We start from the raw sequence: 286,902 nt of genomic DNA on the forward strand, positions 1-286,902 counted from the left end.
TTATTTTGTTGTTGTTTTTTAATCTGGAGTAAATGGAAGCAAGGAAAAACAATTCCCTATCTTGTAGTATTGAGATTTTTTTTTTTATTTTTTCAAATCAGAGTTCAAGAAGGTGCCTGTTAGAAGTTCACCCCGGCTCAGACCTGCTTCCGGGTTTAGACACATCTTTGAGCTTTGAGTCCTCAGATCTTTTTTGTTTTTTTGGGGGGGGAGGGGTGTTTTTGTTTTTCTAGAGAGGGTTTACTCTGTGTAGCTCTGGCTGTCCTGGAACTTGCTCTGTAGACCAGGTTGGCCTCGAACTCACAGAGATCCATTTGCCTCTGCCTCCCGAGTGCTGGGATTAAAGGCGTGCACCACCACCGACTGGCTCTGGGATCATTTCATTACCAGAGGAGTTTTGCTTACAAGACCCCTGGTTACCGGGAAACGGCAATGCGCCCCGCCTAACAACCGTTGCTATGGGCGGAGACTTCGAGCCCAGCGTGGAGTATTTAGGGCGCATGCGGCGATAGAGGTCTCAGCTCTCGCGAGGTTTCGTCTTCCGGGAATCGCAGGGGGACATTCTCCGTGAACGGTGTGGCGATGTGTGGGGACTGTGTGAAGAAGGAGTACCCCAATCGGGTGAGCAAGTGGGCGCGGAGCGCCTCTTCGGCCGACATTCCTAGGCAGGCCAGGGCCCCCTCTGCAGTCCTGTCATCCCCGTGACCCTGGTCTCCGGGCGGCTGGTCCCCTCCCTGGTGGCTGACGTCAGCGGTCCTTCCGGTTCTCCCGTGTTTCTAGGGACAACCCGGAAACCTCACCCGGATTGACAGCAGCCCCTCAGTCCCTCACGGCCATCCTGGCTTCATCCTTCAGCTCGATTTGATGACATTCTTTTATCTAATTCTGGCTCTGGATGAACCTCTGAGGTCATGTTAGAACCCACACTTTTTGGAGACAGGTCTCATGTAGCCCAGGCAGGCTTCAAACTCACTGTCTAGGTGAGGATGGTCTTGAACGTCCGATCCTCCTGCCTCTACGTCTTGAACGCTGGCATCACAGGCGTGTGCTCCTGGACCCAATTTATATGATGTTAGGGATCGAACCCAGGGCTTGGTGCATGCTAGGCAAGCTGCCCACCAGCTGAGCTACATACACCCCCAGCCTCTTGTTCTAACCTACGTTTGAAGGTGGTAGGACAGACGCCCAGAGAGAAACTACCACTTACCCCAGTATGAGAGCCAAGACTAGACTGAGAAACCCCCTCCTGTTCCCATGTCTTTTCCGTCCTCCTTCCCTTCTCGGTACTGAGGATGGAACTCAGAGCCTGTACCTGCCAAGCAGGCACTCTACCATCAGATCTGTACTCCAGCCCTTAAAGTCTTTGTTCCTCTCAGGCTTAGGAAGTATCGAGGCTTGACTTTTCTCGTTCTTTTAGGAATACTTATTGCACATTGATGTTTAGTTAGGCTGTAAAGCAGTGGTTCTCAACTTGTGGGTCTTGACCCCTTTGGGGGTTGAACAACCCTTTCACAGAGGACGCCTAAGACCATCAGAAAATGCAGATGTTTACATCACGATTCATAAGAGTAGCAAAATTACAGTTAAGAAGTAACAAATAATTTTTTTTTATTTTTTTCGAGACAGGGTTTCTCCGTGTAGTTTTGGTGCCTGTCCTGGATCTCGTTCTGTAGACCAGGCTGGCCTCGAACTCACAGAGATCCTCCTGGCTCTGCCTCCAGAGTGCTGGAATTAAAGGTGTGCGCCACCACCGCCCGGCTGCAATTAAATAATGAGGAACTGTATTAAAGGGTCGCAGCATTAGGAAGGTTGAGAACCACTGCTGTAAAAGAATGACTCATGAGGCAGCTTTTGGGCTGCGTAAGAACTTGCAGTTTGGGGAGTATGATTGACAGTGAAAGGGAAAACTGATAGGGAATGGGATTGAAGTGTTTTCCATCCAAATAAAGTGGCTTTTGGTTGATTGTGATTAAGTTAGAGGAGAGAGAAACCCAGCGAAAAGAGTAAGATGAAGGCTTTCTTGCGTTGGTCGAGAAGTAAAACATATTTATAGCTCTTTCTCTTAATATTTTGTGAGGTGGTGGTGGCAGTGCACACCTTTAATCCCAGCGCTTAGGAGCCAGAGGCAGGCAGATCAGAGTTCAAGGCCAGCCTGGTCTACAAATCGAGTTCCAGGACAGTCAGGGCTCCACAGAGAAACCTTGTCTCAAAAAACAAAGCAAAACAAAACAAACTATATCTATATCTATATCTATATCTATCTATCTATCTATATATATATATATATATATATATATAGTGATATGTAAGTCTTTTGAGATTGTTATATAACATTAATTTTTATATGGTACAACTGTTTATTTGGTTTATAAAAATTAGCATTCATTATCAAATTTAAATGTACACTGAAATGGCACAGAAGTGTTTATTCTAGACAAATGCATGTGCACATCTGGCAGTGTGTATAAGAATGCTTATAAGATCTTTATTTGAAATAGTAGACTAGAGCAGAACTCACTTCATAAAAAGGAATATCATAAAAGTAGAGTCGGGAAAGCAAATCAACTTTATGTGGCTCTCAGGTGGGAGTGGTTTTGCCTCCCAGGGGCATTTGGCAGTATGCAAAGACTTGTTTGTTTTTCAAGGCACGGTTTCTCTGTGTAGCCCTGGCTGTCCTGGAACTTGATCTGTAGACTAGGCTGGCCTTGAATTCACAGAGATCTGCCTGCTTCTGCCTCCCAAGTGCTCAGATTAAAGATGTGCATCACCATCGCCCAGCTAGAGACATTTTTGATGGTCACAGTGGAGGAACTACTGGATAGCTAATGGGTAGAGAGCAACTATTCTGCTGCAGTATACAGGACAGCTATCAAAACAGGGCTGTATACCCTAGTGTCAATAGTGCTGAGGTTGTGGAACCCAGAATTAGGGCAACGAAAGCACTGGAATTAGACACAACAGTCTGACTTTAGTCTGACAGTATTGATAAAGATACATAAAGTGCAATTTTAAGTCAAGCCAACTAAAATACAGTAAGACTTTCCTGGTTGGAAAGCAAGAAGCTTCTGTGAAGTCATTGTATTGATGGCTGCTAAACAGAGTATGCTCAAGAGGGTTGTATAAGGGCCAGGGAGATTGCTCAGTGTGGTGCTGTTGAGAAGGACCTGGATTCAGTTCCCAGCACCCACATGGCAGCTAGCTACTGTCTATAACTCCTGTTCCAGGTGACCCAACTTCCTCTTCTGTCTTCCATAAGTACCTGGCCGGCATTCATATGCATAAAATAAAGACAAGTTTTAAACAAAAAGAATGAGGGAGAAGTTTCTGGAATGTAAGAAGTGTTTTTTTGACTTCACTGGTGGTTCTGTAGTTTGCTTGTAATTATTTGTTATTCTGTATGTTTCTGATTTTATTTTTCTATATTGTGTTTTAGTTTATGCTTTAATATCTAGAAAGAGGTTTTTATGAGTCTTAATGAACATTGCACACTGGAGACTGTGAGGGAAAGTTCCCCGTGGAGCTTATTAACAGAGCTGGTTAGGGCCTAGAGAGATGGCTCAGAAGTCAAGAGCATTTGATGCTGCGGCAGGAAATTCAAATTCAGTTCCTACCACTCAGGTCAGCAGCTCACGGCAGCCTGTAACTCTGCCCCCTGCCCCTGGGGTGGGGTATGGGGACGGGGGTCAGATGTGTCCAGCATCCTCCTCTGGCCTCCACAGGCACATGCATTCATTTTGCAAACACCCCCACACAGAGACAAGGACACATATAATTTACAAAGTTTTCATCTTTAAAAAAGAGAGGTTTATTCTTTTCACCACCACCCCAGAAGTAGTAAGATAACTTCATTCAGAGTAAAAACAATAGTACAGACTAAAGGATGCACTGGGCTGGCAAAACGGCTTAGCGCAGGGCAAGGCACCTGCCTGCCAACCCTGAAGACCCAAGTTCTATCCCTAGGACTCACGTGGTTGCAGAGAACCAACTCCTGCAAGTTGTCCTCTGACCTCCATATGGGGTACAAGTGTGCACCCCCAAAATAAATACAGAGATGTAATAAAAGAGAGATAGACTGTCAAAATTGAAGGGTGAAGGATAGAGAAGATTCTGGAAAGCCTAGAAAGTGCTATTCTGAAGCATTCTCTTGCTTTTATTCTGGTTTAAATAATTAAAGGGCTGTCATGAGAATGACTTAAATGTTTCTTTGGAATTTGAGAAGACATATTTAGAAATAACTAGTGGGTAGATATTAAGAAAGTTTCCCATGCAACTTCAGACATGGGATGGAGAACTCTAAGGAATTCAGGGCAGTTTTGTTCAGTAGAAGCTAAGTGACCATTTAGAACCTTGGTTAATTCCCATTCATAGATGGACATTTTTTTCCAGAATAGAGAGATTCTTTCAATTAACTGGTGTTCTTTTAAGTCAAGCATATATTTTCAAAGATTTATTTTTATTATTTTTAATTGCATGTATGTGTGGGTGTGCACCATAGCATGTTTTAAAGAATAAGAATAGAAGCCAGGCGGGGATGGTGCATGCCTTTGATCCCAGAGCTTGAGAGGCAGGTGGATTTCTGAGTTCAAGGCCAGTCTGGTCTACAGAGTGAGTTCCAAGGCAGCCTTGGGCTACACAGAGAAACTCTGTCTCAAAAAACTAAATAAAATAAAATAATAGAGGCAGTAGCTGTTAGGAAGCCTTTCTTTTGGAGACCAGGCTGGGGTTTTTTTTGTTTGTTTGTTTTTTGTTTTTTTTTTTAAGACATAGTCTCTCTACAGAGCCGTCTGGTTGTCTTAAAACTCACTATGCAGACCAGGATGGCTTTGTTAGGAAGCTCTTCAGTACACAGTAAGTGATATTTAATTATTTATCTTTGGGTGGGTGCTTTTCAAAGACTAGAACACACTGAACTAGATTCCCGACAGGGCTCTAGCCTGCCGGCCTGTAATGCTCCACTGAGACCTTGAGTTCAAGCATGAATTCACTTGAAGACAGACTACCAGTTTCCTGAACCCAGTTTTATAAATGATTATTATTTTGTGTGTGGATGTGGGTATGCTGTGGTGAGTGGGTGGAGGTCAGAGGTCAGCTTTCAGGAGGCTTCAGGAGCGCAGTTCAGGTCGTCACTGGTATTGCAGTCGCTTTTACCTGATGAGCATCTCGCTGCCCTCAAACCCAACTCTTTACAAACTCAATTATGAAACCTTTTTTCAAGAAAAACATTCTGCAAAACGGTTGGAACTAAAACTATATTTCTTTTTTTCCTTTTTTTATTTAAGAAATTTTTTATTCATTTTACATACCAACCACAGATCCCCCTCTCATCCCTCCTCCCGCTCCCCCCAGCCTCCTTCCCATCCCCCATTCCTCCCCTCATCTCCTCCTCCAAAAGGGTAGGGGCTCCTATGGGGAGTCAGCGAAGCCTGGTACATTCAGTTGAGGCAGGACCAAGCCCCTTCCCCCTGCATCAAGGCTGAGCAAGGTGTCCCACCATAGGCTAAAACTATATTTTATTTTCTAAAATTATAACAAAATATTTCAACACAGTATGAATGAAACTTATGTTTCATGTCTTCCCCTTTAGCTTCTTACTCTGTAATGACTCAGTGGTGCTGCAGAAGTGAACTAATAATTGAATCAGATATAAAAATCTCTGAATTAGTGATATATATATTAAAAATTACATATTTATATGCTTCATTTAAAACAGCTATCCAAGTTCATATACTCAAATTGCCTTAATAGAATTAAATAGAATTAAAATAATATATAGGTTAGATATATAATTACTGAAACAATTGTGTGAGTAGGTTTGGGTTTTTTGTTTTGTTTTGTTTTGTTGTTTATTTTTTGAGACAATGTTTCTCTGTGTGGCCCTGGCTGTCCTGGAACTCACTCTGTAGACCAGGCTGGCCTCTAACTCAGAGATCTGCCTGCCCCTGCCTCTTGAGGGCTGGGATTAAAGGCATGTACCACTATGCCAGGCCCTCAAATTTGTAAGGTTTTTTTTTTTTTTTTTTTTTTCTGTGTGTATGTGTTTGGTTTTTCGAGATAGGCTTTCTCTGTGTAATAGTTCTTAACTGTCCTGGAACTCACTCTGTAGATCACGCTGGCCTTGAACTCACCTGCCTCTGCCTCCCAAATGATGGAATTAAGAGTATGCCACCACTGCCCGGCCAAATTGTAAGATTTTTTTTTTTTTTTTTTTTTGGTTTTTCGAGACAGGGTTTCTCTGTGTAGCTTTGCGCCTTTCCTGGAACTCACTTGGTAGCCCAGGCTGGCCTCGAACTCACAGAGATCTGCCTGGCTCTGCCTCCGAGTGCTGGGATTAAAGGCGTGCGCCACCACCGCCCGGCAAATTTGTAAGATTTTTATACTCTACTGTCAAACTAATAATCTTACTGTCATACTCATTTTCATAGTTTTTAGCCATTGATTCTTGTATACAAGTCTTATCAGGGTTTTATATAAATTACCTTTTCTAAGCGTGCTTAACAGCCCAGGCCAGCCATGGCTACACAGCAAGACCCTGTCTAAAACAAAAGAGGGAGCGAGAATAGATTTGGATGGGCACCTCATAAAAAATGTAAATGGACACCAGCAAGACTATGAGCCACTGGGGGCATGCAGGCTGTGGTAAGATTCCCACTTCACACCACTAGAGTAGCTAAAGTAAAAAGTGTACAGTACCAAGGGTTGGGTAGATGCAGAGTGACTGGAAATAACGCGGTGGTGACAAGCATGTAAAATGGAGAACTTGAGACAAGAGAGAGGGATCAGTGGTTAAGAGCACTCACTACTCTTGCAGAGACCAGAGTTCAATTCCCAGCTCATCAGGCAGCTCACAACTAACTGTAACTCCAGCTCCAGGGGTATCCAAGACCTCTGGCCTCCATGGGCACTTGTACAGAACTTGTACAAACCCACACACATACACATAATTTTTTTAAAATGGAGGCTGGGAGATGGTGGTGCACACCTTTAATCCCAGCACTTGGGAGGCAGAGACAGCTGGATCTCTGAGTTCGAGGCCAGCCTGGTCTACAGAGTGAGTTCCAGGACAGCCAGGAATACACAGAGAAACCCTGTCTCGAAAAACCAAATAATAATAATAATAATAGGAAAATTTGGGAGAAGCATTTGGTAACATCTTATAAAGTTCAAAAGTAGCGCTTAAAAGGTAACCTATGTGACCCAGAAATTGAATTTGTAGGCATTTACCAAGAGAAGAGAAGACCTGTGTCTGTATAAGACTTGTACATGAATCTTCATAGTTGCTTTATTCATAATAGCCCCAAACTGAAGATAATCCAAATGCCCATCATCAGCTAAATACATGGAATAGTACTTGCCAGCAAAAAGCAATGATAAGCATAGGTGTTATATTGAGCAGAAGAAGCCAGTAACAAAAGAATATTCTAATTCCATTTACATAAAATTCTGGAACATGAAAGATTGGAAAGAGAATAATATCATTGGGTCTCAGATATGCTACAGATGTTGGAGATAGACTACAGAGAGTGAAGGAGCTTCCCGGGAAAGTAGTCCATATTTTCATAAAGGTGGTGGTTGCCTGATGGATACATTCATTTAAAGTCATTCATGCTATGGGATGTTCTGTATGCTGTGAATGTGTTGCTCTGATTGGTTGATAAATAAAATGCTGATTGGCTGGTAGCCAGGCAGAAAGTATAGGTGGGATAAACAGACAGGAATTCTGGGGAGTGGTAGGCTGAGTCAGTAGACGCCAGCCCGCCATCCAGGAAGCATCATGTAACGGCACACAGGTAAAGCCACGGAACATGTGGCAACATATAGATTAACAGAAATGGGCTGAGTTTAAATGTAAGAGCTAGTCAGTGGTAGGCCTGAGCTAATGGCTGAGGAGTTTTAATTAATATAAGCTTCTGAGTGATTCATTTTATAAGCAGCTGCGGGGTCTGTGGGGCTGGGCAGGACCGGAGAAAACTTCAGCTACACATTCACTGTCCAGGGTGTGATAAACACCCTGACCAAAAACAACTTGGGGAGTGAAGGGTCTGTGTGGCTTGCCTGTCCCAGAGTTTGTGTTGGGGGAAGTCAGGCAAGCACCAGTGAAAAAATGCTGCTTACTGCCTTTCTTTCTATGGGTTGCTCAGCTTGCTTTCTTATACAGTCAAGACCCTCCCACCTTCCCAGGGGTGGCACTGCCCACGGTGGGCTGGCCCTCCCACATTGGTCATTAATCAAGAAAATGCTCCACAGACATGCCAACAGGCAAGCCGAATGGAGGCAGGTCCTCAATTGGGATTCTCTCCAGATCCAGTTGTGTCAAGCTGACAAATACAAACCAGCATAATAACCTTTACTCTGTAAATTATACCTGGTAATGTTTTCCTGCTGGAAGCCTACAATTCCAAGGTCAGTTTGGTTCTTTTCTTCAAAGTATCTTAGGTCAGTGTCTTTTACATCATATCTCTAAACCATATAGTCATATCTTTTTTTTTTAAATCTATTTAATGTACATTGATGTTTTGCCTGTATGCATGTCTATGTAAGGGTGTCAGATCCCCTGGAGCTGGAGTTACAGTTGTGAGCTGTCATGTGGGTGCTGGGAATTAAACCTGGGTCCTCTGGAAAAACAGCCAGTGCTCTTAACCTCTGAGCCATCTCTCCAGCCCCGTATAGTCATATCTTAATTCCTCCTCCAGAACTAATCTGTTCCTTAATACACAGAGAGGTAAGACACCCTCAGAAGGGAGAGATTGTGGTATAGGGAACCAGGAGAACTTCACTGTGCTGTTTAAGATGGCTCTTCCTCCACTAACACATTTGGCTCACCTTTGAGTCATCCCTGGAGCTGTGTGTGGCATCAGGTACACAGATGCTTTGGAGAAATGTTGCAAATGATTTTTATATTATAGTAATTATTAAAAATGCTCAACCGGGGCTGAAGAGATGGCTCAGTGGTTAAGAGCACTGGCTGCTCTTGTAGAGGACCCAGGTTCAATACCCATCACCCACATGGCAGCTCGCAACTATCTGTAACTCCAGTTCCAGGTATCCAACGCCCTTACACAGACACAAATGTAGACAGACGCCAATGCACATAAATAAATCATTTAAAAAATTGCTCAACCAGGCAGGGGAGGTAGTTCAGTGACTAAAAGAGCTTGCTGTTCAAGCCTGTTGTCCTGAGTTCAATGCCCAGAACCAACACAAGGGTGGAAGGACTCCACAGAGTTGTCCTCTGACTTCTACACATGGAGCCTTGGCATATGCACACTGCCTCACCCCCATAGTAAAATAGATATTTAAAAAACAGAAATACTCGATGTTGCTTAGAACTGGATTAGATGATCTGTAAAATGCCGTTCACAGTTGTTAATAGTGTCTTTAGCAGAGATTTCTCTCTAAGCCAGGAATCTGTTTAGTTTCTTTGCCATTATGTCAACTGGAGTGCTTAACCTTCTCTGCCTCAGTCACACTTACCCTTAAAGGCTGACATCTGTAGCTGGCATGCTTTCCTCCATTCTGTGGTATTAATAAAGGCGTAAGGGAAGCTATTTCATAGTGTGTATAGTCACCGTTAGCATTGACTCACTGTTTCTGTTTTGATTGACTTAATTCTAGTTGTTTTGTTTTTTGAGACAGAATTTCTCCGTGCAGATATAGCTGTCCTGGAACTCACTCTGTAGCCCAGGCTGGCCTCAAACTCACAGAGATCTGCCTGCCTCTGCCTCCTGAGTGCTGGAATTAAAGGTGTGCACCACCACTGCCTGGCTCTTAATTCTAGTTTTATGGCTGTTCCTTTAGAAGTACTTCTAAAATTTTCTAATTTCTTTTTCATATTGAATGTTGTTTTTCCTTGTCCTTTCTTTCTTTCTTTCTTTCTTTCTTTCTTTCTTTCTTTCTTTCTTTCTTTCTTTCTTTCTTTCTTTCAGTCAGTGGAAAACACATTGTTCCTATTTATGAATGGAACTGGAGTTACAGACAGTAGATGCAAGCTACCATGTGGGTACTGGGAATTGAACCCAGGTCCTTGGAAGAACAGCCCATGCTTCTAACCTCTGAGCCAGCTGTCCAGCCCCTTCTTTGTTATTTCTGAATATTTGGATTTAGTTCTTTTATGTTTGTTTGCTCTGTGGTACAGGGATCGCACCTAAGGCCTAACACATGCTGGGCAAGTCCACCGAGCCACACCCCAGCCTTACAAACACACTTGTAGTCCTTAGAGATGGATGAATTTAACAGGTGCTTCAAGTATATTTATAAGTAGTAATCTGTAAGAACACTGGCTACTTAAAATGTACTTCAAGCAGGTATGTTCTGTAGAGATTTTTGAGTCTGTTAATCAGTATCACCAAAGATTTCAAAGTATAAGTAAATTCCTATCTCATACTTTAGGGAAACACCTGTCTGGAGAATGGATCGTTCTTACTGAACTTCACAGGCTGTGCGGTGTGCAATAAGCTGGATTTTATGCTGATCACAAACAGATCCCTGAAGGAGGAAGATGGAGAGGAAATAGTTACCTATGATCGTAAGTAGAGTTTGTTTTGAAATGCAAATCCATTAGCAGGTATCAGGTGTGCCACACAGGTGTTCGGAGGGCGCGTTCAGTGTTGTGTTACAGCACATAGTTACTGGCCAGTTACTGAGAGGAAAATCCAATAGGACTTCCTTTACCCAGCATCTCCACACTGTGACTAACTTTTGCAGGTAATTCAAGTGTGAGATTCAGGCATGGAATTGTTTTAAAAATTATTTTTCAGGGGCTTCTTTTGTTTTCTTATGAGTCAGGTCTTACTTGCTATGTAGCTCAGGCTAGCCTAAACTTGGGATCTTCCTGTCTGCCTCTGCAGCACTGAGATTATAGACGTGTGCCGTCACACCCAGCCAGTTGTAAAGACTTTCTGTCACCTTAAATGAGATACATGCAGAGACTTTATTGCTTGTTTTTGCCTGCCTTTTAAAGTCTGTGTCTCCTCTAAGGTGTATTTCATTGGAGGGAGCAGGGCATTGTGGGTAAGAGCCACAGTTCTGGGGCCGCATTCTTAGGTTAAGAATTCTTGCTCCAAGCCGGGCAGTGGTGGCGCACGCCTTTAATCCCAGCACTCGGGAGGCAGAGCCAGGCGGATCTCTGTGAGTTCGAGGCCAGCCTGGACTACCAAGTGAGTTCCAGGAAAGGCGCAAAGCTACACAGAGAAACCCTGTCTCGAAAAACAAAAAAACAAAACAAAACAAAAAAAAAAACAAAAAAACAAGAATTCTTGCTCCAAACCTCCTCTGTCTGCACTTGTCTGTTTACTTCATCACAGTGTGCCTTTGTTTCCCGACTATGTGATAATAATATCATGTCTCATTGAATTTGAGATTACATGAATAGCTAAAAAAAGGGTTTACAGAGTACCTGGCACACAGTAACCACAGTTTATTAACTGTTGTTACATAGTTAATAAATATTGTTAGTAGATTATTTTGTTACCATGAAATTCACTTGAACATCCACCTGGTTTTATTTATGCCTGAGTATAGCTGCACATTGACTGTCTTTCCTGAGAATAACAGCATTTGCAGAGCCAGATGGGTCCACACTTTAAAAAACACAGAGCCAGACTTGCTAGCTCCGGCCTTTTATTCCAGCTACTTGGTGACAAGCACCTTTACTCAATCTTGCCAGCTTGATCTCAGGTACTCAGGAGGTTGAAAGGTCAAGGCCTGCCTGGCCTACAGAGTGAGTTCAAAGCCAGCCTAGGCAACTTAGTGAGACGTCAACCCAAAAGGGCGGTGGTGGCACACGCCTTTAATCCCAGCACTCAGGAGGCAGAGGCAGGCAGATCTTGGTGAGTTCAAGGCCAGCCTGGTCTACAGAGTAAGGTTCCAGGATAGCTGGGGCTACACAGAGAAACCCTGTCTTGGGAAAAACAAAAACAAAACAAAACAAAAAAGTGACAAGAAGGTTGGGAATATAGTCAGTGGTAGAGTACCTGCTCTAGATCCGATTCCTAGTTATGGAAAAATAAATAAATAAATAAAAACATCTAAGTATCTGTTTGTAGCTTTCAGTGGGAATTAATATGTACACATTGTGCCTTTGAGTTCAGATCCTAATTAGGTAATGCTGTGACAGAGTTGGGATTTCTTAAGGTCAGTATTCGAGTGAGTTTCCTGCTGTGTTAAATGTGAGAGAGTTAAGATTCCTTTTAAGCATTATATGCTAAGAATAGAAACTTGGTTGTTTTAAGAAACTTTCCCAGACTTGATTGTGTGTCTTTGTTTTGGCAGATCTGTGTAAGAACTGTCATCATGTAGTGGCCAGACATGAGTATACCTTCAGTATCATGGATGAATTTCAGGTAAATGTCTGGGTGGGTGTAGCAGGAATCTTAGAGAGTCTTATTAATAAAATCAAACCCGGGGCCAGTTATTGGGGTGAAATGTTGCATGGTCAGAGAGACAGAACAAGCCACAGCTAACCTCACCTGTCCAACTTCTCAGCTGGTCTTGTTTCCTCAGACTGGAAGCCTCTGTGTCCTCATATCCGAATGGCTCTCAGCTGAACTGTGCTGCTAGAAGCCTGAAAGCTTAACCAGCCAAATGCTTAACCAGCCAAATGCTTCTAGTTCCTGGTCTTCACGCCTTATATATCTTTCCTTTCTGCCATCACTCCCTGGGATTAAAGGCTCATTTCTTGGGATTAAAGGCGTGTGTCACCATGCCTGGCTGTTTCCAATGTGGCCTTGAACTCACAGAGATCCTAGATGGATTTCTGCCTCTGGAATGCTAGGATTAAAGGTGTGTGCTACCACTGCCTATCCTAAGTATATAGTGGCTTTTCTGTTCTCTGACCCCAGATAAGTTTATTAGGGTACACAATATTTTGAGGAACACAATACCACCACAGGTGGGTATTAGTGAGGTGGGGTAGAGACTAACAGTACCCTCTGCAGCATCTACACACAATTTTTGTAATGAAGTACTAGCAGTTATTAAAGGAGACTAGCCCTGTCTTGTGTAAGCTGGGACACTTGAAATGTGGGTGGATTTGTAAATCCTCACAGGAATCACTGATCAAAATGTGTGCTTTACAAATGATAGTTCAGTCCTGTCATTTTATTTAATTAACCCATTATGGGTTCTTTATTTAAAAAAAAAAGATTTAAAATATTTAGTTGTTTTAATGTGTGTGCATGCATGTGCATGTGCACACCATGTGAACACTCGGTGGTGTGTGAGTGCGTGCACACCATGTGAATACTTGGTGCCCACAAAGACCAGAAGAGGGCTCTAGATTCCCTAGAACTGGAGTGACAGATGGCTGTGAGCCACCTTTCGGGTGCTGGGAACTGAACCTGGGTCTTTTGCAGGAGCAGCAATGCTCCTGACTGCCGAGCCATCTCTAGTCTGCCTTTAGGGGTTTTTATGAGGTCACTACAGTGGTGCCTTTTCTCCACCTGCTGTGGGAATTGCCACAGTTGGCTTAATTTAAGTGTGGGCTGCTGGGTGGTAGTGGCAGTGGTGGCACACACCTTTAATCCCAGCACTCAGGAGGCAGAGGCAGGTGGATCTGTGAGTTCGAGGCCAGCCTGGTCTGCAGAGTGAGTTCTAGGTGTTATCATATCTACCTGACAGGTATGAAAATCTGATAAGGAGGTTGTCTTTGTTTGCCCCAGTTGGCATGTGGATTTGAGCAACTGTTTGTTCTCAAGTATAGTAAGCCATATATATATAATTATATATAAATTATATATATGTGTGTGTGTATGTATATATATATATACATATATATAATTTATTTAACTTTATTTTTATGTGCATTGGTGTGAGGGTGTCACTCCCTGGAACTGAATTACAGACAGGTGTGAGCTGCCATGTGGGTGCTGGGAATTGAACCTGGGTCCTCTGGGAGGGGAGCCAGTGCTCTTAACCACTGAGCCATCTCTCCACCACCTCCCAGACCCTTTTTTTTATAGTTTGTTAAGCTAAATTGAAAGATAGCTCTATGAAGGTTGGGGAGAAAAACAGAATTAGTAGAGAAAAGGATTTGTTATGTTAGTCTTCTGCAGTCAGGAGAGCACAGAAGAGCTCTGGCCTCTAGTGTAGGCCCAAGGTTGCTGAAGAACTGCAGGTCTACGGTCAGGAAGAACCCCGACAGCAGCAGGACCTAGCCCTGGACAAAACGGGACCCAGGGCTCTTCCTCACATGCTTGTTTTCAAGCTTTTAGACTGACTTTGTGACTTTGCATGAACTGCATATTTATCCACAAGATAAGAGTTTATCAGGTTAGAACTCTAAGGGAATTGTTTCTAGTCATTCAAATTTAGATGGTATTTACTTAGGAAAATAAAAGTTAATCAGCCACAGAAGAACCATAAAATAGCATAATACCTTCCACTCATATTTTTAGATTTTTACTTATTTTAATTTTTTTTGAGGTTTTATTTTACTTTTATGTGTGTGGGTGTTTGCCCTCGTGTATGTCTGTGCACCATGTGCAGGCAGTGCCCACAGAGGCCAGAAGAAGGTGTCATATCCCCCTAGAACTGGAGTTACAGTTGTAAGCTGCCACATGGGTGTTCGGAATTGATCAAGGTCCTCTGGAAGAGCAGCCAGTGCGCTTAATCACTGCGCCATCTCTCCAGCCTCTAAATTTTACTTATTTTTATTATGTGTATGAGTGTTTTGCCTGCATGTATGTATGTATGTATGTATGTATGTATGTGTACCACATCTGTACCTGGTACCCATGGTGGCCGGAAGAGAGCACTAAATCTCCTGGGATTGAAGTCACACATAGCTATGAGCTGGCTGGCATGTGGTTGTTGGAAACTGAACCCAGGTCTTCTGCAAGAGCAGTAGGAAGAGTGAGTGCGCTTAGCAACCTCTAGTCCCTCATTCATATTTTTAAATGGAAGTAGAAACATACATAGTCACATGTGTCAGGGTCTGATCTGAAATACTTTGGTTAATCTAAACATCTTGACCATAACTCTTTTTTTTGCGGGGGAGTGGGGTGATAGATTTTTCTAGAGTGGCTATGTCAGCATCTACAGCCAGTTTTTTTTAATTAATTTTTTAAAATTACTCATGATATTCATTAATTACACTCATGATATTAATTATATTTGTTTGACCATAATTCTCTAACATCCAAAATTATGCCTTAAAATATTTGTATGATATGTGTAACTTACAGCAAAACCAAGGTCTCGGGGAATAATAGTGGCCAAATGAGAGTGAGCTTGAAAACCCCTAGCTCTGTCTTTCTGAGAGGAAGCGAGTGTTTACAGCTCTCTTCCATAAGTGCAGGTGAGGTCTTTGAAATCCCTGAGCAGATACTGAGATGGCCCTTATGTCCTGAGAGAGCTGTTGTACAGCGCTTCCCTGACATGACTGAGTGTGGCCACCTTCAAAGAGCCCCCAATTACTTCGAGTAGAAACGAGAAGAGAAAAAGAAGATGGCTGTAGTCACAATGCCTAGGTAGTTTCCAGTCCTCCTGAAAACAAAACCCCTTAGTCTGGGCTCTACCTCCAGTCTTACTTCACCAACATCAGCTCTCGCTCGACCCACAGCCTACGCTCAGCCATCAGATGGGTTTTAATCACTCTTTTACACGTCCTCGGTGGCCGTTCACAGCCGTCACTGCTGCAGCACAGTGCTCAGGCTCCTTACCCCAGGCTGTAGCTGGCCCCAGCTCCTCTCTCATTTCCCTTGGCTCTTCCATACATACCCCATGTGAAGTATTGTTTCAACGTTACCCTCCCCTCCTTGCTCCCATTGGAGGAGGATTTTCCTTCTTCCTCTTCAGTGCTACTCTACCTCATTTCCTGAGGGATCACATGGTACTGTCTCCAGAATCTTTTCTAGGTTTAAAATTTTTATATTAAGGCTATCCACATGCCCTCTTTTGGCCTCTGTAGGCACTGCCCTTACATATGTTAATCTGCAGCACACACACAAATATACATAATTTAAAAAAAAAGTTTAACGATGGTGGCATGTGATAAGTCCCCCCACTTGGCCAGGTTGGTGAAAGGTGTCCTGATATCTCAAGGAGCTGGGTCCCTAGCATCTCAGCTTAGAATCTGAGCATACAGAAGCACTGTAATGTGTGGTTAGATCCCACAGCCTTTGTACAATACAAATTTAAAAGACTGTGCATTTTCCTTGGCATCTAACTGCTGCATATATAACACACTCCCATGGGGGAACTACTTGGGAATTCCAAATCATTGACTTACAATGAAATTTGAAGTCCTGGCAGCCCGTAAATCAGAGGTTACCAGTTTAACCAGTCTCATTGGAATAATCTTACTGGATTATATCGTGCATTGTATCAGGTATTTTTCCAAGTCAAGGGTGTTAATTTTTTTTTTCCCCCAGAGCTAAGGACTGAACCTAGGGCCTTGCGCTTGCTAGGCAAGCGCTCTACCACTGAGCTAAATCCCCAACCCCGGGTGTTAATTTTGTAAAGGTCAGGGTGCATTCTTTCCTTTGTTCCTGACTGACCATTACACACAGCATGTTGCAGAACATGGAAACATTCACTAGAGACTTGACGGCGGTTAGGTTAGTTGAAAATCCAGCTCTCTGTCTTTTTATCTATCTATATATGTCTTTTAATTAATATTTTTATTTTGTTGTTGTTTAGTGTTTTGTTTTTTTGGGGGCTGTACTGGGGTTTAAACCCTAGTCCTCATGCTTGCAGAGAGAGCACGCCACCAGCTGAGCCGTATTCTCACCAAAATTCAGCCATGTGTGTAGCTTCACGTATTACGCCTCCCTCTCTCCCTCCCTCCCTCTCTCCATGTGAGCGTGCGTGCGTGTACAGGGTCTTGCCATATAGCCCAGGCTGACCTCAGCCTTGTGACCTTCCTGCCTCAGTTTCCCAAATGTGGGATTAGAAGTGTTCTCCATCACACTCTGTTCCTTTTGTCTTCATTTCCAGTAAGAGATTGCCTTCCCAATGGTGATGTCTGGTGGGTTCACAACAGTAGATACCTTGTAGATTTATATTATATTTTGTGCTCCTGAGTATTATCTATTCTCTAAGCTTCAGCCTGTATGGATTTCTACTGGGTGTGTAGAGGAGACTTTAAAATCACAAGTGCAGAGAGGTAGCTCGGTGGAAGGAGGCCTGCCTAGTATGCACAAAGCCTGGCTTTAACCTCCAGCACTGAAAATCAGTCAGTTAGCCAACTGAGGAATTCAAGAGCGCTCAGTCTTTAAACGCCGGCTGTCGGCTGTCTGTTGGACTTGCCGGTTGCAATGGAAAGGCACTTGTCTTGACACTTGGGGACTTTGTGCCCTTGTCACTGTTTGGCTCCGCAGTCCTCTCTAGTGACTGTCCAGACCGAGAAACACGATTGGGCTGATCCATTTCCAGACAGCAACATCTGGTGTGGAGGCACTAGTAGATTCAACATAGATACTTGTTTTCCTAAACAAAACAAAAATATTTTAAATTAAAAGTTGAAAGGAAATGACTCCGTGACAGCTGTAAGAACAGGACTTTGCCCTAAGGAATCTTGCTTAAAATAAAATCCCTTCTGTTACCAGTCTAGACATTTGTTAAACACAAGACACATAAAACTTAATAAAAACTTAGATACTTAAATAGCTGAAATCTTGGGCAATTAACTGTTTAAATGTGAGCTGTGGCATGCTAGTGAATTTAATAGACTTTTTTATTTCCTAGGGCTGATAAAGATAGCTTTTTGAGCTTGAGAATGTTGTCTCTTTTTTTCCCCTTCCTGTTGCATAAATATCCTGGAAAGGTATAGCCCTAAAAATAAGAATTTGTCTTAGAAATGCACATCCAATCTGCTTTGTTATTTATTTTATTTATTCTTTTTTTTTTAAAAAAAGAGGTTCATTTGAGCCAATTGGTGGTGGTGCACACTTTTAATCCCAGCACTTGGGAGACAGAGACAGATTTCTGTGAGTTCAAGGCCTGCCTGGTGTACAGAACAAGTTCCAGGGCCGTCAGGGCTACACAGAAAAACAAAAGAAACAAAAAAAGAAGTTCATTTATTCAATTACTATTTGTGTATGTGTGTGATGTGCATGTTTGCCATGGAACATATGTAGAGTTCAGAGGTCAACACTTGGGAGTCCATTCTTCCATTGTGGGATCAAGGTCACCAAGCTCAGGTCACCAAGCTTAAGCAGCAAACACCCTATACCTGCTGAGCTGTCTCACTGGCCCTTATTCTTTTTCCCTTTTTTTTTTTTTTTTTTTTTTTTTTGTGACAAGGTCTCATGGAGTCCAGGCTGCCTTTGAACTCCTGATCCTCCTACCTCCATCTTCAGAGTACTGGGATGCAGTTGTGTGCCACCATGCCCAGTTTGTGCAGTGCTGGAGCCTGAAGCCAGGGCTTTGTGCATGGTGGGTTAGTACTTTTATCAGCTGAGCTACATGCAGCCCCAGCCCAGGTGTCTTCATCAGTTTAAATAGAAGCACTAAGCAAAATATGTGGCTTTCTTAGTCCAAGAGATGGCAATGTACCTTCAAAATGCTGTTCTTATGTACATAAACAAAAGGTTCCAGGAGTGTGCAGAATAAAGGTAAAACCCTGCTAATAGGTGTTGAAGAGCTAATCTAATGTGCAGCAAGATTATCAGTGACAATTTGTAGGAAAGCTTTGTTGAGCAATCGTGTGTAGAGCATCTTTTTCCCTGCCCCTTGAGGTGATTTTGCACTTTGTCTTGTTCCAGGAGTACACCATGCTGTGTCTGTTGTGTGGCAAAGCTGAAGATACTATCAGTATTCTCCCTGACGACCCCCGACAAATGACTCTGTTGTTCTAAGCTTCCTGCGGGTCTGTTCTCACTGTGCTGGCTTCGTTTACAATATAGCAGGCCTAATGGTTTGTCTAATAACGAAAGTTCTTTATGGTTTTTTGGGTTTTTTTTTCTGCTTAGATTTACCTACTTGGAAGAAAAAGTAATTTGGGGAATTGTTGTTTCCTAGAGTTGAGCTCCTCTGCGAAGGTCCCTGTACACATCAGGGCAGCCAGAGTGAAATGTCTTTGCTAGCGGTTATTTGGCTAGAAAAGCACTCGAACCTGTGCACGTTCTGCACTCAGGTTGGTTTCCTGTCAAAGGAATCCAGGATTCCTTGCAAAGTAAATGATGAAGCGGGGCAGGAATTCTACATGGTGAACTTAGAGTATTTTGTGCTGCAAAAAAAAATAAATAAACAAACAACAAAAACAAAAACCCACCAAAAAAAAACCAAAAACACAGTGATTAAGGGATGGTCAGACAAGAACTCCCAGTGAACACAGCAGTAGTAATTTGAAAATAAGTGACTTGATATTGGATTATAGCCCAGAATGTGTACTCAATATCCATGGGTCCATGGTGATAGCAATGATTGGATGGATGGATGGATGGATGGATGGATGGATGGATGGATGGATGGATAAGTAAACAAGGGAGGGAGAGAGAAAGGGAGGAAGGGATGTGGATTTCTGCTGGTCTACTTCCTCAGTGTGGGCTGTGTGCCCTCCTTCCAGAGTAGCATGGAGAGGGGAATGAGTCACTTTAAGGAAGAGGGCCCTTACAAACCCTGGCTTAGCCAGGCGATCCAGGTTAATACTGCCAACGGTATGCCATCTTGATGTCAGACACCCTTGATATGATGCAGTGAGAAGATCTCTGAGTTTTTCTTCACAGAGAGCCATAATCTATGTAATCATAAGCACCACCAAGTTTAGTTCTACACACTGATAGTATCTTTCAAAGCAACTAAGGTCTTCAAAAAAAAAAAAAATCTGAGAAACTAGGAGGCTGAGAAACTAGGAGGCTAAGGAGGAGTGGTAACCGAATGTAATGGGACCTAAATGGAAGCCTATCCCAGAGGAAGGACGCATGGGAGAAACCAGAGACATCGGAGTAAAGGATGTAACGTAAGTTTATAGGATCTCGTTTACTCCAAAGGGATGGTAGAATGTGTTGTGTGCATAATTGAAAGAGCACTGGCTTGGGGGTCATAGCACTGCATCTAGGCCACATTGTCCTTTGGAAGCAGATAGCCACTAAACAGAGCCGTACTCAGACTTCAGTATCCTGTTTCTGTAAAACTAGGCTAACAGAACATGATAGTGTACTCCTTTTGCAGTATTGCTAGGAGACCCAAATGAATTAGTGAGTGTAAAATACTTCAGAAAGCCTATAAAATTCTAGATACAATGATGTGCCTTCAGTTCTTAGTCTAACACCCAAACTTAAAGGGAATAGGCATCAGAAACGAAATTATTGGGGCTGGAAAGATGGCTCATCGGTTAAGAGTACTGGCTACTCTGCTAAAGGACCTGGGTTCAGTTCCCAGCACCTACATGACAGTTCACAGCTGTCTATAACTCAAATTCCAGGGGATCTGGCACCCTCACACAGACATACATGCACGCAAAACCCCAATGTACTAAAAGAAAAATAAATCTTTTTTGTTTGTTTTTTGTTTTTTGTTTTTCGAAACAGTTTCTCTGTGTAGCTTTGCGCCTTTCCTAAATCTCACTCTGTAGCCCAGGCTGGCCTCGAACTCACAGAGATCTGCCTGCCTCTGCCTCCTGAGTGCTGGGATTAAAAGTGTGTGCCACCACAACCCAGCTATAAATAAATCATTTTAGAAAATTGTTTCCTCATTGTATCTAAGGGTTCCCCTCTAAGATACACAAAAAGTGAGCAATTGTACAGTGTTACACCAGGGAACCCGGGCTGGAGAGATGGCTCAGAGGTTAAGAGCACTGCTTGCTCTTCCAAAGGTCCTGAGTTCAATTCCCAGCAACCACATGGTGGCTCACAGCCATCTGTAATGAGGTCTGGTGCCCTCTTCTGGCCTGCAGGGATATGTGCATCAGAACACTGTATACATAATAAATAAATAAATAAATCTAAAAAAAGCCTTTGGCAGTCACACCAGGGAACCCTTTTTATTCTGTAGCAGTAGTAATAGTAGTGGCACCTGAGTGCTGCTCAGTGCCACAGCCTTGAACACACTTACACTGCCATGAGTGTGGGACCCTTGCAGCCACTGAACACACTCACTTACACTTCATGAGTGTGGGGCCCTTGCAGCCACTGAACACACTCACTTACACTGTCATGAGTGTGGGGCCCTTGTAATCCACTTTCAGAGCCAGGAAGAACCTGCATGAAATCAGCAGCTCAGAGTCACGTGCTACCGTGTGACCTCCTCCCAGCGGGAGTGCCGGTGAACATGAGGTGTAAAGCTTTGCCAGGTGAGGAGGAGGTCGGTTCAGGGTCGGTGACGGCCCTCCACAGGACCTAGGCGTGTCAGACAAAGATTTACTATTCAGAAAGTTCAGTTGCTGCCCCAGAAGGGTCAGTTGGTTTATTCCTGGAAAATACTTTCATTTTGCTACAGATCTATATCTGACCTGCTGAGGAAACGGTTTCATCAAATGAGTCCAAAGGCAGAGAACTGCCTCATTTCTGTAAATAGCAGCAGGGAGCCATTGCAGCCTCTGAGTGGCCCCTTCTGGAGTCCGCTGATGTTCTAGCTTAGTCATTTGAAGCTGAAGAGTATGATCCTGTGTGCCCTGAAGACACCTCATCTACCACGAGTATTGTAAAATTATCCACCTGTTTTGGATATAGCTTAGAAAATTTCAAAACACAAGATCCAGTCTCTTTATTTCACTGTTACTCAGCCAGCTGAGTGTTGTGCCTTGTGACTCTGTCGTCTCGAGGAATTCTTCTGGGGGTCTAACAGAATAAAAAGGTCTTAAATCTAGTTCCGCTGGTTTCTCATTTTTCTGTGCAAATCAAGGAAAGGCAGATATTCATTAGTCTCTACTACTGAAAGGCAGTCACTGTGGGTATTAGAACCTCAGCTGTCCTGGCATCTTTCTCTTTACTCACCTTAGATGACCAATCAGGAATCTACCTGACTGGCTTTTGATTTTTATGTGTTTTGTTGGTAGTTAGTTATATTCCTTTTTATGTTTTTATTTACTTTTTTGAAAATTTCATACACTATATTGACATTCTTTCCCCTCCCCCAACTCCTCCCAGATCCTCCCTCACCTCCCTACCCACCCAACTTCCTCGTCTTTCTCTTAAAACAACAACTACAGAGTAACCATGGCGACTGCTTGTATTGGCCTGCCCTGGAGTGTGGTTAATGTACCCAGTGACCTGCCATTGGAGACAAGTTATTTCCCTTTCCCAGCACCTGTCAATTGTAAATAGCTTCTTGGCTAGGGGGAGGACTTGTACCCACTTCCCCTCCTTTGTGCAGGAAGTCTGTCTGACTTGAGCTGTGTGGTTTGTTTGTATGTTTGGGGACAGGATCTTACTATGTAGCCCTGGCTGGCCTGGGCTAACTATGTAGTTCTGGCTTGCTTCACAGTCACAGACATCCTCCAGCCTTTGCCTCCCTCCTAGTGCTGATAGTAAAGGTGTGCACCACCATGTCTGGCAGCTTTTTGAAAAAATATATTTATTTTTATGTTTCTGTGTGTATATATTTGCCTCATGTATGTGGGTGCCCAAGGAGATCAGAATAACATGGCAGATCTCATGGAGCTAGAGTTGTAGCCATTTGTGGCCTTCCTGATGGATGTGGGTGCTGGGAACCAAACTTAAGTCCTCTGGAAGAGCAGCAAGTACTCTTGGGCAGTCTCCCAGCCTCCATAATTGACCTTTAAAAAATTTATATAATTAAGCTGGATGGGGGTGGCGCAGGCCTTTAATCCCAGAACTCGGGAGGCAGATAGAGGCAGATCTCTGAGTTCAAGGCCAGCCTGGTCTACAGAGCCAGTTCCAGGACAGCCAGGACTACACACAGAGAAACCCTGTCTCAAAAAAACAACAACAAAACAATTATATAATTATAAAAATTTTTAATTAAAATCTAATTACATCATTCCCTCTTTGCCCCTCACATTTGCCTTTTTTCCTTCGTTGTTACATATGTATATATTTTTTTTTATCATATTCCTAAATGTAGAAATACAACCTGCTCTGTATGTTATTTCAGGGCTGACCACTTGGTACTGAATGACCAGTTGGGGCTCTCTGGGGAAGATGATTTCTCCCATCTCAGCATTTCTTAGTCGCCTGTAGTTCTTTGTCTATGGTTGAGGCCTCTCCCCCTCTGTGTTAGCTTGTCTGTTGGTAGTGTCCTTGTTCTGGTCTAGTTTAGGCAGACATGTTGATGAGAGTTCATGGATCTATCCATATTTCTGGGAGACACAATGTCAGCAAACTTCCTGTTCCTCTGGCTTTTACAATTTTTTTTTTTTTTTCAGAATCTTACCCTGTTTGGCCAGGAACTCACTATGTTGAAAGCTAAGATTTCAACTCTGCTGTTTACTAGGCCTTTATCCTTGATAGACAGACAGACAGACAGAGAGTGGGTGGAGAGAGTGTATGTACATTATATATGGGGGTGGGGGATTTATTAGAACAGCTTACAGGCTGTGGTCCAGCTACTCCAGCAATGACTGTCTACCAACGAAAGGTCCAAAATTCCAGTAGTTGTTCAGTCCACAAGGCTGGATGTCTCAGCTGGTCTTTAGTATATGCCAGAGTCCCCAGGAGGTAGGCTCTAATGTCAGTGAAGGAGTGGACTTGCTAGAGAGGGCAGGCTTCCCTCTTTCATTTCCTTATACAGGCTACGAGCAGAAGGTGTGTCCCAGATTAAAAGTGGATCCCCCCCCCCCAAGATCTGGATTGCAAGTGTGTCTTCCCACTTCAAATGATTTAATTTAAGAAATAAAAATCCCTCACAGATGTGCCCAGCCATTTGAGTTTTAGTTAATTCCAGATGTTGTCAAGTTGACAACCAAGAATAGGCATCACAAGTCCATCCTTGTCAACTTGATTTCCAAATTAAAACAATAACCAGGTCACAATAATGCCTAAACACTGATGTAATTATCCCAAATATAATTGCAAGTGTGTTATATATTTAACCAGGTTATAATTATGCCTAACATGATATAACTTCCACATACACCCAAAAATGAATTATAAATTTAGAATTGGTGGCAGTGTTCATTGAAGGACATTCTGTTATCTTTTATCTCAAACATGATAGCCACTGATAACTCTTGTTACATTATATGATAAATAGAGTAAAGAAAACACAAATATCTATCTATATAAACGAATTCTTAACAAAATATGACAAATACTCATGTCAGTTAAAATCCTCATTTCTGCAACTGGTCAAATGGCTGATATTTATAACTACCTTCCTCTACTACCCATTTGTGGTGGTTTGACTGTAATTGCCCCCCCCCATAACAGCCACTATAATAACTGGCACTATTAGGAGGTGAGGCCTTGTTGGAGGAAGTATGTCACTGTGGGGGCAGGCTTTGAGGATTCCTATGGTCAAGATACCGCCCAGTGTCTGAGTCCACTTCTGTTGCCTTCTGATCAAGATGTAGCCAACACCATGTCTGCCTGCATGCTGCCATGTTCTCTTAGAGGACTGAACCTCTGAAACTGTAAGCGAGCCACCTCAATTAAATGTTTTCCTTCAGAAGAGTTGCTGTGGTTATGGGTGTCTCTTCACAGCAATAGAAACCCTAAGACACCATTCTGTATTTCCTCCACCTCAGCAGGTCTTGGATTTTTCTGGAGTGACCTGAACCTTCATTCCTGAAGGGTCTGTGCCCTTTGTCATCCTGCCTGCCTGCCTGGATTAGGTTGTTAGAGTTTCCCGTTCACTTTAACCATAGGACATGGTAGCACCAACAGACATCCTAAAGCTGGGACCCTTTAACACAGTTCCTCATGCTGTGGTGACCCCCAGCCATAAAATGAATTCGTTGCTTCTTCATAACTGTAATTTTGCTACTGTTATTAGTTGTAGTGTAAATATCTGATATGTAGGATATCTGATATGTGACCCCAAAGGAATTGCAACCCACAGGTTTGAGAGCCACTGCCCTGAAGGAGCTGCACTCCAGACATAATCTTTCTTACCTCCATTTTAGAGAAGCAATCCACTTTCCGCCTTGGTAATCTAGATCAGTCACACCCCTCCTCCTTTAGCCTGTTGATTAAGGGTATCAGAAGCCCAGAGTGGCTGGGGGAAGTCCAAGCTTCCAGGCCAATGGAATGTTTGTTGTGGCTCCTGGCAGGAGCACTCCCCACTCTGGAACCAAAACTTCTAGTCCAGTAGAACTTGAGGTTGTTGGAACAGGAAGCAAAAATTTCCCTAGTGAGTCACCAGGGGCGATAGTGAATGGACCTGTTCCCCTTTCCACCTTTGATTCCTGGACCTGTGGATCCTGGCTATGGGAGCAACTGTACTGCACATTGGACATATATTGGATTCAAAACATACCACCTTCTGGAGGACCCCCTGGCCCAGCCCTCCAGGCTGCTGCCATGTACTTGGCGCTGTAACTGTGTCTTCAAACGGCCTTTGGGTTTCTGTAGATGAACAGAACTTACAGAATTAATCTATATATATAGAAAGAGATTTATTAGAATGGCTTATAGGTTGTGGTGCGGCTAGTCCATCCAGCTATCTTCTCTCTATAGAGAGAGAATTCCTTTGGAGTCCCTGTGAATAATGCAGTGAGGTCGACTTGGTACTAGTATCTTGGATTATGGTGGTTAATGGTGTTTATCAGAAAGTTCTAGAATTTGGCTCATATTTGTTAGCCTAAGATGTAGCTGTGGAACATAGTTGTAAAGATTTTAAGTCATAACCACCCATTTCAGTCTGTATGTCTTGGTCCCCTAAAGTCACTCCCAAGCTCCTTCCTCAGTGGCGAGCCCTCGGAAGAGATCCCGGCATTCCTCTAAACTGAGCAGCATTGTCTCAGCGCTTCTGCCTGAGCTTGTTCATGAGACTTCTTCCTACTCCTGAGTGTCCTCGGGAAAATTTGATTAAAAGACTTTGTTTATTCAGGAAAGTGGGGGATTCCATTAAATCTTTATGTTATCTGCTGATGGCCCGAAGCTGCTGCTTCTGAGGACAAAGCGTGGGCAAGTGAGGTAGATGAACGAAGGAAGGCAACCCTTACTTTGATTTTAACAACACCATGGAAGGTCATCCTGCCTCTCTGTCCCCTTCTGTGAAAAACTAGTTAGATCCCGTCTGAAGCAAACAGCATTACCCTGCCTAAGTGAAGAGCCCACTTCTACCATTTTTGCCCTCCTGACTCTGTGTAAAATTATTTATACTGAAATTCTCATTCTTCTGAAATCCCTAAGTTATTCATTTAGTTTGAACCACCTGGAAAAGATGTGACCCACTGTGCCGTCATATCACACCCTAAATTGCCAGTGGCATAATGCCAACCTCTAGGCTAGCCAGACATCCAGAATAGCTGTCTGTCAACAGACACAATAGCGGGCACCATCGTGATGAAAAGAAAAACCCACAGTAGCACCCTGCACAAATGCCTTATCCCATTTCATCAGGGAAAGAATTGGTCTCGGTCATACGACTCTAAAATTAGCATGACCCTTCTGCAAAAGAATTTATACCCCAACTGCTGGCTTTAAGATAGGCAATCCAAAGGGCTGAATTTTCAAGAGTCAAGCTGAGGGCAACCTTAATTTAACAGGAGGTCTCTCAGATGGATGCCTGGGGATTCCGACTGCAGTACTCAGGTTACCCCTTTGGCATACAGCACTGTCAATGACAGCTTGAGCTGAAGGTCAGACAGGCATCATTTATCTCAGCCCCACACTTGCTTTTCAAATGATGCAAGAGCTTGGGAAATGATTATGAGGAGCAGATTAAAGGGAAAACATCAGCAGTATTGGCATTCTTTAGCAGGGTGTCTGGTTCGGAGAACCGTTCCTTGAGGGCTTCAAGACAGAGATGTTCCATCTAGTGGCCAAAGGGGAAAATGTAACAGGAAGGACTCCTCCGCAGAGCATGACAGCCCCCTGCCTCTGGTGGTGTTGGTCCTTCTTGAATGCGCTTGCACTGAACGAGGAACCTGGGCATCCCGACAAAGCCATTTGGTACACCTGTCCTCACAGTGAGTACCAGTCATGTGGGCAGAAACTCAATCTCTGTAGCAGTGGTTCTCAACCTTCCTAATGCTGGGACCCGTTAGTACAGTTCCTCATGTTGTGGTGACCCCCCCAACCATAAAATGATTTTCAGTGCTACTTTAAAACTGTAATTTTGCTACTGTTATGAATCTTAGTGTGAATATCTGATATGCAACCCCTGTGAAAGGGTCATTTGACCCCCCAGGGGCACAACCCACAGGTTGAGAACCAGTGCTCTAAAGGGTGTGTGTGTGTGTGTGTGTGTGTGTGTGTGTGTGTGTGTGTGTTTCCATACTCATGGAGGGCATAAATGCAGCCATGCCTCTGTCCTCTTCTGTCCCTACCAATCATTCATTCATACCTCCATTTGTTTGCCTTGTGCCTGGACTTGTGAGGGTGTGAGCTTGAGAAGAACAAAGGTAGAAGGTGAACTTCTGTGTTTACAAGCCTGATGATCTGATCTCAATCCCTGGAACCCACATGGTGGAGGGAGACTGCAAGATGTCCTCTGACCTCCGCATGCCACAGTCCATACGTATATACATGCATGTGCACACGTATGCACACACACACACACACACACACACACACACAGTGTAATTTTAGAATTTTAAATGTAACAAAGTAATCAAGAAGAGGATAACTTGATATGCAACCCCTGTGAAATGGTCATTTGATCCCCAGAGGTCACAGCTCCCAGGTTGAGAACCAGTGCTCCAAAGTTGTGTGTGTGTGTGTGTGTGTGTGTGTGTGTGTGTGTCCATACTCATGGAGGAAGTAAATGCAATCACGCCTGTGTTCCTGGTAACCACTTTCTACACCCTTGTTGTCAGTTAATGTTTAATTGTTCTAGGACCCACAATGATGTGATGCCTTCCTGGTTGTAGGCTAACAGCCAGTACGCTCAGCCAAAGGGCCTGCTGTCTTTTTTTCTCTTTACTCCACTTTACTACTTCCTCCTTTTGCTCGGTTCTGTAAGAGCCATGAAATGATCAATTCACTTTTATTGCAGCTCCAACTGTCACCGCACACCTTGACTTCAACCCAGTCCAGACAGTAATCGGGGCACCCCGTTGATCAGAGCTGCACTCTACCAAACCTTAGTGTTTCCAGCCCTGCCACCCCACCACAGTTCCTACACCCCTCCACATCTCCCAAGAAAGAAAACACGGGGCCAGCAAGATGGCTCAGTAAGTGAGGCAGGCCCAGGGACCCGAGTTCCATCCCTGGCAGCCAAGGTGGAAGGAGAGAAGCAACTCCCCAAAGTTGTCCCCTGACCTTCACACGTGTACACGCACACAGAACAAAATAAGATACTTGAAGTTTTTAGAAAGGAAGATACAAAGACCCACTCGTTTCCATACCTGCCCTTTATTGGACTCTAAAGCAGGCTGGCTCTGGGCGTTCACAACTTCTCAGACATCTCCCATAAGGGTTTAGGAAGGTGCCATCATTCTGTGAAGGCCCAGAGCCTACCCCAGACTTAGAGCCCCAAGTGGACTCAAGAGTGTTGAGGGAGCTAAAGGAAACAGGCAGGCAGGGGAGGTCAGGTGCTTCAGTGAAGGGGATGCTTCAGTCCCCCAGTGTCTCCTGGGGGTACACTGAGCCCAGAGGAATACCTGGGGACTGGAAACAGTGGGAGATACCTAGGCCGAGAGCTCACGTCTAGATAGCAACTTTGAGGAGACGTTTGATGTCAGGCTCAATGTTGATGGTTTGGAAGGTGCGGCTGTAGCGTCGGAATGGCTCCCCTTCTGGCCCTATGAGGAACTTCTCAAAGTTCCAGGCCACATCTGAGCGGCGCACCGGACTCCACATGATGAGCTTGGGATCGGTCATGAGGGAGAACGGGTCATCATAAGGGTAGGGTAGCTTGTCTTTCAGGTAGGCAAAGACAGGATGCTCATTCTGCCCATTGACATCACACTTCTGGGTAAGACTGAAGGTGGGCTGGTACCCACCCCCAGGGCGGACATACTTGAGGCTGTTCAGGATCTCCTCGTTCTGACAGTTCTCCTGGAGGAGAAGACAAAGCAGGAGAAAATGAAGGGGAAACCAAGGATTCTCCGGTGCAAACCTTTCCTTCTCCAACCCTTCCTCCCTGGGGTCGCTCTTTCCTTCGTTGTGTGCAAGCATGTGTGTGTGTTTCTTCTCCATCTGCTTTGCCTTGCTCTCTCCCAGCCATTGCGTTGTTGGTTTTTTATCTTTTACATCTATTTTAGTGTGTGTGTGTATGTGTGTGTGTGTGTGTGTGTGTGTGTGTTTCCGCGCACACGTGTGTACACGTTGTGAGTGCCATGTTGCACATGCAGAGGTCAGAGACTGCAGAATTTGCTTCTCTCCTTCCACCATGTGGGTTCTGAGGATTCAGACTTGGTGGCAAGTGCCTTTACCCATTGAGCCCTCTCACCAGCCATGGCCTTTGGTGGTTTGCTAGGCTACATCTAACACTTCATAAGCCAGGGAGTGCCACATAATTTAAGGAGAGAACCCACTCTCACAAATTGTCCTCTAACCTCTACATGTGAGCTATGGCATGTGCACACCCCTGCACACGCATTAAAATAAAAAAGAAAGAAATGTGATGAAAGATTTAGCACTTTGGAATTGCTTCTGAACCTAATCCACCCTGAGCAATTAACAGTGTGTTTGTTGGCCCTTCAGGGAACCTTGAGTTCAGGGAAAAGAAGGAAAAGAGACTCAACCTATGCACAGCACCTGCCCTTCTTCCTGTGTACCTACAAATGAGCACGCACGCGCACACACACACACACACACACACACACGCGCGCGCAGGCAGGCGTGCACTCATGCATGCATACATGCACACACTTCCTACCACCATTTTCCCCTTCTTCTGCCCTGGTTCTGCTCCCTTCTGGTTCTGTGTGTGTTGAGTGCATCCTTTGCCTGTGCCCTATGCACCTCATGAGTCAAGCGGGAAATAAGACCCAGGTGGGTGACCTTTATAGCTTCCAGCTTTCACCTTTCCTTGTCCTAGAACTAAAATGCAAATGGGGGACACTTTGAAGACAGACTTCAAGGGAGTCTTCATTTTCCAGCTCCACTAAGGCAGAGCAAGTCAGTGACAGTGGTGGACACACTCTAAACGGAACCACTTAGTGACCATCAGGATAGGTGACTGCCCTAGAAATGGGCTTGGGCCAGTTGTTAAGCAATTAAAGACTTAAGGACAAAGACTGTGGGTACATAATCACTTCTAAACTGCCATCCAAAGGTCTTCTGAACCTCGTCTTCATGCACGGTAATCAGCTACAAATGCTTTAGCTCAGAACCTGTTCCCTATTTCTCCCTCCCTACTGCCACCCTCGTCCTACCCCACTCCAAATGCCAGTGAGAACCTTCAGTTCCCACCCCGCCTCTCGAGGCTCAGAGTCAGCTAGCTCCCTCCGCAAGTGCCTGCCTCTGACCTACTGGGACGATTAACACAGTCCAGGCCACCATGACATTTCTGAGCCCCAGCTGATCTCTATTAGACTGCTGATCTCTCAGTGCAGATGACTCCTTCCAGCAGCTAGCCAGACACAAGTGAGGTGTGAGGTCAGACGCACCTCCGGGGAGGTGATGTGCCTCCAGTGAGGTTTCACCCTTTCAGACAAAGTCTGAAAAGGGACTTGAGAGGGAAGGCCCTGTGAGCACAGTGATGACTGACTGGGTCTCTAGTCTACCACAGCTGTCCTTCTCAGCCGGTCCTTCCTTACCTTCCGGCCACTGTGAGTTGAACTAAGGGGACTCTAATTAGACAGTCCCCTTAGGGACAGCTGTCTTGTTTGTACAGTTAAATCCTAAGTAGAAACAGAATTCCCAAAAGAGAGCTTCAAGTGTATAGGCTGAAGCTCTGTACTAACTTGACCCGTTACTCAGACAGATTCGTGTGATGCCCAGAGGAGGCGGATGCAGGCTGTTTTCTGAGATGAGGTCTTGCTGTGGAGCCCAGTTTAGCCTCCACCTCACATCAGTCCTCAGCCTCCACCTCACACTGCCGTTCTAGGATTACAGGAATGGCCTACCATGCCAGCTTAGTTTGAAACCTTCCATTTTCTCCACTCATTCATTCAACAAATAATCACTTTGCATGGAACCCAGCAAAGACAGAATGGAGAGACCTGGTAGCAACCCTCATAGAATATTCTGGAAAGATAGTAAAAAAAAAAAAAAAAAAGTCACACCATCAATATTTAATCTCAGAGCATATCTACTTCCCTGTGGTATTCCACATTCATCTAGACCTAGACTGATGAAACATGCCCTTCAATTCCAGATTTTCCAACACACATTCACCCTCTTCTTTATCTGCCTCAAGCTCCATCAATCAGCTCCTTGGGTGGAACCCAAGGGACTACTCACCTGATGTCCAAATTGGTTGCAAGGGAAGCCGAGAACCACCAGGCGCCTGGGGAAGCGACATTGCAATTCATTGAGCTGGTTGAAGTCTCGGGTGGTTGTTCCTCAGAGCGATGCGACATTCTCAATCAGCACTGCCCTGCCTCGGAACGTGTTAAAGTCTATCTTCTCCCCATCCAGGCTGATGGCACTGAGATCATAGAAAGACTTGGCGATGTAAGAAGCCATGGTCGAGTGCAGTGAGCCCTGCCCAGTCGTGTGAGCCCACTTAAGTCCGTTGACTGGGTGGGGAGGAAGGAGAAGCAAGGAAAGGTAGAGAAGATTTCACCAGGTGCCTGTGAGCATTTCTGGTACGGTTTAGTAAAAACAGGCACCCACCTGCTTTCTGTTTGAACAAGGCGGTGGCTCTGCCTATTTACAGTCTCTGAACAAAGCCACCTTCTGTCCCACCCTACTGGCAACCTGGAAGGGCCAATTTGATATCTATGAGCGGATGTGAATAATTCACTCCTTGCTGGAAACCAGAGCCTTAAAGGTCAAATGGGGAGGAAAAAAGGGAGGGAGCGTTCAAGATTGACTCCTACTTGCCCCAGCAAGTTTTTTTTTTTTTAACCTGGCACAGACATTTTTAAAAACACATTTATGGAGCAGCAGTCTCTGAATTGGGAGAGGTCGAACGTTCTCAGGTCTGAATTGGGGCTGATGTCCACCCGACATAGATGATTGAAAGATGTATAGTACTTTTAATATTTCTGTGCTTCCTTAAAGCAGAATCAAAGGGACTCTTAGGAGGAGAGTGTCGTTTTTCTGGAAGCAATGACTTCCAATGCCTCGGTTTGCATCAGGCAGAAAGGATGAAGTTGTGTTTGTCTCAGAAAGCCTTTCAGTGAGTGATGTTTCTCGTCATGGAGAACACTAAGGTCTTTGTCCCTGCACTGTGCCATGTCCTACATTAGAACCTCCACCTCCATTCCACACTCCTCCACCAGTCATGAGGATGGAGTTGTTGCTGGCCTAGTGATCAGGAGGAGTCTTGGAACAGACTGTACATTCTAGATAGATGAATTGTACCTGTCTCCCTCTCCAGCAATGGTTCAGTCTCTGAGATTTTCAAGAGCAGGCTTCTGTGAATGCGTGACACACATTCCTCACAGGAGGGAATGTACAGGAAGGCAAAGCAGCTGTGCTTCCAAGTAGGTTACCAAGACTTCTTCAAAGCCAGCCATTGGTGTGTGGTGGGATGTCTTTGCCCTGCTGAGGGCTGTTCCTGGGGCTCAGTCTAGTAGCGGAAAAGACCATTATCCAAGCCACTCCATTATTCAAGTGTTGGCCAACTAAATTAGGAACTTTTAAGAAACACTCGATTTCTTCACCAGTAAAACTAACAATCATGCTGGGCGGTGGTGGCGCACGCCTTTGATCCCAGCACTCGGGAGGCAGAGGCAGGTGGATCTCTGATTCTGAGACCAGCCTGGTCTACATAGTGAGTTCCAGGAAAGGCTCCAAAGCTACACTGTCTCAAAAGTAGCTTTTTTGAGAAACTGTCTCAAAAAACAACAACAACGAACAATCAAGCTTATCCTGGCTATTTTAGTAAGGCAAATGTCTCCCCAAGGGTATTTTCACAGGTACATTTGCCATTGGAAGAGCTCCTAGAACAGTCAGCAAGGCTGGGGCAACCCATCTTCAGAATTTGATTTGTTGAGAGGCAAAGAAACTCTGTGCCAGGGAGTGCTCAGCAGTTCTGCCTCATAGCTTGTCCCACGTGTGTTCAAGTGTGTGGGAATCCTAGCTCAGCTGACCGCTCCCTAAAAACAGGTTTCCACGATCCAAGCGGGAATGGAGTCTTGTGATGCCACGGACGGTGGAAGAAGTTAGGTCTCCTGTGGGACTGCCCAGAGTCCTTGGATATCATAGCCAGTAGATGTCCTTACCGAGCTATGGAGTCAGAGGGACCTGGCAAGGATGACTAAGAACTTGACATTCATTTGCCAGGCTTCTCTGCCATCTGGAGCTTCCCCTGGCAGCCTGAGCTTCCAAAGAGAGAGATGCCTTTTGTTTGCTGTGCTTTGAAAGCCCTCTTCAGGCATGCTGTGTAGTCTTGAGTGAGGAATGGGTTCGCACTTGGTTTTCTCCAAGAAAATCTAAGACCCTCACGGGTCTCCTGGATGCTCACTTCTCACAGTTGAGTAAAACTGATGAGATATTCCTAAGTACTGTCTCCAGGTGTACACACTGCCCCCCACTTTCCAGAAGCTTTTAACTTTGGGCACACGTTAACTAAGAGTCTTCCCTATGGCTTTCTGCAACAGAACAATTGTTCTAAGCCTTAGGAGGCAGAAAAGCCTAGGTGGGTGATTCTCGGTTCTGACTGCAAAAGAATTGCTTATAGAGGTTTTTCTAGATAGATAATCCAAAGCTTTTCCATTTAGACTCTAGATTCTAGAGAGTCCAGGGCACTGATTTTTAGTCATAACCATTATTCTCTTGGACCCTTCCTTCTCTTTAAAGCTCACTGCCGAGAACCTGTTTCCTTATCTGTTGAGTTCATAAAGATAAGCACTCCCTCCCACACAGTGACTGCTCAGGAGGGCGGCAAGTGCTCTCCGAAGTGCAGGGCAGATTCAGGACTACCACTGCCCCGCTGTTTTATTCCTCCCTCTTCCTTCTGCCCACACTCCAAGCGTCTATCTCCAGCATCTCCATGTCCCTAACACCTCATCGTCCCAGGTTCCAATCTGCTTCTGCACCATGGGGTATCCAGTGACAAATCGGAAACGTTACCCAGCCCTTCCAATGCCTTCAGGAAGGACCTTCCTGATTCATCCACAACAGATGGCCACCATTCTGGCTTTTAAGACACCCCTGATGTTCAGCCTCCTTCTAGTCCTTGAACCCTGCTCCCATAAGCTCACAATAGAACAGTGGGGGGCGTTGCTTTGGGGTCTCTGCAGGTGTCACTAGGGAAGATTGACCAACCCCACCCCTTTGTCACTTTGCTGTGACTTTAAAATTCTGGGGCCTCTTCTGTCTTCACTCTGCCTCCCATGTCACCACCAAGGCCCCCATAACACCTTCTCCCGGAGGTTCAGACAGGCACACACCCCCGTGGTTTGAAATATTCTTTATTTTGTAAACATTTGTGTTTAAAATAGATGAATCCTGCTCACAATTCATATAATGGACCCGAGACACAGTACACAAAGTTCACCCATCACAGGGAGCTAGTGGGGCTCAGGTGGTGGGCCAGGGTGAGTTGATCTCCAGCAATGGGCAGACAGGCCAAGCCTGCTGAACAGTCAAGGCCAGCGACACAGCCCAAGCCGCCTCCCAGACTAGCGGTTAGAGCGAGGCCGACTCCGGAATGGAGTGAGCCCAGGTGCACTCTAAAATCCCAGCTGTCCTTCTGCTGCTCTACTTCAGAGCTGTGACCATGGCCCAGAGTCCAGAGTCCCAACCCCGTGCTGTCCCTTCCAGAATCCTTAGGGTAGTGAAAATTCTTGAGGTCTTGGGACAGCAAGACCACCAGTGCCCTGTGGAAATTCTCCTCTCAGATTCTGGCTGAAGGCAGGTGTGCTCACCTGCTGTATGATGCTGCCTAGATCTTGCTACCCAGGAGTCAGTCCCCAAGGAAGCCACCTCAGTCAGTCATGGTCCAGTCTTAGAGCCAGCGTGCTACCTTTCCAGTGAACAATGCATTATCCCTGCTCCTGCCTTTCCTCCACCAGAAAGCCTGAGCTGCTTTCTCCTGCCGCCTGTCTCCTGGTTTGCTAAGGGAGGAAGAAATTTCCATCCCCATCTCCCTCTCTGGAGGACTAAAAGGGTGAGGCTCTTTATCTTCACATCTGTGCCCGGGATTTGAAAGGTCCTTTGTTGGTGAATGCTCAGTCAGGGCCCAGTGTTCCCTTTGCTTTGGCTCCAGCCCCAGCCACGCAGTGCATCTTGGGACTATTCTCTTACCTGAGCTCCTCCCGCCTTGGGTCGACCCCTAGCATGGGTTTTTTCCTTCTTGTCGGGGCCTCCTTCAAGCTACCCTTGGACCATGGGGTGAAAGAAACTTCCTGAGCATAGACCTCTGGAGGAGGGCGTCCTTTCCCCTCCCTTGGTAGCTCCTCAGCAGTTGGCAATGCTACAGGTCTACTTAGGAGTAAGGGGGCCAGAGGAGGGAGCCTCGGAAGGCAGAATGGCACCAAGTACTTCTGCCCATGGCTGCCCTCTCTCCCCACGTTTTAAGGCCTGTTGCCTCCAGACTCTCTTAACTTCTGAGGGCCGGGTTCAGTGAAAGAAGAGTGACCTGGTTACGTCACTTCTCACCTCTGCCAGGAAGTCTGGGTCCATGTTCTTACACAAGAGGCCCAGCTGCTGCCACCACAATCAATGTTGTGAAGCGCTCTCCGCCTCTGTTCTAACCCTACCATCTAGGAGCGAGCCCTTCACAACCACTGTCGCCTTTTTCTAGACAGAGTTCACAGTGTCTGACCCCAGGACTTCCCCTGCTCTTCGGCATCCTCAAGCCTTGATCCCCGTCCTTAAATCCAGGAATCCAGGTGAAGAGGTCGTGTACTCACTGCACGGGAGGTAGAGAATCGAGGTGACTTGTCCCCGCCACCCCTCATCCTTGTCTTCTTCCCTGCTGTGCCCATCTCTGGACTCGGTTCCTCACAGAGGCCTGTGGGCAGCCGGGCAAGGCCAAAGCTCCAGCAAAAGGCAAAGGCCGAGGAGGCCAGCCCGGGCCTGAGGACCGCCAAGTAGTGTTTCCTTCCCACCTCAAGTGTTCTACTTTCCCAGGTCACTGGGGAGGCAGCCCATGGCACAAGGGGGGGGCTGTGGGGAGGGGGGAGGGAGAAGCACCCGTAGCCTTGGGCCCACCCCAGAGCAGGGTGGGTCATCCTCCCTGGGGCAGAGCCTGGATCCATTCCCTTAGGCCGAGTCAGGAGGGAAGGAGGGAGGGAGGGAGGGAAGGGGAGAAGAGCAGTAGCAGCCACTCAGCAGGACACACAGGCGAAGGAGGAGGGACGTGGATGTAAAATACACTGGAGGGAAGTGGGTGGAGAGGGAGTAGAAAGAAGAGAGAAGCAGAACACACGAGATGCACTAAGAAATGAGTCTTTAAGTGGCCTTGACTCCAGCCTTGACCATTGTCCCAGGAGCTTCCGGTGGTGAGATGGTCGCAGCACATTCTGGGATCACAGCCGGCCTGTGGCTGGGGAACAGGCTGAAGGTTACCGTAACTCCAGGATAGAGGGACTCGGGGCACAGGCTGCTCAGAGGCCACAGCAGAGCTGCTCACGGGGCCAGGCAGGGGAGTAGCAGCTACTGATTTTCAACAGGGTCATCAAATAAAAGGACACCAGTGGGCAAAGCCCAGGCTCCCCTGCTTCCACGGGCCTCCTGAGGGAGGGAGTTGCCGGGGGCGGGATTCCACACCCGGCCCTCAGCACCAGCAGGTCTTTGAAGAGTTCGCCGGGCCCTCGGGTTTGCCTTCCTCTTCCTCCAGCTCCGCCAGCGCTAACTCATTGCTGGCACGTGTTCGCAGACCATCCAGCTCTTTCCTGTGGGCCTGCAGCACCAGCTCCGTCAGCCGAGTGAAGGACTGGGAAGGCGAGGGGCACAAGTTAGTCCCCTGTCCTCTTCTCTGCTTCTGGTTACCCTTCAACTGCCCACGGCGGAAGGGGTCTCCCGTCTTATCTTGGCTCCTGTCTGCCCTCTCTTCCCATCCTCCCCCTCTTCTGGGCTCAGCCCCAGTCAGGGCAGCTGTCCCCAGCGTTCTTACCTCTTTAATGTTGAGGTTGGTGCAGGCACTTGTTTCGTAGAAGTCCATGCCATACTCCTTAGCCAGCTGCAAGACAAGGGCATTTCTGAAAGAGAGTCAGTGAGGGAAGGGAGGCCCGTACCACGTGGTACGCGCTTCTGCCGTGGCACTCTTGATGCATTGACATGATGCATTGACATGATGATGCCTTGGATGGGAAACTGGGGGCCTTTTCTAAGACATAGGCTGGGACAAGCTATTCCACCAATACACCCATCTCATCCAAGTCTACACACACACACACACACACACACACACACACACACACACACACACACACAAACACACCACTACATCAGGACACAAAGACAACAGCATATGGCATAAACATGAGAAATACGGGCTTTGAGTGCAACCAAGGCAGTCTAGGTGCCAAGATGCCACCCAGGAGCTGTAAAACCCAGAACAAGTTTCTGTTACCATTCTCTCCAAGCCCCGGCGTCATCCTCTATTAAAGCGGAATGGTAGTGTCTACATCAAGGGCTACAGAATGATTAAACGGGCCGCACAGCTAAGAACACTTACCACAGTGCCCCGGGTGCAGTGCTCAATAAAAACCGGTTAGTCCTGTAGGGTCTGTCTCCACTTCCGCATTTTAATGACATTGTATTATTTGTTATGCTCCCCCCAAAAATCAATGTTATTTTAAGGACTAATGGAATGCTATTGACTGGAGAGGAAGAGAAGAACTCATGAGGCGCTCAGAGTGGGTGGATGACTCTTGCCTCAGCATATCAATCGTTCTGTTGTGTGGGAGTATGGTCTCCCTGCACACTTGGATATGCTTTGGCCCTCTCTGACCTATGGCTTGTCTCGTTGGGGACTCTCCAGTGTCACCCTTTCCAGGTATGTGGAGTCAGGAAGTCAGGGTGTGGAGTGGGTGGAGTGGGAGACCCCTCCCTTAGTGCGAAACATCAGCCGTGCACCGAGTCTGTTAGAGACGTCAGCAACTCGCTTCCTCGTCGCTATCACGGAGGTGATCCGAATCCTGTTTAAGGAGTCTTGGACCTGCTAGAGGTGCTACCTAAGAGGTCTTCCCCCCACCCCATGTGGACCCCCGGTCATTGTCCTGAGAACTAGAAAACAAACTCTCACACATGTCAGCTCCCCAGTGCTGGGTGTGTGAGGGGACTGGATGATGGTGAGTGCGCTCCTGGGTCCCTGCTCTTGGGACAGGCTCAGCAAGTACCACAGCAGCCCCAAAGAGTGAGCCTTCACGTACCTGCTGCCCCTGCTCTCTCCCCACCTGCCGTTTCTGCTCTTCGTCAGCCTTATTCCCTATGAGGATCTTCTGGACTCCTTCTGGTGCATACTAAGGACAAATGGAGACAGACCCAAGTGAGTGCTCCTCTTCCTTCCCATGGAGACAAACCTAAGTGAGTGCTCCTCTTCGTTCCCTGCTCCCCCATACAGCCTCCTCTGGCCTCCAAACCACCAAGTTCAAGAATCCTAGGGACAGCAGGCTGACTGGGTACAGACAGCAGCAGGCTCCCAGGGTACAGGACCCCCTACACCCCCTATCTGTGGTTTTGTTTTCCACAATTTCAATTGCCATCAGTTAGCCTTGATCTAAAAATATTAAATGCAAAATGCCAGAAATAAACAATCCGTAACTTTCGTTATAGAATATTGCGATTTTGCTATTATGGCTGTTGATTGGTTTTTACTATGTCTAACTTATATATTTTGTCCCAGGGATTCAAGACCAGGGAAAGCCAACATTTAAAGGGTTTGAACTATCTGTTCTTCTCAGCTTCTCTTGTGAGTCTGGGAACGGAGTGTCATGGAGACTCTTAACACCACAGCCACCCCGAGAATGTCACAGGGACAGTTTAGGGTAGAAGATGCTAAGACAGATGCCTCATTGGGTTGAACAAATGGTGTCTGAACTGCAGAGGACACTGGACTTTGTCTAGCCTTTACTTGACAGGTGACGGATTGGGGACCCAAGGAGCTGCAAATGACTTGCCAAGGCTCCACCATGTGCAGGAGCAGGTCTAGCAGCCCAGACCTGTAATTCCATCTGGACCTGAGGTAATTCCATCTGGACCTGAGGTTTTGAGAATGAAGCTGCCCATGAGGCAGTCTTGGGACTAATGCTTATCCAAGAAAGACATGGCTATGGGAGCCTAGCAGGGTACAGTGCATATATAAGGATATGGAAGGTTTGGCTTTTTCCATGCCACTTACCCAAAGGTCTCTATCCGAAGTTGTAACCTTTTGCCAACCCTGAGAGCTTGTTTTTACCCCAAGGCCCCTGTTTTGCCTTTCCTTAAGGTACCCTTCCCCCATCCCATCAGTGTGGCGGTATCTCCTACCTCATCCACGTCACTGACCCACTTCATGATGTGCTGGTAAGAGCGCTCACTGCTAATGTCATAGACTAAAAATATTCCCTGAGGAAGAGAGGAAAAAAGAGTGAGACTAGACGCAGTAGAATGTACAGTCATGGGGCCAGACTGGTGGTCCTTATATGTTCAGCCCACTCTCCCTGTCTGCAGTGAGGACCCCTCAGCATGGAATTCTTAGACAGGAAGGCATTGCATGATTTGACCTGGGTCTGTGGCTTAGGGTAAAGGGTCGAGAGTGGAGATTGTGTGTGAGGGTGAAGAACCCCGCTTCAGTAAGTGCTCTGTGGGTAACTGAGGAACACATAGGGAAAGACAGAGTTTCCCCAGCAGGCTATCTGGGGGCCCTACTTCAGGGTTCAGTGACACGGGCATCTCAAACACCCAGTGCTAGAAGTGTGGACAGCAGCTTCCCAGCTCTAACCCTGAAACGGTGGCTCACCTGGGCCCGCCGATAGTACTGTTTTGTGATGGTCTGGTACCTCTCCTGTCCTGCTGTGTCCCTGCAAGAGAAAGCCAATCCCTTAGAGAAGGGACCATGCAGAGAGAAGATGAGGGAATAGCAGGAGCTAGGAGCCCCTGTACCCTAGGAGGAAAAGCTGGGGGATTTGAGGGTGAAAACTTAGTACTTCTCTAATCTGTGTGAGTATCCAAACACACCTGAGTCTGTAGTGAGAGGTCTGGATCTCAGTATGGGCACAGGCAAGGCCTGCGGGGACTCAGCCTCTTCTCAGGACCTACAACCTGACTGAGCCTTAGACAGCTCTCCAGAACTCAGCCACTATGGCCATGCTTGGCCAGATGGGAGGATCTGTCACACACCCAGTGCCCAGGGCATCGCTAAAGGCAGTTCCCATGGCATTCTAGGATTGGGAGGTAGCACCATAAACTCTAAGGGCTTCCAAGACCTTTAGGCCAGAAAGCCACAGCAGCCCCTGGTGGCCAATAGTGGAAACTGCACCATGCAGCACTGAGGCACTCTGAAAAAAAAAAAAAAAACCAGTCTGAATCTAAGCCAGGGAGTGATGCTTTCAGCCTTCCAGGTTTAGTCACAGTGGGACAGCTCCAGAGGAAAGCCCGATTCAGAGATAAGCCCACGGCACTTATTTTCCTAGCTCCTAATTCCTGCCCTTCGGTGACTTCTCATCCGTCCCATAGTTTGCTCAGGTTCGTAGAACAAGGGATAGGGGTTTCTGATCTCACTCTTCACTGAGATATCTCCCCAGTTATCCCAGATGAAGCTTAAGAGGATTTTACAAATGCCGGCAGCTCAGAGTCCTCCCTCTTCTACCCGCCTCCTCCTCCTGCCCAACTCACCAAATCTGTATCCGAACTTTGATGCCGTCCACTTCGATGGTCTTCATCTTAAAGTCGACACCTGGAGAGAGCAAGCACGTCAGGAAGGGTTCCCTCAAAGACGGCCCGGGACACCCACGTGGAAGGGGTTTCACTTTGGCTTCATGTGACCAAGAGGCGCCCTGAAGCGCGCACCTTCTCTAACGTTTTAACGCTAAACTGACCCTAAAGAGGCGCCTAGAGCTTTGGATGGGGTGTTCATTCAATTCATAGCTCCCATTTCCTCAGGAGTAAAGAGTGGAAACGTCACAAATTATCTTCCGATTGCTGAGAAGACCCAGAGAGACACAGCGCTGGCCCGGACACTCCACTGCAGCCATCATTGACCCGGGGCAGTGCGCAATCTGTATGTAGCAGGTGCGCAAAGTCTGTCCGTCAGCGGATGGAAGGAAGTGGCAGGAAGGCCCAGGAAACCCACAGTTCTCAGGTTCCTCGGCCCAAGGCTCTGAAGAGCTAACTGCCGGTCCCAGCAGATCGAAGGACCCAGAGCAGAGACATCTGAGGAAATCTACAGTAAGAGAAGTCAGCACCATCAGCAGCAGCTGTGCGTGCTGACAGGCCAAGGAGAGATGCTTGGATCACCATGCCTTTTCCCAGCCCCAACTGTGCCCAGGCACTGTGCCCGGTGATTCAAGAGCTGGGTCTAATGGAGTAATCGACGGGTCCGTGTATTTTCTGAAAGCAGGTCACAGGGTATCATAATCCAAAGTCTTCAGCTGGGGAACAAGGGAAAGGTGCGGCTGTGGACCATCCATCATCAGCTGCATAGTAGGCCCAGAAAGTCTCAAGGGTGCCAGCATCTCCAACACCACCACCATTCTACTGCTACTCATGGGCTTTGCCAAGCAGGAAAGCACGTTCCCTTATCTCTCCTGTCCCCAGCTTCCACCAATACAGACATCACAGTCAGCCTGTTGCCTCCCACCACCAAGAGCAATCATCGTTTAATTAGAAGGGAGAAAAGGCTTTGGGATGGAAGACCTGAACTAAATCAAGTCGGTCAGATGTGAATCATTTGTCGCCTGCCTGAGCTGATTCATACCTACCCAGCTGTACTTTTCCAAATGGCATTCGTCCCTACGTAAAGAGAAAGGGTGACAAAGAGGAAGAGGATGAAAGGAGAGGGACACCTGGTCCTGGTGGGAGGCAGCAGCCTGCTTCCTTGGACAAACAGTTATAAGGAATTGGCTTCTCCTCAGAACCTGACCTAGGAGGTAATCAAGAAGTTCTTGTTATTTCAAAGTATGGTACCTTCTTCCAAGAAGGAACAGAAAATTTTCCTTATAATAAACCTTACTCACCCTCATAGCCTAGACAAGAACATGCCTTGTTCATAGTAGTCCCAGGAGAGAAGGGAGGTAGACGCTTTTATTGCCTCTATTCCTGAACATCTATGAAAACTTCCTTTGTGCCCTGCACAAGGTCTCGGTCTCAGAGTGTGCATAGCAACAATAACACATGGTCCCTTCCCTTACAGGGGTGAGTAGGAAGGAAACACAGGCCCAGATGCAACCTGCCTGAGGTTGGCACAGCATGGATCAAGTTTCCAATAGTCTTGTTTGACGCTGGAATGGTGCTACCCCCTGGACTGCTTCTTGAGGGAGTGAGGGAGTCATGTGTTAGCATGTGAACTCCACATGGAAGAGGTGATGGTTAATATTGTCCACTTGACAGGATCTAGATCCACAAGCCTCTAGGAGTGCCTGTGAGGGAGTCTCTAGATTCTGTCAACTGAGGTAGGATGAGTCACCCCAAATGTGGGTGATGCCGTTTCAGGGTTTGGGGTCCTAAGCTGAATAAATATGAGAAGGCAAGCGTTTCAGGGTTTGGGGTCCTAAGCTGAATAAATATGAGAAGGCAAGCAGAAGCGTTCATCTCCTTCTGCTTCCTGCCTGTAGATGTCACATGATTCCTGTCAGTGCCAAAAACGTAAACTGAAAGCGAAGTCTTCACTGTGTTTCATGTCCTGCTTTCCTGTGAGTCCTTGAAAGGAAGGGCTCCACTGAAAGGGAGCCCACTTGTCACATCCTGTGCGACTGTCCTCACGTTGACTGTCAACAGAATGCCTCTCTACAGCCTACCTCTCAGGCCTACCATCTCTCTTCCTTCCTCAAAGAAGAGTCCTCCATCCTCTCTCTGTCTCTCAGTGGTCCACCCTCCTGCTCATCCTAACACAAGCTCCTCCATGTTGCTGCTTTTGCATCTCTTAGGAAGAAGGGATATTCTCCATCTACCTCCACCCCAGGGTTTGCTCCTGTCCGGCCTCTCTAAGGCAGTGTTAAGATGCACACAGATTTGAATTCAGAAGGTGTGAGATGAAGCCTGAGGAGTTGTAGCAAGCCTCGGGGTCTATGTACCTTCATCAGCAAGCTCTTAGGACAACAGGCCCCAAAGTGTATTCCAGGACTTGCAGCCTTAGCATAGCATCATCTTGGACTTTGAAAGGCAGGTGCCTGGGTCCTACCTCAGACTTGGAGAATCAGAACCCCAGAGACGTGAGGCCCAGCAGTCTGTTTCAACCAGCTCCCAGGAGATTCCCATACGTCTTAAGTTTGCCAGCCATGTGGCTCAAAAGCTTTGCACCTGAACCATCAAGGAAGGCTGCACGGGCAGTCTCTCTCTCTCTCAGTGTGTACTTTGCAGAACCTTGGCTAAATTTAGAATTACCCAGAGACGTTTTCTCTTTTCACTTTAATGCAGCTATCTTAAAACATGAACAATAAAAATTAAGGAAAAAGAGCCGGGCGGTGGTGGCGCACACCTTTAATCCCAGCACTCGGGAGGCAGTGGATCTCTGTGAGTTTGAGAGCAGCCTGATCTACAGCACGAGTTCCAGGACAGGCTCCAAAGCTACACAGAAAAACCTTGTCTCAAAAAGCTCCCCACCCCCAAATAAATAAATAAGTAAAATACCCCCAAAAAACATAAGGAAAAGAAAGAAAAAGAAATATAGGTACCTTGACTGGCCTAAAATCTACTAAGTCATACTTCAAATAAGACCTGGAAGCTGTGTTTTCAACAGCACTGTGTAGAGCAGTGGTTCTCAACCTTCCTAACGCTGTGACCCTTTAATACAGTTCCTCATGGTGTGGGGACCCCCAACTACAAAATTATTTTCATTGCTACTTCATAACTGTAATTTTGCTACTGTTATGAATCGTAATGTAAGGATCTGTGCTTTCCCAATGGTCTTAGGTGACCCCTGTGAAAGGGTCATTTGACTCCCAAAGGGTGGGAGACCCACAGGTTGAGAAGCACTGGTGTAGAGTATGACAGGAAGTTAGCTAGAGGGAAGTCTGAGAACATAATGTAGGGGAAGAGACATTACTTAGCCCTGGAGTCAGAAAGACTGGGGCCTGAATCCCGAGTTGGGCACTTAATGTATGACAATAGGAAAGTCCTTTCTCCCAGTTTCCCCTTTCTTACCTGTGGAATGAGAACACCACTTGCCTCCAGAGGGTTGCCGTGGGGCATCACTAAACAATGAGTGGATACCACCTAACTCACTGCAGTGCCTCTTCCCACTGTGGCTCTAATGAGAACGTTCCCCACAGGCTCAGATGTTCGAATGCTTGTTTCCCACTTGGTGGTACTGTTGGGGTAGCCTTAGGAGGCGTGGCCTTGTTGCAAGAAATATGCCATTTGGTGTGGGCGTGAAGGTTTCAAGGCCCGACGCCATTACCAGTGAGCCCTCTCTCTGCTTCCTGCTTGCAGTTCAAGATGTGAGCCCCCAGCTTCTGCTCCAGCCACCCGTCTGCTACTTACCGTGATGGACTCCTGTCCCTCCGGAACCATCAGCTAAATAAACCCTTCTGTCTATAAGGTGTGTGGGTCGCGGTATTTGATCACAGCAACAGAAAAGTTACTGAACCGTCTACCTTCCCTCTACAAACAAGGCTCCTGGAAGCTCTGGGACTGTAAACCTGAGAACCCAACACAGAAGAGATTTCACCATCAAGAGCCTCTCCAGTTGGCAGCACGGACCTCATGAGGGAGTTTTGAGACGCAAATTCTCAGGGCCCAGACCCGTCAAATCTTATGTGTGCTGAACTAGCCAATCCTCAGGCAGGACCACACCCAAGGTTCTTAATAACACTTGTCTTTATGAAAAATGTCTCTTAGCTACAGAATCCCAGGGAAGCACGTAGGTGTGGAGCTTGCTATTGTAAGGCACAGAGAGACCAATCTATTCATGCCCCCATGTCCTATAGCTGAGTCAGAACTGGAAAAACCTGTCTCTTGAAGTCTGCCTAGGCTGCTCTTGACTCCAACTCTTTGAGGCTGAGGGATCAGGTTGCTTCTTCATTTACACTTACTCGGATAGTGTGCGACACTCAGAAGTGAGGAGCGGGCATGCACATGCATGGAGCAAGTCCATTGCTATGATCTGAGCATTCACACTCCCCTCCTAGTCACTTGCTGAAATGCAGTGATGTCGGGAGACGGCCTTGGCAAGGTAACTAGATCATATGGACAAGGGCCCTCATAACTGAGATTAGTGTCCTTATAAAAGAGACCTCAGAGTGGTGCATGCCTTTAATCCCAGCACTGGGGAGGCAGAGGTAGGTGGACGAAGGACAAGTTTGAAGTCAGCCTGGTCTACATAGTGAGCTCTGGGTCAGTCAAGTCTACACGAACACAAAACAATACCATGACAATAAAATAAATTTTAAAATAATAAAAGAGACCCTGGGGAGTGTGTTAGCCTCTTTGGCCTTCCGCCATAGGAGAACAAAGCTAGAAGGGGCCATCTTTGTAGCAGAGCGCGTCCTCAGCAGACAGTGAATCTGCTCACACCTTGATTTTAGACTTCCCAGTCCCCTGAACTATACATTTCTGTTGTTTATAAAGTGCTGGTCAAGCTGGGTGGTGGTGGTGCACGTCCTTAATCCCAGTACTGGGGAGGCGGAGGCAGGGGGATCTCCGAGTTCGAGGCCAGCCTGGTCTACTACAGAGCAAATTCCAGGACAGTCAGGGCTACACAGAGAAACTCTGTCTCAAAAAGACCGAAAGAAATAAATAAATTACCAGTCAAAGGTTCTTTGTTATTGCACCCCTCATTAACATCCACTATAGTATCTTCAGGGAACCCTTTGTTCTTTGAGATAGTTAATGATGCCAATAATTCATCAGCCTGACTGAAACACTTCTGTGTCCCTAAATGATAGGTTACGGCCGTGTAAAGAAACAAACCACCTCTGCCGAGATCCAGCCCAAGTTTTGGGAACCCTGGGAGAAGAGAATCAGGCAGATGGGGCTTCTCCCAACCCGTTATTCAAAAACCAAGCCAGCTGCTGTCCATGGTGGTGCCTGTCACAGCCAGCGTCCTTTCTGGTTAAAGCTGCGGATCCATAGCCTCTGCTCAAGGAGTGAGGTTGGGGTGCACTGTGCTCTTTGTGGAGAGGTAGCTCCTGACTGAACCGCTGGTGGGGTCGTCAACAGGGCAGGGAGGGGTAGCTAACTAACTTTGGGCCAACTCCCTCCAAACCAGCACAGTAACACACACACACTTGTAGTCCCAGCTACTCGGGAAGCTGAGGCAGGAGAATTGCTTGAGCTCAGGAGTTGCAGGCCGGTGGAGACAACACCACTCTTGAGACATCTCTTTGAAAGAAAGAAGCCAGCCAGCTTCCTCCCGATGAAGCAGAAGGCTTCTCCAGGTCATCTCAGGAGGAATACGGGCCAAAGGCTGCTAGAGAGGAGCAGAGCTGCATCGGGAACACACTGGCTGGAGCTGGGGTTGGCGGTGCTATATCATGGGATTGCGGTCAGCTCCGACCAGGCTCCGAGTTCAGCCTGAGCGTCTGCATAGCCATGCCACTTTGCTTAGTGATATCTGCGAGTGTCTCGGGACTTCCAAAGGAGTCACAGCCTGTGACTGTTCACTGCTGTCTAACGGCTTCCCACGCTGGTAGGCAATGCTTCCACCATGGCATTTGTAAGACAAGTTAAAAAAAACAATGTTCCCTACCTTTCCTTGCCTCCTACGGCTGCCTTCAAGCCCTATCTAGACAGAAAGCACCTAAGGGCCAGAGAACACACTTTGTGTTTAAGACTTTTTGTCCTTACGGTAGTTGATTGCTTCGTTCTTTAAGTCTTTTGCCTGTGTTTCAGCACGGTACTGGGAATAAAGCCCATGTCCCAGAGATCATAACGAAGGGCACGTATGCACCCGTGACTCAAGAACAGAGGCATGTTTCCTGCCATCTAACAATGCCAGGCATAGGGTGACTGTGGACGGTGCTGCCCTCACCACGGGGCTGTGACCTAGGGAACCTCAGGCCTCCTCCCTTCCTGCTGGGGCCTGGCTGCATGGCCTCTAGCCCTGTCGCATCCGTCTACCACAGTACCTCCCAGAGACTGCCAGGCCAGAGTGCGGTGATAGATAGTACAGCCATCAGAGACTGGAAAGACAGCCGAGGCTCTTCTCTGGGCACCTGCGTCTGAGGTGACACAAGGACAGGACAAGAGACAAGGCCTGGTGCTCACTTGGTTCCAAAAACAATCCTAACGGCTTGCGGGCTCTCCTGTCCAGCAGTGACGATGAAGACTGTAGAAGGAAAGCAGCAGGGCCCGGCAGTGGTGGCGCATGCCTTTGATCCCAGCTCTCAGGAGGCAGAGGCAGGTGGATCTCTGAGTTTGAGGCCAGCCTGGGCTACAGAGAGAGATCCAGGACAGGTACCAAAGCTACACAGAGAAACCCTGTCTCGAAAACAAAACAAAACAAAACAAAAAAAGAAAAGAAAAGAAAGAAAGCAACAGGACTTATCCGGGACTCTCCCCACCCACTGCTGAAGTTGACAAGGGCAGCCCTCAGAAACGTGTGCAAGGACTGCATTAAGAACACAATGTGGGGGTCAAAGTTCATTTTCCAGTTCCGCTCTCCTCACTAGTTATCGTGTGGTCACGGGAGTGCTGGTTAATCTCTCTAGACCTTGGGCTTCCTCACCTGTTCAGTGGAGGAGGACAATCCCAGTGTCAGAAGATTCCTGGGAAGAGCATGAGATAACCTATACAACCCTAACAGGATCCGGCATGGGGCTTTATGAAATGCTGGCTGAGGACCTTACCAATCTCCTCTGGAGAAGGAGAGCGGCAACTGTCCTGGTTAGTCTGTTTGCTTTTCAACTTGACACAACCCAGAGTCACCTGGGAAGAGAGAACCTCGGTTGAGATTTGCCTTGTTCAGACTGTCCTGTGGCCATGTCTGTAAAAAACTGTTTTAACTGGTGGTAGATATGGGAGGACCCAGCCCACCGTGGGCAAGTGGGCCCAGGCTGTATAAGAAAGCTAACTGGGCATGAACCAGTGAGCCAATCAGTAAGCGACATTCCTCCATGATTCTGTTTCAGTACCTGCTTGAGTGCTTGCCCTGATTCCCCTCAGTGATGGATTGTGACCTGGAAGTGTAAGCCACGTAAACCCTTTCCTCCCCCAAGTTGCTTTTGGTTAGTGTTTCATCACAGTAACAGAAAGCAAACCAGACATAAACAAAGAGTTATAGCCCGGTCAATGGAAAGAACTCCAGGAAGCTGGAAAAAGAAAAAGGAAAGCAGAGCAGAGCTCTAGGCAAAGCAAAAAATGCAAAGACCACCAACCGTGGAACCCAGGGGGTCCCCAGAGTCTGACAAAGCTAAGCTGTGCCTGTGGGTATCAGTAATTGCCTCCCTCTGGCCGGCACCTCATGGGTTAATATAGGTGCCCCCTTGCCTGTCTACCAGTGCCACAGGCTTGAGTGGAAACAGGGCTGTTTCTGGATGCCGAATGTTATCACCATGATCAACCGTAGCCTAAAGGACCAGCGGCGTGACCTGAGCCTTTTCATTAGCAATGAGACGCCACAAAGGAACAATTTAATACAACTGAAACCCAAGGCAGACACCCAATCTCTGGGGCCACGCCGGCTCCAGTTACCCAGCGTCAGTCCCGTGCATGCCCTCGCTCTCCACCCTGGCATGAAACTGGCGTGTGCTGGGCATGTGCAGTTCCTACAGGTTGTATCAGGAGGTCACTTCCAAACAGGTCGCCCTGATCAACACTGAAACAGGCTTTAGGTAGAGGCAGACTCAGTGGAGGTGGCTGGCTGACGCCATACAGGCATCCTAGTAATCCACATTTCAAAACTCCTTCTCAGCCCAGCAGTGGTGGCACACACCTTTGCCTTTAATCCCAGCACTCAGGAGGCAGAAGCAGGTGGATCTCTGTGAGTTCAAGGCCAGCCTGGTCTACAAAGCCAGTTCCAGGACAGCCAGGGCTGTTACACAGAGAAAACCTGTCTCCAAAAAAAACCGAAAACATCGAACCAAATCAAACAAACAAACAAAAACCCAAAACCTCCTTCTGAGCAAAAAAACTCCCCAGGAGACTAATAATGCCACCCCCATAAGTGAGGGGCATGTGAGAGCAAGAATAACCCACAGGAGCCGGGCGGTGGTGGCGCACGCCTTTAATCCCAGTACTCGGGAGGCAGAGCCAGGCGGATCTCTGTGATTTCTAGGCCAGCCTGGGCTACCAAGTGAGTCCCAGGAAAGGCGCAAAGCTACACAGAGAAACCTTGTCTCGAAAAACCAAAAAAAAAAAAAAAAAAAAAGAATAACCCACAGGGAGAGCTCAGAGGCTGAGACAAGAGAGGATTCAAGACAAAGGCCCTCCAGGGAAAGGGTGAGGGCATTGTGTCCCAACCTGTCCCTTGCATCCCTCTGCTTCTGTCTGGCGACCCTTACCTCACTCTGTCCAGGACCACATGCTGACTGACTTTCTCCTCTGTGGAACTGCAGATCGTCCCTCACTCTGGCTCTGCTCTGAGGAAAAGGTGCACACAGACCTCAAGGCAAATTCATTAGTCACCGTCACACCGCCTTCCTCTGGATGTGTCAGGAAGCAGAAGCATAAGAAGGTGCCCTGGTCTAGACAGAACCCTGATCCTCTGACTTACTCCCAGCCTGTGTTTTAACAGAGTCCTGGACTCGAAGGCTCCCATTCAGATGTCTATCCACCGAAAGTTCTGGAAGTCTCACAATGATACTCCGGCTGTTCTTTTTTAAAGCTCAAACACATGCACACACTTGTGCGTCCTCTAACACACACCAATAATAATTGATTAAATTTTTTATTACGTACTTATTTTGTGTGTGTGTATGAATACCCATGTGTGCCATGGTACACATGCATGAGTATGTGGTGTGTGTGTGTGTGTGTGTGTGTGTGTGTGTGAGTTGGAGGACACCTTACTGAAGTCAGTTCTCTCCTACCATGTGTCCCAGTGACCACCCTTGGTCAGCAGGCTTGGCAGCAGGTACCTTTGCCCACTGAGCCTTCTCACCTGCTATTAAAATTTTTTTTAAAGTAAAAAATTTAGAAAGGGGTGGTAGACCATGATCATAACTGGAGGCCTTTCCTTTCTCTCGAAAGCTTAAAGACTCAGTCTTTGGGAATCTCCGGCCTAGGGTCTATTATCAGGTAGTGGAAGTCTTCCTGTCAAACACTGACCCTCATGAAACTGGACCATATATGGTCCCAGGGCTTGAGTCCAAGAAACTTCTTACTCCAGGGCTCCCTGGCTGTTGACAAGGTCTAGCAAGGTCACTCCGGCAGCCTGGCTGAGCTGATGGGCATCATTTCACCCCTGGAATCCTGGTAACAAGCAACACTAACTTTAGAACACCAACCCTCACCCTTGTATAGCCCAGAGAACTCCGCTCACGTGGAGATCATGGGAGCCACTGCCTCCTTCTTTATATGTCTGATTTCTCCCATGGAACGAACGTACCTGAGCAAAAGAGCTGGAAGCTACTGCAAACAGCTCACCCCTTGCAGAAGTCTTCCTCGCTTCCTCTCACAGCCCTACACACGCCTGGCTACTGAGTTTCTCACTGTCTTCTGAGTCCCCCAAAGCGAATACTACCCTTTGGCTGTCCTGGGAAAGAGTCCTCTAGGAAAACGCATTCATTCATTCATGTGTTCAAGTAAACAGTTCATACACGCTTACTGTGTCAGGAGCTAAGCTCTCTGGAGTAGGCAGGGACCTACAGCCTGGAGCCCTGAGAGCACTCGTTCTACCAGAGTGGACGGACGGACGGACGGACGGACGGACGCTGAGGAAATCAGCCAATGCATGATTTCAGAGGGTAATGAGGGTCAAGAAGCCGGGTGGGTTAGAGGGAGAAAGAGACACAAACCGCTAAAGGCGGGCCGCTGAGAGGAGTTCTCTCAAGCCAGGTGGTATCCGGGTGGAGGTCTCAGTGTCAAGGCTGTACAACAGGGAGAGCTAAAGGATCAGGGATCCAGGCAGAAGAAGCAACAGGCCTCTGCAGGCAGGAGTATGTTTTGGTCCAACTCAAGCTCACATTCTTGGGAAAGAAAGAGAATAAGGAAGCTGGAGAGATGGCTCAGAGGTTAAGAGCACTGGCTGCTGTTCTTCCAGAGGTCCTGAGTTCAATTCCCAGCAACCACATGGTGGCTCACAACCATCTGTAATGAGATCTGGCACCCTCTCCTGGCCTGCAGACAGAACACTCACTGTATACATAATAAATAAATAAATCTTTTTTTAAAAAAAAAGAAAGAAAGAAAGAGAATAAGGGCTGACATTTTCCTGTCCTTGTCACAAAGTCGGAAAACATGCAAGACTCTGGCATCTGGTTGGGTCTCATGGGGACCCTCACACATGTGTGTGGGCACATGTATACTCACACACACACACACACACACACACACACACACAGAGAGAGAGAGAGAGAGAGAGAGAGAGAGAGAGGCTCTGACCCTAACCAATCCAGCCACAGTGGAAAGAAGACCTGGGCCTCCAGACACAGCCAAGAAAGGCTATAGTATGGTCCTTCTTCTGGTCCCAGCAAGCTAAGGAATCGCTTTCCACACTGCTTCCTCCAGCACCTTCCCCTGACCCCTGTCCCACGAGGAACTGACTTAGCCTTCAAGATCTACTCAAATGTCACTCCTGTGAAGCCGTATCCACCTGCACAAGAAGGGACTCCCTACTCCGTGAGTTCAAAGCATTAGGACCTTCCATCCTACCCCTGCCACACGGTAACATCCTGGTTGTTGGGAAGCCTGGCTCCCAATGACCCTGTGAGCTCCTGGAAGGCAGAGCAGCATCTTATGACTTCATCTTCTCTTTGCCTGGCAGAAAGGGAGATTCATTAAATAATATTCAACGAAGTTGAATACATGCAAGAAAAAAAAAATGAATGGGGAAGTGAGTGAATGAATATGTGAATGGATGCAGTGTCTGCCAGGAGCAAAGAACAGCCAAGAGACAATTTTAATCAAGCAAGAGCAGTCAGGGAATAGGCCACATTTCAAAGCCAATGGCTGGTCCTCTCTCTAGATCATGGTGCCCCGTCGCAGAGTTCTCAGGAAATCTCCATCGAAATGGCGATAAAAGGGTAACACTCAGACCCATCCTGCTGGTCCCCCTCTGGATTCCTCAGTCCTCAGTCCCAGACTTCCCTCAAGGGATGTGCAGAGGAAGCAGAGCCCTCTTTTGGGGCAGGGAAGGTCCCCTGCTCTTTGGCTTGCAGGAGACAGGTTCCCTTAGGTAGCCTTTGAGGGGATTTCTGGGATGGAGGGCCCGCCCAAAGCCAGTCTGGAAGAACTGAAAGGGAATGGTTCGAGTATGGCTCACCTGCGGGGGAGATGGCATCCCTAGTTGTCATACACATTTTTCTAAACGAGGGTGGATAATTAGCTCCTACCTCCCCAGCAGAAGGAATTAAATTCTTTGACTGAACTCACTGAGCAGGCATAAAAGCCAAGGAGAAGCCAGAGGTTTGTTCAGGAAAGTAGCAGTTTTATAGGGAAAACAGGCACAAGAATTAGACTACAGAAGTAGGCCCTCGGAGAAGACCTGGCACCCGGGATAGTAGGGTAACGGCCAAATATTGACTTTTGTGTTATAAACCTCATTACCAAATTGTCTGGTGCAGAGGAAGCAGGAGGACGAGGCAGAACTGGGAGTGCAGGGAGGCAAGAGAGAAATGGGGTGCTCAAAGCCGTGGGTGAGCCAGCAGATGTGTGCGTGTGGTACAGATGTGCAGATCAGCAGGACCTTCTGCGGGTCTCAGCTGTGTTTTCCCGGGGATGGTGTCCTTTGGGGAGAGGGTGGGAGGCTGGGTCTGTGCCTGTGTCCAAAGGAGAAAGGAACGGGGCGGAGAAATAGATGGCTGAGAGAGAGAGTGATGCCTGGTAGGGACCCCAGCCTGAGACAGAGCCATTGTTGTCCTCCTGGGCTACCCGACTCTGTTGTACACCCTTACTAACACTCTTCCTTTAGAGACACTGCCAGTACTAGAGCCGGGACTAGTGGAACAGAGGTCAAACACACTGAGCCTGCACCCCGGGATGTCACACAGCTCCCTGATTTCTCCCCACTCATTTCGCACTGCATCCCCAGCCCTAGCTAATGCCTGACACATCGTGGTTGGTTCAATAAACAGCGCCCGGAAGGGCCAGGGAAATAGCTCAGTCGGAAAAACACAGACCACACAAGCCTAGGGACCCGAGTTCAATCTCCGGCATCCAGGCAGAAGGCCGGGTGTGGCAGCGTATGCCTGGAATCCCAGTGCTGAAAAGGCAGAGACAGGTAGATTGGGCTCCCTGGCTAGCAAGCCCCGCTGAATCAGTGAAGCCCCAGGCCCTGAGGAGAGAGCCTTGCCTCAAAAACCAAGGTGGGCATTCTGAGGAATAACATCCGGGGTTGACCTCTGGCCTGCGTGGGTACCTGTACATACACTACACACACAAAATAGGTTCCGAATGATTGAGTCTGCGAGTGACGGGCAGGATGATGTCATAGCACATTACCGACTGTTTACTCATCCCCATAACATTCTTATGAGCTAGGAATAATAAGAGTGACAGCAGCTATGATTTTATGGAGGACTCTCCCAAGTGTGTTGGCTCTATTAACCTCTGTAATCTCCCAGGCAACCATTAAGAAAGGTTCTTCTGCTTAGACCTGCAGAACTAAGAGCTGGGATCAAGTGAATATTTGAAGGACTCGGGGCAGGCAAGGCAACGAGACTGTGCAGGTTATTGCCTGCGCCTTTTCCATTCCACCAAGAGCTTTTTATCTCCCTTTCTTTCTGCAAGGCCTGGGGGAACAGAGTAGAGGGAGATGGGTCTCCGGCTGCCCTAGATCCGCTAAAATCCGACAAAGCCGCGGAGCACAAAGACCCTTCCCTGTCTCACTGGCTTTGTCGGTCTAGAAACCTGCAGATCCCGGGGCTGCAGCACCCAAACATTTGCCCAGCGTCGGTCAGGTCACTCAGGGCCAGGCTCAGATCTAGCGATCCTGGTTCTTCCTCCCGTAGAAGACTTCCAAGTCACCACCAGTACCTGCCTTAGGCAGTCAGATCCAGTTCCAGTTAACTTCTTAAGGCGGGTGGCTGCAGCAAGAGAAAACAGCCCCGAGTGGAAGCCGCTGGACCGGTCCAACCAGACAGAAGCCGCAGCCTCTCCTCACTCAAAACGGGGAGAAGCCTGAGGATGGCTTTTCAAACAAAAGGTCCAGAAGGAGCAAGGAAGCAAGCCCTGGGAAACCCCCACACGCTGGCAGTACACCCCAGTCTGATCACCAGAAAGAGGATGCCTGAACACAGACATCCACAGATGAGGGCTCCCTGCTGGACTAGACAGCACAGGTCACATGATGCTCTAAGTGCCAGGCTGATGGTTGGGGGTACTTCCTATTCAAGAGAAGAAACCAGATCATACAGGTGAAGGTGCAGGCAGCTGCTTGGTCCCAGAGGAGTGGAGGAGAGCTGAGCGACTCCTCCTAACTGCAGCCCCAGCACACCCTGGATGGGCCTTCAGGTCCTCACCTCCCCCAGATAATGTCTTCCTCTTAATTTTTTTTTTTTTTTTTTTTGGTGTTTTGAGACAGGGTTTCTTTGTGTAGCCCTGGCTATCCTGCAACTAGCTCTGTAGACCAGGCTAGCCTCGAATTCATAGAGATCTGCCTGCCTCTGCCTCCTGAGTGCTGGGCTCACAGCTCCAGATAACATCTTCAGTATTTTGCTTTTTTTTTTTTTTTTTTTAAAAAAAAAGCACTTTTCTCATATTGCTAGACCCTTGATGGCCTCTGCTAATCTGGCCCTATATTTACTGGAGATGATGCTTAGCCTTGCACCAAGAGAGGCATATGCTTTGGCTTCACTCTCAAATCACTTAAGGTTTAGGAGACAGAGCAGAACAGAGGAATGTTCTCTCTCCTAAAAACTCCCTTCTGCTGCAGCCAGACTGCCCAGAGTCCCATGGACACCCACTCACTTCGCACCTCTGTTATCTGTGCTCACGGTGTTCCATCTGCTCCCTTCCACTGCAGGAACCCACCCACAGGCAACCCACACTGCAGCGCCCAGCTTCAGCCTTCCTGCCTGATGGAACCCACAGGGACCACTCCCTTTCTAACTTCCATTAGCTACAGTAGCTCTCATTGAGTCCAGCATCTCTCCTCAGCTGCCTCGGGCACATCTTTCAGGGAGAAGGACCACAAGACCTTTACTGGGAGCAGTGGTACACTGTCGTCCATCCCTTCCATCTGAAGAGTGCTTTACCAAGTACTTTCAGATGTTATCTCCCTTTGGCAATAGCTCTTTATTGCTCATGTCCGTGTCTTGCTTCCTCAACTAGATCAGAGACATCTATGGGCAGGAAAGAGTAGAGTCACTAAAGAGTAATGTCACTAAAATGCCTAGCATGGTCCTTCATGGGGATACTCCATTACATCACCAGATGGGATAGTCTTATCGGGAAACTGCAGGAACATTAAGGCTCTGGATGCTCTGCTCCCCACTAACCCTCACCTGGGAGCATGGCTGCAAGGAAAGAATGCGTGGTTACAGACCTAGCTTCAGGGTTGAAAGATGGAGAGGACATCGGTGCCTCAGTCTCCCCGGCTGGCTCTCTCACGGAATGTCTCGGGCTCTTATGTAGAATACACAGGAAATTATCAAAGAACCAGCCAAGGTGATATCAACAGGGGCCAAGAATCTGAACTCTTGTCTTAGCAGCAATCGGTGAACAGCTTTGTTTTCTCCATTCGTGAGACAAACGAAACAAATGAGGAACGATGCCTGCCTAGCTCAGTATCCGGTATGGAATCTCCCAAGCCTAGCATCCAGGGCACACACGTTTTCTTAATGGATACATTATGAATCTGAGCTGGCAACCCCCGTTTCCTCAGCTCTTTGTCTTCTGGCTGCCCCTTCCTTGGGAAACTTTCCAAATCACCTAAGGAAACAGCTTCTCTGGACCATCCAATTCTTTCCCTTCCATTGTAGTTAATGCTGGAAAGCGTGGCCAAGGTGGGCAGAAGCACAGGCCTTCCGTCAGCTGTAAATAAGAAAGCACTTAAGAAACCCGGTGGGGCAGATCTGAAGGGCTGGAGTGAAGGAAGACAGATTTCTTTGTCTTCTGTGGACTTCAGAATCCTAAGGCGTCTGTGCATCCTGTGGGAAGAGGTATCTGGCCATCTTCTGATGGCAGAGGACAAACTCCAGGAAGAGGTTCTAGGCCAATATACCAAGGCTGGGATAGGAGTACTACCGAAGCATACCAAACACCTCACTGGCTCACCACTGCCCCTGAAGTAGTGCACTCCAGAGGATTTCCGGGGAAGTCCTGTGCTCTATCTACGTTCTACCAGCTGGAAGAAGCCGGTTGAGGGAGGTTAGGAGGCAGAAAGACAAGGGTTGGTGGTTAGAGGTGTGGGGTGAGGGATGGTTCTCTTTCATGGAAAGCACAGCCTCTGCAGGGCCATTTGGTACTTCAGAAACAGAGATTCCTTCATTCCTCTGCTGAAGAAGGGGGCGTATGTCTCCTGGGGAAGGCCAACTCCTCACATACTAGGCAGGAGTCCTAAGGTCTTCAGTAGTGATGGGAACCAGTCAGACCCTCAAAGGGAAAACTCCAGGTCACTCTAGGACTTGTAACATGACTGCAGGGTGCCGACTACTGCTCTTCAGGCAAAACCCAGGCACACACACACACACACACACACACACACACACACACACACACACACACACCTTGGCTCTGCACTGCAGATAATTCAACAGCTCCTGGCCTCAGACCCTTGTCAAGGATAGTCAGGGCAAGTTTCCATAGAAGGAACCTGTTGCCCTTTGCCCCCGAGCCTGCAAGTTCTCTCATAGCCCATCTGGCTCCTCAGCCACTCCCTGCCTTACTCCCATGACTTTGCCCAACCCCTGCCTCATCCCTGAGGGCTCCAGAGAGGCAGGCAACCCTCTCTCAGGCACCACTCAGCCCCTGTCCCATCTCTCCAAAACGATTCTCATTCAAACAGTGATCCAACCCAAGCTCCCCGATCTCTTAGGAGCTGGCTTTGGTGCCCCGGAGAACTATGGACAAGTTTGTTCTCTGGCTCCGAGTGACTTGACGAGAGCAAAGCGCATGAGGAGACCCTAAGAGCTCGATAAGACGGACAAACAGCACTCAGCCAGTGTCACACTCCAGCTAAGTGCTTCGCAAGCATTCATTCATTTAATCTATACGACACCTCCGGAAGGTCTCGTTATTAGACCCATTCAACAGACGAGACACTGCAGCTCAGAAGTGTAAGTCATAGAGAGTCAAGGCTGTCCCCAAAGGAGGGCTCCGGGTATGTCTGAGGATGCTTACCTCTTACCTACCAGCATGGCTCTGCTCCTGGCTGCAACTACCCTCACCTTCTCTCTTGGCAAGGCGTGTGTGTTGGGGGAGGAGTGTGAAGAGGGGGAGAGGGACTCCCTAAGAGGAAGCTAAGAGCTGGAGCCCTCCCTGAAGGCAGCAAGATTCCTACTGGATGATCAGGCAGCTGGCAGGTAGTTCTGCCAGGAGCCATGAGGAGGCTACTTCAGAGGCGACCAAGTCCGGTAACCCTGGAATCAGATACGGGTGGAGTGCCCTCAAGTCAGTCCCCCTGGTGGAGAGGGCCTTCCCTTGACCAGGAAGGAGAGACCACTGACTCACTCTCAAAATAGTGACCCTCCTGGCCTTGCCAGGGTGTCACCAGGCCTTTGTCTCGGTGTCCGGTATGTCCTCTCTACTTGCAGACCCCCTGGTCTACGTGAACATCCCCGATCTTCCTTCACCCTCCTCCTTCAAAACAGCCGCTAGCTTCCCCCGACATCCTCCTGCCTCTGCACCGCCACCGTTGTATCTCTGCCCTCCTCCAGGTAGGTGTCTTGTGGCTTTACCTTCACAACTGCCCTGGAAACTCGGTCCCTTTGATCAGTGTCCCCTCCTCTGCCCACTCCCATCCTGGCTCCACAGCGAATCACTCCCAAACTAAGGGTTACCTCAGTGACTTATTGACTGGTCTCCACCCCGACCCCCTTTTCCTCCTCTCTTCATCTGGAGCTGTGGTTATATCACTTCACTGGCAGTGAGTCTCCTGCCCCAGCTCGGGGTACTCTGGCCTACACCCGTCTCTGTCTCCTCAGGTTGGAGTGGAAGGCTCCCCAGCCAGAAGACTGAACTCCCACCCCTAATTCCTGGTTGCAGGCAGCATGTACCCCTCACCTGCAGGAACCGAGGTTCAGGGCCCCAGTCCGGGGACCTCTCACCCTTAGGTGTACTCCCTCTCCCTAGCCTCCCGCGCCACCCACCGTCTCTACCTTGAGGGGCGCACAATCCCTCCCGGGCTGGGGATGAAGAAGCAGCCACCGGGAAGGGAGGATGGGGCGCCCCCGGGCCACCGCCCCTTACCGATGGTGGAGATGTGCGAGGAGTGGAACTCGTTGTCGGTGAAGCGGCACAGCAGGCAGGTCTTGCCCACCCCGGAGTCCCCAATCAGCAGCAGCCGGAACAGCACATCGTACTGCTTCGCCATGGCAGGGACTCAAGGGGGCCCGCGGGTGGGTGGTGGGCGGGCGGCGGCGGGCTCAGCCCCGCTCAGCCTCTGCCATCGCGGCCGGTGGCAAGAAAGAAGCGGCCCGGCCCCGGCGCTGGCCTCGCCCGCTCGCTCGCTGGAGCGGGGAAGCGCGGCTGCGGCGGGAGCGCGGCGCCGGGAAGCTCGCGCCGGCGGGAGGTGGGAGGGGACAGCCGCCGCTGCCGCCCCTGTCCGGCCCTCCTCCCGTCCCCTGCGCCGCCGCCGCCGCAGCGGGAGAGGGGGAGGGGAGCGGCGGGGACCCCGATGCCGGCCCAGGAGGGGGTCCCCGCTCAGCTCCCAAAGCCCTGGGGTGCAGGGACCGGACCGGGGTCGGGGAGGGGCAACGTTTGCGTCTTTCCACCGACGATCTGAGTGGCGGAGTTGGGATGAGCGCTCACCCAACCCACCTTGCCAACCTTGACTTCCCGGTCCCATCGCTTCTCCTCGAATCCCACCCCAAGCCTGATTCTAGTCACTCCGCCCTACCGGGGCACTGGCCCCTGCAGCGAGCGGTCTGGCCCAGCTTAACCAGTGGAAGGTCCTCACCTGGGCTCACCCCTGGTTGGAGGGCCTTCATCGGGGTCTGAATTGGAACGCCCTTCCCTCCACCAACACTCCAGTGTGTTGGGGAATTTTCTCTCATTGCCATCTGGCCTCCCCGCAACAGTGACTCTTGTCACACAATCCCACCTCCCGTATTCTGTCTTAAACCGGGAAAGACACCCGATGACCCCGTTCAGTACTTCAGGGTAGACAGATAAGTTATCATTTAACAAATAATCCTAATGCAAAATTATTTGGAGGAGGTTCCTTCAAATGTCTTCTTCGGGTCTAATTCTCCGATTACTAAATATTTCTGTACACAAATGGTACCCAAGAATGAATGGTCCTCTCTAGAGACCCAGTTTACTACTGCCAAATGTGTTATCACCTGAGAGGAAAATCAATCCTCTCTGGAGTTCAGAAAATTGTCTGAGCTTAAAAGAACTAGTATTAGGGGACAGCAATTCTAGTTTATTGTGTCTTTTTAAAGCAATGACTGTTGCTGTACGTGTGTGCATGTATGAGTGTGTGTGTGTGTGTGTGTGTGTGTGTGTGTGTATTTCAGGCTGAATATTGGATGGAAAATGGATTTCTCTGTAGTAGATCAGGGAAAATGGTAAGCCTATTGTCTTCAAATGAACTATATTTCAAGCAAAGTGTCTAAATGTATATTAAAGGGGGAAAACCTTAAGTCCAATCGCTACTTTGGTCTTAAAGAACAGATCCTAGAGTGTCCACTAAGATTCACAAGTGTAGGGTTGGAGCTACGGCTCAGTGGTTGGGGACACTGGCTGCTCTTCCAGAGGTTCAACAGCATACAAGCCCCACATGGATGCTTACAGGCCTCTTAACTCAAGTCCCAGGGGGTCCAAGGCCCTCTTCTAGTCGGCAGGCACCAGGCGTGCATAGGATGCAGATAGGCATGCAGGCAAAACACCCACACACATAAAATAAAATGTAAAGATAAATAAATGGGATAACTAAAAAAAGATTCACAGGTTCGTTTCTCTTCATTGAGTTTTTGTTGGGCTTCCAGGGCGTTCTGGGAGTTCTCGGGTGAGACACATAAGTTCTCCCAGTGCTCTGCCCAGCATCTTTGAAACTTCGATTCTCACTTTCCTCACCTCACAATAAGGGTATTCAGGGTGACAATCTTATAGGACTGTTAAAAATAAGGTGGTGTGGAGGAAGGACTTTGTTTAGCATGGTCCTTGACTTAATAAATCCTGAGGTAGAGAAAATACCATTGGTGTTTTCTTTCTGCTTCCCTGAGCTATAAAAATAGTCCTCAGATGATGGCTAGGGGTATTTTTGCTGAACCGAGGCCTAATTTGCTTTTATTTTTTTTTTCCCCACTCACCAGGGCAAAGAGCACAGAGCGGAAGCTGCCTGCAACCCTCCCCTTTAGGCATCCTGGATGCCTTCCGGTTGCTCCACTGTGAGTGCTGGTCTCTCTCTTGGGGATGGTAGTGGTTCTCTGCTGCTCTGTCAGAAAGCAGGAAAGACATTCGAGATGAGGTAGCTCTCTCAGGCCAAAGGGAAACTTTATTTCTAAAAAAGTTGTGTTCTCTGGGCAAGACAGGAAAGTGAATGAAGCATTCTGAAGGACTCCAATGGGGTTGGGGATTACTGCAAAAAGAAAAAAGAAAAAGAAAGAAAAAGACAAAAAATGAGACTATTTCATCATACCGGGCTGATTTCAAATTTAGTAGCTTACACTGTTTGTTCTGTAAATGCATGGGGGGGGGGGGGCGGGGTCTGGAGAGATAGGACTCAGTGATTAAGAGTACTTGCTGCCTGCTCTGGCAGAGGACTGGGATTTGGTTCTCAGGCCCCACACTGGATGGCTCACAATTGCCTATAACTCCAACTCCAGAGGATCTAAGGCTCTCGTCTGTTCTCCACAGGCACATGTGCACACACACACATACACACACACACACACACACACACACACACACAGAGAGAGAGAGAGAGAGAGAGAGAGAGAGAGAGAGAGAGAGAGAGAGTTAGAGAGAGGACACACACACATACATATAGATTAATATAGATTAATAAATCTTTACAAATGAAGGGACCCAGCAGTAGTGGTGCCCATAAGTAAACAAATGCTGAAAAGAATGAGGCAGGAGGATTTCAGGATTGAGGTCACCCCGGGCTATATATTTACTGGGCCTGGTAGTAGCATATGTTTATAATCTTAGCACTTGGGAGGTAGAGTCTGGAAAAGCACTGTGACTTCAAGGCCATCCTGGTCTACATGTCAAGTTCTAGCCAGAATAACATAGTGAAATCCTGACTAAATAAATAAATAAACAGTAATTTTAAAAGGGCCAGTGAGATACTCAGTGAGGAATAGGGGAGAGGGAGGACTGGGAAAAGGTATTTGCCACCAAGCCTGGTAGCCTGAGTTCAATCCCTGGGTACCACAAGGTGGAAGGAGAGAACTGACTCCAGTAAGTTCTTCTCTCTCTCTCTCTCTCTCTCTCTCTCTCTCTCTCTCTCTCTCTCTCTCTCACACACACACACACACACACACACACACACACACACACACACACACGAGGAGGAGGAGGAGGAAGACAAGGAGGAGGAGGAGGAAGACAAGGAGGAGGAGGGAGAAGAGGAAGAAGGAGGAGGACGAGGAGGAGGACGAGGAGGAGGAGGAGGAGGAGGAGGAGGAGGAGGAGGAGGAGAAGAAGAAGAAGAAGAAGAAGAAGAAGAAGAAGAAGAAGAAGAAGAAAAGTGTGTTCTGGGCATGGTGGTATAACCCCAGCTATTGGAAAGGATAAGGCAGACATGTTTTGAGTTCAAGGTCAGCTTGGGATGCACTGTGATACCCTTTCTCAAGCAAGACAGAACTAGAGAGATGAGGGGGCTGGCCTAGACCAGCCAGCAACAGGGGTACAGAGGGTCCCACAGGTGTGAGTTTGTATGGGTGTGTTTGTAAGGTAAGAGCATGATCCCTCAGGGCCCCACAGCAGTCCTGCCTGACAGCCCAAGGTTCCCATCCCTGGACCAGAGCTGTGAGTATCGAGGGATGGAGGTGCTGAGATGTCAAGACAATGTTAACCGAAGAATTACGCAGATCAGTGGAGGCGACCAAGTTGACTTTCACCACCCTGCAACCCAGGCACACTGTGCGACATTTCGACATCCTCCCTAATTGTCTTCAGCTTGGACTGAGGAAGTCTCAGTGAAGCTGAGAGACACCAAAAGAATGATTGCCGAAATGATTGCAGATCCCACAAGCCTTCTAGAAGCAGTCACTCAATTATACTGATTCATTTGCCAGGAAGACAAGTCTTCCGACTCACCCCCACCCCACACCAGCCACACTGAGCATGCTCCCAAGGGCACCACTGTGGGATCTGCCATAGCAACAGCCGACTAGCTGGAGCAATGCTCGGTGGGCAGCCCACCCACCACTGAGACAGCACAGCTGGCCCACAGGCTCCTCGTTAGCTTTGTTCTCAACATCTCTTTCAGATTCGTCCTCATGTGTCCAAGCGCGCATGACAGTGGGTGGAGTGCCCACCTTTCAGGAAGATTCCAGCTTAGAAACAGAAAAAATATGACAGACTCCCCCCACTGCACCCCCGCCATGCACACACACAGCCCATGTCAGTACCACCTTCCTACTTCTTTCTGTTTTTTTTAGGTGGGAAGGGGAAAAGGAAGAGGGCAGGGTGTCACATTGTAGCTCAGGTTGGACCAGAATGTATCATGTAGTAACCTAGGCTGACTCATAACAGTCTTCCTGCCTCAATCTCCCTGTGTCAGAATTACAGGAATTACACGTCTGTCTGATCCTGAAATGGGAAAAAGTGACTCTGAAATGGAAAGAAAACAAGTTCTTAGAGATGCAGATGTCTTAAGGCTGGGAAACAAAGGAAATAACTGTGGTAGTGATTTGTGTTGATACAAAATGACGTTTCCAGCTGCCCTCAGTTTCCTGGCCGCCACTCTTAGGGCTGCTGTAACAAAGTGCCACAGACTGGTTGGCTTGAAAAACAAAAACAAAAACAAAAACAAATGTTTATTTTCCCACAATTCTGGAGGTGAGAAGTTAGAATGAAGTGTTGACAAGGTTGTTTGTTCTAAGTCCTCTGTTTTTACCTTGGAGATGGCATCTTCCTGCATAGATAGTCTTTCTTCTGTGTGTGTCTAATTCCTGATCTCTTCCTCATATATAGACATGAACCAGGGGGCTGGCGAGAGGGCTTAGTGGGTGGAGACATTTGCTGTGCAAGTCTGGATAACCCAAGTTAATTCCCAGAATCCTCATAAAGGTGCAGGATGAGAACCAGCTCCACGTAGGTTTCCTCTGACATCCACACTTGTGAGTAGGCGCGTGCGCGCTGCAGCGCGGCGCGCTCACACACACACACACACACACACACACACACTTATACACACATACACATTTTAAATATATATTAATGAAAATATACCAGCCATATTGGGTTACTCTAATTATCATTTCCCTCTCCGAAATGGGGTCTATACAGCCTTGGCTGGCCTGGAGCTCACTATGTAGACCAGGCTGGCCTCAAACTCACAGAGATCTACCTTCCTCTGCTTCTGAGTGCTGGGATTAAAGATGTGCCCCACCATGCCGAGCCTAAGCTACCTTTTTAAAGTCTATATGTGCAGAAATTATAAACAAAGAAACCATAAACAAGGTTAAAACAAAGCACCCACAATGTTTTTTCTTCATCTTGTTTTGCAGTGTTGGGGAACAAAGCCAAGTACTAGGAAACCACTGAGCTAGACCCAAGCCCCAGAGGGCTTTATTTAGGTGCCGATCATATTTGCAAGTCTGGAAACACAGGTTTGTCTAGGCAGAACCAGTGCCTCCCAGAGGGAAAGTAAACCCGGGCTCTTCTTATCAAGTCCAACAATTGGACCCCAAGATAAACTAGAGTTGGCATTAAATGTGTAAGTGCATTAGAATGCCCAGGTCAACTGTCATTCAAACAGATCACACTGGTGTTCTCAAACCTTTCAAGACATTATTAGATTCCAGAAAATCATTCCTTCTATCAGATTTGTTTCTTCGTGATAAAGTAAGGAAGTCTTCCTCCTGTAAGGACATCTCTAAAGATTTCTGATATTTCTTGTCGCCATTGTTGTTGTTGTTGTTTTTTAAGCATCCTGTGGTCATTTTTACTTTAATTTCTATCAAAGAAGGTCTCTCTGTTAATTGAGAACAGGGTTTAGGACTTGGAGTCCTAGGTTCAGATGGCCACACAGGCTTGGGGGGATCTACCTATCATTGAGCCCATAATAGACACCAAACCTGAGAAGCCTCATCACACATAATTTCCTGTGTGGCCAGAGCTTTAGGAATCATTTCATTCTCTCACAGCAGGAAATGAGAGCTGTGGGGTGCTTCTCACAGCTTCCTAGCGGGCGGCCTCCATGTGGAGGATTTTGTAATGGGAATGTCTCAGAAATGAGATCTTTCCCTTTATGAGACATGACTTGCAACCAGCAACCATGAGATACACGTCATCTTAAATACTTACTGTCAGAATTCAGTTTCAGACTGAATTTTCCCTTCCCAGAACCCTTCCCCTGGGGCAGTCTCTTTGAGCCAAGCAGTGGTAGGTTGGGCCAGTCCAGCACCTTTCAGGGTTTGGAAGGTGCAACTTTTCCTGTTTGTTTTTCTGCCTCTTCCTTGCTTTCGCTTGCTGGCCAGAACCTAAGTCTGCTTTTTCTGGTGCTTTGGGATTCCTTGCTCTTTTTCTAAAGCCCCACCTCCCTGGCCACGTGGCAAACCTCCATGCTGGCTGAACTCAACTGGCACGGACTTTTTCTTTTCTCCTCCGTTCCCCTCTTCTGGACAACTATTGAAATTTACAGCTTGCCTGTCCTGGCTTTTTTCTTTTAAATTCTAATAAAACTGTTCTTGATCATGCCCAGTGATGGTTGTTCACGCCTTTAATCCCAGCACTCCAGAGGCAGGTGGAACTCTGAGTTCGAGGCCAACCTGATCTATAGAGGGAGTTCCAGGACAGTTAGGGCTACACAGAGAAACCCTGTCTCAAAAACAAACAAGCAAAAAACAAACAAACAAAAACCCATATAAGCAAACAAACAAAAATTGTCCTTGATCTTTGTTAGGTTTGAACCAGGTGTGCTGGGGCCGCCTTTAATCCCAGCACTCTGGAGGCAGAGACAGGCAGATTTCTGAGTTTCAAAGTCAGCCTAGTCTACATGTCAAGTTCTGGGCCAGGTAGGGCTACACTGTGAAAATCTGTCTGGGGAAAAAAAAAAGAAAGTTAGGTTTGAGGGAACAAAATGTGATTTGCAGCTAAGAATCTTTTCGGGAGCCAGGAATAGTGGTGTTCATTTCTAAGAGGGAGGTTGAGGCAAGAGGCTTGAGAGCAAGATGTGACTCTTTATTAAGACCCACCTTGCAGCAAAAAATCAAGCAGAGCCATCCCCTAACACAACCAGACTGCAGACTGGTTTTCACTGTGGATTTGTGCATCCACCCAGGATTAATCGGGAGGAAAGACTCTGTCAACAGAGGAGAGGAGAGAGGTCCCACTGTGGTTAGCAGACTCCAGAGAGACTGCATGGAGCAGATAAAACACTCTCAAAATTAAAAAAAGAAAAGAAAAAGACCAGACTATTTGTCCAGAAAATAATTTGGAATCTATAAAGGGATTACTTTGGTCCAGTAGAGTAGAACACTGAGAAACTTATTTGTTAATTGAGAGTTTTAATTTTTAGAACATGAGGCTTGAAGTTCCTTTGAGTGGAGGGTTGCTCTAGGCATCAGCACTCCGCTGGAAGAGGATGAGTAGAATGTTTTGAAGGGCCGGGCCTGCGTTAATGGACGGCACCTCTGCATTCCGTCGACCTAAGTACAATGGACTATAGGGCAGTCACTTCCCAGAAGCCCTTCTTTTCTCTAGAAAGGGAGTAGGGCTCCGATGGACAGTGAGCGTTTCTGTCCATGTTAGTTGGACAGTGGCGTTATTTACAGGACTTTAAAACTGTGGTTGTGTGGGCCCCATCTCAGTGAGTCTCGTTCAGCAATTGGGCTGGTGGTGTCTGGGACGATCTGTATTATTATTGTTGTTAAATGTTTTCATTAGCATATATTAATTATACACAGTAGTGGATTTCATTGTGTTTGCATCCATGTATGTAAAATATTTTAATCTTATCCCCCCCATTAGCCTCTCTTGTTTCTAACCTATCAAGTCCCTTCTCAACTATTTCTTCTCTCTCTTCATGCCTTCTGTTGTGTGTGTGAGCTAATGAGTTTTGTTAGAGTTGTTTACAGCATTTGGATGGGAGGGTTTTGTTTGTTTGCTTTTTGGTTTTGTTTTTGTTTTTTGTTTGTTTGTTTGTTTTCAGGAATAGGTGTGCATTTCTGGGAGCTACTCCACTAAAGAAAATGTTTATCCATCCCCACCAACCCATAACTGTGTTGAACTGTGTTGTCTTAGTTAGGGTTTCTTTATTTTATTTATTTATTTATTTATTTATTTATTTATTTATTTATTTATTTATTTATTTATTTGGTTTTTCGAGATGGGGTTTCTCTGTGTAGCTTTGCGTCTTTCCTGGGTCTCGATCTGTAGTCCAGGCTGACCTCGAACTCACAAAGATCTGCCTGCCTCTGCCTCCCGAGTGCTGGGATTAAAGGCATGCGTTCTTAGTTAGGGTTTCTATTGCTTCGACGAAACACCATGACCAAAGAGCAAGTTGGGGAGGAAAGGGTTTATGAGGCTCACACTTCAGCATTGCTGTTCATCACTGAAGGAAGTCAGTTTAATTTAAGGCTTACAGTTTCAGAGGTTTGGAGTCCAGAGAGAGACTCGGAATAGTAATAGTAATTACTATAGTAATACTATAGTATACTATATATATATAGTATATACTATATATATATAGAGAGAGAGAGTATATAGTAATAGTAATAGTAATAGTCTTTTGAAACTTTGATGTTCACCCCCCAGGGACACACCTCCTCCAATAAGGCCATACAGTTCTACCAACTGGGAACCAAGTATTCAAACATATGAGCCCATGGGTGCCATTCTCATCCAAGCAGCACATTCTGCTCTCTGGCCCCACAGGCTTATAGCCATATCATAATGCAAAATACGTTTAGCCCCATAGTCTAGCACAGTCTCAACAATGTTTAAAAGTCCAAAAAGTCTCTTCTGAGACTCAAGGTAATTTCTTAATTATAACTCCCTGTAGAATAATAAAAAAGCAAATACACATGTTCAGTGTATAAGGGGCATAGTGAGGAATACTGGACCAAAGCAAGACCGAAACTTATCAGGGCAGACTCTGAATTCTGCAGCTCTATGTCTGATGTCAAAGGGCTTAGATGACTTCAACATTCCGGCTTTGGTGACTGCAGGACACTTCTCACTCTTGGGCTGGTTCCATCCCCTGTGTGCAGCGCTCCTCAGCAGATGCCTCATTGCTCTGGTATCTCCACCATCCTGAGGTCTCCGACACGATCCAGGCTTCACTTTCACAGGTTCACAGGAGGGCCTCTAAGGGCCTCCCTGTAGATACCCTCCCACCACACTCCTGGCTCCAGGGGCTCTCCTTCACGGCAGAGGAAGATTCCACAGCCCCTTTACTCCTGTATCCTTCATGACTCTAAGGCTGGAACCACTGGGATAACACTGTCAAGTTTGCTGACCACTTGGGGCAAAGCCCGGCCCCCCAAATCTGCAGAAGCTTTCCCTTGTTGTGTCATTTTAGAAGCAGAGAATTCCTCAGGCTTTTCCTCTTTACAGTAGTTGACAGCTTAGCTGGGTGGGGTCTTGCACTGAGGTCGCCCCTCTTTATTCCACTTTGGAACAACAGCCCTTACTTTAATCTTCTCATCTTTTCCAGCACGAGCCTTAGCTCCAACATTATATCTCCTGGTGCCTTTTCCCCTTCAAACTGTGCATTTTACATTTCTTTTGCTCTACTTGATCTTTTTCATTGTGGATCTGCATAAAAGGGATCACTAATAACCACCTGGCAGAATTAATATTGGACTGTCTTGAGATCTCCTCCGTCAGGTATTAATCCAATACTCTTCAGTTTAGCCTCAGGCAGATTCTTAAGACAAGGGCAGAAAGCAGCCATATTCCTTGCCAAAAATATCACAAGAATGCTCTCTAGCCCAGTTACTAATATCGCTCCCCTCTGAAGCCTCTTGGGCTGGGCCTCCATAGTCTACACTGCTCTTGACACTGTTCTCTTCCAAGCTTCTCCTAGGATGACCTATTAAGCCCCACTTACAGCATTCCGAGTCCAAAATCTCAGTCTCACACATTCTTCCAAAATACAGCATGGCCAGATCGTCACAGCAATAGTCCCTGGTACTAACTTTTGTCTTCGTCACTTTTCCAATGCTGTGATAAAATACCAGGACCAAGGTAACTTCTAGAAGAAAGAGTTTAAGCTGGGCATGGTGGTGCACGCCTTTAATCCCAGCACTCATGAGGCAGAGGCAGTAGGTCTCTGTGAGTTCAAGGTCAGCCTGGTCTACAAAGTGAGTTCCCAGACAGCCAGAGCTACACAGAGAAAACCTGTTTCACACAACAAAACAAAACAAAAACAAAAACAAAGTTACAAAAGTGAAGGGCAAGCCACGGCGCAGTTGGAGGCAGATGACCACAAGGAGAGGGAATGGCGGATGAAAGTGAGTGCCCTAGGACTGGAGTCCACCAAGGTGCATGAAAAATAGCAAGAAGGCTTTCATGACAGGCGTGTGTGTGTGTGTGTGTGTGTGTGTGTGTGTGTGTGTGTGTATGTGTGTGTGTATGTATGTGTGTGTGTGTGTGTGTGTGTGTGTCCATCCACATAGGTGTTAGGAGATGAGGGGTCCAGTGTCAGCAAGCAGGAGAGAATGCAGGAAAGAGGGTCGGGTGGTGGTTGGAGCCTTACAGGCCACTTTGACCTTGACTCTGAGATGAGTCTTCTAAGGGGTGACTTTGCTTACATTTTAAAAGATTTAATATGGGTTTTGGGTTTTCAAAATTGTCCTTTTAGGCTGCTGTAACAGAATATCATAAACTAGGCTGCTTATAAACAACAGACCTTTGCCTGGCATGGCACATGTATTCAATCCCAGCATTTGGGAGGCAGAGGCAGGGGGGTCTCTATGAGGTCAAGCTAGTCTGGTCTACATGAGTTCCAAGCCATTTAAGACTACACACACACACACACACACACACACACACACACACACACACACACACGAGACCATGTCTAAACTAAAACAAAAACAAAGAGTAAAAACCCACAAAAAATTCAGACCTTTGTTTTCTGACATTCTAGAGGTTGGGACCTCCTGTGCCTGTGTATTCGGTGTCTGGTGATGGTCTGCTTCTTCATTCATAAATATCAGATTCTCTCTCTACCCTTGTGTGAAAGAAGAGGGATAGGACCTGCCTGAATCCCGTTACATAAGGGCACTAATCTCATCCAGGGGGGCCCCATCCATGTAATCTAATCATCTCCAAAGGCTCTACCATCTGCTACCTTCAGGCTGAGGACTAGTTTCGACTTTCAAATCTGTATGAGGTTTGCATTAGAGTATGGGGGACGAGACAGGAAGCAGGGGAGACTAAGGGATCACTGTGAGGCTCTAAGTAACAAAAGATGGGGTTCAGACGGGAACCCTAACAGTGGACTGGGGAGGCAGTGGTCAGGTGCTGGATCCTTTGCTAATGGCATTCATGGGAAGCAAGAGAAAGAAGGATGTCAGCAATGGCTCCAAGGCATCTGGAGTAATAGGAAGGACGGAGTTGTAACTGAGCTGGGGAAGAGCACAGGTTTGGAAGCATTTCTCTGTGGCCCTATTAAATCTGAGTTTCCTACAGCTATCCAAGTGGAACTAGACTTGGCATGGGGTATAAATTGCAGTGCCAGAGATCCAGGTTTTCTACCGACTGGTAGAGTTGAAAGCACTGACTGACTCAGTTCATAGACGAGGGAGTGTAGATGGAGATGTCCAAACACTGAATCCTGGGGTGTTCAAAGTCAGGTTATCAGAGGAAACCCAGTATTAGGTTCTACAAAAGAAAGTGTTGGGGCTTGCAAAATGGTTCCACTGGTTAGAGGCACTTGCCACCAAGCTTGACAACCTGGGTTCTGTCCTCAGGGGCTCACATGATGGGAGGAAAAAACAGGCACCCTGCAAGTTTATCTCCGACCTCCATATGTGGGCTGTGGCATGGTGCACCTACATACATGTACGGATATGTGCGTGTGCACACACAAATTAGCGTGTGTGCACTGGTGTGTACTAAGGAAATAAAACATACACATAAACACACACACACACACACACACACACACACACACATAAAACAAACAAAAAAGTTTTACTAAGAAAGAAAAGCAAGCCTTGGGCCAGTAGGTGACTCAGCAGGTAAAGGCACTTGCAGTGCAAGCCTGGGGACTTGAGTTTGATCCCTGAAGCTCACACAAAGGTAGAAGGAGAGAACCAACACCCCTCCACACAAAGCAGGGCACATGTGTCCCCTCCCACACACACACCTATCATCATCACCACCATCATTATCACCACCATCAACATCACCATCATCACTATCATCATCATCATCATCATCATCATCATCACCATCATCACATCATCATCATCATCATCATCAATCACCATCATCATCATCATCAAATAAAGATTTTAAAAAAGAAAGTGGTTCACCGAGGTAAAGATCAACCATGCCAATATTGCCAGGACATCAAGCAGGATGACTTGAGAATTGCCCTTGGATCCAGCAATACAGAGTTTAACAGATGCTTGAACTCTTCAAGGATGTTTGCTCATTTTGATTTGGGAAAAAACAATATCAGGTATTTGAGTAAAAACTCAAATCATCTGCAGCCCAAGCAAATGAGCAATAAAAAATCAGAGGGAGCAGAGTTCAAAGTGAACCTCAAGTAATATGTTTGAAGTGTCAGGCTTTATCAAATAAAGGGGAAAGCTGATGTTTTAGGAGAGGCAAGGGAGACTTCAAGTCTTGGAGTGAGGCCAAGAAAAGGGGGAGGGGCTGTCCCTTGAGTAGGGCTGAACCACCTCTGTCAGTCAATCCTGAGGATTGCCAGGGGTCTGGGATGCAGAGCAGGAGGGCACAGATGACAGGAGAATAACTATGTGCCAGGAAACTAATTACCTAGCCGGGTACCAGATGAGCTCTTCCATTTCCCAGATGTTCTGCTATATATATTACATAGTTTCACAAGATGTTAAAAGAAATTTCATCTTGACAAAGGGCATGGATGAGTAATGTACCTAGAGTCCATTAGAAGTTTATTCCACGCCGTGTGTGTGTGTGTGTGTGTGTGTGTGTGTGTGTGTGTGTGTGTGTATGTATGTATGTTTTGGGGGGGTCCACAGGTGCCCTCTAGTGGTTCATTTAGGTCATTAACATTTTTCTTGTTTTCCTGCTTTTCCATATGCAAATTAGCACTATCAACATTTTAAAATTATCTTCTGAGAAATACAACTCAAAATTCAACATAGGAAAGAAAACAAACATAAACAACAGAAATTTCAGTAAAATGAACCCAAACTATCCACATGCAGTCCAAGCTGGAGTGGCCATTAATTATCATCATGGAAAGGGTCCCTTTGAAGTACATCATCTCCCTCAAGGATGCCAATATTGACGGTCATTCTGCTTCAGGAGCCAGCGGCTTTAGTAAACCCAGAGGAAGGCTGTTGCCGGTCCAAGGCTGACCGATCTTCTTGATGCTTATACACTTACAAACTCTTCGTGTTTTCATGGCTGGTTTCTCTTGACTTTTGCTGGTCCTTGGATTTTCCCCGGACCTATACCCTAGTTTAGCTAGCTTATTTCCTCATGAGCCCCCAGTTCCTCCAGCCTGCCTCAGGTCTGACCTCTTACGCAGTCTTGCAACACTCTGTGTTTTTTTCTGCCATACTCGTCTTCCTGAACTGTAATGAGACAATTCTACTCTGTTAGTGTCTGTTTCATCTGGTAAGTCACGAGACCCATAGGGCAGAGATCAACTGGCTTGTTCAGCACTCTCTCCTAAGCACTTAACCCAGTGCCTAGCACGGAACAGGTACGCAACAGAGACTCAGTAAGTGCTTATTTACTGAACCAATGCTCTCCTGCAGGGGACTTTTGCAAGGATCTTATTAACGTCTTCCGAATCTCACTGCAGAGGAGACTGGATTTCAGAAAGGGATTTCTGGGCCTGAGATGTAGCTCAAGGATAAAGTGCTTGCTTAACACATGCAAGGCCTTAGGTTCAGCCCCCAGCAACACACACACACACACACACACACACACACACACACACACACATTCTATTTCTAGAATAAAATTTGCAATTGTTCTATGTGCCCCATCACGCATTTAACAATCTGCTACAAAATCCTTCCATTTATCCTGTCAATGACTCCACTTTAAGATTGAAATGTTAAGTTTCTAGTTCTTTTTTTTCAGAGCTGAGGACCAAACCCAGGGCCTTGCGCTTGCTAAGCAAGCGCTCTACCACTGAGCTAAATCCCCAACCCCAGTTTCTAGTTGTTAAGCAAAGAAGCTTGTTACATAAAGTGCTGAATCTTTAGATATGACCCAGTGTTGTAGGATAATCTTTTTGTACACTGTGAAGATGTGTTTCTGTCAAGGCATCTTCTGATTGACTTAGTAAAGAACTGAATGGCCAATAGCTAGGCAGGAAAGGATAGGCAGGACTTCTGGGCAGAGAGAGGAACTCTGGAAAGAAGAGAGGCAGGATTCGATAGCCAGACATGGAGGAGATGGGACTCATAGGACTGAGCAGAGGTAACCAGCCATGTGGCAGAACGTAGATTAATATAAATGGGCTAATTGAAATTGTAAGAGCTAGTTGGGAACAAACCTAAGCTAAGACCAAGCTTTCATAATTAATAAGAAGTCTCCATGCCATTATTTGGGAACTGGCTGTACAAAGGAAGTCCAACTACAACCCAGACCTTATCAGACACTCCATCCCAGCAGAACTAAGGGAAAGAGAAAATGTGAATACAGTGGGAAGTATGATAAGATCCTTTTACACTGTACATCCATATCCATGGTCCTAACCATAGTCCCACTTATTCCCAGATTTGGTAATCTTCTGATGCCACAGGTTTCCATCTTGCACGAAGATGGGCATGTGATAATGTATATCCACATGGGGCCTTTATGCTACCCAGCCTCAGCCTCACACTTGGAATCTGAGTACTTCTGTTTGCCTGAGAACAGAGAGATGTCTAATTGTGAACAAATATGTAGGCCCTGGATCTTAGATGTGTGACTTGGGGTTGAGTAGGAGCAGAGTAAAATGTTCTGAGCAGGGAGCAGAGTGCATGTGCTATGTGTGTGTTGCTAGAGACCAAACTTAACCTTGTACATACTAGGCCTATGCACTACCACTGAGCTATACTACCAGCCTCAGGGCATCTGTTATCTTTTCCTATAACTCCTCATCCTAAATAATTTAACCTCTCGATATTGTAATTTTGATGTAGTTATTTTTTACTTTGGGGTGTGTGTGTGTGTGTGTGTGTGTGTGTGTGTGTGTGTGTGGTGTGAATGGGTATGCATGTTTTGCATGTGTGTGAGCACATGTTTGTTTGTGTGTGTGAAGGTTTGAAGTTGATGTTGGGAATCAACCTTAATCCCTCTTCCCCCTTACCCATGGGACGGGATCTCTCAGTCAAACCCAGAGCTCGCTCACACAGCTAATGAGCTTGTTCTGGGCATTCTCTGCCTTGGTCTTCTGAGGCTGGAATTTCAGACAGGCAAACACACTTACCCACCATTTATGTGCTTTCTGTGAGTCTGAACTCTGGTCCTCATGCTTGCCCAACAAACTCTATTGAGCCATCCTCCTGCCCTTGATGTAGGTCCTGGTAAAGATTCTCATTTATTGCTGTCCAAATGTGGTAGCATTTTCCTAACGATTTATTTTAAAAAATATATTCTACGTATATATGTATGTGCTTGAGTGTATGCACATGCACCGCGTGTATGTAGAAGCCTGCAGAGACCAGGGGAGGGTGTTGAAATGTCTGGAGTTAAGTTACAGGCAGCTGTGAGATGCCATGTGGGTATTGGGAACCCAATCCTGTTGCCCGAATCCTAAATGGTCTTATAATAAAAACCCAGAGCCAGATATTGAGGTAAATGCTGAAAGATCAGAGGAAACAAGCCACAGCCACTTCTCACCTCACCAACTCCTCAGCCGATCCTGTCTCCACAAATCCTCAGACTGAATGCCTCTAGGTCCTCAGCCGAAAGACTCTCTAGTTCCTGTCTCCTCGTGCCTTATATTCCTTTCTCTGCCCAGCCATTTCACTTCCTATCTCAACCTTCCCAGTGCTGGGATTAATGGCGTGTGTATTTCCTAAGTACTGGGATTAAAAGTGTGTGAAGCCACTGCCTGGCTCTGTTTCTCCCCTAGACTGAATCAATCTCATGTAGTCCAGGGTGGTCTTGAACTCACAGAGATCCAGATGGATCTCTGCCTCCCAAGTGCTAGGATTAAAGGTGTGTGCCACCACTGCCTGATCTCTATGTTTAACTCTGTGGATGGTTCTGTCCTATGATCTTCAGGCAAGCTTTACTTCTTAGATCACAAATATCACCACACAACCCAGGTCCTCTGCAAGAACATCAAGTGATCTTCACCACTGAGTTATCTCTCCAGCCCCCTAAAGATTTAAATTATGTCTCTGGGCAGCAGTGGCGCACACCTTTAATCCCAGCACTCTGGAGGCAGAGGCAGGTGGATCACTGTGAGTTCGAGGCCAGCCTGGTCTACAGATTGAGTTCCAGGACAGCCAGGCCAGAGCCACACAGAGAAACCCAGTCTTGAAAAACCAAAAAAGAAAGAAAGAAAAAAAGAAAGAAAGAAAGAAAGAAAGAGAAAGAAAGAAACCCTGCCTCAAGAAATAAACAAACAACAAAGCAAACCAAAAAGATTTAAATTACGTCCATTTGTCAGTGTGTGGGTGCGCACATGAGTGCAGGTAAGAGGTTAACAGAGGGCACTGGAGCTGGAGTCACAGGAGGTTGTGAGTGGCCAGTGAGGGTGTTGGGAACTAAATGGCCCTCTGTGAGAGCACCAAGTGCTCCTGCTGCTTCACCACTCAGCTATCCGTCCAGTTCCACAGGATTTTCCCAAAATCACTACTCTATTTATTTGTGGGGGGATGTCTTAGTCAGGGTTTCGGTTGCTGTGAAGAGACACCATGACCACAGCAACTCTTATAAAGGGAAAACATTTCATTGGGGTGGTTTGCATTTTCAGAGGTTCAGCCCATTATCACGGTGTGACATGGTAGCGTGCAGGCAGACATGGCGCTGGAGATGGAGCTGAGGTTCCTACATCTTGACTTGCAGGCAGTAGGAAGTGGTCTATCTCACTGGGAGTAGCTTGAGCATAGGAGACCGCAAAGCCCACCCCCACAGTAACACACTTCCTCCAACAAGGCCACACCTACTCCAGCAAAGCCACACTTTCTAATAGTGCCACTCCTTTTGGGGATCATTTTCTTTCAAACCACCACAGGGGATATATAGCATTCAATGCTTATTAGAGTTAACCCAAGTTGCATGAGTATATCTGTGACATGTGCCTTCAAACATGCTGCTCTTTTTTTTTTTTTTTTTTTGAGGTCCCTCATCATATTGTTATAGATGGCTGCTGTCATCCTTAGGGCCTCAGCTTAAATGTCATGTACCCAGAAAGGCCTAGGTGTGCCTGGGTTTGACTTTAATTAGAACCTTGTTCATGCCATCAGTCTCATAAACGCTTTTAGTTTCTTTCCTTCATAATTAAAAAAAAATTAATTTTGTATGTGTATTTGTGTTTCTTGTGCTTCCTCATTGTTTTTTTCTGGGTTGTTTCCTCTTTTTGTTGCATTTTGTTTACTAAAGAGAGAAAAAGAAGGGGTGGAGTTGGGTGGATGGGGAGGTGGGGAGGACCTGGGAGGTGTTGAGTAAGGGGAAACCGTGATCGAAATATATGACATGAAAAGTTATTTTCAGTAAAGACATATTTTAAAAAGCGACACTAAAAATAATGTCTGTGGGTATGTTGCCCACATGTATATCTGTGCACCACTTGTCTGTGGAAGCCAGAGAGGGTGTTGGGTCCCCTGCAACTGGAGTTACAGATGGCTACGAGTTGCCAGGTGGGTGCTGGGACTTGAACCCAGGTCCTCTGGGAGAGTAGCCAGTGCTCCTAACTGCTGAACCATCTCTCCTGGCCAGACTATCTTCTGTCATATTATAATTGTAAGTCTTCAAATATTTGTGTTCATTTATTTAATTCTGTCTGTGTGTGTCATTTATTTAATTCATTCCTCTAAAATGAAATTCAAATGCATTCTAAGGGAAGGGATCTTGTAATTTTATTCATTTTTGTATTCCTGGACTCTAGCACGGTACAAGTAGCAGGTGCTCCATAAATGTTTGTTGATTATTTCTTTGGTTGTTGCATTTGCACTCATTTCTTCTATGGTATTTTAGTTTCTGCCAATGCACAGTCACCCCCAAGGGAGTAGGAGAAAATTACGGTGCTCCCCTCCTCTATCTCTGAGTACTGAGGCTGGCAATTCTGCTCATTTACTGAGCTCAGGCTTCTCCTAAGAGGCTGTCAAAGACCCAAAGGTGCACGGTAATTCTATTAGTAAGAGCGTGATGGAGGCAATCAAGAGAGCTGTCAGAAATGTTTTTCAAGGCACATTCGTAGGGTTCTTGAGCAGCTGAAGTCGCAGACTACTGCATTACAATTAGGTGAGAGCAGAGCGTTGAAGTTTTCTTTTGATATTGTTTGCATAACGAACAGAGGCATCCTACTCGCTCCAGGAAGCGGAGCTCTTGTAGCAGCTCATCTGCCCAATGGGGGGCGGCAGCATCCCAGTTAACTCACTCCTTGAAGATGTGTAGGTGGGAGGAGAGATTCGCGTTCAAAAGCTTTTTGACTCTACCCACTCTCCGTAGCGCCTTAGCCCGCTCGAGTTTCAATGCGCGTTGTTGCTGGACGAAGCTGTGTCCTATACAGCGCTCGCTGCTCGCCTGACCATGGCTTCTTCGAGTTCCTTCACCTACTATTGTCCTCCATCTTCCTCCCCCGTCTGGTCAGAACCGCTGTATAGTCTGAGACCTGAGCACGCGCGGGAGCGGTTGCAAGACGACTCAGTGGAAACAGTCACGTCCATAGAACAGGTGAGGTGGCAGGGTTGGGCGAGGCGCCCGCGCGGGGCCTTCTGGGAGCAGGAGTCCCGTTTGTAGGCCCGTCTGGGTGCGAAACTCCCCGTGGAACTACAACTCCCATATTGCACTGCGCCCCCCCCCGCCCCCGAGCTCTAGGCGCCCAGACTGGGGCTTCGGAGTGGAGCGTTTGTGGGGCAGGCTTGGGTAGGAAAGGGTCGTTGTCAGGGTTGGGCTTGGGGGACAGGGCAGTACCCCTGTCCTCTCTGCTTCAGAAGGTGTAAAGAATCGTGTTCTGTGTCTGGAGCCCACAGCAGCCTGGGCGGACCAGGTAGCCTGCTCCATTCTGCCAAGACTCCTGGAGGTTCTGGAACCGACCGCTCACTTTCCCCCACATGCGCAGTTTCCGGACATTTATGGGACCGGATGGCCAGACTACGGTCATGCCATCCCCAAATCGGTTTATTATCTGACCTGCTAGGTCAGGTTGAGGCCTACCTCGTGGTAATCATTTGAGCTTCTGCTGTAGAACGCCGGAAATACAAAAAAAAAAAAAAAAAAGAAAGAAAGAAAGAAAAGAAAACAGCCCTTAGGCAGGAGCCTGGTTGGGAAAGACAGTCTGGAAAACTGTTTCGTTTGGAAAGAACAAAAAAGTATGGAGTTTGAAGTGCTTGTGATTCACTAAGGCCTAGGGTGTATTGGACTTGCAGGTTTGAGAAGTGTTTAAGGTATGGGTAGTGAATTATAGTTTTCATTTTTCTCTCTCCCCATTTGGAGTTGTTCCCAAATTGGTTGTTGGAGAGCTCTTTACCCATCTGTTACTAGAAGTGGTCAGGATGAGTCTTGTCAGCGCTGAGGAATAGGCATCCAGCCACTTACTAAAATAAGATCTTACTATATCAGTACCCAGGCTTAACCATGGAGGGACCTGCTTCATGTTTCGTACCTAAAGCTGGGAGCCTCCATGTAGGCAAAGTTAATGGCAATAGTGACTATACAAATTTTACAGTTGTGACTAAATGCACATTTGTTTTCATTTCTGTGTGTGTGATGTGCAAGGCACATTTGTGGATGCTGGTGCCAAGGCATACAGTGTGTGGGTTCCAGAGATCTAACTGAAGCCATAAGCACCTTGACCCGCTGAGCCATCTTGCTTGCCCTAAAAAAAAATTCATAACAAAACCAGGGATTGAACACATGGTTATTCCCATAGTAGCAGGGGCAGCCTTTTAATCTTTGAGTTAATGCCTCATGGGCTTTAGAATAATAAAGGAAACATACTTTTTGCATCTAGCTCTCTGACTTAACTTGTGTCCCAGAGAAGTCTCTTGTAAAACACTGCAAAAGAAATCTCTCATCAGTGACAAAACCTAGAGAATCTTCGCAGTGTTTAGAGTGATGTGTCTGTGGTTGATTAGACAATGGCGAAGTTACGAGTTGGATAATGCCGCCCCCCCCCATCCTTTAAATCCTTCACTGAATTGACTTAGCAGGTAAGGGGATGCAGGATGCTAATGAAGAAAAGAGATCGGTTAGCCTGTCACTTTACAGAAATGTCTATGTTTCTAGAGGCAACAGGGACCTTATCGGGAGTTTTTCTGATCTGTTCTCTTTTTTGTGTACTGCTGTCTCCTTCAGTTGATTGCTGAAGTTCCTTCCTGCTCCGTTCCTATAAGGAAAACAACTTAAGTTCTGAGTAGGCATCGTGAGCAATACAAAAATGGACATAAGATGCTCTGAAAAGGGGCAGGCCAAGACCAGGGTGTGGAGGATGCTAGGTCCTGATAGGTTAGTGTAGAGTGTCTGTCAGATACAGGCCCAGTGGTATGCTAGAGTCTTGTATTTTATGTCATCATTCCAGCTCACATTTTAAAAGTCTAGGATGAAGAATTAATAGGAAGATAATGTGATATTTCATTCTTCCGGCTTTCTCTGCACTTTACTCGACACCACAATGACCATTCATTCGGTGCCAGCTGAGTGCTAATGTTCTCTGGGCACTGGTCACTCAGTCCTTACACATTCTGACAGGGAAGGCAGAGGCTCAGAGAACTATCAGGTGCAGTCATCAGAAATAACGTTGCTTGAGGAATTCTTCACAGACGATGCTGTTTGGGTCTTTTGGTTTTGACTGAACTTCCACAGGGATTTATTTACTGACAGCTCAATTTTGTGTCGTGGCACTAAAGATGGGTACTTGCCACTCCTTTCCTGTCTCATTATTGGGAAACTTCATTTGTTAGACAATCACTTAGTAACAGGAGTGAAACCTGTGAACAGTGAAAGAGCTCTTTCTTGTGAGGCCTTCTGTTCCATTCATCATTTTCTTTCAGGAAGTTCTTGAGGACTGGAGTGAGGGCTCAGTGGTTAAAAGCACTGGCTGCTCTTTCAGAGGACCTAGGGTCAATCCCCAGGACCCACAAGGTGGCTTACAACTGTCCTATAACTGCAGGCCCAGTGCATCTGATGCCCTACTGTGGCTTTCAGGGGCTCTGCATGCATGCACTGTGCAGTTGTAACACCCATACAAAATAATAAAACAAAAACGAAGAAGGAAAATCTTTTGAGTGCTAGGCCCTGTTCAGACACTTAGCCTGAGTCAGTGAACAAAGGAAATGGATTTGATGGGTTTTGTTTGGTTTTTATCAAGGTGGAATTTCTCTGTGTAGCCTTGGGTGTCCTGGGACTTGCTCTGTAGACCAGACTGGTCTCAAACTCAACTACCTATCTCTGCCTCCCAAGTGCTGGGATTAGAGGTGTACACCATCATTGCATGGCTGGATTTGATTTTTTTTAAATAATTTATTTAACTTTATTTTATGTGCACTGGTGTGAGGGTGTCAGATCCCCTGGAACTGGAGTTACAGACAATTATGAGCTGCCATGTGGGTGCTGGGAATTGAACCTGGGTCCTCTGGAAGAGCAGCCAGTGCTCTTAACCTCTGAGCCATCTCTCCAGTTCTGGATTTGATGTTTTTAAGGAAACTTTTGCTCCAGGCCAGGGATTCAATCAATTAAGAAAAGAAAAACATAATCCCAGCACTCGGGAGGCAGGGGCAGGCGGATCTCTGAGTTGAGGTCAGCCTGGTCTACAGAGTGAACTCCAGGACAGCTGGGGCTACACAGAGAAACTCTGTCTCAAAAAACCGAGAGAGGGGGAGAGAGAGAGAGAGAGAGAGAGAGAGAGAGAGAGAGAGAGAGAGAGAGCCAGAGAGAGAGAGAGAGAGCGCCAGAGAGAGAGAGAGCCATTAGGAATTGGGGGTGTAGCCCGGTGGTAGAGCGTGTGCTTCGAGTGTGCAAGGCTGGACCTATCACCAGTACCATGAAGAAGGGAGGATGAAAAGAAGTTGCTTGGAAATATAAGAAAAATAAGGCCAGAGTATGCCAAGGATACCATGTTTAATCAGAGCGTTGACGTATGTGAGGGAGCAGGTCATGAGTGGGCCAGGTAGAAGCGTGTTCTGGGCAGAGAAAGCATGCACAAAGGACCTGAGGTGGGAGGAGTGTGCCGGGCGAGGCAAGAGGCCAGGAGACGGGTCTGGGAGGGGAGATGGACTCCTGTATGGCTCGTGGCTGTTGTGTTTGAAAGGACTAATTGAGATGGGAAGCCATTTGGCTGGAGAGCTTGAACCAGACTCACCAGACTCCTTTCTGCCTTGGTCTTTAGATTTGCCTCAGGAAGTAGATCTGTGCTAACAGGCTCCCTAGCTGAGCGTGCTGCGTTTGAGCCATGAAATACTGCTCGGGGACACACTCCTGCGGTGGTGTGAGCTGGTTTCCCCAGACGTAAGGTCATTCTGTCCAGGTACCTTCCCCACGTAGATCCTGACTCTCTCTCTCCACTCCTTCCCTTCCCACCTTCAGACCGGTTAGCTACTAGGACTCTAGAGCGGTGATGCAATAGTTTATCAGGCTCCTCAGGTTCCCGTCAAGAGTATTCTGTTGGGGGTTGGAGAGATGGCTCAGAGGTTAAGAGCGCTTGCTGCCTTTGCAGAGGACTAGACTTTGGTTCTGAGCACACATACCGGGTGACTACAGCCTTCCGAAACGCCCACTCTGGGAGTGTCTGAAGCCTCTGATCTCCAAGGGCACCTACACTCAGGTGCACATACCCCATCCCCACGTTTTTTTTTTTTTCCCCTGTTTGTTTGTTTTGTTTTTTGAGACAGGGTTTCTCTGTGTATCCCTGGTTATCCTGGAACTTGCTCTGTAGACCAGGCTGGCCTCGAACTCTTTTTTAAAAAATAAAGTATTACGTGGGAAGTGAGAGCAGAGGTAGGAGGCAGTGGTTGGGAGGCTATTGCACTGTTCTGGGTGAGAGGTGACAGCGGCTTACAGAGTGGCCGTCATGCTTGCTATAAGGTCAGTCTCTTGACAGTTTGTGAAGGTCTGTCCCTTGATAAGTATATTCCCTGTGGATGTGATGCAAAGGGCCTTTTGTGACTAGACAGCAAGGTGAGGCTGTGCTGTTGGTGTCCACCCTCAGTGTCCTGCCATTGGGAATCACCCTACCGCAAACTGCAGATATGGATAGTCTGTCACAGCGGGGGGCCTTGCCGACACTTGTCTACAATACATACTTATTGCTGTTTTTTTTCTTTTAGTGTACCCTTGAACAGAGACCAAAGCATCTTCCACTTGAAATGCCAGTGGTGTCCTTAGTCAGACAACTCTGAAGGGAACATGAGACAGTATTAGTTAAATGTCAAGTTTATGTAAATCCAAAAGGGGGGTGGTGGCGAGGTTGGGTGTAGTGGTGCGTACCTGTAATCCCAGCCCTTAGAGGTCGCGACAGGGAGACAGACCACAATTAGAGAGCCAGCCTAGGCTACATAGCAAGACCCTGTCTATAAACAAACAAACGAATAAACGTAAAAAGAAAACTAGGCTGAAAATACAGCTCAGTGCTAGTGTGCCTGCAGTGTGAGGCCCTGGGTCCAACCCCCAGGTCTACCGAAGGAAAAAGAGGTCTACAGACTTTTCTGGTTGAGATGGAATACATGTACTTTTAGGCTTTCAGGTGTGTAGTAAACAAATCAAATGCTGGTTGATAAAATTTACATTTAAATTCAGGTAACTGTGGGCCCAGGATATAGCTCAGTGGTGGTGCTTCCTAGCATATTGAGGCTCTAAATTCAACCCCTAGCACTATACATCCAAATATAATATATAACTGTTCTAATTCATACTTTATATAATACTAATTTAGAAATGCCAACTCTTTTTTTTTTTTTTTTAAGGCAGGGTTTCTTTGTGTAGCCCTAGCTGTCCTGGAACTCACTCTGTAGACCATGCCGGCCTCGAACTCACAGAGATCCACCTGCCTCTGCCTCCTGAGTGCTGGGATTAAAGGCGTGCACCACCACCGACCGCCTGGCTGCCAACTCTTATCCATGAGACAATTCTCTTAAAAATCTTCATGTGTCTTTTTATTATCACCAGTTTTTGAGCAATATATATATATATACTTTTCTAGATCATATGAGTAAGATGATTAGTGTTGAATTATCCCAGCTTTAAGGAGCAACCCAGGCCTAGTAGAACAGGTCTGTAATCCCATCTGCTTGGGAGACTGAGGCAGGAGGATGGCAAGTTCAAGGTCAGCTTGGGCAGTTTAATGAGCCCCTATATGAGACAGAAAAAGGACGTTGGAGGGACAATGAGATGGCTCGGTTGGTAGGAGTGCTTGCCCTATAAGCCTGAGGACGCGTGGTTGGTCCCCAGAACCCGTGTGAAGGTGGAAATAAAGAACCAGCCCCACAGAATTGCCCTCTGCTGCCCCCACATGCACCGTGGCTCACACACCCCCTCTCATGCATCATACCCACAATGAGAATAAAATAATATTAAAAAGGAAAATTTCTCCATTTCCTGAGTTTGTAGCTTGAACCTTCTGTATCAAAAGTGATTAACAAGAGAAACTACATAGAACTTTACTAACATGAACCTCATGGCCAATACTCAGAGATGTTAGTGAATCTCTTAGAGGTGACTTAGGGTTCCAGCTTAAATACCCGCCTTCACCAGCCATGTCGGAAGCCTGTAACAGGAAGGTGGCCAGGAAGAACCCAGAAACCAATAGCAAGGTTTGTTGTGCATGTTCACATGGTGCTTTGTGGTAGAGTCTGGGGTTATCTTTCACATTGGGATTGGGGTGGGTGGTGGAGGGGAGGGGAGGATGCCAGAGGAGGTGGAGGAAGATGAAGAGTTCCTTTAGAGATACAAACTTGCACTTATAAAGGAGTACCTCCTGCTGTGTTTTCAAAGCTGTGTCCGCTGTTGCTCGAGATAATCGGCTCAAAGTAATCCTCATACAAAAGCGGCTTATTGTGAGTGATGCATTTTGTCTCCTTCAGTCTTATTCTGAATGATGGGTTCTGGTCTCCTATAGTCTTATTTTGGGGTGACTTATTCTAGTCACTTATATTCCTCAAATATTCTTTGTTCAGAAAATGCTTTGCGTGCTAAACATTAGAGAAATTTTTTGTTATCCCTTTAGTTGAGGAGATGAATAGAATGGTTAGTGGTTTAAAAAGAACAATTAACATTTAAGTTGTGGCCGGGCGGTGGTGGCACACGCCTTTAATTCCAGCACTCGGGAGGCAGAGGCAGGCGAATCTCTGTGAGTTCAAGGCCAGCCTGGTCTACAAAGCGAGTTCCAGGAAAGGCACAAAGCTACACAGAGAAACCCTGTCTCCAAAAAAAAAAAAAAAAACAAAAAACAAAAAACATTTAAGTTGTGAATGAAGAAAGTACTTTATCACTTCTAAAAACGTTTTGTGGCTGGGGAGATGCTCACACAAGCATCAGGACCCGAGATCAGATCCCCAGAACCCATGTAAAAGCCCCTACGCTGGTGGTACTGAGGCAGGAGGGTCCCTGGAGCTCACTGGCCAGCCTGTATAACCAGTTGGTGAGTTTCAGGTTCAGAGAGAGACCCTGCCTGAAAAATAAGGTGGAGAGTGATTGAGGAAGGCCCCCAACATTGACCTCTAGCCTCCAGAGCACTCTCAAGAAACACACATACACTCAAGAACACACACACACACACACACACACACACACACACACACACACACACCTTTCAATCCACCAAACAGAAACATGCATCAGAATCCCTTATGGTTTGTTAAAAGCTGGTGGATGGACTCCGTGCTCACAGGCATTGAGTAGATGGGTCTGTACTCAGAATAGCCTGGTTCCCAGCTTCTGGGATGCTAGCTTTCTACCACTGTTCAGACTGGGAGGCTTCTTTCTGCTTTTCCTTTTCATGCTCTTGTTTAAAGAGTGTGGGTGAGCAAAAGGCAAGCTCTGGGGTGGAAATTCTTATCCCTTTTATTCAGGAATGTATTCTAGACACCTACAACATAGAGGGAAGATGAGAGTATTATTTTTAAAAAGTTTCTTTCTTTTCTTTTGGTGTGTGTGTAGGTGTGCTCACTGTGTGAGTGCGTATGTGGAGGCCAGAGGTTGGCCAGATGCTTTCCTCTGCATTTTCCACCACGTCTTAGTCACTGTTCTATGGCTGCGAAGAACCACTGGGACCATGACAACTCTTATGAAGAAAGCATTTAGTTGGGGCTTACTTACAGTTTTAGAGGTTTAGTCCATAATCATCCTAATGGCAGCATTCAGCCAGGCGCTGGAGCAGTAGCTGAGAGCTATGTCCTGATCCTCAGGCGAAGAGAGAGAAAGAGAGAGACAGTCAGACTCTGCGCTTATTATGGGCTTTTGAAACCAAAGCTAAACCCGAGTGATACACTTCTTTGAATAAGGCCATACCTACTCCAACAAGCCACACCTCTTAATCCTTCTAATCCTTTTAAATAGTGGACTCCCTGTTGACTGAGCATTTGAATATACGAGCCTATGGGGGCAATTCTTATTCAAACCACCATACACTATTTTTTGCCATTTTGGCTATAGTGGCTGGCCAGAGTGTTCCCAGGATAAGCTGATTTCAGTCCCACCGAGCTGGAACAATAGACCTGCCACCATTCCCTGTTTTTATGTTGGTGCTGGGGACACAAGCTCCCGTTCTCATGCTTCTGTGGTAAACGCTCTACTGACTAAGCCATCTCCCTAGCCTGAGAAAATAGTTATCTGTCTTTTTGAGACAGTCTCATTATGTAGTCCTGGCTTGCCTGGAACTCACTACATAAACCAGGCTGGCCTCAAACTCACAGAGATCTACCTGCCTCTGTTTCCTGAGTGCTGGGATTAAGGCACGTGCCACCACACCCGGCTAAGTTGAAAGAATTTTATGATGAAAACCAGTATACTCGCCATCTAGATTGTTTTGTTAACATTTTCCATACTTTGGGGGGGGGGAGAGTGGGGTGAAGGAGTTATGACAGGGCCTCCTGTGGGTCTCCTGTGAATTCCCGGGCCCTCTGTGTTGTCTCTCCCATTCTAGAACGGCAGGCATGCAGCACTACCATTTCTGGACTCTTCCCTTTTCCTTCTCTTCGTGACATTGGGCTTGAACTCAGGCCCACACTCAGCACGGGGCGAACCCCAGCCTATTGTCTTTGATGTTCCGTTTGTTTGTTTGAGGCAGGCCCTCGATGTGTACCTCAGGCCGTCTCCATCTGGTGATCCTCCGTCTCAGCTTCCCAAGTGCTGGGCTTACAGCCATGCACCGCCATGCCTGCCTCCTACCCGTCTCTTAGTAATGGGTTTCAAAGCAAGTTGCAGATGTCAAGACGGTTCTTAAATACTCATTAAGTAGAGTTTAATATTAACGCATAGTTCTCGGAAGATGTAATTTATACAGGATGAAATTTGCATATGATCAGAATAACACTCACACATGTACTTAGCTTCCGCAGCTGCTCGTTCCTGTGCACCCAAGCCTTTGTTTGATTTAAGACATCACCATCACACCAAAGCATCCCATAATGCTTCTTCCTAGTCAGGGCTCACCCCTGACCCCAGCCCCAAAGGTAACTGATAGCTGATGTAAATAAATCCATTTAGCCTCTTCTAGAATTTTATCTTTTCCAGGCTGGCCTGGAACTCACAGAGATCCATCTACCTGTGTCTCCTGAGTACTGATATTTAAGGTGTGTATCACCATACCCAGCCACTGTATTTTTAAAAAATTCTTATTTTATCCCCACCCCACCCCACCCCCGTGTGCGTGTGTGATGTGCACGTGAATGTGACAGCTTGTTCATGACGAGTACTCCTGTGGAGCTCAGAGGGCAACTGGCTGGAGCAGAATTTCTCCTTCCACGTTGTTGAGACAGGATCTCAGCATCTTGTTTCTGCTGCTGCACTGAGCACTCCAGGCTAGCTGGCCAGTGAGCGAGCGCCCAGGCAATTCCTCTCTCTGCCTCTCTTCCCAATTCCAGATGCATGTCACTGCAGCCAGCTTTTACGTGAGTTCTGAGGATTGAATTCAGGTTGTCAGGCTTGTGTGGCAAGCCCTTTTACCCACTGAGAAGCCCTTGCTATTATGTAGCCAGGATGGCCTTGAATTCCTGAGCCTCCCTCCACAGCCTCCCTCCACAGATAACCACCATACGAGACCAAGAGTGCTTTTTGTTGCTTTTCAAGACGGGCCTTCAGGATGTAGCCCTGGCTGTCCTGGAACTCCCTGTGTAGATCAGGCCTGCCTCTGCCTCTGCCTCCTGAGTGCTGGGATTAAAGACATGCAGCGCTCTTCCTGGCTTAGAGTACATTTTAAAAAGAGGCTAAAATTATGGCTCATACAGGTAGAAAACAAACTGTCAAAGATTTCCTTTTACTTATTAGTTAAAGAACCAGTAAGGTGTTCAGACCAGCTGGAAAACTCAAAGTCTCATCCACTTAGAGTCAGATAAGGCATAAAATGAATTTATAAATTAATAGAAATTGTCACTAGACCCAAATCTGGGCTGCCCTGCTGTGGATATCATTCTGTATGCTGTGAATGTGTGTTGCTCTGATTTGGTTGATAAATAAAATGCTGATTGGCCAGTAGCAGGCAGGAAGTATAGTATAGGCGGGATAAGCAGAGAGAATTCTGGGAACAGGAAGGCTGAGTCAGGAGTCGCCAGCCAGACATGAAGGAAGCAAGATGTGAAGGCAGAACTGAATCAAGCCATGTGGCTAAACATAAATAAGAATTATGGGTTAGTTTAAATGTAAGAGCTAGTCAGTGGTAGGCCTGAGCTAATGGCTGAGCAGTTTTAATTAATATAAGCTTCTGAGTGATTATTTTATAAGTGGCTGTGGGGTCCTTGGCGTCGGGTGAGCACAGGAAAACCTTCAGCTATACTGTCCACTCTTGAAAGCCACTAACTGAGGGACTGGAGTTGTGGGAAGAATACCAGGTTTATTCAAGGGCCAGCATCTTGAGAAGATGGAGGGGTTATGGTCCTCAGTGTTCCATCTCAGATAATCTAGGGGCATAAAGGGCTTTTCTAGGGAGGGAAAGACTATGTAGGGAGACGGTACTCAGGAAAGCTGTGTCTGTATGGGGCCTTCGTCATCCGGGCATCCCTTTTCCCTCAGAAGTAGAACATCTCAACAGACTTCAGCCTCCTGGGGCTAGTGCCAGTTAAACTTCACCACAATTGATGTGCTTTTTGTTAATTGGTACTCAGAACTGAAGACCTAGGACGGAGATTGCATATTTGGATGATGTCTGAAGATCTTCAGGTGTTCTGGGTTCTTAAATCTAAATAAATCTTAATTATTTAGGTGTACCTTCTTTTTAGAACTGAGGAGGCCAGGTGGAAGGGAGAGGGGGGACATCACCCTTGCCAAAGGCATTGGGAGGGAAGGTAGCTTCCGGCAAGGCTGACGCTTCCCAAAGGAGATGTGGCCGCTGCAGACCCACAGTGTCCACAGCATAAGGATGAAGGTATTCCGTTCAATGTGCCTGTCTGTGGTGGGGGCTGTTTCCAGCCCTGTCAGTTTGCTAGCTAAGGGTACTCGCTGTCTGCAGAGGTGTGGTATGTATGCATGCATATATTTTATTTAGTTACATGTGTGTCTGTGCATGATTTTTGTCCTAAATATTTGAAAGTAAGATGAAGACATTGTCTCCTAAGAATGACTTCTATGTAAAGGCAACAACATCATCTAAAAAAGAAAAATAATTCTATAATGCTATCTGACGTCCTCTTTATGTTTTCATTTCCTCTATAGTCCCCGAGATTTAGAAGAAAAAAAAATGATATGTATTTACTTATTTGTGTACACGTGAGCAAGATCTTGGGCACATGAGCCACAGTGTGTTCGTGGCAGGTCGGAGGACAAATCACAGGGGTCACTTCCTGCTGTCATGTAGGTCTCAGGGATTGAACTCAGGTGGTCAAGCGCCTTAACCCACTCAACCGTCGTGCTAGCCTTTTTTTTTTTTTTAATTAACAGCCTTTGGTTATGTGTTTAAATAGGATCCAATAAAAGCTCACTTATTCGAGGCTATTTCTAAATATTAAAGAGCTGGTCTCTTGGGAATTAATCTTCCATGCCTGCTCCTGGCCTTGGAACCATGTCATGTAGCGGTGTTTCTGAGGTAGATCGGATGCTCGGGGCTCCATCCTTTCCCCGAGAAGCGGCTAGTGTTCACTGAGATGATGGTGAGCAGTGTGCCCGTGCTCTGGGGAGCCGAGCCTAGGGCCCTTTGCTGTTTATGCAGAAGAAAAGGATCAGTTGCTATGGGGCTGTTCGACTGGTAACCACCTGTGGGGATTTTTATGTAGAAAGGAGAGATTAAATAGAATCGTTGGGTTGAAAGGAAGCAGGGAAATTAAAGAAAAGGTGAGGAGAGGTCAGAAGAGGTGCACACACACCCGTGTTTCCTTCTTTCTGTGTGCGACAGTCCCTGGATCGAAGGGTTTTGTTGTTGTTTACAGAATTCAAGTTTCAGAGCCAAAGAGTTTTCACACTTCTTCATGCTTTTAGACAACAATAATAACAGCTCCACAATCACCTTCAGCCCCTCAGTATTTCTTTCTTTTTGTTTATTTATTTTTGTGAAGTGCTGGGGAGTTGAGCCTAAAGCCTCGTGCATGGTAAGCAAATACCTTTACCATCCCAAGTCTAGTTCACCTGTGTTTAAGGGGTGTGGGGGCGGGGGAGAGGGAGGGAGGGGGAGGGGGAGAGAGAGTTGTGTATGCATGTCTTGGGTGTATGGGTGGGTGTGCCTGTGCACACTCAGATAGAGGACAGAGTGTCCCATCCCTCTCTGCCTTATTCCTTTGAGAATTGTCCCTGAACCTGGAGCTCTTGGGGCAGCCAGCAAGGCCTTGGGATCTTCCTGTCACCATCTCCCATAGCCTGGGGTTACAGGTGTGTGTGTGGGACAATGTCCAGCCTGGTATGTAGGTGCTGGTGTTGAACTCAGGTCTTCAAAGTCACATAGCAAGTGATTTTACCACTGAGTCATCTCTCTAGCTCCTGAATTGAATATTAAATTACGTCAATTTTTTTTTTTTGTTGTTGTTGTTTCCTTGTATTGGTTTTTCAAGACAGGGTTTCTCTGTGTGTAGCCTTGGCTGTCCTGGAACTTTCTCTGAAGACCAGGTTGGCCTCGAACTCACAGAGAAATTAAATTATTTTTTAAATGTATTTATTTTATTTTTATGTGTATGATGTTTTGTTCACATGTATGTCTGTGCACTAGGTGCCTGTCTGGTTCCCTCAGAGGTCAGCAAAGGGCATTGGATTCTCTAGAATTGGAGTTATGAACAGTTGTGAGCCACCATGTAGGTTCTGGGACTCGAACCTGAGTCCTCTACAAGAACAAGTGCTCTTAACCACTGAACCTCATTTTTCATTTGCAAGTGGTTAGCAATCTGGAGACAGAGTCTTGATTAGGGATGAGGGCTTGTGTTCACTTCCTCTCTCAGCACTGGGAACCATCTCTCTAGCCCCTAAACTGAAGACTTTAATAATCTACTTATTTATTTTAAAGGTTTATTTTATTTATTATGTGTACAGTGTTCTGCCTGCATGTATGCCTGCCGGCCAGAAGAGGGCATCAGATCTCATTACTGATGGTTGTGAGCCACCATATGGTTGCTGGGAATTGAACTCAGAATCTCTGGAAGAGCAGTCATTGCTCTTAACCTCTGAGCCATCTCTCCAGCCCTAATCTGCTTATTTTTGAAATGGAGTCCCACCACGTAGCCCTAGTTTGCCCGGAGCTTGCTGTGCAGACCAGGCTAGACTCACTTGCATTGATCACTCTTTCTCTGTCTCTTGAGCATTGGCATCACGGGTACATGCCACCATGCCCAACTAGATTTTAATAAAAGTTTAAGAGAATTTGACTGTCAAGTTTTCTTCCACGATTCTGTCCCACAAGGTACATTTCTCATGGCACTGGGGGGTTGGAAGTCCCCAAGGTCATCTCTAGGTTTGGGGTTCAGTATCGGGACTTGGAGAACTCAGGAGATGTTAAGTTTATTGAAGCAGTGATACAAAGGAACATCGTCACAGACACGAAGCTCTTGGGCCAAATCTGGAGGAAAATGAAGACAGCTTTGCAGTGTGGTGTGTCAGTGGAGTGAAGGAGAAGAGAGCTTTGCAGTGTGGTGTGTCAGTGGAGTGAAGGAGAAGAGAGCTTTGCAGTGTGGTGTGTCAGTGGAGTGAAGGAGAAGAGAGCTTTGCAGTGTGGTGTGTCAGTGGAGTGAAGGAGAAGAGAGCTTTGCAGTGTGGTGTGTCAGTGGAGTGAAGGAGAAGAGAGCTTTGCAGTGTGGTGTGTCAGTGGAGTGAAGGAGAAGAGAGCTTTGCAGTGTGGTGTGTCAGTGGAGTGAAGGAGAAGAGAGCTTTGCAGTGTGGTGTGTCAGTGGAGTGAAGGAGAAGAGAGCTTTGCAGTGTGGTGTGTCAGTGGAGTGAAGGAGAAGAGAGCTTTGCAGTGTGGTGTGTCAGTGGAGTGAAGGAGAAGAGAGCTTTGCAGTGTGGTGTGTCAGTGGAGTGAAGGAGAAGAGAGCTTTGCAGTGTGGTGTGTCAGTGGAGTGAAGGAGAAGAGAGCTTTGCAGTGTGGTGTGTCAGTGGAGTGAAGGAGAAGAGAGCTTTGCAGTGTGGTGTGTCAGTGGAGTGAAGGAGAAGAGAGCTTTGCAGTGTGGTGTGTCAGTGGAGTGAAGGAGAAGAGAGATTTGCAGTGTGGTGTGTCAGTGGGGTGAAGGAGAAGAGAGCTTTGCAGTGTGGTGTGTCAGTGGGGTGAAGGAGAAGAGAGCTTTGCAGTGTGGTATGTCAGTGGAGTGAAGGAGAAGAGAGCTTTGCAGTGTGGTGTGTCAGTGGAGTGAAGGAGAAGAGAGCTTTGCAGTGTGGTGTGTCAGTGGAGTGAAGGAGAAGAGAGCTTTGCAGTGTGGTGTGTCAGTGGAGTGAAGGAGAAGAGAGCTTTGCAGTGTGGTGTGTCAGTGGAGTGAAGGAGAAGAGAGCTTTGCAGTGTGGTGTGTCAGTGGAGTGAAGGAGAAGAGAGCTTTGCAGTGTGGTGTGTCAGTGGAGTGAAGGAGAAGAGAGCTTTGCAGTGTGGTGTGTCAGTGGGGTGAAGGAGAAGAGAGCTTTGCAGTGTGGTGTGTCAGTGGAGTGAAGGAGAAGAGAGCTTTGCAGTGTGGTGTGTCAGTGGAGTGAAGGAGAAGAGAGCTTTGCAGTGTGGTGTGTCAGTGGGGTGAAGGAGAAGAGAGCTTTGCAGTGTGGTGTGTCAGTGGGGTGAAGGAGAAGAGAGCTTTGCAGTGTGGTATGTCAGTGGAGTGAAGGAGAAGAGAGCTTTGCAGTGTGGTGTGTCAGTGGAGTGAAGGAGAAGAGAGCTTTGCAGTGTGGTGTGTCAGTGGAGTGAAGGAGAAGAGAGCTTTGCAGTGTGGTGTGTCAGTGGAGTGAAGGAGAAGAGAGCTTTGCAGTGTGGTGTGTCAGTGGAGTGAAGGAGAAGAGAGCTTTGCAGTGTGGTGTGTCAGTGGGGTGAAGGAGAAGAGAGCTTTGCAGTGTGGTGTGTCAGTGGGGTGAAGGAGAAGAGAGCTTTGCAGTGTGGTGTGTCAGTGGAGTGAAGGAGAAGAGAACAGTCTTTCTGCTGGTGTGAGGCTCTCTGACTGGACCCACAGACTACTGGATGACAGATTAACAAGAGCAAAACAGAAGTTTGTTTATTTGGTTTTGTGTTTTTAAATGGAGTCTGTGTAGCCCAGGCTGGTCTTGAACTTGCTATGTAGCTGAAGCCGGCGTCGAATGCCCAGCCTCCTTAGTGCCACCATTCCCAGCCACAAATAGAAGTTTATGAACATGTGTGAACATACACACATGAACATCCAGCGAGGAGTAACCCAGCGGGGTGGTTAGAACCTGAGGTAAGCAAAGGAAAGGTAGTTTGGGCAGACAGGAGAAGAGGTGGGGGGAGAGAGCATTATGGGCACTTAGGTCTGTAAATGTATTGCCTCAGTTTCCCCGTATTGCAGAGAAACAAGGCAACAAATTAGTAAAGGAAAATGGATTTATTTACAGTTCAGCCAGAACTGGGGAGAGAAAAGTTCTTAGACTCTGTCTGCCTTTGATGTAGCAGTGTTAGAGCTTTATAGAAAATATAAAAGGAGATGTCTGCGTGACTTAGCTGTGCGATGAGGTGCAGAACTATGCGGTCTCTCCTGGGGGGCAAGACTTCTTCCCTGGCCCCAGGCTTCAGCCCGTTCTTCCCCAGCAAAGGTTCCCACAGAAGCCTTAATTCTTCAGAGTCCATTGTTTCAGCCCCCCCCCCCCCCGCCCCCCAATGTCACTGCGGCCAGCCCTGGCTTTTCCTTGCTCATCCTTTGATCCTGAGGATTTGGGATGCTCTGTTACAATCTGGTGGTGGCTTGGTTTGAAAAATTCTGGAAATTTGCATTTGCATGTGCCTGAAAGAAATGTCAGGAGAGTACAGCAGCCAGAGTTAGAAGACGTTCAGTTAGTGTCAGGTCACCGTGCGTAAGAACCCCCCCCTCTCTGTAACCTCTGGCCTTAGTGACTTTCCGAAGGGCTGGCCCCAGGGCTCCATTTTGATTGGCAGTGTATGTATGCCCCTTGCCTCAGAACGGTTTTTCTCTGAAGACATTGATGTTAACCGCCTTGTGGTTTGTTTTTAATTCTCCCTCCTTGGTGTGATGAGGCTTGGCCCTTTGATCTGATCTATGTTGGGGGGTTGGGAAGGAAGAAGTACGGTAGGCAGGCAGGAAGCCAGTGCCAGAGGCCCCTTTTCTAGGCCAAACATAAGCAACTGTTTAGAAGGAAGGGCTCTTAGGCTAAGTTTACCTGGTGTCTTTGGAAATTTTATGAATGCTGAGTCCCTTTTCATTAGGCCTTTTCCTTGACAGATTGTATGGTAGAAGCTTCTCCTTATCTTTCATGTGTATAAAGATTATATGTACTAAAGATTGATTGATTGATTGGGGGTGAGTGAGACAGGTCTTACTATGTACAGCCCTGGCTGTCCTGGAACTCATTCTGTAGGGCAAGCTGGCCTCCAACTCATAGAGCTCTGCCTACCTCTGCCTCCCAAGTGCTGGTATTAAAGTGTGCCTCTGTGTGTGTGTGTGTGTGTGTGTGTGTGTGTGTGTGTGTGTGTGTACCTGAGTGTATGTATGGCACTGCTTATGTGCAAGAGTCTGCAGAGGTCAGAAAAGGCATTGAATCCCCTGGAACTGGAGTTAGAGATGGTTGTGAGCTACCATGTGGGTGCCAGGAACTGAACTTGGGTCCCCTGCAAGAGCAGCAAGCACTCTTCACCATTGAGCTATCTCTCTAGCTCCTGTATTAAAATGCTTTATACCACAGCAAACTCATGCTTAGCCACCTCCATAGGTCAAACAAATGTAAAAAAAAAATTACATTTGGGTTTTTGTATGTATTCATTTTTCAGATACATTTAAAATCATGCATTTTGATTAACTAAGCCTTTTTTGTTTTGTTTTGTTTTGAGACAGGGTCTTGCTATGTAGCCCAGGCTGGCATTGAACTCATTATTCTTCTGCTTTCTACCTTTGCCTCCCTGGTGCTGAGATTATGGGCATGTGCCACTATTCCTGGCACAAATATGTAACTACTTAAGTTCATTTGTGTAACAGCTAACCTGTCATAGGTGTCTGTTAGCATTCACAACTTCAGTGACCACTATCAGTCTGCTACTGGATGCACTGAAGTGAAAAGGTATGATTAGGAAGTCCACAGGTAAATGGCAGTATGTTGGGAATATTTTTATTATTTTCCCCTGAGCATTATGGCCTATCTCCACATTCCTGTCAGGTATTTTAGTGTAGACATAAACCTCCATTCTCCTGTTTGGTGTTTGACTGCTTATGTTGCCCGAGTGAGAGCGGAAGCAGTTCTTGACTGGACAGTCTCTCCCCAGGCGGCCAAGTGGCAGAGTCCCAGGGAGAGGATGGATGGAGCTTCTGGTAGCATTTGGACATTGTTTGGACTGAATAGGCTGTGATTGTTAGTGAGTGTTTCTCACAGCTGGGCTTGTTTCTGTGAAGACTTGTCATCTTGGGTGTACAACAGTGTGCCATAGGCAAACCCTGATTTAATGTTCTTGCCCCCGTGTGCTACGTGTGCGTTGCCCTAGCTCACTGGTTGACAGCCCAGGGCAGCACGGCAGGAACATTCTCTGTGTTCCATTTACTCTGGTGCTTTGTGTTATTCCAAGGCGCGTATTTGGAATGGATGTGTAAGGAATCTGGGACAGTGTTCTGTTTTTCCTAAGTCATGTTTGATGCTGACTTTGGTCTGTTACTTGCAGTATTAAGAATTCTTAACCACAGCATCCCTCAAACTCATGTTCAAATACAAATACCAAAACATATTCTAAAACCAAATATAAGTAAATTTTAGGTGGCTGCCATTTTTAGATGGTCACATCACCACTCTCCTCATTAATGCAAGTAAGTTTTACATATTTGTCAAAGGAGCTAGACTCTCTCATCAATGGATGTTTCAGAAATAATGTTTTTTTTTAGGTTTCCCAGGGAGAGCTCGTGGGCTGTACACCTGAGTGATAGAACACATACCTAGCATTCCTGAGGTTCTGTGTCCATCCTCTGCATTGCAAAAAAGGAGGAACATTTCCTAGGAACAAGATCTTTATATATCTTACAACTTCAAGGAGAACTCACTATAAAGAACAGGAATGCAGAGGAAGCTGGGTGTGGTAGTGTACACTGATGGTACCAGTACTTGGAAGATGGAGGCAGGATCAGGAGTTGAAGGTTGTCCCCAGACATGTAGTGAGTTCGAGACCAGCCTGGGATACATGAGATCCTGATACTGCTCTTAGGACCCAAGTTCAGTTCCCAGCACCCCTGCCAGTCAGTTCACAATGCCTGTAACTCCAGCTCCAGGGAACCCAATACCCTCTTTACACACACACACACACACACACACACACACACACACACACACACACACACACACAAACAAACAAAAACCAAAAAAATCTAAAACATAAAACTCAATAAATGAGTGGGAAAGGAAGAAAAGAGGGAGGAAGAAAGGCAGAGAGATCTACCAGTGGTTTCTTTGGTGACCTGATTTTCTTAGATTCTTTGTTTTGTGAGACTGTGGAGATATGTATGTGACAGAACTAGATTTTCTAATTCCTTGGCATTTTAGCAGTTGATATCCTTATAAATTCCTGGATGATTTTCATAGTTTTATTTTACTTAAACTTCAACCTGACAATAACATACAATCTTTGGCAGGAGTTAATTGTGTATTTGATTGACAATTTCATAGAACAGGGAGAATAAATCTTTCAAGGCTGGGAATATAGCTAGGTGGTGAGTGCTGCCTGCCATGTGCAGGCCCTGGGTTTGATCCCCAGCACAGAAACAAGAGAAAAAAATGTATTTTAAGAGTAGGAGAGGATAAAAACAAAACATGGAGTGGAGAGATGGCTCAGTGGTTAAGAGCACTGCTTGCTCTTTCAGAGGATGTAGGTTTAATTCCTAGCATCCACATCATGGCTCACAACTGTCTATAACTCCAGTTCCAGGGGATCAGATGCCCTCTTCTGGCTTTCATGGGCACAAGATGTGCAAGTGCTGTCTAGACATACATGCAGGCAAAACACCTTCCCCTTTAAAAAAAAAAGTAGGGAAAGGAAAATAATTTTTCCTCTAGCCTTTAAATCCCCTCCCCATCTGTATCACAAAAGAAAACACATTTGTTAATATGTATTCATGAAGATAGATACTTGGGGAGAAATGGTTGAGAATATAAGCTTATATAATACCTTCCACTAACCACAAAGGACAGTGTGTGCGTGTGTGTGTGTGTGTGTGTGTGTGTGTGTGTGGAAAGGTGACCAGGAAAAGGAAACAAAGGAAGGTTTGTGTAGATTTACATAGGTACCTTTTTCATGTATTGGAGCTTTTTTGTGATTTAGTCCTTTTTTTCTTTCTGGTATTAAGGGTAACATTCTTTTTTTTTTTTAATTTTTATTTATGTGCATTGGTGTTTTGCCTGCATGTATATCTATATGAGGGTGTTGGGTATCTGGAACTGGAGTTACAGACAGTTGGGAGCTGCCATGTGGGTGCTGGGAATTCAACCCAAATCCTCTGGAAGAACAGGTAGTGCTCTTCACTGCTGAGCCATCTCTCCAGCCCTGAGGGTAACCTTCTTACAAATGGATATTTTCTGCATAGATAAGAATTTCTCTTACAGAAGGATGTCTATCCTCTTCTTATTTACAGAGCTTCTCCTGAATCTACAATACCTTAAAGGCAATACCATAGGCTCAAAACAATCCTTATGCATATAGAGGCAGATCCAGGTATCCTACTCAAGCAAAAGGTACTGTTACCATGTAGGGATCATGATCTGGTTCATTTTCTCTGCCATTTACAAGAATTAAAAGGCGGGAAAGATCTCTAGCACTGACAGGTATCAGTAGAGAAGTCTTGGATAGAGCAAATAGGAGCAGACAGAACCAGCCGTTGAAGACAGGTTTTTATTGGGGGTGAAGAAACACACACAGCAGGCACACAGAGGGAAGACCTTCTGCAAAGCAGACATTGCTTCTTGAGGGCTGGGAGTTTTTCAGTCTTTGAAAGGTCATCCTCCAATACTTAGGGTTGGTCAGTTTGAAGAAAGACAGGGTGGTGGATTGGCCTACAACTGTTGTGTAAACTTGTCCTGATTTGGCTGTGGACTTGTTGAGTCAGCCATTAGCAAGGGACCTACTGGCAGGAGAAGAAGCCCACGGGCCTTTGTGTGACACTGCCAGGCTTTTGTCTCAGGTCTAGAGGATGAAGAAGCAAGCCGTCTTGGGAGCTCACCATTTTTATTACCTAGTCATGGACATCCATCTCCCTATTGCCTGCCTACCTGGGAGTCTGTCTACCTCCTAGTCCCTCAGTGTCTACCTTCCATTATTCTCTGAGTGACTGGTACTGGGAAGATGAGCACCCAAACTGCCATTAGTTTTGTTACTAGATCCAAGATGGTTTCTCACCACTCAGAGGCTGTTATTTAGTCAAGAGTTAATAGGAAGGAAATGGGTTCATTCAAGCACCCTGAGGAGGAGAGGAGGAACTTGGGACTGCAAATGAGCTCTTATAGAGAAAGAAGAGGCGCGGGAGGGGGTGGGGATGGGGGAGGCAGTGAACAAGGTTAAGGGCTGGGCAGGGCCTTCCTCATCTTCCTCACCCACAGCGTGAGTCGTATTCTTTCTTCCTGGCCAGTACATTACAGTCTGCCCAATCTCCTAAAGCTAGATCCTATCATTCTTTAGACAGACACACTGCTTTTCTGCAATTTAAACTTCCCAGCAGTCTGCATGCTTTGCGTAGTTGGTACACAGACTTAACTGTAAGGAGCGGCGGTACATATTTGCTGTTACCTGAAGGTCTCCAGTTACTCTAGTCTGGAAATCAAAAGAAATATTAGGCCGGGCAGTGGCAGCGCACGCCTTTAATCCCAGCTGGGAGGCAGAGGCAGGCAGATCTTTGTGAGTTCGAGGCCATACTGGTCTACAGAGCGAGATCCAGGAAAGGCACAAAGTTACACAGAGAAACCCTGTCTGGAAAAACCAAAAAAAAAAAAAAAAAAAAAAAAAAAAGACTTATCCTTTGGGCTGGAGAGATGGCTCAGAGGTTAAGAGCACTGACTGCTCTTCCAGAGGTCCTGAGTTCAATTCCCAGCACCCACATGGTGGCTCACAACCATCTGTAATGAGATCTGGCACCCCATTCTGTATACATAATAAATAAATCTTTAAAAAAAACAACAAAAAAATTTAAAAAAATTATATAAAAAAAGAAATATTAGCTGTTAACAACTTGATCATTTACATGTGGCTTCTCTAGAATTTAGGGAGGGGAAGTCAGAGGGCCACATGGGAAGGGGCGGCCGCTGTTACCATTTGGAGATCATGGATTGAATTACTAGAGACGCTTGTTCCACATCAGTGTGTTTTTATAAACAGGGTATAAATGGTAATCTCTCTCCATCTTTCTTCCTCTCCTCTCGTCTTAATTTTACTGGAATTTTTGGGGAGCTCCATCTAGGGTTGGACCTGTTACTAGAAACTGAAATCCCTTTTTGGAGTTTTTAGTCTTATTAACAAAAGAATTTAAGAATGGCCTCAGCAGATGGGAGAGCTGGTGTGTCCCTGTCTCCCCTAACTCTGCCCTGGCAGCATGGGAGAGGTGGTCCTGGAAGTGTGGATGCAGGAGAGCTGGCCTTGGAAATGTGGATTCAGGAGAGCAGGCCCTGCACCTCGTTTGGGCAATGCAGTAGAACTAACTGGCCCTAGTGGCCTGGGTGAGGGAGAGATGCCCTGAGGGTGTGAAAGTGGGAGAGCTGGCCCACTTGCAGTAAAGCTCTTTGGGCAGAAGGGCAGACAGGGCGACACACCGTGACATACTGCAGCTTCCACAGCAGAATGGTTTTTTTGTTTTTGTTTTTTAATGTATTTTTTATCATATATATTTTTTGTTTTCTTCTGGGGGTGAGGTCGCAAGGGCAGAGGGCAGATACAGAGGGACAGGGAGATGAGTGGGATTGGGTGCATGATATGAAATTCACAAAGAATCAGTAAAAAATTTAAAAAAAAGAAAAAGAAAAAGAACAGCCTCAGGGAAAAACCCGAGGACAATTTCATTAGAGTTTAAAAGAAATAAATATTGCAGGGCAGGCAAAGCTGTGGATCTGAGCAAGCTGTCCAGAGGAGGGAAATGGAGGGAGAAAGAGAGACCCACGCCTTTTGTTAGGCACTCAGGCAAAGCAGTGCAGATCGACATGGCAGGAGGCAGGGTGGTGGGCTTCATCAGAAAGTTGTCTAGAAAAGCGTGTCTAAGCTTTGGCAGGTATCCAAAGAAAAGAAAAAGTTCAACAAGGAGGTGTGTTGGCCGGGTGGCGGTGGTGGCACACGTCTCTAACTCCAGCACTGGGAGGCAGAGGCAGGTGGATCTCTGAATTTGAGGCCAGCCTGGTCTATAGAGCAAGTTCCAGAACAGCCAGGGCTACCCAGAGAAACCCTGTGTGGGGTGGGGGTGGGGGACACATGGACACGACGTGCTTTTTGGAGTAGTTTGGAAAAATAGGAACACCTAAGCAGAGCCCTCTGGCATAGTTCCGTAAGAAACTATTGAGAGTGAGGATCTGGGGAAGGGAAAGCACGTTAGCTCCTTAAAGGGATAATTATTCCTTCCATATTTAAGTGAATCAGCCTTCCTTAGGGATGGTCTCCATCAGGTGATTGACAGGTCCAGCTGGGTTCACTCTTATGTTTCCGGGTATTTTGGAATGTTAGATCTTAACCCAAGGTGGATTGTATTCTTTTGATCCGGAGGAAATAGCTTGCCTTTAATGGGCCTCCCTAGAGCTCTGATCAAGACTGCTCTGACGTTCTCACCTCTGAATAGGTAACCTTAAAATCATTGAGGAATGGGCTAAGTTAGGGAGTAAGTAAACCCCATTTTCACCATGACAGTCTAGAGAGCCGGTTCTGTTCACCAGAAAGGATTATTGTTGTAATAGAGTTTCGTCCTCACCCTCATGGTCTGGCCAGTCGTTTGTCAGCTGATGTAAGCTAGAGTTACCTGGGAAGAGGAACCCCCAACTGAGAAGATGCCTCCATTCAGACTGCCTGTAGGCAAGTCTGTAGGACATTTCCTTTTTATTTATTTATTTATTTATTTATTCATTCATTCATTCATTCATTTCTTTATATTCTCTTTTTGTTTTTTGGTTTTTCAAGACAGGGTTTCTCTGTATAGTCCTGGCTGTCTGTAGACCAGGCTGGCCTCGAACTCAGAGATCCACCTGCCTCTGCCTCACAAGTGCTGGGATTAAGCATTTTCTTGAGCAGTGATTGATGTGGGCTGGCCCAGCCACCCCACTTTGGGGTAGGGTGGGGGTGGAGTAGTGCCATTCCTGGGCAGGTGGTCCTGAGTTGTGTAATAAAGGCTGCTCGAGTCATGGGAAGCAAGCCAGTAAACAGTGTTCCTCTGTGGCCTCTGCTTCAGTTCCTGCCTCCATGTTCCTGCCCTGACTTCCCACAGTGATGGAGTGTGACCTAAGAGTTGTAAGATGAAATCAACCCGCTCCTCCTCAAGTTGCTTTTGGTCATGGTGTTTCATCCCAGCAATAGAAACCTGAACTCAGACAAGCCTCTAGACAGGCGCTCATTTAGGAGATAAGAAAACCAGAGGCCCCATTCAGGCGTTCCTGGCTAGAAAACCAAGGACATTCCTGGAATTGTTGTTTTTGGGGTCCCTGCCCCTAAACGGCCTCTCCAGTTTCTACCTCCTGCTTGTCAGTAAGCCTGTCATGCTATAGAGCCTCTCAATGCCTGTGCAGCACAGAAGTGTGCTCAAAAAACTTAAGACTTAGACATTTGTGGCAATAGGAAGAAAAGTCGATAGTGTCTCATCTACGTGTTTTCTCTCTTCCATGTCCTGCTGCCTTATCAGGCCAAAGTAGAAGAACGGATCCAGGAGGTCTTCAGTTCTTACAAGTTTAACCACCTAGTACCAAGGTAAGCTGTGAGTCGGGCTTGGGGCCTGAGGGAACCTTTTCTCTTTCCTCCTTGCCTTCACTTAGCCAATCATGGGGGCATTTCCCCCGCCAGCTGGACTAAATCTCTGCATCATCAGAACTGGAGATCAGGCGGTTGTGAGCCACCTGATGTGATGCTGGAAACCACATTCAGGTCCTCTGGGAGAGCAGCAAGTGCTCTTAACCATGGAGCCAGCTCTCAAGCCCCTAGAAAAGTTCTCTTTGACACTATCCAAATTAAATGTGGAGACACCAGGTAGTCCACTGGAGTTAAGATGCTGTGTGGCCTGAAATCCTACCTCACCTTGCTTGACATAGCTACTGACTTCTTCAGACAGTTAAGGAGGCACAAGAGGTAGAAATTCATTCTCTCATTTGCCTTGCAATGCTGGGGTTCGAACCCAGGGCCTCACATGGACGTCACACACCGACAGCCTAGAAACAACCCTTCAGTGTTCAGGATGGGCAATCTTCAGAATTCTACATGGTCCTTGGGCCAAGGACATAAAAGTCTTGTGATACTGCTTCATCAAGAAACAGGGTTGATCTCTCTACAGAGGCCTGTCTGTTCTCTCCAGGTGAGAAGCACCTGTTGTAGGACCCTGACCCAAGATGGAGAACCTGGTCAGACTCTTAGCTAGAAGAGTCTTTCTCTAGCCTGCCAGGCTGTATCTCTGCATTACCCAAAGCTGAGATCTCAGTCAGAGGAACTATTCCTTCTGCCAGAGCTGGAGCTCAGTAAATGACATTTATGTCAACAGCTCGGGAAATAAGATTCGATGTTGATTTCCGCTGCCTCCACACAAACCTGCTCCAGCTTCTCTCCCCCAGAGGTGGTTGGACATGGTGATGGTGAAGGATGTGATTGTTTAGGAAGGCTTTGTGTTAGCTGTTGTGCCCACAGATGACTCACCTGATTGAGCTCTGAGTCACTGTCTCCTGCCTGGGGTTCTGTGTTCCCACACAAGGGACCTGTGACATCTGACACTCCTTTTCATTCCCCATCCAAACAGATCCTTTGGACTCTGTCATTCTAATGGGATGAGGAAGGCTGAGGGGCTGCTGTCTGGAAGGGTCCTTTGGGGAGTGGTGAGGGAGGACAGTAAGTAAGAGAGGCCCCACCTCTAGTTTACAGAACTTAGGTCAGGTGTGGGTGGAAAACAGTGTTCTTCTTGGGCTTGGAACTGTCCAGAAACAGAATATATCAGGTTTCTGGGATTGTTTCAGGGATTATAGCTTCCAATTTTTATCCTTTTTTTTTTTTTAAATTTCTTTCTCTCTTTCTCTCTCTCTTTTGAGACAGGGTTTCTCTGTGTAGCTTTGTGCTTTTCCTGGAACTCGCTCTGTAGCCCAGGCTGGCCTTGAACTCACAGAGATCTGCCTGCCTCTGCCTCCCAAGTGCTGGGATTAAAGGTGTGTGCCACCACCACTGGCCAAAGCAAGTGTCTTAAAGGAAGATAATTAGTGTGTTAATTGATGTGGAGATGTTACACATTTTGGCTAAATAGCTGAGTATATCAATTAGAATATCTATGTAGATAGAATGAGCTAGGGTATAAGGGTCAATCTGGGGCATGAGTTAGTGTGGTAGAGTACTTGCCAGAATTCACCAGGCATTCTGGGTATTCTTTAATACCCAGAACACCCCCCACCAAGGAATAAATCTAAAAATGTATCAGAATTTTAAATTATCATTACAAGTTTAACCTTTTAGTAGTCAAAATTTAAGTCTTGGCTAGGAGGTATAGTGAAATGGAAGAATATTTGTCTAGCATTATGAGGCCCAGAGTTGTACCACAAAACAAAATAAAACAGCTCCAAATAACAGCAAACCAAAGGACAAACCCCACATTTCAGACAGTGTCTGGCAGTATGATTTGAGAATGGGCCATGGCTCTCCACCATGCGTATCCAGATGTTGCCAGTACACCTAGGTGACATAGCCTGTTTGTATTTCTAAGGTCGTGATGTTGATCAGATGTGACATCCTGTCCGGACCGCTGGCTGTGCACAGGTCCAGGAATGCCCCCAGCGATGCTGAGGCAGGTGTTTATTATTCAGCCGGCTAGAACCAGAGCCAGGAAACAGATGTGGCTGAAGTTCCAGGCTGACGCCCAATGCTGCTGCATTCTACAGCTAATCCCCTTTCCAGAAATGACTTTTCTGTCAGGAGTCGGGTGTATACCTGTAATCCTAACACTAGGTGGGGAGTAAAGGCAGGAAGACCAGGACTTCGAAGTTTTCCTCAGTTCAAGACCAAGACTGGCCTGAATTACAGGAGACCTTGTCTCAAAAAGGGGGAAAAAAGAAAAAGAAAAAAAAGTAAGAGAAAAAGAAAAGATGTATGGCTCTCTCTGACTGTGACGTGTGCACTTGTCCTGGAGTGGAGTCAGTACCGAGAAGCTCCCTTCTCTTCTTTCTTCTTTTTGTGGCGCTGGGTTGAATTTAGGACCCTCTCTGCATACTAGGGCCTCACCCCTTGGACTCGGGTCCTGCTCAGTGGTGAGCTCCTTTACCCGCTGAGCAGTCTCGCTGGCCCCTTGGACCTTTACTACTTTTGTCCACATCCTGCTTTTTTTATTATTGTTGTTTTGGAGGGTCTTGTTGTTTGTTTTGGTTTTGGCTTTGTGTCTTTGAAAAGAGTTCTCTTGTTGTTTAGAGAGCTAAGTAACTCAGCATGACCTTGAACTCAGTCCTCCTTCCTCCAGCTCCCAGAAGCTGGGATCGTAGGTGTACACCATGATGCCACACTGCATCCTGCTTTCTTGTGAAAGTCCTTATTTTCTGTTAGGTCTCAAAGAAACTGGGGGCAAATGGCTAACTGAGGTGCCTCTTAGCCTAAGCGCAGACTCTGCCCTCCGTCTCTCTCAGCGTTGCTAGTGTCTATTACATCCACCTGGCTCCTTTCAGCACTTCTCACGGCAGCCCCCCCCCCCCCCCGCCCTTTCCTCCCCCCCTCCTATCTATATAACTCAGCCAGCTTGGCTGCGTCCTGCCTTGGCTTTTCTCTTGGTTCTCTTTGCCCTTTGGCCTTCTTTTGTCTCTCTCTTCTTCCTCTTGCCCCCTCCCCCTCCACGGCCCAGTCTGTTCTCTGGTCTGCTGGCCATCTTCAGTCTGGACTCTTCCAGATGCCTCTGGCTGTACGTTCCCTGACATCTACCATCACAGCCTCGCCTCAACCACATCTAGGAGCAGTTATGCCCTCATTTTCACTCATTCTCCTCTTCACTTTTTTTTCCTAGTCATCGAGGTCAAACCCAGGGCCTAGCCCATGCTGTGCAGAAGTCCTGTTAAGTGAACGGTATCCCCAGTTCTCTCCACGAGTCTTCTTGCTCTGCCCTTATGAATGTACACTTCTCCAGTCCAGCACCTTAACCACTTGGCCCCCACAGCCCTGAACGTGTACTTTTCCAGTTCATCTCCTTTGCTTCAATGTGAGCTCTAAAATGTGTCAACTGTGCATGGTCTCTCTCACACACACACACACACACACACACACACAGAGTTTAAAATTGTCTTCTCGAGGGCAGAAGTGACCCGTGTGCTGCTTAGTAGTAGAAATAGTGCTCACAGTGCCCTAGAGGCCCTCTGGAGATTGAGTGTTGCAGTGGTTCTGAAGCTGACATTGAAGCCCCAGGAATTTGGTTGGCCTCTGTCTCTTGCTGCTCCTGTATATAAGTCCTGAGGGACTAGGAGACATACTCCTTCCTACTGCTGCCTTTTCTACACTCAATGTCTTCGGTGTCACCATCGACCGTAGGACACTCGAGGGTGCTCCAGCTTTGGGGACCTGTGCCTTTTCAATTTTACTCTGCCTTCTTCTCTTGGAGTCTTTCATTCCCCCCCCCCCTACTCATTCTGTACCGATATTTGAAGAATCTCCAGAGCCAGGTACTCTGTAGGGCTTGGAAAGTGGCCCTGAAGAAGCCGGGCCCTGGTCCTGCTTCTGCTGGGCTGGCAGTCTCTTGAGATGAACACAACCGCCAGTTACCACTGGGATGCCTGAGAGCCCAGGACATACACATGTAACTCAGATCGCAGTCTTCTTTCAGAGAACATGACGACAGTTAAGCTGAGACCCCTAAGATGACCATCAGATGAGTTGGCTAACTTAGAAGTGTCTAGAATGTTCTAGTCAGAGGGGACTACATGTTCAAAGTCCTGAGGCTGCAAGAAAGCAAGGAGCTTAATGAGGTTGTGGGGTGAGGTTGGAGGAAGAGGAAGCTGAGGGGGCTTACCCCAGAAATGTAACCTGTATCACTAGCTGGTCCCCTGGTGTGTTCTTGAAGCCTCCCCCCACGTCCGTCTCCCTCTGCTTGTTCCATGAGTGCCCTTATCCACTGATATTCTGACCCCTTCCTTCCCTCATCCCTGTCCTCCCACTCCAGCCTCTGTTTTCTTTCCCACCTGCTTGGCTTTGAGGCTGAACTCTTGGGGGTGGGAGGAGCTTCGGCTTTTAACCTCCTACAGAGAGAACAAAAGGAGAATGGTAAGGGTGTGAGTCAGCTTGGGCTGTGGTAACCGAGTGAGGACTGGGGGCTCTGAAACCCAGGAACTTATCTCGCAGTTCAAGAGGTTGGACCGAGATCAGGACGCTAGCCGGCCTGGTTTCTCCTAAGGCCTGTCTCCAGGATTTGCAGGTGGCTGCCTGTCCTCACATGGCCTTTTGTTTGTGCTCAGGCTCCCTAGTGTCTTCCCTCCACACCCAGCCCCTTCAGGGACGGGGTCAAAGCAGTACCTCATGCATGCTGGGCAAGCATTTCACACTGAGCTACATCCCTAGCCCGCTTCCTCTTACTAAAGCACCTGTTTTATTGGATAGGGCTCCACCCTTAGGATCTCATTTAACCGTAAATTCTTCCTTAAAGAAGAATTTAAAGGTCTTATTTCTGAACACAGTCACACTGTGGGTTAAGATTTAAACATTAGGGGGGCTGGAGAGATGGCTCAGAGGTTAAGGGCACTGACTGCTCTTCCACAGGTCCTGAGTTCAATTCCCAGCAACCACATGGTAGCTCACAACCATCTGTAATGAGATCTGGCACCCTCTTCTGTATACATAATAAATAAATAAATCTTAAAAAAAAAGATTTAAACATTAATTGTGAGACACAGTTTAGCTCATAACAGTAGCCTTTAAGTGTAGTTTCTGATCTGCCAGAATAAACTGGACACTTCAACTTAGCACTGTGTTTATATGCCTATGATTAAATGGATGAGAATGAAAGAAGACGTTGGCTTGGGGAGATGGTCACTGGAAGTAATCTCTCTCTGTATCCCCTAACCACCACCCCCACGCCCCCCAACTTCCCTAACCCCCACCACCTCCAGCCTATGTGGCTGAAGTTTCTCTTCAGTCAGACCCAGCTGGAAAACCTCAACGACCCCCTTCTCAGCGGGACTCCTGGGGCCTGGCTGGCTGTGGAGAGGCTCAAGGTTAGATGGGAGCTTCTTGGGAGGGGTTATCTTTGAGCTATCTCAGGTTCTTTCTCTAGGGACCAACTTGAGGTAGATGAGGAAGTGATGGGGGTCTCCTTCCGTTAGCTGGCTGTTCCTGAGCAGCTCACTTTAGCACTTCAACAAGCCGGGTCTGTTGCTCTTTGGAGGTCAAAGTCTTCAGCCTCATAGCTCTTTGATTTCTTAGTGACCCCAAAGCTCCTTGTAGGGAAAAGGGGCTAGCTAAAGAAACCCACCCTGACCCTAGAGCCCAGAACCAGAGAAAGAAACACAGCCTAGATCTGAGACCCGAGCCAGAGAAAGAAACACTTCATTCTTGAACCCAGAACCAAAGAAACATGCCCTTACTCTGAAACCAGTGCCAAAGGAACCCATTTTGTCCCTAGAATCAGAGCCAGTGAAACAAATATGCCCTGGCATTAGAATTAGAGCCAAAAAGCTAAGAAAGGCCAGTGAAAGAAACACAGTTTGGCTCTGAAACCAGGGCCACCTCTGCCCCTGACCAACAAAACTAACCAATCCCTGAGCAGGAAATCTTCTCTCTCCCTGGAGAAACTCCATCCATAAGAAATCCTATATAAGCCAGGAGGTGGTGGCACGCCTTTAATCCCAGCACTTGGGAGGCAGAGGCCAGTCTGGTCTACAGAGTGAGTTCCAGGACAGGCACCAAAGCTATACAGAGAAACCGTGTCTCGAAAAACAAAAACAAAAACAAAATTGTGTATAAACAGCCCCACCTGTTCAGTTGTTGGCTGTTCTTTCCCACCTTGGCAGAGGCAACCACTCTCCTGGACTCCCCCTTCCCAAATAAATCTCTTTATCAAAAGAGTCTTGGATGCGAAGGTCTTTATTCCCTGGTGCAGGACAGAAGGACCTTGCTGAGACGTCCCTTTCACTGGAGTTGGAAGAGATTGCTGTGTTTCTGCAGGGGTTTCCCCTTAAGCAGAACGAAGCAAAAGAAGCAACATCTTAGGCCGGAGAAGCGGAGCTCTGCTGGGAAGCTTCCTTAAGTGGGGGCTGAGCACAGCTCAGCTGTAGTTGCTCTCCAGGAGAGGAGCAGGATTGCTATACCCTTCGGGGAGACCATCCCCCACCACACCCCAACTCCAGGTATTGCCCGGCTCTTTGGAGCAACCAGGACACCCTTTCCCTCCAGAGCTGAGCTGCCCCATTGCAGCTCCAGCTGCCAGAGCTGTCCTAGCAGCTCAAGGTGTCACCTGACTTCCCTGAGCAGTCAGGATTACCTTTCCCCCAGAGTTGCGACACTCGCTTACACCCCTTTGTCACATAAAAAGATTGTTCAGAAGACAAGGAGAAGACTTCCCAGGGTTTCACTACTTGAAAGACATCTCTTTCACATTTATCTACCTATCTGTCTGTCTGTCTGTCTATCTATTTATATTTTTCAGAGACAAAGTTTCTCTATGTAACAGTCCCAGCTGCCCTGGATCTCACTCCGTAGACCAGGCTGGCCTCTTACACACAGAGATCCGCCTACCTCTGCCTCCCAAGTGTGCCACCACTGTCTGGCCTCTTTTGCATTTATTTACGGTATGTGTGTGTGTGTCACATGCACTATGGGTGCTTGGAGGTCAGAGGACAATTTGCAGGCATCAGTTTTGTCCTCCCACCTTGTGGGGTCCAGGGCTTGAACTCGGGTCATCAGGTCATGGTGGCAAAGTTCTCTTATTTGTTGAGCTTGCTCAGTGGGCTGCAGTTCTGTGTATTTGAAGGATTTGTTAAGTTGTTTAACTCAGCTAGGTAAACGTGCCAGGCATGGTGGCGCACGCCTTTAATCCCAGCACTCAGGAGGCCGAGGCACGTGGATCTCTGAGTTCTAGGCCAGCCTGATCTACAGAGTGAGTTCCAGCACAGCCAGGGCTACACAGAGAAACCCTGTCTCAAAAAATGAAACCAACCTACCAACCAATCAACCAACCAACCAAACATACAAAAAACAAATCCCAAAAAACCCCAGCCAAAGCCTGGCTTGTGTAGCATGCATGTAACCCCAGCACCTGGGAGGGTGAGGCCAGAAGATCTTCAGTTCAAAGCCAACCTGGACTATTTAGGTTAGACCTGTCCGTTAGTAGTCCTAATACCATGCTTGACTTTAGCTGCCTTGGTTTCTTAGCTCCCGGTCACTGCTGGTCTACCTGGTTCTTGTCATAGGCCATGGTAACCCGTGTTTCCATCCTGCGTTTCCATCCTGCTCAGGCCGAGCCAGGACATATCAGCTATTTCCAAAATCTGATTACCCTTTTCCCTCCCTCCTGCTCAGTCTTCTCTTCCCCTCAGCCCACTGCTTTCTCCTAAATAGTCCCAGCAAGGAAGCCAGGCATGGTAGCACACACGTATAACATAAGCCCTCGGGCTGAGGCAGAAGGATTTTGAGTTTGAGGCCAACTGGGCTACATAGTGAGACTCCCCCCCCCCCCCCCAAATATTACCAAGAAACCACCTAGAAGTGTCTACTGACCGGCTTCACTAAAATGTTTATACTTCTTGGCTTCCAAACCCTTTATTCGTCTCATGTAGATTCTCTACCGCCCTCATTCACCACAGCAGCCAGTCCTCAGCTCCTGGGATCTGCGTTCCTCTTTCCCGAGAAATCAGGGCTGGCACCCCACATAGTTTCCTCCGTCTGCTCCTCCCCACTTCAAAGTTCTAGATTTGCTGGGTTCATACATCAGCCCATCACATCATTTCTGTCTCTGAGGATGTTGAATTCCTCGTTATTGGAGGTTCACGTCTCCTGCTGCCTAAACTACTTCAGTAGCTCCCTCTAAAATTCCTTTTACTCGCTTATTATTACTGTATATGTGTGTGTGGTGTGTGTAGGCACATGTGGAGGTCAGAGGACAGCTGTGGAGTTGGCTCCCTCCTCCTGCTGTTTTACAGGTTTCAGGGATTGAACTCAGGTCCTTAGGCTTGCATACCAAGTGTTGAATAGCCCAGGAAGTCTGGAACTCTCTGGCCTTGGACTTGCCCTTTTCTTGCGCTAGCCTCCAGAATGCTGGGATTATAGGTACACAGCACCATGTCCAGCTTTGTTTCTTTTTAGAAAATATAATGTTTAATGAAATATAATTCATACATAACTCATTGAGTTCAAAAGTAAATTCATTGGTTTTAGTGTACTCACAGAGTTGTATAACCATTGTCATGGTTAATTTTTGAACATTTTATTGCCCCTTGAAAGAATACCCGTAGTCTTCATCCTCAGCTCCTTCATCTGCCTGAACTCTAGGCAACCAGTTAATCTACTTTCCGTCTCTAAAGGATTTTCCTTTGTGGACATTTCATATAAATAGAATCATATAATATGCAGTATTTTGTAAGTGGCGTCTTTTTGCTGAGCATGTTTTCAGGGTCATCCTTATTGTATTTCAGTGGCTCCCATTTGCTCTTAGGTTTTGTTTGTTTTGTTTTAGAAACAAATTCTCAGGATGGCCTGGAACTCACCATGTAGACTGGGCTGGCTTTGAACTAATAGCAAGCCTCTTGTCTCTGTTTTCTGAGTACTGGGTTTGTGGGCATGGGCTTCTATGCCCAGCTTTGTTTTCGTGATATTTGTTTTCCTTTGTTTCGAGACAGTCTTACTTTGTATCCCTGGCTGGCCTGGAACTTGCTATGTAGACCAGGCTGGCCTGGAACTCACAGAGATTGGCCTGCCTCTGCCTCCTGAGGCAGGCAGGATTAAAGGTGTGTGCCACCACACCAGGAGTTAATGATTCTGGAGCTGGGAGCGGAAGAGCATGGCAGCATCTGATTGGCTTCTGTGAGGACCTTTGCTCTGTTCCAGCTCAGGACAGAAAGCAGAAGGCAGGTGGGTGCCTGGGGAAGAGGCAGTGAGGAGTAGCCTCATATTCTAACAACTGACTCCTCGTTTGTGAAAGGCGCAAACAATCCCTCCCAGTGACTTAATGAATAACCTTTCTTAATGCTCAAAGACCCCACCATCTCCTGATGCCATTAAGATTTTTTTTTTTTTCGGCCGGGCGGTGGTGGTGCACGCCTTTAATCCCAGCACTTGGGAGGCAGAGGCCACAGATCTCTGTGAGTTTGAGGCCAGCCTGGTCTCCAAAGCAAGTTCCAGGAAAGGCGCAAAGCTACACAGAGAAACCCTGTCTCGAAAAAACAAAAACAAAAAAAAAAAAAAAAAAGATTTTTTTTTTTCTAAGAAGGGTCTTGTTCCGTAGGCTGGCTTTGGGTTTGTTGTCCTCATCCTCTTTCCCTGACCCCTAGGATTGTGACAGGTGGATGTCTCCGTGCCTCCCCCCCCCCCCCCCTCAACAGCATTTCTATTCCTGCATTGGAAGATTTTTCTGAGGTGGAGACCACATCAGTGATCGTATTCTGAGCATAGAACAGTGGGAGTTCTAGAAACAATTGTTGAATTGACTACCTAGAAGAGAATGGTTCTCTCCCCCGTTATTTCCATAGTCAGCAGGCTCGGTGACCGTCTTGACATTCTTTTCCTTTTTCTTTCTTCCATAGCCACACAGGCCATTTTTCAGCACTAAGCAAGAAGTCCCGCCTCTCCCTTTGCCCCTGCAGGTGGCCCTGGCAGCACATTCCATCCTCAAGCCAGTACTGCTGACCCCAGTGCCACGGGCGTGACTGGCTGTGGCATACAAAAAGCGTCCTCTGGCCGGGGCTGTGGATCAGCACGTGGGAGGTGGAATTTGGGGGCAGGAGTAACAGATGGTCATCCAAGGGGTGGGCAGGGGACAAAGTACAGATCTCCGACAAGTGGTCCTGGAAGAAATGACTGAAATGGCTGCAGCCTCCCAAGTCAGAGAAGCAGCGCGGTTCTGAGTTAGATTGCTTACAGCACGGGCAGTCCCAGGGTAACCCGTCCCTAGATCCTGGGGGAGCTTTCTGGGTAAAATGTCAGTACCTAGCAGCGTGTGCCCAGGGCAGGGCAGTCACCTCCTTCACAAGGTGTTTTCTCTCAGCACGTCTGCCAGGACAGTGTGCAGGCACTCAGAGAACTCAGATGTGTGCCTCTTTGCCCTGGTGTAGTTGCCTTTTGTGCGTACTGAAGTCACCAGGTATCCACTTAGTGATGGTGTGAGTGTGTATGTGTGAGTGTGTGTGTGAGCGTCTGTGTGTGTGTGTGTGTGTGTGTGTGTGTGTGTGTGTGCTATTAGAAGGGCTTACAGACTCTGTCTTTCCAGGCTCATCTTGCAGAGGGAGAAGCACTTCCATTATCTGAAAAGAGGCCTCCGACAACTGACCGATGCCTACGAGGTAAAAAGTTCTGGGGACCTTTCTGTCGAGCACTGGGCGTCCTCCTATCTGAGCACAGAGGCTGTTAGTCTTCACCTGTTGCAGACACCCATCGCGTCACGTGGCTCTGGCAGGAACCACGCTGCTGTTTCAGAGCGGGGACTCTGCTCATGAAAGGGCTGAATAAAGTCCCCTCCCTCCTGGTTGGTCTGTAGAGCTGATGGGACAGCCTAGATGGGCTGGGGGTCTCCATCATTTGTCGACAACGTGCTTTCTGCTGACTCCCTTGACATCTAGATCAAGTCAGTCACCCTGTCGTCCCCACACCTTGACCCTGTAAAGCTGATCCAGTCTGTCTTGGCCAGAGGACCAGTACTTGGATCCTAGAGGACACTAAACACAGAGTGAATCTTAAAGCATGGTACTAAGAGCCGTGAGATTCATGGAAGAACCCCAGAACTGTGGCGGGGGTAGGAAAGGCTGTGACCAACACAAAGGGAAGCTCTGCCTTTAATTGGCTTTTATTTCAGAGTTCTGTATTTGATTTTTTGTGGAAGGGTTTTCCAAGTCTCAGAGGCAACCTGAGTAACACAGCCTACACCCCAACTCTGACATTTACTTCCTTTATAATCTGGGAACAAACTGGTCTTCCTAGACCTCCTTTACTTTAAGTAGAACTGGTGGCTGGTACCACCACCTGCCCTGTCCAAGTGTCTGACTTGAAGTAGGATTGAGGTCTGTCCACACATCACCTCCAGAAGCCTTTGCCCAGTCTCCATCCACACTCCTCCCCCTCCTCCTCCCCCTCCTCCTCCTCCCTCCTCCTCCCTCTCCTCTTCCCCCTCCTCCTCCTCCCTCTCCTCCTCCCCCTCCTCCTCCTCCCTCTCCTCCTCCCCCTCCTCCTCCTCTCCCTCCTCCTCCCCCCTCCTCCCCCTCCTCCAGGTCCTCAGTGCTATTTGTGCTCACGGCAGCACTTAACAGGTGTGTGTGCATAGGTTTGCCTTGTTCCAGAAAGACATGGGGCACCTTAGGCTCAGCGTCTACAGCCTCTTTCTCTAAGATAGTCGCTCCGATAGTCTATGTGCTGAACACCCCAAGACGCAGAACCAATCTCCGTTATTACCATGCCCCAATGTCTATAATGCTTGATACAAGTAGACACCAAGTATTTGCTGAATCTGTAAATGAGTGAATTCAAGAAGATGATGTGTTTCCTGGGAAAACAGCAGCATTTAACTTCCCTGTGTCTAAGTTTTCACTCAGACTTGCTTGGCCACCTGCAGGGAAGGGACCCGTTGGGTTCAAGGCTTGTTTTCTATTATCCTTTTGTCACAGAGGGACATTTCATCTCCTGGTTAAGGCCACAAAGCAAAACATCCTTCATTTACTGATTGTTGTCCAAGCAAGGGTACCTCCTCCCCTTGCTCGGCCGTAGGGACTGAGACAGATAAAGCCTTGTCCACAGGATCTTGGAGTGACTGAGTAAAGGGTGTGTTCTCTCCTCGCCCTTCTTCTCAGTGTCTGGACGCCAGCCGCCCCTGGCTCTGCTACTGGATCCTGCACAGCTGGGAGCTTCTGGATGAACCCATCCCCCAAGTAGTGGCTGCAGAGTGAGTCTGGCTTTGGGGGCCCTGGGGTGTTCTCTGGAATGACATCTTGGATTTGAAATTCCTTCCGTCCCTGTTTTATTAGCTGTAAATGGGGAAGAAAGAGTGTTACAAAGAAACCCTTGCCCTTCCCTTGACCTCCAGCAACTTCCAGAAACTCCTCCACTCCAGCGTGAGCTGGTGGGTGGAACAACTCTTTGAACTCCAGAGGAGTTTTGTTTTTTTCTGTGGCCTTTTCTCTCTCTCTCTCTCTCTCTCTCTCTCTCTCTCTCTCTCTCTCTCTCTCTCTCTCTCTCTCTTTCTTTTCCTCCTCCTCCTCTTCCTCCTCCTTCTCCTTCTTCTTCTTTTTTCTTTTTTTTTTTTTTTTTTTAAAGAAAGTGTCTCTGTGTAGCCCTGGCTGTCTTAGAACTTGCTATGTAGACCCAGCTGGCCTCGAACTCACAGTGGTCTACCTGCTTTCCTTAAACACCTCCATGGAGGTGTAGTGCCTGGGGACAGACCAGCTCTCCCCAGGACTAGAGGGTCACTGCCTTGGTGCACCAATGGCATGACTCACAGTTCCCGTAGACCTCCGACTGATGACTGGACTTGTAAGCAACTTAGATGTGTCCCAAGCTGCTGGTGCAGATGGCAGGGTGAGGTGGCGCCTCATGTTCATCACAACCCTATCTTAAGGGGAAAACAAACCAAACCAAACCTCATCGTGTTGGGAATACCCGAGACAGGAAAGCACAGCCAGGAGCTGCGCCTGAGGGGTTTCCTGACAGTGCGTCCTTTTGGCTTGTGCGCCTCCACTCCCTTGTACTCCCAAAGGTGAGGAGTTTGGGACGCAAGGATCCCAAGCCAGGTTTGTTGTTCCACAGCAGAAGATGGCAGCTGAGCCACGGCTGGTGGAGGCTTGCTAAAGCCCTCCCTAGTCCCAGAGCCCCTGCCTCGGTCACATTGTCAAGTCGGAAGAACAGAACTTACATTGTCTCATTCATTCTCTTTCACAATAATCTCTCATTCTTGCCTTCCTGGGAAGGGTGTCTTGTGATGAATGTCGATGGAGAAGATAATAAAGAATTAAGCCATTAACCCCTAGAATCCATGTTTCTGAGGCAGAGGGAAAATATGCATTTTTTTTTTTTTTAATCCAAACATTGCAACAAGCCTGCTTGCTTCCAGCCCTGGAAGTGGAGTTGGACAGAGTTTCTGCAGTAACAGGAGTTTAATTGTCAAAATGAAGGCTCCTGTGTTTTTGAAATACCAGTTGGGGGTTGAGAGTTGTTTGGGAAGCCCCCCCACCCAACACCCACACTGTCAGGATGCTAGACTAGGAAAGATGCATATGAGACAAGGGAGGGGGGTGGAGGATTCGGTGAGAGATGCATGGAGGCCCGAGAGAAGGCGGCACAGAGCGTGTGACGTGTACAGACAAGACAGGGCCCCTGCAGTGCAGAGCTCAGGTCACTGGCAGCTTTTTTCTAGGTTGTATAGATGGTCTTTTTTTCAGTGTGGCTTATCTGAGGATGTCAGTGTCACAGCTGCTTTTGTGGCAATACCAGATAGGAAGAGAGGGCCATGTGAGATGGCTCAACAGTCACCTGCTTCAATGTGTCATGACCTGAGTCTGACCTGGGACACACATGGTGGAAGGAGAGAACCGGATGGGAAGAAGGGCCCCTTTAAAGGGTCTTTCCTAGTGAGCAGCATCAGTAGTAAGAGATGCTTTAAAATTTACTGGAAGTTTAAGTGGATTAATTGCAGCATAGTACATACAATGAAATATTCAGCCATTTAAGGTTTTTCATATTTGTGTAGATTTGCATCTAAGAATGTATGTGTAAAGGGATATGATGTGAAAACAGATAGTTAAGAAGATTCAGCTTTTATAGACCAGGAGCATAGATGGGAGGCTAGGTGTAGTGGCACACACCTGTAATCCCAGCGCTCAGAAGGACAAAGCAGGAGGCTTGCCTAGAGTCTGAGGCCAGCCAGGCTGTATCAGTAAGACCTCTTATAAAGGGTTGTGACTGTAAAACAGTGGTGCAGAGCTTGCCTGGCATGGTGGAGGCCTGGATTTGATCCCCTACAGTGCCCACCTACCCCCACACCAAAGGGGAAAAAAAAACAAACAAAAAATATTATGATTATGCATAGAAAAAGAAAACAAAACAAAACACCCCAGAAAGTTACGTGTGCATTTGCTGCAGTTCAGTCTGGATAGTGAGATTGAAAATGATTGTAATTTTTGAGCTGGGCATGGTGGTACACCCCTTTAACTCCAGCACTCCAGAGGCAGAGGCAGAGGCAGGTGGATATCTTTGAGTTCCAGGCCAGCCTAGTCTACATAGTGAAGTCGGGGACAGCCAGAGTTACATAGTGAGACCCTGCCTCAAAAACCAAAAACCAACAAACAAAAACACCCCCAAAACAAAAAAGTCATTACATTTTTTTCATCTCTAAGCTTATTTGCATTTTCTACAGTATATCTTTATTTTTTTATAATTGCAAGAATGTTTTAGCTAGGCTTGTTTTTAATACCAGCACCTGGGGAGGCAGAGGCAGACAGATTGCTGTGAATCTTGTAACCAGCCTGGACTATACAGGGAGTTTCAGGTTAGTTAGGGCTACACAGTGAGACCCTTTCGTCCCCTCCCTCACAAAAAATGGATATTTTGGAAATAGCCAATTTGTCCCAATAATTAATGGTCAAGAGTTTGTTTTAGAACTGCCTTGAAAGCATTTATGCATGGCTCTTTTGAGCATTGATTTAATAAACATTATTTTTGTTTTTTAATTTATTTCCAGTTTTAGAGACAGGTCTTACTTTGTAGACAGAAACTCACTATGTAGGCCAGGCTGACCTCAAACTCATGGTAACCTCCTGCTTCAATCTCTGAGTGCTGGATTTCAGGTAAAAGCCACCCCAGCCGACTTGCTTTAATGAACTTTAAAGTCCAGTTTTAGGGAGTGAATCTAGGACCTTGTGCATGCTGGTAAGTGTTCTATCATTAGACTGTATCCCCTAGCTTGACTTAGTGAGTGAGTATGTGTGTACAGGTCTCATGCTTGCACAGCAAGTCTCTTACCCCTGAGCCATCTCTCCAGCCCATATATTTTTATTTTGTTATTTTTAGTGTGTGTGTGTGTTGTATGGTGTGTATATGAGAGTGTAGATCTCTGGTGTAGGCATACCTGCACCATGGGGCATGTGTGGAGGTCAGAAGACAGCTTTTGGTAGTCGGTTCTCCACTTTGTTCAGACAGAGTTTTTTTTTCCCCGTTTCTGAGGCTCAGCACACTCCAGACTGGTTGGCCCAGGAGCTTCCAGGTGATTCTGTCTCCACCTCTCATCTCCATGTGGGAAGGCTGGGATTATGGGTTTGATTCCCCACATCTAGCTTTTCACTGTCAGTCTTGTGTGACAAGTGCTTTTACACACTGGACTTTCTCGATGGTCCCCAATGAACTGTTAAATGACTTAAGACTTTTAGATAATAATGCTGCATTTTTGTCTTGTGCTTAGCAGCAATTAATTGATAATTCAGATAATATTTAAGATCAGAGCCTAGGAGCTCTGACTGGGAGGAAATAACTATTTTTGTTATATCCAAAGAAATCTTACTGGCTTTTGCAAAAATGTGTGGATTGCTTTTTTCAGACTGCCTGAACTAGGATAATGCCTTTTCATTTATTTATTTTATTTTTATATTTTGGTTTATCCTTTTATTCATTAATATACTCAAATGTTGACTCCCTACATTTTGAAAGACATTTTAAAATTTTTTTTTCTTTTTTTGAGACAGTGTCTCTATGTAGTCCTGGCTGTCTTAGAACTCACTTATGTAGACCAGGCTGGCCTCAAACTCACAGAGATAGATCTATTTCCTCTGCCCCCTGAGTGCTGGGCTTTAAGACAAGTGCTTGAAAGATGTATCTTAAAAATTAATTTTAGAAAAATAAAAATCAGGGTTGGAATGATAACTTAGCCATTAAAGGCCCAACCAAAACCTCAAGAGAAATGATAATTTTAATTCACATGCTGTAGGAGATTGCAGTTAAAGAAAGACTTTGATTCTTGTGGATTTTTATTCTAAATTTTTTTGTTGTTATTGTTTTTGTTTTGTTTTTCAAGACAAGGTTTCTCTGTGTAACAGTCCTAGCTGTCCTAGAACTTACTCTGTAGACCAGGCTGGCCTCAAACTCGGAGATCTGCCTGTCTCTGCCTCCTGAGTGCTGGGATTAAAGGTGTGCTCCACCACCTCCTGGCTTAAAATTTTTATTGTTTGAAATAATTTTTAAATTTTTAAGTTAAACATAATCACATTATTTTCCTTCCCCCACCCCTCTGTGTCCTCTCCGGCCCACCCCTCCCTTATTCCCTCTCAGGTCTGCAGCCTCTTTTCATTTATTCTGCACAAGGAAAGGAAACACTTTCAGTTGTGGTCTGCTTTTCCCTCCTACCATAAGGTGACCTTGCAGGCAGAGAGCCCGCTCTGGAGTTTTAATATTTCCCTGTCCTCGGCCCCGTGCCACCTGCGTTCAGCACATACACAGCCTACACATGTACAGAGGTTTCTCTCTCTAGCTTATTTGTTTAGGAAACAGCATAAGCCAGACTCCCTCTAGTGGACAGAACCACTTTGTTAACTTCTCTACAGGTCTCAGCTGTTTGAAGAATAGCAAATTCAGAGGTGGGGATTTGGATTGCCTCTCATAAGAGGTTATACATAAATTTATTTGTGTGCCTACATAAAATAAATGAATAAGGAGTTTGGAGCAGAACACTTGCTTGGCTTAATGATTTTAGCATTGTAGGAAGTACTTTAATGTGGTCCCCATTCTTAGTTATTAACAGCTACTTCAGTGAAGCACACAGAGCAGAGTGAAACACACAGAGAGCCCATGTACTGTTAAAATTAGGCTTTTAGGTCCAGGATGTCGCTCGTCTGATAGAGCACTTGCCTAGCGTGCAGGAGGCCCTACCTAGGTTCAGCCTCGAGTATTGCAAAAACTGGTTGTGATGATACACACCTGTAATCCCAGTCCTGAGGAGGTAGAGGCAGGAGGATCAAAAATTTAAGATTATCCTTGGCTACATAGTGAGTTTGAGGCCAACTTGGGCTTCAGGAGACACTGTCTGCAAGGATGACCTGAACTTCCGGTCTGCCTTCCTTTCCCTTCCAAATGCGAAGATCACAGGCTTGTGCCACCATGCCATGTTTTGTACGCTGCTGGGACTGGAACCCAGAGCTTTACGTATGCTAAGCAAGCACTCTACCAAGTGAGCTGCAACCACAGCCCCTCCTTAAAATTTAAAGTTAAAACATAAGTGGTCTGATGACATCATACCGAGTCACCTGTCTTCTGGGTGCTTTTCTGGGCCAGGTTCTGCTGGTGTCTAGTGGGTAAAGGTCAGGGAGGTCACTAAATACCTTTGCAGGATTAAGTCTTGAAACAGGAAACTGTCCGTGTCAGTCCTGCCAGTGTAGAGAAACCCTGCTCTAAATAACTCCCTTTAAACTTGACCATGCTTCCCAAAGAGCCGCCTTCCAGATGGGTGTGCTTAGCCGAGACTCCGGGTAGCTCTAGCCTCCTAGAACCAACAAGAGACGGAGTTCATCCTTCCCCTGTTCACGGTTGGACTCCATAGCCGAGGCAGTGCCCTCTGTTACATTGAGATACAGCTGTTTCATAGAATGACCTCTGGAAGAATCACTGCTGGAAGAAGCTAGGGATTGCCACTCAGAAGCATTTGCTGTTCCTCCTGAGCCATCCTGTAGATGGGTGACTGCTCCTACTCCCTACTCCAGTCGTCCTCGTAACTTATTCCAGGCCTGTGGTCTCTGCGGTCACCTATTCTGGTGCTGAAGTCTCTTCTGTTTTGTTGGTTTTTATTTTGGTACTATTTTTATTTAGTTTTGGGTGCTGGAGATTGCACCTTTGTACTCGCCGGGCAGTCTACCCCCTTCCCCGTCCCCCAGCAGAAATGTTTTTAAAGTCTAAGCTGAGTTGTTCTTACTCCAGACAAGCCTCACTCTGTAACTGACTTGAGTTTGTGCAGAGTCCTTTGAATGCATGAAGTGTGTAGCCGGGCGTGTCCTCCTCGCTATTTGTCCATAACAGTAATCCTCTAGTGGTTTGTTCCCTATCCAGCCCTAGCATTCTTAAAAAATATTTAGCTATTTTCACAAGTATAATCTGAACTCCTCTTAGTTGGAAAATGGAGGCTAGGGCGCCAGAGGCAGTTCTCAGCGGGGCTGTGTTGACCCTTTGACAAGGATACTTCATTGTTGATTATCCGTGTCTCACAGGCCCTGACCGCTGGGCCTTTCCCTTCTGTGTTCCTAGTCGTTCCTGATCCTGTATTTACATGCTTCCCCCCTCACAGGGCTGACCCCGGTGTGTTATTTGCTGGTTGAACCTGCCTCATTTGTTTTGTTCTTACTGGTCTCTGATTTGCTTTCCTGTTGTTTTACATTATTTGCTAATTTACATAGTTTTGAATCCTTCGTTCCCATTGGTGACAGTTTCCTTCTGACTTATTTAGTCTAACCATTACTACAAGTTCGATAGGGCCGATTTATGAGGCCAGCAGTAGGGCCAGTGAGATGGTTCAGCAGCTAACGTGTTTAGCACAGAAGTCTGACGACCTGAGTTTGATCCCTGGAATCCCTGTAAAGCTGGAAGGAGGGAAAAGTACACAAAGTTATCCTCTGCCTTCCACATGTCTGGAACCCCATCATACATACACATACTTACATTATAATAAATGAAATTAAATTTAAAAAACTAAGGCCAGAATACTCTTCCCTTGAACTTGATTCTCTTACAAGTTTTACGTTCTCTGTAATGGTTGAATGCCAGAGAAGCAATGTTCAATAGAACGTCCCACAATAATGGGAAGGTTCTGGGACGTATGTGTGACCCAATATGGTCGCCATTAGCTAAGCACAGTTACCGAGCCTTTGAAATGTGGCTTGTGAGACCAAGGAGCTGAATTTTTTATTTTAATTAATTTGAATTAAAATTTAAGTTGCCTGTTGGACAGGACAGATGTTTCTAATTGATTTTCACAGTGTGGTTCTCAGGCCAGCAGCATGGTCATCCCAGGGACTTGTTAGAAGCACAGAATCATCTGGATGTGGTGGTTCAGTCATGGTAATTCCAGTACTTAGGAGGCTGAAGCAGGAGAATTGCTGCAAGTTCAAGGCTAGCTTGGCCCATGTAGTGAGTTGCAGGCCAGCCTGGCTACAGAGGGAGATCCTTTAAACAAAACGAAACTAAGCTGGACATGGTAGTGCACGGCATGGATCTCAGCACTCAGAAGGCAGAGGCAGGCTTATCTCTGTGAGTTCAAGGCCAACCTGGTCTACATAGTGAGATATAGGCCATCTGGAGTTAAATGGTGAGACCTTGTCTCAAAAACAAAAACAAAAACAAAAACAAAAAAAACCCAGCAAAACAAAACTAAACCAAACCTAAGACGCACAGGTGATGTACACACTAAGTCTAAGAAGTAATGGTTCTTGGGTGAGCATTGGAGTCACACAGAGAGTCAAAAACCTGCCACCTTTCTCTGCCCTCAGCGATTCTGATTGAATTGGTATTAGGTATGGCTTGGTTGTTGGGTTTTAAAAAATACCCCTCAAAGTAATTCTAATTGTGTGGCAAAGATGGATGGTACCCAGCGTTTGTGGGTATCCGAGTCACCTGGGCTCTGGTAACAGTACAGACTCGACTCAGTCAGCCCAGGTCTTGATTCCTCCACCGATTTTGGTGCATCCTTCGTGTCCAAGGGGGTTTCCCTTTGCTGGTCATTGCTATGTAAACTGGGATGCAAAACTCCTCCTAAAACAGCCCCGACCTGTACCAGTGTCTGCAGCCCTCGTCTGTGGCGTCTCTGAAGGGATGCTTTTGGGAACACTGGGCGTTGTCACAGAGCTTCCTAGTTGCTGTTTTATATTAGCTTGTCTTTAAGTGGTCCCCCTTTCCGAGAGGCCACAGTATCGTTAATATTTTGGTTTTTAAAGTTGCTAAGAAGTCTGCTCACGACAGCTTGTCACTTCCCAGTCAGTTTGTGTGCTCCTGAAGGTGCAAGCTGGAAAGCCGCGGGGTCGGAATGTTCTGTAGTACGGCAGGGAGAGGCACAAGGGAGCCCCAGCTCCAGTTCCCTCACTCAGCCTCATGGCAGTCAGCTGAGGGAGGTTGGCTTGGAGCCAGGGCAGCAAGGTGTCTGGAACATTGAGATCCCCACTCCTTCCGGACCACAGGCCACCGTGTCAGGAGTGTTACAGGCTATTACAGGATCTATCTTAGGAGCTGGAGAGGAAATGGATACCAGATGACTCTTCAGTCTGTCTTTTGTGTTTTGTTGTGTTTTTGAAGGTCTTACTCTGTAGTTCAGGCTAGCCTGAACTTTCTACATAGTTACGGCTGGCCTCAAACATAAAGCAGCTCTGTATGGAGGCACACGTGTAATTGCCGCACTTGGAAGGCTGAGACAGGATTCCGAGATCAAAGTTAGGCCAGGCTGCATAGTGATGCCCTGTCTTAAAAGATCAAAAGAAAGGTCTTGTGTGGTGCTGGCATTGAACTCAGGGGCTTGTATGTATGCTCCATCACTGTATGTTTCCAGCTCCAGGCTGTTGAGTTTTTGGTTTTTAGATTCATTTTTATTTTATGTGTATGAGTGTTTTGCTTACATGTATGTCTGTGCACCATGTGTGTGCCTGGTGCCCACAGAGGCCAGAAGAGAATCACATCCCCTGGAACTGGAGTTACAGACCGTTGTGAGCAGCTGTGTTGGTACTGGGGATCGAACCTGGGTCCTCTGGAAGAGAGTAACAAGTGCCCTTAACCACTGAGCCATCTCTCCTGCCTACCTGCTGAGTTTTATATTAGTTAATCCTTTTTTTGTGTGTGTACAACAGGAAGCTTCCAGGCGGCAGCTAGCCTTTGTTAGGAACTGTTATTAGCTGTTTATTTCTGGCTATTCCAAGAGGAGAGAGGTGGCTAGGCGGTTAAGAGCACTCACTGACTCATGTTCCAGAGGAACCGGGTTCAATTCCCAGGTTATCCAGAGTCTAATCATACCAGGCTAAGAAAAAATAAATAATTAAACAAATAAATAAGTAAATATTTCTGGATATTCCATAAGAATTGACCATGAGTTGGAAAATCTATAAAGAGCAAACTCAACTTATGAAAATTTTTCTTTAAAATGTGCTCTAGAATTTCTTCCTTCTCTGACGATAAAGCCTGGTTTCAATCCTTCTGTTGCCTGCAATAGAAACTTAGGTGTAAGCAGGAGTGAGTGGGTATCGTCTTAACCTGTGAAGACAAAAATGGCCAGTCAGTATCATTCTCTGTGCTGTACCTGTCTACGTAATGGAAAGCCTGAAATAAAAAAGAGCTGTGTATGATGGCTCACACCTCTAATCATAGCACGTGGGAGGTCGTAGCAGACAAATTGCTGAGTTCATGGCCACACTGGGCCACAGAGAGAGTCCCTGCCTAAAAAATAAATGAATGAATGAATGAATGAATGAATGTAAAGATCGGGTCTGGGATGGAGCTTAGTTGTTGGAGTGTTGCCTCGCATACATGAGGGCCTGGGCTTTGATCCCAGCACCTCATAAACCACATCTGTGATCTGAGTCCTGACAAGGCGGAGGCAGGGGGATCAGACAGTTCAAGGTCAGTCTCAGCTGCATAGCAAGATCGAGGCCGGCCTTGGATGCATGAGACCCTGTCTGAGAAAGAGTGGACATGTGCCTCTGTGGGAACTAGCCCTTCCATCTCCCTGGCAGCAGAGAAGAAGCAGTTGGTGAGACGATGGGTTTAAGGTTGCATGTCCGCATGTCTTTATGTACGTGTGTGAGTCATAAAACTAGAAAGATCCTGAGACGGAAGGAAGAGAGCTTAAGGGAAAGGAGAAAGACAACACTGGGCATGTGATGTGGAAACAGAGGGTGTTAGCTGGGCAAAGGGAGGATGGTGGGGAGGACGGTAGGGAGGACAGGGGGTAGGGGGGAGAGGACGGTGGGGAGGACAGTGGGCGGGGAGGACAATTAGCACAAAGTCTAATGATGTATAGGCTGCAAATGTCATAACGACACCCATCATGTTGTGTGCTAACTTTTAAAAATTAATTTACAAAAAGAGTTTTTTTTTTTTCATTCTTTTTTTTTTTTTTTAAGATTTATTCATTTATTATGTACACAGTGTTTTGCCTGCATGTATGCTTGCAGGCCAGAAGAGGGCACCAGATCTCATTACAGATGGTTGTGAGCCACCATGTGGTTGCTGGGAATTGAACTCAGGACCTTTGGAAGAACAAGCAGTGCTCTTAACCTCTGAGCCATCTCTCCAGCCCCAAAAAGAGTTTTAAAAGTGTTGTGTAACCACTTCTGTGTTGGAACATATCCTTTGGGGCAAACTGAAGCCATGTGACTGGGCCGTGGTCACTTGTATTTGACTAAGAATAAACTATTTCTCATTTTAAAAAGAAAAAAGAAAGAAAGAAAGAAAAAGAAGGGAGGAAATAAATAACAAACGATATAAAACAGCCCAGAAAGAAGGCCTTGACCACTCTGAAAGCCATGCTTGTCAGGAGGCCTCTTGGGTGGAGGTTTTTCCTAATAGGAAGGCTGGGACCTGAGAGTTGTAGGGGAGAGACGCTATTCCGGGGCTGTCCTGATCGGGCTCTTCCTGGAAACCGTAGAGGACCCTGCCCAAGTAAAGGCTCTCTTGATTTCATCCAAAGCAAAAGTGTAACTGATGCCATCCATGCCCAGCAGCAAATCCTCCAGGAGCCGATGTCCTTCTTGAGGAGGAAACTGGAGCCTCTGTAGTCTAGCGTGAAAAAGTCACAGACCTTGTGATGTGCGTCAGGATGCCTGTCTTAGGTCCCTTTGCATCGCCATGATAAAATGCCCCGACAAAAGCCACCTCAACTCTTTCTGCTGTCTTTCCACGCCGCTCTAACGGTGCTCATGAATGTCCTGGCTGATGCTCTTAAAAGCATCAACAATGCTGAAGAGAGAGGCGAACGCGGGTCCTTCTCAGGCTGTGCTCCAGAGTCATTGTCTGGCTCCCAAGTGTGATGATGAAGCACGGTTCCTTAGGCAAGTTCGAAATCACCACCGATCAGAGAGCTGGTAAAATCCCTGTAACCTCACAAGGAGGCTGAAGTGGGGGGCGAGCAGCCCAGACCTGACGTGCAGCTCAGAGACCTAGAAAAATGGCAGAACAGTGCCGTCAGTTTGGTTTCGTTGTGCCAACAACCTCAGCTGGCATCGTGGGCTGTGCAGCAGCAAGACAAACGCACACAGGAGGGAAGAACACTGGGATGCTTCTTCTAGGGGTGTAAAACACATGTGTAAATACAGTGCCTCGGTGGAAAAACAAAATGAAAGAAGAGGAAGGAAAAAAAGCAGCTTACGGGAGGAAGGGTTTGTTGGGGTTAAAGCTCCAGGGGTGTAGTCCTTCAGAGCAGGGAAAACATCGTGGCAAGAACAGGAAACTGGTTTCATGTGTACACTCAGAAGGCGAGAGAAGGCACAGGAAGTACACCTCGTTCAGGACCCACCCAAGTCCCAGCTTCCTGCGAGGTTTTACCTCCTAAAGGTTCCACAAACAGCGCCACCAGCTGGGGAGGCAGTTTCAGCTAAGTGGGCCTCTGGGTGCCGGGGGGCCTTTCACATTCAAACCCCAACAGTGCCCTCTCGCGCCGTCTGCTCCCCCCGCCCCCCAAGATGGAGCGGACTACACTCAAAACTGGCTTCTTCCCAGAACTGGTGGTGGGAACAGAAAGATGTTGCCTGCCAGGGCTCCGGGGACAGTGAGTGAGAAAGCGTGTTCATGGGCCCGGGAAATGCACGTGGACCAGTGACTAGCGTGAAGAGTGAGGTGAGCCCTGAGCCAGAGGCAGAATCCAAAGGTCCCCAGAAGAGCAGACTGTAATGCTACAGATCCAGGGCGACAAGTTTAGTGAAAAATAAAGAGAAAGATTTGTCAGGAAGCATGAGACTGCCCCAGGTCTGTGAAAGGTTTCCTCCCATCCTCACGCCAGAACAAGAGAGACGCTTAAATAAAAGACCGTGGAGTGTGCCCAGAACTGGATAAAGAGTTAAGTCTTTTGGGTGGTTGTAGTCAAGTGGCAAGGAGGGGATTTTCACCCCTTTGAAAGCAGGGGGATGAGTAGAAAAGGTGGGAATTGCAAAGGCATCTGATATTTGGAAATGAGTGCCGTCTAACTTTGTCTTTCCCCTTGGCCATGTACCTAGCGTGTGTCAGTTCCTGGAGCTGTGTCAGAGTCCAGAAGGTGGCTTTGGAGGGGGCCCTGGGCAGTACCCACACCTTGCACCCACATACGCAGCTGTCAATGCGCTGTGCATCATCGCCACGGAAGAAGCCTACAACGTCATTAACAGGTAAAGCTGCAGGCAGGGGGGAGGAGGGGCCAGCATGGACGGGGGCGGGGGGACACGATGACACAGACTCGGGAGGGTTCCACCTCCTCTGCCGCACTGACTGACCACATCCCACTTCTGCCCTCTCTCCACTGTTCTCAGAGAGAAGCTTCTTCAGTATTTATACTCCCTGAAGCAACCCGATGGCTCTTTTCTCATGCACGTTGGAGGTGAGGTGGATGTGAGGTGAGTGGGACAGTTGCCTCCATGGCTTCTGGAATGTACCTATTCTTAGAGCAGCTAAGCCCCGAGAAACATGGCACACTGCTGCTTTGTCCCATAGACTGATATGCAAATGTTGTGTCCCTGGTTCAGTGTCATGGTGTTAAGGTCCTCCAGTGTCGTCTTAGCTTCTTTTATGTAAATGTCAAAATATGAGTTGGATAAAAACAAAATCAAATGCTTTAAGTTTAAATACAAAATACATTTGTTCAGTGTAAAATAGTTTAATGTAGGTAATTACACAATGTATTATAATCTTTTACCTCTTGGAGAAGCAAGCCTAGAGTTGAGTCTAAATACTTTCTGGTTGCATTTGATTAAATCCCGAAGGTGCGGAACATCCAAGGCACGTGAGAGTTCCCCTGTGGGGTGCAGAGTGCCTTGTGGGCCAGTAGACTGCAATGTAGTGGACTTGAACTAACTACTTGTTACCTATTGGCTCAAACCTAGTGTTTTACTCAAGAAGTGTATCTGGCCAGGTGTGGTGGTCTGTGAACATGATCTCAGCTCTTGGGAGGTTAAGGCAGGGGGGTCAGAAGTTCAAGGTCATCCTTGGCTATATCATGAGTTCAAGGCTAGCCTAGGCTACATGACCCTGTCTGAATTATAAAGAAGAAAAGGGAAAAATAAATATATTCATTACACTAGCAAGTAGCTTCCTGACCTGTGGACAATCCACCTATGAGGCATGTAAAGTTTACGGAATAAGTGATTTCTCAAGTGCAGTGGATCATTGAGATTGTATATCATTTAGTCTGGGAGAAATACATTTTTGGGAGGAGGTTAAGCTTTTATATCAGAATGACAGAGATATCTTTTGTGTGTGTGTGTGTGTGTTGTTTTATTTTGTGACGGGTCTTACTATGTAGCCCTGACTGGCCTGGAACTTGTTACGTAGACCAAGCTAGCCTTGAACTCCTGGAGATCCGCCTGTCTCCCCCCAGTGTCTGGCCTCATGGTGGATTCTTGAACGTGTTTTTCACAGTGATGTGCTAGCTGTGTAGCTTTTGGCATAAGTGTTGCACTTTTGGCATGGGTAACACGATGTCTTCAGAAAAGCCAACCAGGAATCAGTGAGATGGCTCACAGGTAAAGGCATTTACCTCACCAGCGTGGGGACCCAAGTTCCGTTCCTGGTAGAAGGGTGAACAGACCACACATGTCCTGGAGTAGGTGAACACCCCACTTGACATCATAGACACACGATGAAAATAATTGTAAACAATTTTAAAGAAAGCAGGCCAACCAGATAGGCCTTGTTTGCCTCCTACAAGGCACTGCAGCCGAGCTCTGGAAACCCAGGTCTGTTCTGAAGTCCTGAGCAGTTTCTCCACCAGGACCAGAAAGGAGTGCTGGAGGGTAAGTTCTGATAGCATCTGATTTCATCAAGCGACACAGTACCAGACTGTAGTGATGAAGCTTCAGCACCCCTCCAGGAGAGGGCACGCTCTCTTCAGTGGCTTTTGTTGTCGGTTCTTTCCTGGGTACTTGACTCTGCTGTCAATCTGCTTTGTCTGAACCAGGCATGGAAACTTCCTTGCCTGCCTTGACATGCAGCCAGAGCTCAGCTAGAGGCTGCACTGCTGTTAGAAAGTGGTGGGCAGTTTGCAAGGCAATCTAGTTTTTGATAATTAATTGAGCGGGATGTGGTGGCGCATGCCTTTAATCACAGCACTCGGGAGGCAGAGGCCAGCCTGGTCTACAGAGTGAGTTCCAGGACAGCCAGGGCTACACAGAGAAACCCTGTCTTGAAAAACCAAAAATAAAATAAAAATAATGAATAAATAAATAGAAAAAATAAATTGGAGTTGGGCATGGTAGCACACACAGAATATCCAGTATTCAAGAGGCTGAGGCAGGAGAGTAGTGAGTTCAAGGTCTGCCTGGCCTACACAGAGAAACCCTATCTCAAAACAACTGGGTGTGGTGGCACGTGCCTTTCCTCCCAGCACTGCAGAGGCAGAGGCAGGCAGGTCTTTTTCTGTTTTTTCACTCATATATGCTAGACAAATGCAGGCAACTTCTGTCAGTTTGATGTGTTCTATTAAGGAGCACCTGGCCATAATCCTCTCCTACCATCGTCATGGGACCCCTCTGCCATTGAGCTCATGGTTGTTCTTTGTCCAGTGGATGAAAGATTTGACTGACAGACCAAACCTGTAGATGTCTTCCAGTTTTCTTGGAGAAGAGCTGAGAGTTCTACATCTGAATTGGCAGCCAGCAGGAAGAGATTGGCTTGGGCTTCTGAGACCTCAGAGCCCGCCTCCTTGTGATGCACTTCCACACCTCCTAATAGTGCCACTCCCTATGGACCAAGTATTCAGACAGTGAGTCTGTGCGGGCCATTCCTATTCAGACGACCACACTTAGAGATGCTGGGTTCAATACCTAGTACTGGAAAAATAAACATCCAGCTGGGCCGTGGTGGCACACGTCTTTAATCCTAGCACTCAGGAGGCAGAAGCAGGCCGATTTCTGTGAGCTACCCAGAGAAACCCTGTCTCGAAAAAGAAAAAAAAAAAAAAAAAAGAAGAGTCATTATTTATTCGTTTTCTGAATTAACTATAGAGTTTGTAGTGTCCTCTGGGGATGGAGGAGAGACAGCAGATGACAGTGCAGGATGTGTTCAAGGGCCGAGAAGTGGGTTGAATGCTACTGAATTGTAGGAGGCCTCGGGGGCAGCGGTGGGAACAGAGAGCTGGAGAGGCTCATTACGGAGGCTGGCAGGCAAGTTCTGATGGGTTTTCAGTAGGCGGTGACCTGATCTGATGTGTACTGTTAGTTCTCTGGTTGCGGTGAAGGGATTATAGTGTTCTAGTGAATGTCCTCTGGTTTCTGTGCTGGAAGGAGGGAGACACATGGAAGGCTGGTCCAGGTGGATGCTAATGACTTGGGTTAGGATAACGGTGGTGAGGGAAGAGAAAAGCAGACAGGCTTGAGAGCCGTGATGCTGGATCCGGGGAGACAGGAAGAAACGACATGAGAAGTTGTACCGTGTCCCCTCCCCGTTTCTCGGCGTGATCCAGGACTAGTGGTTTTGGTATCTGTTGTGTGACTTTCCTGGGAGTCTGTTTCTGTTCATCCCAGATAGAGAGGGCAACAACAGAGCAAAGAAGATTTCGTCCAGGCCCTGCTTGTTGAACCATTGAATTGATTGGGGTAGTTCGTAGGAGCATGGGTGACCTGGGCATCTGCAGCACTAAAAATCATGAGTGGTGGTTCACAAAAGCTGCCTCATTGGGATTCCCATCCCCAATCCTGTGTACCACCTAAACCACATGTCACTGGGTCAGGATTACATGAACCTGGTGGAGGTCAGGAAGGAGTGAGTGGCTGGAGTCTCGGGTGAAGGTCTAAAGATCCTTCCCTACCATTCTCTAACAAGGGAACATCTATTGGCTTAATCTTCTGAGTGTCACATGGGTAATCACAGATGCTCTGATTTCAAGATGACAGCAGTCATGTCATGCCTAGGTCAGGACTCTGCAATACTCCACCCCTTCTGTTTTTTTTTTTTTTTGTTTTTTGTTTTTTTTTTTTTTTTTTTGGTTTTTCGAGACAGGGTTTCTCTGTAGTAGCTTTGCGCCTTTCCTGGATCTCGCTCTGTAGACCAGGCTGGCCTTGAACTCACAAAGATCCGCCTGCCTCTGCCTCCCAAGTGCTGGGATTAAAGGCGTGCGCCACCACCGCCCGGCTCCCTTCTGGTTTTTACATACTTATATTCTGCAATGCTCCCTGAACCTTGGAGTTACATGGATGTGTGGTTATTTGCTGAGCAACAATATAGAATAATATAGAACCTAGCAATTTGACCAATTATGAGTTTCTCTAGCAACTGCTGTCCGCTATAAAAAGGTTTCTTCCATTTAGGCTCCACAGTAGCAGTAACCTGTGGATGTAATGACAAATGTCTAGAAGGTAAATTGATAGACAGATCACAACTATCTAACAAAACAATAGCAGTAGCCTTCCTGCTTGCACAGGTTTTTGCCCCTGGTTTACAGTACCAAACATAGTTTCTCTCCATGAAGAAAGTGGTTGGTTATATCTATAACAGTTGTACCATTGTTTCACTAGCAGGCACATTTTGCCTGTTATGTTGTTGGCATCAACACACAGAGTGCACAGCCAAGTAGGACTGTCAGTTTTCTCCCAGCAGCCAGGATAGTGTCTTGTGGCCCCACAAAACTCAGCCAGTGGGGAGTGAGCTTCTGGCTCAGGCCCAGCTTGATTCCTCCATCTTCTGCAAGCAGAGCATGTGGTCTTTTCAGCAATAGGGTCTTCCCATTTAGTGCTGGGGTGTAGCTGTAGTAGTGTAGCCTGTAGAGCAGGACTTTAGGGGTGTCCCTTGCCAATAACATGTAGGGAGATACCCCAACACCCAGGATACATTCAAATTCTTTAACTTGTGTTTTTCTGTTCTTTTAGATGCTTTTCCAAATCGTTAGAGAGCCTAGAGGCTAACACTGTATCATGTGCATAAGGAAACCTTTTCAAAAAGGGGAGGGGGTGGTAGGATCTCCCAATGTCCACCATTGGCTATTCCGAACATGTGAGAATAGGCTTTAGGATTTAGTGGCTAGGGGGATATTTTTTAAAACTGTTAGTGAGGTTCAAAAGGTTCTATTGCTTTCATTGGGTTCCACGTGGGCAAAATCTTCCCTCTGGGCAGACAGCCCACTTTTAGCTGCATGTCTTATCAGCTACGGCCTTGGTGTTCTTGCAGGCCTGGTCCATCTGTGCATGGAATCCATCTGGGATTATAATAGATTCTTGAGTCCATCAGCCATCTGAGGGTGTCTCCAATACAGTCATCAAGGAGCATGTCACCCTGTGCCACACAGAAGAAGGCAGTTCCACTGGGATGTCTCCCACAGACTTTGGATACTGACGTTCCTCCTGGGGGGCAGACAGCTCAGCTTCTGCTTCATGTCTTACATCAGTATTGGGGGAACACACAGTCACCATTCCAGCAGGGCTACATGCTAACCCATACCACATGGGGAAAGATGGCCACATTGGAACTGCCCCCATGGAAGGTCTCAGAACAGCTCAGCCTCGGTTGCTGTCCTGTCTACCTTAGCAGAGGCCATTGAACTGCACTCCCCCAACTCATCTTTGGTTCTATGTATCCCGTTCAGCCATTATTGTGTGCCTCAACCTGGGTGGTGGATTGTGTTTCTATTCACCCTTAGTACAGAGGGCAATAACAGACCACAGAAACAATTTAGTCGTGATAGCTGCATCACTAGAAGCCTCACCCCCGAGTCAACCTTCTACCTCCTACAATCTCTAGCACCTAAGACCATGTGCAACTGGGTCAGGATTAACTGGCAGCTAGTGTGGGGGGGTGCCCTTCAGAAAAGGAGTGGCTGGAGTGTCCCCTAAGGGCCTGATGCCCTTCCTCCTGCCTCCTCCTACACAGGAGGATTAATAGACACTGTCTTGTGAGGATCCCATTCAGTAATCACAACTGCTCCGATACAAGACCGTAGCAGCCATGTCACCCCCAGAGGACAGAATTCCACAACTGCCTTCCCTGTCACTTCTTCCACTGATGAGAGGCAGAGGACATCACAGTCCCCCCTCTCCCCCTCAGGAGGATTCAAGGGCCGCTGAAAACACTGTGGAGCCTTTGTGAGAGGCTCCAGGCCTGGAGGAAATTAGATCATACCTTCAAAGTTAACATATGGCGAATGACAACATTTGGCGCCGGCACACTTGCCCCTTGGCTGCTCTGGATGCCTCTGCTGTGCCTTTGGCCAGTGGGAGCCTGGCTGGTCCCAGTGCTGGCAGGACCGTCATGCCCATGGCTTCTGCCGAGAGTCCCGTGGAATGCCCCAGTACGTGTGGCTCCGTGTTCAGTCTATACAACTAAGACGATGGAAGCCAAGCTTTGTTTCCTTCCCTTTCATGTTCCCTCTGAGCTCTGAGAAAAAGAATTCGTGAGTAGAATTAAAACAAATAATTTTTGTCTTTCCATGCTTTGTATCTGAAAACAAACAAACCAAAAAAAAAAAAAAAAAAAAAAAAAAACAGTCTATGGATGTGTTCCGTGACGGATGGGGAGAAGATGAAAGGGTATCCTGAGAAGAATCATGGCTGAAGAATAGAATGACAAGAGTTAGCTCAGATCAAATGGATACATTTGATTTTATTTTCTTTGCTCATTTTCAGATAAGAGCTAGAAATATAGCTTGGTGGAAGAGAGTGTGCATGATATGTGCAAAGCCCGGGTTAAATCCCTAGAATTACCCTGCCCAAAAGATACGTTTCTACCTTTGCTTTTTTTTTTTTTTTTTTAAAAATTGAAACAGTGTCTCATGATCTGAAGCTTGCTGTGTACCTGAGAATGACCTTGAACTTGTGATCCTCCTGCCTCTACCTCTTGAGTGCTGAGATTACGGGCAAGCACTGCCATACCCAGTCAGACCGAGGGTTTTGTGCGTGCTTGGCAAGCACTTTACCCACTGAACCACATCCTGAGCCCTGTTCCTCCTTTTCCACCGAAATGTGTGTTTCTGTGTATGTCTGACCAAGGGCTTGAAATCAGAGCTCTTTTCTCTAGAGGCCGAAGGGTGTCTATTCCCGTCTCGTTTGTGTTGCCCAAGCAGCCATTAGGGTGTGTCTGTTGGAGGAAAGGTAGAGCTAACTTTTCACACACATCCTTAGTCCAGACAGAGGTCCCCAGTCTGCAGCAGAGAGACATCTGGATGAGTGAGAAGAGCCTCAGCAACAGCTGGATGAGCCAGTGGCCACTGTTCTCAGTCTTTGAAAAAAAGGCTGAATCTATTTTTGAGATGAATTGATAGGGTCGGTCTGCCTGTGTGGAGGCCGGGAGACTAGAATGTCATGTTCCTTCGCTGAAGCCGTGTGGTGAGCAACTCTATCCAGACAGAATGTCACACCTCTCGGAGACCCAGAAAGAATGACTGTGTGCCAGGAGCGAGATGGAATGTGACTGCAGCTGACTAGGCAAAGTGAACAGTCCACCCGAGCAGTCTACTGAGCCTTGTCCTGGCTTTTCCTCGGAGCCTAACATGTTCCCTCTGTTTCTGTCTTTCCAGAAGCGCGTACTGTGCTGCCTCAGTGGCTTCTCTAACCAACATCATCACGCCAGACCTCTTTGAAGGCACTGCCGAATGGATAGCAAGGTGGGAGAAGTCACGTGGTCCCCAGTCCTCCGAGAGCAATTGGTCAAGAAAAGCTAAAAGTCTGGAAAGAAATATAAAATTCTAAGAGATGTCTTAGGGGTTCTATGTTGTGCCCTTTACAAATACTTGAAATTAGCTGGGTGGTGGTTGCCCATGACTTTAAGCCCAGCATTCGGGAGGCAGAGGCAGGCAGATCTCTGAGTTCGAGGCCAGCCTGGTCTACAGAGCGAGTTCCAGGACAGTCAAGGCTTCACAGAGAAACCCTGTCTCAAAAAACAAAAGCAAACAAACAAACGCCAAACACTTGACATTATTTTCAGACTCTCATTAATGTGGTATTATAGTTCAGAATGGCAAAAAGCTTTGGTGAGTAGTATTGGTGGGAGTCTAAATTGACTGAGGCAGTTTGGCAGTATCTCAAAACACCCTTGCTTATGAAACCCACTAACTCTACTCCCAGAAACTCTCACCCACATGCATGGAAGAGACAAAGACTTGTTTCTAAGAGCAAAAGGCCTGAGACAGGACGGGGTGTGGTGGCCCAGGGTAGCCACACTCGGGCTGTAATCACAAGGGCATCTTCAGCCTCATCTTGAGTTTCAGGTGAGCCTGGGCTACAAAAGACCCTCTTAAAAATAAAAAACAAAAGGCATATATATGTGTACATATATATACCCATCTTTATTTTTATCAAAATAGTACTCATTCCCATGTTAATATACTGCAGTGACACCAGATGATATACTATGATCATATTTTTTTGTATAACTTTCATTTTCCTGGAGTTAGTATACATATCATGGATGTGTTTATCAGGAATTCGTCTCCAAATTCTCTACTGGTACTACAAAGTTATTCTTCATACAGTCCACCATTTTATATCATGTTTTCTTTTGTGTGTGTATTTATGCACATGCATGCATGTTTATTTGTGTGTGAGTATGTGTGTGTGTGTGTGTGTGTGTGTGTGTGTGTGTGTGTGTGTGTGTGTGTTCTGGGTCATGCCCCCCTGGAGCCCTCACCCTCCTGCTTCAGATCTAGACAGATTGCTCTCAGCTTGCTGCTCAGCAGGCATCTAGAAGCTTCCTTACAGCATGAAATTCACTTCATTTTTCTGGTTTGTTGGAACCCCTGTCTTTTTTTTTTTTTTGAATGATTATTAGTCATTTTCATAAAGCATGATACTCCAAACGTTCTCCAAAAAGGGCACCTGGAAAATGCATTTTTAAGATCCTACATGTATCTTTATTTGCAAGCCTGCTCGGTCATCTGTCTGGTGAGAGATTGATAGGTTGGCTGGTGTTAGACTGTATTTGTCTGGATTTGTAAGCATTGCTCCATCGTCTTCTGACTTTCCACATCATCATCACTGAGTCTGATTTTCCCAGTGACCACCAGTCATTGAGGACACTGTTTGTAGACTGATGGCGATGGTTTAGGGACTGAGACTAGGCACTTCGGCTCTTTGTAGTGTTCTGTTTCTCAGTTGAGATGCCCCATCATTTTATTCCTCCCCAGTGTGCTTTTCTTCACTTCCCAAGACAAGTACGTAATATATCTGCTTTCAAACCCTTGGGGGAACCAGGTGAGTAGCATGTGTCATAGCATAGCACTGCTCAGGAGTGTAAAGGCAGAAAGATGCATTGAGTCCAGGAGTTCAGGACCAACCAGTCTGGGCAACATAGTGAGACCCTGTCTCAAAAGGGTAGGGTGTGTGTGTGTGTGTGTGTGTGTGTGTGTGTGTGTGTGTGTGTGTGTGTGTAGATATGGCTCAGTTGTTAAGAGCACTGCCAATTCTTCCAGAGGATCCACGTTCAATTACCAGCACCCTCGTGGTTACTCATAACTGTCTGTAACTTGAGTTCCAGTGAATCCAATACCCTCTGGTGGCCTCCATGGACATGAGGCATTCATATGGTGCACAGGCAGGCATGTAGGCAAAACACTCATACATAAAATGTACATACATATGTAAAATAAAATCATAATTAAATAAAACTGTAAAGGCCCATGTCTAGGTCTTTTCAGCATGCAGGTAACTTGAAGTTGATATCTTGTTTTTCTGGGCGTTCCTGTGTTGAATGGCTTTGGACTGTGTCGTGGACATTGTGGTTGGTGTATTGTAGAGAATGGATTCTGTTAGGTTGCGTCAAAGCATGTTTTTGTTTTTAGCAGACAAGCCACTTAGTCAGCCTCATACTGCAAACTTCGAACAGTGCTCTGCCCTGCAGTGGGCGGCGGCTCGGATCTCAGGTCAGTTTGGATTCCAGGCCGCTCAGTTTGCCTGCTGTGTATGTCCTTTCAAGGGAGAAACTTGAGCTGAATTTGGGTTTTTCCATCTCTGACTCTCCTGGCTTGTCCTCACTTTCTAGTAGCCTGTTTCGTCCTGCTAAAGATGCTGGCTTTCTGTTAGAGTTTTAGCTGTCCCAAGACCCAGGCTGCCACTGCTACCACATGGGTACTATGGCCATCCCCTGGGCAAACCAGAAGGAACAAATGAAAGGAAAAGGAGGCTAGGGTGGTGTAGAAGGAAACCAGTTCTCCGTAGTTGTTGGCTCCAAGTTTGAACGCTCCACTGAACTCCCGGTGTCTTAGTCAGCTGGGCCTCGGAGATGTTTTGCACTGTGTAGGAGTGTCCAACCAGTTTACAGGAGGACTCACTAGCAGGACACTCACTGAACACGAGGATCTGACTGAACCAGTTTTACTGTGTATCACCAGCTTTGGGCCTAGGGCGTATTTCATTTGTTTGTGTCGACTGATGGGATGTCAAATTGTATGTACGTCTGGAATACACAGGCTTCAAGTGAGCTTGCCTGTGATGGTAGCCACAGTGCCTGCCACCATGCCAGGGCATCAAGATGCCCGGTCTCCTGGGCAGTTTTGTTTTGTTTTTGTCTTCTCTCTCCATCACCACCCATGTGGCTGTCTTGAGACTTTGAGAATCTTTATTAGTGCTGTTCAGAACCTTCATGATGATGAATCTTGGTGCGAATCATTTTCATTGTGTATGAGGTACTCAGCAGGACTCTGATTTGGAAGCATTCATATTTCAGGCCAAGAAGTCGCATTGCAGTATTTCTTTGGCAACTTCTTTATTTTAATTTTTGAAACAAGGTCTCACTGTGAACCCAAATCTGACTTTACCACCACTGGTCCTCTTGCCTCAGTCTCCCACATGCTAGGATTATAGGCATATGCCTGTGTACTCAGCTCGCTTGCCCCCTTTACAGCATCTGATTAGTAGTATTAACCTCATTTTTTCACTTTTATTTTTATTTTTCGAGACAGGGTTTCTCTGTGTAGCCCTAGCTGTCCTGAATCTCACTCTGTAGACCAGGCTGGCCTCAAACTCACAGAGATCCGCCTGCCTCTGCCTCCTGAGTGCTGGGATTAAAGGCGTGCGCCCCACCGCCCGGCTTTAAAGACTTCATCAGTTTGTTCTTAGACAGTTTTATGTATGTGTATAGTACATCCTGGCTACTGTCACCCCCCCCCCTTCCCCCGTCTCCCTTCCACCAGTTTCACACATTCATGTCTTTGTTTTGTTTTGTGACTCAGTGACTTTACCCAGGGTTGTGTGTGTAACCATGGCTTTGGGGCTCTCCACGGGAGCTTGGTGGACTCCTCTGGCTGCCCCTCCCCCAGGCTCCATCGGGTGGGAGGGGTAGGGCCCCGTGAGCCCCTCCCCTGTCCATGACTAACCCATGATGGAGCCAGTCTCGTGCAGGTCCGTTGCAGGCAAGCACAGACGCCGTGCGATCGTGACTGCAGTGGCTGTGTTCGGCCTGACAGAGCATTTCACAGCCCTTATAGTCTTCGTACCCCGCTCAGATGCTCTCTGAGCTGCAGAGGGAGTGGTTGCAATGTCCTGGCAAAGGATGAGCACTCAACATCACTTCTTCGCAGCACCTTGATCAGCCAGACATGTTTGCATTCACCACCATTAATTGAGGAAGGGGGCTTCTCTATGTTGAAAGCAGCATTCGGGGCCTTGTGTGGCAGATTGACCTAACTGTTTTTATGAAGCCCATTGAGGGTGTGTTTTCTGTCTCCTAACTTTTTCTTGTATTTTCCAAGAGATTCCCTTACTGTTTATCTTCTCATCCTTCTGTTAAGGTTTTATTTGTTAATCTTATTTTTAATTTTCCAGAATTCAGTTTTCCCCCCTGAGTGCTTATGTTTTATATTCTCAGATGTTCTGCTCAACAGTTAAGAGCACTGGCTGTGCTTTCAGAGAACCTGGGTTCAACTCCCAGCACCTACATAGCAGCTCACCGTCTTCTATAATTACAGTTCCAGGGGATCTGATGCCCCTTTTCTGGCCTCCATGGGCACTGCACATGGTGGACAAACATACAAGCAGGCAAAACACCCATACACTAAAAATAAATAAATCTTTAAAAAATAAAAATAAGGTGCAGCATTAAGCAGTTTTCTTCTGTGTCCAGTATTATCTCCTCCACTTTGCTTTTGAGGATGGATCTCTCTTTCATATCGGAGATTTGCTCACATATCTAGTGCTTAGCTGCTCTGTTCATATTGAGTCCAATACTAAAAAGCTGATAGAAGTCATGTACATAAAAGTGAGCTCTGACCACACTGTTCTCCCGGGAACTCTCATATATCAGTATCTGCAGGGCTTTGTTCTTTCAAATCCCTGCTTAGGATTTGAAGCTCACAGGTGACCTTAGGAATTCCTAGTCGGGGAAGGTGGGGTGTTTGTGTTTTGTGGTGGCCCCACTGACCCCTCCTGTTTTCTGCTGTGCTGCGGAAGCTGGGGTTCACTACCCCCTCCCTTATTGGTGGGACTGTGGATTTTAGAGAGGTACAAATGGAGGCACAGAGACAGACTGGGCCTGGCATGGGCCTTTGAATCCTTAAAACCCACCCCCTGTGACACACTTCCTCCAACAAAGCCACACCTCCTAATCCTTCTCAAATAGTCCACCCCTGGTGACCAAGCTTCAAATATATGAGCCTATGGGCACCATTCTTATCCAAACCACCATAATAATCAAACATAGTCCTGCTCTTGGCTGCTGCTGCTTCTCCACCCCGGCCCCAGAACTGAGGTGTTTAGGGACTCTGAGGACGGCTTCTCTAACCAGCTGTTTGGGTACCCTTAGCCCCTGTCATGCAGCTTTTAGGATTCTGTTGTTGCTAGCCTGTGTTCATGTCCTCTCCTGTTCGTTCTCTCTCTCTCTCTCTCTCTCTCTCTCTCTCTCTCTCTCTCTCTCTCTCTGTTTTTGTTTTTGTTTTTCAAGACAGGGTTTCTCTGTATAACAGTCCTGCTGTCCTAGAACTTTAGAACTTGTTTTATACACCAAGCTGGCTTTGAACTCAGAGATCTGCTTGCCTCTGCCTCCCAAGTGCTAGGATTAAAGGCGTGCGCCACCACCCTGCCTCTCCTGCTTTGTTTGTCCTGGCCATTTATACCTTCTACATCCTCTTTCTTCCATTTTCTTGGACTCAGGTATTTAGTCCATTATGTTGTCCTGTGTGTGTGTGTGTGTGTGTGTGTGTGTGTGTGTGTGTGTGTGTGTGTTCTATATCGTTGAGGCTGCCCATGAACTCTGATCTTCATCTACCTACCTCTAAGGGCTGGCGTCACAGGCAATGTGCCACCATGGTCATTTCCAAAGAGTTTTATTAACTGAAGAAAAGCACAGCACAGAAGAGAGTGTATCATGTGCTCCTCTTCGTGTAAAAAACAAGGAAGGAAAGCAGAACATATGTCTGTAGTATTTATGTGTAGTGTGTGTGTGCGTGTGTGCATGTGTGTGTGTGTGTGTAGTGTGCATGTGTATGTAGTATGTGTGCTGTGTATGTGTGTGTATGTGTGTAAAAGAGACAGAGACAGACTAAGGCACAGAAACTGACGGGTCACTGCAAGTAATAGGAATGAGGAGTCTAGAATGGGCAGGAAGTCGCTTTGCAGTGTTTATTCTTTTATGCTCTTAAATGTTTAAACTTTTTGAGTATTACTTTTTTCAATTGAAGATTTCAACAAAGATTAGTTTAATAAAAGAAGGAATTTGATCTCCATTGCAAAGTCTTCACTCACCAGAGTTTTCAAACATGGGTGCTTTCTCTAGTCCAAGTAGCCAAACACTGGAAATCTACAGTGAAGCTCGTGTTTGGATGGCGATGGAGGATGAGGGACAGAGGGAGCAAAGCAGTCTCTTCAGAGCACGTGCTGCTGCTTTCCCTGAGCCTGAGTTCCCTCAGGAGGAGGCCCGCGCATGCTCCCCAGACACCAGGCCTCCATGGGGAGGGGATTAGCTGTCCTGTCAGCTCCTGGATGAAGGCCTGCTCACCTGTGCTGCTCTACCACAGCAGAGCACAGAAGGGGGACTTAGGGAGTAAAGCATGATAGCGTCATATAAAAATATATTTAAAATTTAGGGCTAGGGCTCAGGGGGAGAGGCCTGACATGAGTGAGGTCCTGGATTCAATCCCTAGCACATACCCAGGTGTACCCACATGCACACACACAGACCTTAAAATTCTTTCACAGAGAAAACACGTTTGTTATAGGTAGGCAGAGAAGAAAGTCTAAATTACTTGTAGTCCACCACCACAGTGTTACCAGTTGTCCATTTTCGTTTGCTATTGTTGTGACAAATATCCTTACGGAAATCAGTCTGAGGGTAGTGGGATGGTTTGTTTTAGCTCAGAAGACTAGGTTACATCAGAGCACAGAAGTAAGTAGAGGCAACAGGAACTTGCTAGTCAAGAGCAGAAGAAATGGTTCGTGTGTGCTTACTAGCGCTCACCCCACTTCCCACTCTTAGACAGTTCCGGACCCACCCCAGGATCCGGTGCTGCCCACAGTGGGCCGAGTCTTCCCACACAAATGAACACAGTCAAGACAGTCTCCCCCAGACAGGCCCGCAGGCCAGCCTCATCTAAACAGTCCTTCAGTGAGGCTCTCTTCCCGGGATTCCAGACTGTCAAGATGACAGTTAAAACTGACCATCACACATTTTTGTTGTTGCTTTTGTTTCCTGAGGCCGGGTCTCACTGTGTAGCCCTGGCTCACCTGGAACTCACCAAGATCCACCTGCCTCTGTTTCCCAAGTGCTGGGACTGACAGCATGCGTGGCCTCAGACCAGTTTTTGTTTTTTGAATGTATATTCTTCCAGAGTTCTAGATATTCAGTTATATAGTACATTGTTATTTTCTAGCATTTCATGTAATGAGGGAAACGTTTTCATAACTCTGTAGCACTACATAAATGACTGGGTAATAGTTTGTTGTAAGATGTACCATCATGTATATCACAGCCCCTCCTCCCTCACATTTGAACTTCTAAGTTGGTCTGACATTCTGCTCTTAAAAACAGGAAGGTAGCAAACATCCTTACAGTGTGCTCCTTGGACACACTATCACTGTGGAGGGTCAGTTCCTAGAAACGGCCCGTCTGGCTGATCCATAGATTATGCATGGGCCAGGCAGATGGCAGTAGATAGAGCCCCTGGGCAGATGGCAGTAGATAGAGCCCCCGGGCAGATGGCAGTAGATAGAGCTGGGCAGATGGCAGTAGATAGAGCCGGGCAGATGGCAGTAGATAGAGCCCCCGGGCAGATGGTGGTAGATAGAGCCGGGCAGATGGCGGTAGATAGAGCCCCCGGGCAGATGGCAGTAGATAGAGCCGGGCAGATGGCGGTAGATAGAGCCCCCGGGCAGATGGTGGTAGATAGAGCCGGGCAGATGGCAGTAGATAGAGCCGCCGGGCAGATGGCAGTAGATAGAGCCCCCGGGCAGATGGTGGTAGCTAGAGCCAGGCAGATGGCAGTAGACAGAGCCCCCAGGCAGATGGCAGTAGATAGAGCCGCCGGGCAGATGGCAGTAGACAGAGCCCCCAGGCAGATGGCGGTAGATAGAGCACTTGCTGTGCAAGCCTGAGGACCAGACTGCAGATCCTCAGCACCATGTAAACTCTGGGCAGTCATGGCAGCTGCCTAGAATCCCAGCACTCGGGTGGCAGAAACCAGAGATGCCCTGGGCAAGCTTGCTAGCCAGACTAGCCAGAATTGGTGAACTCCAGGTTCAACTAGAAACTACCTCAATAAATAAAGTAGAGATCCATCAAAGAAGAGGCCTAAAGTCAACTTCAGGCCTCCACATAAGCCTGCACACACATGCATGCTCACCCAGAAATGTGCATACACCCAGCCACACACATACACATTCACATGTACACACGTGTGTGCACACCACACACATAATATACTGTTAATATATAGTATAACAACCCCAAATAATAGTTGGATATTTTTTTACATTTTAGATTTTTTTTTGAAACAGAGTCTTACTGTGTGTGTGTGTGTGTGTGTTTTGTGTGTTTATTATAGAAAGTTTGAGCCATGCAGCCTGGTAGTATGGGTCTGTATTCCAGCTACTCCAGAGCCTCAAACAGGAGGATCCCAAATTCAGGTCCTGCCAGGGGTACCGAGTGCATGCAAGGCTAGCCTGGGCAACTCTGGGAGACCTACTTCAAAAAGCAAAAGGTGGGCTGAGATATAGCCCAGTAGCAGAGTACTTGGCTGGCATGTGCAACACCCTGGGTTTGATCTCCAGTATCACCAAAACAAAATTTTAAAAACCCAAAACAACAACAAAAACAAACCAGAAATCTGAGGCAAGGTGTCTCACATCTGTATCCCAGCACTTGAGTGGGGTGGAGGGAGGGAGGGCAAGACAGGAAGATCTGGAAGCTCAAGGCCAGCCTGGGCTACATGAAATCCTGTCTCAAACAAAGAGAAACAGGAAAGAAAGAAACTGGAAATAAGAGAGGTGGGATGTGGCTCAGTGGTAGAACACTTGCCTTGCATCCGTGAAGTCTTGGGTTTGATCTCCAGAACTAGAGTTAAAAAGAGGAAACTAGACAAAAATAAAATACCTTCACTAATAGACCTAGTACTCAAAGATAACCAAAACTAGCAATTATGTTTTGATTTTATTTTAACTTGATGGTTCTGCTCTGTATAGGACTTTGCAACTTTCCCCCAGTGAGTATTAACCTGTGCTATTACATTTCTTATATAAGTGGACGGTTTCTAATTTTATAAGGCTTCTGGTTTTCTTTTCTAGGAAAAGGAATCTGCAAACATTAATACATCAGGGGCCGGGGAGATAGTTGAGTTCACCAAGTGCTTACTGTCCAGCACGAGGTCCTGAATCCAATCCCCAACACCATGTGAAAAGTCAATCATTGTAGCCCATGCTCAAAATCCCAGCCCTGGGGAGGTGGAGTTAGGGCGTCCCTAGAACTCATTGGCCAAGACATCCTAGCCAAAAATATGGTCCCTGGGTTCCAGTGAGAGACTCTCAAAAACCAAAATGGATAGCTATCCTGAGGAACAACACCCAGAGCTGACTTTACGTGCATGTGCACACACACATGCGCACACATATATACATGCATACAAGTTGGTAAGTCAGCACATTTCTATCCATGGTGCTAACAAATGACGCTTTAATCAGAGCAAACTTTCTCTCTGCCACCCAGAATATGGGGAGGACACTTGTCCTCATCCATGCATTTGCCACAGTCTTGCTTCTCACCCCTCCTAGGTGCCAGAACTGGGAAGGTGGCATCGGCGGGGTGCCAGGGATGGAAGCCCATGGCGGCTACACCTTCTGTGGCTTGGCTGCGCTGGTAATCCTCAAGAAGGAACGCTCTTTGAACCTGAAGAGCTTGTTGGTGAGTAGCTGTTACACCACCCCGTCCCCAGCCCAGGTTTGCTGCTGTGACTCTGATCTGGGACCACAGGGAGGTCTGTGATGGGAAGGGCTGCCAGAGCCGTGAGTGCACAGACTCTAGTCCCAGGACGAGGCTTCAGGTGGGATTGCTGGTGCTCAGCACGGTTGTGAGTCAGCTGAAGGAGCAAACAGCTGCCCTCGGTCTCCGCTCCTTCTCCTACCTCTCCCTCTGACTGCTTTGAAGTTTCTGCAGACCCTGAGTGGTCTTGAGTCCTCTGGCCACCTGGAATGAGCCAGAGGACCTTCCCCCATACCCAAGAAAAACAGCTATGGTCCCTCAGGATTTAGTATTACCATGTGTCTTAGAATCTCCTAAGAGAAGAAGCTATGAAAAGAGCTTTGAAGCATTTTAAGGCCAAAGATTTATCACCTGTGAAAATTTTATTACCTGTGAAAATTCTGTATCTGTGTTCCAGTGAGTTCTCCAGGCAGTGGGGGTGTGGGGGGTGCTATCAGGAGGTCTGGGCATCTCTTCTAGACCCCCAAGCTCTTGGCCAGTGTCCAGAAATCCCCAGCTTAAGGGAAGGCTAGAACACACAGAATGTATTCTCTTTGTCTTTTGGCGAGCATGCGCTCCCCTGGCCATCATCAAGGTAAAGCAGCTCCAGCTGACATTCAGCGAGCAGGTGCCAGGCCTCATTGTGGAGCCCCGTCAGCCCGCTGGAGAGCTCCGTTTGTATTCTGTGGTGTAACAAGCAGCATTTGCCCTCAGTGTGAGAGGAAGCCTCTCACACGGCACACTCTATGAAGGTTCTGGAAAAGTGATACTGAATGACCAGCTCTGTACATGTATTTTAAAATCTGATCACCACCAAGAGATGAAGTGTAAAGTCCCATGTTGTAGGCAAAAATAAGAAATGTGGTAGTGCATGTCTAAGTTATGACAATAACTGTAGGCTTGGACCCCGCCTCTGCCCCTCAGCCAAGAACCCCTGGCCAGCTGTCTAATCTGCTTTAGCTGTACTGTCTCTTCCTTCTGGAAGGTAGGAATAATAATCCTTATTCTTTGAGGGTTAAAGGAGAGAACATACATAACAGCCTGGCAGACGGAAGGTGCTCCATAAATGTAAGTCCTCTCTTTCCCAGTAACCCCCTTCCCTCCCTTTGCTATGAAAAACCAACATCTGAGTCCCAGCACTAGGGAGGCAGAGGCTGGGGATCTCTGGGAGTTCGAGGACAGCTTGGTCTACAGAGTGAGTTCCAGAACAGCCAGGGCTACACCAAGAAACCCTGTCTCAAAAAGCAAAGAGAGAGAGAGAGAGAGAGAGAGAGAGAGAGAGAGAGAGAGAGAGAGAGAGAGAGAGAGAGAGACAGACAGAGAGGAACCTACACCTATATCTGAGGGCCTTTGACCTTCTATAGCCAAGGGAAGTGGAACAGATCCGTGGCTTTAGGCACTGGAACAAAAGCAGTTGGCTTGTTTCGAATCCACTCCCATTGTGGGTTAGTAAAAATGCAGAGTGCCCTGCCCCCCTTTAGAGTGCTTAGCCTAACGCCATTAAATGGCAGTCCCTGAAGCATAGGGTTCATTTAAGACCGACTAGGGAGGCGTGACTACCTAAGCCCACAGGTTTTTGTCCTTTTAAGAATCTGAGACTGACTTTTGTGCTGCTGTGACCAGGGATATAATCTCGGATGTCATCTAAACACCATTATATTTAAGGGAAGTCCAGGCTTCCCCTCTAAAGAGTCCCTTGGGTCTCCACTCAGGAACTCAATGTAGGAGGGCTCCCTTTCCGTCCAGCGGTGCAGCTCTGAGGCGGGGCTGGGAGGGAAGGGAGTGTTGTATCTGCTCAGCCAGTTGGTTCTGCTCATCCCTCCAAGGCTATCTTGATGGAGTGTGTTCAGGAAATGTGGTGATAAGCCAGGAGTGCTGGTATCATGTGTGGCCTCTGGGTGACAGGTGCTAGTGTATAGCTTCAAAATAAGATTTTCCTTACATCACCTAACCAGGTTCCTCAGGCTAGACCCAGGGGTTTTCATTCGGTAATTAGGATCAATGGCCTCCACCTTCAGTCCTGGTAGGGACTTGCAGATGTTCTGGAGTGCATGTCCTCAGGTACCAGGTAAAGGCAGGAGGACTAGCTTGATGTCATCTGATGAGACCAGCCCAACACGTCCCTTCTCTGCTTTGAACAAAGTCCCCTGAGCAGTGGTGAGAAGAGACAAGCGGCCCTGCCTGAGTTTTCTGCCCCAAGTTGTGTTTAAGAGACTTTTGCAGGCCTCTCATACAAGCGTGGCCTCCTCACTCAGCATCGGCCTCTATCTGGACCTAAGTAAAGATGGCTGTCAGGGTGGTGGGAACAGAGAGGGGAACGGGATAAATGCAGAAGGAGACTATTTGGGGAGGGGAAGAGAACCAGCCTGGAGAGGGGTAACAGGAAATGGCGGTGAAGGAGACAAAGAGCAAAATATCATATATTATGTATATATGATATATATGTGTGTGTGTGTGTGTGTGTGTGTGTACGTGCATGTAAAAATGTAACAGTGAAACCTTTCACTTTTTATGCGAACTAAAATGGAGGATGTTTTTCCAGCTCTGGGCAGTGATGAGTGCTGGTTGCTTCCAAACGGCCAGTTGAAATGGCAGTGGCTGTGGGGGAACGGCGGGCGGGAGGGAAGCCAGAGCTCCAGACTTCATCCCGCAGACTGGCCCTTGTTGGTGTGTCTCTGGCTCACACCCGTCCCTCCTGTGCTCTCTCTCAGCAATGGGTGACAAGCCGGCAGATGCGATTTGAAGGAGGATTTCAGGGCCGTTGCAACAAGCTGGTGGATGGCTGCTACTCCTTCTGGCAGGCCGGGCTCCTGCCCCTGCTGCATCGAGCACTGCATGCTCAAGGTGAGCCCACGCCACCGCCGCTATGGGAGCTGGGAGATGATCTCCCTGGTCAGTTCCTAACCAAGGGCTGCTCAGAGGAAGGTGATTCTGGCTGGCTGGGATTTTGAGACCTGCTGTGGAGCCTCCTGTCCTAGGGGCTGTGTATGCAGAGTAGGGTTCAGTTGGCATGGTTTCAGATCACTTGCTGCTGTGGCAGGATGGACTTCCCCTGTGCCACTCCCCATTATCTGAAGGGAGCATCCCCACCCCGTCTCAGGCCCCACAAGGACTGGGGCTGCCATCTCTGCTCGGCATGAAGCCATAGCTGCCATTGCAGAGCTGTGCTCGGTCATGTTGGGATGAAAACCCTCTGTGCACACAGTCAAAATGGCGACACGAGAGGCAGTTATAAAAGGGGCAGAGAACCAGAACCGAGGAGAGAGGAACAACCACATCTGGCTGCGTCCATGTCACCATTAGCAGTGTTTTCTTTTGAGCAGGGAGACAGCCCGGTGGGTACAGGCCCCTGCTGGCAAGTCCGATGACCTCAGTTCAGTCCCTGGGACCCACGTGGTGGAAATAGAGAACTGACTCCCTGCAAGTTGTCTGACCGCCACATGTGATCCCCTCCCCCACAAAATAAATAAATAGAATGCTGTTTGTTTGAAGAAAAAAAAAGTTTTATGAATGCCACTGCTTTGTTTGGCAGAACTGATGATTGAAATGAGGGACCTCGTGCGTGCGAGACAAGTGCCCTGCCAGAGCTGCAGCCCAGCCCTAGTAATGTTTGATCTTAAAGTCAGTGAGCTGACCTGGATGAGTGTGCTTCCCTGAGTAGCCAGGCTGGAGAAATCCACATTCCTTCCTAAGGAGTCGCCACAGGGCAGGCAAGACCAGCAGGCCAAGGCTCTGACAGCCCCTCTCTCTCAATGCCTTCTGATTCCATGCCCATTCTTGCCTGTGATCCTGGGCACACAGGGGGCGGGGGGCGGAGGGGAGGGTCAATGGCCACCCTGCCGGCTGCCAATCTGTTCCTGCTGGTAGGTCCCTTGGCCCAGAGGGAGACTTTCCTGTGGACTCAGCTGGGTGACTAGTTACTGCTGCCTCCCACACCTAAGCTTCTTTCCGACTCTCTGAGCCCCACACTTTAATTCCTTAATCTCACTGGAGTTGTTGAGTTGTAGATGCTTTTGATGCTGATTAAAAGTCCACAGAGCCGCTGTCCTCCCTTCCCAGCCCGGGGCCATCGGGTTTAGGCCTCAGAATACTGAGGCACAGTAATGCCAACACTCTGGAACTGCACAGGCTCTGGCTTGATCACTGGTAGGACTGTCAGGAATGCCCGAGAGTACTGGTTCTCAACCTGTGGGTCTCAACCCCCTTAGGGTCAAATGGCCCTTTCACAGGGGTCACATATCAGGTATCCTGCATACCAGATACTTACATTACGATTCCTAACAGTAGCACAAATACAGTAATGAAGCAGCAATGAAAATTTTATGATTGGGGGTCACCACACCATGAGGACCTGTATTTAAGGTCTCAGTGGTAGGAAGGTTGAGAACCACTGCTCTAGAGGCTGACTTTTCTCAAAGATCACCCTGACGTTTGGGTGATCTCTTTCTTTGGAGCTGGCTTACAGAAGGCCACAGAAGTTGCTTCTTTTTCCATGAGGGTGGCTCTGTTAGTGGCATCAGAGATTTCCCAAGCCGTCACTGTGCCAGGGTACTTCACTTGCATGTTCTCATTTGCTCTCCCAAACAGCTCTATCACACCGAGGCTTTTGATGGTCTCATTTCGCCGATGATGAAGCCAAGTGCATGTGGTTAAGGCTTGCCTTATAAACTGCCTGCAACCTGTAGTGGTTGGTAGGTGACCTCAGCCCGGCTGGCCTCACTGCAGAGGAATACCAACCTCCTCTCCCCAGCCCCCTTCAAAAAAGTTATCCAGCTTGTTTGTAGCCAAAGACATGCATGTAGGGGCCAGAAGAGACGGCTCACTGGTTAAGAGCATGTGCTGGCTTAACAGAAGACATGAGCTCAGTTCCCAGCACCCACAGTGGGTGGCTTAAACCACCTATAACTCCAGCTCCAGGGGATCCAACTCCTCCTGGCCTTCAGGCAGGCTGATCTCTTGAGTTGGGGGGTAGCCTGGTCTACATAGCAAGAGCTACATAATGAGACTCTGTTTCAAAAAAAATCTAAAAAGTAAAATAAAATATCCATTTATTGTGACAACTATTATTTGGGGTTATACTATCTATTAACAGTGTGTTTTCTAATCAGAAAACATGCACATATATATGTATGTGTGGTGTGCACACGTGTGTACATGTGCATGCACATTCCTGAATGAGCATGCATGTGCGTGCAGGCTTATGTGGAGGCCTCAAGTTGACTTTAGGCCTCTTCTTTGATGGATCTCTGCTTTATTTTTTGAGGTAGTTTCTGGTTGAACCTGGAGTTCACCAATTCTGGCTAGTCTGGCTAGCATGCTTGCCCAGGGCATCTCTGGTTTCTGCCACCCGAGTTCTGGGATTCCAGGCAGCTGCCATGACTGCCCAGAGTTTACATGGTGCTGAGGATCTGCAGTCTGGTCCTCAGGCTTGCACAGCAAGTGCTCTATCTACTGCCATCTGCCCGGGGGCTCTATCTACCGCCATCTGCCTGGCGGCTCTATTTACTGCCATCTGCCCAGCTCTATCTACTGCCATCTGCCCGGGGGCTCTATCTACCGCCATCTGCCCGGGGGCTCTATCTACCGCCATCTGCCCGGGGGCTCTATCTACCGCCATCTGCCTGGCGGCTCTATCTACTGCCATCTGCCCAGCTCTATCTACCGCCATCTGCCCGGGGGCTCTATCTACCGCCATCTGCCCGGCGGCTCTATCTACTGCCATCTGCCCAGCTCTATCTACTGCCATCTGCCCGGGGGCTCTATCTACTGCCATCTGCCCAGCTCTATCTACTGCCATCTGCCCGGGGGCTCTATCTACTGCCATCTGCCCAGCTCTATCTACTGTCATCTGCCTGGCCCATGCATAACCTATGGATCGGCCAGGCGGGGCTGTTTCTAGGAACTGACCCTCCACAGTAAGTGATAGTGTGTCCAAGGAGCACACTGTAAGAATGTTTGCTACCTTCCTGTTTTTAAGAGCAGAATGTCAGACCAACTTAGAAGTTCAAATGTGAGGGAGGAGGGGCTATGATATACATGATGGTACATCTTACAACAAACTATTACCCAGTCATTTATGTAGTGCTACAGAGTTATGAAAACGTTTCCCTCATTACATGAAATGCTAGAAAATAACAAAGTACAATGTGATTGAATATCTAGAACTCTGGAAGAATATACATTTAAAAAACAAAAAGCATTAGTCTGAGGCTGGGTATGGTTGTGCATGCTGTCAGTCCCAGCACTTGGGAGACAGAGGGAACAGGCATTTTTATCCTGTTAGTGGACTGCAAATAGGCATTTGGTTTTGTAGGGTAGTGTGCAGGTGTCTGTTTAACTTACACACACACTTAAAATTTCAAGCTGACTAGTGCACTGTCCTGAGCTCACCCACAGAGATATTAGTAGAGGGTGTGTATTGAAGTAGAATTTGAGTAGCAAATGGAAAATGTCCATTGAAAAGTGAAGAGTTGCCCGGCCTGGCCACTGCACACCTTTAATCCCAGCCCTCAAGAGTCAGATCTCTGTACATTCAAGGGGAGCTTGACCTACACAGCAAGTTCCAGGTCAGCCAGGGATACATGAAACCACTTTCTCAACAAACATGAATGGGTAAATAAATGATGCTCTCTCTAAATGGTAGTTGGATACAGTGGCTCTGTGCAGAAAGCTCCCCAGGATGCAACATACAGTATAAAAGGCCAGGCCCAGGGCTGTCATGTGCACACCAGCTGGTGTCCACTGGCTTTTCCTAGCATCATGTCAAAACACTTAACAACTCGTGATATTGACAGAAGCATAGGAGGGAGTCAGAGGTTACCTTGTAAATTATATATCCTCTATTATGCTGTTTTCTTTTCTTCTTCCAAAAACATGAGATGTATTATTACTTACGTTTTAATTTTTAAAAACTCTGTGTGTGTGTGTGTGTGTGTGTGGTCTGTGTACATGAGGGTGTCTGAGGGTGTCAGATTCCCTGGAGCTAGAGTTACAGGAAGTTGCCAGTCACCTGACAGTGGGTGCCGGGAACCACATCCTTTGCAAGAGCAGAACTTGCCCTTAACCACTGAGCCACCTCTTCTGCTCTGTGTTTCTTGTATTTTTTAGTAAGCAAATGCATCATTTTTTTTGTGTGTGTTTGTTACTAGGTGTTGAGCCCAGATCCCCTACAATGCTAAGCATATTCACCATATTAATTTAGTTGTAGTACTGGGGGGTTGAACCCAGGGCAAATAGGCAAAATGGAGACAGGAAGTAGGTACGGCTGTGCTATAGAAAAATGGTAAATGTAGTGGAAGATGAGAGTCATAACATTATCGGACTTTAGAAAACAAAGGATAGACTAGGAAATCAGTTAGGAATGCAGGGCGTGCAGAGTAAATAAGCAGATACTGTTGCTTGTTTTTTGAGACAAGGTAGCCCAGGCTGGCCTAGAACTCATGTCAAGCCTCCTGTATCAACCTCCCAACTGCTGGGATTACAGGCATCTGCCACATACCTGGCTTTTTTCTTTACCTTTAAAAAATTATGTATTTATGTATTTATGCTAGGGATCAAACCAGAACCTCACACAAGGTTGTTTAGAGATGATGAAGCTTGGTTCTTTTTTTAAAAAATTTTTTTATTCTCCTGTTGCTTGTGGTATTTGTATCATGTGAGAATCCATTGCTAACTCCATCATCATGGGAATATATGTTTTCTTCCTACAGTTTTGATTTTTAGCTCTCATATTTAGGTTCTTGATCTGTTTTTTTTTTTTTTTTTTTAAGATTTATTTATTATGTATACAGTGTTCTGCCTGCATGTATGCCTGAATACCAGAAGAGGGCACCAGATCTCATTACAGATGGTTGTGAGCCACTGTGTGGGTGCTGGGAATCGAACTCAAGACCTCTGGAAGAACAGCCAATGCTCTTAACCTCTGAGCCATCTCTCCAGCCCTATTGATCTGTTTTTAAGGTTTTTTTTTTTTTTGACAAGCTCTTTCTATGTGGCATTGTCATCAGCCTCCCAAGTGCAGGGATTATGGGCATGCACCATCACACCCCAATAAAGATTTTCTTTTGTTTGATTTCTGGTGCTGGGGTTGAAGGAGACTCTCGTGTATAGCTTATACAGTGGCTACATTCTCCCTCCAAGCTTCATCATTGGATGTAGAAGTCTATTTGTCCCCAGGATCGACTGTGCCTTCCTTCACTGAATGGATGCAGCATCTGTTGATAACCAGTTGGCTGTGGGTATGGGGCTTAGCTCCTGATTCTCATTTCTACTGCATTGTGCTATGTGCCTATCCTTAGGCACCATGGTTATGATAGCTCTGCTGTAGGTTTTGAAATAAGGAAATATAGGTCTCCTGGCTTTCTTCTTTTTCCTGGTAACCTTGGCTGTTTTGGGACTTCTGCAATTCGGTATGAATTCTGTTAATTTAAGGATTGCAGAGAATATGTAGATTTTTTTCCTTTAAAGATAGTCTCATGTATCTCAAACTATAGTTCAGTCTGGCCTTGACCTGCTGGTCTTCCTACCTGCCTTCTGAGCACTGAAATTACAGGTCTGTGCCACCATACCCAGCAAGCATTGACATCTTAACAATCCCTGTTTACTTGTTTTTGTTTATGTGTGTATGCACCTGTGTGCACTTGTGTGTCCTGGATACATGAACATATGTGGAGGCTGACAACTGAGTGTCTTCCTCAGTCACTGACGCCCATTTAGCTAGACTGGCTGGCTGACCAGCGCCGGGATCCTCCTGCCTCCACCCCTCAGCTCTGGTATTACAAGTGTGTACTGCCATGCCCAGATTTTTTATCTGGGTGCTGGAGATGGAACTCAGGTCCCCAAGCTTGTGCAGCAAGCACTTTATTGGCTGATCTGTCTTGCCAGTTCCTTGTAATTAAAGCAATTATTACATTTATTTAGTCGTGTTTGTATTCATCAGTTTGGGGTGGGGTGGGGCACAGGATGTGTGCCAGGGCAAATGTGTGGTGGTCAGACCTGGTTCTTTCCATCAGACTGAGTAGTAAGAGCCCTTACCTGCTGAGCCAATTTACTGGCTCTGTTATTATTTTTAAACTCTTTATGTAGCCGAGGATGACCTTGAACCTCTGATCTTTCTAAGTGCTGGGATTATATGTGTGTTACCATACCTGGTTTATGAAGTGCCTGGCCTGATTATTTTCTTAATGTTGAACTATTCTGCATCCCTGGGATAAGTTTCACCTCCCCTTTAATACATAGTTTACATCAGATTATTAGTATTTTGTGGGGTTTTTTTGCACCTTTACTTCTAAGTATCTAGTTTGATCTTTGTAATAACTCAGAGAAATTTTTAAAAATAGCATATAGGGGCCAGGCAGTGGTGGCACACTCCTTTAATCCCAGCACTCAGGAGGCAGAGGCAGGTGGATCTCTGTGAGTTCGAGGCCAGCCTGGTCTACAAATAGAGTTCCAGGAAAGACACAAAGCTACACAGAGAAACCCTGTCTCGAAAAACCAAAAAACAAAAACAAAAACAAAAACAAACAAACAAACAAAAATAGCGAATAGGGCCTGCAATAGCTCAGTGGGTAAAAGTACCCATCCCCAAGCCTGCTGACCTGACCAGTGGTAGACCACTTGCCTAGCATTTCCAAGGCTCTGGGTTTAACTGGTAACACACACACACACACACACACACACACACACACACACACGCATAGACAGTGTAATCAGATACACAATGTTCGGATTCTCTGACTCATTTGAGATTCTTTCCTTTGTCCCTGTACTTCTGTCAGTGGATATAAGTCTGATGTAGAGCTGTAGATAACCAGCATGAGTGTGGTCTTGAATTTGACCCCTAGCAAGGGCTGGAGGCTGGGATGTCCAAGGTTGAGGTGCCAGCAGACTCTGGGACCTGGAGGGGTTGCTCTCTGCTTTTAGGGAGGCCCTGTCACTGAGTCCTCTAGAGGGGAGGAAAACTATGTCCTCAACTGGTGAAAGGTACAAATGCTTTTTACCATCTTGGTTACCAGGAACATCTTTTTTAAACTTTCTTTTCATTTATTCTTTGTGTCTTTCACATCATGCATCTCCATCCCATTCATTTCTGTCTCTTTGTATCTGCCCTCTGCCCTTGCAACCTACCCCCCCCCAATAAAATAACATAAAATTCAAGAGGAAAAAAAAAAGGAGAACTCGATCTCGTCATGGAAGCTGTAGTGTGACCCAGTGAGTCATGTAGTAAACCCTTTTGTCCGTACATCTTTACTGCAAGTGTTCACTGCAGAGTCATTGGTCTGCGTCGAGGCCTCCAGTTTCTGCTGCACTATCGATGCTGGGCCCTCACTCGGACTCCTCTTGGTTATCCTGCTGTTGCCCTGTGTTGTGGAGATCCTGCAGCTTTGGGTCTGCAGCTCTGGCCCCTTCACGTGCTCCAGCAGACCACAGATGGGGTGGATGTTGGGGTGGGCCAACTCAGAACCCTGGTTCTGGGCATAAATAGTTGCAGGGTTGGTCAACTCACCAGCTCTCCTGTCCTCACCACCAGGGTGAGCTCTCCTGCATTGCCCCTGGCTAGTTCAGCCCAGGCCGGGATGAGCAAGGGGCGGGGCTGGTTCTCCTGCTTTCATGTCCTAGGGTCTCCCACCTACACCTTCAGGGCCAGCTCTACTGTGCTGCCTAGGCATGGTGTGGGTGCCACTCTCCCAAGCTGATGAAGAGCGGGGCCAGCTCTCCCACTCCTTTGACCTCAGGGCTAGCTCTCTCCTCTTGGGGGAGAGGGATCCCCCCATACCACCACATGACAGCCGAGTAATGGGGCCAGCTCTCTCATGCTCACAACATTGGGGCTGACTCATTCACACCCCCGCCAGTGGGGTTGGCTGTATTCTGCTGCCCAGGCGAGGTGCGGGGTTCTAGGAACACCTTAAAAATTGCATTTATTTATTGTGGCTTCCTCCCTCCCTCCCTCCCTCCCTCCCTCCCTCCCTCCCTCCCTTCCTTCCTTCCTTCCTTCCTCCCTCCCTCCCTCCCTCCCTCCCTCCCTTCCATCTTTTTCTCCTTCTTCTCTTTCCCCCACCTGTCTCTCCCTCTCTAGCTCAAGTGATCCTCTTGACTCAGCCTCCTAAGTAACTGAGACCACAAGTGTGTGTCTCTTTTCAAGGAAAATAATTGGGTGCTGGGGAGGTGGCTCAGTGGTTACGAACCCTGGCTGCTCTTCCAGACGACTCAGGTTTGTTTCTCAGCACCCACATGGTGCCTCACAGCTGTCTGTACCCCAGTTCCAGATCCAGTGCCGTTTCTGGCCTCCATGGACACCAGACACACTCGTGATGAACAGACATGCATGCAAACAGGACACCCACATACATAAAAGTAAAACAAACCAGTACAAAACCAAGTTATTGCCAGGTATGTGAGGCACACCTGTAATTCCAGGAGATGGAGGCTTAGGGTCATCATTAGCGACATAGTAAGTTCAAAGCCAGTCTGGGCTACATGAGATCATGTCTCAAAAAAGAAAAGAAAATATTTTCTGTCTGGATATTTATAATTAAATGTGGGATTTTTTTTTTGGCATGTGTAGTGTACGTGTATGTGTGTGTTTGTGTGCACATGTACATGTATGGATGGAGGCCAGAGGTTGACATCTGGTTGTTCTTCTGAGTCACTTTTCACTGTATTTTTAAAGAAAGGGTCTCTCACTGAATCTGGCTCTTACCCCCTGGTAAGAGTTCCTTCCCTGCTCAGACTCCACTAACCAGTTGCACAGGACTAGAGGGGATGCCCTCGGGGGACACTAATCACTGCTGGAGATGTGGTTTAGGACATCCGTGTTGACTGGCACACTTCAAGGCAAAAGAAACTGCCACTTAGAACTGCCCTTTGACACACATCCGTGTTCAGGAGAAGGACGCGTGACGAAGCTCGCAGGGGTACCAGGAACGAGTGGACTGAGACTAACCGCTGCCCTACCTCTCCCATCCTCTGCCCTTCACCAGGCGACCCTGCCCTCAGCATGAGCCACTGGATGTTCCATCAGCAGGCCCTGCAGGAGTACATCCTGATGTGCTGCCAGTGCCCAGCGGGGGGGCTGCTGGACAAGCCTGGCAAGTGAGTGTCTCCTTGGGACATGGGGTGAGGGGAGAGGGAATGTGCCACCGGCCACTTAAGAGCCAGGCCCGTCAACCTGGGGCGGCGGCCCTGCCCTCCAGCCGCTTAGCACTAGCGTTGTCCAGGGAAAGTGCTCCACTTTGGGCGACCCCTCCAGTGGCCCTGGGCCTTCACTTCTGGCTCCTCACCTTGTCCCTCAGCTCACATGCACCTTTCTCCTTCCCCAGAGAGGCCAATGGATTGCTAGCTTCTCTCCACTGTTACTGGTTTCTCTGTGTAGCCCAGGCTGTACTGGAACTCATTCCATAGACCAGGCTGGCCTTGAACTCAAGAGATCCACCTGCCTCTGCCTCCCAAGTGCTGGGATGAAGGGGAGCACCACCACCATGCCCAGCTTCCTTTACTGTACTGCTCGGTGTTTTTCTTGTTAAGCCCATTTAACAAGAATAGGCTATGGATGGAGGTATAGGTCAGTGGTAGAGCATTTGCCTAGCATGTATGTCGTTCTGGGGTCATCCCGAGCAATGCAAAACAGCAAAACAGGATAGGCTATCAAACCAATAAATGCTATAAACAGATTGTAATCCAACAACCGTTCTGGAGTAGATGAAATGACTAAACACAAGTGTGGGGTATTGCGTATGGTAGAGTCTATGCAAAAGGGAACTAAACTACGAGAGGTCCCGTTACGTTCCAGACACACACTCACAAACACTTCCACTGCCGCCCCTGCCGCTCCGAGAAAGGCCTGGCCCAGCAGTGTATCAAGAGGAGTGTGCTTGATCATTTTGTGATCTTTCGAGAGAAATACTTAACTCATGTGGCAGTATTTGGAGAGGCTGGTGGGGAGGGGACAGGGCTTCTCAGAGCTGTCTGTCCTTGCAGGTCACGTGACTTCTACCACACCTGCTACTGCCTGAGTGGCTTATCCATCGCCCAGCATTTCGGAAGTGGAGCCATGCTGCATGATGTGGTCATGGGTGTGCCTGAAAATGCTCTGGTAAGCAGGTAGGGGTCTGTCAGGGAGTCTGTGACCCCTGGGAGAAGACTGTAGACTCAATCCAATTCTAATGAAGTGATTTATTGATTAATTGCTAGCAGGACGAATCTCTGAGCCAAATTAGAGATTGTCATGAAGGAAGGGTATGGGGAAGGACTCTCTGTATCTATGCAAGCAATTAAAACCTGTTCTGTTCTAGTCTGCCAAGTTAGGTGGGTAAGGCAACTCAAAGCATTCTTTGGGTATCTGCATAAGCAAGTTACAGAAGTAAAAAAAGCAGGTAGTTATATCATAACAGATAGTCACGGCTGTATACTTTCAGGTGGGGGTCACTGAGTCAGGGTTATTGGGAACTTACCTTCCAGGGACTGGAGTCATTGACAGATGGCAGATGTTACCAAGATGGATGCTCAGCATAAAACAGAACTTTTTTAGCCATAACAGTTCAACACCCCTTTTCTGCAAGGTCTTCCAGGTCAGGGGACCTCACTTCAGAGTGGCCACTTGTGTCCTGCAAAGCAGGCTGTGTCCTGTGTGGGCAAGTTGGGAAACTCACTGCCCCACCCCCACCCCCCACCCCCGGCACTTTTCAGCCTGTGAGTGAAGGTGTGGGTAGAGGAAATACAGGGCCAGGCAGGGGCAGGATTTCAGTGTTCTGAACTGGGCCAGAGACAGTTATTCCTCTCATCAGCTGACTTGGGTCCAGTCCACTGCTGACCACAGTTTCCCTCTCGAAGGCCAACACAGTCGGTACTCAGATCCCAGGGACCTCTAGCAGGGGCAGGGTACTGCACTCACTATCGCAGGCTTCATGTCTCAGCTCACATGCCTTCTCTTTGGAGGACAGACTGCCCACATTGCCATGCTGTGATACCACATGAGGGTTTGCCACGTGTGTCTTTCCCGTGTGGATGCTTCCCCCATAAGATGGCAGGCCTAGCTAGGGATGTAGCTCGGGGTAGGGTCCATGCTGAGATGAGTCTGTAGAGCCTTGAGTTCAGTATCCAGCACCACAAGACAAGAGCAGGATGGTGCCTACCCTGGCCTGTGCTATGGCAGCCTGGCAGAAGCCGACACTCTGTGCCTAGACATGAGCCCAAGAAACAAACACAGCTGAGACTGTCCACATGGCCAAGGAACAGAGCCACTTGTCCTGACCACCCATATTAGGCAGTTCTACCTCCAGCAGATAGAAATGTTGAGCCTCATCTTTTCACTGGGCTTGTACATCTTTCCTCGGTCTGCACTGGGAAATGTTTCAAGCAGAAGTGCAAACAGATGGCAGACAGATGAAAAACTGTTCTTTGTCAGGGTCCCACTGTGTGACTCTGTAGCTCTGGCCGGCCTGAAATCCCTATTGTAGACCAGGCTGGCCTGGGACTTGTGTGAGTTTTCTTGCCCCTGCCTCCTGGGTGATTGGGATTATAGGCTGCATCCACTCGACCTGGTTCAACCTTTTATGGGGCACGTGTGCGGATGTGCGTGCGGGGGGGGTGCGGGTGCGGGTGCACGTGGAGACCAGAGGGCAAACTCAGGTGTTGTTGCTCAGGAGCTGTACACCTTGTTTTTTCCTGAGCATCTCACTAGGACCGGGGTCTTGCCTATTAGGCTGGCTGGCCAGCCAGTAAGCCCCGGGGATCTTCCCATGTCTGCCTCCCTGGTGCTGAGACTCTGAGCACACCAACCACACCCGGCTTTTTACATGGGTCCCAGGGATCACACTCGGGCTCTTGTGTTTTTGAAGCAGGTATTTTACTAGCTGAGACATCTCCTCAGACCCCCAGGAAAGATCAGCTCCGAATCTTTCTTAGACACACACGAGGGCCAAGTGGGATGGCTCGGTGGGTTGCCACACAAGGCCGATAACCTGAGTTCAGTCCCTGGAACCCACACTGTGGAAAGGGAGGATTGACGCCTGCATGTCATCCTCTGACCTCCACCTGAATGCTGTGGCATGTGTGTGCCCTGCACCACAGACACAGAATAGGTAAATAAATAGAAAAGCACTTTTAGGATTGATGACCTCCACCTGAATGCTGTGGCATGTGTGTGCCCTGCACCACAGACACAGAATAGATAAATAGAAAAGCCCTTTTAGGATTGATACAATTTTTTTTATTATAATGTGTTTTTCACTTTGTGTTTTAAAATATACTGACCTCATGAAATTCGATAGGTAGCTGCCTGCCCCTCCCCCATTTTAGACAGGGTCTCACTCCACGGTGCTGGCTGGCCGAGAACTCTTGAACTCCCAGAGATCCACCTGCTTTGTCTCCTGAGGGCTGGGGTTAAAGGTGTTCACTGCCATGTGTGGTTTCCTCTCGTTGTCTCTCAGGCGGAGGGTTAGGGCTGTAGCTCAGCTGGTCCAGTGCACGCTTACAGAGCCCTTGGTCGCCCTGAGTACTGTAGAAACCCAGCATGGTGGCGCAGGCCTGTAATCCCGGCACTCGGGAGGTGGAGGTGGGAGGTGAGAAAGTCTGTCATTCTTGGCTGTACCCCTCTTAGACGGAGGCCAGCCTAGGCTACATGAGACCTTGTCTAAATAAATAAAGGAGGGGCTGGCAAGATGGTTGAGCAGGTAAGGGTGCTTGCTGCCAAGCTCAGAACCTGAGATCACTCTGGAACCTCTACAGCAGGAGGAAACCAACTCCTCCGACTACATGTTGTCTTCTGACCCTCCTCATCACAAGATGGGGGTGTGTGTAAAATAACTGGAAATCTTCTGCAGCTAAATCTTCCTCCTCTTCTTCACTCTCCCAGAGAGGGCCCCGAATACCGTTCTAAAATTCTGTCCTGCCACAGACTTGACGTTTCTTTTGGATTTCTGTGATGTAGGGAAATGATGTAAAGGGATGGAAACGTGACACTCTCACCCTCAAGAGAGCTGTGGTCCTTCTTAGTTATGAACACAGATGCACGTTCACCGTTTTAATCATTGAAACCCATGTACAAGTATAAAAAGTGGAGGCGGCCCCATGGCTGTGGCTGTCTGGTGGATGCCCAGTGCCACCACCCCTGCCCTCCCCACCACAGCTGTGAGCACGCTTTGAAAGGAGCTTTGAGATGCTCCTGTGCATGGGGCTTTACTCACATGTCACAGGCTAAGCATCCCACACGTGAACATTTTAAATCCAAAATGCTTTAAAAGCTACAACTTTTCAAGTGTCAGGGTAGCTCTCAAAAAGTTCAGAGCCAGGAGTGGTTCTGTACACCTGTAATTGGAGCACTACATCCTGTCCAAGAGATGGACCCTTTTCATTCCATAAGGAGTGAAGTTAACACCATTTGAAAGATGATGCTTGCAACTGGAACCATTGTAGTAAGTGAATGGAGCAGTCTCAGGAAGACGTGTTTTCTCTCATTTGTGGGTTCTAGGTTGTAGATAGACACATAAAACGTGTATGTATCTATGACATGAAGCTAGAAATCAAGCTGTCTATGGGGACAAAGGGAATTAGTGGGGGGGAGGGGTGCTCCGAGGGAGGAAGGGTGGGAATATTGGGGGGAATGTGCTCAACATACCGTGCATTCATGTAGCAACTTGAATTTTGAAAAGGTTACAGTGTTTCTCCTCCCCCCTCCTCCTCTCCTTTTCTCCTTTCCATTGGCTCTGCACTCCACATGGGAGAGAAGTGTAACCTTCTGTGTTAGAGGTAGTAAGGGAAGGGAACAGAGGACAGTGTGCTGTATGTACATGGAAGCCAAAGGGGTCACTATTTGGGGGACTGGGGACCAGCAGAAGCGGGGACTGAGGTGCAGATAAGAACAGGGCATAATGACAGCAGACACGCAGATGTCACAGTGGAAGTCAGACACAGTAGTGCACACCTGAAACCCCAGCCCTGTGAGAGGCGGAAGCAGGAAGACGAGAGTTCAAGCCCAGCTTACATGGTAAATCTGAGGCCAGCCTGGGCTAGCCAGCCTATGAGAGCCAGACTGAAACAAAGACACTGCTGTAACAAATCAGTACTTTGTCTGCTGATTACAAACACATTTAGGATAAAACAGTTACAGTGCGTAAGAAAAGGTTTTGGAGCAGGGGATGTAGCTTAGAGGTGGACACATATGTTAACATGTGTGAGGTGCTGGGTTTGCCACACACAATCGTGGACTTCAGAGTTTTAGATAAAGACACATAACAGGTTAAGTCTATGTGAATATTCCAAACTCCACCAAGTCCACAATGTAGTTCAGATAAACATAAGCATGTCCTGTGTTGTGAAAATACCCGAAAGCGCACATTTCAGTGGCTGTATACTGTTTCCCTGTGGTTGTGCACTGTGAAATGTTTTCAGCAGATACCGTGGTTTGCACATGTAGGCCTGGAGTAAACCTGTGTGTGTGTGTGTGTGTGTGTGTGTGTGTGTGTGTGTGTGTGTGTGACTCATGCTCCTTAATCTAAGTTCTGCCAGGTGAATTTCAGCCACCAAGAGCCACTGGTGACGACTGGCGTCTGTTCTCTTTACAGCAGCCCACTCACCCTGTCTACAACATTGGACCCGACAAGGTGATCCAGGCCACCACATACTTTCTGCAGAAGCCAGTCCCAGGCTTTGAGGAATGTGAAGATGAGGTAACCTCAGATCCTGCCACCGACTAGAGGACCCTATGGCTCCCCCAGCTCCCCCGTCAGACAAGGTTTCTCCATTTGGGTACAGAGCACACTCTGTGCTTCCGTGAGCCTTGGCCGCTGTGGAGTTGTGGTTCCTTTGTCCTTTCCTGTCAAACAAAACAAAGCCATCAGCTCTGGGTTCAGAATACACAGTGGTGTGATTTTTTAAAATTATTTTCATACCTGTCAAATCAAAACTGTGAGCCTGTGCAGTGGGGTTGGAGGAGAGCAATGCATGCTGGGAAGCAGCAGCCTCTCCTGGCAGCCAGCAGCCTGGCCCACCGTGCTGAAATGGAGGGTATCTCCGCATCCCAGCCTGCTGTGACTCCCACCTGCACACTACCATTCAGTCACCTCTCGGGTAGAAACGTCAGCTCCGTGCTGGCCAGGGTGGGGCTCTGGGTCCTGCCTACGTGAGCTCCCTGGAAAAGATCACCGGGCTGGAGCAGCGCCTGCTTCTGCTTGTGCCCTTCACCCAGTCACCTGCAAAGGACAGCGGCTGGGAATGGAGGCTTAGGTTGAGTCCCTCCCCTCAACCTGGGAGAACTGAGCCACACATCTCTCCAAGGCCATGTTTGGTGTAAGCAAGACTTGTTTTGTCCTAGATATGACTAGAGCCAGGTAACCAATTCTGATTGGAAAATCAACCTCTAGGTCAACTCTGTGCCAGAGGAAGCAGCTTCCCCCAGAGCCCAGGCCCTGCCTCTCCCTATCATGTACCAGGAGAGGTCCTCCTCCTCCAGGAAGTACTGCAGCCCAGGCTCCTTCCGTTTCCGCCCCCTACCCCCAAGACAGTGTTGTTTTGCTCATCCAGAGTATTAACACTACTAAGGCTTCACCTTAACTGAAGACTCAGGATTTATTCCTGCCCTGCGCACTGCAGGCTCACTGAAACAGAATCAAGCGCTAGGTACACTGGCTGATGTGGGGACAGTGGCCTTGGGCGGTAGGGCAGGCACTGCCAGTGTGCCGACTCCGGGAGCTGCCTCTGCACTGGCCCTCTCGGTCGGCAGGGTGCTGAGTTTGGTCATCTGTCATGGCTTCAGTCACAGCGAGCTCATGTGACTGTCCAGCCTTCGTGTGGACAGGCGGACAGGAGCCTGAGACGCAGCGTGAGGCTCTTCCCCAGATCTCTGGCCATGTGCTGCCTCTAATTCGCTATTGCTTTGGTGTCCTGGGCTATGTATTACCTCCTGGAAATAATAAAAGAGTAACATTTTCTATGTTTTTTTCCTTAAGAAATTGTTTTTGTCTGTGTATGTGTGAATCGATTTGTGTGTAAATGTGTCTATGGAGACCAGAGGAAAGTGTCAAATCCCCTGGATCTGGAGTTAGAGGTGGTTTTTAGTGGGTTCAGTGTGGGTGCTGAGAACCAAATCAGATCCTCTGGAAGAACAGCAAGTCCTCTAGCCCTTTGTTGTAGCTCTTCTATCTGTCCCAGGAAAACTCCTTCAGATGCCCACTTGCTCTGGGGATTTCCTGTCTCCTGCATGAGAGGGAAGCAGAGCTTCATCCCCCCTTGCACACCTTCTCCACACACTGATGTCTGTTTCCAACCTGCCCCTGGAAGAGACTACACTCTGGCATTGCATAGGGCTGGTGGGTGAACATCCGGCCATAGTTTGGGGCTGGCATTGATAGCGTTGAAATCCTGTGGTTACTAGAAGGGACTCTCACAAGGAAGGCCAAGAAGGCAACATTCTATGGCTTGCTCCTTGGGGAAGGAGGAGACCTCAGAGGAAACTCCATCCATGCAAATAGCCCAGAGTCGCATTCTGAATGCAGACAGCCCCTGGCAAAGTTTATTCTGCTAATAAAGGTTTGGATTGCAGTCCAGCGTGTCCAAGTGTATCTGTTCACCTCTGACAGCAGGAAAGGCTCGCACCAGCAGCCTATATCAAAGACAACTGCAGTCATAATTGGGATCAAGAAACCACTTGGGACTGAGATGTCTTCATACCCAGGAGCAGGGCCCAGAAGCGGGGTGGAGTTGGGCGAGGGAGAGAGGAAAGGCTGCATCCTGATGCTGCTGTCTCCAGGTTTGTATTAACTCTGATTCCTCTTCTGGAGTGCTTCCCAGTTCAGCCTTTGGGTGGGCCTAGAGAGAGGGCTCAGCTTTTATTTGATCCACATTTTATCTATCCTGTGGAGCCTGAGTACAAGACACTACCTATATAGCATTCAACCCCAGGAAATATGTCCCTATGAACAAATACCAAACTACCACAGATAGGTGTCCACATGAGTCCCACCTGCCCACTTGGGGATCCTGCCAGCCCTTCCTGGCACCAGAAGGCAGGATTCCTAGATCAGCCAGAGTGAACACTCCTGAGGTGGCAGTTCTGGTGAGTGCTTTCTGGAACTGCCTTCCCATTGGAGCCTTGTTTCTGAGTAACAGGTGAGAATCTAACCATAGCTCTGTGGACATAGCCAAGTTCAAGGTAAGAGAGGAACTGCCAGCCTTTACCACTGCTGTATCGTGAGACTCCTCACCTGATGGACCTTCATCCAGTCTCAGGCTTGTGCTGGGGCCTCCCCATCTCCCTAACGTCTCCTCTGCTGAAGATGAATGTTTAATCCATGATTGATCTTGTTCATCCCAGATTCCCAAGAAGACAGTTTGGGCCCAGCTACTGTAGTCTCCAGTTGGGACTGAGCTTCTTCCTCTTTGCGTAGGCCAGGAGCTGCAGAGTCACCCCCAGCTCCCACAGCTGCTGTTGGGAAGAAGTGCAGATGTCCAGAACCAGAGAACTAGCCTACGCCATGGAACCCTCAAAGGTCTTCCCTTTAGATCTTGCCTTTGGTCCTAGCTGTCCTTGGCTCGTAGCTGCATGTGTCTCCTGGGTCTGAATGCAGACCCCCAGAACCTACTGTGCATTCCTTTAAAGCACAAAACAGCAGTCTATCTTCCTGCTCAGTGTACCAACAGCATGAAGTCTGACCAGCCCACCATGCCATGGGGCTGTTCTGACTGAACACCTGGGAAAGGGCCCCCCAGGCCAGGACTCTGGAGGAGGAAGAAGATAGGACGGCTCTCAGAACTGAGTTAACTAGAGCTTCCTCGGGAAGAAAAAAAGGAGAGAAAAGGTTGGAGTGGGTTACTGTAGAGTTCTAGTGGGTGACGACAACATGCCAGTTGCTGAGAGTCTCTCCTGGTGACAATTTCCAGAACAGATTTGTCATGTAGGCCTTAGGGACACTAAGGACCAGAACACCCTCCTCGCCTGCGGACCACGTAGTAGTCCCCTTGTCAGGAAGACCATATAAAGATGCCTAAATACCAGTGCCAGGGAAGACCTGCCAAGGGCTAGACTCACTCAGATCTTGCTGTTGCTTCCTGGTGTTTTATCTCATGAGAGAGAAAATTTAAACAACATGGAGAGGGGGCTGCGTGACGGTTCGTGAGGTAAAGCGTGCCACCAGGCCCGACTCCCTGAGTTCAATCCCTGGGATCGAACATGGCAAAGGGAGAGAAGTGACTCCTACAATTTGTCCTTTGACCTCAACATGTGTGCTGTGACATTCATGTACATGTGTGTGCGCACACACACACACACCTGCATGCATGCTTACACACACACATGAATAATAATAATTTAAAAAAGAAAACTTTGGGGCTTAAGAGATGGCTCAGTGGTTAAGAGGGTTTGTTGCTCTTCCAGAGGACCTGGGTTCAGTTCTCAGAACCCACGTGGTGGCTCACAACTGCATGTTAACTCCAGTTCCAGGGATCCAACACTCTCTTCTGGTTTCTCTGCACACTAGGCATACATGTGGCTTACACATACTGGAAAGAAAACATACACAAAGAAAATCTTTCAAAAAGGAAACCTGGAGTGATGGTTGGCTGCATGCCCATTACACTATTGCACTAATATTAACTGTATATACTGTACTTCTGGCAGGAGCTCAGTAGCCGGGGATTAGAGTGGAGGTGTCTGGGGCCAGAAACAACAGCTTAGTGGTAGACTACTTGGCTAGTTTGCTCCAAGCCTTGGGTTTTGTACCAGCATCACAAACGAAGAAGGCGACAGCATCAGGTGTTCGGCGGTCCTGAGTGCAATGCGGCTGTAGATCCAGGATCCACAGGCTTGAAGTGCTGGGTGTCTGGTCAACAATGCTGACATTCCATCATGCAGATTAAAGAGCCCAGGTTTCACTTGAACCACCTCTTATGGGATTGTTCTAGGAAATGCGGAGCTCACCATAGCTTTCACTTCTGACTCCAGAGGAACGGATCAACGCTCCAAATGGGCAATGGATGTGTTTATATCTGCACGCTGTCTAGACTCTCATGGTGGCCTAAATCTGCATGCTGTCTAGACTCTCACTGATACAAGTCCTGCACGGAGCACATCTTAGTGAAGGCACAGACCCTCCTTCTGGGGTGGGTTTGACTCAGGAGCGTTTGCTTTACTGAAGCTGATTTGAGGGCTATGACAGTGTTACTTCCATCTGGGGAGAGAGGGATGCTTCATGGGCAACGGCTGTGTCTTCATAACGTGTTCTCTTGCAACTGTTCAACTCTCCTCCACCACAAAACCACAGGAGTGTGGCTGTGTCCCAAGCCAAGCTGTGTTTATGAAGACAGGTGGTGGCCCAGATTTGGCCCATGGGCTGCAGTTTGCCCTGGTATAGATGCCAACTCATTTGTATTCATTTAGTGTTCTGCCATATCTTCATGGCTAGGATGCTTACCGTGTACTGTGTCAATCAAACAAATGCAGCTGGTTGGTAAAACTCAGGCTGAGCATTGCAGTCACTCACATGCAGTGCTCAGTGGTGTTCACTGCCTCGGACGAGGGTGGAGAACACGCAACTCACCATAACGGTGAAACTGACGCCTGCATGTGCTGCTGCACCTGAAATTGCAAGATTCAGGAGCATAGGCAGAAGGAGCCCAAGTTCAAGGCTAGCCTGGGCTATATAGTGACCTGATCACCTGAGTTCACTCCCTGGACCCCACCTTGCAAAAGGAAAGAACTGACTCCTATAAGTTGTCCTTTGATCTCAACATGTGCGTATCAACACTGTGGTATGCATGTGCACATACGTGTGGGCGCACACACATAAATATTAATCTAAAAAAGAGGGCGTTGGAGCTGAGGAGAAGGCTCCGTGCCTTACACCCTCTTGGTGTCAAGGTTAGCAGAGAGGTACTAGTGCTAGCCCAGCCTTTCTCCCCAGTGGGGCCTATATCTGGGTCACAGGCTTCTCTCTCCAGGGGGCAATGAGACTCCATCAGAAGCACACAATCTTAAGAATGGGAAGGAAAATCCAGATGTGGTGTTGCAAGCCTGGAATCCCAGCACTGGAGAGGTGGAGGTAGGAGGATCAGAAATCCATGGACAGCTGGTGAGGCAGCACATGCATTTAATCCTAGCATTTGGCACACAGAGGCAGGCAGATCTCTGTGAGTTCAAGGCCAGCCAGGGATACATAATACATAGTGATATCCTGTCTCAAAACAACAACAAGAAGAGAGAGACAGAGACAGGGAGAGAAAAGAGTAAAATCCATGGTCACCCTCAGCTACACAGTGAGTTAGAGGTCACCCTGGGCTATGTGAGACCTGTCTCAAAAAAATAAGAAAAACAAACCCTTAAAAAAACTATTGGAGCCGGGCAGTGGTGGCAAACGCCTTTAATCCCAGCACTCAGGAGGCAGAGGCAGGCGGATCTCTGTGAGTTCGAGGCTAGCCTGGTCTACAAAGCGAGTTCCAGGAAAGGCGCAAAGCTACACAGAGAAACCGTCTCAAAAAAACAAGAAAAAAAGAAAAACAAACAAACAAACAAACAAAAACTATTGGAAGCCCTGCTTCAAACAAATACAACCACTGGGGAAGGAATGTGTAAGTTATTTTTCTATTGCAGTGATAAATCATGACCACAGGTAACTTCTGGAGGAGTAAGAGTCCCTCGTGGCAGTAAATGTCAGACATCATGGCAGGAACAGGAAGCTGAGAGATCTCATCTGTAACCCCCCCCCCCACACACACACACACACACAAAGCAGAGAGGACCTGGACAGAGGCGAGAGGATGAACTCTCAGAACCCGCCTCCAGTGATCACTTCCTCCAGGAAGGCCACCCATCCTGAGCCTCCGGGGGCAGGACCTCGAACATAGGACCAGGTGTTTATACCTGAGCCTGTGGGGGACATTCTCATTTAAACCATAAGCTCCAAACAAAAGCTGGGGTTGTAGTCAACAGGGGATGTGGGCCCTTAGGAGGCCAGTTACTACTGCTGGCCACCACAGTGGAGAAGGATGTGACAGGGACCTGGAGTGGACAGTTGCCATCCACTCTACCCCAAGCTGGCCATCTTGACCTGTCTTTGCTTCAACTACTTGCTCAGGGTATTATGAAAGCAACATGTGTTGAACAGGTTCCATACTGTACTTGGCAGGCTAGGTGCAGTCAGTGCCCTTTTCTAACTTTGTGACAGTCTCACTGTGTAACCCAGGCTGGCCCAGAATTCAAGATCCTTCTGCTTCAGCCTTCTAAGTGGTGGGATGACAGGTGTGTACCACCATACCTAGCTCATAGGTGCAGTCTTGACTATATTTTCAACTTACAATGAGCTCATCAAAAATCCAGGTATATCTGTACTTACAAGTAAGGGCATCCCCAATGGATATGAAACTATCCCAGATCACTCCTGAGGCCACAAAGGTCCCCAGCCACTGCCTGAGAAACAACACCCTACCTCCCCTGCCCAGTGGTAACCCGTGACTGTCTTCCTTCCTGCCCTGATCCTTGGTTCGGCCTCAGCCAATGGGTGAGGCAGGTGTATGACCTGTGTTTTATAACTGGAGAAACAGGTCAGAGAGCTGAGTGACTCACGGGGACCTCTCTGCTGTTGGGTGGTGGAGTTCACCTGAGCCCAGATCTGCTGCCTCCAAACTGCCCCAAGACCATGCTCTCTTGCCAGCCCAGGCTTCTAGATGAAGAGGTGCAAGGGTAACCTAAGGGTAGGGGTAAAACTGTCTAGTGTCTTCCAGGGCTGTCTAGGTGACCAGGGTCCTAAACTCCTGGCCCCATCTTTCACCAGGACGAGAGGGTGACAGCAGAGAGGGGACAGGCCCACTCCATCCTTCTTTTCTTTGGACATGGTGTCTCATGCAGTCCAGGCCTTGAACTCACTCCATAGCTGAGGATGGCCTTGAACTCCTGGTCCTCATGCCTCTACCTCCCAAGTGTTGGGGTTACAGGGAGCATCAGCACACCTGTTTTATGCAGTGTTGGGGATTGAAGCCAAGGCTTCACGAATGCCAGGCAAACACTGTAGCAATTGGGCTAAGTGCCCATCCCTCCTAAGGTCCTCATGCTGTGTACAATCCATGGTACAGAGTGACATCCTCTGAATTAAGTGTGTGCCACCCTGCTGTGACATGTTACTCACAGCAAGGCTGTGATGTAAGTCTCTGGAGCTGACCGCAGTCCTGGGGGCAGTCAGCCTCCTGTAACCAGTCCCGGCATGTCTAACCGGTTCTCGGACATCGTCCTTGTCTCCCACAAGGACAGACAGCTTTGCCTGAGCTCTTCGCCAGCTGGTCCAGGAGTTGGGAGCCGGCAGCCAAGGTTCCTTCCTCCTGCCACTCTGGCATAGCCCAGAACAAGATCAGGCAGGAACAGAGTCCAGTTTAATGGGAACTTTTTCATTGCCCTCAGCAACCCCTAAGCACACACAGCTTTTAAAAATCAACCATAAGAATAATCGCGTTAAGCCAGCACTCAGGAAGGTCAGGATTCAATGCCAGCTTGGGCTACGTGGTGAATTCCAGGCCAGCCTGGGCTATAGCGAAACCCTTCCTTCAAACAGAAAACAACAACAACCATAATAATAAGGCTTTGACTTGGAGTGTGGATCAATGGTAGAAAGCTTGCCTAGCATGTATGAGGCCCTGAGTTCAAGCCCCAGCACAGGTAAGAATGTGGATGTGGTGATACAGGCCTGTTGAGGCAAGAGGAGCAGGTTTTTTTTTTTTTTTCCTTTCTCACAAGGTTTCTCTGTGTAGCTTTTGGAGCCTGTCCTGGAACTCGCTCTGTAGACCAGGCTGGCATTGAACTCACAGAGATCCACCTGCCTCTGCCTCCCGAGTGATGGGATTAAAGGTGTGTGCCACCATGCCCAGCCGAGGATCAGGATTTTTAGGGCAGCCCCAGCTACATAACTAGTTTGAGGCTGCTACATGAGACTCTATCTCAGAAAGAAAGAACGAAGAAAAAAAAAAAAAAAAAAGAGGCCTGAGAGATGATTCAGTGGTTAAGAGAACTGGCTGATTCCCAGCACCCACATGACTGATCACAACCATCTGTAACCCCAGTTCCTGGGGGTCTGATGACTTGTCTGATCTCCCTGGACTGCATGTACACAGGGCACATACAGACTTAAGTGAACAACATGCAAATTCTCTCTCTCTATATATGTGTGTGTGTGTGTGTGTGTGTGTGTGTGTGTAAAACAAAAAGCTGTAGTTTTAGATTGACAGAAAAATCACCAAGCACAAAATCCTATACACCCACCTGCCGGTTCCCCCCAGTTGTAAACTTTTACAGTAAGGGGCCAGAGAGAGAGTTCAGCAGTGACGAGCACTGGCTGCTGCTTTCCCAGAGGACCAGGGTTCAGTTCCTAACACCCACATGGTGGCTCACAACTGTCTGTAACTCCAGTTCCAGAGGATCCGATGCCCTTTCTGGACTCCACAGGCACTGCATACACATGGTGCACATACATACATGTGGGCTAAACACCCATACACATCAAAAGATAAGTAAAACCTCAAAAAATCTTTTATGGGCTATTTGTTACAAGGAATAACTCAGAATGGATACATTAGCTAAAGGCCACATTTCATTCAAATCCCTGTAGTTTTTGTCTAATGCCATTTTAAAATGGCCTTTATTGATTGTGTGTGATGTGTGTGGGTGTACATGACTAGTGTCAAAGTCAGAGGCCAATGTAGTTCTCTCTTTCCACCATGTGGCTTCTGGGGATAAAGCTCAGGTCATCAGAACTGGCCCAAGAGTCTGCCTGCTGAGCCGTTTTGCTGGCCACTGTAGATACCATGCAGGAAAGTGTCCCTGGCTGCTCTTGGCTGTGACAGCTTCTCAAACTTCCTTGTCTGTGATGACCTTGGTTGTTTTAGGGGTTCAGGTCACCCTGGTTATCTGCTAGACTGTCCTCCACTGGGTTTGATGTGACGTTTCTGTTTACTCGGGGGCTAGCTTTGGGGGAGGACAATCAGAGGTAAGTCATGACGATGTCCTTGATCACTAGCTAAGCCAGTGTGGTCAGGTACCTCCAAAACTAGTCCTCCCTCAGTCCCCCCGTCCCTCCCTCCCTTCCCATGTGTCCTAGAAAGGAGTCACTATGGTTAGCCTACATTTAAGGAGTGGGGACATCCGGCTTCGAAATTTGAGGGTGGAGTAAATAGATTAGTTGAAATTCCCCACGTGAGATCTGTTTACTACTTATTCGTTCCTTTATTCAGCCCTTTGTATCAGTGGTTCCCCGGCCATGAATTCAAGGGAGAATCAGAAATACTAGAAACACTGATGTCTATACTGAACATGTGCAGACACTCCCTTCACCATTTACTCCTGAAACAGTACAGCTAGCAACATGGCATTTACATTCTATTAGGTATTGCAAATAATCTACAGCAGTGGTCCTCAGCCTTCCTGATGCTGCGACCCTTTAATACAGTTCCTCATGGTGTGGGGACCCCCGACCACAGAATTATGTCATTGCTACATCATAACTAATTTTACTACTGTTTTAAACTGTAGTGTAAATATCTGATATGTAGGCTTATCCGATATGCGATCTCAAAGGGGTAGTGACCTACAGGCTGAGAACTACTGATCTAGAGGTTTGAGGGGGCGCGTATTGGGGATCAGACTGAGGGCCTCATATGCTAGACAAGCACTCTATGACTGGGCTTCATTCTCAGCCTCAAGAGAAAAAGTACATGGGAGGACTTATGGAGGTTATGTGCAAATACTCCGCCACCCAACTAAAAGACCTGAGCATCCATAGCCTTGAGTACCTGTGAGGGGTTCAGAGCCAACCTCCAGTCCTGAGGGACGACTGTGTCTATCAGCACCAACTCCAGCACAGGCTATGCTACAGAACAGATTCACTTCACTTTGGGTTATGTTCTAATACCACAGTCTATTTTGCTGCTCAAATTGTTCCTACTTTGGCCACTGGAATTCTTTAATTGGCCGTTTCTTTCACATATCAATTTTTTTTTTTTACACTCAATAGCAACATTATTGTTGTGGGATAATCTTTTTGTATACTGTGAAGATGTGTCCCTGCCAAGGCACCTTCTGATTCATTTAATAAAGAGCTGAATGCCCAATAGCTAGGCAGTAAGAGGTTGGGTGGGACTTCCATGAAGAGATTGGAAATCTGGGAAGGAGAGAGGTGGAATTCACCTATGAGACGCAGAGTTCTGTACAGTATGGAGGAGAGGTAACGAGCCACATGGCAGAACATAGATGAATATAAATGGGTTAATTTAAGTTTTAAGAGCTAGTTGGGAACAAGATTAAGCTAAGGCCAAGCTTTCATAACTAATAAGTCTGTATGTCATTGAGAGCTGGTGGTCCAAAGAAAGTCCGACTACACATTATACCATCTTTTTCTTTCAAAAAGCATTGCTGTACTAGTTGACACTGGGTGATGGGTATGTTTGGGTTCGGTATACAATTCTGTCTACCATTCTCTCAACCTTTGCTCACATTATCTTCTGTCCATAATAGGTACTCTGTATTGTTGCTTATCTTGGGTGTGATTCTTCCTTGCTACCTCTGTACCTGTGATGTCCTGGTCTGATGGGACAAAGGGTATGCTGGAGCCTGCAGCTATCCGTCAAAGCAGGGCTCAGAGTCACGGCTCCTTGCAAGAAGGCTGCAGGGCACGCTCCCAGAGCATGATGACCAGTGCCTATCATGAATGAATGGTGAGCCGTATCCTTGTGAGAGCAATGCTGTGTGGTATGCGTGCTTTTCACTAGGCAACACCCCTGTAGTCCTTTTCTCTCCCCAAAGCTGTTCCTGCCATGTGCCTGGATCCCAAAGGAGCCCATCAGTGTAGAATGGGAATGGTGAACCAGCATGTATACGGTGGGAGGATTCACCAATGCAGCCAGTCTGAGGCAGCTGCAGATGACCCATGGAGCCAGAGGCTGGACTATGAAGGGAGGAAGGAGAGCCAAGCGTTTGAGAAGGGCTGAGTGGGTGGGTCCTTCTCTGACCCATACCATCCCTTCCCACCACCGGGGCCCAGGGACTCACTTCAACTTCTCTGGCATTTAGAAACTGGGCATGCATGCTTGTGGCACATGTACAAATCTTATCTCTACCCATGTAAACTTTCCCCAAGGCTTTATAACCTGCCTAAATCTCCCCAGTGAGTGGTGCAAGACAGCTCCAGGACTGTATGCTACTCGAATACCTGTGAGTCAAAATCATGTGGGGCTATCCCATCAAAAACAAGAGAGGACTGCACATCCAGGCTTGTCCCCCTATGCATTCTCGGTGACTTTGTAGAGGACCATGACAGACCAGGCACTTGGCTGAGGTAAAGCAGCAAGGACTGACTAGCCTGAGACCTCTTGGGAGCTTCCAGGCTGAAAGGCCTGCTCACATCTGCTCTCTGCATACAGGGAGGGGGTGGCCCGGACTTCTTTCCTGGACAGGAAATGAGGTCAAGTTGTTGGACCCAGAGTCCTTCTTCCCTGGTCTCTCAGTGGCCCTGTGGTAGGTGTTTGCTGTGGACGTGACATTCCTTTCTTAGGCTGTGGCCTTTTAGCCTTAGATCTGCCCCTACCATCTCGGAGTTATAAGGACACTAGGAGAGAGGGGAACAATGACTGTCGAGAGCCACACCGCCAGCTGGACTCCCTGAGCTGGGATGAGTGACCAGATGGCTGACGGCAGCCCTGTGAGCATTTGGTTCCTTCTTGAGCCATATTCTGCAAGGCTCATGCCGTTGCTAGGTCCTGCAGGAACCAGTTTGTGGGGAGAAGTGTACTTCTCTCCACTGGCCAGCACCATTGGGTTTGTTTTCTTTGGCAGAAAGCTTAATCCTTGGTCACTTTCAGAACTGGAATGGAAAATTCTGGTACAGCGTTCTTAATATTGGATCCTCGGTTCCTTCTTTGTTTGTTTTCCTCCAGCCTTTAGTTTGCAGAGACTGCTGGGTAATTCTGTCCCGAGAAGACTGTAGGTATACACGGCCCCACCCTGCAATGAACAGCAGGGGCAAACGACCCCGACTGGGGCCTGGCACTCACAGCAAGCCTGGACAGCTGAACGGACAGGCACAGAGGGGGGACCTGAGCTGCTGTGGATCCAGGACCACCTGTTCCACACCCCTTTAAACACGCCCACTGTTCTGAGTTTCTGCAGCCGTGGGAGTGTCCGTGGGTCTGGCCAGCAGGTGTGTCTCCCTCACCTCACCCCACTGTGAGGAATCCCCATTATAAAAATGAACATTTTTTTTTCCTGTAAGAGGGAGGCCTGAGCCATTCTTCCTAATTAAAATGTGAAGATCAAAGAGCACACCCTCTCCTTGAAGCTCACTCAGAGGAAGCCTGAACCCCTGTGGGTGTCACTGCAGAGAACCCCTCTAATGCACCATGGGGGCACCATGGCTGTTCTAAGTTGCTTCTCAGAGGTTTGGAGGAAACCTTGTCTGGCTCATACTGGCTGAAGTCAACAAATCCACCTACTCTAAAAATTGTGAACAGGCAGTCAGGGGGTCCACAACTCACCCCAGGTCATTCATACTAATACATCATTTTCTCCACATCTTATGAAGCAGCAAGAACTTTGCTCATGCACGGACCACCAATAACTTCATCTTTCCTCACCTCAGACACATCTTTCCATCCCATAAATACTCCTAAGCTCTATCTCTGGGGAGACAAACACAAGTCCGGGAGCTCCCCAGTGGGTTAGGCTCCCTGGCTTCTGTACAGTCACTGCTTCAGGAACCAGCTTACTGGGTGGCAGGTGAAGTCCAGTGTGGGTACCCCAGGAAACAGCGCTCAGGTGAGAAGGCTGGAAACGCCTTGCCCACACCCTGACAAGCCCCATGCAGAAGCACTGGGCTGCCTCACAAGCTTCTCTGAAGAAACCCAAGCTGCAGCCAGAGGGCGGGCCAGGTGACGGGCAGGATGGTAATGACTAGGGGCTCTGTCTGAGCCAGCAGGGATGCACTATTTCTGAAGTCCGTCTCAACGGTCTTCCTCGAGTTCCTTCAGAAAGCAGACAAGGCACACCTGCCCTTTGGTGCTCACTGTGTATCATGCTCCCTTTGCTGAAGTATCTTTATACACAAACTTTCATGGCATCGGTACAGGGTGGAGCTCATTCACTCCGCATTTCACCACCACCCAGGCAGGAACAGCTCCAGAGCCACGTGGCTGCTGAACTAAGACCTGTCAGTGATTTATTATCCAAGTGCGAGGTACACTTCAAGGACATCTTACATGTACCCGGAAGTCTCACAGTGAGTCTTGGTTATTGTCCTTGTGTTACGGCTCTGGGTCTGGGGCAGCAACTGGAGGTAGAGACGGCAGCAAGCAGCCTATGGGGGTGGCGCACGCCTTTAATCCCAGAACTTGGGAGGCAGAGACAGGTGGATCTCTCTGAGTTCAACACCAGCCTGGACCACAGGGTGAGTTTCAGGACACCCAGGGCTACACAGAGAAACCCTGTCTCAAGAAAAAAAAAAAAAAAGACTGCAGCAAGCAAGGGAATTCAGATATGTGGGCCCAAGCCTCTGGTTTGTGAATAAAAATTCCTGGAAAGAAGTGGTGTCTGCAGGGCTGGAGAGATGGCTCAGAGGTTAAGAGCACTGGCTGCTCTTTCAGGGCACCCGGGTTCAATTCCCAGGACCCACATGGCAGCTCACAACTGTCCACAACTCCAGACAGAGATACATCCAATCACTTATGAATCCAATCACAGTATGAAGGAGCAGACTCCTCGTTCCATCAACCAGATTGTCTCCAGGGCCTTCGGCCCTCTTCCCCACCATGCTATCACCCGGCTTGCCTGATGGACCCACATGTATTTTATGTGTCTTAATTTATGGCTTTATGTTCTGTTCTGGTCCTACAAAAGAATTTCATGAAACTTTCCACATTGGAACATGGAATTTGGAGTGATCTAAATCAGTGTTCCCCGGCCACAGCCACTTAGATCTGGCTCCAGAATAAACTCTTTATCCCTTTGAGATGGGAGTGTTTTTGCATCAACAGGCCTCAGCTACACCAGCCCTGGCTTGGCAGCTCTTCAGGTCAGTGTCCCTAGGTCAGCACTGGTCAGCACCAGCAGCCGTGACACTTAGCTGCAAGGGGATGGTGAGGAGGGAGGGATCCATCACGCTGGTGCAACGCAGTCGAGCCAGACTTATCGAAACTGCTCAGAATGTGGTAGTGAGAAAACGATCATGTTTTCTTCAGACAGGGCCTCACTGTCCAACAGAGGCTGGCCTCGACCTCCACATCTTTCTGGCTCCATCTCCCAAGTGTTGGGATTATAGGCATGTACCGCCATGCCCAGGAACCTGTTGTTTTATCCCAAGGGACTAAGTAGGAAGTATTTTCGTGTATGCTCTCCAGCCCTGAGCCAGAGTGCTATAGGTTAGAGAGGCTGGAGTCCTGGAATCCCGTAACAAGCACTGTTGGGAACAGCCCTACCTACTTGGGACTTCAGTCAATTTTCCTGGGTCTCCAACCGTGTGCAGAGCAGATAGCATTCTAGTTTGCAGAGATGACTAATGCCTCAGTAGAAACCTCTTCGGTGCTGAGAAGTCTACTGGTCTGGACCCACCCAGGGTCCCCTTGCTCTTGGGTCACTGAGGCTTGTTGGGACAGAGCAGGCGTGAGAGACATTTGGGAAACACAGACGTTAACCCTCACTCAGACAGCTGTGCTTGGATGCACTAGCATATCCCATCTTGTACCTAACACTGGTCACAATACCTCTTATAAAGCTACTGCCATTATGAGCCTCATTCTAGAGATAAGGATGCTGAAGCCCAGAGAAGCTACTTCATGGAAGACATGATATTAAACCCAGGCAGTCTGACTCCAGCACCTAGGCATTAAAAATCCTGCCATTTTCACAAACACAATTCTGCTTGCTTTAAACCCAGTTCACGTCTCTCTCTCTCTCTCTCTCTCTCTCTCCTCCCACCCACTCAGCTCTGTTTCCCAACCCTGTCCCAGCTGACAGCTGTTGGGTGTGGTGGCACAAATCCCAGCAGGTAGAAGACTGAGGCAGGGGGAAAGCTCAATTCAATCGGGGCTACCCAGTAAGTCGAGGCTAGCCTATCCTGCACAGTGAGGGCATGTTATCAAGAGAACAAGGTGACAGGTGTGAGCCTGTCTGGCTTCACATTCTGCAAGAAGACTGGCGTGTCGAGAAAGTACCAGCATGAGGAACCGGCCATTTTTAAACACCCTGTGCTTGGGGCAATTGCCAAAGCAGCCATAGCAAACTGACCACTGCAAGGAGGAAGCTGTAACTTTCAACAGGTCCCTAAGGGAAGTGACCTGCTGCAGTGACCCAGCAAACAGAGAGCCGGCAGTAACCTGGGCTCTGTGGGGAAGACCCACACAGCGACAAACGCAAGGGCGTCGATCCACAGGCCTCTGAGCAGGCCAGTCAGATTTAAGCACCCCCAGGGCGCATTACAGTTCCCAGACACACATGCCCCAAGAGAGTTAGCTGTGATTTCTGTCCGTTCCCCTCAGCAGGGCACTCTCCAGCCTCAGGTCTCTTTCCCTCGCCTTGCCTCCTATCCAGCCAGTGCTGCCCACAGCACCATCCTTCCTCAGCCACCTGCCAGTGCCCACTCAGCCTGTCAGGTAGTCTAGATTTTCTTAGAGAACCCAGCCAGCCACTGCACCCCTTTACATGGTTCACGAACTCCAGGGAAGCCTAAACTTCACCGTCGTCCCATACCATCCTGGAGCCATGGCCCAGTTGCCAAGCTATTCCACTGGCCAACCAGCTTGGCTGCCTCTTTGGGTTTGTCCCCTGCCTGCGGCATGCCCAACTTTCTACACCTGCCATCTCACCAACCTGGCTGCACTGGCAGAGCATCCCTCACATCCATCCGGACCAAACCAAGTATTCGGTGCACTGACAGCCGTGACAGAGGTGGCGGGAGGCCCCGCAGCACTTGTGAAAGCACCAGGCCACTTATGCCCAGGCCTCCTCTCCCCTCTCCCTCTGCCGAGGAGAGGAAGGCCTTCAGTGACCCTGCATCCCCGGCGGCTTTGTTCTCCGTGTACCACAGCCTTTGAGGTTTGCCGCTGCTCCCTCTACAAAGATGACCTATCCACCAACGTCCATTAATAACCAGACACCTCGGACTGACAGCCAGCCGAGGGAATGAAACCCCAGCACTCTCTGCATTCTAAAGCAGAGAACTTACCTCACTTCGCTTCTTCCCTTGGTCTATGACAGCAGTACTTCGGGTCAGCCAGACTGGAAAACCAAACAGGAGATGCTTTCTGGCCGGAATTCTTTTCTTTCAAAGGTCAAAGCAGTTGGTTCCGGTTGGCGTTGGGTCCGCAGTGGTTAACTTGATGCTGCTGTGGTCTTTCTGACTTCCAGCCTGTGGCAGCTCTGCCGTTTCCTCTTGTTACTGGAACTCTCTAGAAACTGAAAAACCCTGGCCGATACCAGCCACCTCTTCCAGTGCTGTCAGCTCCTCCAAAGAGCGCTGCTTCTCAGGACCCGTGCCACACGACAGCCACTGCAAGCCTGAAAGCCACTTTCTGTCATTCTCTTAGCCACTCTCTCAGGCTGAGAGACAAGGGACAGACAGGTCTGGCTCCAGCTGCTCCTGGCTCTCTGCCTCTCTCTCAAGTTTCCAGAGGCCCAGTAGCTTACAGAACGCTCTTCCCTCAACTACCTTGGCCATTGCAGGGGCAAGAAGACACCACTACCAACAAGGATAAAATAAGTTTTTTATTTATATTCTTATAGTAAAGGGGAAGCCTTAACTTGCAAGACAATTCTTGGGCAGTATGTACAACATACTTTTTATTTCCATGGAATGGAGTCAAACACCGACTGAGACTACGGAGTATACACTAGCAATCAGCAAATGCCGGCAACAGAGTGGGCAAAGGACAGAGAAATGGAGCCCGAAGACAGGAAACCCTTCACTGGGATCTGCTGACCACAGCCAGAGCCAGGGCTGGATCACACAGTGGCGACAAGTTCCAGGACTGGAGGCAGGAGGGCAGGGAGGCTGTACTGGGCTGTGGGTTTAGTACCAGGTAAGTCGCTCTTGGTATTTACATACAAAATAGTTGGCTCTGTTTCTTAGAAATACACACAGGAGGAAATGAAGATTTGATCATTGCTTTATGAATCTGTCGCTTTACAATATCGACATCATCAGAAATAGGGGCATTTCATTCAGATTCAAATTTCAGTAGCAGGAAATAAATATCAAAACATCATCACTGGCCCTTAATACAAAACCTCTACCCCACCTAAGACTCCCTCCCTGTCCCACCCACAAATAACCACCCCACCACTCCCGGGAGGGAGGCCGGCTCACTGCTGCCATCTCCTATACATACCAGTGTCACGTGACCCTCTGTAAGGCTGGCTCTGAAGAGTGAAACATGCCAAGGACTCTGCAGATCTGTCCCCGCTTTCCTTTACACCAGACTCTCCAAGAATCTGGTCTCTCAACAGGAGTGACAGCTTTCCCAAAAAACAATCCTTACAGGAGAGGGGCTTAATTCTCATTCCTCCAATCTGGTCATCTTGTCAAAGTAGAGCAGTTCGAGATTCACAAAGTCCACCCAACAGAGGTCGGGGACTGGGAGGGAGGGCCTAGCGGGCCAGGCGTCCTCCAGGCACACACTCTGAGGGCTGGAGGAGCTGGGGGCGTGGGCAGGACACCATGTACTCAGAGGTCTGGCCGGCTGTCTGTCCTCCACAGAAAGAGCTGCCAAGTTAGGGTGTTTTGGTTTAAAATTTCTGGTGGGGACAGGAACCCCTGAAGGGAATACATTTAAAAATAGTGGACACAGGGATGGGATGAGAGCTGTTGTCCAAGAGCGTCTATGCAAAAACAAGAATTAATAAAGAGGAAAGGAAAATACAGAGTCTTTCGATGGTTTTGAGGGTTCTAACGATGAACTGAGAGGAGGAGGAGGAGGAGGAGGAGGAGGAGACGATGGAGACGACAGTTTTTATTGCTGGCCTGCCCCGCATGGCTTAGCTGGCCTCCATCCGGAGTTTCTTCCTGCTCTGGGGCTCTTCAGGCTCGGACTCTGAGCTGGAGTCTGAACCCCCATCGAAGGCAGAGATGGTGCCGCCCTTGGCGTTGGTGTAGAGGCTGCTGTCTGAGGAGGGGTAGCTGGTCTGCAGCTGGGCACTTGACCTTGCCTTCTCCAGTGCACGGACTAAAAGGCAACCAAGGGAGCATGTTACCACCTTCTGGAGATCCGGAGAAACCAAGTCTCAGACTCAGGGTCCAGCCTGTTCTTCCTAAGGGTTTGCTTGCTGGCCCCCAGGGCACTGGGTGGCTCAGAAATCATTCCCTTCTGGTAGCCGTTCCCCCTTTTCCTTTCCCAGCTGGGCTTGGGGGCCCAGCACACATGGCCAGCCACTCTGCCACACCACCCTGAAGAGAAGGCTTGTGATGAGACAGCGTCCTGCCATGGACCCAGCAGAGACCAGAGCAAGCGTTCCCTGTTGGATGGAGTAATGCAACGACAGAGGAGAAGCGAGCCTAGCAATGCCAGGCTCCATGAAGGTGTGACGGCCTGATGACAGCAGGCAAGGAGGACAAAATAGACTGGGTCAGAGAAAACTTTGGGCCTGGTTCTCATGAACAAAATCCACTTGGAATGACAAGCTGGACACTTGGAAGCAAGTCACCAATACACACAAAATACCTGGGCTTTTCAACAGACACCCCTACATGCAGGCTGCTTGGCCCATCATCCAACCCACTGCCGCCGCCCGCTGCCCATCCCTTGGTTCAGCTCAGCTTGAGCCTGGAGGATCAACCCTTCATGTTATTTATTTTATGTGAGATGTTCTAACCCAGGCGGTTACTTGCATTTCCTTTTACTTGCATCTTCCATGAGGGAGGAAGAGAAGTGAATTCCCCAGGAACAAAGAACTTGATCAGCTCTCGCTTTCCCCTGTGGTTGTAGGAAAAGGCGGGTGTGAGCATTGGAGAAGCAGGGGCCTGGCCCATAGGCTGCCCTGATTGGACTACTATTGACAATGGGGAGGGCTCACTGTCCCTGAACTCCTGGAGACTCTGGTACTTACATGGCACATTCTACTCCAGGGACCTCAAAGCTCTGTTCAGAAACCTGATACCAGGTGTGACCCTTACTGTAGGCAGAGCACCTGAGCCCCAAGGAAGGGAGAGATCAGGCCAGAAAAGATACAAGCCTTTGGATGTTCAACTCCCTAGCTCCTCCATCTCCTCACTGGAGGGTCTGGTCCTTCTCAGGATGGCTCTAACACTCAACTTCGAAGGCCCGTGGAGCAGGGCTGAGGATGCTTCTGAGGCATGGTCCTCTGGCTCTGCCCGAAGGCCCAGGTGTGAAAGCCCCAGCCTGGCCGGGCACAGCAGGGCCAGTCGCCCCATGAGCGTGGCTGCTCACCTTGTTGCTCCAGAAGAGCATTCTGCCGCTTGAGGTCATCAATGTCTTGCTGGTGCGTGTGGTTTTTCCTTCGCATATACTGGATATACTCTGTTGCTTTGTCTAGGATTTGGGCCCGGGATGCCTGTTGCAACATGAGAAAAAACATGGGACAAATAAAGACCAGGCCTGAGTAGTGGGAGAACCATGTCTTTCTCTGGCAACAGCATGAGAAGAAAAAAAAGACTGAAAACAGGAGGTTGGGCAAGATGGAAAAGGCTGAGGAAAGAGGAAGGGCTAGCTACGGCCTTTACTCAAGGTGTCACGTGATTCCCAAACTTACCTACACAGATCTCAGCTCTAGCAGGAAGCCTAGACTCAGAGAGCCCCACTGGCTTCTTTAAAAGCACCACCTAGACTGTGGCCGGCCTGGGCTTACAGTCTGTCCGACTAAACTTGTATCCCTCTGGACCTTTTTCTGATAGTTTTTGTTTAGGACAGGGTTTTAAGGTCAGGCAGGCTCCCAACTGTTGGGATTTCAGCCATGAGCCAAACTCTCAACCCTCTGCCTCTTTAAAGTCTTCAGCTTGCCCATGCCTGAGACAGGCCAGCCTTGAACTCACTACGTAGCTGAGTCTGCCACTCACGCCTTTCCCTTTTAAGTGCTGGGATAATTACTCCCAGTTTATGTGGTGCTAGGAATTAAACCCAGGGCTTTGTACATTCTAGACCTGGCTTGACTCCATCAGGAGTCAAAACACAAAGAAAACTCTAGGCCACATACACTCTGCTAGGGCCTGGCTACAGGCAGCCGGTTCAGAATGACAAGATCATAGCTGGCTCGGAATAAAGGTGGGTACATCTTTTTCCATCACGGTCTTAGACTTCACCAACCCTTAGACTCTTGGTAAGTAAGCTCAGCTGAACAAGGATCCTGCTGTATCACCATTTTTGTCTCCTGTCTAAAGAGACTCTCAGGAAAGCTGTAGGTACTTGATGTCAACACAGGAAGGACATGTAATTGGGCCATCCCAGGAAACAGCCACACCTCTACGATTATAGTAGGCAATCTGGGCCTGGCTCATCAGGGGAACAAGTAATAAAGAAGTCAATAAAATGGGTAACAGGTTACTGTTTACTGTGCCTCTAGAATCACAGTGTTTGGAAGATGCCCAGCATGTGAGATGGTGCAAAATCAAGCTGAAGGCCGGGCAGCACAGGAGCCTGAGTCTAGCATTCGCTCCAGAGGCTGAGTATTTAGGCGAGCTTTGCACAGGTCTGCATTACACCCCAGTGCTCCAAAACCACCCGAAAACAACAGGGAGGGGAAGCAAAGAACACACCAAGACTCAAGCTGGTAAACCTGAATTTACTCCTACTAAATCCTAATGAAAACTGACAGACTAACTTAGGGTAGGTGAGGTGAGCTGTGCAAGGCCTGAACTTTACCAGTCCTTGAAAACACTACAATTTCCAGGCTTTCCTCTCCTTCAAGGTGATCTGCTCAAGAGGAAATCATTCATATTCAATCAATCATTTTTATCTGCTAAGAGTTATGTGCAAGGCAGACACTGTAGGGAAACAAATGTATTAGTCATGGCTTCTGCCCATAAGCTTATTTACTGTCTAGTGGAGAAGATAAGTAGTACTATATGCAGACAAGCACAGGCAGTGATGACGAGTGTAACCTGACTAGCAGATTACAAATGTCATTGAAAAGGCAGCTTCTGGCTAGGGAGACAACCCACCATGTGCTAGACACTGGCCTTAGCCCTGCACAGGCCCCAACACCTCCACACGAAGTAGTGAGCTCTGCATTAAACCAAGGTAGAACTTTTGAGAAGAGGTCAGAGCAGCCCAAGGACACGTGGAGAGGTAAGCTAGGTGTGTTCCTTTAACTGAGTGTCAGCCTGTGTAGGAGGAAGGAGGTGATCCAGCAACAGATACTTCAGTGGGTCTCATTTCCTTAAAGAGCACACAGTTGGCAAAATGGGGAGGGACCACAAATTCTAAGGACTAATTGAAATACCTTGCCTCTTTGACAGAAATGTAACTGAAACTGCCTAGCAGGGAACGGCAGGTTGCAGGGTAGGGATTCAGGAGACAGAGTTGTCTTACCTATTTGTACCCACAGACATTCCTGTCCTAGACTAGAAATTCTCTAGCCTCTCTATCACTGACAAATCCTTATGCAAACTTACACCTCAGTCTCATTCACCCAGATCTGCCTTGAAACTGATCTTCCTGACTCAGTCTCCCAAGTACTGGGATCCTAAGTATGCCAATCTCTTTTGAAGTTGCCTATTTTAAAGCTGTTTTTCTAACAGCTCCCAGAAGGCTGCATTAGTTCTTAAGCACATGTGTGCATCTGGGACAAGGGGAGAAGGCAGAGTCTGAAAACGAGAGCACTCACCGATGGCTAGGGTCGACTGCTGCTGAGCAGCAAACCGCACAGGCCCGTGTGCTCCCAATTTCTCTTTCAGATACTCAGAACCAGAACCAGGAAAGCAGCATCAGGAGAAAAGTGAGTGGTAAACACAGCAAGCCAGAAGTGGGAACATGGTCCTCTAGGTGACAGCAGTTTTCACTACAGGGTAGCTTTCAGTGAAGACTAAATTATAAAGGCCCAAAACAGTGCTTTGGGAACAGGAGGGCCCTAAAGAAGACTGTACTGTTTTTGTTTGTTTTTAATTAAAAAAAGTTTTTGAGATAGGGTCTCACTACATAGCGCTGGCTGTCCTGGAACTCACTCTGTAGACCAGGCTGGCCTCAAACTCGAGATCTACCTGCTTCTGCCTCGAGTGCTGGGATTAAAGGCGTGCCCCAGCACACCCAACTGACTGGTCTATCTTAGATCTAAACCCAGTGTTCAAGGCATCCCTAATGCTAAATACAACACAACCCTTCCTCTAGCCCCTGTTAGCTAAAAGCAGGAGTGATCTGGGTCACATGAGTAGGGTACCCTTGGCCAATCAACAATTCCAGAAAAATGGTCCGGTTCACTTTATTTTGTCCTTTCCAGGATGCTCAAACAGTCTAAAATAAATAAATAAATAAACAAACAAACAAAACAAAAACAAAAAACCCACAAGACAGAATGCCACAAAATATGAAATTTACATCCACTCCAGGGGAGAAAAACAAAGGTTAAAGTCAGAAAATGCTAGATTCATCTGCAGTCTACACACCTCATCTTCTCACACCACACAAGACTACGTGAGCAGCCACAACTGTATGGCATGAGCAGGGCCCCTCCTGGCCTTTATGAGTTCATAGTACTCAGACAATAAACATGAAGGGCCTGGGATTTGTGGCCTGGACTATGGAATGGCTCTAGGCTTTCAGTTTCTGTTTTCTGAAAAGGTTCTCGGTCAGCTGAGTCAACTGACAATGTTCACAGGAGTCCTGTGACCACACACAGCACGCTAAGTCAACGTGCCCACAGATCAACCACTGCCTTAGTAAGCACCCAAATGGTTTTTTTTTCTGTTTAGTTTTTCATGTTTAAAAAGCACCAATTCTGTCTTTCTGAGTAGAAATGGCTCTTCGGAATAGTTTGGACAGAGCTGCTGGACAGGAGGGATTGTGGCTGAAGGGACTAAAGTGGTAGCTATGCTATATATAAATAGCAACATGGAGAGTCACAGAATAGATGCTGGGCAGCCTTGCCAGTTCTTGTTGCAAATCCATCTTAAACACAGAAGTCAGAATAACCAGTACAGCAGAGAAACTGCAGCGGCTCACACTGAGTGCTAGCTGCCAGTACTAAGTACCCCACACAACTTTCCCTGCAAGGAGACTTACCCCTTGTTAGTTAGCCTGAAGGCAATATCAGGATTTGAACCCAAATCTCAGATACACTCATGTTTAGGAACAGAGGGGCTGCAGCACTAACTTAAAAGACAACAGAACTGCAGAGACAGGGTTGTCATGGAGAGGAAGTGAAGGTGAGGACAGAGCTTCGGGAGAACCACTGATGTGCCTGCGGGGCAGCCATGAAAACCCTCGTGAAGGTGCTTTCCTCCAAGTAGGATCAATCCACACCGGCGCAGGCCTGGGCTGAAAAGCAATGGCTGAAGACTAGTCCTTCTGGTTAAAAAGTAAGAGTGAGAGACACAACAGGCAGTCCTAACAACCACCGGCTTGGAAGAGCAGCAGCATCGGAGAACACTGCTGTCCACAGGTGAGACCTGAACGGCTCCCAGCAGAGAAGGGAGAAGCTGGTGAGGAAGAGCCGAGCCTGCAGATGACGCGAGCAGGATGGAGGAAACAATCCTCCGAGGGCAGGGGTGGGAGGGTCGGCTCCCGCAGTGCAGTGCGCTGCCTTCACCTGCCTCTTGACAACTCAGAAAGGGGGTGGGGCGCGCACAAGGCACAATGGAGAAGACTCCAGGTTTGTAGGAGGGGCCTGAGAGGAAGGCAGGCCAATCCATTCTCTAGAGGTACACCCCTTTCTCAGAAAACAGCTGACCTACCCACGTCCCTTGGCAAAAATCTCCATTTCACATAAGAACTCAAAGCCTTCAAAGCAGCTGATTCTAGCTGGAATCCTAAGGCTTCATATGATTCCTGAGGTTCATCAACACAGCCACGGCAAGGTTATTAAGTCCTAGTTAAAGCAGTGGCTCCCCACAGTCTCCATACAAGGCCGGTGTAGAACTCACACAGAGGAAGAACAGCACACCCAAATGCTCTTCCTCTAGCAGCCACTCCCCACCCCCCACCCCACACATTCTAGTCCTCAGTCTTACCAGACTTACTTGTTTCTGTATAAAAAGCCAAACTGGTTTAGACAATAGGGCGTGGGAGGCAAGGTGGAGCACAGTAGCCCCAGATCATCAGCATCAGGAGCACCTCTGCCCTTCCCTGGGGGCCTAAGGCCAGTAGCTTCCTAGTCAGTGCTTCTCACAGCCAGATGCTGGCTGGGCCTGGCGGCCCATTACAGCTGCTGTAATCCCAGGATTTGGGAGGCTGAGGAAGGAGAATGGCCAGTCTGGTTACAAATAAGGCCTGCCTTGAAGAGTTGTAAGTGGGGGAGAAGGCAGGCAAATCAGGTGCACATTTCTGTTGAATGAGCCACTTTCTGGAAATGAAAACTAGCAAATCTGCGTAACAAATGTGGGTCTCCTTTAAACTAGCTCACTCTAAAATGGAACCATCAGTGGTGGCGAGGGCAGCTGAAGGCTGTGAAGTTCCCTAAGGGCTTCAAGCTTCCAGGCCCGTGGCAGGCCTGGCTGACTGCAGGGCAGACACAGAGATGACAGACCCTTGCAAGACTTTGGTTTGAGGGTCAAGAATTATTTTTCAAACCTCATGGGCTTAAGTGTGACACTGGGACCCTGACAGAAGGTGTGGCACTTCCCATCAAACTTGTCCATGAAGAGCAAGTCCAACTCCTAGTTCCCTGAGGAGGAAACAGGTCTAGTGAATGAACATGTGGGAAAGTATTTACTTTCAAAGGTAAGAAACAAAAATGTAAAAGTAATTACTAGTTTTTGCCTCAGTCATCCTCTGAGAGGCAGAAACAAACAAAAGGAAACCCAGTGATGGTGAAATTGAGACAGTCAAACTCTAGGGAAAGACTCCAAAAGGTACAATGAGATAATGAGATGAAGACAGTCGTCCTGGAGGCGCCCTGGCAATACGCAGCACAGCCGTGACGACTAGCCTCCAGCCAACTCCTGAGAAGGGATTCTGTATACAGGATGGCCACACACGTCATGCTCTTCATTGCTACGTTATACATTTTAAAAAGTGTACAAGACCCACACTGATAACAGAAATACTCCTCATCACTAAACACGAGGGGTACATCGTTTGCAGAAAAAGCAATGGCAAGTGTACCTACAAGGAGGGCAGACCAGAGTGCACAGACCGACACCCAGTCCCTTGCTTCTTAGACTGTCAGCTCTATGCATTAGGGGCTGCGAGTTCTCACCTAGCCCAGGATAGCCTCAAACCCACTTAGTAGCTAAGGCTGATCTTGAACTTCATCTCCCAAGTGCTGAGATTACAGGTGTGCACCACTATACCTGGTCAGCCAATGCTGGGGGTGGAACACAGGGCTTTAAGCGTACTAGGCAAGCCCTCCATCAATGGAGCTACATCTACAGCCTCTGGGGTGAAAATGAAAATAGCAGCTTTGGTGAGGAGAAAAAAGGAGGGAAGTCTGACATTTACTTTAAGGTAGTGACCATCTTCTGTCACATTCAACTGGAGGATAACACAGGGAGTAGAGTGTACTCCAGTACCCAGTGTCATCCCACATGAGCCACAAGGCTAATGGACACTTGGAGGTGAACAGCTGAACTGCAGTGACCACAGTGTAAAAAATAAATAAATAAATAAAATGTAATATATATATAAAATATTCTATTCTTAGTAAAATAAATAAATAAATAGGGACTGGGCATGGTGGGACACCCCTGTAATCCCGGGACACCCTTGTAATCCCAACACTCTGAAGGTTGGAGGCAGGAGGATCAGGAGTTCAAGTCTACTGTCAACTACACAGTCTGAGGCCAGCTTGACTACCTGTGACCCTGTCTCAAAAAAAAAAAAAAAAAAAAAAAGAAAAAAAACAAAGAAACAAAAACAAAACAAAACAAAACAAAAAACAGGCGAGTGGCTGTGGCGCACGCCTTTAATCCCAGCACTTGGGAAGCAGAGCCAGGCGGATCTCTGTGAGTTCGAGGCCAGCCTGGTCTACAGAGTGAGATCCAGGACAGGCACCAAAACTACACAGAGAATCACTCCCCTCACCCCAAAAGCCAAAAACCAAAACACCTTCCTCTTTAAAAGAGAAAAAAGGCAGTGCAACCACAAAATAGTATTACATTTTCAATAATTTTAAATATGGAAACTACCTCTCCATTCCTGCCCTCTACCCTTTCCAATTCACGGCCTCTTCTATAGATTCTGCTGCTCCCACCTCTCACCTCACAGTCAGAGTTCTGGGATTACAGATGTGAGCTACTACCTATGGTTTTACGTGGGTCCTAACTCAGGCCTCAAGCTTGCACTGCCCCGATTTACCCACAGGGCCCAGCTCCTAGCCTTTATAAAGTTAACTGTATTCACAGTAAGCTCTGTTTAGATAGATCTGTGGTTCACATTAGATGTCTACCGGACAGTACAGACTATCAAAGAACCTTAGGAAGAAGGGAAGCTGTAGCTGTGTTAGAGAAAAAGGCAGATCTCTTTTTTCTTTCCATTTTTCTGAAGGTTTAGCAATTTTTTTCAAAGACAAAAAAGAAAAGATAATGTTAAAGGGAAGGTCTAGATCAGTCTTTACCTTTCTCAATCTCAAGAAACAAAGAATGTTAGTAAGTCCCCTGCTCCTCCTCAGGGAAAGCATCACCCCAGGATCTTCAGAGAATTTAAGTTAGGAACATGGATCCATCCCATCTGCCTTTGCAAGCTGAGCAGGGTCAGGCCCGGTAAGTACTAAGACAGGAGAGCCTATGAAGCCAATGGAATTAAAAAACAGAGAAGTGTTTAAGAGAGAGGATGGAGGTGGAGACTGGCAAGAGTGGAATGCAGGCAGGAGATAATGCCAGGACACGGCCCTAGAGTCAGACCTTATCTGGATCCTGAGGCTAGAGCCTGACCTGAGGAGGACTTCAGGAAGTTGACAACGGCATTTTGGGACAAACAGAGGAAGCAAACACACTCTTCCATGATACTAGGAGGACTGCTAAGAGAAAAGAAGCAAGCAAGGCTGAGTCCTTACCTGATTGGTGCACTAGAAGACCTTGGAGGTCAGACACAGAACCAGTTTATGAGAACTGAGCAGAAGCAGCAGAAGCTGACACTTGCCTAAATTGGAGTTTGGCTAATGAGTAATGAGGTAAAATGAACAGGGCTATGGTTTGTAATCCATTTCAAAGACAATCTTCTAACAGCCCAGAAGTGATGTACTGAAGGAGTTGCCTGCCCTCAGGGAATCCACAGGAAAGAGGCATCTCCCAGATACCAGGGCAGACACAGGGCTCCTCCACTAGGCCTGAGAGACAGGCTCCTGCCTTGGTGGTCTAATGAAGGCACAGCTCTGGCAACAGTTAGCAAAACACCAGGCAAACACAAATACTGCTAAGATGACAGTGGGGTGGAGTATTTGCCAAGAACCATCACGCTCTTTGCCATAACTAAGCTATTTGCCTTAAAATACACCTGCCTTATTAAGGACCTCACACTTTACTGGAAGTGAAACAGATCAGCTCTGTCTCTGAAATGTTAGATGTTACCCTCTTTCCCTGCAAGAGAGCTAGACCCTCAAGAGTAGCTACTACCTATTCGGTCTTTCCACTTCTACAGCACTCACAGGGTCTCAATCACACAGACACTCACTCACATGAGTCTTTAATGTTTCCGAACTCTTACTACAACCACAGACGGACGACCTGTCACGTGCTGGACCTGTGATGACGTACAGCTCCCGCACTCTCACACCCAAGTCAAGAAACTCTGAGCTGAGTGCTGACTAGGAAAATTCCCCCTTCAGACAGGCTTTCATGTAGCCCAGAGTGACCTCAAACTCGGCAGATAGCCAAGGATGCCCTTGCTCTCCTGAGCCTCTTGCCTTCGCCTCCTAATCACTGTGACAACAGGCATGTAGCACCATGCCTAGCAAAATCCTGGGTTTAAATGCTGCATGCAAGGTTAGATTCTTTCCATGCATATCTATCAGGAAGAAATCCACAGCATGACTGCCTGAGAGAACACTACAGACAATAAACAGGCATTTAAGAAGCAACTTTAAAATGGGAAAATCCCTACAAACTGCTGCCCAGCTGCAGATGGCAAAGGTAAAGCAGCCTTCTGCTGCTATTGTTGGCCATGGTAAGCGAAGGTGAGTGGCTATACACACTCTTGACTGACACTGGGTTAATTCATGGGCTAGAGCGTAGAGTTTTACTCTCATAAAGACAGTGATGGGCTGTCTACAAGGTCTTGCCTCCAACTACCAAATCAACAGTGAGCTCAGGGCCTGTGAACCATTGAGTAACATACTCCCTAGAACCCACCTAAGGATTATTAAAACAAATAACTTCTAGCAAGAGAAGTAACGTCTTTTCTTGATAGCTGATGTCACTCTCATTTTGTCACTCTGCCTGACTGGCCCTAACTTCATCCCATCTTTCCCAGTGAGCTCCAGCTCCAGTTGAAAACTACAAGAGAAAATCAAGAAACACCTTCAAACAACAGAATAGGAAGGTCCACCCCCAAACCCAGGACTGAAGACAAATCTAAATAGATCACGAACTGGAATGATCTACTCTCTGGGGCTGAGTGGAGAGATGTGATGTCAGAAAGAATAGACTTTAAGTGACCCTCAACTCTGCATTTCGGTGTAACCCCAATAAATCACTTGGAGTATTTTCACAGTAACTCCTATGTGACACACTGCTAACATCAATGGATCTATCTCAAGAGAGCTCCCAAGAAATGACAAGACTGAAGTATTTGAGATTTCCTTTGTTGTTTTCTTTCACAATTCACACACATATATAATGAACTTGGAGCATATTTCCCCATTACCTTCTCCATCTCTTCCACTGAATCCCTCTTCTTCCCAAAACCTTCCCCCTTTACTTGCGCGCATGTCCATCTGTCCGTCCTACTGCATTTAACTAAGGTTGCTAGTGTGAGTAGGGGTAGATTTTATTTGCTTGAGATATGTCATGGCTAGCCTAACAGGCTTTAGACCTGTGGCAGTCTTCCTGCCCCAGCTTTAGTGATGGGATTACAGGTGTGTACAACTCTACCTGGCTTGATTTCTTTAAAATACCCTTAGATACTTATCCTCCAGCACTGTGGTAAGATGGAACTCGGCAGTCCCGTTCTATTTCTTGTTCTGGGACAGACTAGGGTCGTGACCTTAGCAGGCTCCTCATCTCTGATAACAGCAGGAGCACCAGTGAGTGCCCAATGACATGTGTGTTTCAGACAGGGTCTCACACAGCCAGGCTGGCTGAACTCAATATGTAGTTGACAAGGACCCTGAACCTCTGCTCCTCCTCCATCTCCTTAGTACTGGGGTTACGGGTGTTCAACACCATCCCCAGCTTACTGGCCTTTTCTTTCTTTTTTATTTTCTTGTGTGTGTATGAGAGAGAGATTCCCTGGAACTGGAGTTATAAGAGGTTGTGAGCCATTACGTGGGTGCTGGGAATTGAACCTAGGTCCCTGAAAGAGCAGCATGTACTCTTAACTACTGAGCCATCTCTCCAGTCCCTCGGCTTCTTAACAAAAGAGTGAATATTCTTTCACAGAGGGTAGGAGGAACTAGTAAAGTCTCACTCTATAGCCTAGGCCAACCCTGAACTCATAGTCATCCTCCTGCTTCAAACTCCCAAGTGCTATGATTACAGAAATGAGGAAAGATGGGCATTCTTTATGATGCGCCCTCTGACTGACACTAGAAGTGAGGAGTAAATGGAGTTTGTGTCTTACATGATGATACACTTGTGTCATTCCAATAACGAGGACACTGAGGCAGGAATAATGTCACAAATAAATTCCATGTCAACCAAGGCTACCTAGGGGCTTACAAGCCTCAGTTACAGCATGAGACCCCGCTTCAACAAACAGAGAAATAAATAATAAAGTGTTTTCCTTGTGCTAGACGGAGTGGCACACACTTGTAGTCTTGGTGACCGAGAGGCTGGAGCAGAATTATGAGTTCTGATCAAGCTACACAGCAGAAGTCCACACCAGATTTGAAAAAGACCAATTTTTCTCTCCCATCCCCTAGGTTTTTGGTTAGGATCCAATTTAATCAATGCCAATTTTTCTTTACTAAAAACAAACAAACAAACAAAAAACAATAAAAAACCAAGCAGAGGCAGGAGGACTTGGTGAGTTCAAGGCCAGCCAGAGCTACATAGTGAATCCCTGCCTCACAAATAAACAAACAAAAATAAGAACAAAGTAAAATGTTATATATGTACATAACATGCCTATGATCAAACTCATTCCTTTGTATATTTAAAGACACACACAAGGCCAGGCTTAGTGGAGAAAGCCTTTAGTCCTAGCACTTGGGAGGCAGAGGTAGGCAGATCTCTCTCAAGTTCAAAGCCAGCCTGGTTTATATAGTGAGTTCTTTAACAGCTAGGACTACATAATGAGACCCTGTCTCACAAAACTAAACCCCCACCAAAAAAAAAAAAAATCATATTCATGTGAAACAAGATCAAAATCACTCACTCACTCACTCACTCACTCACTCAATCTCAGCATCTGGGAGCCTGAAGCAGGAAGATTACCATGAATTCAAACCAGCTTGGGAGCCACAGAATGAAACTTTATTTCACAAAAACAAACAAACAAACAAACAATTCTAAAAAAGGCTTGGCTGGACACATATCACATAATCCTGACGTTAACTGTGGAGTCACCTGGAACATAATGATGCGGACATCGAAGGAGACTCAGATCAAAGCTTTCCCTTCAACAATCTGAGCTAGGCTCTCTAAAACTCACATGGAACAGTCATTTCACGACTACTTACATAATGTCACAACTTTAACCATTGCAATTCAAATCAAGAATGAGTCAATTTCCTTTGGTTCCAATACCACATTTTAAGAAGAAAATTGCAACACATAGTGAGAAGTCAGTCTGAAAGACCAAGGGGTTCAGGAAGTTGTGGCTCCCTGCACCTGTGAAACGGTTGGCAGACAGAAGACTAATGAAAAGTCATGCCCTTCACAAGCGAAGAGGCTGGTTCAGCCAAAGTTAAGAGCAAGCAGGACAAGGACTCTGAAATAAGAACAGCAGCTAGTAAACTGACAGACAATCTGGTTCTCTTCCCCCTTTATAAAAAAGGCTAAGCTGGGGCACTTAGGAGGTAGAGGCAGGAGATGAGGAATTCTAGGTCAGCCAGGCCAGCCGAAGATACAAGAAACCTCGTCCAAGCAAACACACAAGTAAGTTACAATGCAGGACCTGGTGCCACCCTCTCCAGCATTCGAGTTTCCTCCACTGGCCTCTGAATGATCCTTAGGCCCTGACTCAGAGCTGCTGTTACACTCACCTTCCTCCTGCCTGTGATGCCCAGCACCAGACAGATGGACAGCTCTTCACTTCCATGAAATCTGCTCAAAGGCCATCTTGCCAGTGAGATCTGTCTGTCTGAACTCAAGTTCCACCATCCCTTCCACTTTAACTTCCTCCATAGTGCACAGTGCACATGCTCCCGTGCACGTGCTCGCTCGCGCGCTCTCTCTCTTTCTTTCTCTCTCTCTCTCCCCCTCCCTCCCTACACACACACACACACACACACACACACACACACACACACACACACACACGAAGCCCTGGCTAGCCAGGAACTTGCTATATAGTCCAGGCAGGACTCAAAAAGATCCACCTGCCCGTGACCTTCCAACCTTCCAAGAGCTGTGATTAAAGGCGTTTGCCACTGCCAGGCCTAGCCAGTACTCTTATTTCAGGGATTCCTTAATTTCTATCATTTCCTTGCTAGAATAAAAGACTGGTCTTGTTATTTCTTGCGAAGAACAGTGGCTGGTATGCACAGACCCTCAACAAATGTTTGCTGACTGGAGTAAGTGAAAGGGCCACACATGGCAACTATTCCATTTGTAAACTACCACATTCAAACCTCCAACTTCTTTGAAGGATTTAGTATCATAAAACTGTAAGGACATAAGGAAGAATGTACTAGCAAGGTAAGACAGGCTGAATAAGGAAGAGATACAGTTGTGGCTTGTGACCTGCTCTTTCAGTATGCCTCAGAATCGTCTGACGGCTTGTTCCGAGTGCGTGTTCCCAGGTTCCCCTCCAGGAAGTTCATTTAGTTTGGATGTACGTGGTTCGTGGCCCACCCCTTGAGAAACACATCCTCAGTATCTCATTACACATGAGGCTTAGATCAAGGCAGCTCTTGTCCATGTAGCTCACCGAAATGCTGTTAGTGGACACCATGGTATACAGAATAAGCACCAACAGGTCAGACATGAATAAGAGATAATCTTTTGCACAAAGGGTGCGTCTCTACAGTCATAAAGATTTCCTGTGGTGCTCAGTGTTATACTCAGGAATGTTGTTATTCCGGTAAGTACCTTGGTTCAAGGCCATTAAATCGAGTACACACTAAGTGGGCTTAACCCACAGCAGATTCTGGTTTTGTAATACTGTACTTACATGGCCTATTCTCGTTTTCCCTTAAGCTCCGACTTACTCCATATTTCAACCACACAGAAGGCCGCATCATAGACAAAATATAAAGCAGAGCTTTTCAACCTTCTTTAAACATGAAAAATTTAATCTTAGATAACCAAACAAATTCAGGACCCCTACCACAGAACTAAAGAAGTAAAGCCACTTAAAGTACACCTATGGGTAAAGACTGCTTTTATTAAAATAGTGTTTCTTGCCGGGCGGTGGTGGCGCACGCCTTTAATCCCAGCACTCGGGAGGCAGAGCCAGGCGGATCTCTGTGAGTTCGAGGCCAGCCTGGGCTACCAAGTGAGTCCCAGGAAAGGCGCAAAGCTACACAGAGAAACCCTGTCTCGAAAAACCAAAAAAAAAAAAAAAAAAAAAAAAAAAAAAAAAAATAGTGTTTCTTCAGCCAGGTATAGTAGCACAGGCCTGTAATTCCAACAGGCACAAGAGGCTGAATCCTTAGTGCAGGACAGTATGGCTATACAGTGAGACTCTTTCAAACAAACAAGCCAACCAAGTGTGTTTGTGGACACTTATATTCTCAGCACTTACTTGGGAGATGATGCAGGAGCATCATAAGTTCAAGGACATCCTTAGCTACATAGCCACTTCCAGGCTAGCCTAGGCTATGTGAGACCTTGTCTCAAAAAAATAAATAATTGTTTTTCTTTTTTTTCAGTGTTGGGATCACCCACAGGGCCTACACACAGTAAGTAGGCATTCCACTGCGGAGCTCTCCCCCCCTTAACATTACATCAATAACCGTCAAACAATACAAGTATTCTCCCCAGTTTACCATTTACTCTACGGAAGGGCTGCAGAAGGCAGCCTGTTACACAGTGTCAAGGGTGGAACTCACTGTGCAAACAAATGTTTTCTCCATATTCCAAGGAGTGACCTAACCCATAGGCTTTTGCTCAAAGCTTTTGTTTCTTGAAGATAGAAATAGCTGGTTCCTGCCTCTCCAGGGAAAAGAGCAGTCTCTAAAGGCCTTTAGGGAGGAGGAGAAAGATTTTTACTTCTTTCATATGAACACGTCTCCTAACTCTTGTTCCATAGCTTACAGTGCTCTTTATACATCTTGGGAAGAGTAGCTGCCAGGGCTGGAAATCACTGGTGCCCAGGCAGGTTCACAGCCCTGCCTGCAAGTGTTCATTTACACTAAGTACTAATGCTGAACTGCACAAGAGAAATTCCTATGGAGGTTTAGGGAATCACTGGCCTGGGGAATCTTTAGTGATCACAAACTAATTATGGACCAAGTCATATACTACAGTATATAGTTAAAATAATGCCATGAATGACTATTTATTTGCCTAGCATATACAAGGTCCTGGGTTCAATCCCCAGCACCACCAAAGAAAAAAGTAATTAATTACACGTACCTCCAACTTTGAAAGACCATTTTTAGGGATGTCTCACAAACAGCTCTATTACAACTGCTGTTGTTTTTGCTAAAGATAATAACAACTGAGATGTGTGGTACTCTTCCAAAGAATCAAAACATAAGAGAGTCCATGCCACCTGACTCTATTTCTTCACAGAAGGGAGGGGTGTCCTGGTTAAGTCCCAGAGCCAACTGGCTTTGTCAACAGACTCACCTTCTCTCCTTGGAGTGATGGGACTGAGTCCCGCAAACTGTGAAAGCTGTCTTTGATGTGGTCCCTACGTTTTCGTTCCAGTGCATTATGATGAGCCCGTTTGTCAGCCTAGGAGAACGAAGAAAGAGCATGTTAGGAATGCCACTCCTTTTACAGGTGGATGTGGTGAAGCCTGGAAGTGTCTGCAGTCAGCGCTGTCCCTGGCAAGTGGACTGGGAAAATTTGCAGCGTGAGGTGGACAGTTAGGAGTCTCCAGAATTAGGCTCTGTTAAAGAGGGAGAAAGGGGTGAGCAAGGCTTGCAACAGGAACATCCAAAGTAGCACGGTGGATCCAGCTCATGCACAAGTAAAACCAAAGTTATTCAAGGGGACAAAGTATGATTCTCCTGCAAGTGTCCCCGACCTACGTGATGGAGCAGATGCCAGTCTGTGGTTGCATGTCACTAAAGAAAGCTCCAGTGGGCACCTTCATGAGATACGGTTACTCTACCGTAAGACTTGGGGGATGCTTCTGTCCACATAAAACCCACCATCCCATGGCTCTGCTCCGACACCTCCCTGCTAAAAGTCACTATCACACCTTCTCAAGTCATACAAGAAAGCTCCAAACCTCTGGAAAACTGAAATGCACCTGAGGTTATTATGTCATAGCTGACAGATGTGCCAACTGCATTTGGGTTTCCTCTCACACAGGCGGAGCCAGAGGCACTTCTTAGGCAGCAGACCTTCTGACACCTGCATGCTCTTTCTTCGTCAATGCCCTCAGGCACCTGCAGCAGGGCAGGCCCATTTGGCACTTTCCTAAATACCCTCCTCACCAGCCTTTAACCTTTCCTGCTTGGAATTATAAACAGTCAGCTGGCGAGGCTCCGGACTGCCTACCAATCAGGAAGGGGCAGGCAGTAGCACAGTGCTGGGGAGCCCTGCCAAGGAGCTCCATCTCCCTCTACACAGAAGACAAGGGCCTACTTGAGCAAGAACTTCACCACCTCTACATCAGGAATTCCAGAAATCCTCTCCTGAGCATTTACCCTGACTAGAGCAGGCCGTGCTGAGCTAGCCTAAAGAGTCTGTCTCTACATTAGAAAGTGACCTGGCTAGTAAGCCCAGACAGAGGGCCAGGAATTTTGAAAATGCAACAACCAGCATAAACTTGGTCTAACAATGCCACTTCCAATGAATCCTTGTATTAGAAAAGATGGGCAGACAGAAATCAGACAAGAGCCATGAGAAGAAAAGGACTTGAAATTCTTCTACTATCAAATTCTAAAAGTCTGTGACTCCCTCTAAGGGAAGTGCCTGGAGCCTTTGTGGACTGTTTTCCTCCTGATTTCTCAGGGGCCTCACCTACAGTTCTATTAAATGGGTACACGTTTCCATCCCAGCCACGTCCAGAAGATGGAGCACAAGCTGGGAAGATTTCTAAACTTATCCCTTCTTCCACCTCAGTTCACTGTGAAGCAGAGCATTTTCTCCACTAGTTATACAGAAAATAGAACGAGCACTCTGGAACGACAGTCAAGCTTGGAGAACCAGCTAACTTGGGAGTAGCGGCGCTATGTGGTATCACACAACACTAGGACAAGCCACCCAGAGCTGTCCTCTAAGAGCAGTGTAAGCTGGCCTGGAGGAACTACACATCAATGCCCAGGTAAACTGGCCGGCCACAACAGCTGAGGACGCAAGAGATCCAGGACCAATGTTTGGCACACACTAGCCCCTGGTGTTTGCTCTATAATTTCTAAGATGGTCTATTTACATGCAAACCCACTGCTCAACTTTGGTCTTCAGCAGCAGCCCAAGATACTCCTGTCTACTAAATCACTCTGACTCCTGGCCCTCCTCCCAGCTCAAGAGCTGTGCACAGAAGCAGGGACACCGGTTACCCACAATGCCTCTTCTTGATACAAATAAAATCCTAATTGTCTGTTTTCTTTCTGGGAGAACCCTGAAAATCTCAAGCAGTTAGAACTAAGTTGGACTTGGTTTCCTGTGGACCTGTGCTGTAAGCAAGCAGCTAAGTTTACCCTAACTCACCATCACCCCCAGGATACACCACCCCTCCCATCTGCCGAGCACTGAGAGGACTCAGCCGGACAACAAGTCTTTTGGTTGGAGGACTGTAGTGAACTTGGCTGTAGACCACGAGCAGAAATCTCGGCTTCTCATCTGGGGAGTCAGCCAAGTTAGAAGTTGGCTCGGCTAGGGAAGCCAGCAGGCCACTGCCTGGTAGAAAGCCTGGGCTGGGGACTGTTGTTCTCCAAGCAGTGGATGGAATTTCTGTGGCGGTTCCAGACCCAATTTAACTAGCAGAACAGTGGAATCTTAGACCAATCCCCCGTGCCAGGTCTACCCCTTAGCTGTTATGCCTGAACAGAGAGAGCCGCAAGGATGGATTTGTTTTCCCTCTTTCCCAAGCCTCATTTGCAAGCACACGTGAAAAACATGCGGAACTCACATGCCTGATTCCAGGCAACTCTGAGCTAAGTGGCATTTCTAGTGCTTGCAGAGCATAGGAAAACCTGACACCCCTTCACACAGGCCGAGAGTTCTCCCTGGAAAGTACTTCTAAGCTGCAGATGAGGAGCATACCCCTAGCCTTGCATGATGGGCCAGTGGGCAGGCTTCAAGACTGCCTTGTCAGCCATCTTCTCTCGTGACAGCTCTTTCCCAAAAGGCTAAGATTTCAGAATTGAAAAAGAAAAGCCTCTCAGCTCAAGGTACTGACAGAGCTCCTCCCCTGAGCTGTCTTTTTAAAGCAGCACAGCAATTACTGTAGTGGACCAAACAAAGCAGCTCAGATGAGGCACCTTCCTCGACCGTACCGAGAAGTGTCTGGTCATGCACACACTGGGACCAGCGGTACCACTGTGGAGAAGGAGGTCACAGAGGTCTTCTTGGGCTATGCCACAGGTTCCTAAATGACTCCCCTATCCACCCTCTAGGAGCAGTGGCTGGACACCACATGCTCTTCAACATAAGAGTTGCAGTTTCTGTCCTATTGGAAGCACCAGGGTCTCTGTGGTTCCAGAGAGGTCCATGGATGCTCACCAGGAACTGTAGTACCAAATTGCTTCTGGCTTTGAGGTCTATGCCAAGGTTTTTACTCAGTCTCAGTTTTAGTTCCACCAAACTTTTCCACGCTGGCAGACAGAAACAAACTCTTCACCTATAATTTGTCCACTTCTCACACTAACGAGCACATGTATCTGAGTGCTGCTCAATGTTGAAAGCAAGCCTTTCCTTAGTCGCTAAACTGGCAGGACACAGAAGCTAAGGAGACCTGTTCAGAATTGAGGAACTCTCTCAAGAGTATTTCCTTTCCACTTATTGCACAGACTGTATCTACATTCACGGCATCTCACTAGTCAACAGCCTGTTTCCTGCAAGACCTAACATGGAGAAAGAAGTGTAGCACCGTAAAAGGATGTACAAGGTTCCCCAGAATGACATTCTTGTAAGCTACCTGACACCTACCTAACTTCCACATAGAGGGAATCTCAATGCCAATGTAGAAAACCCTCTACGCAGAGGGAATCTGTGTCATCCTTAGTGGGCATTCAGTATATTTAGCTTAAGAAATGTAAAGGCTGCACTTTAGGAGGAGTCACTTGTAATTATCAGCTAGCCTTACTGAAACACTGAAAAACACAAAGCTTCCAAATTCTCATAGAGTATATGTATTACTTCTGATTGATAAGAATCAGATCAACTAAAAAAATTTCTAAGCATCTAAGTGCTCATTTAACAAACACAAAAATTATAACACGAAACAACTGGCGACTGAACCGAGCTAAACTAAAGTCTCCAGCAGGCAGGCAGTTCCTGCTGTGTCTTTCCAGACTCTTCCGTCTGAAGCCCACGTCGGTACACATTTCTGTGATCCACAATAAAAATACCCGTTTTTGAGGTCTCTCCCATCTTTTGGTGCCTGAAGGAACTTGGGAACATTACAACCTACACCTGCCATTACACTACCCACTTAAGAGGAAGGGGGTCTTGGTTAGGACATTAATTGAACGTCAAATTGAAGTCAGGCTTGACAGCGCACACTTGTAATCCCCACACTTGAGAGGCTGAGGCAGGAGAATCACTGCAGATTGGAGGCCAGGCTACATGGCAAAACCCCATAACCCTCCCTGCCCCAAATGAAGATCAAATAGGATTCTTTGATCAATTCTTTTAACCTATCAGCCTCTTGATAAAACAAGACAACTCTTTAAAAACTTAACATCACCTTTTCCTTTTCCAGGCACACACAGGAAGGAAGCCTACTGCTTCTGTCACCAGAGCCAACACTCTGAGCAGAAACAAATATGCATCTTGCAGCCCTCCTGCCGTGCGGCTGATCCCAGGTAAGACACACAAGTTTCCTCAACTCCAGCCTCCAAAGTGGGCAACTCCCTTCCTCCCAAGTACACTTCAACGTCTAAAGAAGCAAAGAGCTGGGAAGTTACAAATACTTTAAACCAGAAAGGTCTAGAAGTGGACACACAAACCTATTTTAAACCAGCTACAATACTAGTCAGTCGGCAAGTGTTGTAACTGCAACATGCTGAGTTCATCAGATGGGAAGGACAAAACATAGAGAAAGGCCTCAGGCTGACCAAGTCAGTAATTCTACATTTCACATATACTTTCACTCATTCCCAGGGAAATTTTCCAAACAGAAATAAAGCAAAAGGAACCGCTTGCATAAAATAACCACCAAAGAAACTTATCTTTAAAATACAACTTATTCTCTTAAAAAAAAAAAACCAAAAACAAAAACAAAAAAAAACACCAGTGAGATTCTGCAATTACCAAACTCAGTAGTTAGTGTTTAGGGTTACTTCCTCTAAGAGCTCCCTGTTCACTGGAGAGGCTGCTTCCGTGTGGAGGGCATCGGCAAATCAGTTTCACTTTCTGTTACCCTCCTTTCTAAGAGTGAGCTCAATGTCTGCACTTCTCATGAGGCTTCAGATACTGTAGTGATGTTACAAAATATGGTCATCGTTTAATGTTAGGACCCACAGGACATTTTCCAAATAACTTGGGCTTTTTTAGTCAGGGTCTCACTCTGTAACTCAGCTCAAACTCACGGCAACCCTCCTGTCTCAATATCCCGAGTGCTGGGATTACAGGTGTGAACCTGGGCTTCAAATAATTTTAAAAGTTCTTCTGCAGTCCTAAACAGTTGTTCAGAGTCCACATCTTCTTTTTTTCTTTTTAATGTTTGTCCAAAGACAAAACTTAATAGCTTTCCCCATTAAAAAAAATGTATTTATTATTTACACTAAATTTCAATAAGCAAATAGATGTACTCACAGGGATGGAGGAGGGACCCATGTTTCTACTCCATTTGTGATAACTGTTCAATATACTGTGTCTATAATATACCTGCTTTTTCTGTCTATGCTATCATGATAAACTTGTACCAGATAAATCTCAACAAGTATATCAAATTAAAACAAAGGGTCTCAAAGTCCTTGGTTCAATCTCCAGCAACAATGAAAATTTCACTGTCTATGTCCCAAAATGAAGGAAAAAATCCTAAGCAGCTTAACAAAAAAAAGAAAAGTAAAACCATCCAGACAAAGCAAGATCAGCCTCATGGGAAAGGAGGCATTTTGTAAATTAATTTACATCACCACCCAGGTGGACACTTTAAAAAGCAGAAGGCCTACAACAACTCCTTATCATAAAATAAGAAAACTTAGCTCTCATTGAAAAGCAAATCTAATTCCAACTCAAGGATGATTCTTCAAAACAAGCCTTACCAATCCTCACCCTCTAAACCTGATCAAGCCCTGGAGCAGACCTTAAAACTGGAGGCTTGGAGGAGGAAAAGAAACTGCTTTTTTTGTTCTGGTTTTGGTAGAACAGGCTCAAATGAAAAGTACCAAGTCCATACTACTAAGAATAACAGTACCCAGGCATGGTGGTGCACACACTTAATCCCAGCACTTGGGAAGCTGAGGTAGGTGGATCTCTGAGTTCAAGGCCATACTGAACTACATACTGAATCTCTCTCTCTCAAAGGAAAAACAAAAAACAAAGAAACAGTAGCTGAAAAACAAAACAAAAAAGGAACTGACTTTCAGTAGAAGTATGTGCAACGCTTCATAAAGAAATAAAACATTTTCTTCAGTGAGGATCTCTCAGAACAGTCCTTAAGACCTCTGCCATAAGTGCACTCAGTCAGAATCAATTGGTTCTAGCTGATAATGCTCAGGCAATCTGGACCATCTCTGATGCTCTAATGAAGAGCAGCCACAACTGAAGAACCTGTTTTCACCCTGTGATTACTAAAGTCCTACAGCTATCAAAGTGGTACCCTGCAAACTTGTTTTTTCACAGCTAGGGAGTAAACTCAAGGCCTCCTGGAAGCTAAGTGTCCTACCGAGCTGCATTCCCCAGCAAGCAAGACAAAGGTAGAGGGTTCTTGTTTGTTTGAGACAGAATCTCATTCTGTAGCCCAGGCTGGCCTAAAAACCAGAGCAAGCCTTCTGCCAAAGCCTCCTAAGCACTGGGCTTACAGTACTGGATACAACCCTGGCCTTTTTTTTGGTTTTGGTGGGGTTTTTTTGTATGTTGAGGCAGGGTCTCAATAAATTGCTGAAACAGGCTTGAACTTTTAATCTTTCTACCTCAGCATCCTGAGGAAGGGAGTTTGCAGGCCTGGGCAACCAAGCCTAACTGCATCCAGCAAATTCTTTATAAGCCCCCAAACAGCTGTTCCACATATCATTTAAAAATCAAATAACCAGGAGCTAAAGAGATAGTTAGAGATAGCTTAGTGCATAAAAGTGTTGAGGCCAAACCTGATGATGCTAGGTTCGACCCCCAGACCCACATGTTGGAAGGAGAGAACCCACTCCCCCAAGTCGTCCTCTGACCTTCACATGTGAGCCATGACATGCACAGGATCACATTCACACATTAAATAAATGAATGTAATTTAAAAAACTCAATTAAGTAGGCTGAGGTTATAGCTCCATACAGAGGAGTTGCCTGGCATGCTGAGGGCCCTGGGTTCAACTCCTAGAATAGCCAAAAAATTACACGCACACAGATGCACCAGAAAAATAATAATCTGTTTCTAGCATTTTAACATTTCTCTTGAAGTAGGGAGTATGGCTCAGTGGTAAAGGTCTAACCCCAGCCCTGAGATAACAATAAGATCTGGCAACACTGAACTCACTCTCATATAACAAGCTGCCGACTTTTTAGAAGGGGCACACGTTCCTCAGTACTTCAGTCCTTCCCTCTTCCCTTGACAATCTCATTACCTAATCCCCACAGGCAAATGTATATAAGGCCCTCCCTCTACAACCCTCTTACCATTCCCAATTATCATTCATCGTCGTCTCTGATTTGGATTTATTCTGAGTCTATTCTTTTTCTCTATCTCTAATCTATACCCACGAACTGCTAAGCCTCAGACTCTAAAGACAAAAGATGCTGTCAACTCAAATCCACAGAAACGCCTACAACAACATTAACATCAAAACCCTAATGAAGAAGTTACTGATAACACTATATGGACTCAGCCATCACCTTTCAGCAAACCTGTCTCTTACAATGCCACTTCTCAACAATTTTTTTTCTTCTCAAATGGAAAGTCAGACCGCAAGAAGCTGTGACACTTTCAGGATTTAACATCTGGCTCCTCTCTATTTCCATTTTGTTGTTGTTATTGTTGAGAATACTATGCTTTTCTAGATTGTAAGGGTCTGCGGCAGTCATATGACTTTGGCTAAAGGCGATTATTATTGTGCCTGCAGCTTCACACAACTATGCAGATAACTGCTTAAGGCTTACTTGTTCCTACATAAAACTGACCAGTTTGCTCTGAAATTAACCTTACTTCCGAATGCGCTTTCATTTCTCACAGGCCTGAGCTGCATCCTTCACTGAACACTCCAGAACAACTGAGTTTGTGGCACGGGGCTCGCTCTCACTCACCTACCTACTCACTAGAATCTACCACCTGAGAATCCAGAATCATAGGATTTGCAGCGCCCCCCCTCCACCTCCAACCCCAGCTGACTCCACCTCACCTTAGCGGTTAAGAGGAGAGTTTACAAGAATATTAAAAGTAAAGAACGATCTCTTTTTCTCTCTGACTCCAAAAAGGACCAAAACTGAACGGAAATGAAAATGAAATGGAGAGTAGGAGACGTACCGCAGATTGAAACCTCGGTTGCTCTTCCTGGAATAAGAGAGAAAAAAAAATAGAAAATATAGAAGTTATTTTTACACTTCGCATTCAATAATAAGAAAGAAAATGCCGGCGGCGGAGGAAGCAGCGGGTGGGGAGTCAGCCCGACACCCCTCCCTCCCTCTTTCCCCTCCATTCTCTCCAGGGGGATCCCGCAGCCTAGTGGGGGTCCCAGGCGCCGCCCCTCCTTCTGGGATCCGAACCGGACAAGAGGGGTCCGGAGCATACCGTCTGCTCTCCCCGGATCCCCCTCGGGCGTCAGAGTACTCCCAGTCCCCTCACCCCCAGGATCAACGGGTCACGGGAGGAGGGGGGACCGTGGACCCAAGAAGCAGGTCCTGAGCGCTGGTCTCCTTGCCCAGGATCCGGACGGATAATGGGATCCCCAGCCGGGGAGAGTGGAGAGGGAGGCCTCGGCACCCTCCTCCACGGGAGGAGGCGGGGGTCCCAGAGGCCGCGTGTCTGCTCCCACCTTCAGTCCCAGGAGGCCTCTCCGGACAGGACTGGAGGGGAGCGAGCCCGGAGCGCGACGCAGGCGGTCCCGGCCCCGGGGGAAGGGGACGGAGGCGGCGGCGACCCGGCCCCCTCCCGCCGACGCCCCGCTGAGAGCCCCGGCCGCTGTCCCCGCCTGACAACCCGCACGGAAAGGAAGAAGCCCCGGGACTCACGTCGCTCTCCACCTCGATGTCATCGTTATCGCTCATTTCCTACGGCCCAGGGAGCGGCCACTGCAGCGGCGGCCGGGGAAGGGAGGGGTAGAGGGAAGGGGGAAGTCACCGACAACAACAAGCCGAGTGCCCCCACGCACGCACTCACTCACTCACTCGCTCCCTCACTCACTCACTCACACACACTCACACACACACACAACACGGGCAACAACCACCTCACTGCAGCACCGGATCAACGGCGGCACGCACGCCCGGTCGGCCCCCTGACACGTGACCGGGCTCTCCGCGCCGGGGTAGCCGAGACTTGTAGTCCTCGAGCAGCTGATGGGCAGGTCGGAGAGCGCCGGAGAAACTACAAATCCCATCAGGAAGCGCACACAATCGTCCCCAGCCCCGCTTGTTGACAGAGCGCAGGGCGCCTGCGCGCCGGGTGGTGGCTGCGAGAAGTGGCGCGGTGCTTCCCGGGAGATGTAGTCCACAGACCGCGAGTTGTCAGGAGATTTTCCTCCCCAGGCGGCGGAGAGGCTGCTGGGAAGACAGGACACGTGGAGGGAGCTGGGCTTCTGGAGCCGGCCACAGTCTGAGTTCTGGGCGCCTGGCCCAAGGGATTGGGTGGAGGCTCTGGGGGAGAAGCTAGCTGCCAAAATAACACTGTCTCTTCTTGGCTAGACTGCTTTTACATTGTCTTGTTTAATGCTTGAGTCGCTCCACTTGCGCCCTGGGGCGTAACCCTCCCGGGAAGGAATCACATTGCTGCTGACCAGGGGGCGCGGTCGGGATGCCCACGCGGATCCTTGTGCCTGTTTTGGGGGTGTTAAGAAGCATTACGGGACAAGCTAAAGGACCGAACTTGCTGGGGTATCCTTAGTCTCAAGAAGCTTGCTTTCATGTGTCCCAGAAGACAGTCCTTACTCGCCTTGAATGTTTACAAAACCCCACGTAGGTGGAGGTAAAAAGTAAAACCACCTTCTGTTCCTTGTAGCCCATGCAGATTAAGGAGTGGCCCAGTTCAGAGAACCTTAGTTAAGAACTGCAAAAAGAATCAAAATGGGAAAGTTGTGCGGCTCCCTATCCAGTCAAAGTCATATTTATACACCGAGGTATGAAGTGTAACTACATTCATCCCACCAGTATTATCTAATATGTGGCAGCCCAGGAATGCTGTGATGTGTATGACTGCACAGATCCCCTCAAAAATCTCCCAGCTTGTGGAAAGCGAAAACCGGACTACCCTGTTAACATTTTCAGTGTTCGTCAGGTCCTTGATGAAAGAAAAATAATAATAAAGGCACCTTCCATCATCAGAAATTAGTCAAACTACTGTTTTATAATTGGTCTCCAAAATGAATGAGGTCTTGAACTTGGTCTATACATTACTGATTCCCGAATGAAAATCGTGTTATCCCTGACTATTGACTGCAGAAACTTGGTGGTATAACATAATCTTTGTGACATCTAGCCCAGGCTGGTCTGAAATGGCTGTGTAGCTAAGCCTAGTTGTTGAGAACACCATCATAAGTAGACATTTAACATGATAGGAGACAGTGGGCTCTAGGGAGACAAGGAGTTAATTGGATACCAGAAGTTAAGACGAATGGATGGCCACAGCAAACAACCCTTAAGATACACACCTGCAGTGTGCCGAGCATTTTCAGACACGCTTAGCTGCAAGTTAAGTTTATTTGGGGACTTAAAAAAATATGTCATGCCTGGGCTCAATTAAGTCAAAACCTCTGTGAGTGAGGACCAACAGGAGACAGTTTTTAATGTTCTTTGGGTGATTCTGAAGCCTAGAGGATGCCAAGATAAATAAGGACAGGCTTTCATTGAATTATATACTTTGAAAGAGTGGGCTTTATGATATGTTAATAATTGTACTTCAGCAAAGCTGTTGGGAAATAATCTTTGCTCACCTGGCTAAAACCTAACAAGGGAGTAAATTGTAAAAACACTGTAGGGAAGGAAATGGGGTCCAGTGACCCAAATGGAGATGTTCATGAACAAGACATGGGCTGGGAGAGGAATTGGGCACAGAGACAGAAATGTCCTTGGTTTTTTTCTTTTCATTGTTGTTTTCTGATATGAATAATAATCTAAGAAGTCATTTTCATCTTTCCACAGGTGTATCTTTGGTAAACTTTTAAAAATGTCCAAGCCCTTGAGCTTTTCAAGACTGAATTTGTTGGTTCCTAAATACGTTGTGTCAGTCCAAGGAAACACACCACCAGGAAGCTTGATAGACAGTGGAAGCTTCAGCCAGACACTGGCAATCACATCTGCAATATAATTGATCCCTATGCATATCAGAATTTGAGAAGCCCTGGTCTAGGAGGATGGGAGCTGTCAGTGGGGTGTGCAGGCTGATTGCCTCAGTTTTTGCCCATTCAGGTTCACCTTGCCTAAAATCACTCTTCTCTGGGTATATGCTACCTCTTTATTGATAAATCCAAATCCTTATCTTGCTTCCTTGTGGTTGACCTTCTATTCTGTTTCACTGTTTCTTTTGTTTGTGAGTGGTGCTGGGGAGTCCTGCCTAGGCCTTCACATGTACTATGCAAGGGTCTCAGGGTGTGGACCAGGCTGTCTTTGAATTTGTGGTCCTCCTGCCTCAGTCTCCCAAGTGCTGGGAATATGAGCAGGAACCATTGTAATTTGCTGTGAAGTCCCCTTTCTTGAGGAATTTGAATGTTTTTTTCTCCTACTTCCTCAGCTACCTCTTCTCTGTGTCTCTGGTTCTCTTTGTCTAGGCCCTGTGTAACTTTTGTGATCCTTGAATTTTCCTTTATTTAAAAAGTCTCTTTGTTTACTTGTTGTCACATGCACACACACACACACACACACATACACACACAAAGTAAATAAATAAAAAAGGAGTTCAAGGATAGCCGTGGCTATAATAGTAGATTTCAGAGCCTGAACTCTATAATACCCTGTTGTAGAATATTATTTTAAGATGTATTACATTTGTTTAATGATGCAAAGATGTGTTGCATTCTTTTATGTTGCATTTGTTTAATTCTGTGAAGCTGTGTTACTGGGCCTGTCTAAAACACCTGATGGTCTAATAAAGAGCTGAATGGCCAATAGCAAGTCAGGAGAAAGGATGGGTGGGGCTGGCAGGCAAAGAGAATAAATAGAAGGAGAAAAAGAGAGAAAAGACAGGTGGAGGAGCAAGAAAAGGAAGAGGACTCCAGGGTCCAGCCACCCAGCCACACAGCCAGCCATGGAGGAAGAAGTAAAAAAAGATATACAGAGATAGAGAAAGGTAAAAGCCCAGAGGCAAAAGGAAGATGGGATAATTTAAGAAAAGCTGGCTAGAAATAAGCCAAGCTAAGGCCGGGCATTCATAAATAAGAATAAGCCTCTGTGTATGATTTATATGGGAGCTGGGTGGTGGGCCCCCCAAAGAGTAAAAACCAAATGACTACAATATCTCTCTCAAAACAAACAAAGACACAAATAACAACAGAAATAAAATTGAGTGTATCTATGTGAATATATATATATATATATATATATATATATATATGTAGAAAAGCACATATCAAATTAACAAAAGTGGACAACTGCAATGAATTTTCATTTTTTTAAGCATGCAGCATCATTCTTGGCAAAACAGTGGGGCTATTAAAAGGTAACCCCTATCTCCACAAGGCAACTATCTTTCTTAAGCAGCAATGCTTCAAGCTATAACCCTAGGAAGTCAGGCCCTGTCTTTGCTTGCTTTCTCTTTATTTGTGGGGGAGGAAATGTAACCACCAGGATCCCTACAGGAACCTGCTGGCACACTCAAATAAAGATCACTGAAGTTTCTTATGAAGGGGCTGGGGGTTGGAGTGTAGCTAGCATGTGCCTAGTATGCATGAAGTCTGGGTTCAATCCCCAGCATAGCAAAAACTAGTTTTTAAACTACTAACAACCAAGGTTGGTGAGGATCTGGAGAAAGAAGAGCCCTAAGTGGATCGGAGTGTCAACTAGTACGGCCATTATGGAAATCCATACGGAAGTTTCTCAAGTTAAAAATAGAACTTCATGTGACTCAGCTCTACCAGGGCACAGAGTCTAAGGACTTTAGAGCCTCCCATGAGGTTCTTGGAAATCCATGTTTATTGCTGCAACTACTCACGATAGCAAGGAAATGAACCAGCCTAGGTGCTAAATAAATAGTAAAAATGTGGTCTGTGGATGCAAAGGAATCTTATTCAACTGTAGAGAAATGAAATTTGCAGGAACGTAGGGGAATCTGGAAAGTATTATATAAAGTATAGGCTACATGAGTAAATGCTAACTTACACTTTGGAGTACCAGGAAGCCAATCATGAAGCTTATTTCATCGATGTGGAGATGTGGCTGAGAGGTTATTTCCCTGCCTGACTTCAACACCGAGGGATTGGTGGAGAATGCAGAAACTATGTGTTTAGGTCCCACTCCGTGTACTGTTCCTCTTACTAATGCGTGGCTCTGAGATATTCTTCAAACATGTTTCAATAATCCTGAGAACTCAGGGGTCGTGGTGAAGAGGAGGTTGATGAGAAGGGCCTATCTGTGTTTAATCTATATCTTACCTGAAGTCCTTGAATTAATTTGACTCCTCTGTCTGAAACGCAAAGTCCAAAATGAACTGGAGGTGTTTTGTTGGTTAACACCAGGGTGAGTTTCTTAATTTAATACAAACTGGAAGCTTGTGGATTGTTCCATCAATCATTCTGGTAACTGCTAGTAATAGACAATAAGATGGTCAAAACCAAAATTAGAAAAAATAAACATCACAAGTCTTTAGTGGAGATTTTTTTTTAAAGATTTATTTATTTTATTATGTGTACAATGTTCTGTCTGCGTGTATGCCTGAAGGCCGGAAGAAGGTACCAGATCTCATTACAGATGGTTGTGAGCTACCATGTGGTTCTTGGGAATTGAACTCAGGACCTTGGGAAAATCAACCAATGCTCTTAATCACTGAGCTATCTCTCCAGCCTATAGTGGAGATATTTGAGGTTGAATGAGCAATCGCCTTTTTTTTTTTTTCTTTTGAGACAGAATTTCTCTCTGTAGCCCAAGCTGGCCCCAAACTTGTGGCAATTCTCCTACCTCAGTTAAGTACTGGGATTACAGGTGTGAGCCACCATGGCCAATGGACAACTTTTATTCATTTTTAACAATGATTTAATTATGTGTGTGTGGTGGGTACATGTGTGTGAGTGTGGGCACACATGTGCCGTGGAGCTAGTGTGGAGGTCAGAGGACAGAGTTTGGGAATAGCTTCTCTCCTTCCACCATGGATTTCGGGGATGCCATTCAAGTCATCGGCCTGTGTGACAAGTCTAACCTTTTGAGCCATCTCATTGACCTGCAACTCTTATTTAAAAGAAAGCAATCAGAGCTGGGAATACAGCTAAGTGGCAGGGTGCTTACTTAGCATGCGTCAGACCCTAGGTTCAATTTCCAACACGAGAGAAAAAAAAAATAAGTCATGATTTCCATTCTGGTGGTTTCCGAAAGACAAAATAGAAGTCTCTGCTGAGAGCTGTGAGGGATGGTCCAGCACCTTGCTTTCTATAGCAGGGACATTTTTACCTGCAAATCCCAAGTGTATGAGTATTCATGTTTCAGACGAGTATTATGTTGCCTGTGCCTGCCTCAAACTTACCACGTAGCCCAGGCTAGCCTTGACTTCCTGAGCGTCTTGTTTGCCCCTCCCGAGCTCTGAGATTATAGACCTATACCACAACACGGGTCTTTGCTTGTTTGTTTGCCTGTTTCCCTGGTGCTGTAGGGTGAATCCAGGGCACTGAGCATGCCGGGCACCACACCCCTTGCCACCCAAGCTCTTCTTACTCTGGAGGAACATGCCCTGGGTACTCAGGGTTAGTAAGAAAATATCCTTTATCTCTTGTCAGTGACCAAACTAGGAATCTTGGAGGATCTTGGAAGGAAGGTGGCTCCCGGAAGCTTTTGGTAATTCACATTCTCATCACAAAACCTTTCATTAACAAATCTAGCTTATCAACAGCGAAGTACCCCAAAGTTGACATTCATGAGAACAGGGGTGGGGGTGGGGAGCAGGCAGGGGAAGGAAATGGGAGAAAAAAACGTCAAGTACAGGGCTAACATCTTAGAGTGCCCCACTTACACAGAATGGAAGTAGCCAGGCATTTCATTCAGCAGTGGAATGGACCGCATATACAATGGTGGCTCCCTAAGAGTACAATGGAGCTGCAAAATACCCTTCGTCAGATGGTGCCACAGCTGCTGCAATGCTGTGGCACAACGCGTCATTCGTGTACACAAGCCGACCCTGTGTGTCAGTGCAGAATAGTACATGTAATTATGTACCACACATAACAGTTAATAGTGTGGTCTATGTATTTACTATACTTTTATACAGTAGAGTGGACTTCCACTTATATATAAAAACAGTTCACTGTAGACAGTTTATCCAGTTAAGCAGCAGCCTCATAATTTGTGTTTACCATGTCCCCATCAAGAGGCCACATCAAGTGACTCACCTCTCTGCCATCTAGATTTGTGTAAGTGTGTAAGTGCACTCCCTGATGTCCACACTATGACAAAATTGCCCAAGGATGCATTTATCAGGGTACATCTTCCTCCCTGGTGACAGATGGCTGTAGTTTCAGGTAAGGAGCCCAAGCAAGGGAGTCCTATTCTGCTAGAGTTCCACACAGCTCTACAGGCCTTACTGTTGCTCTTTTTGCTCTTTTACTCTTTGTTCTTTTGGGGGCCCACCAACCAGCTCCCAGATAAATACACGCAGAAACATATTTTTACTTATGAATGCCCGGCCTTAGCTTGGCTTGTTTCTTGCCAGCTTTTCTTAAATTAACCCATCTGTCTTTTGCCTCTGGGCTTTTACCTTTCTCTATTCCTGTATACCTTTCTTTCTTACTCCGTTGCTGGTTGTGTAGCTGGGTGATTGGCCCCTGATATCCTCCTCATCTCACTCCTAGGTCTCTCCTCCTATCTATTATCTCTGCCTGCCAGCCCCACCTGTTTCTCTCTCCTGCCTCGCTATTGGCCATCCAGCTCTTTATTAGACTGTCAGGTGTTTTAGACAGGCACAGTATCACAGCTTCACAGAGTTAAACAAATACAACATAAACAAAGGTAACACACCTTAAAATAATATTTCACAACACTCACCCTCCCATAGCACCAAGGAGAGCATGTGTCTTAGCTAATGGAGACACAGGGACAGCAGTGGTGAAAAGTGAAGCTATATTTTGTTTAGCTATCTGTGAATGGAGGTATAATTTATATCAAATAAGATTTAGGAGACATTTCTGTCAGTTTTGAAAATCACAGAATTACGCAACCTTGTACCACAACTGGGATACAGAATAGGTCCTCTACGATCTAAAATTCTCTTGACCCCATTTCTAGTTAACCTGATCTGCCAGCTCCAGCCCCTGAAAACTACTTCTGATCTATCTCCTGCAGAGATTTTTACCTGTTCTAGAATAATATAATTCTTTTAAAAAATTCCTTATTTTATTTATGATGATGATGGTGGTGATGATGATGTGCATATATGCACATGTGGAGGTCAGAGAATAACTTTTAGGAGTTTGTTAGTTCCTTCCACAATTGGCTCCAAGGATGGAACTTAGGTTTCCAGGCCTGTGCAACCCTTTTTATCCACTGAGTCATCTGCCCCAGAATAAATCATTACTTTTATGTGTGCTGCTGGGGTTTGAACTCAGGACTTTGCACATCCTAGAGAAACACTCTACCACTGAGCTATACTCCCAGCTAATACATTTCTTCATTTTAGAAGCCATTTCTTTTAAAAAAAAGTTTCAAAGATTTTTTTATTTTATTATTTATGATTATGAGTGTTTTACCCACATGTATGTCTACGTAGCATGTGCATGCCTTTTGCCTGCAGAGGTCAGAAGAGGGCTTCAGATCCTCTTGGGCTGAAGTTATAGATAGTTATGAGCCACCATGTGGGTGCTGGAAATTGAATCTAGGTCCTGTGCAAGTACAACAAGTGCTTTTAAGCACCGAGCCAACTCTCCAGTCTAATACAATTCTTCTTGTAAAAATTAATCCCGTGTGTCTGTCTGTCTGTGAATGTGTATGTGCTTGTGTGAGCACAGGTGCCCTTGGAGTCCAGAAGAGGGTGTCAGATACCCTAGAGTTGGGGTTACAGGTGGCTTTGAGCCACCCAATGTGGATGTGGGTGATGGAAACCGAAGTCAGGTCCTCTGCAAGGGCAGTAGGAGCTTTTAATGGCTGAGCCATCTCTCCAGCCTCAATAAGTTTCTTATAATGCCTATAGTCCCAGAAGTCAAGAGGTAGAGGCAGAAAGATCAGAAGTTCAAGGTCATATTGAGCTACACTGAGTTTGAAACCAGCCTGAGCTGTATGAAACTCTGCCTAAAATAATAATGACAATGATAAGTCCAGGTGTGGCGGTGCATGCCTCTAATCTCAGCATTTGGGAGGTAGAGACAGCAGGATCAGGAGTCATGCTCAGCTACATAGTGAGTTCAAGACTAGCCTGGGCTTTGTGAGACCATGAAATAAAAAACAAACAGCAACTAAGCCCACATAATAGAAGGAACAAAATTTCCCTGAGATCCCTCAGCTAGCAGGTGCAGAACCAGTACCAGATCCTGAGTTTCTCTGATGACGAAGGGCACTGGCGCTTCTCATCACAGCTCTGCAGCGTTTGCTTAGGAATTTAGTAGAGGGCTTCAGAATGTGAAGGGCTCTTGGAGATGACCTACACACAGGAGCCCTGGCTGCTGCTTCTGACCAAGCTCAGTGCACGTGGTCTCATCCATGTGCATAACCTCCTTGCCAACTCTAGTTTGTGTGACGGAGTGGGAGGACCCGCCTTGTGAATTCCTTCTGCAGATCAAGATCCCCGTGTGATTGGCACACTCTGAAGTTGCCATGCACTTGACCGTGGTGGGAGTTTAAGGGGTGTGAGGGGAGTGAAGGGCAGTGTTCCTGAAGTAGACACTTGGGTGCTTAGAATACTCAGGTGCTCTTTCTAGGGGTGAGCTGTGAAAATGCCACCAGAGCTGTCATGGAACTTTCCAACATTCAGCTGTCACGTCCAACTGCTAACGGCAAACCACGTGCTCTAGCATTCCAGCCTGGGCGTAGTAGGGATGGCAGTGCCTGGCACAGCCATTGGTGCTGGTGGCTTAAGTGCCCTTGAACTAGCTCCACGAGGACTCTTTAAACTTCGAGCACTTGGTTAAAATAAGAAATGAGACAATAAGCAGAAATAATGTATGAACAAAAAGCCCTGTACTGGCCGGGCAGTGGTGGCACACACCTTAATCCCAGCACTCGGGAGTCAGAGGCAGGGGGATCTGTGTGAGTTTGAGGCCAGTCTGGTCTACAGAGTGAGTTCCAGGACAGCCAGGGCTACACAGAGAAACCCTGTGTCAAAACAAAACAAACAAACAGAAGCTCTCTATTTAGAAATACCTTTCTTCAAGGCTACAACCGTCTCCAACATTCCCTAAGCCCTTTGGTCAAATCATAGCCCAAATGCTGCAACAATTCAAGAGAATGGGAGGAAATTTGCTTTGAAACAGAAGGAGACCTGACCTGGCTGGTTGGGTAACAGGTCCAAAGAACACAGTGTTCCTTGGGCAAAGATAGCTGCTCAAATGTCTGTTCCTTTGGGTTGGGCTGACCCTCCAGCCTCTTGACTCATGGCAAGTGGAGTCGGTCGCGATATTTATGGAAAGTCCACTGAATCCTTGACAGTGAAGCGCGCTGGGGTGAGAGCAGTCTTTACTGATAAGAGGAGGAATGGTGTTCATGAGAAAAGGCGGTGGGAAGTGGTGGTTCATGCTTAGAATCCCAGCACTAGGGAGGAGAAAGCAGGAGGATCCCGGAGTCCCGGGGCAGCCTGAGATGCAAAGGGAAGACCATCTCTTAAAACAAGCAAACAGCAAACATACAGATCCTTAAACCTGAAAGGATATTTACCAATTGTTTGGTTGGTTGATTGGTTGGTTTTGAAACAGGGTCATATCAAAGTCCGTGCTGACTTTAAACTTTCTAAGTGGCTGAGGATGGTCTTGAACTCTTGATCTTCCTGCCAGGCAAGGGGGTGCACATTGGTAATTCTAGTACTCTTGAATCTAGGCAGGAAGTGCATGTGTTCAAGGCCAGCCTGACTATATTAGTGAGACCCTGTAACAAGCAAACAAGCAAACAAAACCCAAAATCTTTGCCTAATGCAAGATAGTAAAGATCCCTTCCTTCCATCCTTTCTTTCTTTCTTTCTTTCTTTCTTTCTTTCTTTCTTTCTTTCTTTCTTTCTTTCTTTCTTTCTTTTATTTCTTTCTGAGATAGGGTACTGTTGTGTAGCCCTGGCTAACCTGGATCTTTCTGAGTACACGGAAACTGTCCTTGAACTTGCAGCCATCTTGTCTCCCTAGGGCTGGGATAACAGATGTCCCACCACACCCATTTTCTTGGGTTTTTCTTTTAGAACTGTACAGTCTAAGTGCTCCTGCTTAGGTCTATGATGAATTTTGAGTTAACTTTTTCACAGCTTTATTGATATACAATGCCTATCCCACAAGCCAAATCCATTTATTCTGTATGATACAATCAGTGGGGTTTTTTTTTTAGTGTATTTGCAGAGATTGTTATTGTGATCTGCCTTTGAAGATTTTCGTCAACTCTGAAAGAGACCTCATACTCATTAGCTAGTGGCTCACATTTCTCCCCCCATCCCTTGAGCTCTAGGCAATCACTTTCTACCCATATACATTTGCCTATCAAATTAATTTATATGCAAAGGTAAAGACCAGGCACATTTTAAAAAACGTGTATGTCCAATTATTCCAAAACTACCATTTGTCAAAAAGATATTTGCCAGGTGTGGTGGTACATATCTATAATCCCAGCACTCAGGAGACAAGGCAGGAGGACTGCCACAAGTTCTAGTCCACCATGGTCTACAGACCGAGTTCCAATTCAGCCAGCCAGCCAGGGTTACAGAGCAGAATCTGTCAAAACCAAAACCAAACAAGAATCAGAAGAGGGTTCTGAGGATGTAGCTCAGGTGGTAGGAGCACCTGCCGGGGAGCCCTGGGTTCAGTTCTTTTTGTTTGTTTGTTTTTTGAGACAGGGTGTCTCTGTGTAACAGCCCCGGCTGTCCTGGAACTCACTCTGTAGACCAGGCTGGCCTCAAACTCACAGAGATCCTGCTGCCTCTGCCTCTGGAGTGCTGGGATCAAATGCATACTCCACCACACCCAGCCTGGGTTCAATTTTTAGCACCACGTAAATGGGGTATGGTGGTGCATAGATATAATCCTAGCACTTGAGAGGGAGAGGCAGGAAGATCAGGAGTTCAAGGTCACCCTCTACTATATATTGAATTTGAAAGGATCCTGGTCTACAAAAGGCCCTGTCTCAAAACAAAGAAAATAAGTAAAATAATTTCCTCATTGAGCTGGCATATCTGTCCATAATCAGTTAATTAGTTGATTAATTAATTAATTAATTATTTTTTGAGACATGATTGCACTCCATAGCCCTGGCTGTCCTGGAACTTGTTATGTAGACCAGACTGTGCTTGAACTCACAGAGATCTACCTGCCTCTGTCTCCTGAGTGCTGGGATTAAAGGCATGCCACACTACTTACAGCTTATAATCAGTTAATTTATATGTGTGGTTTTATGTCTGAATTCTACATTTTACCTCCTTGATCTTTCTAGCCATACATCAAAGCCACATCGTCTTGATCTTGCTTACAAACGTGTGAGAGATTTGCAGTGTGGTGAGTCCCTCTAATTTGGTTGTTTTTCAAATAGTTGTGACTTTACTAGATTCTGTGTGTTTCCGTTCAAACAATAAAATCAGCCAGTGTGGTAGTTCACACCTGTAATCCCAGCACTTATCGAGGCAGAGGCAGGAAAATTGGCACAAGCGTAAGGCCAGCCTGGCTTACATGGTGAGTTCTAAGCCAGCAAAGGCTTCCTATTTAAAAGGAAACCTGCTAAGGTGTTTCTTTTCTTTGTATTTATTTTTAAACATTTAATCTATCAAGTAATTTATTTTTGAGATAGGGTCTTGCTAATAACTTTGGCTAGCCTGGAACTTGCTGTATAGACCATGCTGGCATCAAACTCATGGCAAACCTGTCTCTGCCTCCTGAGCACTAGGGTTACAGGCATGAGATACCAGGACCACTTCTTTTCTGATGGGGTAAAAGAACTAGTGCCAGCATCATCCAGGGGCTCGCACACGCTAGACAAACAAGCTACATTCTCACCCTAGTCTGCAGGAATTTTGATTGGGACTGCTTTGAATTTTGAGGTTAATTTGGAGGAAAGATGACATTTTAACAATGAATGTATATTCTGATTCATGAACATGGTATACCCCTCCATTTTTAGTTGTTCACTGTTTCTCAGTAATACTTTGTAACTTTTATCATACAAAATATTGCACGTATCCTGTTAGTTTTGGCTCCAAGAATTTAATCTTTATACTAAACAAAACATTGTTTGTAAACATATTTAAATTTATTTATTTGTGTGTGTGTGTGTGTGTGTGTGTGTGTGTGTGTACACAGATGCACATGTGGAGGTCAGAAGACAGCTTACAAAAATTTGTTCTCTTTCTTTCTTGTGTTCCAGGAATCAAACTCAGATCATCAGGCTTGGGGGCAAGCACCTTTACCTGCCGAGTCATCTCACTGGTCTCCTACATACTTTTAAATTTTCAGTTTTCAGTTGTGTGTTATCAATATCTAGAAGTACCTTTTGTACATCGATCTTATAGTCTATAATTTCATTGAACCCAATATTAGTTCTATTTATGGATTTTTTGCATATTAGTAGGATTATTTTTCTTATGTGTTTGTTTTTGGGATAGATTCTCATTCTGAAGCCCAGACTGGCCTCTGTCTCCTGAATTCTGGGACAGTAGACATCTATGCAATACTGTGTCTGGCTGGTAATTTTCTTCATATGTGAAAACATTTTTCTCTCCCCTTTTCCAAATTGTATTCTCTCACTCTCTCTTCCTCTCTCTCTCTCTCTCTCTCTTTCTCTCTCTTTCTCTTTTTCTTCTCTCTCTCTTTCCAAGTTGTTTTTTGAAATTAAAATATGATTGCATTCCCTTTCCTCCTTCCAACCTCTCCTGTGTCCTAGTACTCCTTTTCTCCCTCTCAAATTCATGGCCTGTGTTTCTCTAATTGTTATTGTTTTACACACACACACACACACACACACACACACACACGCATAGATATATAAATACAACTGTCTCAATCTGTTTAGTGTTACTTGTAGGTATATTATTTCATTGGTATTGGATAAGAAATTAGTGGGACTCAACCCGTAGGAAGCCTGTTTCTCCCACTTCTAGCATTCTTCAGTTGCCTATTCTTCTTTGTCTCGTGGTGAGGACTGTGAAATTCCCCTCTTCCCCATATGTCTTTTGGTGTTGTACTTATTCAGGTCTGGTTTAGGCACCCATAGTGTTGAGATTTCATGGGTGATGCTTCCCGGTCATTTCTAAGAAACACAATCTCACAGAGGAATTCTTAGTCCTCTGGCTCTTCTAATTTCTCCACTCCCTCTTCTTTGACGTTTCCCATGGTGCAGGAGTTGTACTGTACGTGTATCAGTTGGGGCTGGGCACCCCCTGATCAACTATTCTCTGCATTTTGACCAGTTGTGGTTTTCTGAATTGGTCTCTATCTCTTGCAAAGAGATGCTTCTTTGATGATGAGAGATACATGTGTTCGTGGGCGTAAGTATTTAGGAGTTATGCTGGTTTATTCAAGTAGTGGTATATGCTTTTCCTCTAAGCTTCATGACCTTACTAGCCCTGGGAATTCGGGTAGGCTTCCAGTATCAGGCATGACTTTCTTGTTCTATAGGCTTTACGTTGAATTAGACAGCTGTTGGTTACCACCAAGATATACATGCCACTATTGCGTCCTTAGGGATATCTTGCCAAGTTGGCCATTGTTTTGGATCTCAAGTGTGATAGCTGGGTATTGGTTGCTTCCCTCTCTTGGAAGCTTGCATAGCACCAGAAGGTACTGTGACAGCTGGTCCTCAGGGAGGAGGCTTTCAGGTCCATCGAGCTTCGATCATCTGAGTCCAGTGTCCAAAGTGCATGGTATCTTCAGTAATACAGATTGACCTTCAACCTCTGGAAGGCCACAAAGGGCAATGGCAAAGCCTATATTGTTTTGTGAGTTTTTTATGACCCCCCTGACCAACAACTCAAAAGAGGGGTTCTTACTCTTGATACTAGGGTTTTGTTAATCTATGGTTCTTGCTGCTTTGGGGGGGGGTGGATAGTATTGTCAGCCCAACTGGTGAAATTTCATTTAAACTGTATAGGAGGGATATTGTTAGCCATCTGGTGAAATTTCACTTAAACTATACATGTATACACATGCACTTCTATGTTTTATACGTAATTTTAGGTAAATAAAAAAATAATACGATTCCTCGTGGTTTTATTCAAATACCCTTAGTATTTCTTTCTTTTAGCATTGGGAACTGAGCCAAGGTAAGTGCTCTATCACTTGGCTCTTGCCAATGAGCTCTACCTTTACCTCTTCTATTTTTAAACTCTAATGTGTTATTATTTTGTTGGTGGTGCTGGTAGTGTGTGTGTGGGAGGGGGTTTCACATATGTAAATGTCAGAAGACAACTTTCAGGACTCAATTCTCTTGATCCACTGGATTCCAGGGATGATACTCGGGTTGTCAGGCTTGAGTGGCAAGTGACTTTATCTTCAGGGCCGTCTTGCAGACTCCCTTTTATTTCTTGCCTTGTCTATTGTACCATCAAGGGGTACCAGTTCAGAACTGCATAGAAGGGGTGAGAATGAACAGCCTACCATGGTCTCCATTTTAGGGACATATTCATTTTTTTTCATTAATAACTATGATATTACCAGTTTAAGAAAGTTTCTTCCTATTCCTAGTTGCCTGAGTTATTTTATCATAAAAACATGCTAGATTTTGGCAAATTTTGTTTCTTTTGTTTTTTCTCATCAACTCAGGTGATTTAATGGCTTTTTTTATTATTAAAATGATTACTTAGAGGTTTTATTTTGAATGTTGAAACCATTTTACATTCCTGGGATTAAACCCCATGGACATTATGTAATATACTTTTTCCCTGTATTTATGCATTTAATTTATTGACATTTTGTTTAAAATTATTATCCTGGGGGCTGCAGAGATGGCTCTGTGGTTAAGAGCACTGGATGATCTTCCAGAGGACCAAAGTTCAATTCCCATCACCCACATGGTGGCTCCCAGCCATCCATAACTTCAGTTCCAGGGGCTCTGATCCTCTCTTCTGGCCTCTGAAGAGGCACCAAGCAAGCTAGTAGAGCACAGACAAATAAACAGGCAAAACACCCATACACATATAATAATAGTAATAATAATAATTTTTAAATAACTGTTACACTGTTATGCTGGGGTGGAACTTAGTGGTAGAATACTTGTCTATTATGACCAAGGCCCTCTGGTTGATCTTAGAAAAAAAAAAATCTTACATAAATTAATGAGTGTTTAAAACATTTCAAAAATTGTATGTATATTGGTGTTTTGCCTGTATCTATGTCTGTACCACATGTGTGTGCCTGGCGCCCATGGAGGCCAGAAGTGGGTATCAGATTCTCTGGAACTGGAGTTACTGATAATTGTAAGCCACTATGTGGGTGCTGGGAATTGAACCCAGGTTGTCTGGAAGAGCAGCCAGTGCTCCTAAATGTGGAAAATGATATCTCCAGGTCCAGATATCATTTTATAATGTCTTTTTTTCTGACTTTGGTACCAGAATAGTGAATAAAAGGGCCAGAGGTTAGTGGTAGTGTAAATAAATACAAACAATAAATGAGAGGCTATAGCTTCTTCTGACCGTGAAACGTCAACTAAATAATATAAAATAAGGACAGAATTAAAAAAATCCTTTTGAGAACAACCACAGCAATGACGATAATTTATCCAAGAACATCGAGAGATGCTAAAAGTCATGGGTGGATGAGGAATGGGTCCTTCCACAGCTTCAAAGTGGCCACAACAAGCGTCTGGTGATGTGGATGATGAGGAGAGTGAACATACCGTAGAATAATCTGGAGGCACATCTGATTGGGTGGTGGAGCTTAACATCACAGGTGACAAGACAAACAGACATCAGGGGAACAGGAGGAGGGGTACACTTCTTGTCCTAGGTCTGATTCCCTGTAGTCATGCCTCTAAGACAGAGGAGAGAGACTGGGAACGAGGTCACAAAAGTGACATCCCTGACCATCACAGAAGTGATCACAATGCATAACCTAGACCTGTTCATTAAGCAAACATCAGGCAAACTCAAAACAAGGAACTTTCTAGAAAGTAACTAGCCTGTCATATTTAAAAATGGAGAGGCCGGGAAGAATCGGGAAACTTCCCAGTTGAAAATAAGTGGAACCGAAATACGAAATGAGTATAAGCTCCAGGAGTGGGCCGGGCAGTGGTGGTGCATGCTTTTAATCCCAGCACTCAGGAGGCAGAGGCAGGCAGATCTCCTTGAGTTCGAGGCCAACCTGGTCTACAGAGTGAGTTCCTAGACAGCCAGGGCTACACAGAAAAACCCTGTCTCAAAAAACCAAAAAAAAAAAAAAAAATCCAGGAGTAAATTGCTTTTCTTTAATGGATGTTATTAAGACAGTTAATGAAGCTTAAGTGGGGCTTGAGGACTGGAGAGCAGTCGTGTGTCATTGTTGAGTTCTACATTCTCAAAATCGTATTATTGTAAAGAGAGCGTGCTCACGGGAAAGAGGCAGCAGCTATTCATCTACTCTGGACCTGCACGTCTTTGCTCTCCTCCTTTGTAATTGGCATCACCACGTCTACTCAGAGACTCAAGCTTGGGTCAAGGCCGTCATCCTTGACTGTTTTCTTACAGCCTAAAAGCCCATTTGGAGCAGGTTAAATGTCTGCTAGTAGACCGGCGATATCATGAAACATCTGTGCCTTCGAGTATTGTATTGCTATTCAGAGGAATGAGGTAGCTCTGCATAGCAACACAAAAGTAAGAGGGTAAGGCTGTGACACAGGGTATAAAGATCCCGTGGTTTGTTCCTTTTTGTAGATGTACCAATAAAAGTGTGGCAAAATGGACTCAGAACTATCGACCATTCTCTCTTGGAGGAGAATGATCAGTTTCTCCCTGTGATGGGGGTGGCCTTGAATCCTCCAATGTCAACCTCCCAAGGGCTGGGTTTGCAGGTGTGACCCCCACAGTGGCACATCTTTAAAAAGATGACTACAGATATTTTTCATTTGACCAGGACATTTAATGTAATATTTCATTTTCTGTTGATGTAGAAGAATACCACAGAATGGGTAATATATAAAGAAAACAATTTTTTGTTTTTTTGAGACGGAGTTTCTCTGTGTAACTTCTCTGGCTGTCCTGGAACTCTCTCTGTAGACCAGGTTGGCACTGAACTCACGGAGATCCACCTGCTTCTGCCTCCTGAGTGCTGGGATGAAAGGTGTGCGCCTCCACAGCCTGGCATAAATTGCTCCTCCCCTCCCCCAGGTGTGGAGGCCAAGAAGTCGAAGGTCAGAGGGCTACACTTAGTGAGGCCTTTCTTGTCGTCACAGAACTTGGCAGCAGGCATCACAAAGCAGGGAGAGTAAGAACAGGAGGCATATACAGTATAAATAAATACTTCTAGGGAAGGGCTGGAAAATACCACATGAGAGAGAGGGCTGGCTTTAATACCAAACACCCCACAATAATAACACTAATGTATCCGTGAGAGTAGCCGTCATCTGCGTGTTTGTGTCCAGAACACTGTATTAGAAACTGGATTTCCAAAATAATACGTATTTTCTAATTACTTTTTTTTTCTATACATTTGAGTTCACAGCTGTCTACTTTCATGAAAAATTGATTTCCCTGGTTTGGCTTTGGACATCTGAGAAAACAAAGGAAAAAAAAAATGTCTTTCTGTCTTCCCTGACCGTTTCACACTTCGAAAGCTTCCCTCTGCATATGAACACATCTAATCATACCTATCACTAAAGTCTATGCCGAGGATATGACTAATTCCACCCAAAGCTGATGAATGTTTTCTGGTTGTGGTTCTCAAGCAAATATGTCCTCAAATAGCACATACAGAAAGCTATTCAACTATGTAGATGGACAGACATGCACATGCGTACACACACACACACACACACACACACACACACACACACACACACACTCAGCCAGTGCGAGCAGTTGTAGTTTGCAGGACTAGAAACCAAGCAGAGTCTACCAGGGTTAGAGGGACAACGTTCAATTCTCTTCCTGAGGCTCAGGATTCCCTTTTCTGGGTCTTTAATACTTGGTCTAACTTCAAGTGGAGAAACACCTCTCCTCTTTTGTTAGAAACACTTCTCCTCATTTGTTGGCCAAGCATGCCGAGGAGGAGCTGTTTCTTCCCATAGGCACTTGTTGAGTATGGTCTATGTCAGCAGGAGCCTCCCCTTCACCCAGTGATGCCTTTAGGGTGTCTCCTGGTGACAGCAGCTGGGGGTAGTGATGGGCCCAGTCACAGCCCTGCAGACAAAAAATAATAATAGTAAGGTTACTCTAGGTGGATACAGGGTCTCAGCATCATGGGGCAACAGTTCCAGTCCTTTCTCTGTCTCTTGTTTCTTCCTGCTTCACTGGCCGGCTCTGTCTAAAGGAGATGGACAGCTGCATTGTAAGCAGTCTGTCTGGGCGGGGTGCAATAAGGTTTATTGTTCAGGAGTGAAGGCTAGGTCCAGGGGTTCCAGGTATGGTTCTGGGGAAGACAGACTTGGACCCAGACCTGCAACTGAGGCAGAGCTCAGGCTATCCACTTTCAGTGGTAGGATTTTTCCTTCCGGAAGTGTCGATTCCCTTCCTCCCTGTCACCTGCGATCCCAGGGCGACTCTCAGTGACCTAGGAATGAACACGGGAAGCTCTGTGTCGGGAGTGAAGGAACGGATTTTGGCCGATGAGTTCGGAAGGGAGATCCTCTGCTTCTTTCTGTTACAGGCCCTCTTTCTTCTCTCATCTTTTTCGGTTTCGGAAAACATAGGAAACTGCTCACCCATATGATGTGAAGCCAGAGCTCATGTGATTGTCGATGGAGGTGACTCCAGGGTGAAGGGCCTCCTTCAGCAAGAAAAGGCCCAACTAGGGACTTAAAACAGACCCAAAGCCATATGTAAATCATATTTGGAGGTGGGGCTTGAGGAGGTGAGCTGTGGCACCGGTCAAACTTCTCAGTTAAAAATATTTTTGCATATAAATATGTGCGTAACATATATGTGTGCTTGCATTTATGTGTGTGTCATGCAGGTGTACCGCACATGTATGTATGTATGTGTGTAAGCCAGAGGTTGACACTGTGAGTCTCCTATTGTTCTTTACCCTGTTTTTTTGAGACAGGATCTTTGAATGAAGAGCTCACTAACAGGCTGTGCTGGCTGAGCTCTGCGAATTACACGCACGCACTGCCATTGCCTGGCTTTTATGTGGGTGTTGGGGACTTGAGCTCAGGTCTTCATGTACGCATGGCAGACACTTTTCCTACTGGGCCATCTCCCTGGCTGTAATGCTCCACTTTTTAGCTTCTCCTTCTTTTGCCTTTCAGGATACTATGGGTAAAACAAACCCCTTATTTTCTTCAAGGATATCATGGGCAAATTCCCTTAACGGAACTTAAAGAGTTGCTATGAAGAAAAAGATACATAAAGGTTGGGCTGGAGAGATGGCTCAGAGGTTAAGAGCACAGGCTGCTCTTCCAGAGGTCCTGAGTTCAGTTCCCAGCAACCCCATGGTGGCTCATGACCCTCTATAATGAGATTTGGTGCCTGCTTCTGGCATGCAGGCAGAACACGGTATACATAATAAATAAATAAATAAATAAATAAATAAATAAATAAATAAATAAATAAATAAATCTTTAAAAAGAAAAGAAAAAGGACTATGTAAAGAAAACAATGCCTTATAAACATTCTTCAGCTAGTCCTGAGGTTTTTCCTATTGTTATTGCGTGTGTGTGCAAGAGCACACACATGCAGGTGTATCTACGCATGCAACTGTATATGCCAGGGAGTGTCCGTGGCAACCAGAAGACAACTTTGGGGAGTCAGTTCTCTTCTTCCAACATCCCAAGGATGGAACTCAAGTTGTCAGGCTTTCATGGCAAGTCCTTTATTTACTGCTAAGCTATCTCACTGGCTCTTGAGTTTCTCGTTTTAAGATTTGTGCTGGGCAGGATGGCACACAGCTGTAATCCCAGAACTCAGGAGGCGGAGGTAGAGGATTGGCCAACCTGGTCTATAATGCATAGTGAGTTCTAACTAGTTAGGCTGTTTTAGCAAGTCCTTGTCTCAACACACATGCACACACACACACACACACACACACACACACACACACACACACACTGTAAGGGAAGACAAGGGGCTGGAGATGTAGTTCAGTTGACAGAGCACTTGCTTTGCATGAATGAAGCTTGGTGTTGGATCCCCAGCATTTCATAAAACTGGGCATGATGGCGCACGCCTGTAATCACAATAGTTGGGGGGTGGGGGAGGTAGAGAGGCAAGAGGATCAGGATTCCAAGGCCAGCCCAGCCTGGGTTACACGAGACTCTGTCCCCCACCCCCCAAAAAAATAATTAACTCTGTGTTCTGTTAAAAGAGCTGGGCAGCCTTCAGGGACAGCCCTCAGCTGCCTGGCTCTTGGTCTAGCTTGCTGCCCTCAGTTCATGTCTGTGTTTTCAGCCATGTGATTTATGGTCCTGGGAAGCTATAAGGAAAAACTCCAGCTCCTCTGAATCTCTAGTTCTGCATTCCCTCCACTTAGTACAAGGGACACACCTAGTCCACAGCTGAGCTGTCAGGGAGCAGGGTGGACTAGACATAGCTAATCCCTTCCCATGCAGGGTTTTTGTTCCACCCACTTGGGAAACATTCCACGATGATTCACTCACATAAGATCCTTACACACAAGGGTCTTGTAAAAATCTGCCTATTGTCCTTTCAAAGCACAATAACCACATAATAAGCATACCAATCATACATAGTATGAGTTGCTACATTTGCGGTATGAGAAAGGTCATATTTATTTACCAGGTATAGTGGTAAAATGTGTCTAGAGGGCATATGTTGGGTAGGTTCAAGGGTAGGCTGAGGTACTATTTTTTCTCTTCTCACTTCCTCGCAGGGTCTCACTCTAGCTCAGACCTGAAACTCACTCAGTAGCCCAGGCTGGCTTCCTACTCACATCCGCCCTCCTATCTCAGCCCCCTTAGTACTGGGATTACAGGTGTGACCCACTGTACCTGGCTGTGCTATTATCAAAACGCGATGGTTTAAAGGCTTAACAAAAGATTATGTATGGTTCACCCAAATAACACTTTCATTAAAAATATTTATTTATTTTTTTTGTGCTTTGAGACAGGGTTTCATAGCTCAGATTGGCCTCAAACTGACCTGTAGCTGACCCTGGCTTAGAACTTCTGATCTTCTTGCCTCTACCTGTTGGGATTACAGGAGTATGCCACTACACCCAGCTGTTCTTAAAATACATAGGTATTTTTGAGGGGACTTTTTTTTTTTTTTTTTTTTGGTTTTTCGAGTAGGGTTTCTCTGTGTAACAGCCCCGTCTGTCCTAGAATTTGTTTTGTAGACCAGGCTGGCCTCAAACTCACAGAGATCCACCTGCCTCTGTCTCCCGAGTGTTGGGATTAAAGGAGTGTGCCACCCCCAGCCAGCTTTTGGGAGGATTGGATCCCACTCTGTAGCCCAGACTGTTTCGGAATTCACTATGTAGACAAGGCTGATCTTGAACTTCTGGCAATCCTCTTGCCTCAACCTCCCAAGTGCTTAGATTACAGGTGTACTTTACCATATCTGGATTAATGAATTAAAAAATATATCCAATTCCAACTCAATTTAATGATACCTGTAACACCCACCTCAACGTATAAGTAACATAAACACCTTTGGTTAAAAATAATTACTGTTTATAACAGTTCCAGGGGTAATTTAAGTTGGACTTGGCATATTGAAGAGTGATTTTTATTTTTATTTATGAGTATGCATGTGTGAATGTAGGTTACCTGAGTACAGGTGTCCATGGAGTCTGGAAGAGGACATCAGATTCCCTGGAGCTGGAACTGCCCATCGTGGGTACTGATCTTGGGTTTTCTGGAAGAACAGTCAATTCTCTTAGCCATTGAGCCACCTGCCTAGCCCCTTGAGGATAATGTTTCTGTCAACATTTCTACAGTAAGAGCCTGGATCAAGTATGGTTTCTGTTCCATGGTTTGTTTGTTTGTTTGTGTTTGTTTTTGTTTTTTCAAAACAGTGTTTCTCTGTGTCCTGGCTGTCCTGGAACTCACTCTGTAGCCCAGGGTGTCCTGGAACTCACTCTGTAGCCCAGGCTGTCCTGGAACTCACAGAGATCGGCCTGCCTCTGCCTCCTGAGTGCTGAGATTAAATGTGTGTGCCACCACCGCCCAGCTTCCATGTTGTTCTTAAACGATGACACTGCTTTTTTCTTTCATGAGAAATCCTTGGAAAATTTGCTCTGGGGCCCAGTGCATCCTAACACTACCAAGTAATGACCTTTCCTTCTTGTGGGAGGTGTAGACAGTTGGGTTTTGTTTTTGTTGTTCTGGTGCAGGAATCCTGAATCCAGGACCCCATGTCTGCTAACCACACATTCCACCACTACCTATCCCTAGCCTAGACTTGTAGTTATGTGTTTATTTCACAGACTTTTCTTGTGCTTATTGCATGCTTGGTATTGTACGGTAGCAACTTACTTTATTTTGGGGACAGTCATCTGATACGCATCTCATGTAGCAGGGCATGAGAGGATAAATGGCATTCTTGAAGTCTAACCATGAGTAGAAGGGTTGGGATTTGAACCCAGACAATCAGACTTCGGTCTGCATTCTCTAAACATCACGCTGCAGTGATTATCTGTTGTGATAAGGGAGGGAGGTTCAGGATCCACATGCCATTCCTAGAAGACCAGGTGACAGGGCAGTAAATGAAAGAACCAGTGTCCCACAGTTCGTATTAAAGTCACTCATGCTTAGCTCCTTCCCTAGAGTTCTGGTGGCCGTGCGGTCACCTGACTGCTTCTCGGGCCTGGCCTGGGAGTGGTCAGGAGCCAGCCTCCCGTAAGATTCAGCTTTCCTGGAGCTGAGTCACAGTCCAACCTGGCCTACAGTTGAGCCTGACTCACGGGCCTCTGCTGCCTGCTTCCTCCACACTGTAAATGTCAACAACCTTACCGAGGTGTTTCACTGTTCTGAGACCCATCCAGACCAAGGAGGAGGCCTGCCTGGTGCCTGCCCTGCACATTCTGGTGACAGGTGGCTCTTGTGCCTGTCTCCACCCCAGGCTTTAGTTTCCCCTGGCCCTTCCACAGTGGGCTGGGACCCATTTAGATAGTCTCACTAGGCTTGTTATTCTAGGCCAGTTTGCCTCCTGTTTCCTCCCGGGCAGAACACAGGTACCTCTGGGAGAGAAAAAGGAAAGCTCTGAGCTGCCAGCCAACGGGTGCTGGGCACATGCTTCTTCCTGACAGTGGAAAACAAAAGCCACTCCAGTTTCCCAGCTCCAGGGAGAAACCAGGCCTCCTGCCCTGGACCTGGATCCGTAATGACCATGTTGAGTGAAACTTTGCGACTTGTATTACCCTGGAACTCCCATGGGCTGTATTTAAGTTGTTCACTCTCTGAGGGTGGGGTGTTGAACTTGCTCAGTTTGGACAAAAACTTTAGCCTCTGTGCTCTTACACCTAGGGTTTTGTAAGTCCGAGAGGAGTTGCTTATCTGAGTGCTAGAGATTGACCCACGACCATGTGCATGCAAGCCAAGTCCTCTACCACGCTCTATATCTCTAGGCATTGGATAAATTAGAGAGGTAACTCTAATTTACCAGAGAGGAGGCACACTGAGCACTCCGCTCCCTCAAAGTGTCATCTGGCAGAAAGGGATGCTTAGAAACAGGCTTATCCACCCACATGCTGCACTCCCTTCCCCATAGTCACCCCCCCATAGGGTTTGGGGAGCTTGTTCTTATACAGAGTTCAGTCCTTAGGAAAAGAATATGGCTACCAGTGACAAGCTGGAGAGGGGGCTTTATTTGATTTTTTTTTTATTTTAAATTAGATGAGGTCTCACTATATATTCCTAGCTCATCTTGAATTTGGTGTATAGATCAGTCTGGCTACAAATTTGCAATAATCCCCCTGCCTCTGCCTCTTGAGAACCGGGATCATAAGGGTCAGAGAGGGAGCTTTTAATGCATGGGCCTAGGGCAAGGGTACCTCTTGCCTGGGTCTGTCGCCAGCGCCGGAATAAACAATACTTCTACAGCCCTGCCTTATACAGATAGCCTTCTCCAAGTAATCCCCTCACCTGGCTTCTTCCTATGGAAACAGGGAGGAGGCCTGTCAGGAGGTAATGGGCCAGAGGTCAGTGCCACATGGACATGTTTACAAAATGATGCTCTTCTGAGCTGGTCAGACTTCTTATCACCTCCCAACTGCTAATGACCAATGCACTGGGTAGGGACACTACCCCGTGGAAAATGGATATTTCCAGCCCTTTTATGATCCAGCCAAAGTCCATGCCTTGAACAGAGACAGGAAGAGGTGCTGTTAAGCCGTGTCTGGGCCTGCCAGGCTGATCACTCACCTTCAGATGAAAATTTTCTCTCTGGATAGTAGGACACACACAGCATCCTGAGATACCCCTGCCACCCCCATGCCCCAGTCCTCTCACATACCTGTTTAGGGAAGAGCCGATATTTTAGGAGGAAAACAGGAGGCCCCTGAACACCCTGTGAGAGATGCTGACGTTCCTAGACATTCCACATCTTCCTCAACAAAACAGACTGCCATTCATCCGATGCCTTTGTTTTATAGGCAGTTTTATGACTAGAAATAACCTGCTTATCGTAAATCTCTCTTGGGGGATTTACAGAGGTGTTACCTGTTCCATTCGCCTGGCATTTTTCACACATTTATTTCACTTCATCCATTATTCGGGGAGAACACTTTATATTCTAAGTCTTAATTACACAAGAAAGAAATATTGCCCAACAAACACAGCCCTTACTGTATTAAGGTTCCCTTAATTTAGAAGGTAGAGTGCCCCTTGGTGGCTCTCCAGCCTTTTAAGCACACTTTCTCTATGACATTGTGGGATAAGACAGCCACGCTTGAGACCGTGAACAGTTAAGTGTTCGAAGCGCTTTCTCTAAAGAACAAACATTTTTATTATTGTTCTGAGTTTTACAAACTGCCTTCTTTGAAAGGGAGGAACAAGGGTAAATTCTTAGTGTTTTCAGTCAGTAAGACCGAGTTTGGTTCTTGTCTTATCTGCCTCTAACCTCATGGAGTGGAGGGACCCACCGACCTCCTCTGGCTGTATGTACGGAATATAAGTAACATGTAAATTGGTATTTTTAGCCATTTAAAGTATATGACTCAGTGTCATTAATTACTTTCACAGTGCTGTGTAAGGATCACTATTATTTCCAGAAGTTTTTTTTTTTTAAATCACCATAAACAGAACTTCAGTACCCATTAAGTAGTTAATACCCATCTCCTGACATTTTGCACCTTAGTCTATTTGCAGGTTGTGTGCATGCATTTGTGTGTGTGTGTGTGTGTGTGTGTGTGTGTGTATGTGTGTGTGATATGTAAACAATTGTTTTTGAGATAAGGTCTCATGTGTCCCAAGCTGGCTCTGCATTCTCCATGTAGCCAAGGATGTCTTTGACTTTCTGATCCTCCTGCCTCCACCTATTGCGTGTTGGGATTACAGGTACATACCCCATGCCTGTTGGGCTTTTTATATTGAGCTGGGATTGAACCCATGACAGGCAAGCGCTCTACTAACTGAGCTACGTCCTCAGCCCCTCACCTTGTATATATACTCATGCACTATTTAGGGACTTTCAAGCCAAGGAACCTGAGTTGGACTGCTGGCTCTGTTCCTCGCCAGCTCTGGGGGTTTGAAAAATTTCCTTGCTGTCTTTATGTCTTAGTTTAACCATCTGCAGAATGGCCAATAAGAGTAAGCCCTCACGGGGCTGTTTTATGTACATAATGCCACATATAAAGGGCAGTGTCTGGGACCCCATCAGCTTTCAGTAAGCACTGACTTCTGCTGTTTGCTTTGCTCTACCTCCTTGTCCTCAAGGGCTCACCGCTACAGGTGAGGTTATGATCCCCCAGTTCTTACAGCTTCACTCCTGCTGAGGTCGGCTTCCTAGCTCTTTTCCCAGCCTTAACATATATATGGGGTGTGTGTGTGTGTGTGTGTGCACATGTATATAGCCCAGTGGCTGATGGTGGTTGTCTTCAGTCGCTCCCCACTTTATGTATTGAGGTAGGGTTTCTCACTTGAACCCAGAACTTGATGACTTGGCTAGTCCAGCCAGCCAGCTTGTCTAAGGATCCCCTGTCTTCATCTCCTGAGTGCTCAGACTATAGGTGGCCATTATGTCTCCCTTGCATTTAAGTGACTTCCGGGCATCTGAACTCTGGTCCTCACACTTAAAATTGCTTGGCTCACTGGTCCATTTCCCCAGTCCATTCTTTCCCAACCCTTCACATAGGGCTAGGAGGGGGTTGGAGTGTCTATCCCCCCCCCCCCCCCCCGCTTCTTCCTCCTCCTTCTTTGAGATGGTGTCTTGTAGCCCAGACTGGCTTTTAAGTCATCCTTGTGCCTCAGCCTCTCAAGTGCTGGGATTACAGGAATGCACCACACCCAGCTTGGGCATTTCTTATACTCCCTCCCCACTTCCTTCCCTCCCTTTTTCCCTCCCTCCCCACCTCTTTTTCTTCCCCTTCCCTTTCTCCTTTCCTTTATCTCCCTCCCCTCTTTTCTTCCTTCCCCCACATTCTCTCTCTATTTCTTTCTCCTCTCCCTCTCTTTCTCCATTCCTTTCTCTTTCTTCCTTATTTAAAAAAAAATTTTTTTCAGACAGTATCTCATGTAGTCCAGGCTAGCCTCAAACTTGTTAAATAGCCAATGATGGCCTTAAACTTCTGATTCCCCTGCCTCTCTCTACCTTCCTAACAATGGGATTCTAGATATGCACCACCATGTCCAGTATGATATCTCTCTCCATATATTAATTGTATGGTGGGTGCCATTATGGCATTTTGTTTTTGCGTGTGTATTAATGAGTGCTGTTGTGTGTGGTGTATAGATGAGCAGGTGTGTGTCCCATTTGCAGGCCCAAGGAGGATGTTGGGAGTCCTGCTGTATAACTCTGCACCTTATTCCCTTGGAAACAGGTTCTCTCACTAAACCTGGAGTGAGGCTAGTGGCCAACAAGCCCCAGCCATCCTGTCTCTGCCTCGTAGTTCCGGAGTTATAGGAACATATGTGGTCATGCCCAGACGCTTACATGGGTGCTGGGAACTTGAACTCAGGGGATCATGTTTATGTCACCAATGCTCTGACCTGCATGCACGTCCATCTCCCCAGCCTGCATGGTGGCATTTCATACATACATGCAATATTCTTCAATACTATTTACCCCTGTTACTGTCTCTTGATTCCTTTCCACGTGTTCTCTTCCCCCTCCCTTCCCAAATGTTCTCCTCACCTTGTTTGTTGTTGTTGTTGTTGTTGTTTTGAGACAGGGTTTCTCTGTGTAGCCCTGGCTGTCCTGGGACTCACTCTGTAGACCAGGCTGGCCTTGAACTCTGGAGATCCACCTGCCTCTGCTTCCCAGGTGCTGGGACTAAAGGTGTGTGCCACCACCTGGCTTGTTTTTGTTTTTTGAGACAGGGCCTAATATAGTTTAAGCTGGCCTTAAACTTCTGATCCTCTGGCCTCTATCTCCCAACCCCTTAATAATAATAATAAAAAAAAATTCTAGATTGCACATGTGAGGCTAATAGTTGTCTTTGCTTGTTTGGTTTATTAACATGATGACCTTCAGTTCCATCCATTTTCATGCAAATGACATAATTTCATTTTTGTTTGTGACTGACTAACACTCCATACATACATCATACATACACACACACACACACACACACACACACACACATAGAGACATGTGTATGTATATATTGCATTTTCTTTATCCATTCATCAGTTAATGGACACTTAGGCTGATTCTTAGGTTGTGAATAGTGAAGCAACCCATAGGTTTGCAGGGACCTATTTCGTAGACTGACTTTCTGGTACCTGCCCAGGAGTGGTAAAACAAGATCATATGGTAGTTTTCTGCCTTTTGTGTTTTGAGGAACCTCCCATTTTTATTCCCACCAATAGCATGTAAGTACTCAAGTCTTCCCCCAGCAGGCTTCCTCCTCAGTCCCAGCTTGATTTCTCCATGTCCTGCAACCAAAGTGTGTGGTGTCTTCATCAGTGGGGTCTTACCATCTTGTTCTGGTGGGCACAGTTGGTATCATTTGGGTGTTCTTAGGGCTCTCCTCGGCCAACAGACTTTAGGAAGGTATTGGACATTTCTTTCTTTCTTTCTTTCTTTCTTTCTTTCTTTCTTTCTTTCTTTCTTTCTTTTTTAGACAGGGTCTCATTATGTAAGTTGGACATTTCTTATGTTCATAAGTGGACTACATAGCAAGATCTTGTCTTAAAAAAGAAGGAGGAGGAGGAGAAGGAAAAGAAGAAGGAGGAGGAGGAGGAGGAGGAGGAGAAGAAGAAGAAGAGGAAGAAGAAGAAGAAGAAGAAGAAGAAGAAGAAGAAGAAGAAGAAGAAGAAGAAGAAGAAGAAGGGATCAACTTTAAAAAGGCTTGAAGGAAAGAGGCACACAATGTACAGTGTATATATAGTGATTTGTCTATTCTAGGGGGCAAAAGAAACAGAAGTTGCTGGGTGTGATGGTGCACAGCTGTAATGCCAGCTGTTTGGAGGTGGAGGCAGGAGGATCCTTCGCTACATAGAGAGGACATAGAACATCTCACAAGCATTTGCTGTTTGTTTTCTTGGTAATATGTCTCTGATGGGTGTTAGACAGAATGTCAGTGGAGTTTTGATCTGCATGTCCCTGTGGATATTAAACTTTCTCTTCGTGTACTCAGTGGCTATTTGTATTTCTTCTGTTGAGAACTGGTCGTTCAGTTGCCCACTTACTGATTGGTTTATTTGTCGTTTTGGAGTTGAACTTTTAAGTTCTTTGTATATGCTGGATTAATCCTAGTCAGAAGACTAGCTGGCAATGATTTTTATCCTGTTCTGTGGGCTGAAGTCAGGTTTTTCAATAAGCATCGTGTGATCCACAGAAAGAGCGGAAGAGGGAGATGGAGCAGTGGCCCTCAGACATTGTGGGGTGCTTCTCTCTTTTAGGGGGCTCTTTGTGGGACTAGAGGACAACTTCATGGCTAATGCCGCTGAATCTGATTTGTGATTGTATACAATGGAAAGAGAAAACTCCCTTTCCTGAGAAGCAGAACCAAACAACAACAACAACAACAACAACAATAACAACAACAACACCCTGACAGCGGGCTTCTCCTCAGGGCATCTAGAAGATGGAAAACGGAAGTTCAGGAAGCTTAGCAATTTCCAACAATATTGTGAGAGAAGTATGGAATTCGAGTCTAGGAAGCAGTGAGAGGTGGACAGGACAGGAGAAGAGGGAGATGCGAAGAGTCTGTGGCAGCTAAAGAAGAATCCGACACCCCGTGGGACAGCTGGTCAGAGGAAACTCCCCACTGTCGAGAGGACTGCAGAACAGAACAGTGAACAGGATTGGTTATGTACTGTGTGGAGCCCAGAGAGGCCGGGTACAGCGGACGGGTCAGGGAGGTAGCCACACCTTTTCTGCACTGTCTCTTTTGATCTGCCATACAGTTTATAATTTACTATTTAATGTTATGTTCCTTGGGCACAGGCTGATCCCCCAATGCAGATCTTCATGGGCGGGGGGAGGGATGTAGTGGGGAATGGAGTGCTCTGGAACTTGGGGGTACATGTGGGTGCACCTCGCTGGCTGTAGGTTTCCCTCTTCCCAGGCACCCGGTCTACACCTTGCTCAAGCCAGGGTTGGAGAAGCCTGGCCAGATACCTGCTCTTTCTTGTGTGCTGATAGCCCAACTCATAATGGACCAGCAAGAGCCAGGGGCAGAGGGTAAGCCACTGGGTCACGGTAAAGAGGACAGTAGGCAGAAGTGGATGGTGGGTGGGAACATTTGAGAACCTAGCCAGGATAGCCAGGAGCTGGCAGTACAGAGGCAGAGTCTAGGCTCGGGGGTCTATGATGTGCGCCCCATTGTCCCATCAGAATTCACCCACAGAAAGAAAATTCAAAGAGAAAATTGAGAATTTCAAGACAGCCGGGCATGTCGGCTTGTGCACTCAGGAGGCTGAGAAAGGATTGATGCAAGGCTAGCCTGGGCTACAGAGTAAAGAATCTATCTCAATGGCACTCCTCCACCAAAGAAAAGTTTCAAGACAGTAAACGCAGGATACAAAAGCCCAAGTGTCAGGCCCTCTGAGAACAAAGCCTGTAGGGACTGGGGTCCTTTGAAGACTCATGTGTTCAATTCAGTCCCCGTTGAGAGCTATTGGGAGGATAGAACTTTAAAGACCGTGACCAGGATAAAGTATTCGGTGCAATCCTCACGTCTGAATTATGGAGCCTTTACACCAAGAGGAAGCGACCAACAGGAACCCACCCCCTACATACTCCGTGCTGCCTACTTTTTTGTTTTCTTCTTCATGTTTTTTGGCATTTGGACACTAGCTGATGTCATCTGAAAAGAGAACTCCACTTGAGAAAAATCTCCCATCAGCTTGGCTGGTATGGAAGCCTATGGGATATCTTCTTGACTGGTAATTGATGAGGAAGGGTCCAACCCACCGTGGGTGATGCCGTCCCTGGATGGGTGGTCCTGAGGTGCATAAAAAAAAAAAAAAAAGCAAACTAAATAAACTGGCAGGAGCACGCCCATAGCAGTATTCCTTCACGACCTCTGCTTCAGTCCCTGCCCTGGCTTCCCTCGATGGACCGCGATCCAGGATACGTAATCCAAATAAACCCTTTCATCCCCAAACTGCTTTTGGCCATTTTTTTTCCCCACAGAAATAGAAACCAAATGAGGACATAGTCCTTTATCTCCTCCCACTTGACGCCCTGTGTCACCTCAAGGCTCTGTCAGCACTACTGGTTGCGAGACCTTCGACCTTCAGACTGTGAACTAAAGAGACCTCTTTTCTTAACAGAGTGAGCCTGTGCCGTGGCTTGACTCTGAAATGTCCCCCAAAGGCTCACGCCTCGAGCACTTGTTCCCCGTCTCATGGCACCGTTTGTTGGTTATCGGGAGGGCTGTAAAGGAGGCAGAGCCTAGCAGACAGATGTGGGTCACGGAGGCCAAACCTCTGAAGGCTATGCTTGGCCTTAGTTCCAGATGTTCTCTGCTTCCTGCCCTACCACAACATGAACAGCTGCACCACATGCCTCATGGCTGCCATGAACTCAAGCGTGCCTTTCCCACCATGACCAACTGATGCTCTTTGAAACTGTGAGCCAATCCACCTATCTGTCAGGTAATTTGGTCACAGTAAAGCAAAAAGAACTAATACAGAAAATCCATACCAGGGGCTGGAGGGATGGCTCAGCATTTAAGAACACTGGCTGCTTTTCTAGAGGGCTCAGGTTCAATTCCCAGCACCCACGTGGTGGCTGGAAACCATCCATAACTCCAGTTCTTGGGGGATCTGACATCCTCTTGTTGGCTCTGTGGGCACCAGGCATACACTGGGGGCAAGCTTTGAGAGTTTACAGCCTCCTTCCACTTCTGGCTCACATTCTCTGTTTCCTGTGTGCGGATGAAAGATGCGATCAGCCAGCTTCCTGCTTCCGCCACCTGCTCCCATGCCTTCACTGCCGTTATGGACTCTCCCTCTAGAATCATAAGCCAAAACAAAAAAAATCCATCTATAAATTGCCTTTAGTGGTGGTATTTTATCACAACAACAACAGCAGGAAGTAGCGCATACATCATTTGAAAGACCTTTCTTTGAAAAGCAAGTGTCAGAGGATTGTCGCTGGCTTGCCCAGCTGCGAAATGTTTTCCCAGGTCCATTCATACAGGTACACAGAATCTGCTGCATCCAGGATCCAAGGGAGCTAGGTGACTTCTCGTGCTGGCAGCAGACCTTGGCATCGTCCCAGTCACACTGCTTTTGCAGGCATTCAGAATGAACTCCAGAGTTATGGGGTTCCATGTTAGTGATGCCAGGGATGCAGGATGTCTGTTGAGAAAACACACAGGTGATATGTGGGGCTGGCTCACCAGGAAATGGTGTGTGCTATCGGCTGCAAGGCTGTTGGAGCAGACTGACCAAAAGTCAGCTATGGAGCTGTAGGAATTGATGCTAGTTAGCTCCGCCACATTTTGTCTTATTTTGGTTCAATTGCTCCTTTTCATTCTCCTCTTTCTTACATCTAGAGCAGGAAGGTTTATCCAGTGCCATTGCACATTGGAAGCATAGCTTTCTTTTTGGTTTTACAGGGACACCCAAGTAAGAGATTTCCTTGAGTCTCAGAGGAAACGTTTGTCTTTTGAACAGTGTTGGAACCTTAAGATGATTGGGACTCCTAAGACTAGACTTGGTATTTCACGTAATGAGATGGCCACAGGCCTTTGGGGGCTGGGATAGAAGATTGTGATTGATATCTGAAATGTTCCTGTGGTGGTCTGAAAGAAAATAGTCTCCAAAGGGAGTGGCACTATTAGGAGGTGTGGTCTTGTTGGAGGAAGTGTGTCACTGTGGGGGCGGGCTTTGAGGTCTCCTATGCTCAAGCTGCTTCCAGTGTCACAGACCACTTCCTGTTGCCTTCTGATCAAGATGTAGCCAGCACCGTGTCTGCCTGCATGCTGCATGCTGCCTGCCATGATGGTAATGGACTAAACCTCTGAAACTGTAAGCTGCCACCTCCATTACATTGTTTTCCTTAGAAGAGTTGCTGTGGTCATGGTGTCTCTTCACAGCAACAGAAATCCTAACTAAGACAATTCATTTCTAGTTTCATGTTTGAACATGTCTTTCCTGATAGCACTGTACTGAGGGACTGTGAGCCTCAGGAAACTGAGGCCTAAGTGGTAGATATGGGGCCCTGAGGGCCAGGCCTCTGATGTTCATATCTGCACCTAGTTCCAGGTGTTCTGTTTCTCGATCTGTCATAATATGAGCAGCTACCACCACACACTCTTGAGACCACAAATTCTGTCACACCTCCTCACCATGATCAGCGGTGTCCCTCTGGAACCACAAGCCAGAATGAATCTTTCTCCCCTTACCTTATTTCTATCAGATATTTGGTCACAGTGATGTAAGTGTTAACTAACATAGCCCGTCTCAGGTATTTTGACAGTGAGGGAAAGCTGAGTAATCTGGAGCTCTGTGGATTGCACTGGATCCTTGAGTCCAACCCTGCTGATGTCCACATGTATCTGTCTTCTATCTCTTGATCTCTCTCTGTCTCTCTGTCTCTATCTATCTATCTATCTATCTATCTATCTATCTATCCATCTACTTATCTATCATCTACCTATTCATTTATTAATTTTTGGTACAGGGTCTCACTGGCTGGCCTGTGAACTTGCTATGTAGACCAGGCTGGCCTTCAATTCAGAGATCTGAGTTCTGGAGTTAAAGGCAAGCACTATCACATGTGGATATTTTATTTATTCACTTTTTAGAAGCTATCCCCACACTTTTATTTCTATGCCTAGCCAAAAGCTGGTACGTGAAATGGCTTGTGTTGAGGCAAGTTGTGGTGGCAAATTCCAAACACAGATTTCTTCGTTCCGGTGGATGCCAGCTGAAGGAACAAAACAATTATCTGGAAAAAAGCCTAGAAGAAGATCCATCATAAACAAGAAATTGGATGAGAGCTAGCCACAGAAGCATGTGGACATTCTGGGTTTTCAACCACGCTAGGGACAGTGCCTGCTGGAGGGCTTGGAGACAGCCAGATGGCCAACACTTGGGTTTCCCATGGTATGATTTAAGCTGTATGAGGAATACATAAAAATAATCTGAGGCTAGTTAGTAATCTATTTTTACTCTGCACATTTCTCTTTGCTACAAGCCAATCTGTGGTCTTGTGTTCCTCTACTCTGTTACTATTAGCCACAGTGGCAGGCACCAGCACAGAGGGATCACGATGGCTACCACATGCCCAGCAGCAGTATGACTGGTGGAGAAGCAGGCCTTATTCCAATAGACACTCCCACCAAACACCAGAAACATACAACATACTTTTTATAGGAAAAACAAAAATCCAAGGCTGAGGGTGTGTGGGGTGGAGGAGGAGACTCTTCTCCCTGTTCAACCTGCTTGATCAGAACAGAATATAATGCTGGGGAATGTAGAAAAAGAGAATCAGTGGCTGTGTTTAGCTCTTATGCCCAGCTTGGAGGTACTGAGTAATCAATGGTATAGCTACTAATATTGAACATTTCTCAAAGTTCCATGCATTTAAAAACAGATTTATCATTTACGTGTATGTGTCTGCCAGTGTAAGTCACAGGTGGTGCCTGTAGAGGCCAGAAGAGGGTAGCAGATCCCCTGGAGCTAGAATTACAGGTGGTTGTTTGCTGTCCAACAAGGTAAACTATTACTTACCTTTCAGACAAGAAGGCTGATGCTCAGAGAAGTCATATTTGTACCCAGTTATAGCACTAGCAAATGGCCCAGGCAGGCACCAAACCCAGGTTCACCCGACTGCAAACCTGTTGTAGAATATTATTTTAATATGTGTTACATTTGTTTATGCTGCAGGACATTTGTTTAATGATGCAAAGATGTGTTGCATTCTTTCATGTTGCATTTGTTTAACTCTGTGAAGCTGTGTTACTGTGCCTGTCTAAAACACTTGATGGTCTAATAAAGAGCTGAACGGCTAATAGCAAGGCAGGAGAAAGGATAGATGGGGCTGGCAGGCAGAGAGAATAAATAGGAGGAGAAATCTGGGAGGAAAAGATTGAAAAGGAGAAAAGGAGGAGAGGAGGATGTTAGGGGCCAGCCACCCAGCCACACAGCCAGTCATGGAATAAGAAGGAAAGAAAAAATACACAGAAGTAGAAAAAGGTCAAAGTTCAGAGGCAAAAGGTAAATGGGATAATTTAAGAAAAGCTGGCTAGAAATAAGCCAAGCTAAGACAGGACATTTATAAGTAATAATATGACTCAGTGTGTTTATTTGGGAGCTGGGTGGTGGGCCCCCAAAGAGCAAAAGAGTAAAACTAACCAACAACACAAATCCCTCAGTCACATCCAATTAAGCTCATGCTTGGTACTACCAAGAGATGCAACTCTTGTTGCCCTCAAATGTCCCAATCCAGAACTTTCTGAGGCTGCTTAGTAGTTTTGTTACTAGCAGTAGCTCAAGATACGTCACATTTTCTGTCCTCCAGACATAAAATATAGTCAATAGATTGTATGCGGGACACTATGTACGCCTTTGGTTTGAGGTGTTTTATGTTCAAGGACTGAGATTTTGTGTACCTTGTCTCATTTTTTTGTTTGTTTTCAGATTTATTTTTAATGTGTATGAATGTTTAGCTTGCATGTACATCTGTGTAACACATGCATGCCTGGTGGCCAAGAAGTTCAGAAGAAGGTCCCCTGGAACTGGAGTTACAGACAGCTGTGAGCCACCGTGTGCATTCTGGGAAAAGAACACGGGTCCTCTGGGAGAGCAGCCAGTGCTCTCAACCACTGAGCCATCCTTCTAGCCCCACTTGCCTTGTTTTTTTAATCACCAGTGTCTTACGAACAGCAGTCACTCAATAAATGCCCATGTTTAGAAAGCAGCTTTAGAGTGTCATCTTGAACATAGATAGCTGACGTAACAAAGCTGTTGTAGGATTGTTAGAGCTGGTAACATGCACTTTGCTTACACTTTGTTATTAAGAGTTGGTGCGTGATTTAAAATAAAGAGGTACTTAAATAAAGGTGATCTGAATAAAAGTCTGAACATTTCAACTGTTGGGGGGACCCGGGTAGCTCAAGGGCAGAACACTTGCCCAGCATGTGCAGGGCCCTGGATTTAATCCTCAGCCCAGGAAAAAGAAAAAAAGAGAGTACATATTTTTTAAAAACATGATCAGAAAGGAAACAGCTCTGGAGGCTGGGGCTATAGTTCAGGGGTAGAATGCTTGTCCAAAACGTGTAAGGTCCTGGGCGCAGTCCTTAGCACCACATGCTCACATATGTAACCCCGCCCCCACAGAATGAAAACGGCAACTGCTCTGTAGAGGACAGTTGGCCTGTTCAAGTTGTCTGTTCAAGTCTCAGCAGCTGCACTTGCCTCGTCCTTCGTAACAGTGTACAGATGTGACTTGTTTCTTCCCTTGGCATGCACCTGCCCCAGGGTCTACCATCTAAGAATCCTTGCACCTGCCCCAGGGTCTACCATCTAAGAATCCTTGCACCTTCCCCAGGGTCTACCATCTAAGAATCCTTGCACCTTCCCCAGGGTCTACCATCTAAGAATCCTTGCACCTGCCCCAGGGTCTACCATCTAAGCATCCTTGCATCTGCGCCAGGGTCTACCATCTAAGCATCCTTGCATCTGCGCCAGGGTCTACCATCTAAGCATCCTTGCACCTGCCCCAGGGTCTACCATCTAAGCATCCTTGCACCTTCCCCAGGGTCTACCATCTAAGAATCCTTGCACCTGCCCCAGGGTCTACCATCTAAGAATCCTTGCACCTGCCCCAGGGTCTACCATCTAAGCATCCTTGCACCTGCCCCAGGGTCTACCATCTAAGCATCCTTGCACCTGCCCCAGGGTCTACCATCTAAGCATCCTTGCACCTTCCCCAGGGTCTACCATCTAAGAATCCTTGCACCTTCCCCAGGGTCTACCATCTAAGAATCCTTGCACCTTCCCCAGGGTCTACCATCTAAGCATCCTTGCACCTGCCCCTTTCTTCCCATCCAGCTGTCATGTCTGGTTTGGGTGCTCACATTTCCCATCAGGACAGTTGGCGGCAGTCTGCTATGTCCAGACCCACCCACTGCACTTGGGCGCAGTATTTCTAAAATGGACATGTGGTCCTGTCTTTCTGCTAAAAATGCTTCGGAGAACTCCTGAGAGTCCAGAACAACAAGACCAACACACCTTTCCTTGACAACAGAAATGCCTAAAATATGGCAGCCATTGGCTCTGAGCCTACTGGGCATTTGGGATGTAGTCATGCAAATGTGACTGTGGAGGTAAGTTTTAATTTCACTTAACTTTAAATGATTTAAAGGCCAACCTGTGGCTAATCACTACTGTATTGGACTTTGTGGGTCTGGAAGAACATGTAAATTACTCACCAAAGGCAAATTCGTCTCTACTTCCTATCTTGTGTTCTTTCTTTTCTTCTCCTTCTCCCGGCTCTCCGTCTTCCTTCCCTACTCTTCCCCTTTCTCTCAGTCTTTACCTGGGTGCTAGAGATCCACACTCAGGTCTTCCAGCTTGCACAACAAGCCCTTTGCTGACTGAACCTTCTAGCCAGCCCATTTCTTGTTACAGCATCTTACACTCCAGAAATATAAGATGGCTTTCAGTCCCCCATCCAAATGATAATCCTAACACACAAGATTCCTTTTCCCTCCAAATTTTACTCCCTTCCCACTATCCTGTCTACCTTCCCCTTTTCAATTGATAAGCTAAATCCTACAGTTCTAGCATGACTCACCCAAAGTCAATTGAATTCGGTTGAAAGACTTCAGCTCTGATTGTCGTTCGGTCATGCCGTACATCTTATTTTCCAATAAAGATTCTCACCCACAGCCATCAAGTGCTTGTTTAGAACTGTGTGTGCATGTTTTAGTAATTCACTCACCTAAATTTAATATCAGTGAATTAGGCATGTTGAATAATGGAAAGGGGGTGCGAAAGGGCGGGGACACCAACAGTTTGCAAGCCTCAAGAGATTTGCTGAGTTCTTATGTATTCCTGTAGGCTCCCCCGACCCCATAGCTCCTAATTGTTGTGAGTCTGATGTGGGATATACTTTAAAAATGGTGCTGGAGAGAGGACAAAATGTACTTCCTGTTCACGTGGCCGGAAAGAACGTGGGTGTGAGCTCAGGCAGGTGTCACAGGGTTTGAACAGAGCCTGGTGGAAACAGACTAACCAGTGGATATTGAGAAAAGCCTGGATCAACACAACCGAATGCAGCTGGAAGCAATCGAATGCAGGGGAGGCGTCATTGAGGTCCCAGGCCAGAAAGAACTTTGTCCTCTCCCACCCCAATCTTTCCGTTCACCTGTGTGATAATGTGCAGGGAGGTGGGGAGCGGGCTGTGGGGCTCTGGGGTTGGATTCTGGCTCCCTACATTTCATGGTGAGTGACTTGAATAGATTTCGCAGTCAGTGGGTCTCATTTTCTCCAATGCCCAGGGGACCCATGTCTGCAAATTGTGCTTTAGTGTGTGTGTGTGTGTGTGTGTGTGTGTGTGTGTGTATGGGGGTTCTCATGTAATCCAGGCTGTCCTCGAATTCACTATATAGCTGAGGATGATCTTTTTTTTTTTTTTTTTAAATTCACTTAAATTTATTTTATGTGCATTGGTGTGAGGGTGTCAGATCCCCTGGAACTGGAGTTACAGACAGTTGTGAGCTGCCATGTGGGTGCTGGGAATTGAACCCAGGTGCTCTGGAAGAGCAGCCAGTGCTCTAACCTCTGAGCCATCCCTCCAGGCCCCCGAGGATCTTGTATTAATATGCTTCATCCCCACAAACCCTGGTACCCTGCTTTTCATCCTTCTAGACCAGACAGGTCACATACAGAGACTTTATCAGGGTCATACATACAGTACTTCTGTTACTTTGGTCTCTTTTGAGACAAGGGTCTTGCTATACAGTTCCGACTAGCCTTAAACTCACCATCTTCCTAACTCCACCTCCCGAAGTGGTGGGATGACACGTGTGAGCCATCCTGCCCAGCCTGCTACTAAGTATTAAAGCAGGATTTCGAACCTTCAGCGGCAGCATCCACCATCTTTGTCCTTGCGCACCCGAGCTGTTGGGTCTCAAGCCTTTGGCCTTGGCGTGAATTACACACACCTCAGGGGCGTTCCTGGCTTTCACATTTGTGTGAGTCAGCTCCCATAAAAACCGTGTCATTGCACCTATTTACACATGGCCTGTTGGCATCGCTTCTCCAGGAAATCCAGTGCAGAGTGGACTGCTAGGGAGCCCCGACCCCTCCAAGTGTTCCTTGAACACCTGCTAAGCCCCAGATACTTAATGCAGGCAGTCTTTGCACAGGACCCCCGGCATACGCAGAGAGTCTTCAACAGGCTCAGCCAGCGAGAGTCACTTGCTTCCTGGGATCTGAGGGAGCTGGGATTCAAGCTCCTGTCACGTGGATGGAAAGCCAGATTTTTATGGCCCCAGATGACTTCTCACATCCAGAGAAGGACTGAAGGAACACGGCAGGACCTCTCTCTTTGGAGACAGAAGTCACAGAGGTTTCCTCAGCAGCAGAGAGGACCAAGGGTGTGAGTGGCCTTTGCTCCTTGACCTTGCGCATGTCCAGAGAGGCAGCAGGGCATGAAGCTGCAGGTCCTCAGTCTGCAGTTGAGAAAGGAGCGCCGCCCTTGTTACTGCTGCTGTCTGGCCTGAAACATCTGGACCAGCACTATTTAGCCACAAGCTTTTCTACTGCATGCAGTCACTCAGGGACATCAGGGACTTCGCTGTTAGAACATGTTCTCCTGACGGTGCATTTTAAGTCATGTGAGCATGTGCTGTCCTTCCCAAGGGTTCTGAGCCCTGGAATTCTATCCCTTCCTGCTGTTGAACTGGGATTCTGGAGATGTCATGGCTGAGGTGAACTCAGGTGTGGGAGGCAGGGCTGCTGTTATCATTATAATGAAGAGGTGCAGCAGGCATTGCGTGTTCGTGTGAGCTCTGTCTCTCTTCTCCTCCTTCGTGAGACAGGGTTTCACTGTGCATGTGTTATTTCTCATTCGTATAGAGAGAAAAATCCCTGCCAGGCTGCAGTGGAGAGTTCCACACCCGGGGCCACACAGATGGTCCTAGTTAATCTCATGATTAGAGAACTGGGAGGGGATGCCCAGAGAAGGGGAGGGATGAGAGTAAATAAAATGTACTACATACATGTATGGAACTGTCAAAGAACAAATCCAATCAATGAAACATATCCCAGGAAGAACCTCCAAATGGGGATTAACTGTGGGCAATTTCATTTTTTTGTATACTCAAATGCATTTTTTTTTTTTCAGAATTTCCACTATGATCTTAGAGGAAGAGATTGAGAGGGGGAGAAAGAGATCGACTAAGACCTCTCTCCGGTAGAAAAATGATGACCACTTATTTAGCACTCTGGTCCAACATCTCTCTCCTGGGTTTGCTTTAGTTTAATTCTCCCAGCAGTGTTTCCATCAAGTCTTCGGGAGACAGCGCGAAGGAGGTTTCAGAACCTTCTCGAGGATCTGGGAGCAGCTGATGTGGAAGTGGAGTTGTGTCTTTCCAGTTTAGCTTTTATCTTCATTGTGGGTCAGTGGAAGCTTGGGATGAGTGGACAACGTCTTCAGAGGGAAATCCGAAGAGGTGCCAACCTTGGGGTAGGCTGCTGATCATGGGGATCATGGGTCATTACGCCTTTGGTTTTGTGGTTTGGTCCCCCCTCCCCTGTAGCCCTGGAATGATTTGGGGGATAAGTAGACAGCACATGACCAGTAGATCAGGTCTCTCAGGCTTCTGGGAGCTGTGCTTTGCTCAGCTGACTCATTTCTGTAGTTAGAGACGGTTGGAAACTGCTCCTCCAGGCATGGTTAGACCCCACACACTCCTTCCTTTGGGGCCAAGGCAGGGTTCTCATCCACGAGCTGGATACAGTAAGAAGTGTATGGTTCAATGCTAGTCATATTTCTCACATCAGGAAGTCTTGGGGGTCCTACAGGGGCCCTTTGCTGGCGTGGGGCTTTTGGACTGAGGCAGGCTTGTGAACAATAGGGAAGGGACTGGGTGCTGAGGTAAGGGGCGGAGCATAGAAGGAGGCTTGTTCAGAGATGTCATAGTGTTCCTTCTCAGTTGGTTAGACACCAAAGACAGGAGTGGCAGGAAGGAGGAGTGATAGGGAGGAAGGAGGGTGATGGGGAGGAAGGGGAGGTGATAGGGAGGAAGGGGGAGTGATGGGGAGGAAGGGGGAGTGATGGGGAGGAAGGGGGAGTGATGGGGAGGAAGGGGGAGTGATGGGGAGGAAGGGGGAGTGATGGGGAGGAAGGGGGAGTGATGGGGAGGAAGGAAGAGTGATGGGGAGGAAGGGGGAGTGATGAGGAGGAAGGGGGAGTGATGGGGAGGAAGGGGGAGTGATGGGGAGGAAGGGGGAGTGATGAGGAGGAAGGGGGAGTGATGGGGAGGATGGGGGAGTGATGAGGAGGAAGGGGGAGTGATGGGGAGGATGGGGGAGTGGCAGGAAGGAGAGGCAGGACAGTGAAGATCTTCGGGCAGAACAGAGCTTCCAGAGATGGCACAGAGGATGTTCCAGCTGGCATTCTTCAGTTCTCATTTGGGGTCGGCTTTGCTGGAGTGAGACTCACCTGTGCCTTCTCATGAAGGTGCTCCAGCTGTATGCATTCTGGAATACAGATGACTGAAAAACTTTGTTTCTTCTAGGGTTAAACAAAAGTTGGGGCTGGAAAGATTGCTCAGAGGTTAAGAGCACATACTGCTCTTGTAGAGGACCCGAGTTTAGTTTCTAGCACCCATATGGAAGAGCTCACCCCTGCCCATGACTTCAGCCACAGGGAGACCTGATGCCTCTGACCTCCAAGGGCACCCGCACTCATATGCACATACCCAGTTCCTACCCCATACACAGTTTTTTAAAAAGCATGTTAGAGCTAGCTCCTTCAGCTTGCAAGAGGTCACTTGTGAAATCTTCAAAAAGCTTGTGAATCATTGTTTGTAGCTGGTAATTGGCCATGATGAGGTATTTACACCACAGACATTGGCAAACAGTACAAATTAGGGCTTACCCCTGCTATGCCCTGATTACTGAATGTTCTCGAACACAGAGTGCCATTGACCTCATGGTCTGGGGTTCACTATGGCCTTATGAGAAGAATAATAATGACAATGTCCACTTTGGGCCTCCTCTCTGTGAGGTTATGAGGGGGATCTTAGCGAGTGCCGAGGAAGTGATTTTGGTCTAGAATGTATTTTTTTTTTAAAGATTTATTTATTACGTATATAGTGTTCTGTCTGCATGTTTGCCTGCAGGCCAGAAGAGGGCGCCAGATCTCATTGCAGATGGTTGTGAGCCACCACGTGGTTTTTGGGAGTTGAACTCAGGACCTCTGGAAGAGCAGCCAGTGCTCTTATCTGCTCAGCCATCTCTCTCCAGCCTATAGAATGTTTTATGAAATGAAATCTAGGTCACCTTGCTTTCTGTTCTCCCCACTTTCCTTCTCTCATACCTAAACCAGAAAGGGCAGGGCCGATGAGGACGCAATCTCCTGTGCCCCTAGTACCCTGTAGCAGCTGCTATAAAGTCAAGCACCTGGTAGTCCTCCAAACTTCAGAGGAATCAGTATCACCTAGTGGGGTTTCAGTTCTTCTAGCTGTCAGCAGAGGGCACTATAGGACCAATGATGGGTCAGTTCCGCCTCTGCGTGGCACACACTCTTGAAAAGAAAGCCAACCCAACTAAATCTTAATTTGAATGAATTAGGAAGAGGCCAAACTGAAGTGGCAGTTTTTAGGCGAGGCATCAATTTAAAAAAAAAAAATTGCAGCACCTGTGACCATAGTGCAGCATGTGACAATTTACAAACGCTCTTGCCCACACCTTTAAATCCTTACAACCCCTTGTCCAGGGGCAAATATCCCTGGGGAACAAGGGGTACTGGTGTGAGTTCAGGAGGGAGGGGGTCTGTGCCTCAGTCCTGGTCCTGCTACTGATTTTGGACAGAACACAAAAGGTTCAGACTGCTTTGGGGAAACTATTAGGGTGTGACGCGATGGGAGGGTGCGCACACAGCACGCCGCCCTGACTGTAACGGGCACTCGGGGGCCGTCAGCAGTTACTTATTCCCGTTCCTACACCAGGCACCTGAGATGAGTGTGAAAACAGTGCCCCGGGCTATGTAATTAGCCCGGGGAAAGCCAGGACTGAAGCTCCAGCTCCTCTCTCACTGAGGGTCCTTGCCTCTGGCCACCAGCTGTCACTGTCCGGGCTTCCAGCTGTGCTGACGATCCGGTCCCCGGGGCCAGAGCGCTTGAAGACGCCTTCATCTGCCACCCTGTTTATGTCATTAATTTGCTTTAGCGACTTAATTTTCTGAAAGTGCTCACAGTTAATTTCAGTCGGGGGCTAGCCAACCCGCACCATCTAAGTCAGAGTGCCCGAAACCGAGGTCCATCCACTGCTCTGGGCAGTGTGAGACTCGTGTCACAAATTCAAATGGCTTCAGGGCCAGCAGGAGGTGTTGGTCACGGGGAGCGGGAATCTGGCCCTTCTGCCAAGAAGTCACCATACAAGTGTAGCCTTGTTAGCTGTTCTGATTTATTTCCTTCCTTCCTTCCTTCCTTCCTTCCTTCCTTCCTTCCTTCCTTCCCCCACTTCCCTCCCTCCCTCCTTCCCTCTCTCCCTCCTTCCCTCCCTCTCCACCCCTTCATCTTTCTTGGTTACTTATGTTTCTAGGTCTGTGTATGTATATGTTCATATGGATATACATATATGTATAGCTAAAGTGAATGTGTGCACATACGTGTGTGTGTGTGTGTGTGTGTGTGTGTGTGTGTGTGTGAGAGAGAGAGAGAGAGAGAGAGAGAGAGAGAGAGAGAGAGAGAGAGAGGTCAACTTTGCATGTTGTGCCTCACAGGCTCTTCACCTTGCCTTTTGAGACAAAGTCTTTTCCTGGCCTGGGACTTGCAGATTCAGCTAGGCTGGCTTGCCAATAGGCCCCAGAAACCCTTCTACCTCCATATCTCCAGCTCTGGACTTATGGGTGCCCACTACCACACACTTGGCTTTTTTTTTTTTTTTTTTTTTTTTTTTTTTTTTTTTTAAACATGGGTTCTGGGGATTGAACTCGGGTCCTCGTGCTTGAGCAGCAAACCCTTTACTGAGGCATCTCCCCAGCCCCCTGGTTATGTTCAAGAGCAAGAATTCTATATTTTTATGTGAAATATCTAAACTGATAACCCCTTTTTAAATTTTATTAAAAAAAAGATCATGGGGACCAAAATAAATTATGTTAGGACATATTCATAATGTGGCCATGGCTAACAATCACTGTGTAAGCCTTGGGGAGGGAAAAGGGGAGATTTCCTGGCACACCATCCCTGGGGACAATAGAAGTATCCTGCTTCACTTTGGAGATCCTTATGAAAGCTAGTGAGTTTTGTCCAGTTGACCATTCCCCCCTTAACTGAGTTAAGGAGCAGTCTGCCCTTTCCAAAGGAATCAGTTCCTGTCTAAGCAGTGTTGGAAGTTTGTGGATGAAGGATTTGAATGCTTAGGATCTGTTGAGACCATGGAGTGACTCCAGGAAAACTTCAGACATTCTCCACCCCCAACGTCCACAGTCCAGCCTGGTGTTCTCTATTTTAAGGGCAGCGAGGTTCTCTACAGAAACTTGCTTAGAGAAAGAGTCCCTGCCCTGAGTCCTGGGCTAGGCGCCTCCTTGTTGGCCTGTATTAGTTTTCCCTTCACTTCCAGTTTCGGATTAATATCTCTTTCTTGCTGATTCTTTTTTACTTCTTTTAAATTTAAGATTTATTAATTATGTATACAGTGTTCTGCCTGCATGTATGCCTGAAGGCCAGAAGAGGGCGCCAGATTTCATTACACATGGTTGTGAGCCACCCTTGCGGTTGCTGGGAATTGAACTCAGGACCTCCGGAAGAACAGCTAGTGCTCTTAACTGCTGAGCCATCTCTTCAGCCCCCTTGCTTAGTCTTTAATTCTCAAGAAGCATAAAGCAGTGGTGTAGTCCCTGGAGTGCGCTAAAGCACATATCCAAAGTGTGACCTAAGATATGGATGCCGAGATGGGCATGGGTGTAAGGAAGAGCAGTGGAGTGTGCCTGGGAGGGGTAGAGAGGTGGGAGCAGGGGTGGGCGGCAACAGTGCGGGCCTGACACTTATCAAGGGAGAGAAGAGGGAAAGAGGCTTGGACTGGAACAGCCTTAGACCATCGCAAGGCTCTAGGAGTGTGTTGGTCTCAGGTCCCCAAGGCTCAGTTTGGGTACCTGAAAAAAACGCAGTGCAAAAACTGCTGGGATGCTATAGCTCTTAGCCAAGGCTTCTGCCTGCTTCTTGCTTCTTTGCAGAGGACCTAAGTTGAGTTCCCAACAAAAAATAAATCTAAATGCTTAGTGCTGGCAAAATGGCTTCATAGACAGAGACACTTTCCACTGCGCCTGATGAGCTGAGTTGGATCCCTGGGGCCCACATAGTGGAAGGAGAGAACTGACTCCCGCAAGTGGTCCTCTGACTTCCAGAGGCACACTGTGACACGTGTGTACTCACATCCATACTCAATTAAATGTGTTAAATTAAAAACAAAACAAAACAACAAAAATACCCGCTACATTTACAGAAAGGACCAAGACAACCCGAAAGCCCTCTGCGGTGGCGAGGGTGGCCATAGCGTACTCTTGCAGCCAATCAACTGGAAGCAGAAGTCAGATGAGGGCTTGGAGGAGGGATTTGGATTTGGTGGTAAGAAAATCAGAGGCATTAGCCTCCTCTTTCTGCCTTGAATGGCTACTGCCGGGGAAATCCTTCTGTGACCCTGAAGACAGTAGGTGGGTTCTTGACAATACTTTGGAACTGGAGCATGGGAATGGTTTCTATGCTTATTCTATATTACTTGTTGCATGCGTGGAAATAAAGCCATCTCTGTATTCTGTGTGAGAAAACCGAATCGCACCTTATAGAAGCCTCTATTAGCTGACTTATGTTGATATATCCCCAAAGCCAAAACATCAGTGGAACTTAGTGATGTGACAGAGTCCAGATGTCAATGGTGTCATCTGGTTCCTGCCTGCAGCTGTGACTGACACTGGCCCATAGTCACAGCATTTTTTCTTTATTGGTTACAGAAAGTTCTCATTCTGCTTTGGGAGCTTAAGTTGAGTTTTCTGTTACCTGAAATGGAAAGACTCAAGATGCTCCTGATCCTCCCATCATCTGCTGATGAATAAATAATTCATCAGTGATGAGCACATATACAAAAATGATGTTTGTGCTGGCTAGTTTTATGTCAACTTGACACAGGCTAGAGTCATGAGAGGGGAAGGAGCTTCAGTTGAGAAAATGCCACCATAAGACTGGGCTGTAGACAAGCCTACAGGGCACTTTCTTAATTAGTGATTGATGGGGGAGGGCCCAGCCCACTGTGGGTGGTGCCATCCCTGGGATGGTGGTCCTGGGTTCTATAAGAAAGCAGGCTAAGCAAGCCATGGGGAGCAAGCTAGTAAGCAGCATCCCTCTATGGCCTCTGCCTCAGCTCCTGCCTCCAGGTTCCTACCATGCTTGAGATCCTGTTCTGACTGACTTTGATGATGAACAGTGATGTGGAAGTGTAAGCCAAATAAACCCTTTCCTCCCCAGGTTACCTTTGGTCATGGTGTTTCATCACAGCAATAGTAACCCTAACTAGGATTGTATTGTAAAGTGTGACAGGACTGAAAAATTCCTATCTCGTAGATTGTCCATCCTTTAAAAATCTTTTAGATATATTTGTTTTATGTGTATGAGGGGTTTTCCTGTCTGTCTGTGTACCATGTGTGTGCGGTGCCCAAAGAGGTCATAAGAGGGTATCATTGGATCCCCTGGAACTGGGTTAAGGACAGTTATGGGTGTTAAGGCACCATGTGGGTGCCAGAAACTGAACCCAGGTCCTCTGCAAGAGCAGCAAGTGCTTTTAACCTGTGAGTATCTCTAACCCCACGGGATGTGTAGCCTTCTGATATTGCCATGTGACATGGTCATCTACAGAGTACATGTATGAGAACTATACACTTGATTTTGTAAAAAATTGCAAAAAAATGATGTTTTAAGTTTGTTATTTTGTGTTGGATGACATGGCTACCCTGTGAGTGCTGGTAGTTTCTGTCAGCTTGACACAGACTGGGGTCACCTGGAAAGAGGAAACTTCAGTTGAGAAAATGCTTCTATCAGATTGGCCTGTGGGCAAGTCTGGGGTGGCATTTTCTTGATTAATGATTGACATGGGGGGGCAGCCCACTGTAGGACACGCCACCCCAGGAAGGTGGTCCTGGGCTGTATTGAAAGCAGTGTGAGCAAGCCATGCAGAACAAGCCAGTAAGCAGTGTTCCTCCAAGGTGTCTGCTCAGTTCCGGCCTCTAGGTTCCTGCCTTGGTGTCCCTTGCTGGTAGGCTATATATAAACTGTGAGCTAAATAAACCCGTTCCTCCCCAGGCTGTATTTGGTCAGCATTTTATCACAGTAACCTAAAGCACACTAGGATTCTGGGTTTCCCCATCTTTTTATGTGTAGATATACAGACACTACTGTTTTTAGTGCAGTACTGTACTGTATAAGTCTGCAACCTAGGACTCTACTGTAGAGTCTAGGCATGTAGTCAGCACATCTAGGTTTGTGTGACTGCTCTGGGATATTTGGACAAGGAGGAAACACCTAGTGGTACCTTTCTCAGGATGTTACCCTACCATAAGCAACTGAACGCATGATCGTATTAACAAATAGCCAAGTAGACTGATTCTGTTTTTACCTCTTAGTCCCTCATTTAATTTTTATGGTCCAGAAAAATAAGCAAAATTATGGTCTAGGGTATTGCTCAGTGACAGAGTACACAAAGCCCTGGATTAAATCCCCAACACCACGGAACAAATTACCAAAAATGTCGTAAGTAAATTAAAGCAAAGAAGAACAGAAAAAAATAAAAAGAAGGCTTGGTCTGACTTGTAATAAAAGGCTAGTATGTTTGTACGATTCCTGTTCAGAAACTGAGTGTTTGATAACCTTCCTTAGGATGCTGGTTTTGATCTATATGGTCTGCCCCTGACACCACTGAAGCATACCAATTGCAATGAAGAGCATGACTCAGTTTCCCCTTCCAAGCCATCCAGTGTTCCGTTTCTGGAACCTTTCATTCTCCAGTCATCCCGTCCTTGGATGCTGCATGGCCCAAGCTAGTTAACCCGTGTCTGGAACCAATCTAATTGTTCTACCAGCTTACCCTTAGGTCCACAGGCCGTAACCCTCTTGTACTTACCGACCCCCTGGGTTTTCACGAAACACTTTGGAGAATGGACCATTTAGTCCAGTCATGGCATAGAACAGCATTAATAGGCAATTGCCAGAGGGAGATAATACAGGAAGAAAAATGGCTAAAAATATACAGTGAATCACAGAAAATTACATCTCTTAAAACCTACAGTGTATTCCTATTGCCATAGCAACCTCTGGCTAGTAAAGGCAGAGCTGATTTATCACAGGCTTTCCCCAGCCCTCCATTCTGCCGGAAGCTCTTCCAGCCTGTGGCGTGAGTCCGCATGAAAGTGATAGGAGCATCCCAAACATTGTGCTTTGCCCGTTGGTGCCTGTTAGTGGTGTTTCTGTGGCAGGACCCAGTGGTGGTTCCTTCCATACAGCCAGGCCATCTCCCGGTCCCCGTCTTGAGATGAAGTTGACCGCTTCTAACCTCTGACAGAGCATCTGCGGTGTCCTCACGCGGACGCTCACTGATTTCCCAGAGACGGCTGCAGAATAGGGGATGTGAGGAGCTGCACATGCAGACCATGAAGGAAGAGGAGGGGAGCTTTCTATCTCTCCCTTCAGTCTCCTCGCTGCTTCCCTCACCTCCCTCACCTCCTGACTCGTCTCCTTTCTTCCCAGTGTGTTTCTTGGGAGCTGATCTGGAAGGGGTGTTGTGTTTTAGCATTGGAGACGAGACTGATGTCTGGGAAGATGATAACAATGTAGTCAAACACTCTATTCTTTCACGGCAGTGCTAAATTTCCCTGGCATGTGTGTGTTGCCGTAATGTGCAAAGGAAATTCTTGTGTTCTCTTTCGTTTTGTTTTTATGAGACAGGTAGGGTCTTGCTGTGTAGGTCAAGCTGGAATTGAATTCATGATCCTCCTGCCTCAGCCTGCAGAGTGCCAGGGTTACAAGTACATGACACAAATGAGATTCTTGAATACGATTTAAACTTTCATCATTGGAGTATATTCTGGATGTCCTGGACCAGAGTTCTGGAGCATCCTCCCTCCAAATAGCCCTGCCTGGACAAGTTCCCAGGACAAGGGGACAGCTTCAAAGAACTCCCATTGGTTATGTGTGCACACGTGTGCACACACACTTGGAAGCATACACACAAACAAATAAAAACAAAAATCTTAAAGAATTACTCGTGGATGTTAAAAGTGAGTAAAAGCTTGATGAGAGACGGCAGAGTCACGCAATCTCGAAGAGTCTCCTCACAAAACACTGGCTGATTGTAGAGAAAAAGAAATAGCACTTTTACAGTTGAGAAGCTTTTTCAGACACTACTTGAACCAAATGATCGAGCGTATCTCAAGGGACAAATGGGACACACTGGCATCGTGTGTCTCCTGATGTGTGCACTAGAGACACAATGTCACACTTCCAGGCCATTGCTGCCACAGTGTCTGGCCAGGATCTCATTGTGAGGGAACAACAGTCACGTTCCGAATAAGGGGCTGTCTATATATAACACTGGCTTTTATCCTTCAAAGAGGCTGGCGACATGAGCGCCAAAGATGAACACTATTCGATCTGAAGAGACCCAGAGGCCACGGCAACGTGTGATCTGAGATTGATTCTGGATCCATTTTTGTCCCCTCTTCTTTAGCTATAAAGGATGTTACTAGGAAAAACTGGTGAAATTTAAAAAATGGTATGTAGCTTACACAACACTATCGGGTCAATATTAATTTCACAATTTGGAGAATATACGGGGTGGTGGAAAAGTATGGTCATGATTTGAGGAAATAGACACTCAAGTGCTTAGGAATAAAGGATAATCTTGTCTGCATCCTCCTCAAAAGTGGTTCAGTAGGGGGAAAAAAAAGGAAATAGAGAAGAAAAATGATAAGCAAATGGCTGATGAATATTCAGGAATTCTTTGTACTTTTTGCATTTTTCTGTGAGAAGTACTTTGTGCTTTTCTGTAAGTCTGAAATTATTTCAAAGTAAAAAAGTTCCCATCTGCAGACTCAAGTTCTATTGAGGGAATTTTCTTCCTACTCTTTCTGTCTGTCATTCTGATGCCGTGCTCAGGCACTTAAAGCTTCTTTCACAAAGCAAAACTCTACCTGTACAGGGGAGTGTGAGGGCTGTGAGCGTGTGAGCATGTGTGTGTGTGTGTGTGTGTGTGTGTGTGTGTGTGTGTAGATACAACCGAGTCAGTGTCACAAAAGCCTAAATACAAAGCTGGAATAAAGTCAGTTGTGACAAGGCCAAGTCAGAGTAGGAAATGAAGTCAAAGGACCCACAGTGAGTCCTTTCAGATTTCACAGGTAAGAGAGGATGCAGATGGCTTCGGTAGAGTATGTCCACCCAGCTCCAGTAGACAGCTGGCAAAGTATGAGAAATGGAATGAGTCTTTTCTCCCCCAACTCCATCTTCTCCCCTCCTCTTCTCCCTTCCTCTCCTCTCCTTTCTTTTCCTCCCTCCCCCACTTCCCTTCTTGTCCGGATTCTTCTCAAACAGCCTGGTACCTCACAGAGGGGCCATTTCTATCAAGGATGCTCTTTCTCCACAGCAGCAATTCTTTCTCCTTCTGAGGCCATGGAATGAAAGTGAGTGTGTAGGACCTGCTAACGTCAGGCTCTGAAGGTGACAAGGTGGGGCAAGGGCAGGGGTGTTGGGGGAGATGATGTGAGGCCCAGAGTTCTACCCCATTTGGCCCAGCTGGTCCAGACACTTTGTACAACCTAGAAGACACGCTCCTGAGCACGCCGATGTCACAAAAAGGTCATGACATGAAAAGGTTCCAGAGAAAGGTTTGCCGTGTGTGACCTTGAATTTCACAGCCCTCTTTGCTCTGCGAGCCCGGTGCTGTAATTCCCAGTATTGTGAGCTGCACCGGAGCAGAAAGAGCGTCTGCTGTTTATAAATGATCCTGATTGAACGAAACACATCTTCATTCCTTCCCAATGCTCCGGGGACAATAAGAAGAAAATGCTCAGGGATGGCCAAGGCGGAGTCCTCCTCGGCTGGAAGTGAGCCTCTATTCAGCTCCAGCTTTTAAAACGCTGGCTTGCGCTCACAGCAAGGCCTTGGGAAGGGGGGAAAATGTAGTCGTTTTCAGTACCGTGGAGATGTTTGTCTCAACCCACCAACACCAGCCGGATATGAGTCGGATAAATCAAGTAGGCATGGGGCTTCAGGCGAGGCCATGGGGAAAAAAATGAAACATTTCAGAGCTGGTCAGCCTCTGACTGATCTGATTAGAGGGAAAATAAAGACACAGAGTGTACGCCCCTTTAACAGAGGCCACGGTCTGTCTTATCTCTGTGGGAAAAGTGGACCCCACGGCTGGGTCCAAGGTTGTATATAAGTTATTGAGAATCTGAATCCTTGCCCATTGTGTGACCCATTTACCCACACACCTCTCAAAAAAACAAAACAAAAACCCCCAAATAACTTGCTTCAGAGCTAGCTACTATATTAAATAGTATCTTTTAGGAATCAAGGGGAATTTAGGCCCTACATGCCTAGTTATTAAATGTAGGCTTCCTTCAGTGCATGGATGACCTGGTTAGCTCTCAGATAGGAGTAGGGATCAGCAAGAAACTGACTGTACATTCCTACCAGGGAATGGGGAGGCCAGCGTTCCCCGACCTGGCCTGGTTCACCCAGACCTCTAGGGCCCAATGATGTGAGAGCAATCGCCCCCTGTACCTCCAGGTTCTCTTATGGAAACATATCATTTGCTCTCACACGGGAGAGGAACCATTTTCATGGGAACTCAGTTTCATCCCTGACCCCAGTCTGAGGAAGCGTATCAACCTCGCAGAGCCAATGTCTGTAATTTTCAGCAGAAATGTCCTCCTAAAGATCTCAAAACTCCTGTCATTTGAGGAGCAGGGAATCTGCACCAGGAGAGGATGTGCCTGGGGGAGGCCAGGGCAGGGGAAGCTCTGTGGGAGGTGGAGGAAGTGGGCTGTGGATCTACAGGGCTATCTCCGTGTTGCAGATGGTGGCTTGGATCAGGATGGTGTCACCGTTGGCTCCAGGGCCATGACTTCTGCCAGGAATTCTGTTTCCTACTTGAATCTTGGCAATTTGTGAACCCCTCAAAAATGGGGACAAAGTTGTTGGTTACACCCTGGTTTAAGCCTCTCTCCTGGATGGCCACACCCAAACTCAGGATTTGGTATTCTGTGGTAGCAAGGTGATCTGTGCATCCTGATTACAGAGAAGCCCTATAATCCTTCTGTTCACATCCTGTTTATGATAATGGTTAAAAGACAGCCTGGAGTTCAATGACCTCTCTTCCCATCAAGAGCCAAGGGCTCTTCATTGTTATTTGCATTCAGATGGACAGTGAGCCTGGCTTTGACAGATACAGTGCGTTGGAAATAACAGTGTAGAACTTCTCAAGCGGAGCCTTAAGACACCGGCAGCTTCTATTCCTGTCCTGCTTGGATGCTGTTGCCATGTCTTAGAGTTTCCTGTGGTGAGGAATGCCACAGGCTAACCTCGTGGAAGGAGAAAAGCAACGTGGATAAGTGTGAGGGGTCAGGTGCGCAAGTGAAACATTGTATTAAGACTTTTCTACAGAGCCTCCAGGTGAATGACCCTGAGCAGTGGCATGTGGAACAGAAAAGCCACCCGACACAGTCCCATCAAATTGCTGGATCTAATTTGGGTCAGCAAGCTTGCACAGCAAGTCTTTCACCCATTGACTGTCTTCCTGGCCCTTCACTACACTTTTAAAAGATTCCACAGAATGCCTTAACATTTATAATACCTGTAAACAATCTAGTCTGTCCAACAATAGGAGATTGGGTCAATAATTTATGGTAAATCCACTCAGTAAAAAACAAAACAAAACAAAAACCACAACAAAAATAAAACCCTGGAATTTATTAAAATTAATGATAGATTGGGGTTGGAGCGATGGCTCTGAGGTCAAGTGCACTGGATGCTCTTCCAGAAGATCCAGATCCCATTCTCAGCACCCACACGGAGGCTCACAGCCATCTGTATCTCACATTCCAGGGAAATGCATACATGTGGTACACAGATACACATTTGGGCAAAATACCCATGCACACAAAATAATGAAGTCAAAATAAAATTAATGCCATAGAAAGATGTTCATTGGTGGCAAGAGATATCCTCTATATATTATGCAACAGTATGAAACCTATTTAAAAACCTCAAGTGCCTGGAAAGGCATGTGAGGACATGTAACATGAGTTGGGGGGGGGCGGCAGGGAGTAAAATACGAGAAATTTGTATGTTCTTCTTTTTTTTTTTTTTTTTTTTTGGTTTTTCGAGACAGGGTTTCTCTGTGTAGCTTTGTGCCTCTCCTGGAACTCACTTGGTAGCCCAGGCTGGCCTCGAACTCACAGAGATCCGCCTGGCTCTGCCTCCCGAGTGCTGGGATTAAAGGCGTGCGCCACCACCGCCCGGCCGAAATTTGTATGTTCTTATTTGAGTTCCCTGGGTGGTGGTGGCGCATGCCTTTAATCCCAGCACTCTGGAGGCAGAGCCAGGCCGATCTCTGTGAGTTCGAAGCCAGCCTGGTCTCCAAAGGGAGTCCCAGGATAGGCTCCAAAGCTACACAGAGAAACCCTGTCTGGAGAAAAAAAAGGAAAACAAAACAAAACAAAACAAAACAAAACAAAAACAAAAACTTATTTGAGTTCCCTGAGATAAGCAGGATAGCTTTTACAACATGATAAAACAGAGTGTCACCTCAGATCAGAAGTAGAAACAGGTTGGAGGAAGTCAGTCTGGAAGGTGCCAAGAGAAAGTGACGTGACGGGACTTAGATGCAAACCCCTGTGGTCCCTTAGTCTTGCCCTTCTTGATTTTTTTTTAAAAATTTTTTTTATTTTAAGACAAGGTCTCAGTATTTAGTCCTGGCTGGTAAAGTCCAGAACTCACTGTGTAGACCAGGCTGGCCTGGAACTCACAAATATCTGTCTGAGTCAGCTTCCTGAGTGCTGGGATTAAAGGCGTGTACCATCATGCTCTGCCTTCTGGGCACAGAACACTCCAGGTAGCCAGCCTGTATATTACATCACATCGTATTGCTCTCTGTTAATAGTAGGTGGAGTCTGGTTTCTTGTAGACTCTGGAGTAAAACAGCAATCAGAACTGTGGCCACTGAGTGAGAGGCCTTGTGAGAACCTGACTACAGTTATAGTCATTAGGCACACTCTTACTTTAATAAGCCAGGCGGTCTGCTCTTGTGATTAGTTATTTTCCTCAGCAGAAGTAAGGCTCCTGGGGCTGGAGAAATGCCTGGTGCACCTGTTGCACTTGCAAAGAACTCTGGTTTGATTCCCACACCCCTGTGGCCTCTCACAGCCTCCTGTGATTCCAGTTCCAGGGGATCCTACACCTTATTCTGGCCTCTGTGAGCACTAAGAATGCATGTGGTGTACAGACATACATGCAAGCAAAACACACCTCCCAGCATGCTTGAGGCAGAAGCAGGAGGATCAGGAGTTCATGGCCAGCCTCAGCTACGTTGTGAATTTGAGGACAATCTGGGCTATGTGAGAGACCCTGTCTCAGGGGGAAAAATATCTATCTATCTATCTATCTATCTATCTATCTATCTATCTATCTATCGATCTAGATAGATTCAACCACAGAGTAACAGACAAATTTTTGGTTACTCTCTGAGGAATTTTGTCTAGCTCTCCTCTTCTTATTCCTCCACCGTGTCAGAAAATATCATAGTAAAAATGTATGCAGAGCGGTCATTATAAGTTATCGTATATCCACTCAGTAAAACAGCAAACACTCTTGAATTTATTGAAACCAATGCTATCGAAGGCACATGCCTACAATCCCAACATGCAGAAGGGTAAGTGAGGCAGGAGGATGGAGGGCTCTAGGCCAGCCAGGGCTGCAGAGTGAGACCCTCCTCCCAAAACCAACCAACCAACCAAACCAAACACCAGGGGGCTAGTAAGATGGCTCAGCGGGTAAGGGCACTCACCTCCATCCTGATGACCAGAGTCCCATCTCCCGGACCTTCATGGTGGAAAGAGAGAACCAACTTCCACAAGCTGTTCTCTATCCACCACACATGAACCCCCAACAAATAAATAAATAAATAAATATTAATGCTGTAGAAAGATGTCTATGAGTACCAAGTGATATTCCCCACATACACTATGGAAGGATGAGATCCTGTTTAAAAACTGTCTATATAGAGTACATCAATGTCTGGGTCTAAAGGCAGTGACATGATCGACCACCTTTTTTCCTTCTAGTGGAAGTCTTGCTTTCAAGCCAAGCCTGGTGGCACACGCCTTTAGTCCCAGCACTCGGAAGGCAGAGGCAGGCAGATCTCTATGAGTTCAAGGCTAGCCTGGTCTACATAGAGAGTTCCAGGATAGCCAGGGCTACATAGTGACCCTATCCCCCCACCCAAGGGAAAAAAGAAAGAAAGCCTTGGTTTCTTTGGAGAACCTCATTCTGTTCATGTGGTTGGAGACTCCAGTGGGCATGCAGCTGACTGATGTATTCCATTCTCCTAGCCTCAGGGAAAAGGGCCAAGTCAGGAGACCCATTTCTAGGCCTTTTCTGGAGCTATTGAGTCAGGGTGGGCTGTGGGTTGGAGTCACAAAGCTGGTAGGTTGTGAGCTGAGAGATGCTGAAGATGTCTGAGAAGCTGCGTAGGGTGAGCGTGCTGAGGGTGACGCCTGAGGGTGACGCCTGAGAGTGACGCCTGAGGGTGATGCCTGAGGGTGACGCCTGAGGGTGACGTCTGAGGGTGACGCCTGAGGGTGACACCTGAGGGGTACGCCAGCATAGGCGCCGCAGTTGGGGAAGGAGAGCATCAGAGCTTTGGCGTCATCTTTGGGGAGCCTGGATCCAGCTCCTGCAGCCTTTGCTCTTGGGTTTCTCAGTGGCATGAACTAATAAAACCACCCCCTCTCTCTCCTGTCCAGTCTCTTTCAGGGCAGCCTGAGTTGGCTTTCTTTCATAGAGAAGCTTGAGAAGGTGAAGTCTGTGTAATTCCTAGAAGGCTGATGAATCTACTTTATAAGTAGTGTATGCCCCACCCCCACCCCGGTGCCGGGATCAGACCTGCCTCACGCTTGGCAACGCAAGTGCTCTGCCCCGGTGACCTCCGGTTTCACCATAAGGATTTAAAAATATTTTTATTACATTTTAATTAGTTAATTAGCTAATTGCGTATACGGGAGGGGGGCGTGCTGCATGCCGTGCCCGCAAGCGGAGGTCTGAAGACAACTTGTGGGAGTCAGTTTCTCCTCCGACCACGTGGATCCCAGGGACGGAAGTCAGGTTTTCAGGCTTGATGTTATTTCCACTGAGCCACCTCACCAAGCCCCACTCTGCGGATTTTGAAGTCAGCTCACTTATTAACACTTTTGAGCCTCACGCCAACCTTAGGAAGTGGCCAGAGTTTCTCCTATCCTTTTTATCCTGCAGAAGAAAAGTTGGAGGATCCAGAGAGAGGCACAAAGCAAGAGGCAACACTGTGGCTCTTGGCTAACGGGGAAGTCTCTTGGTTGGGTGGGCAGAGAGGAGGCAGGACGGGATTTTGAAGAATATTTGCCTCAGGGACAGTGATTACAGTTTTCCCTGGGGATTGGTTCCAGGACCATATGTGGATATTAAAATTCTTGGGCCTTATATAAAATTGTACAACCCTTCACATATAAGTAAATGAGTACATTAAAAATTGTGTCTACATTAAGTATGTAGATTAGTTTCTCATCACTTACTACACAACATAGAATAGCAGTGAGACGTATGCTATTTACACTGCGCCAGGCACAAGGAATCTAGAGGTGACTTCAGCCACACAGGAGGATGCACATAGGTTACACGCACACAGGCCAGAAGAGGCCGGTGGAGACGCTCAGCTGGAGTCACAGGTGTTTGGGGACACTTATCTCGCTACATGGGTGATGGGAAGAGAGCTCTGGTCTTAACCATTGCGCAGCAAATGCTATATTGACTACCAAGTCGTCTCTCTGGGTCTCAGACACTATTTTTCCCTCAGTATTTTGGTGGCTGAATCCATGTTTGGAGAACCTGTGGATTTCCTTGCTGACTGTTTTTTTTTTTTCTTCTCTTATGATTGCCTAATTCAGACTAAATACATAATACCAGCAGCAATAGCTAATATTTACCACTTAGCACACACTTGGCGTTGGGCTAAGGGAACACTTTATTTGGACTGTCCATCTCCTTCTGCTTCCCTCGATATTCATATCCTACGATATCATCGTAATCACCACCATCTAACTAAGAAGAGTAACTAGAGCTCAAAAGACTAAGGCCCCTTCCCTAAGCGATACAGTAACCAGGAGGCAGAGGGGCCGGGGATACAGATCTGACTCCAAAGAACCTTCCACACCTCTTCCCCCCTCCCCCACTTTTCACGTGTGTGGTGAACATGTGTGTGTATGTATGGTTTGGCACATGTGTGTGAACGTCCACGCATATGCATGTGGGTGACCAAGGTTGATGTCATAAATCATTCTTTAATTTTTTTTCTAAAGATTTATTTATTTAACTTTATGTATATGGGTGTTTTGCCAGCATCAGAAACTGGAGGTACAGATGGTTGTGAGCTGCCGTGTAGGAGCTGGGATCGAAGCCCAGGTCCTCTGGAAGAGCAGCCAGTGATTTAACTGCCGAGCCGTCTCTTTAGCCCCAGGTAGATGTTTGTTGTTGTTGTTGTTGTTTACCAGGACAAGGTCTCGCTATGTAGCCCTGGCTGTCCTGGATCTCACTCTGTAGCCCAAGCTGGCCTCGAACTCAGAGATCCGCCTGTGCTGGTTAAGATTAAAGGCGTGCGCCACCACTGCCCAGAGTGCCACAAATGCTTTAACCATTTCCCTACCCTCTCATAAGCCCTCTTAATCAGTGAGCTATAGTTATTATTAGTGGGGTTATTCTCCTCATTTCTTTCTCAAATAGTTCATTGTTAGTGTATAAAAATGCTACTGATTTTTAGATCTGAAATGTCAGTCCTTAGTGCGAGCATTTTCTTTTGGTGGAATGTTTAAGGTTTTCTCTGATCATGTCATCGACTTATAGTGACACCGAACTTGTTTTCCTCTTTGAACGTCTTTTATCTCTCATGAGAACTTCAGTGCTGTGTGGAACAGAATCAGGTGAGCACCCTCTCTTCTTAGAGGAAAGACTTTTAAATTTTTTTTTTTTTTTTTAACCAGTGAAGCTGGGCCTGGTGGCACAGGTTTGTAATCTCAGATACCCAAGAGGCTGAGGCAGAAGGATTGCAAGTTCAAGTCCTACCTTATCTACAGAGCAAGTTCCAAGCTGGCCTGGGGAATTAGCGAGGTCCTATCTTAAAGCATAAAGAGTGAGACTGTAGCTTAGTGGTAGAGTGCTTGCCCTGTGTTTAACCCTCAGTGCTGTTGAAAAAGGCTTACCATTGAGTAAAATCCAGCTGTAGATTCACCATCCACGGCCTGTCTGTGTTGAGGCACACTTCATCCATATGTAATTTGTTGAGCTTTTCTCTTGAACAGAGGCTGAATTTTGTCTAATTATTTTCTCCATCTATTGTGACGGCAGCACGGCCTTTATTTTTCCTTTGCTAATATGTTGCATCACAATGATCGAGTTATTAATGTTGAAGCATCCTTGCATCCAGCTCTACTTGGTCATGGTGAATAACCCTTTTAATGTGTTATTGAATTTGTGTTTTGTTGCATGTATATTCCAAAAGGACATTGGCCTGTAATTTGTCTTGTGATATCCTTGTCTGACTTTAGAATCAAAGTAACACTGGTCTCACTTAAACAAAAAAAGTGAACATATTCTCTCGGCATCAGTTATTTATTGGACTTTCTTTCAGGACATAATGACACGGAGACTTATTAATTATGAATGCTTGGCCTTAGCTTAGGCTTGTTCACAATTAGCTTTTATAACTTAACCCATTTCTATTAATTTCTATTAATTTGCCACGTGGCTCTTTAACTCTCTTCATTCTGTACATCCAGCTCCTTCTGTGTCTCGCTGGTGACCACCACATACCTAGATTCATCTCTGTCCGGAAGTCCCGCCTAACATTTCCTGCCTCGCTATTGGCCATTCAGCCCTTTATTAAGCCAATCACAGTAACACGTCTGCACACAGTGTAAACAAATATCCCACAACAGTTCTTTGTCTTATTGCCGCGACAAAACAGCAGGACAGAAACAAATGAAAGAACAGGGGGTTTATTTTAGCTCAGAGTCTGAGGGCACAGTCTGTCAGGAAGAGGAAGACAGCCCAGTGCAGGCAGCCCCAAGATGGCAGCCCCAAGATGGCAGCCCCAAGATGGCAGCCCCAAGATGGCAGCCCCAAGATGGCAGGGGTGTCCATACAGCTGGGACCCTTCCCTTCACATCTTGGTGAAACAGGATGTAGACAGCAGACAGGAAGTGTGGCTGGGTCCTAAAAATCACAAAGCCCACCCTTAGTGGCCTACTTCCTCCTAGGAGGCTTCCGTAGGGTCCTACAACCTTCCAGAACAGGGCCATCAGTTGGGGGACAAGTGTTAAACATGTGAGCACATTTGGGGACATTTCATACTTAAACCACAGCTCCTTTGGGATGTGTGTGACTTCCTCATTGATGTTGACTATACCAGCAACTGCTGGATGGCCTTTAGCCTTTGGAAGTCTAAATTTTTCTTATTAATCCTACTTTTCTCCTCCTGACCGAGGAGCAACACATTCCCTAAATCTTCATGAAGAACAAGCCCTCCAGGTGCTCCATCGTTCTTTTTTTTTTTTTTTTTTTTTTTTTTTTAAAGATTTATTTACTTATTATGTATACAGCGTTCTGTTTGCATGTGTCCCTGCAGGCCAGAAGAGGGCACCAGATCTCATTACAGATGGTTGTGAGCCACCATGTGGTTGCTGGGAATTGAACTCAGGACCTCTGGAAGAACAGACAGTGTTCTTAACCTCTGAGCCATCTCTCCAGCCCGCTCCATCGTTCTTAAGCCGGCTCTACTTGGCTGGCCAGGGCAGTAGCAAAACTGACGTATTTTTGAAAGGCCTCTGGCTACCCTCTCCCTGCCCTCCAGACTTCTGATTCCGGCTGCTGGTCAGAGGCCAGAGCGGCGTTGAGAGGGAACAAGGGATACTGCCAGATCTGACTTCCAAACCGGGTTTGCTCCGCCCACATCCTGTGGGAAGGCAAACACAGCTCCCTACCCAGCACTTCATAAAGTGCTGCCCTAGGTGCTAAAATCACCCCTAGCGCCCAACACACACTTTAAAAAACAATTAAAAGACATACAACAGAAGATTGGCAAGGAAGCGAAGTTCTTAAAAATCAGCAATAAAATGCCAGTTTGAGGCTTACCCCCGGGTTCATCGGATCACCGGTCCTGCTGGCATTCTGTCAGCAGGAAGGGCAGGGAGTGATTTTTTTCCTTCAGCCTTAGAGAGCTGTTTGCTCACAAAGCCGGCTCGCCAGCCACCCTTCCTTCAGTCTCCCCTGAGTCATGACTCAGCTCCAAGCCAGCACCAACTTGCTGGTTTTCTTCCTGTGCCTGCCTCTTGGCAGCTTGCAAGAGCTGTGGTGTCTGACAGGGGCACAGCAGCTGGCCTGCTCTAAGCATCCAGGACTGCAGACCAGCTTAGCAGCCAGAGAGAGCATTACTGCTCGGGCCTCACTGTAGTGGGTGAGCAAATGATACCACTGGTCAGGACAGTAACGAGATGATGATAGTTGTGAGAGCCAATTTCAACAGAGGCTTCTGTGATGGGTGGGTGTTGGCTCACTGCTAAGGTTTTTCCAGTTTTGAAAGACATGGTTAGACTCAGAAGGGGGAAAAGGAAACTAACCAGGCCACTGAGGTTGGAAGAGGACAGAGCCATGTGGAAGTCATTTGGGGTTGAGGGAAACTGATGTTTTGTAACAGAGAGATGGCCTCATTGCTGAAAGATTTGCCTCAAGAGTGAGCGAAGAGCTAGGACTGGACAGAGGGTGAGCTATCATTTCGAATCTCTTCCTCACCCTGCATGACTTGGTCAAGTCGTTTCTCTGCACTTCAGTTTTCCTTGCTGACAAAATTAGTGGAACTGGCTTGGGTATTTCTCTCACATATTACACAAGAGATCTCTGTCAGTCTGTCCCCCTGTCTCCCTTCTGCCTTCCTTCCTCTACCTCCAAAGTGCCAGGATTAAAGGCATGAACCACCACACTCAGGAGGCCGAAATGGAGATCCTCCTGCCTCAGCCCTCTAAGTGCTGAACTGACAGGTGTGCACTTACCAAGCCTGTTTACATAATGGCGTTCTTATTTTCAGAGCTCCATGCCTGTGCCTAGAAAGTAGTTTTCAGTTGTCTCTAGCTGCCAGGCCCTGTAAGGAGAGCTCATAAAAAGAGCCATTTCCCTGAGACCAGCCTGGTCTACAGAGTGAATTCCAGGACAGCCAGAGCTATGATACAGAGAAACCCTGTTTCGGAAAAAAAAAAAAAAAGGGGGGGGGGAGGGGGAGGAGGGCATTTTTTGAGCTGGTGAGATGGCTCAGGAGGGAAAGGCAAGCCTGGTGGCCTGAGTTTGATTCCCAGGACCCACGTGGTGGAAGGAGAAACTGATTCCTGCTGTGAGCTGTCCTCTAACCTTCATGCCTGTGCTGTGGCATGTGCTTGTGCTTGCACACCCATGTATACACATGCACAGACATTCACACACATACACACATTAAAATAATAAAGAAGTAAAAACTAGAAAAAAGAACCATTTTCTGATCTCAGCAGGTTTCTCTCCTGTGGCTCCAGCCCTGTGGCACTTCAAGGGGGGCGGCAGAGCAACGGCATCCTTGGGCTCAGTCACACTTTTATTAATTATGACCTTTCCTACTCACTGTGCTGGTGGGTTTTGCCATTTGGTTGTTTTTCCATTTGGTCCTGATGCAGCCACATTCTGGCATTTGTAGAGCACCATCCCAGCTGAAGAGCTAGCTACCCCTGCCTCACCTGGCTAGCCACGAGGAGGTTTCAGTTCCGGCTTCACACAGGCCCACTCTCTCATCCTCCTGAGCATCTCTCTGTGGTTTTCATTCCTCCCCGTGCCCTGGTTTATTCAGCTGTGTTCTTCTCTGCTCCACAGGCGATCTGTCACAGGAGCCTGTCACAGCCCGATTGGAATGCACTTTATCTGCTGAGCAAACATGCACATTTGGCATTTCAGCCATGGAAATTCTCAGACTCTCTCTGCTCTTGCCCCAGATGGAAACTTCAGTGTCTTTACGGAAAAATTCCACATTCTCCTGCAACCTAAACACAGCTATTCATTGAATCCTTACGATAAGCGGGGCTGTTGTGTCCTCAAATGAGGACTGTGAGTGGAATGAGACAGATGTATGTGAAACAAATTTGAAAACAGCAAGGCACAGTGTATAGTCAGTGTTACCATTAGGTGCTAAAATGTGCAGCGCTAACATCCCACTCAGCCAGTCGTGAATGCTGACTCACACAGTGCGCATCTCATTTCTACCTCACAAGCCTTGGACATGAGGTGTACTGTCCCTATTTTATACAGCAGCAAACGGAGTCACAATCAACTCGATTGGCCTAAGGTCTCGAGGATGGTAAAGACTAGCCAGTTCTGTTAACCCCACTCCAGAGTATGTATTTATTGTTACTATTCTACTTTGCCATGTTGAGGGTTGAACCCGGGGCCTCGTGAGATCTAGGCAGGGCACTTTGCTGCTGAGCTAAGAACCTCTATACCAACCCCTGCTTTTGTAAGCTCTGTGAAAGTGGGCGCTAGGTGTTTTGCTCCTGGCTGTTCCAGAGGTCACGCTGCACCCTTTACAGACAGAAGGATCTACAGAACACTAGACCAGTGATATCTTGTTTTCTAGAATGAGAGTGGGAGGGCCCTGGACGGGTTGTCAGGGCGGTTCAAGCTTGGTTACTCCAGTGGGGGAGGGGGAGGATTTGATTATGAAAAAATAGAGAAGGAAAACGGAGTAAGAAACCTATGAAACAACAAAGAGACAACCCCCCCAACACACACACACATACACACACACACACACACACACACACACACACACACACACACACACACACGGGACAACCTGAGCCACAGATACCCCAATGCTACTGCTGTTTTTGAGGTCTTAAATCCAGCTCTTTTCCCTGCCAGATACTCACCACACCCAATCCCGTGGCTGGGCTGGGCTGGCCGGCTTTTGTGCACGGGAGTCTGAGTCTCTGCTCAGCTCAGCACTCCTGAGAACAAAGCCTGGCTTCCCTCTATTTTGCAGCCCCTGAGGTGAGTTGCTCCTTCACAGCCAGTATTCATTAAAGTAAAGTGAAATTAAGAAGTGTCCCTGGCTGCTCTCCCCACTTCCTTTTCTTATCTGTTTTTCCCGCCCCCCCCGGGGGGGGGCAGTGGTTATACAGGAGGAGAGAGCAGTGGAAAAGCCCCTTAGTGCCTATAAGCAGAAATGAACGAGGTCCCAAGTTTTTTAAAAGCCCTGGGTCTGATTCGTCCTAGATTGTATTCCCATTCTTAAAAAAAGAAAAAGAAAGAAAGAAAGAAAGAGAGAGGGAGAAAAAGAAAGACACAAAGCTGCCTCTTTCTTTGAGGCAGCCTGGAGGATAATGCTTCAAAGGGTTCTGAGGGGGAAATGTTCAATTTTATCAGTCGCTTCCGCAGGGCCCTTCTCTCCGGGACACCGTCTAGTTCGCCGAGTGGAGTCGGAAATGAAGGCCAGGTGAGCAGCAGCTGTGTAAGGCTTTAATGGACCCGGCACCCCTTTGGGAGTGAGGCAAGGCTCCGGTGGGCTCTCGCTCTCGGCATCTTTCAGTTCAGCGGGCTTTTGTTTTCATAATGGGAATTGAACTCCCTCGGGTGGCCCCCGAAGATGCAGGAGTAGCTGTACGTACATCAAGACGGGTATCCATCACGAGGGGAGCTACAGAAACTTCCAAGGGAACCAAAGCCACTCTTCCCGAAGACACCCTGGGCTCCGGGGGAGCGGGGCCTGGAAATCTTGAACTTCCCGGCTTGGAAGGTGGTTCAGTCTTTGGGGACAGAGTGGTGCTGGAATTAGCTGTGGTGCCCGAGCTGCGGCTGGGACAGTGCATGGGCTTATGCGCTTGTTTGGGTCCAGTTCCAGGCAGCTCTTGAGAGCAGTGGCTTGATGTCTTCGGGAGGCCTGCCCTTTTCTGAAGAGAAAAAGAGGAGGAGCCGATGGGGGATGGAGGAGAGCGAGGGACTGAGAGGGGAGGAGGGAGGGGGAGGGACTGAGAGGGGAGGAGGGAGGAGAAACTGCACTCGGGATGTAATATATGAAAGAATTAGAAAAAAAAAATTAGTACTTGGAATGGCAACCGCTGGGAGGGCAGGGAAGGGGTCTACCTCATAGTAACGATGAGGGAGGAGGTCAGAAAACGGGCCTTCTGTGTTTACTCTGCACCAGCCCAGGTGCTAAGTGCCTTATTTAGTATTGTGAGGAGTATGTCCGCGCTCCCTGACACTAACACAACTTTAGTTTTTGTCCAGTTAGCTCCCAATGAGCTCTCACCTCCTCTGGCCCTATAGGGAATCTTGGGGGCCGGGGAGAAGGCTCAGTGAGCAAAAGAGCTTGTGGGGCAGGTCTGAGAACCTGAGTTCCCATCCCCAGAACCCAGGTAAGGAGCTGGATGTAGTAGCTTGTGTCTGTCATCACAGCGGGAGAGGGGCGGCTACACGGATGGAGGGCAGAGAAGGTAGAAGGGAGAAGCTCCCGAGGATGGCAAGCCAGTTAGCCCATCACATGCATCTGCCAAGAGATTCTGCCTCAAGGGAGGTGGGCAGGGGAGGACCAGCAAGGGAAGGCTGTCCCCTGACCTTTGCATGTGCACCATGGCACATGTGAGTGTATACACACACACACACACACACACACACACACACACACACACGAAATGAGGTACAGTGAAAATGTAAATGATGGAAGAGAAACTTCCTTGGAGTTGACCTACATACGTGAACAGATATGGGAGAGAAAAGCTGAGAATCTGTGCATTGTGTGTGTGGTAAAGAAATCTGCATTTCTGATAGACAATAGATAACTCCTGTAGGACACAAGTAACTTGCTAGTGCAGCTATTTTTTCTTTATAAGTATGTTCCAAATATTACGCAAGACATATACTAAAAATGTTATATATCTGGAATTCAAATTCATCTGGGTGTCCTTTTATATCGCTTGTTTTATTTTATTTGTTTTCTAAATCTGGCAAGGCTGGCATTGTGGAATCTCATGGGGTTTCTACCCTTGAGATGCTAGAGTAGTAGGTGGGTAGGGCCAAGGGAACGGGGTCGATGAAGAAATGGTATTTAATAAATGTTGTGTACTATAAACCATATTGGGGGGCTAGGGAATAAAGTGCTTACTATGCAAGCATGAGCACCTGAGTTCAGATTCCCAGTGTCTATGCAAAAAAGCTGGGCATAGAGACATGCACCTGTAACCCCAGTGCTGGGGAGGAGGCAGAGACAAGAGGATTTTTTAAAAAAAAATTTTATATGCTTTGGTGTTTTGCCTGCATATGTGGTCTGTATGAGTGTTGTTGCTGTTTTTACTCTCTTGGGGGGCCCCTGCCACCCAGATCCCAAATAAATCACTCATGAAGCCTTATTCTTAGTTATAAATGTATAAATGCCTGGCCTTAGCTTGGCTTGTTTCTTGTCAGCTTTTCTTAACTTTAAATTAACCTGTCTGTCTTTTGCCTTTGGGCTTTTACCTTTCTCTGTTTCTGTATACTGTCTTTCTTATTCTGTGACTTGCTGTGTAGCTGGGTGGCTGGCCCCTGAAGTCCTCCTCCTTCTCTCATTTCTTCTTTCCTCCCAGATTTCTCCCTCTATATATCCTCTCTGCCTGCCAGCCCCGCCTTTCCTTTTTCCTGCATTGCTATTGGCCAGTTCTTTATTAGACCATCTGGTGTTTTACACAGGCACAGTAACACAGGTTCACAGAGTTAAATAAATGCAACATAAACAAAAGTAACACACCTTAAAATAATATTCCACAACATATGAGGGTGTCATATCCCCTGGAATTGGATTTATAGCCAGTTGTGAGCTGCCATATGGGTACTGGCAATTGAACCCTGATCCTCTGGAGAACAGCCAGTGCTTTTAACCGCTGAGCCATCTCTCCAGCCCTGACAGGTTGATCTGGAAGCCAGTTGGTAAACCAGGCTACAGTCCAGCCGAATTAGTGAGCTCTGGGTTCTGTGAGAGACCTTGTCTCAAAAACTAAGAGGAAGGAAGAGGATTGTCAGAGCCAAAGAAGTGATGGCTGACTCCATGGAAGCAGTGTCTTCCAGACATACAGGACGGATGCACGCATGAATTCACAGAGACTATAGCAGCATGCACCAGACCTGCACAGATCCAAGTTGGCAGGTCCATGAGAAGGGGAAGTGGACACAAAGTCCCACCCCTAACCACGAAGCTATCAGCAATTGACACCCGCTGGCAAACAGAAAGTCAGTGTTCTCCAACGGAGTGTCACAGGGCATGTCAACCAGACTCCAGGGCAGGCCCCACGCCCAGAGTGGTTGGCCAACACCAAATGGCCAACATCTATGGTATTTTTGTGGACATTTTGTTTTGTTTTGCTTTATCTTGACTTTTTGGGTTTTTGCCTGCTTGTTTTGTAGAGTTTTTGTTGTTGTTGTTGTTTTTAAAGAGAGAATGAGACCATAAAGCTGAATGGGTTGGGAGGTGGGGAGGACCTGGGAGGAGTTGGGGGGAGAGGACAACACGATCAAAATATATTGTATGAAATTAAATTTAAATTAAAAATAACAATCATAAATGAGGAGGAAGAGCAATAGAGGAAGATACCTGCTTGTGTCTACTGGCCTTCACAGGAATGAGTGAGTACTACTGCAGACACACTGTGCATGCATGCATGTTTGTGCACACACACACACACACACACACACACACACACACACACACACTCTAAAATAAATAGGATCATTAGGTATGGTGACATAACTCTAATCCCAGGACTCAGGAATACCTCAGATTTGAGAACCCCTATAAGGAGACCCTGTCTAAAAACAAACACAAACATACAAGAAATAAATAAAAATAAGTTGGGTTCCCTTATGTTTTTTTAGTAGAAGACATTGCAAGTTATATTTGATTTTAGAAGTCTTTTTCTCAAAGGTAACTGTATGCAGGGACTGCGTGGCATGGGGTGCTGGCTTATGGCTGGGGTACATATGCATTGTCTCATATAATCCTCAAAATTATGCAAGGTAAATGACATAATTCTTGCTTTTCAGACAAGGAAATTGAAATTCAGAGAGGCTGAATAATTTTGCAAGGTCAAACAGTGAGACTGAAGCCGGCTTCCAAGTCCAAGTTCATTTAATCTCTTGTGTTGAAAAGCTGGAGTCTAAAGAGCGCTTGTCAGACTAAATTGTAACTCCACAGAACTAAATGCCACTGGTATTTTTGAAAGAAACATAAGAACATCTAGAATAGACTCTGATTGTCAGCATTGCGTCCTCAGAAGAAACAAATCCCAGACATCAAGGCTCACGTAGGTAGGTAGTTAGCAGCAGAGCCAAGATGAGAACCTAGACCCACAGAGAAGACAAAAACAATCAGGAGCCCACGAGACCGTTACTAAATGTAAAGCAGGTAAAGCCAGGTATCCCTTTATCTGCTTCTTTCTCAGAACCGCCCATCACCTCTCTTCCTTCTCGCCAGATGTTAAGCTGGTCCCATTTCTGTGCTCCGAGCCAGCTGTCATAACCCCTGCAAAGTGTTAGCTGACAGTGGCCCATGGGAGGACCATAAATGTTAGCCTGGTGGAGGACATTAAGAGCTACAGAAGCATGTGTGTGCTGAGATGGTGCCAGAAGGCCTGGCCCCAGGTGGCTGTGCACGGTGCCATTTACCATGCAATCATCAGCTGGTCCCTGGACTGTCCGAAACCTGCGAAGTCCAGACACCGTTTTCTGATGCTCCAAATGCAACTGGATGCAGACATGATGATTTGTAATAACACGCTCTTAGAAAAATGCAAACAAAAAAGCTGGTGGGTTACCTCACCGGAAGATGCAAGCCCGCTAAGCTGCCTTCAGCTGGAGCGTAGCCTTTCTCTGGTGGAACTGGAATGTGTGAGACGAGTCCTGGTGCTGTCGTGTTCAGGGCTCCTGGAGTCAGTGCAGGAAGTGTTAGTTCAGAATGGAGAAGCAGGCTGGAGACGTGGGTCAGCAGCTAAGAGCGCTCGCTGCTCTTTCAGAGGACCTGAGTTCGGTGCCCAGCACCCACATCTGGTGGCTCACAACTGCCTATAACTCTAGCTCTGGGAGATCAGATGCTTTCACAGGACTTATGTGGCATATCTCTCCCTGCTCTGCCATAACACACACACACACACACACACACACACACACACACACACACACACACACACACGCACACACACACACACACACAAAACCGTAAAAAATAAAGAAGAGAAAAACAACATTTGAGTTCTAGGATCTGGGACTGTCCCCTCTCCCATCGAGGATGACAGTGACTGAACTAGGCATGCTCTCTGTTGGATGGACCCAAGACACAGGAGGCATCAGATCAGGCCCAAGCGGGAAGTAAATGGTAGTCAACACGGAAAAGTAATTGGAGTGAGCATAAAAATTCTTTCCAAGTGTATTTCCAAATCCACAAGGGATAATGAAACAGCGCTAACCTAGCATCCCAGATCCAGCAGCAGTGGAGTCATTATTATACCAAGAGCAAAAGTAGGAAACAGTTACCAGAACTTGGGGACAGCTACAGTGCATTTCCACAGAGCTGTGGCCTCTGGAGGGACAGGGCCACTGACAAGGCATAGTTTAGCAGGGAGGGGACCTGGGGAAGAGACACCTCACCTTTGCTCTGCTGTTGTCCTCTGACCCTGCTTGACTGCATGCAAGCTAGAAGTCAGAGGGCCCGGCTAGTGCGGTCAGTGGATGCTGGCTACTCCCTTCACAGCCAGGGAGACGAGGGAGGACCTGCCTGGAGGAGCAAACAGACATCTGGCTTGGGGTCTATAATCCTTGTGCTTAACTTTCTAGGGTCTATAACCCTTGTGCTCCCCTTTCTAGGCTCTATAATCCTTGTGCTCCCCTTTCTAAGGTCTATAATCTTTATGCTCCCCTTTCTAGGCTCTATAATCCTTGTGCTCCCCTTTCTAAGGTCTATAATCCTTATGCTTCCTTTTCTAGGCTCTCGTGACAGACCTCCTTGTCTCTGCTTAAGGACTTTTACAATAATTCCTTCAGTCTAGAGACTCAGAGGATTTTCTTGCCTAGAGTCCCTATCTCTTTAAAGTGACTCTAAGTATCTCTGTTTCAATCAGGTAAGGGATGAATTCAATAATGCCTATTATTTCTTTTGAGATAGAATCTCATGTATCTCAGGCTGTCCTGGAACCCACGAAGTAGCTGACAATGACCTTGAACTTCTGGTCCTCCACCTCCATCTCCAGAGTGCTGTGATCATAGGTGTGTGTGTGTGTGACCACATCAAATCTGTGCTGTGCTGGATCTCACCCAGGGCTGCACACATTTGAGGCAAGCACTCTACCAACTGAGCCGTGTCTCCGTCCCATCTTCTCCTCTTTCCCTTCCTCTCCTTTCTCCTCCAGTTTGGGAGTCAGGGTCTCTAGATGTAGCGCAACTGGCTTTGAACTCACATTCCTCCTGTCTTAGCCTTGCCATACATGGCTTGATATAATCCTACCGCTGCATTACTCATGGTTTGCAGGGCCAGAGAAGGACATGGCATAAGGGCCTTCACCAGTCAGTTGAACTCAGCCTCATCTCAGAAGAGTCAAAGATGATGGAACTCACAAGCAAGCTAATACTCTACAATACTCTCTTGGCGTTAATGTTACCAAGAATGCTTGCTTCTCATCTCCTACTCCCTGATTCTCAGGATCAAAGCCATGGCCTCACACATGCTGGACAAGTACTCTACCATTGAGCTATGACACCAGCCCCAAGCATAAAAAAAAAAAATCCCTAGTGCCTCCTAAATGTATAAAGGGCTAGATAATGCTCTCCCCAGTACATTCACATGTTAATCCCCAGAACTTGTGAGCATGTTGACTTGCATTGACTCGACATGTGGATGTGGATGTTATTTTGGATTGTCTGGTTAGGGGTAGTCACTTTGGGTCTTAGTAGAGTGAGGCAGGAGGTTCAGAACATAAAGCTGATGTGACGACAAGCTGAGATTGCACCAACGCATTGGACGTGGAAAGGAGGGAGCTGAGATCCAGAAAATCCAGTAGGACTCCAATAGAACTCTGGTTCCTTGGGTTAGAATGACCCTTTCACAGGGGTCACCTAAGACCATCAGAAAACACAGATACTTGGATCCTCTGGAACTGGAGTTACAGATGGTTTTGAGTGAGTCAGTGTGGGTGCTGGGAATCGAACCTGGGTCTTCTGCAAGAGCAGCCAGTGCTTTTTACTGCTGAGCCATCTCTCCAACCCTGCACTGAAATTCTTGCCCAAACCCCCACACCATGTGAGTTTCTCAAGCTTTACCAGCTTTCTTTAGTTCTGTCCCCCCCCCCGCCCCCAGCAGTGACCACAGTGGGCTCTCAGCAGGGAGGGGTTCTTCTCTTCAAAGCTGTTTGCTTTCTTCTCCAATTAAGGCTGGGGTGCTGGGTGGAAGTGAAGAGGACATCCCTTGAAATGCACCTTTACAATGAAATGGGATCTGAAAAGGCTCCAATCCATTTCAGAGACAGCCTCTTCTGTCAGGGACCAATAGAGCCCTTTCATTCCACAGTGCACCAGTTCATAAAGTGAGAACTGGTCGAACTCTCCATTTAACATTTTCAGAGCCGATATTAAATTTCAGATTTTATATCTGCTGATGCCCATTTAGGACTAAGTTATAAATCTGAAGTCTTTCCTCAGCTCATGAGTTTGACAGTGCTCAATAGAAACTTTTATAATCAAGTTCAATAGAGAATCACAAATCTCCACCTGGGAGTTTAGCTTACAACAACCTTTGTAAATAACATCTTCCAGCCTTGATGTTTGTCAATATTTGTCATTTTTTAAAAAAAGGCACAAAATAGAAATACTTCGTAAACTCTTACCTTCTGGGTGGAATTCAATAAGGGCAAGGTGTGGCAATATATGTCCACAATCCCAATACTTGGGAGGCAGAGGCAGGAGGATTCCTACACATCCAAGACCATTCTCGTGTGTACAGTGAGTTTCAGCCAGCCAGGCATACATACTGAAACCCTGGCTCACAAACCAGAATCCATCTGTGAAAAGCAGACTGTGAGTAGATGGATGGTGACGGCCCCCAGCACCATGGACAGGGAAATCACCATGCAGACCATCATCTGGAGATCTTCAAAAACAAATTCCTCTTTGCTCACCAGCATTTACCTCAGTGCTGAGATGAGAACTTGGGCTAGAAATTGAGGGGTCAGTTTTGTCTCCAAACCTCCTTCCTATGAGTTCATTTCTACAGAGCTAGAACTTGTTTTTTTTTTTTTTTTTTTTTAGTAATAAAAGATATTTTTATTTAAATAAGTTAGATTCTGGGTTCTTTGCTTTACTATCTATTAAAAGGGACCAGAAGCAACATTCTATGTGTATTCAGCCATTATTGGAGGTCCTTAGACAACTTGTGTCAAGATTCCTTGAGGACACCCAGATCTCCAAATCTAAGGACCCTTAGGTCCCTAATAAAAGGTCATAGGGTTTAAGCTGTAAACTACCCACATCCCCTGTATGCTTTAGGTCAACTCTGGGTTATTTGTAATATTTAATGCATAGTAAATGCTCTATAAGTAGTTACTGTGCCTATTATAGAGAATAATGATAAGAGATATAAATATATATGTTCAGAACGGATAGAATTAAAAAAAATTCAATCTGAAGTTGTTTGAATCTATGGGCATAGAACCCATACATACAGAGGACCAACTGTATTTTTGTACATATACATATATATTAACACGTGCCACATAACATATTTTATATAGGGCTGGAGAGATGGCTTAGAGGTTAAGAGCACTGACTGCTCTTCCACAGGTCCTGAGTTCAATTCCCAGCACCCACATGGTGGCTCACAACCATCTGTAATGAGATCTGGCGCCCTGTTCTGGATATATAATACATAAATAAATCTAAAAAAAAACCAAACATATTTTATATATAGCAATATATATAATATATATATTAAAATAGTATATATGTGTGGAGATGGTAGGCATCAAATTCAGGACAATGGTCTTTCTGAGGATAAGAGAGGGCAATATGAGAAATAGGATACCTACAAAGTATCAAGAAACTGTGTTGTTTTATTTTGTCAAATTGAACAGAAAGTTTTTGTGGTTTTAAAAAGAGATTTACTTATTACTTTTATTTTATGTACATGAGTTTTCTGCCTGCATGTATGTATGCGTACTGCATGCATGCCTAGTGCCTGCAGAAGCCAGGAGAGGGTGACAGATTCCCAGGAACTGGAGTAAGGAGAGTTGTGGTGTGCTGGGAACCAAACCTGGGTCCTTTGCAGGAATAGCAAGTGCTCTGAACCACTGAGCCATCTCTCCAAACAAAGTTTAAAACAGGGTCTAGAATTGGCATCAGAGAAATGGGAAATGATACAACGGTCTACATGTCATTCAAATTCCACATGGGACCACTAGGCATGGTACCATGCACTCCTGCTTGTACGTACTCAGGAGGCTGAGGCTGGGGTGTTGCTGTGAGTTGGAGGTCAATATGGGCTGCTGAGGTGGATCTTATCTCAATAAAAATAAAGATGAAACAAAACCCAGTCAAGTATGTGGTACATATCATTAATCCCAGTACTTGGGAGGGAGAGGCAGACAGATCTCTATGAGTTTGAAGCAAGCCTGGTCTACACAGGGAGTTCCAGTCCAGGCAAGACTGCATAGAGAGACCCTTTTTCAAACAACAACAAACAAAACACCAAAAAAAAAAAGAAAAAAAAAGAAAAGAAAAGAAAAAAGAAAAAGAAAGAAAAGAAAAGAAAAGAAAAGAAAAGGCTCCCCAACAAAACCTAGTCAAATCAACCAGACAGAAGCACCACAAAATTACACAGGACAAAACAAAACCCCTGTGCTGTGGTGGTTTGAATGTAATTGGCCCCCATAAGCTCATAAGGAGGGATCTATTAGGAGGTGTGGCTTTGTTGGAGTGGGCATGGCCTTTTGAGTGGGCGTGGCCTTTTTGGAGTGGGTGTGGGCTTGCTGGAGGTAGTGTGTCACTGTGGGGGAGGGCTCTGAGGTCTCTTATGCTCAAGGTATGCTCAGTGTGGAACCCAACCTTCACTTCTGCTCTCTGTGGTTAAAGATATGGAACTCTCAGCTCCTTCTCCAGCACTACGTCTGTCTGCACCGCCATGCTTCTTGCCGTGATGATAATGGACTAAACCTCTGAAAATGTAAGCCACCCCATTAAATGTTTTCCTTTAAAAGAGTTTTGGTGGTGCACGCCTTTAATCCGAGTCAGCACTCAGGAGGCAGAGCCAGGCGGATCTCTGTGAGTTGGAGGCCATCCTGGTCTACAGAGCAAGATCCAGGACAGGCACCAAAACTACACAGAGAAACACTGTCTCAAAAAACAAAAACAAACAAACAAAACAAAACAAAAAAAAGAGTTGCTGTGGTCATGATGTCTCTTCACAGCAACAGAAACCCTAACGAAGACAAACTCCACAAATTCCAGATGTTCTTTCACTGTCCTTAGATTTGCTCTGGGGCTCACTGTTGGAATGACCGGGATGTAGAACTAGCAAGGAAAGGCAGAGAGAATGTTGCCTTATGCCAGTGTCTGGGAGCTGCTTATTACGTTTATAGGAGTTTTGTAAGCCAATATGTAAATGCCCATTATTAAAAATTAAAGTATATACATTACAGTGAACCACATTATATTAAAAAAGGTAGTAAATGCTTAAAACTCTTCACACTCCAATTATGTAACTGTTGTATTATTCAGAACTGCAGAAACTAAGACAAGACGAAACTCCAAAACAAAACAAAACAACACCTGAGCAAACACAGTTTAAGGGAGAAACAATCTATCTGGGCTCATGGTTCCAGAGGATTCTGTGCATCATAAAGAAGATGATACAGCAAGATGAGACAGGACAGAACAGCTCACATCATAGCAGGCAGGAACCAGGAGAGGGAGCGAGAGGGAAAACTGAAGACTGAGAGAGTTTGCCTGGCTTTCTCCCTTACACATTCAGTATGCATTTGCCCTTTGCCACCTTTGTGGCGATGCCCTGGAAGACATTCCCAGAGGTGTGGTCTCAATTACATCTTCTTGGTAAAAATACTACACGATGACCTGCTTTTGCACGTCCTCACAACTCTGCGTTCAAGGACCTCTTATTGATAGCCTGAAACTGGAAGTGTTTACACCACGAAGATGTGCAGGTGCTACTCATCGGGTCCTCACGCCTCCCTCCACCCCCAGCTTCTTGTTAAACATCATCAGCACACACTGTCTAGAAACCACCATCTTCCATGATCCCTTGACTCCACCTTCCCTTGAAACTTCCTGAACTATTAAGAGAAGCTCACCCTTCCATTACGATGGGAAGACTTGTAAAAAAATCAACTGGACAGCTACAGGAAGTAGCAGGCAACTGGGCAGAATCTTCAGGAGAAAGTGTTCTGCTTCCTCAGACCTCAGAGTATCAAGTGTCTGTTCCTCAGTGTCCCCAGGCAAGTAAGTGTACATTTGTCTCTTGGGGTATTCTAGTCCTGTAAGTCACAGCATTGTCTTTGTCTCTCTCAGCCCCCATTCCTTTTTTTCAGTCAGTCCTGACCATCTTCCAGCTGGTAACTCTCTGGAAGCCTAGACCTTGACTTATGTAAAGGAGTGGGGTGCAGGCCTGCAGAGCCACGCACACACGCGTGTGCACACTCCCCCACCCCCCGCCCCCCACATGCCTGCTGGCCAAATTCCTTGCCCATTGGAGAGCATTGCTTTTAGGTCGCGTCCCTGTTCTGGCAGCTCCTGGCCATCTGGAGCTCTGCCTGAGGCAAGTCGGGGCTGGCTTAAGACGGACTTCCTGTCCTGTACCTCCGTAGTTCCCTGGGGCCAAGGGCTTAGCACTGTTGTAGAATGCAGTCTTCCAAAGGAGGTGGTCATCATCTATGTGTCTGTGTCAGCCCTGCCTGCTTGTAAGAGACTGTTACCAGTGGAGTTGTTGAGTGGTGACATGCCCCAAGAGAGGAAGAAGGCAGAGTGTCATCATATCCACAGCTGAGATGTCGGCCCTTCCTTCTGTACCTCCCAGCCATTGCGATACAATGCTGACCTAAGTGCACGTGACCTCTGGGTCTTGGGTGTGTGTGTGTGTGTGTGTGTGTGTGTGTGTGTGTGTGTGTGTGTGTGCAGGCTAGAGCATATAAGCTGGGCAAGGTTGACTGAAGGAGACGCCATCTACGCAGCTGTGGCGACACCATCATCCATGCTACATGTAGACTTTCCTGCAGAGGAGCTTTGGTGAACCCATGCTCCTGTAACCAAGCAACCCCTCACCTGTGCTCTGTAAATAAAATCCACTAAACTCATTGTTTTCCCAGCCTGAGCTCCAGTGGAGCCAGACTTTAGTGAGTCTTTGGGACCATGTAAGGAAGGAGTAGGTATCACTTAAGTCTCACTAGGAAAGGGATTCTTCAAACAGCTAGTCAAAGGAGAGCCTCCATGCTAGAGGGCAGGCTGTTCTTGGCCCAGGGAGAGAAGCTGGAAATTGTTCCAGGAGGCCAGAAACATGCTCCTAAGGCTGCCACTACACCATGTCAGGGCTTGCAGATACTGATTTTTTTTCCTCTCTCCCAGATCTTTCCCAAGCCATTTCAAAAACAAGCTCCATGAAGACCCTCTACTAAATATCCATTAGCAGGAGGTAGATTAAGTATATTCTATTTTAAGAAGGAAAATTATGGATTAGTAAAAATTATCTTTCCTGTGGAACCTTGAGCCATAATAATGTAACCACAGCCACCACCACCACCACCACCACCACCACCACCTCCACCACCACCACCACCACCACTACCACCATCTTCTCCTCCACTACCTTCCCTACCTCCACCTTCTCCACCTCCACCAACTCCTTCTCCTCCATCACCTTCTTCACCACCTTCACCACCACCACCACCACCACCTTCACCACCACCACCACCACCACCACCTTCACCACCACCACCACCACCTTCACCACCACCACCACCTTCACCACCACCACCACCACCACCTCCACCACCACCACCACCACCACCTTCTCCACCACCGACAACAACCCGAATTGCAAGTGGTTTATGTTGTAAAGATCACATGGTCTATGGGAAAATTCCCTTCTGTGGTTTATTGCTATAATGAAAAGGAGAGCTGGATTATTCTAGATAGAATGAACTCTCCTACTTGAGGTTCAGAATAAAAATAGCAAATAGAGTTTGTGCATCTGTAGCGCTGCGTTTGAAATACTTTAGACAGAGGGAAGGTGTCAAGAGGACACACCCCAGAAAACTGGGAGAGGCCCCACAAAGTGGATCTAAAGATGACCAAGACAGTGATACAGAAGAGATGTGGAGGAGTGTGAATGCACGGTGTCCTGAGATGTGACAGTGGTAAACAGTCTCTTTACCTTGATCTCCCGGTACAGAGTGTGTGGTTTTAAAGATATGTGTGCTCTTTAAAGAGATTACAGAGTTCAAGTTAAAAAGCATGTTTTAGAATAGCAGTCACATAGAAAAAGGTCAAGGCAATCAGAATTCAGTATAAATTTTTTTTTGGTATATAAAAAATATTCAACCACAGGTATAAGTACATACAAAATAAGAATATGGAAAGAAACTCATTAAAAATAATCAGAGTGGTTATATTTGGATCTAAGATTACAGGCAGCTTCTATTTCCTTTATACATTTACTGTGCATGTAGTCATTTACACATTATACCTTTATTTTCTTTATAGCTTCAAAACCTTAATGAATTGTCATTACTTTGACAAGGAAATAAACACCCACTTAATTTTGTTTATTGATTGATTGTGCTATAGATTTAACTACGGAGCTTAGTCATACTAATCACAGACTCTACCATGAGCTACAGGCCTAGCCTCAAGGCACCAAATATATACACATATATTTATACAGGAAGTGTGCACGTCTGAAATCTCAGCACTCGGGAGGACGAGGCAGGATTACTAGTTAAGCAAGGGCTATGGTCTGAATGCCAGGGTTCTCTTTCCCTCTCAAATTCTGATGCTGAAACCTAGTTACCTGTGTTGTAGTATTTGGAGCGGGGGCTGCTGGGATGTAATTAGGTCTTGGAGCCAGAACACCGGTGAAAGGAATTGGTACTTTTACAAGAGGCCAGACAGCTGCCTTCTGTGTGAAGACACCATGAGAAGATGCCATCTATACGATGGGCTGTGAGCCATCACCAGACCCTCCTGGCACGTTGACTTTAGACTTCCCGGCTCCCAGAACTGCAAGAAACACTTCGACTGTTTATATGCCATCCAGTCTGTGCCACTTTGCTACAGCAACCTGAGCTGCCCAAGTACTACTGATTGTCTTCAATATGACCATTGGTGGTCACAGGCCCTTTTTATTCCAGCCTTAATTACCAATATTACTTTTCAGATCACTCAATTTTTATATATATATATATATATATATATATATATATATATATAATGTGGATATAGAATAGATATTATATGTTTGCTACAGAATGATAACAAATGGGTTGAAGATGCCATAGGTTCAAAGAGGCCTTCCCGAGGGCGAGAAAGAACAGCTGACTTAGGAAGAGTCACTGCAGGTGGTGAAAGTGTTAATGACCCCAGGGACAGAGCTGTTGGAGTTGGGCAGGATGCGCACAGAGCTTGGCCAAGGCACAAAGCTAGGTCAGGATGAATGACAGTTCAGAGTAGGTCACATAAATAAGGGGTACATTGAGCGGCAGGTCTGGGAACAGGGACTGGACGGTTGTGGTGGATGCTGTGTGGCCCTGGCTATCCTGGAACTCACTCTGTAGACCAGGCTGGCCTCAAACTCAGAAGCCCACCTGCCGCTGCATCCTGAGTGCTGGGATTAAAGGTGTGCACCACCATGCCTGACTTTACTAGTTCTGTTTTTAAAAATGGGGTGTTGCCTTGTTTTAGAATTGCAAAGGAAAGTTGACTGAGATCTTTAGTCCGAATTTTTAAATTTGATATCACTTATTTCAAATGTGGTATTATATTTAACCAGAGACCAATGTCTCTAACCAAAAGCCCAAAGTCAAGTAAGAACAGTCTTAAATATGTGTGTGTGTGTGTGTGTGTGTGTGTGTGTGTGTGTGTGTGTGTGTGTGTGTGTTTCCCTGAATGCATATCTGTGTGCCACTTGTGTGCCTTGTCCCTGCAGGGGCCAGCAGAGGCCATCAAAGTTACAGATGGCTGTTAGCCACCATTTGGTTGCTGGGACATGAACCCAGATCCTCTGAAAGGGCAACCAGTGTGCTTAACCACTGAGCCATCTCTCCAGCCACAAGAACAATCTTTTTGCCTTTTCATCTTCCTCTTCTCCTTCTCCCTCTCTCTCTGCCTCTCCTTCTTTTTCTCTTTCTCCTTCTTCTTCTTCTTCTTCTTCTTCTTCTTCTTCTTCTTCTTCTTCTTCTTCTTCTTCTTCTTCTTCTTCTCTCTCCCTCTCTCTCTCTCTCTCTCTCTCTCTCTCTCTCTCTCTGTCTCTCTCTCTTTTGAGACAGGCTCTCACTATGTTGTTGAAGAAAGCTTCAAACTCCTGGGTTGAAGTGACCCTCTCCACCTCAGTTTTCAAGATGGCACTAAAGGCACACACTGCAGGCAGCTGGGATTAAAGCCACCACTGAGATGGCTCTGGTTTTGTGGTTATTTGTATTTATATTACATTTTATTACATGTATTTATCTGTTCATTTGTTTACATATATGTGTGTGGGTGAGTGCACACATGTGGATGTCAGAGGACAACTTGCAGGAGTCAGTTCTCTCCTTCCACCATGTGGGTCCTGGGGATTGAACTCAGGTCATTAACCTTGGCGGCAGGCATCTTTATTGTTGAGTCATTTTGCTGGCCTGGCTACTCCCCTGCCCCCCCACTTTACTGAAGTATGGTTGACATATTACAAGTGATATTTAATATATACAAAGTTGATGGGTTTGGAGAACAGTACACATCTGTGAAAACACCCTCTACCAATATCTTAAATTTCGTTTCTAACTTTCTTTTATGTAGACCTTGCATAATATTTCCATGTGTTCCATTTAATTTCTTATTTCATATGGATTCTACTTGAGTTCCTTAGTTGTCCTTACAGAGTTTCTTTCACACTCTTGGTCTGTCTGTTCAGTTCCTTGGCTTTCCCGGGGAGTAACAGGGTTCTAGTCAGGAGTTCACTTTCCCTGGGCTCTGGCTTCTCCTCTGGCATTATGTTTGTGAGCGCCCAAGGCCAGAGCCTGATGTCAGGCATTTCCCCAAGGGTTTCATATGCTTCCTCCCACTGGGGTTCCTTCCTGGAGTCCTCTTCTCTTCCTTCTGCAGTGTCTCCAGCATGGATTCAGGAAAGGGACCCAGCCACCCTGCTAAATCACCTCCTGTTAGGGACTGCAAGTCTCTTCCTGCTCCCTGCTGATTCTCCTATGAGCTATTAAACACTGAGTTCTTTCTGTATTGTTCAGACTTTTCATGATCACAGTTTAGTGGTTTTAGCCTCTCTCTCTCTCTCTCTCTCTCTCTCTCTCTCTCTCTCTCTCTCTCTGTGTGTGTGTGTGTTTTTTTTTTTTTTTTTTTTGTGTGTGTGTGTGTGTGTGTGTGTGTGTGTGTGGTCAGTTTCATTGCTTTTAGGTCCTTGGGAAGGCAGAAACATCATGGAGGTGGAGTGTGTGGTAGAGGAAGCTGCTTGCCTCATGGTAACCAGAGAGAAAGAGAAAGGGGAGGGGGGAAGGGGCTAAGGACAAGACCCCTTTGAAGACATACAGTGACCTACTGCCTGACAAAGGCCTATGTCCCCAACTCCCAATATATCATCTAATTTCCAGTCTACCAATGGATCAATCCAGGATGAACTCAGAGCTCTCACAATCCCATCATCTCTCAATGATTGTATCCACCAGCTATGGACCAGGCCTTCAACATGTAAGCCAGAGGGTGCTTTATTATCCTTCATAGGTGGGTGAAATCTGTAATTATAAGTTGCCAGGAGAAATGGGCATTTCTCCATCTTAATGGGTCCATTTCAGTTCATTTACAATTGGATCCTGGTCGTGGAGCTTTACAAAGCGAAGACTCTGGGAGGTGAATGTTGTTTGCAGGGTGGCAGGGGCCACCCAGAGCTGAAGGCATTAGAGGAAAGCAGCAGGAGCAAAAAGAATGTTCAGACCTTCCCCCTTCCTTCCAGAAAGCAGAAGACCTCCAGGCCACACCCTGAGACTTTCACCTCACAGGTCTGGGCTGAGACCCAGGAGTCTGCCTCTCCAGTGCTGGGAGTTCACGGATCCCATTTCTTTCAGGTCCAAGCTGGGACCAGATATGAAAGAGTTAATGAGGAACCGTGTGTGAGGAAGGTCAGGGAGAGAGCTCGGGGAGGTGAGTCAGACTGCGGGTGGGACCCTGGAGAAGGACATGTTGGAGAGTTGGGAAAGTCCGGGAGCCTACCATGACCAGAGGGATCATTTCCCATAAGGCCACTCTTACTTCTCCTACCTTTTGCAAGTTTGGAAATCCCCAAGACTGTCTTCAGGGCTTAGTAATTTGCTAGAAGACCCATTGAACCTGTGAGTGATCGTCTGTAGTCACAGTCCATTACAGAGGAGCCAAGGGGAAGGTGACTGAGCCACAGTCTCCAGCTGTGGGGACAACTCCAAGGAGGCAGAAGGGAGGAGATGGCGTAGTTATCCGGGGCCTCGAAGGTTATAAAAATATGTCCCAAGTTGGACTGCAAAAATTATTGGGCTTCTGAGAACAATTTGTGAAAACCAGATACCCACCTTAAAATACAATGGGCAACTAAATACCTCAGATCACCGCTCTTGTAATATTTGCAACAGAAATTAATAAATGGGATCAATAGTCTTCAAAGGGTGGTGGACTCCAGAGCCACATTTGGCGGGTGGCAAAATCTTAGAGTAGCCACCTTGTTCTGAAGGAGTTTCCGTGTTGGATGATGTCTGAAGAAAATATGAAACTCCCTCAGCTGTCCAAAGGACAGGGTGGGGACAATTGATCAAAACTAAAACTGCAGACTCTTCCCCAGTGTCCCTGTCCAGTGTAAGCAATCTTCATTTTCCACAGCAGTGAAGGAACTGTCTGATGGTTTCTAGACCTTACTGGATAGGAGAGGGAGCTCCCAATCAGAGACACTTTATGCTAAAACTCTAGAAATAAATGATACCGAATTCTTTCTTCCTTTTTTGTCTATTTTGAACACGCAAGTTTTTCTGTAACAACTAAAATCTGCTGAGGGAAGGAACACAGGGTAGAGACCAGGGACGTTCCCAAACTTCCCCCAGCAGTCAGGCAGAACATGGCTGCTCTCCTGGCATTGACATGTGACATGCCATGGAGTCCTGCCTAACAGGGACTCTCTCCCGAAGCCCCACCCAGAATCATGGTGTCACCCTTTCTGGTGTGGCTGTTTCCAGCCTACAGCACTTTTTACACTCCAGTTCACTGAAGTCCCCTAGGCAAACACAGACTCCCTCCCAAGAGCAAGGTTAAAATCTAGATGGCTTCTGGGTCAAGGTTAAATGATTCGTTTTTAATTAGTTAATTGAACTCAGGAGTGCTCTTCCAGTCACAATCACAGTTTATTACAGAGAAGGCTGCAGAGTCAAACCAGCCGGGGAAGATGGAAAGGCCACAGTTGTCCACTATTGGGATTAATTAATTAATTGTGCCGCGCATGTGCTCATGTGTGTGTGTGTGTGTGTGTGTGTGTGTGTGTGTGTGTGTGTGTGAAGGGAGCAGGGAGGAAGGGAGAAAGGGAGACTGAGCGTGTCATGGCCTGTGTGTGGAGCTCAGAGGATGACTTTGGGGAGTTAGTTCTCTTCTTCTACCTTGGTGAAGCGGGGTCTCCGTGTTTCTGCTGCTGCACTGGCTGGCCGACCATCTCCCATGTCCGCCTTTCTTCTTGCTGTAGGACCGTTAGGATTACAGACTCGGGCCCTTGTCTCTGCTTACTATGTTCT

General features: G+C 46.8%; 5 protein-coding genes and 1 pseudogene across 9 annotated transcripts; 3 read left to right on the forward strand and 3 right to left on the reverse strand.

Moving 5' to 3' along the window:
- The first annotated feature begins 489 nt into the window (after positions 1–489).
- On the forward strand, positions 490–18,871 carry Churc1 (churchill domain containing 1). The gene is made up of 4 exons (XM_059279272.1): positions 490–621; positions 10,387–10,522; positions 12,268–12,338; positions 18,702–18,871. Exons 1-4 carry the CDS (start codon positions 583–585, stop codon positions 18,792–18,794), a joined length of 339 nt encoding a protein of 112 aa, XP_059135255.1. The 5' UTR covers positions 490–582; the 3' UTR covers positions 18,795–18,871.
- A 9,471-nt stretch (positions 18,872–28,342) lies between these two features.
- Positions 28,343–31,827, reverse strand: Gpx2 (glutathione peroxidase 2). Its single transcript, XM_059279271.1, has 2 exons — positions 31,356–31,827; positions 28,343–29,003 (listed from the first exon to the last, which is right to left on the reverse strand). Exons 1-2 carry the CDS (start codon positions 31,578–31,580, stop codon positions 28,653–28,655), a joined length of 576 nt encoding a protein of 191 aa, XP_059135254.1. The 5' UTR covers positions 31,581–31,827; the 3' UTR covers positions 28,343–28,652.
- A 3,921-nt stretch (positions 31,828–35,748) lies between these two features.
- Rab15 (RAB15, member RAS oncogene family) lies at positions 35,749–58,749 on the reverse strand. The gene is made up of 7 exons (XM_059279270.1): positions 58,599–58,749; positions 40,830–40,890; positions 39,955–40,015; positions 39,483–39,560; positions 38,387–38,476; positions 37,126–37,191; positions 35,749–36,945 (listed from the first exon to the last, which is right to left on the reverse strand). Exons 1-7 carry the CDS (start codon positions 58,720–58,722, stop codon positions 36,787–36,789), a joined length of 639 nt encoding a protein of 212 aa, XP_059135253.1. The 5' UTR covers positions 58,723–58,749; the 3' UTR covers positions 35,749–36,786.
- An 18,540-nt stretch (positions 58,750–77,289) lies between these two features.
- Positions 77,290–161,250, forward strand: Fntb (farnesyltransferase, CAAX box, beta). Its single transcript, XM_059279269.1, has 12 exons — positions 77,290–77,543; positions 101,408–101,472; positions 112,133–112,205; positions 113,703–113,794; positions 126,066–126,212; positions 126,354–126,437; positions 133,541–133,627; positions 143,211–143,340; positions 146,109–146,241; positions 155,379–155,490; positions 156,376–156,490; positions 160,959–161,250. Exons 1-12 carry the CDS (start codon positions 77,400–77,402, stop codon positions 161,088–161,090), a joined length of 1,314 nt encoding a protein of 437 aa, XP_059135252.1. The 5' UTR covers positions 77,290–77,399; the 3' UTR covers positions 161,091–161,250.
- LOC131924058 (small ribosomal subunit protein uS8-like) lies at positions 124,704–125,431 on the forward strand (annotated as a pseudogene).
- An 18,067-nt stretch (positions 161,251–179,317) lies between the features above and the next one.
- Positions 179,318–204,737, reverse strand: Max (MYC associated factor X). Of its 5 annotated transcripts, none has more exons than XR_009382861.1 (6): positions 204,432–204,736; positions 203,728–203,754; positions 195,561–195,668; positions 180,790–180,913; positions 180,231–180,315; positions 179,456–179,568 (listed from the first exon to the last, which is right to left on the reverse strand). XR_009382861.1 is itself a non-coding variant. In XM_059279616.1 (5 exons), the coding sequence occupies exons 1-5, from the start codon at positions 204,465–204,467 to the stop codon at positions 179,381–179,383; spliced, it is 483 nt and encodes a 160-aa protein (XP_059135599.1). In that variant the 5' UTR covers positions 204,468–204,724; the 3' UTR covers positions 179,318–179,380. The 5 variants fall into 5 exon arrangements, 2 of the variants coding, with proteins under 2 accessions (XP_059135599.1, XP_059135600.1); XR_009382862.1 differs by having other exon boundaries at positions 179,465–179,568; positions 180,215–180,315; positions 204,432–204,737; XR_009382863.1 differs by having other exon boundaries at positions 179,474–179,568; positions 180,227–180,315; positions 204,432–204,737.
- Positions 204,738–286,902: the final 82,165 nt, after the last annotated feature.

The sequence above is a fragment of the Peromyscus eremicus genome, chromosome 14 (genome assembly GCF_949786415.1).
Source record: "Peromyscus eremicus chromosome 14, PerEre_H2_v1, whole genome shotgun sequence".
In the NCBI taxonomy this organism is placed as follows: Eukaryota; Metazoa; Chordata; class Mammalia; order Rodentia; family Cricetidae; genus Peromyscus; species Peromyscus eremicus.

What these genes read in the sequence shown, in the direction of transcription:
- Churc1 (XM_059279272.1), top strand. Translation starts at nt 583, where the DNA reads ATGTGTGGGGACTGTGTGAAGAAGGAGTACCCCAATCGG. An exon ending in AGAAGGAGTACCCCAATCGG is followed by an intron (nt 622 to 10,386) that starts GTGAGCAAGTGG and finishes CTCATACTTTAG; the next exon opens with GGAAACACCTGTCTGGAGAA. An exon ending in GTATCATGGATGAATTTCAG is followed by an intron (nt 12,339 to 18,701) that starts GTAAATGTCTGG and finishes GTCTTGTTCCAG; the next exon opens with GAGTACACCATGCTGTGTCT.
- Rab15 (XM_059279270.1), bottom strand. Translation starts at nt 58,722, where the DNA reads ATGGCGAAGCAGTACGATGTGCTGTTCCGGCTGCTGCTGATTGGGGAC. An exon ending in AGTACTATCGGCGGGCCCAG is followed by an intron (nt 39,561 to 39,954) that starts GTGAGCCACCGT and finishes TCTCTTCCTCAG; the next exon opens with GGAATATTTTTAGTCTATGA. An exon ending in GGGTCAGTGACGTGGATGAG is followed by an intron (nt 38,477 to 39,482) that starts GTAGGAGATACC and finishes ATTTGTCCTTAG; the next exon opens with TATGCACCAGAAGGAGTCCA.
- Fntb (XM_059279269.1), top strand. Translation starts at nt 77,400, where the DNA reads ATGGCTTCTTCGAGTTCCTTCACCTACTATTGTCCTCCATCTTCCTCC. An exon ending in TCGAGCACTGCATGCTCAAG is followed by an intron (nt 146,242 to 155,378) that starts GTGAGCCCACGC and finishes GCCCTTCACCAG; the next exon opens with GCGACCCTGCCCTCAGCATG. An exon ending in CTGCTGGACAAGCCTGGCAA is followed by an intron (nt 155,491 to 156,375) that starts GTGAGTGTCTCC and finishes CTGTCCTTGCAG; the next exon opens with GTCACGTGACTTCTACCACA.
- Max (XM_059279616.1), bottom strand. Translation starts at nt 204,467, where the DNA reads ATGAGCGATAACGATGACATCGAGGTGGAGAGCGAC. An exon ending in AACCGAGGTTTCAATCTGCG is followed by an intron (nt 195,669 to 203,727) that starts GTACGTCTCCTA and finishes TCGTTCTCCTAG; the next exon opens with GCTGACAAACGGGCTCATCA. An exon ending in TGCTCTTCTGGAGCAACAAG is followed by an intron (nt 179,569 to 180,789) that starts GTGAGCAGCCAC and finishes GTTGCCTTTTAG; the next exon opens with TCCGTGCACTGGAGAAGGCA.